This window comes from Lithobates pipiens, unplaced genomic scaffold (genome assembly GCF_037356315.1).
Source record: "Lithobates pipiens isolate NorthernLeopardFrog02 unplaced genomic scaffold, aLitPip1_a1.2 Scaffold_18, whole genome shotgun sequence".
Lineage (NCBI taxonomy): Eukaryota > Metazoa > Chordata > Amphibia > Anura > Ranidae > Lithobates > Lithobates pipiens.
Genome location: NW_027507758.1, coordinates 351,705,627 through 351,909,473, shown reverse-complemented (window position 1 = coordinate 351,909,473; position 203,847 = coordinate 351,705,627). Strand labels below are relative to the sequence as shown.

General features: G+C 43.1%; 1 protein-coding gene across 1 annotated transcript; it reads right to left on the bottom strand.

Annotated features, from left to right (window-relative positions):
• Positions 1-38,728: 38,728 nt before the first annotated feature.
• Positions 38,729-195,245, bottom strand: LOC143988152 (putative cation-transporting ATPase 13A4). The gene is made up of 30 exons (XM_077487481.1): positions 195,094-195,245; positions 150,617-150,790; positions 150,299-150,442; positions 139,770-139,840; positions 114,434-114,514; positions 112,209-112,278; positions 111,976-112,110; positions 109,166-109,238; positions 108,612-108,743; positions 107,728-107,898; positions 104,984-105,141; positions 97,113-97,301; positions 87,398-87,459; positions 86,608-86,758; positions 86,361-86,444; positions 80,235-80,394; positions 79,058-79,175; positions 72,323-72,447; positions 61,113-61,279; positions 60,443-60,565; positions 60,202-60,281; positions 59,698-59,740; positions 57,663-57,772; positions 55,034-55,130; positions 54,842-54,914; positions 50,596-50,770; positions 47,530-47,717; positions 44,893-44,981; positions 41,223-41,303; positions 38,729-39,381 (listed from the first exon to the last, which is right to left on the bottom strand). Exons 1-30 carry the CDS (start codon positions 195,154-195,156, stop codon positions 39,145-39,147), a joined length of 3,624 nt encoding a protein of 1,207 aa, XP_077343607.1. The 5' UTR covers positions 195,157-195,245; the 3' UTR covers positions 38,729-39,144.
• Positions 195,246-203,847: the final 8,602 nt, after the last annotated feature.

Genomic DNA, 203,847 nt, shown 5'->3' with positions numbered 1-203,847 from the left:
GTTGGCACAAACTTGTCTTGCATACACAAGGGCATGCAAAGTTGATGGAATTTCCGAACGTCAAGAACGCGGTGATGTACAACATGTACGACGGCACTGGAAAGAGGAAGTTCAATACCAAGTGCATCATCCTTTAGGCTCCTTCCATTAATCTTGTGTTAGTAGAAGCTTGGTGACAGACGATTCGTGCTTTTCAGCATCCTGCTTTTACGATCGTTACTGCTCTTAAGTTTGTGCTTGTGGGTCCGTACTTCTATTACTTATTTCATTTTCAGCTCTAGCCTTTCTGTTTTTCAGTGCTTTCTGTTAGTTCGTTCTGACCAGCCGACTTTTTTGAAGCCGTGAGGACCCTCACCCCGGACCAGAGGGTTTATAACTACCATCTGGCCAGAGCCAGTAGAGTGGTGGAGAACGCTTTTGGGATAATGGCCAGCCAGTACAGCCTATTCCTTACGCCAATCAACATGGCAGAATATAAACCTAACCATGTAATCCTTGCATGCTGCATTCTACACAACTATTTAAGGGGAAATTCAATGAACTCTGTGGCTTCAGTTGGACCTGAGGCTGGACTTCAACAAGAAACCCTGATGGCGCTTGAAGCTGGCCGTCCTGACTTGCCCCCCCAAAGCATCAGTGAAGTAAGACAGAAGTATGTTGAGTACTTTGCAGGTAGGGAGGGCATTGATATGCCAGAAACTGATTAAGAAACATTTTATCCTAAATTGTTGAACTTAAACTGAACGAATATTTCCTTTGATTTACTACTTGGGTATCTTTTAGCTGTCTCCTATGTTCTCCAATGGGCTTTTCTTTTTGGACATTTTCTTCAATAGTGCAAATGTAATTTATTTTATAAATGGGGTGACAATCTCTTCTTCAACAAAATATTATTATGTTGTGGGTCTGCTACACACACCTTTTTGTTGTTGTTAATGTATGTAATGCATTACTGACAAAAATATTCATCATTTTCAGCACCATGAATGAAATTTGTGAAGGCATGAAAATGGCATGATTGAGGCAAATTAGAAAGCACTGTGGGTGTTATTTACTAAAGGAAATTCCACTTTGCACTCCAAGTACACTTAAAAGTGCAAATGCAACTGCACTGATAGTGCAAAGTGGATTTGCCTTTAATAACCCCCATTGTCACTGTAAACACCAACTTTTACTCCAAAAACTGCTTTTGATAATTGAAAGAAGAAGCCACGTATTGTTGAGTAGAAAACTTTTTACTCAAAACACATTCACATGTGCATTTAGAAAAGTGTTTTTGAACAAACCAACATCTTTGGTGTATAACATTATTTTTTGTCATATTAATTAAAAATAGCCTTTTTTGGTTAAACAGGCATGTTTCAAAACATAACATACAGAACTCAAGAACTTACAAAGTTCAACTTTGACAAAGTGAAGGCAACATCAGACATTAGTATGTCTCAACTGTATCGATATTGCCTTAATCAGATGGGGTGATGTCACCCCTGTAAAAGCAAAATTATGAAGATGCACACAAATTGGGATTCAAAATGGGGGTTTCCCTTCTGATCCCATACCTAATGTTAACAAGTGCTAGCTCCCATCATGGGGGATCAATGGGCGTGCTTTGTGGGTGCAACCCCTTCCTCTCAGCTACTTCAGTAGCGAGGAAGGGGTTTCACCAACAAAATGCATAGCAGATAGCACATGTTGCCACACTGTGTGCATCTTCAAAATGTTTTTTTAAAACCAAAAATACACAAAAAAGGGTTACATTTTTGTGTGTTTTAGATTCTCTCTAAAACATCAATGATGTTCTTTAATTATTTGTTGAACATCATTGATGTTTTGCTTTAGATTTTCTAAATAGCGATTGCATCCCATTCTCTCCCCGATGAGGAACTGGGCACTTTCACTGGTGAAATGAGATTCTTCTTCCACAACATTCACATCACCTAAGTTGGTTCTGGTGTCCCACACTAGTGCTCCTACATCCAAATGTGTAAACAGCTGCTGAGTGTCATCTCCTTACATGGAATCAAATTTGCATTTCATTCTAGTTACAAACCCATCTAGACAACAAACCTATTTTAATACAAATAGGCATAAACAAATGTAGTTAACCTGTATCTGCCTAAAACATCTTTATAAGTAGGCAAACGAACAATGTTTCCTACGACCGATTACTGTGCCCATGAACATGAAAGTTGCCATTGTAAAATGTACAACAGTAAAGAAAAGCACATGGAGCAGCACGAACATTAAGAAGAAGAATAGGAACACACGACAAAATACTTACTTTTTTGCAGCACTCTTTTAATTCTTCTATACTGATCCTGCTCCCTCAATTTGAGGTCTGACCATCGTTCCCTCAGTTGATCCTTGGATCGTCATACCCCAAAATTCCTGTGCACACTCTTCACAACTTTAGGCATGATCTTGGCCTTTCTTACATTTGGGTTTCGGTACAGTCCATACTTCCCATCATAGTCGGCCCTCTTGAAGATGTCCACTGTCTCCACTATCTCTATAAAGGCCATAATTGAGGCCTTCAATCTCCTCCGGGATCGTGAGGTTCAGGGCTCTGGTCTTTTTTCTTTGCTGCTTTCCTCTGCATGCAGCTGTTGTCTCTCTGCCATGTGCTCTTCCACTGCGCCAAAACACAATGGGCAGGAAATAGACTTGAAAGAACATCAGAGGTGGGCTGAGTTTCACGCATGCGTAGTGTATATAAAACGGAACACCCGTGCGTTGTACATACAATCTATGAGCGGGAGACAAAGTTACGGAAGCGACGATCATTATAATGAAGGTGCAATTTTAAGTTGGTGCATCAGTGGCCTGTACTGCTTATAGATTGAGGCCTATATTTGGTCAAGATTAGGAGAGCATGACATTAGGGTTTGTCTTGTGTTGTGTCTTGCAGAGAAAATGGATCTATTCAACGATGAGGACTTTATCCCAAAATTCACTGATATGTACGGGGACCTGCCCTGTCTGTGGCAGGTAAACCACCCCTTTTATAACAATAAACCAAAGAGGAAGGCAGCGCTGGATCAATTGCTGGAATTTGTGAAGCTGGTGATACCCACGGCAGACATTGCCTATTTGAAGGCCCTAATTGGTGGCATGTGGAGCACTTATATTAGGGAGCTCAAGAAGGTCCAGGATTTCCTGAGATCAGGAACTGCAGCAGATGACATTTATGTACCCAGGCTGTGGTACTATGATTGACTGCATTTTCTGGCAGGCCAGACTGAACCCAGGCCAGGACTCTGCAGTCTTCCTTCAAGGCTTCCTTCCCCCCAGGCTGAGGCTTCCAATGACCAACCTGGGCCTTCTAGGTAGCAACATGTGGAGGAGCCCAGCTTGAGTCAGGTATAGCATTCTTCCAAATATTTCTGGTTGTCAAATTAATGATGTTAAATATATGTTAGTTTTGGTAACTAGTTTCTGATTTCCCAAAGTGTTTTACATATCAATAGACAGTAGTTGCCACAAAAGATTGTGACAAGAATGAAAAATGCTGGGGTCAGAATGATAGTCTTCTCTATTTTTTTAATTCAATTTGCCACAGTGATGAGTAGAAAATTGTGTGTGATTGATGAACCAAGAACTAAAACGATGTCCTTTTTTCATACACAGGAAAGTCTCAGCCAGGAAGAGACTGTGAAAAGTGGCAGCCAGGAGGTGGCGGGGGTAAGGCCCAGTAGCCTGCCTGAATCGCAGGTCACTCCCCTCAGCCTTCCACAAAAAAGTGCCAGGAAGAGGAGCAACCTGAAGGAGGCAGCAATTGGCCTATTTCTGAAGGCTACTGTGGCCCTCAGAAACCCCCCAGTGTTCAAGAGGACTATGCCTACATGACAGCCTGCAAAATGCTGGAAATGGAGGAGGGCCAACGCCTCTTATGTGAGGAAGTGATCTTGCAATCCCTAAATAAGGGGTTGAGCAGCAAACTCACAAGACAAAGCCACATTTGTGAGTTGAACCATGGCCCTCCTACTCTTCCTCCAGATCCTCCTCCACCCCCTGCCACACCTCCAACACCAGAGCCACAGCCTGGAAGGAGGCATGTAAGGAAGACCACAGAGTGATGGTCTGGGTTCAGTCTGGTCTGACAAAAGATGCAGGCTGTTGTATGACCACAGCCTGGGGACAGATATGTCATCTGCTGCTGTTAATGATCTCTTGTAGTCCTAGACTGGATTGTGCTCACTATTATAAGGTCTCCTCAGGCCACCAATTTTGGCTGGCAAATAATTGATGCGTGCCCTGTGGTACAAAGGCTTCGCAAATCTCATCAGTTTCTCCAGTGTTGCCTTCTTCTTTATTTGGTTATGACCCCTAATAAAGGGATACTTATTTTTCACATATATTAGCCTATGTGTTTTCCTTAAAAAAGGACAGTTTGTTTGTAGGCGGGTACATTTCAAAAATACAAATTAACAAGGGAAACCAACACCAAACAATCTCCCTGAGGTTTAAAAATACAAGATAATAATGGTGTTGTGGTAACTTGACACACAAAACGTACAAAAAAAAATGAGGGAGATCCCCAAAAAAGAAAAAAAAACAGGAGATCTTGATTAGGGATGGCCGAACGGTTCGCCCGGCGGTCGTTTCGCAGCGAATTTCGGCTGTTCGTGATTCGCCCGATCGGCGGACTATTGTCGCCGTTCGCCCGGCGGACTTCCGTGTTTACTGTGTAAAAGAACTTTGACCTATGATGACACATCCATCATGGGGTACAGAACATCCAATTGAGACATTACAGCACATGGACACTTGGACATTCCCCCTAACTTATAAATACACCCGATCCGGCGGCCATTTTACATTCTTTCTTCTGTCACTATAGGGAGAGGTTGCTTTGTGGAGCAGGGAGAGATTGCAGTGACCCAAATCGCTAGCTATTTGGTACACAAAAGTTCTTTTCAGGACTGGTATAGGTGTTAGGTGTAGTTCAGGAAATAGGTTTGAGGCAGTGCCGTGCTAGTGATTGTTGCAGCAGCCTGAGTGTCTTTTGTCAGTTTAGAGAAAGGGACAGGACGGTGTGTGCTGCAGGGACAGTCAGTTTAATCATTAGCTGTTACTATCAGGTCCACAAAAGTGCTATTCCAGTAACCAGTTATTGTTCCAGCAGCCTCTGTTTTGTCAGTTTATATAGGGACAGGCAGGAAGCTGTGTGTGAGGCAGTGAGGGTCAGTTTAATCAGTAGCTGTTACTATATTAGGTCCACAAAGGTTCTTTTCAGGACTGGTATCAGTGGTATGGTAATAGGCTTGTACACGTATAATATTCTTTCTTCCAAATATAGAAAGAATATTATACTTGACTGCTGCCCTTCTGCTGCAGTCTGCTAATCATTTACAACCTACTTGTTCCACAAAGGTCCTTATAAGGACTGGTAAGGTCTAGGGTGCTACAGTACATAGGGTTGAGTGAGGTACAGTCTGCTATTCGTTAAGGACTGTTATAGGTCCACAATACATAGAGTTGAGGTGCACTACTGCTGACCGCTGCCCTATACTGCAGCAGTCCTTCATCAGTATAGGGACTGACGTACAGTCTGCTAATCAGTCACACACAACCTACTTGTTCCACAAAGGTCCTTATAAGGACTGGTAACCTGGTGTAGGGTGCTGCAGTACATAGGGTTGAGTGAGGTACAGTCTGCTATTCTATAAGAACCAGTATAGGTCCACAATACATAGAGTTGAGGTACACTACTGCTGACCGCTTCCCTATACTGCAGCAGTCCTTCATCAGTATAGGGACTGACATACAGTCTGCTAATCAGTCACACACAACCTACTTGTTCCACAAAGGTCCTTATAAGGACTGGTAACCTGGTGTAGGGTGCTACAGTACATAGGGTTGAGTGAGGTACAGTCTGCTATTCTATAAGGACCGGTATAGGTCCACAATACATAGGGTTGAGGTGCACTACTGCTGACCGCTGCCCTATACTGCAGCAATCCTTCATCAGTATAGGGACTGACGTACAGTCTGCTAATCAGTCACACACAACCTACTTGTTCCACAAAGGTCCTTATAAGGACTGGTAACCTGGTGTAGGGTGCTACAGTACATAGGGTTGAGTGAGGTACAGTCTGCTATTCTATAAGGACTGGTATAGGTCCACAATACATAGGGTTGAGGTACACTACTGCTGACCGCTTCCCTATACTGTAGCAGTCCTTCATCAGTATAGGGACTGACGTACAGTCTGCTAATCAGTCACACACAACCTACTTGTTCCACAAAGGTCCTTATAAGGACTGGTAACCTGGTGTAGGGTGCTACAGTACATAGGGTTGAGTGAGGTACAGTCTGCTATTGTGTATGGACTGGTATAGGTCCACAATACATAGGGTTGAGGTGCACTACTGCTGACCGCTGCTCTATACTGCAGCAGTCCTTCATCAGTATAGGGACTGACGTACAGTCTGCTAATCAGTCACACACAACCTACTTGTTCCACAAAGGTCCTTATAAGGACTGGTAACCTGGTGTAGGGTGCTACAGTACATAGGGTTGAGTGAGGTACAGTCTGCTATTCTGTAAGGACTGGTATAGGACCACAATACATAGGGTTGAGGTGCACTACTGCTGACCGCTGCCCTATACTGCAGCAGTCCTTTATCAGTATAGGGACTGACGTACAGTCTGCTAATCAGTCACAACCTACTTGTTCCACAAAGGTCCTTATAAGGACTGGTAACCTGGTGTAGGGTGCTACAGTACATAGGGTTGAGTGAGGTACAGTCTGCTATTCTGTAAGGACTGGTATAGGTCCACAATACATAGGGTTGAGGTGCACTACTGCTGACCGCTGCCCTATACTGCAGCAGTCCTTTATCAGTATATGGACTGACGTACAGTCTGCTAATCAGTCACACACAACCTACTTGTTCCACAAAGGTCCTTATAAGGACTGGTAACCTGGTGTAGGGTGCTACAGTACATAGGGTTGAGTGAGGTACAGTCTGCTATTGTGTATGGACTGGTATAGGTCCACAATACATAGGGTTGAGGTGCACTACTGCTGACCGCTGCCCTATACTGCAGCAGTCCTTCATCAGTATAGGGACTGACGTACAGTCTGCTAATCAGTCACACACAACCTACTTGTTCCACAAAGGTCCTTATAAGGACGGGTAACCTGGTGTAGGGTGCTACAGTACATAGGGTTGAGTGAGGTACAGTCTGCTATTCTGTAAGGACTGGTATAGGACCACAATACATAGGGTTGAGGTGCACTACTGCTGACCGCTGCCTTATACTGCAGCAGTCCTTTATCAGTATATGGACTGACGTACAGTCTGCTAATCAGTCACACACAACATACTTGTTCCACAAAGGTCCTTATAAGGACTGGTAACTTGGTCTAGGGTGCTACAGTACATAGGGTTGAGTGAGGTACAGTCTGCTATTCTATAAGGACTGGTATAGGTCCACAATACATAGGGTTGAGGTGCACTACTGCTGACCTCTGCCCTATACTGCAGCAGTCCTTCATCAGTATAGGGACTGACGTACAGTCTGCTAATCAGTCACAACCTACTTGTTCCACAAAGGTCCTTATAAGGACTGGTAACCTGGTGTAGGGTGCTACAGTACATAGGGTTGAGTGAGGTACAGTCTGCTATTCTGTAAGGACTGGTATAGGTCCACAATACATAGGGTTGAGGTGCACTACTGCTGACCGCTGCCCTATACTGCAGCAGTCCTTCATCAGTATAGGGACTGACGTACAGTCTGCTAATCAGTCACACACAACCTACTTGTTCCACAAAGGTCCTTATAAGGACTGGTAACCTGGTGTAGGGTGCTACAGTACATAGGGTTGAGTGAGGTACAGTCTGCTATTCTGTAAGGACTGGTATAGGTCCACAATACATAGGGTTGAGGTGCACTACTGCTGACCGCTGCCCTATACTGCAGCAGTCCTTTATCAGTATATGGACTGACGTACAGTCTGCTAATCAGTCACACACAACCTACTTATTCCACAAAGGTCCTTATAAGGACTGGTAACTTGGTCTAGGGTGCTACAGTACATAGGGTTGAGTGAGGTACAGTCTGCTATTCTATAAGGACTAGTATAGGCCCACAATACATAGGGTTGAGGTGCACTACTGCTGACCGCTGCCCTATACTGCAGCAGTCCTTTATCAGTATAGGGACTGACGTACAGTCTGCTAATCAGTCACAACCTACTTGTTCCACAAAGGTCCTTATAAGGACTGGTAAAGTATAGGGTACTACAGTACATAGGGTTGAGTGAGGTACAGTCTGCTATTCTGTAAGGACTGGTATAGGTCCACAATACATAGGGTTGAGGTGCACTACTGCTGACCGCTTCCCTATACTGCAGCAGTCCTTCATCAGTATAGGGACTGACGTACAGTCTGCTAATCAGTCACACACAACCTACTTTTTCCACAAAGGTCCTTATAAGGACTGGTAACCTGGTGTAGGGTGCTACAGTACATAGGGTTGAGTGAAGTACAGTCTGCTATTCTGTAAGGACTAATATAGGTCCACAATACATAGGGTTGAGGTGCACTACTGCTGACCGCTGCCCTATACTGCAGCAGTCCTTCATCAGTATAGGGACTGAGAGTTTTTTCACAGGGTCATTTAAAAAATTACAGGCAGAGGAAGAGGCAGGCCCTTCCGTAGGGGTGGTAGGGGTAGGGCAGAAGCAACAGCCTTGAGCCAAAGTGGGAAGTTGCAGAAGGTGCGTTCAATTACTTTAAAGAACGCACCAGACTTGGTTGAGTGGCTCACTCAGCCTTACTCTTCTGCACCCTCCTCATCCTCTCGATCTGCACCCTCTTCTTCACTCTCTGCTATGTGCACCCCCAAAGACACTACCACCAACAACACCACCACCACCACATACCTTCCGCTTGAGTCACAGGAATTATTTTCCGATCCATATCAAGACATTTCTGATGTGCAGCCACGCTTGGTATTGGATCAGGAAGAGGAGGTAGCAACAACCGCTACTCAGCAGTCTGACGACAGTACCCAGATCAGCCCAAAGAGAAGGTTGGTCCCCGGTGTTGCTGCCTACTCTACTTATAGCAGTGGGGAAGGTGACATCGATGATGACGTGTCTAGTGATGTCACGTGGGTGACCACAAGAGAGGAAGAGGAGGGGAGTTCAGAGGGAGATATGGACCAGCAGATAGGGAGGAGAAGCAGGAATAACTTACATTGCACAGGAGGGACAAAGCAGACTGCTAATGTATCAGGAGCGAGTCATCAACCATGTACGGTCACATCTGGTGCTCCCAGGACACCGGCACATGGCTCCGCAGTGTGGGCTTTTTTTAACATGTCTGCTGCTGACAATAGCGTTGCCATCTGCAATCTTTGCAGTCAACGCATTAGTCGCGGTAAGCCCAACACTCACCTAGGGACGACAGCCTTAAGAAGGCACATGAGCAGCCATCACCGAGCCCAGTGGGAGCAACGGAACACACAAAGCCACACTCCAGGCTCTCACCGTCCAGCCTCGTCTTCTACTTCTCCTTCTCCTCTCTCCTCACAATTGTCCTCCACTCTACCTTCCATCACGCCAAGCTCACGTTTTTCTGCAAAAAGGCAGGCTTCCGTGGGCCTAATGTTCGAGCTTAAAAAAATGATGACGCCGGATAACCCTCTTGCCCAACGGTTGACGGCTGGCTTGTCAGAACTGATAGCCCGCCAACTACTGCCATATAAACTGGTGGACTCGGAGGCCTTTCGCAAATTTGTGGCCATTGGAACACCACAATGGAAGGTCCCAGGAAGGAAGTATTTCTCAGAGAAGGGCATCCCAGAGCTATATGGCCATGTTCAGTGGCAAGTGAATGTATCTCTGGCACACAGTGTCGGTGCCAAGATACATCAGACCACAGACATGTGGTCTAGCAAACACGGGCAGGGAAGGTATATCACTTTTACTGCCCACTGGGTGAACCTTCTGACAGCCGTCAAGCATGTAACCGTGGCACCCGTGTATATTTGGTTTTACCGCCATGGATTGCATGCAGGCCTGGCTCTTCTTCTCCTCCTCCTCCTCCTACTCCATCCTCCTCCCTCTCCTCCTCGGCTGACTCCTCCTTTTCCGCTGCTAGCGTCTCTTCCGCTGCACCGCCCAAGCTCCCCAGAACCTATTCGACATGCCAGGTGAGACGTTGCCATGCCGTGCTGCGTCTGTTGTGCCTGGAAGCCAAGAGCCACACTGGCCCGGCACTCCTTTCAGCTTTGCATTCACAGGCAGATCAGTGGCTAACACCGCTCAATTTGACAGTTGGTAAAGTGGTGTGTGACAACGGTGCCAATCTGCTTAGCGCATTGAAACAGGGCAAAATCACGCACGTGCCATGCATGGCACACATCTTAAACTTGGTCGTGCAGCGATTCGTTGTCAAATACCCTGGGGTCCAGGACATCTTGCGGCAGGCATAGAAAATCTCGGCCCATTTCAGAAGATCTTACACGGCCATGGCTCGCCTTGCTGACATTCAGCGGTGACACAATCTGCCGGTCAGACGTCTTATTTGCGATTGCCCGACGCGATGGAACTCAACCTTCTATATGCTTGATAGTCTGCTCCAGCAGAAACGTGCAGTTAACGTCTACCTGTATGAACTCTGCGGCAGAACAGGTTCTGGGGAGCTGGGTTTTTTTTCACCACGCCAGTGGCTGCTCATGCGCGACGCATGCAGACTTCTGCGGCCATTTGAGGAGATCACCAAACTGGTCAGTCGCAGCCATGGCGCCATCAGTGACATGGTACCTTATGCCTTCTTTATGGAGCGTGTATTGCGTCGTGTCATTGATCAAGCTGTGGAGGAGCAGGAGCGGGAAGATGAGGAAGTCGCAATGCTGGATGAATTCCCAGGGGGGCTACTCTATCTGAGACAAGTCAACAACAGGAGTCTGAAGAGGAGTCAGAGGACGATGGTGCTGGGGCGGATGAGGAGGAGCAAGAAGAGCATGCTTTAAACCTTTCTGGGATGCCTGTTGGTGTGCGTGGATGGGGAGAGGAGAATGAAGAGGACGACATTATCCTGGATGATGAGCAGGAGACATGCCACCAGTAGGGATGAGCCGAACACCCCCCTGTTCGGTTCGCACCAGAACCTGCGAACAGACCTAAACTTCGTGTGAACTTTAGAACCCTATTAAAGTCTATGGGACTCGAACGTTCACAATCTAAAGTGCTCATTTTAAAGGGTAATATGCAGGTTACTGTCCTAAAAAGTGTTTGGGGACCCGGGTCCTGCCCCAGGGGACATGGATCAATGCAAAAAAAAGTTTTAAAACGGCCGTTTTTTCAGGAGCAGTGATTTTAATAATGACTAAAGTGAAACAATAAAAGTGTAATATTCCTTTAAATTTAGTAGCTGGGGGGTATCTATAGTATGCCTGTGAAGGGGCGCATGTTTCTGGTGCTTAGAACTGTCCCTGCACAAAGTGTCATTTGTGCAGGAAAAAAAGTCTTTTAAAATCACTTGCGGCTATTGTCGGGTCCCGTAATACAGAGAACAGTCAATGAGTGTTCTCTGCATTAGCCGACAATTCATTCATTCATTGATAAAAAATAAAAAATAAAAAATAAAAAGCGTGGAGGTTCCCCTAAATTCAATTACCAGGCCCTTCAGGTCTGACATGGATATTAAGGGGAACCCCGTGTCAAATTAAAAAAAAAAATTGACGTGGGGGTCCCCCTAAATATCCATAACCAGACCCTTCAGGTCTGATATGGATATTAAGGGGAACCCCGCATCAAATTAAAAAAAAATTGACTTGGGGGTCCCCCTAAAAATCCATATCAGACCCTTTATCCGAGCAGGCAACCTGGCAGGCCGCAGGAAAAGAGGGGGGGACGAGAGAGCGCCCCCCCCCCTCCTGAACCATACCAGGCCACATACCCTCAACATTAGGAGGATGCTTTGGGGGTCTGTGACCCCTCAAAGCACCTTGTCCCCATGTTGATGAGGACAAGGGCCTCATCCTCACAACCCTGGCCGTTGGTTGTGAGGGTCTGCGGGCGGGGGGCTTATCAGAATCTGGAAGCCCCCTTTAACAAGGGGACCCCCAGATCCCGGCCCCCTCCCTGTTTGAAATGGTAAGGGGGTACAAAAGTACCCCTACCATTTCACAAAGAAAGTGTCAAAATGGTTAAATAAGACAAACACACTTTTGAAAAATTCCTTTATTAAAAAAAAAAAAAAAAAAAAAGATTCCAGCGGTGCTAATCCACTCTTGCTATCCAGCGACGGGTCTCCGGGGTCCAGCGATGGATGATCATACCTCGCCCCCTCTGATGTAACGGAAACCTGCGTTACATCAGAGGGGGCGGGGTCACCCACACGTCACTGGGGAACCCCTGGCTTCCCTCTCCAGCGTCAGAGGGGCGGGGTCAGGTGACGGGTGGCCCCGCCCTCCTAATATAAGAAACGTCAGTGCTGGGATCTCTGCAGTGTCTCCGGAGTGGAGACAGAAGAAGGATGTATGGACAGCGCTGGACTGAGAGATCCCCCGTCGCTGGATATGATCATTCATCGCTGGACCCCGGAGACCCGTCGCTGGATAGCAAGAGTGGATTAGCACCGCTGGAATCTTTTTTTTATTTTTTTTATTTTTAATAAAGGAATTTTTCAAAAGTGTGTTTGTCTTATTTAACCATTTTGACACTTTCTTTGTGAAATGGTAGGGGTACTTTTGTACCCCCTTACCATTTCAAACAGGGAGGGGGCCGGGATCTGGATAAAGGGTCTGATATGGATTTTTAGGGGGACCCCACGTCAATTTTTTTAAAATTTAATGCGGGGTTCCCCTTAATATCCATATCAGACCTGAAGGGTCTGGTTATGGATATTTAGGGGGACCCCCACGTCAATTTTTTTTTTAAATTTGACACGGGGTTCCCCTTAATATCCATGTCAGACCTGAAGGGCCTGGTAATTGAATTTAGGGGAACCCCCACGCTTTTTTTTTTTTATCAATGAATGAATGAATTGTCGGCTAATGCAGAGAACACTCATTGACTGTTCTCTGTATTACGGGACCCGACAATAGCCGCAAGTGATTTTAAAAGACTTTTTTTCCTGCACAAATGACACTTTGTGCAGGGACAGTTCTAAGCACCAGAAACATGCGCCCCTTCACAGGCATGCTATAGATACCCCCCAGCTACGAAATTTAAAGGAATATTACACTTTCATTGTTTCACTTTAATCATTATTAAAATCACTGCTCCTGAAAAAACGGCCGTTTTTAAAACTTTTTTTTGCATTGATCCATGTCCCCTGGGGCAGGACCCGGGTCCCCAAACACTTTTTAGGACAGTAACCTGCATATTACCCTTTAAAATTAGCACTTTAGATTTCTCCCATAGACTTGTATAGGGTGTTCCGGCTTTTCGAATTTGCTGCGAACAGCCCAAATTGTTCACTGTTCGCTGAACAGGCGAACAGGCAATGTTCGAGTAGAACATGAGTTCGACTTGAACACGAAGCTCATCCCTAGCCACCACACCGCTTCCAGTTTAGTGCAAATGGGGGCCTTCATGCTCCAGTGTTTTAATAGGGACCCCCGTATAAAAAGCATAAGGGTCAAGGACCATTACTGGGTGGCAACGTACTTAGACCCCCCCGGTACAAACACAAAATGGCGGAAATACTACCGCCGTCACAGAGGGCTGTCAGAATGCAGCACTTCCAGGCCTTGTTTCGAGAAATGCTGCATTCTGCTTTTGCGTGCGCTGGCATAGGAGCAATTCCCACTCCCAGAGAAGGAGTTGCGGGTACCAATCCAACAGCGCCTGCAAGAAGAGGCCGGTTTGAAGATGTGTTGGTGACTTCGGATATGAGGTCATTCTTTCAGCCGACCCATCGACAGGTGTCATCCGGATCCAGCATCAGGGAACGCCTAGACCGTCAGGTGTCCGACTACATCGGGTTAACGGCCGATGTGGACGCTCTGAGGAGTGACGAACCTCTGGACTACTGGGTGGGCAGGCTTGACCTCTGGCCAGAGCTTGCCCAATTTGCAATCGAACTGTTGGCTTGCCCCTCGTCCAGTGTCCTGTCCGAAAGGACGTTCAGCGCCTAGCTCACGACAGTGTTAACTACCTCACATTTCTAAAAATGAATGAGGCATGGATCTCGGAGGAATTCAACACATGTGACCAGTAGACCATGTATATGTCTATAAACAATTTTTTTAATCGAGCACACAGACCTTCTTTCTTCATTTGGCTCACTTCCTTGTCCAAAAAAAGCACACCGTACTATATGCCCGTACCCTCCTGTTTGAAGAGGTTGAGCGGTGTCATATTTCTACTGGGGCTGCTTATTATAAGGGGCTCCCACCATCCCTGTGCTGTGCTGACTTCCTCCTGGGGCTTCTTATTATGAGGGGCTCCCACCATCCCTGTGCTGTGCTGAATTCCTCCTGGGGCTGTACCTCTGCTGTGCATATTATGAGGGGCTCCCACCATCCCTGTGCTATGCTTATTATGAGGGGCTCCCACCATCCCTGTGCTGTGCTGACCTCCTCCTGGGGCTGCTTGTTATGAGGGGCTCCCACCATCCCTGTGCTGTGCTGACTTCCTCCTGGAGCTGCTTATTATGAGGGGCTCCCACCATCCCTGTGCTATGCTGACATCCTCCTGGGGCTGCTTATTATGAGGGGCTCCCACCATCCCTGTGCTATGCTGACATCCTCCTGGGGCTGCTTATTATGAGGGGCTCCCACCATCCCTGTGCTGTGCTGACTTCCTCCTGGGGCTGTACCTCTGCTGTGCATATTATGAGGGGCTCCCACCATCCCTGTGCTATGCTCATTATGAGGGGCTCCCACCATCCCTGTGCTATGCTCATTATGTGGGGCTCCCACCATCCCTGTGCTATGCTCATTATGAGGGGCTCCCACCATCCCTGTGCTATGCTGACTTCCTCCTGGGGCTGCTTACGGTGCAGGTGTCAGTGCTGTATATCACGATGCTGATGTCAGTACTCTCTATCACGGTGCTGCTGTCAGTGCTGTATATCATGGTGCTGGTGTTAGTGCTTTATGTCACGCTGCTGATGTCAGTGCTCTCTATCACGGTGCTGCTGTCAGATGACTCTATCACGGTGCAGGTGTCATTGCTGTATGTCACGCTGCTGATGTCAGTGCTCTCTATCACAGTGCTGCTGTCAGTGCTGTATATCACGGTGCTGGTGCTAGTGCTTTATGTCACGCTACTGATGTCAGTGCTCTTTATCACGGTGCTGGTGTCAGATGACTCTATCACGTTGCAGGTGTCATTGCTGTATGTCACGCTGCTGATGTCAGTACTCTCTATCACGGTGCTGGTGTTAGTGCTTTATGTCACACTGCTGATGTCAGTGCTTTCTATCACGGTGCTGTTGTCAGATCGATCTATCACGGTGCAGGTGTCATTGCTATATGTCACGCTGCTGATGTCAGTGCTCTCTATCACGGTGCTGGTGTCAGATGACTCTATCACGGTGCAGGTGTCATTGCTGTATGTCACGCTGCTGGTGATCATCTTCTGCACCTTCTTCTTTGCCTACCCTTACCTTTGCCTTCATGTGCTCCACAGTCCTGAATTGTCACAACAATTTCCCATATAAAAAAAGAATGCTTGTAGTTGTCGAACCCAGATTCACCTCATACATGTGTTATGTCATTGGCCATGTGGTAGGACTATGTTTGCACAGCTATTAATTATTTTGTGGCTGCAAATTTGACCTGTAGGTTTGCAAAGTTCGCCTCCCATTGAAGTCAATGGGGCCCGCCGCAAACGTTCCGGTTCCCGAACTATCGGCCATCCATCACTAATCTTGGTTAAAAAAAACAACCCAAAAAAAATATTCACTATAAAAAACAAAAAAAAACTAATTCTTCTGGAGATCTGACGAAAATAAAAAAAAATTATATTCATGAAATCACGAGAAATAATAAAGAAAGAAGTTTGTGAGAACTTCATTCTTCTAGCATTATAAAGAAGAAGAGAATGAGCTGCATTAAAAGATTTTATAATTTTCAGCATGACAAATGTGCTACCTCCATTATGAATGGAAGTTTTACCAGACCAATCAATTCCGTCTCGTAATTTATTCTGATCATGCATGGCACTTTGTACGTCGGAATTGTGTACACACGATTGGAATTTGCACAAATACATTTTGTTGTCAGAAAATTTGAGAACCAGATCTCAAATTTTGTACGACGGAAATTCCAATGAAAACTGTCCAATGGAGCCTACACACGGTCGGAATTTCCGGCAACAAGCTCCGATCGCACATTTTACTGAAAGTCTGACCATGTGTATGGGGCCTAACAGTTATGCAAGTGTTTGCCCAAAATTTCAAAACTTCAGAGCAACTTCCCATAATGGTCATATCATGCATGTACCTCCAGTCAAACTCTGAAGTTTGAACCACTTATGGACAGTTTCTAATTAGTTTTAAAGTAAATTCAACATTCTGCTCAAGTTTGTGATAAATCTTTCTCGCAGAATCATGGATATTTTTTTATTGGGTGCAGTAAAACATTCACTGCTGCAATGCTTTTCAATTAAAGAGGATCAGTAACTATAACATAAAGAACACATGACTCAGCTAATCTCTACCCGAATAGGCTGGCTCATCCAATCAGCCACCTCTATGAAGAGTCCTTATCTCAAGGTTTCTGCACTTTTCTTTTTTTCCTTGTCCTGAATTCCTAGAGAGCCCTGGAAAGCTGGTAGACCCAAAGTACAAAAAACACCTTCACCCTGGTAGTTCCCCTCCCACAGTGTTGTGCACATAGCTTTCCTACCTATAGAATGAGTCTCATCTGAGACTCATCAGGCCTCCCAGCAGGGTTGCTGGCTGCAGTTGTCTAAGCTGAGAGTGTGTTACCCTCCTTCACACTGCCCAAAGCCAACACTAACAATCCCCCCCCCCCAAACACACACAGACAGGAGGGGAGAGAGGGCTCGATCTGCACCTCTTACCCCCACCCCTACTCCTGTGTCTGCCCACACTCCAATCCCTGGCGCTGTTCCTTTAGAAAAGGAGAATGTGAGACGGAAATTTTAAGCCCAGCAGCCTCAGATAGATCTGTATGAGAGGTGCTGACTGCCAAGGGGTGAGTGAGCTCACCATCCATCCCTGTCTGTGACTGAAGTCCCCCCTTTTTCTCTCCAGCCTCTGAAATACACTAAGGTAAATCAGCATTCTCAGAGCACCCCTTACATCAGAGTTGCCCTTTACACCAGAGGTCACTGTGTTTCACCTTATATCAGAGTCTTCTTCGTACATCAAAGTTCTCAGTGTTCCCCTTAAATTGGGATTCTCAGAGCACCCCTTACATCAGAGTTCTCCTTTACACCAGAGGTCACTGTGTTTCCCCTTACGTCAGAGTCTTCTCCGTACATGATAGTTCTCAGTGTTCCCCCTTAGATCCGGGTTCCCAGAGTATCCCTTATGTTAGAGTCCCTAGAGCTCTCCTGTACATCAGAGTCTGCAGAGCCCCCCTTACAGTGAAAGGGAACTCTGCGAGTTCAAAAGTAAAAGGGGAACTCTAATATAAAGGGGGATGCTTGTTATTAACTTTATATGATTAGAAATGTTATTTAATTTCAAAATATATGTATAGTTTATACAATAAAAAAAAAAATTGCCATGCGCAGCTAAAGTGTTCGTGTTTGACTTGAAGAAAAGGTGGCAACCCCAATCTGAGCTCTGAAGTCAGATTTGGGTTCCCCGTGAAGTACTTGGGAAAAATAGTATGTGAAATCTGAATTTAGTCTCTTATGATAGCCTGAACACTTTGTCTTTAAGTTAGGTTTACATTAATCATTCACAAATATTTTTAAGCAGGCTATACTATGGGTTTATATTGAATCTAAATGTTCCTTTGTCTTGGTTAAAAGTAAACCTGTCACAAACATTAAACCACTTAAGGACCGGAAGGATTTGCCCCCTTAACTACTTTCCAACCAGTCGCCGTCATTATACGGCAGCAGGCCGGCACCTTTTTACAATTTGCCATAGGTGTACGGCGGCTCCTTTAAGGAGCCATAGCAGGCATGTGCGTGCCGCTTGAGCCCTGCATGTGCCCACTGTATGGCGGGGGACCCAATGCATGTGGCACGAGATTGTGGGAACGAGAGCCAGAACGGGGATCTGTCATGTAAACAGACAGATCCCTGTTCTGACAGGGGAGTTAGAGAGAGATCTGCTGATCCTAGTGATGAGGATCAGAGATCTCTCTACTCCTCAAGTCAGCCCAGCCCCCATACAGTTAGAAGCACTCCCAGGGAACACACTTAACCCCTTGATCGCCCCCAAGTGTTAACCCCTTCCCTGCCATTTTTTTTTACTAGTAATGGCAGTGATCAGCAATTTTTAGCGGGACTGCGACATTGCAGTGTACAGATCTGACACTTTTGACACTTTTTGGGACCATTGACATTTATACAGCGATCAAAGCTAAAAAATAGCCACCGATTACTGTATAAATGTCACTGGCAGGGAAGGGGTTAACACTAGGGGGCGATTAAGAGGTTAAGTGTTTTCCCTGGGAGGTGTTGCTAACTGTATGGGGGCTGGGCTGCCTGGGAGAAAAGAGAGATCGCTTTTCCTTATCACTAGGAACAGACAATCTCTCTCTTTTCCCCTGACAGAATGGGGATCTGTTTGTTTAAATAGACAGATTCCCATTCTGCCTGTCTCTGGAGCGATCGCGGGTGGCCGGTGGACATTGAGTCCGCCGGACCTGCTGGTTGGCTTGCAAATGAGCGCCTGTACCCACAAATTGCTGTGTACGTGCCCGATGTACAATGACGCCGTTTCTCACAGGGGTGCCAAGCTGCCGCAGTGCGTCTGCAACCGGCAGTACATAACCAGTTAGAATTCAAATTAAGCATGTGTTGACAAACTGCAAAAATAGAGCTATGTTATGGTCTGTGAAAACTGTGTGTGTGGTACAAGTCTTTTTCAGAAATGTGTGGTACAATTCATGTGCAGCCAAGACATCTTCTAGGTACTTTCTGGTTTATCTAATAAATAATACATAGTACAACAGCCTGTTTGCTTTACCAAAGTATAAGCATAGACAATAAGTCACGTGTAAAGTGGATAGTAGGGTCATTCCCCAAACTACTTACCGGTAGTTTTCAAGGTTTATAAGACCAACATGATTCTTCTCCATAGAAACCTTTTGCTATGCTGAGCCTAAAATGGTTGTAAATAATACTTTTTTTTAAATAAAATAATAAACAAGATATAAGTACCTGTTTTGTGCAATGGTATTGCACACAGTGGCCCAAACCGTCTCTTCTGGGGTCCGATGCCAGTGCTTCTGGCTCCTCCTCTTTTATGCAAGCCCCCATGGAAAGCCATCTAGGCAATCCGAGTGGGAAGTGGGAGCAGGGGAGGAGTAGAGGAGGACTTAAAGTGGAATTTCCCTTTATGGGTGAAGTTCTGTTTTAATGCAGGGAATGAATTACAGTAAAAAAGGGGCTTGGCTTTAGAATCACCTAACTATCATAGTCAATCAGGATGCTCTGTCGGTGGTGGTGCACTGCCCCTAGGTGTGCTTTTTTTAGGGGTGAGTGCATCTCTGCTAGTTCCCGCATGAAACTTGAGACTGCTAAGCTATAGACTGAGTTTCTTGACCAGTTACACAAGGCGGAGACGCATTTACTCCACTACCCCATGCTGGATCATTTACGCATTGTGGTATCTGTACGTACCCGTATTAAGTTGTTAGATATGAGCAAAATCTTTAAATCAATGTTATGGTATAGACAAAAGTTTCATGAATATGCTAACAAACCACATAGGATATTAGTCCATAAGCTCATGCCACGTCCGTTTCTATCTATACCTGGTCATTTAATGCAGCCAAACGGTACTCCTACTTACTGTCCCCATGTCTAAAGTATTTGGTGATTTCTATAAAGGTCTTTATAATTGTTTGAGTGCAGACCCACATTCCCAATTTACACAAGAAAAGTTTGATGCCTTGATGCTTCCTTGCAACTACCTAAAATATCCTCTGAACAATGTTCTAAGCTCAATATGCCTATTACTGCCAAAAAATTAGCAGAAGTGATTAGACATCTACCATCACATAAATCTCTGGGTCCTAATGGACTCCCCTACTCCTAGTACAAAGCCTTTCTCCCACTTCTAGCCCCACATATGCTGAACTTATTTACTTCTCTGATAAAGGGCACCCTTCCACATTCCCACTTTCTACATGCATTTATCACCGTCATCCCAAAGCTGGGTAATGACCTGTCTGTACTAGATAATTATCCTCCCATTGCTTTGTTAAATTTGGATTAAAACATTTTTACAAAGATATTAGCCAATAGAGTGCTGTTACTGTGATTGATACATAGGGATCAGGTAGGCTTTGTCCCCACAAGAAATGCATCCGATAACACGAGATATACAAAAGACCTTATCGCCCTGCTTTAGCATTGAGCTTGGATGCTCTAAAAGCTTTTGCTCTCCTGAGTTGCTGATTATGTTTGCAACCTTGTCCCAATATGGATTCTCAGGCCCTTTTATTCAGGCTCTACAGGCACTATATTCAAAACCTACCTCTCAGGTACAATTATCCTCTCACTTGTCACCGCCATTTCTTTTTTTTGCATTATCTCCTAGGGGTTTTAACATTTAACACCCTCAAGGATTATATTCTTCTTCTTCAGGTTGCATTATATGGTAGTTATTCAGCTCGTATTCACTTTAACACACATATATCTCCATTTGCACTTTACATGGTAGTTTACCAAATATTAGGGCATTTTACTTAAGTCCATGGTGGGTAGGCACACACCCACATTTTTCCGCAATTGATTTCTTTGTATTCTACACAATTGGTTCTAGGAGAACCGCTTTTCTCTTCACTATAGCTTACCATTATTAGTGATTTGAGGTTTGAGTGGAGCGCCATATCTACCTACATCTCTTTTTTAATCTCACATCCCAATCTAATAGGTTGGTAATATTAGGTAGTGGCAGCTCCCTCCTCATCTAGTTTCTTGTATTTATTTATTTATCCATTATCCATAGCACAAACCTACTTTCATTTTGTCACAAACTGATAAGAGGCATGGAGGAACTCAGCTCAGTAAAGATTAGAGGAACTGAATTTATTCACTCTTGATAAGAGGAGGTTAAGGGGGATTTGATCAACATGTACAAATATATAAGCTGTTCATATAGTGAACTTGGAGTTGAGTTATTCACTTTACAGTCAACAAAGAGGACAAGGGGGCACTCTTTACATCTAGAGGAAAAGAGATTTAATCTCCAAATATGGAAAAGTTTCTTCACAGAAAGAGCTGTGAAAATGTGGAATAGACTCCCTCCAGAAGTGGTTCTGGCTAGCTCAGTAGATTGCTTTAAGAAAGGCCTGGATTATTTCCTAAGTGTACATAATATAACTGGGTATTAACATTTATAGGTAAAGTTGATCCGGGGAAAATCCGATTGTCTCTCGGGGGATCAGGGAGGAATTGTTTCCCCTGCTTTAGCAAATTGGATCATGCTCTACTGGGGTTTTTTGCCTTGAACTAGATGGACTTGTGTCTTTTTTCAACCTGACTAACTATGTAACTATAACTATGCAATGTTCCGAGCGATACTCTATTTCTTCTTCATGCCTCCTCTTTTAAACATGCTTTTTAATCCAGACATTCCAGATAGTTTGTCCTATGACCGAATGCTACCCTGGACTCAGGCAGGGATTTTCCAATTATGGCAACTTGTAAATCCAGTGACATGTAAACTTATGGCCTTTACTAACCTACATAAGAAAAATTCGATTTCTAAAACACTCTGCTATTCCTACCTACAATTTAAACATTTTCTTTATACAAAATCTCCATCCCTATCGTTGAATAAACCAACTGATTTTGAATATGCCAGCGGTCCATATGAACCCCAACTAATTTCATATATATATATATATATATATATATATATATATATATATATATAAATTCAGCATGAAGCCAATCTCCTAACTGAGTCGAGTCATAATTATATAAAGAAATCGTCTTGTGTCCTACAGCAAAGTATTTCCTTATCAGATTGGGGTAAAATTTGGGAGTCCACATCCAAAATTTCATGATGTGTTATCCACAGATAGACCGTGGTGTCTAATGCCCCATACACACGATCAGAAATTCTGGCAGCAAAAGTCGAGCTTTTGGTCTGAAATTCCAACCATGTGTAGGCTCCATCTGACTTTTGCTGGCAGAATTCCAGCCAGCAAAAGATTGAGATCAGGTTCTCTATTTTTCGGTTGGAAAAAGTTCAGATCGGAAATTCCAATCGTCTGTACATGCAAAATTTCTCATGCTCATAACCCTGTAAACTCTAGGCAATGTTGGAGATGCAATGAAGCTAAAGGTACTCATTAGCATATCTTCAAGGAATTCTCTTCTATTAGTCCTTTTGGGGCTCAGATGCAAAACCTTATGCAAAAACGATTTAAGAATTCCATTCCTTTGAATCCTATACACTATTTGCTAGGTCTCCCTTTTTCGGGTATCTTCAGGAATGCAGGGAGGTTTATGTCCTTTATATTACTGGCGGCTAAACGATGTTGGTTATCTACCTCCCCCCAGCTTTGCTTAATTTCTAGCTACCTTGGCAGATATATGCAGGATGGAACATTTGACTGTATTAATAGATGGTTCGCTAACATTTTTTAAATATGGCAGGTATGGGACGACTCTGAGTATGGTTCTGAGACAACCAACTCGATACAGTAGGTGAATAGACTTTATGCAAATCATATTTTAGCTTCAGTGATAGTGACAGGTGTGTAGTTTACATTTTATGGTGCAAATTCCTTTCCTTTTACTTTTCCCTTTCTCTAGTTTCCCTTTCCCTATTTTCTTTTGGTTTTCAATATCTCTGAATATTACTTTGCCTTTTTTACATAATTGTGTTGTATGATATACTTTAAATCAAAATGTACTATAGATCAATGTTTGTTTATACTATACCTTTGATACTTATCATTTCCATGTTTATATGATAGTGTGTATTTGAAATATCTGAAACTTTAGATCTCATTTTGTAAATGTAACAAAAGTTCTATAAATAAACAATAAAAAACAAAAAAACAAAAAACAAAAAACGAATTTGTATTCTTCAGATAGTGCTCCACCACAAATCATGCATAAGAAATGCAAAGTCACCAGAACTTTAAGGTAAACAAGTTTTGTACCAATAATGGATTTCTTCAACCAGCAGCATATATGGAAATTATATCTCTAAGCTACAACTTGTATCTTTGGCAATAGTCAAACAAAAAGGCTCAGGAGAAACATGGAGAATCACAGCGCAATATGTTTATTGTAGATGAATAAAAGCAGGCAAATAAAACAATGTGTACTTACATTTGAAAGTGCTATAAGTCAGCGCCAACATGTACATCTTTGGGTAAATGTGCTCGCCGTTCCACCAAGTCGCGGCGTGCGTTTCAAAGCACATGGGATGAAAACGAAAGAACCGGATGTGACGTCAATAAGAGGGGGATGTGCAACTTCTATGCATTTCGTGTTACACACATCATCAGGAAGCCCTGATGAAGCCCTGATAACCTGTTTAACATGAAATGCTTATGCGTGTTCACAATTTCAAATTAAAAGCTACTAACATATCCACATTTCCCTCTTTATGGAGAAAATGCTTTATGACAGCTTCAAAAACAACCTTGTCATTTTCACACAGTAATATTCACATACTGTTACTATCTTGCAAGTAAGTGATAGAATTTTCACTCAAAAAATATGGAAATACATGCAGATCTCTCTCTGTAATTAAAGTGGAGTTCCATCCAGAAATGGAACTTCCACTAATCAAATCCAGGTATCTGCTCCCACTCCTGGGGAAAAATTGTTGCAATCTTGTGCGGAGAACTACGCAATGTCCCGCCCTCCTCCTTCCCCCCGCTGCCTTCTGGGAGACCCACAGGTCCCAGAAGACAGCAGGAACCATTCAGAAAGCGCAGCACGACTTGCACGTGCTCAGTAGGAAACAGGCTGTGAAGCCGTAAGGCTTCACTTCCTGTTTCCCTTAGTAAGGATGCAGGCGCCTGCACCTGGAGCCGAGAGACGGGTCGTCTTGGGGTGCCGACATGGCAGGGTCCTTGGACAGGTAAGTGTTCATATATTAAAAGTCAGCAGCTGCAGTATTTGTAGCTTCTGATTTTTATTTTTTTACCCAAGCGGAACTCCGCTTTAATTCGAAAAAAAATACTTAGTTACTTAGATGGAAGTATTATACTTTATGCTAATTCAATTGAAACAACTGCCATATTATATTTCACCACCTCTGTATAATGTTTTTGGAATATCAAATGTCTTGAAGAATGGCTTGGCATTGAAATTTTTATTTATATTGTTCAGTGACAATTTATTGGATATATAGTATGTACTGAGTAACCAATTTGAGACCGCCCGCCGTCAATTGAAGAAGGCAGAATGGCTCCCCTGAACGAATCGTCAAAGCTCTACGGCGGCCGCTGTAAGGGGATTAGGGGGCACCGTATCACTGAAGAGCTGGTGAGCATGCCCGGTGGCTTCGATGTCCGCTGACACACTAGCGATTGCTCTTGACAGAGCAAGAACAGGGATGTGTGTGTGTGTAAACACACACATCCATGTCGTGTCAGGCGAGAGAAGACAGGTCGTGTGTTCCTAGTATATACAAACACTGATCAGTCTCCTTCCCTAGTCAATCCCATCCCCCCTACAGTTAGAACACACACAGGGAATACAATTAACCCCTTCATTGCCCCCCCCCCGCTACAAATTACATTTATACAGTAATCAGTGGCTATTTAAAGCACTAATCGCTGTATAAATGTCAATGGTCCCAAAATAGTGTCAACTGTGTGTTCCAATGTCACAGTCCTAATAAAAACCGCAGATCGCCGCCATTACTAGTGAAAAAAAAAATAATAATAAAAATGCCATAAATCTATCCCCTATATTGTGGACACAATAACTTTTGTGCAAACCAATCAATAAACACTTATTGTGATTTTTTTTTTACCAAGAATATGTGGAAGAATATATATCAGCTTAAACTGAGGAAGAAATTTGTTTTTGTTTTCTTAAATTTGAGATACTTATTATAGCAAAAAAGTTAAAAATATTGGGTTTTTTTTCACAATTGTTGCTCTTTTTTTGGTTATAACACAAAAAATAAAAACTGCAGAAGTGATCAAATACCACCAAAAGAAAGCTCTATTTGTGGGAGAAAAAAAAAATTCTGTTTGGGTATAACCTCGCATGACCACAAAATCGTCAGTAAAATTGACGTGCCATATTGCAAAAAATGGCCCGGTCAGGAAGGGGGCAAATCCTTCCTGGGCTGAAGTGGTTAAATGTGTTTTTCCCTTTATTTTTCTGCAGATAATTGCTAATATTTGCACTTGCACCATGTGTTTAAAGTTCTGAAAAAATATACACAAGAGGGCTCTGAGGAAGGAGGTCTGTCTCCCGAAATGCGTAGGTTTTCCATCATGTGGCCATAGAGTCACCTGTCTCACCAGTAGTGATGGACGAACTTCCGACGGGACGTTTCGCGAACGCGAAATGCGAACGGACCCAAACGTTCGCGAAACCGACCGTTCGCCGCGGGCCCCATTGACTTCAATGGGAGGCGAACTTTGCAAACCTTCATGTCGAATTTGCGGCCACGTGGTAATTATTAGGGGGTAAAACGTAGTCCCACCATCTGGACAATGACATAATACATGTATGAGGTGAATTTGGGATCGATAACTACAAGCATTTTTATTTTATTTGGGAAATTGTTCTAACAATTCAGGACTATGGAGCTAATGAAGGCAATGGAGGAGAGGGAAGGTCAGGGACCAGGGTAGGCAAAGAAGAGGGTGCAGGAGATGATCACCAGCAGCGTGACATACCGGAATGACACATGCACCGTGATAGAGGCATCTGACAGCAGCACCGTAATACAGAGCACTGACAGCAGCACCGTGACATACAGCGCTGACAGCAGCACCGTGACATACAGCGCTGACAGCAGCACCGTGACATACAGCGCTGACAGCAGCACCGTGACATACAGCGCTGACAGCAGCACCGTGACATACAGCGCTGACAGCAGCACCGTGACATACAGCGCTGACAGCAGCACCGTGACATACAGCGCTGACAGCAGCACCGTGACATACAGCGCTGACAGCAGCACCGTGACATACAGCGCTGACAGCAGCACCGTGACATACAGCGCTGACAGCAGCACCGTGACATACAGCGCTGACAGCAGCACCGTGACATACAGCACTGACAGCAGCACCGTAAGCAGCCCCAGGAGGAAGTCAGCACAGCACAGGGATGGTGTGATCCCCTCATAATAAGAACCCCCAGGAGGAAGTCAGCACAGCACAGGGATAGTGTGATCCCTTCATAATAAGAACCCCCAGGAGGAAGTCAGCACAGCACAGGGATATCATAAGCAGCCCCAGTAGAAATATGACACCGCTCAACCTCTTCAAAGAGGAGGGTAGGGGCATATAGTACGGTGTGCTTTTTTGGGTCAAGGAAGTGAGCCAAATGAATTAAGAAGGTCTGTGTGCTTGATTAAAAAAATAGTTTATAGACATATACATGGTCTACTGGTCACATGTGTTGAATTCCTCCGAGATCCATGCCTCATTCATTTTTAGAAATGTGAGGTAGTTAACACTGTGGTGAGCTAGGCGAGTACGCTTATCGGTCACAATCCCCCCTGCTGCGCTGAACGTCCTTTCGGACAGGACACTGGATGAGGGGCAAGCCAACAGTTCGATTGCAAATTGGGCAAGCTCTGGCCAGAGGTCAAGCCTGCCCACCCAGTAGTCTAGGGGTTCATCACTCCTCAGAGCGTCCACATCGGCCGTTAACCCAATGTAGTCGGACACCTGACGGTCTAGGCGTTCCCTGATGCTGGATCCGGATGACACCTGTCGATGGGTCGGCTGAAAGAATGACCTCATATCCGAAGTCACCAACACATCTTCAAACCGGCCTCTTCTTGCAGGCGCTGTTGGATTGGTACCCGCAAATCCTTCTCTGGGAGTGGGAATTGCTCCTCTGCCAGCGCACGCAAAAGCAGAATGCAGCATTTCTCGAAGCAAGGCCTGGAAGTGCTGCATTCTGACAGCCCTCTGCGACGGCGGTAACATTTCCGCCATTTTGTGTTTGTACCGGGGGTCTAAGTACGTTGCCACCCAGTACTGGTCCTTGACCCTCATGCTTTTTATACGGGGGTCCCTATTAAAACACTGGAGCATGAAGGCCCCCATTTGCACTAAAGTGGAAGCGGTGTGGTGGCCTGGCTCCTGCTCATCATCCAGGATAATGTCGTCCTCTTCATTCTCCTCTCCCCATCCTCGCACAACAGGGATCCCAGAAAGGTTTAAAGCATGCTCTTCTTGCTCCTGCTCATCCGCCCCGGCACCATCCTCCTCTGACTCCTCATCAGACTCCTGTTGTTGACTTGTCTCAGATAGAGTAGCCCCCCCTGGGAATTCATCCAGCATTGCGACTTCCTCATCTTCCCGCTCCTGCTCCTCCACAGCCTGATCAATGACACGACGCAATGCACGCTCCAGAAAGAAGGCATAAGGTACCATGTCACTGATGGCGCCATGGCTGCGACTGACCAGTTTGGTGATCTCCTCAAATGGCCGCAGAAGTCTGCATGTGTCGCGCATGAGCAGCCACTGGCGCGGTGAAAAAAAACCCAGCTCCCCAGAACCGTTTCTTTCGCAGAGTTCATACAGGTAGACGTTAACTGCACGTTTCTGCTGGAGCAGCCTATCAAGCATATAGAAGGTTGAGTTCCATCGCGTCGGGCAATCGCAAATAAGACGTCTGACCGGCAGATGGTGTCGCCGCTGAATGTCAGCAAGGCGAGCCATGGCCGTGTAAGATCTTCTGAAATGGGCCGAGATTTTCCTTGCCTGCCGCAAGATGTCCTGGACCCCAGGGTATTTGACAAGGAATCGCTGCACGACCAAGTTTAAGACGTGTGCCATGCACGGCACGTGCGTGATTTTGCCCTGTTTCAATGCGCTAAGCAGATTGGCACCGTTGTCACACACCACTTTACCAACTGTCAAATTGAGCGGTGTTAGCCACTCATCTGCCTGTGAACGCAAAGCTGAAAGGAGTGCCGGGCCAGTGTGGCTCTTTGCTTCCAGGCACAACAGACGCAGCACGGCATGGCAACGTCTCACCTGGCATGTGGAATAGGTTCTGGGGAGCTTGGGCGGTGCAGTGGAAGAGACGCTAGCAGCGGAAAAGGAGGAGGCAGCTGAGGAGGAGAGGGAGGAGGATGGAGTAGGAGGAGGAGAAGAAGAGTCAGGCCTGCATGCAATCCGTGGCGGTAAAACCAAATCTACACGGGTGCCACGGGTTACATGCTTGACGGCCGTCAGAAGGTTCACCCAGTGGGCAGTAAAACTGATATACCTTCCCTGCCCGTGTTTGCTAGACCACGTGTCTGTGGTCAGATGTATCTTGGCACCGACACTGTGTGCCAGAGATACATTCACTTGCCGCTGAACATGGCCATATAGCTCTGGGATGCCCTTCTCTGAGAAATACTTCCTTCCTGGGACCTTCCATTGTGGTGTTCCAATGGCCACAAATTTGCGAAAGGCCTCCGAGTCCACCAGTTTATATGGCAGTAGTTGGCGGGCTATGAGTTCTGACAAGCCAGCCGCCAACCGTTGGGCAAGAGGGTTATCCGGCATCATCATTTTTTTACGCTCAAACATTAGGCCCACGGAAGCCTGCCTTTTTGCAGAAAAATGTGAGCTTGGCGTGATGGAAGGTGGAGTGGAGGACAATTGTGAGGAGAGAGGAGAAGGAGAAGTAGAAGACGAGGCTGGACGGTGAGAGCCTGCAGTGTGGCTTTGTGTGTTCCGTTGCTCCCACTGGGCTCGGTGATGGCTGCTCATGTGCCTTCTTAAGGCGGTCGTCCCTAGGTGAGTATTGGGCTTACCGCGACTAACGCGTTGACTGCAAAGATTGCAGATGGCAACGCTATTGTCAGCAGCGGACACGTTAAAAAAAGCCCACACTGCGGAGCCATGTGCCGGTGTCCTGGGAGCGCCAGATGTGACCGTACATGGTCGATGACTCGCTCCTGATACATTTGCAGTCTGCTTTGTCCCTGCTGTGCAATGTAAGTCATTGCTGCTTCTCCTCCCTATCTGCTGGTCCATATCTCCCTCTGAACTCCCCTCCTCTTCCTCTCTTGTGGGCACCCACGTGACATCACTAGACACGTCATCATCAACGTCACCTTCCCCACCGCTATAAGTAGAGATCTCGGAGTAGGCAGCAACACCGGGGACCAACCTCCTCCTTGGGCTGATCTGGGTACTGGCGTCAGACTGCTGAGTAGCGCTTGTTGCTACCTCCTCTTCCTGATCCAATACCAAGAGTGGCTGCGCATCAGAAATGTCCTCTTGATATGGATCGGAAAATAATTCCAGTGACTCAAGCGGAAGGTATGTGGTGGTGGTGGTGGTGGTCGTGTTGTTGGTGGTAGTGTCTTTGGGGGTGCACATAGCAGAGAGTGAAGAAGAGGGTGCAGATCGAGAGGATGAGGAGGGTGCAGAAGAGTAAGGCTGAGCGAGCCACTCAACCAAGTCTGGTGCATCCTTTAAAGTAATTGAACGCACCTTCTGCAACTTCCCACTTTGGCTCAAGCCTGTTGCTCCTGCCCTACCCCTACCACCCCTGCGGAAGGGCCTGCCTCTTCCTCTGCATGTCATTTTTTAAATGACCCTGTGACAAAACTCTTAGTCCCTATACCGCTGAAGGACTGCTGCAGTATAGGTGAGCGGTCAGCAGTGGTGCACGTCAACCCTATCTATTGTGGACCTATAGCGGTCCTTACAGAACAGCAGACTGTACCGCACTCAAGCCTATGTACCGTAGCACCCTATACCAAGTTACCAGTCCTTATAAGAACTTTTGTGGACCAAGCAGGTTGTGTATTAGTGTTTAGCAGACTGTACGTCAGTCCCTATACCGCTGAAGGACTGCTGCAGTATAGGTGAGCGGTCAGCAGTGGTGCACGTCAACCCTATCTATTGTGGACCGATAGCGGTCCTTACAGAACAGCAGACTGTATCGCACTCAAGCCTATGTACCGTAGCACCCTATACCAAGTTACCAGTCCTTATAAGAACTTTTGTGGACCAAGCAGGTTGTGTATTAGTGTTTAGCAGACTGTACGTCAGTCCCTATACCGCTGAAGGACTGCTGCAGTATAGGGCAGCGGTCAGCAGTGGTGCACGTCAACCCTATCTATTGTGGACCGATAGCGGTCCTTACAGAACAGCAGACTGTATCGCACTCAAGCCTATGTACCGTAGCACCCTATACCAAGTTACCAGTCCTTATAAGAACTTTTGTGGACCAAGCAGGTTGTGTATTAGTGTTTAGCAGACTGTACGTCAGTCCCTATACCGCTGAAGGACTGCTGCAGTATAGGGCAGCGGTCAGCAGTGGTGCACGTCAACCCTATCTATTGTGGACCGATAGCGGTCCTTACAGAACAGCAGACTGTACCGCACTCAAGCCTATGTACCGTAGCACCCTATACCAAGTTACCAGTCCTTATAAGAACTTTTGTGGACCAAGCAGGTTGTGTATTAGTGTTTAGCAGACTGTACGTCAGTCCCTATACCGCTGAAGGACTGCTGCAGTATAGGGCAGCGGTCAGCAGTGGTGCACGTCAACCCTATCTATTGTGGACCGATAGCGGTCCTTACAGAACAGCAGACTGTACCGCACTCAAGCCTATGTACCGTAGCACCCTATACCAAGTTACCAGTCCTTATAAGAACTTTTGTGGAACAAGCAGGTTGTGTGTTAGTGATTAGCAGACTGTACGTCAGTCCCTATACCGCTGAAGGACTGCTGCAGTATAGGTGAGCGGTCAGCAGTGGTGCACGTCAACCCTATCTATTGTGGACCGATAGCGGTCCTTACAGAACAGCAGACTGTACCGCACTCAAGCCTATGTACCGTAGCACCCTATACCAAGTTACCAGTCCTTATAAGAACTTTTGTGGACCAAGCAGGTTGTGTATTAGTGTTTAGCAGACTGTACGTCAGTCCCTATACCGCTGAAGGACTGCTGCAGTATAGGGCAGCGGTCAGCAGTGGTGCACGTCAACCCTATCTATTGTGGACCGATAGCGGTCCTTACAGAACAGCAGACTGTACCGCACTCAAGCCTATGTACCGTAGCACCCTATACCAAGTTACCAGTCCTTATAAGAACTTTTGTGGACCAAGCAGGTTGTGTATTAGTGTTTAGCAGACTGTACGTCAGTCCCTATACCGCTGAAGGACTGCTGCAGTATAGGGCAGCGGTCAGCAGTGGTGCACGTCAACCCTATCTATTGTGGACCGATAGCGGTCCTTACAGAACAGCAGACTGTACCGCACTCAAGCCTATGTACCGTAGCACCCTATACCAAGTTACCAGTCCTTATAAGAACTTTTGTGGAACAAGCAGGTTGTGTGTTAGTGATTAGCAGACTGTACGTCAGTCCCTATACCGCTGAAGGACTGCTGCAGTATAGGGCAGCGGTCAGCAGTGGTGCACGTCAACCCTATCTATTGTGGACCGATAGCGGTCCTTACAGAACAGCAGACTGTACCGCACTCAAGCCTATGTACCGTAGCACCCTATACCAAGTTACCAGTCCTTATAAGAACTTTTGTGGAACAAGCAGGTTGTGTGTTAGTGATTAGCAGACTGTACGTCAGTCCCTATACCGCTGAAGGACTGCTGCAGTATAGGGCAGCGGTCAGCAGTGGTGCACGTCAACCCTATCTATTGTGGACCGATAGCGGTCCTTACAGAACAGCAGACTGTACCGCACTCAAGCCTATGTACCGTAGCACCCTATACCAAGTTACCAGTCCTTATAAGAACTTTTGTGGAACAAGTGAGTTGTGAATGTTTAGCAGACTGCAGCAGAAGGGCAGCAGTCAAGTATAATATCCTTTCTATATTTGGAAGAAAGAATATTATACATGTACAAGCCTATTACTGTACCACTGATACCAGTCCTGAAAAGAACCTTTGTGGAACTAATAATAACAGCAAGTCTTTAAAATTACCCTCACTGCCTGACAACACTGCTTCCTTCCTGTCCCTATACAAATTGGCAAAAAAAGAGAACGATTAGTGGTTACTGGAACAGCTCTTTTGTGGACCTTGATAGTAACAGCTAATGATGATGATGATGATGATGATGATGAAAGACTAATCTGGCTGTCCCTGTAGCATACACCGTCCTTTCCCTTTCTCTAAACTAACAAAAGACACTCAGGCTGCTGCAAGAATCAGCAGCACAGCAAACCTATCAACACCTAACACCTATACCAGTCCTGAAAAGAACTTTTGTGTACCAAATAGCTAGTGGTTTATCTCTCCCTACTCCACACAGGAACCTGTCCCTATCTTAACAGAAGAAAGAATGTAAAATGGCCACCGGATCGGGTGTATTTATAGGTTAGGGGGAATGTACAAGTGTCCATGTGCTGTCATGTCTCAATTGGCTGTCCTGTATCACATGATAAACGTGTCACCAAAGGTTAAAGTTCTTGTATACATTAAACACGTAAGTCCGCCGCGGCGAACGACGGAAAAAGGCGTTCGAACGTGCGGACCGCGAATGTCGGAAATTCGCCGCGAAACGACCGCCGGGCGAACCGTTCGGCCATCACTACTCACCAGTTGGAGCATTGTACATGGCCTGCTTAATTTTATTCCCACTTTGTGAGTATAATACTGTTATGTGCTTTCAAAAAATGGTTTTGTGGTAATGCACTAGGCGTTTGTACCCTCTTGTGTATATTTTTTCAGTGCTTGGAAGGACCACCCAGTCCAAGGAGGGCTGCATCGCTGAAACCATTGCCTATCCTAGTCCTGTTGTTTGGGGAAGTCCTGGGATTGAGCGCTGGATGGTGTTTTTGGTCTTTCATGTGTTTAAAGATACCTGGAAGTACATGTAGATATTTCTAAAGGATTCCAAAGTTATCCTTTAAGGAGATTCAACTCCATACAAGCCCCCCTTTCTGAGTATTATAGACTTATACCAATAGCACACCTCTGAAAAACTTCAGAAAATCCCCCTGATAACTAACTTAGGTACCATAATATCTCAATTTTTTGATCCTGCTGCATCTGTAAAAAAGGGTATTTCCCTCTTTTATACTACATTAAGCAGCTACCATAAATTTGTTAAATTGAATATGATTTTAAAATGGGAACAAGACTTGGGCCTAACTTCCCCAAATGCCTACTGGCTGTCAGGTCACCTGAAACCAGGTGACAGATGCACTTCGTAGGAATCAGAAGTGCACCGCTAACATAGTGAACCCTAGAACTGACTGATGCGGATTGTACCCCAGGAGGTTTAGGAAGCAGGTCTTGTGGATCATTAACACAGATCCCAGTTGGAGCTAGAGCATAGATTCCCCAGGGTGCGGAGTCTAAGAGCCAGCAGGTGTTCACGAGATCCTCTATTGGTGAGGATGGACTGAGCTGCAGTCTGGCTCCAGGTTTGCGGCCCCTAGGGTCTCACAGCTCACTCTCACGGTAGACTACAGGAGAAGGGAACGTTAGGCTGGAACAACAAGGATAGTAAAGGATAAGGCAGAGGTCAGGGCAAATAGCTGACAGGAACAACAGAGTACACGCAAAAGGTTCAGGGTCACAGGCAGCCAGGGATACTCGGGGACATGCTAAAGGTTCAGGGTCACAAGAGGGCAGGAATACGCCAAGGTTGGTAACAGAGATAAACTTAGAGCACACGGCAAGCAGGAAACAGGAAGCCAAACACACAGTGAATACACAATGGTTCATCAGCACCGCTGGCTTGCAGTGCACAGGTTAATATAGGGTTCCCTGATAGGACCTGGGGTGGAGCCATGCTTAGAGGAGAGGTTATAAAAACCACCAGGTGGAAGTGGCTGGCCTTTTAAGAAACACATGGAGAAGGTAAGCTGACAGACACACATCACTGCATAACCATGACACTGGCAAGCAGCCACATGGGGAACCTATAAATCCAAACAGTGTACCAATCACAGAGAAGTGTTTAAAAAATGTCTGCATCAGTGGTACACTTCAGCAGAATGTTGACTGGAACCAAGTCTTTAAACTAATCTCAGAATTGACTCAGATACCCCTAGCCTCTTCTGCAGATATGTCACCTCTTCATATTAACATTGACACTGTCCCGAAATCGGTCAGACTGCTCCTCATACATATTCTCCTTTCTGTCAAATTTAACCTCACAAGATATTGGAGATCTATGGACATACCCAGTCTGTCTAATATATCTAGAGATATGAACCACAAATGTTCACGTGAACACCTATTTGCTTTAGAAAACAATGACTTGTCTAAACTTAATTCCTCCTGGGAACCTTGAACCTCTTACCCGCTATACAAGGGTTAATTAATGGATTGGAGAAATTGAGAAAGGGGCTTGCCCTGAAACATGTTGCCCTGGTAACTGGCTTAGCGTACCGGCTGAGGACTTCCAGTTTAGAGTCCCTTGACTTCCCCATCATGACTGGCAGGCATCCATCTCCCTGTCCTTGCTGGATGTTTACCTGGAGATCGGCACACTATATCTGCTCTCAGCCTGCTAACTTTCCATTACTGCTCGGCACCATGTAAGATTTATTTGATAACTTCAATAAACTTGGCATCTTTCTTGGACATTATTGTTTCATGTGGAACTTCCTTTAGCCCAAGACCGTGTGCATATGCTTTGAGTCCAGCTACAGTATTATATTCTCCATACATAAAACTATTTACATTTTTTTTTTTTTTTACACTGGAGTGCCTGTCTAGTGTTCTTTCTTGCCATTCATCTGTTCCACTACCCTAGTGGCCACTTTCAAGACTGCCTGAAGCTACCCATGCACCTGGCTGTGCACCGGGCTTAGGTAACAATTTACATGCTTGTGTTGGGATTCAGCACCCAGCCTTCTTTTTAGTTGATGGAATTGTGCCTTAAGCTTGTCAGTCTCACCTATAGCCAGGGGCGGACTGACCATTTGGCCACTCGGCACTGCCTGAGGGCCCCGGGCCTCTAGGGGGTCCCATCAGGGTTGCCAGCCTCAGTAAAACAAGGGACAGTATGTAAACATCTGTCTCTGAAATGTCCCTTATGGTCTAATTATAGCTTATAGATTATAGAGAACTTGGCAATACGCTGAGGGAACATGAATGCCAATTTGTCTACCAGTGTAGGCTCATGTTCCCGTTATCCTTAACCTCAGAATTAACATCTGAATCCAGTAATGGCTGGTTATCATCAAGGTGCAAGTGGCTGACGCTGTGTTACTCAGCTGGCTCCTCCGTGGCTGATGTTGGGGCTATGGCAGGAATAGATATGGACAAGGAGGCAGGCTTATCCGCTCTGGCAACTGCAGGGGAGTGCATACTTGTCTATGCTTGTGTGACAGAGGATGAGAAGGATGAGGAAGGTTTAGTAAGCCAGTCCACCACCTCCTTTGCATGCTGTGGCTGGATAGCATGAGCAAACTCACTTAACAGAGGAAATGATGCCCTGCCTGAGGACTGGCCACCATGTCCACTTTTGCCTGTGGACACATTTTTTCTGGCCCCCTTACAGTGCCAAGGCAACGTCTGTCTTTCCTTGTTGTCCTCCCAGACATTATTGGGAGGGGGGGGGGGGGTGCTTATAAGCAAATGTAAAGAAGAAGTAGAAATCTGTACGTAGATGCACTTTAATCAATGTAAAGTGGTGTTTAGTGTACTTTAATTTGAGTATTTAGACTACACAGACACACTCCACGGATACACTATAATATACTGCAATATAATGCATCAAATGTGCAATGACGCACAGAACTATATGGCATTAAACTTGCAGTAACACACACAGAAGTAAATGGTGTTAAATTTGCAGTAACGCACACAGAAGTAAATGACATTAAACTTGCAGTAATGCAAAAAACTACATGGCGATAAACTGGCAGTAATGCACACAAAATGATATGGCGTTAAACTGGCAGTAACGCACACAGAACTATATGGCGTTAAACTTGCAGTAACGCACAAAACTATATGGTGTTTAACTGGCAGTAACGCACAAAAAACTGTGGCGTTAAACTGGCAGTAATGGACACAAAACTATATGGTGTCAAACTGGCAATAACGCACACAGAACTATATGGCATTAAACTGGCAGTAACGCACAAAACTATATGGCGTTAAACTGGCAGTAACACACACAGAATTAAATGGCGTTAAACTGGCAGTAACACACACACAGAACTACAGTATATGACATTAAACTGGCAGTAACGCACACAAAACTATATGGCGTTAACCTGGCAGTAACGCACACAGAAGTAAATGGCGTTAAACATGCAGTAACACACAAAACTATATGGCGTTAAACTACCCGTAATGCACACAGAACTAGATGGTGTTAAACTGGCAGTAACGCACACAGAACTATATGGCGTTAAACTGGCAGTAACACACAAAACTATATGGCGTTAAACTTGCAATAATGCACACAGCAGTGAATGGCATTAAACTGGCAGTAACGCAATTAAATAGACGGTGTTCAACCGTCACTACACTCACGCTATCTGAACTGCCCCTACTCTAGCTATACACTAATATAAAGATTATTGACACAGTCTCACTACACTACACTGAAACTATCTGCTCATGCTAACCAGCTCATGCTGGATAGCATGAGCAAACTCACTTAACATAAGAAATGATGCCCTGCCTGATGACTGGCCACCATGTCCACTTTTGCCTGTGGACACATTTGTTGCTGGCCCCCTTACAGTGCCAAGGCAACGTCTGTCTTACCTTGTTTTCCTCCCAGACATTATTGGTAGGAGGGGAGTGCTTATAAGCAAATATAAAGAAGAAGTGGAAATCTGTACGTAGATGCACTTTAATCAATGTAAAGTGGTGTTTAGTGTACTTTAATTTGAGTATTTAGACTACACAGACACACTCCACAGATACACTATAATATACTGCAATATAATGCGTCAAATGTACAATGACGCACAGAACTATATGGCATTAAACCTGCAGTAACGCACACAGAAGTAAATGGTGTTAAATTTGCAGTAACGCACACAGAAGTAAATGCCATTAAACTTGCAGTAATGCGAAAAACGACATGCCATTAAACTGGCAGTAATGCACACAAAATGATATGGCGTTAAACTGGCAGTAACGCACACAGAATTATATGGCATTAAACTTTCAGTAAGGCGCAAAACTATATGGTGTTTAACTGGCAGTAACGCACAAAAAAATGATGGCGTTAAACTGGCAGTAATGGACACAAAACTATATGGTGTTAAACTGGCAATAACGCACACAGAACTATATGGCATTAAACTGGCAGTAAAGCACACAAAACTATACAGCGTTAAACTGGCAGTAAGGCACAAAACTATATGGCGTTAAACTGCCAGTAACACACACAGAACTATATGGCATTAAGCTGTCAGTAACGCACAAAACTATATGGCGTTAAACTGGCAGTAACACACACTGAATTAAATGGCGTTAAACTGGCAGTAACACACACAGAACTAGAGTATATGACATTAAACTGGCAGTAACGCACACAAAACTATATGGCGTTAAACTGGCAGTAACGCACACAGAAGTAAATAGCGTTAAACATGCAGTAACACACAAAACTATATGGCGTTAAACTACCAGTAATGTACACAGAACTAGATGGCGTTAAACTGGCAGTAACGCACACAGAACTATATGGCGTTAAACTGGCAGTAACACACAAAACTATATGGCGTTAAACTTGAAATAATGCACACAGCAGTGAATGGCATTAAACTGGCAGTAACGCAATTAAATAGACGGTGTTCAACTGTCACTACACTCATGCTATCCAAACTGTCCCTACTCTAGCTATACACTAATATCAAGATTATTGACACGATCTAACTACACTACACTGAAACTATCTGAGCTGTCCCTACTCCACAATAATGTATGTATGAATGACACGGTCTCACTACACTACAGTAAAACTATCTGAGCTGTCCCTGCTCTAGCTGCACACTATGCAAAGCTGAAGGATGCTCCTCCTAACTACACTCACATTATCCCTAGACTGACACTAAACTAATATTCTACACTAACAATTGAAGCAAAATAGCACAGTATGGCACACTAACTAACTAATAGCACTGAACAGAGCCCTGTTCTATATTTCTCCATGCCAAAACCACACTGAAAATGGCTGCCATTGAAAGAATACTTTTATACTGTGGGGCGGGAATGAGCCATGATTGGATAAAGTCATGATGACAGTATCCAATCATGACTCTGACAGTGCTCTGTGCCCTGATTGGCTGAAGCTTTCACTGCTTCAGCCAATCAGGGCTTGCACTGCACTGTTCAGCGCTGCAATGCATTGTGAACCCCACTAACAGCACTAGAAAAAAAATGTTAATAGTCATAGAAAAGTGATCTCTTACTTGAATGGTTGTAGAGGATCATAAATGTTCAAGTAAGACTTTGATGTTTTTAAAATCATTCCACTGACATTACAAATGTTCAAAAAACTTTATTATAGTTAAAAGAATATTATCCAGCATAATGCCAAATGCCAAATTAACTTTTTCACGAAAAACAATTTCATAATTCATGTATATCTCCTTCTAGGGCATCATTGTTTTCATGTTCGGGACCAGAATTTACAACCATTGTGATGGATACCACATAATCACAGTTTTGTGAGAGAGTTATATGTAAATACACATTTGCACAAATATTTCTTTTGTATTTTCTTTAGTAAAAGCCAAATGCTGAGATCAGTGACCCATTGACTTTAGAAAATCAAGCCCAGCATTTTGAACATGTAGAATGACAGCTAATATTGTAATATTATATATTGTTAGTATAATAATTCACCGATAGCAGCATACTTGGATCTTGTAAAATTGAATTTACTTTCCATACTACAGCTGTATAGATCCCTTCATTTCCTTCTTTACGTATTCTTCCTTTAACATCAATGTATTCCATTCCTTCCATTTGAAACAACTTCTTCATGCTCATAGGCTGGGTTAGTGTACATTTTAGAGTCTCCATTGGTCAGTTTACTGTTCTCATACACTGTGTCTCCAATGGGTGGCCACTCTTTTTCCTCGTCCAGTATAGCTCTTAATTTTTTGTAGTTGCTTCCAGGTTTTAATTTTAGACATTTCTTCAAGGCTAGCCAGAGGGCTCTGTTGTCCAAAATGAATTCCTAGAAAGAAAATTAAAATATATGATGTAAATATAATAACTTGATAACATGATGCACAGTTTAAATGTCTAAAAAGGTTAATTGATTTACAGCCAACTAGTGGCTGTAGTATCTTCTGTTTAATTGATTGATTATTGATTTAAAAGCAACTGCTGGTATTTTAGTTTTAGATAGGTTAACATTTAATGATATCATGATATCATGATCATAAATCATCAATGATATCATAAATCATAAATCATGAATCATAAAAACCTATATTTTAGGAATAGTCCATCATTGAAAAACAGTTGATATAAAAACATGCTAAAGGTACAATTTCTTGTTAGTTACCAAACAGCTTAAATTTCAATTCTACAGTTCAGTAAATCAAGGAAGCTGATTGTTTTGGTTTGGCCAGACCGAAATAGTACCTTTGGCACTTTCATCTGGCTCCATTTTGCAATAGAGGCTCTGCCCCAATTTTCAATAAAGCTCACAATTCACACTTAGTGAAGCTGGGCAGTAGAAAAGTGAAAGAAAAGTATGCAACCATAATAAGTAGCTTCAGTCCTTGCTAAATTGAAAAGTGTAGGAGTGTACTAAAGCAGTCCCTTTCAGCCTCTCCACACCCAGTCTATATGTCTGTGGCTATTATACCTAATATTGCTAGTGTGATACTAAGGATAGCCGGTTGTCTAAGATTGGAGAGAGGCAGCACAAGACAGTTGGCCTAACGGGGCAAAACATTAAATCAAATCTTGCATGCATGTCCATATCTTCATAAATATGCATGCAAATTGAGTGTAGCAGCATAAATATTTATAAGTATTACTCCATTTCCTATACGTTGGTACCTTATAATTAAACTTTATAGATGACATTACAATTAAAATATACAGTATTGCTCCATGATCTTACAAGAATATCCCAAAGTGGCAGAACAGATTGCCAGCTCTCAGATACATATAATCAAAAACAAGTTTTGAGCATTTCAAAGGAATACAAAACTGGTAATTATAAAGTTCATAAAGTTGCTTCATATGTAGAATGTTAGCAGAGCATGTTAATTACACTAATTTGAATAATAAATCCACCATATGGCATAAAAATAAAGATTAATTTTGGAAACCCTGCCTGTCTGCTCTTGTGACTTAAGAGGGCGCACACTTGAGAATAGGCTGGTGCAGATTGTCATGCAAATAATCCCATGCAAGTGCATATCCTGTTTTTCCACACTGAGTTCAATATTGGTAAATCATGGTAAAGCATCCATGCTATTTAGGATAGTTTGCCCAGGAAGCAAGCTAAAGACCTAATATAACAGTGTCTACTGTAATTTGTGATGGAGTTAAAACCTGAATTGTCAAGGGTGGGAAAACCTGACATAGCTTATAAAGCCATCAAGTCACATAAATAAATATACAGTGTGATACACTTCATACCATCAACCTCAATTTTCATGCTCTTACTTCTAATTTCCTGTTTTGGCAGTTGTGCATGGTGTGTAACTGAATTGGCTTGACATGCCTTGTCTCTTTCTTTGCAGTACACGTGTGTGTAAGGGCATGGCTATTACTCCGGTCATCCAGCGAATAGTACTGGAAATTGAGGGTAGGAAGGAAAAAGACTAAGAGAAAGGGGTATTAAGACTAAGAAGAGACTTAAGTTGGACTTTAAAGGTTAAATTCAATCAGAAAAAGAGGGAGAGAATAGCAAGAGTTTTTGTTTTTTATTCCTAAGTATCCAAGGCTATATTATTGCACAGTAGATGTTTAAGCCTACAACAAAATATTCATAGCTAATTTTATATTGGTGTAATATTCAACATACTGCAAAAATTTGTTTACAGCAGTACTCACCTCCACCACAAATGATACCACAAGACAAATGACCAGCATGATCAACATGTGGATTCTCCAGCTGGTTGGTGTACAGACAAGCTAGGAAAAAAATTCTAATATTAATTTCAAACAGACATTCATCAAGAGGCAATATAGACAGGAAGGCAGTAGTCTTAAACTGAATGTGGCGAATCACACTCTCAGCTTCAATATGCACAGAGATTTTCCAGCTTGCAGGAACACAATCCAAGAGCCATCAGTCTGAGAGTGATTAGCCCTGGGGCATTTAATCCTTTATACACACAAACAGTAGCTACCACCATATGTTGAAATAGAAACATGATGCATTCATAGTATTTGCTTTAAGAAATGTCTGTGACACTTACTGCCACACTAGAAAGGAAACAGAGCCTAAAATCTGGTAGCTTTCTACAAGGAGACAGGAATTAGTTAATTTATAGAGCATTTAAAGATTTCGATTTAATATTTTAAATAATAATTTCAACAAAATTGAAGTGAAAAAAATATTTCCTGAAAAAGAATGTTACAAAACAATAATGGCTGAGGGGTGGTGAATTGTTTTTTGATACTTCAGCAGATGCTCTCTAAAGGCCAGGTTTTCTAAATCCAGAAAAAAATTCGGATGGCAATGTTTTGCAGACTGACAACCAACATATTATTAGACAAAATAAAATCATGAGTGATTGAGCCCAAACATTATTAAGGCTGGACACATCACCCGGGAGATGTACTGTGGCCAATCTGCCTTGTGGACATTATAGAATAGGCATGTTTGGTACTTAAAGCGGAGTTCCACCCTAAAGTGGAACTTCCGCTGATCGAAACCCTCCCCCCCCTCCGGTGTCACAATTGGCACCTTACAGGGGGGAGGGGGGTGGAGATACCTGTCAAAGACAGGTATTTACACCCACTTCCGGGCATAGACTCCCGTGGGAGTCTATGTCATTTCCTGCCCTGCCGCGCTGTCTGCTGGGACACACACGGGTCCCAGTGACAGCGCGGAGAATTCCTATTGTGCTGCGCGACTTGCGCATGTCCAGTAGGGAACCGGGAAGTGAAGCCGATTCGCTTCACTTCCTGATTCCCTCACCTAGAATGGTGACGGCAGCAGCCGAGAGCCGAGCGATCGACCGGACTCGGCTGCCGGCATCGCTGAAACCCGGGACAGGTGAGTGTCCATTTATTAAAAGTCAGCAGCTGTAGTATTTATAGCTGCTGGCTTTTAATATTTTTTTTAGGTGGAATCCCTCTTTAATTGACTGTTATTTCCTCATACATTTGGGTAGACAGCTGTGATGAATGTAGTGTAATATAGTGTTATCATATCAGAATTTATGGAATATGAATAGAATGTGCAATTTGTTTCGGTCCTAATGTAAATTTGGACAAATTTCTGGTTATTTGGAGATTCGGATGTATCCGAATCTCTGCATGAAATAGTAACAAATACATTTGTTTTATTCATTTTCTAAATTCCAAATTTTCAGAACGATTCAAACAAATTCGAATTCTGTTTGAAGAATAGCTGGTTATTAAGGAGCCGGCCAGGAAGCCAGCCACCGTGTCCTTAACAACTGATGACTCATCAGCTGTCAGCAAGCTTCCCCACTGGCATCTGAATTGTAAGCAAAGAATGCCAGCAATAAAAAATTCAGGAAAAAGAAACAGCATGGGGTCCTACCAAGCCCTTCGAGTCTGGTATGGATTCTAAGGGGAATGCCTCGCCCCCCCCCCCACCCCCAGAACCATAGCAGGCCACATGCCTTCAACATGGAGGGTGCTTTTGGGCAGGGAGGCTCTGTCTCTTCCCCACAACCCTAGGCTGTGGTTGTGGGAGTCTGCGGGCTGGAGGCTTATCAGAATCTGAAAGCCTCCTTTAACAAAATCCCCCCCCCTATGTGAATGAGTATGGGGTACATAGTACCCTTCCTACCCATTCACCTAAAAGGTATAAAAAGTGAATGAAGACAGCACACGAGTTTTTGACAATTCCTTTATTAAAAAATAAAAAACAATGTGACCCGAAGTAGATCCATCATCAATCATGCTGCCTGTTGTACCGCAGGACCGGAAAAAAAGAAATTAAAAGAAAAACCTCCGGCCTCATTGAAGCTCCCCGCCGACAGCTTGCTCCATCGTCTGACATTTCTTAAATAGGTAAGGGGCGAAGTCACCCAATGACATCGGCTAGTGACCCGCCTCCTTGTGACATCATCAACCCAGCATGCTAGGATAAGGGTCTGGTATGGATTTTGGGGCCCCACGCCATTTTTATTAAAATTTTGCCGTGGGGACCCCATGCAGTTTTTCTATTGCTGGCATTCTTTTATTTACATGGCAAGCCTGCTGACAGCTGATAAGTCATTGGTTGTTAAGGACACAGGAGCCGGCTTCACAGCTCGTTCCTTAATGACCAGCTATTCTTTAAACAGAATCCAAATCATTATAAACATTTTAAATAGGTTAGAAAATATTTATTTATTTTTTTAAGCGCTGCGCAAACTGTTGGCGCTATATAAATCCTGTATAATAATAATAATAATAAAAATTAAACAACATTAAAGAAAACTAATTCGGAAAAGGAATAAACAAACTGAAATTAGTAACATACCTATTCTAGCTAAAACAAAACAAATTTGAATGAATATATTTTTGCTCTGGTATTAAAAACCACCATACCAGGAATTAGTACTGCATTAAAAAAATTATTGAAAGATAGAACTTTATTAGGCTTTCCAGGCTCTGGCTTAAAGAGGCTGTAAACCTCCATGGGGGAGTTGTACCTATAGGTAAGTCTAGAATAAGACTTACCAATAGGTACTGTAAATATCTCCTAAACGTGCGCCGTTATATTTACTTTATACTGCACCAATTATGTCATCAGCGCATGCGCTCTGAAGAATTGACAACCTGTGCTGTTTTCTAAGAAGTGCCGTGACTGGTAGCTCTCGCATGCATGCTCGGGAATGACGTCATGGGGCTCAGGCCAGCCACATAACTGGAGTCCACAGCCCCGGAAAGAAGATGAATAAAGATGGATGTGGCCTTCAGCTGGAAGGATGCATGTTTCATTTGCAGGTAAGTGTCACATAATGTGCTAGTATGCAAAGCATGCTAGCACATTATGCCTTTACTTTGCATGGATGAAGAAAGGAAGAAAAACCCATCAGGGTTTACTTCCTCTTTGAGGCTTTTTATGATAGTTATATATTTATGACTAGACTCAATAATCAGCTAAACAATTGGCTAAACATGATTTTGATACTGATAGTAAATAAAAAATCTTCCGCTAAAGCTGGCCTTAGACAGGTTCTTTCATTCCCTCCTGCCAGTACATTGTATTCTGGCAGCGGGACTAATGGGACAAACATTTTAAAGTCGATTAAAATATTGACTTCTGTCAACCAGGGACAGCTACACAAGGAACGAAATTCAGTCAGTCCCTGCTATACCATCCAGTTTTTGGCCAGCATAACAGAGTTTAACAGAATTTATGATGACCTGCTTTGTGTCTGAAGCTGTCTTGTGAATTTTGGAGAAATTAGGGTGGCACTCTTTCTGTACTAATCCCCATTTCCCCACTCAGTTTGGAGTCCTTGAAAATCTCATTACCATCCCAATAGAATATCCATGTAAGAAATGACTTATTTTGTGATAACACACCTACCTCTAAATCAACATACATATTCTTGAAGTCAGCAAAAATGAAGAATAGGGTGAGAGCAAATTCTACCACTAATGTAGCCACAAAAACATCTGTAGAGAGAAATTGTGTCAGTCACTGTTTCATATCCAATGCCAAAATAAATATGAACAAATGTGCATAGCAATCCTACTTCAAAGTTTACTGTTTTCATAATACAACAAAACATGATAGAGCAATTTACAAACAAAAAACAAAATCAAGCCCACCATCCACCTTTCACTTTCCAATGGAGTCATAGGTGTGCACAGCCTATTGCATTAGGGTGTGCACCTCAAAGCTCAAAACACATGCGTAGATGGTGTCAGTAGGGCAGAGACTGATGTCAGTAGAGTAGTGGACGTTGTCAGGATTTTTTCTTTTCTTCTCTTTTTTATAATTAAATTTTTTTTATCTTTTTTTGCTATTTTTTTAGGAGCCCTATTAGGGACCTTTGGTGAAATATGAGAAGTCTGAAGCCGAGTTCACACTGGTACGACACGACAGTCGTACCACTTTGGATCTGACTTTGCTCTGCGACTTGAAGTCTGACATTCGTCTGACTTCAATGAAAAGGGATCTGACTTTGATCTTTTGATACCAGGCACTGTGTCTGGTATGAATCTTTAGGGGGAACTCCATGCACAATGTAAAAAAAACATCATGGGTTCCCCATTGAGCAGCATACCAGGCCCTTCAGTCTGGTATGGATTTTTAGGGGAAACTCCATGCCAAAAAAAAAGTGTTGGGGGTCCCCCCAAAATTCATACCAGATCCTTATCCGAGCACAGAGCCCGGCAGGTAAGGAAAGGGGGTGTGGATGAGCGAGCGCCCTCCCCCTGAACCTTACCAGGCCTCATGCTCTCAACATGGGGAGGTGGGTGCTTTTGGGAAGGGGTGCCCCCACCCCAAAGCACCTTGCCCCCATGTTGATGAGGACAAGGGCCTCTTCCCAACAGCCCTTCCCGTTGGTTGTCGGGGTCTGCATACCAGTGTGAACCCAGCCTCAATGGGAATTCTGCATCCCACAGAGTGATTAAGGTATGCCCAAGCACACCTGACACACCCTGTGCGCAAGTCTATGAATAGAGTAAACAAGCAGTCAGCCTGTCTCACAGGGATGGTAAGTGCACTTTATGAATGATTCTTAATATTCAATCAAGGAAAACAATGTAGGCAGAAATTGTGCATATCAGTGTTTTCACAATGCTGACAAATGTATGCTGTTTATCTTACTGATGGTGACACAGGTCCTCTTCATCTCATCTGTCATATCTATTATCACAGATATGATTAACGTATGAACAATCACAACTGTTACCAGTAGACATGTGCATTCGTTTTCGTCCGAATGCCTCTTTGTCTGAATTTCGGGGATTTTCACGTTCGTTTTAACAAAAGTTAACGAATGCACAGAATCCAAAATATGAAAGACATAAAAAATGCTTTATTTTCGTTTCATTGTGACAACAGTTTGATATAGATAGATGATTCGACATGACAGAGACAATATGCAACCTGCGGTTGAATGTACCTAACCTAACTCTATTAGTCTAAGATTATTCGACATAGAGAGAAAAGATTTGACATGAAGATTCGACAAAGTAGTCGCAGCAAGCAGACATTTCTGGTCAAATGCTCCACCCGTAGGCTATAGAAGAATTATAATGTTGGTTGACTAGTAATAATAATTAATAAATATAATTATTACTAGTCATACAACATTAGAATTCTACTATAGCTTGTGGGTGGAGCATTTGACCAGAAATGCCTACAGTTTTGCTGCTTCGTCGAATCGTTTTAAACATTCGACAGACACTATAAGCCTTCAATTTACAGATGTGACCTTAATTCATTCAGATTTTCTGAAAAATGTTTTTAATGAAACAAAATAAATAAAAAAGAATTTCAGGAGTAACTAAATTAATGTATTTTTCGGACAAAAATTAAATTCCAAAACAAAATATTTCAGTGTGCACATGTCTAGTTACCAGTACTGAAAGTGTCTATATTTTATGCAGGTGTCATAGACGTGCACCAACTTTAGAGACCGTTTGTAATTTTATGTAAGACACAGAGCTTTCAAAATGTGGGACAATTTTGTGCATGTTTAGGAGAATTCAATGCAACACAAAGAATGTTAACCACTTGCCGACCAGCTGTGGTAGGTCAGTACAATCCCGTAAACCGTCATAGCTATACGTCGGTTTCTTTAACCACTTGCAGACCGGACCATTTTGCTGGTCAAAGACCAGACCACTTTTTGCGATTCAGCACTGCGTCGCTTTAACTGACAATTGCGCGGTCGTGCGACGTGGCTCCCAAACAAAATTGACGTCCTTTTTTTCCCACAAATAGAGCTTTCTTTTGGTGGTATTTGATCACCTCTGCGATTTTTATTTTTTTGCGCTATAAACAAAAATAGAGCGACAATTTTGAAAAAACGCTTTGACAAAACTGTTGCAAAAGCTGTGGCATGGCCACAAATTGCTAATGCAATGTTTTGCCATGCACCAATCGCATAGTTCTCTGACAGTCTTACACAATGCATAGCAAGTACTATCACCGTTATTGATTGTTATGATGGTTGATCAAAAAAACGAAGGCCATCAATGCACTCACAATTTGTATACAGTGGTTTACGAAATGGTTTTCCCTTAGAGAAGATGAAGGCTAAGATGACCAGGTGTACAGCAGTGAGGAGCCACAATGTTGTGTTCTCAAAGCTTATATAATTCTTCGTAGTTCTTTTGTCTATTAGGTTATAAGTAAGCTCTATGTTCAAGCTTACATTCCCTGGATAACAGGCACTGCAAAAGAATTAAATAATAGTTAATTATTTCATGCATGTAGGCTATAAATACCTTCATTAGCAACTCTATTCATGAAATACTACCATAAAAATGAAGGCCTGCTAAATACAGAGTTTAAATAAGAACAATAATAATAAGTGAACTATTTTCAATGGATTTATAATTCTGTTCAGATAATCATATGATCCAGATATCCCTCTTCTGTAAGCCTGTTTGATTAACAACACTGGTCATAGTAGTAGAGCCCTAAAATAGATAACATACATATGACATCTGTTTTACCTGCTGAAAGGATTCATATTTATATTTTGTCATTCTGCTGTATCCTCCTATCAGCATGCTTGTTGCACTGCTGCAGAACTGACTGGCTCCTTGTACTGCTACTCCCTCCCAGTCTAAGCCTTGTTGTATAGGGATTGCAAGATGCTAACACCTAGTCAAATCAGGATTCTTACACTGCCCTCATTTGAAAACAGCATATATGATAAATACAACATATGTGTTAAATACTGTGCTGTAAAGTAAGAATGCTTTTAAAAAAATATATATTTTGTTTATTTTTATCAATTTACAAAATGCAAAGTGATAAAACCAAAGAAAAATCTAAATGAAATCAATTTTTGGTATGACTACACTTTGGCTTCAAACCAGTGTCACTTCTGGTGGGGGTATGACATCACTACTTGTTGTTGGCGTCTGGTCAACCCTGACGTGTCGTCTACCGGTAGACAAAACATTAGGGCGGGCCACATGGCAACAGGTTGGAACATCAGACCCCAACCAGAAGTGAAACAGGGGAATTTATACTAGCAGGGATGTGGTGAGGTGCTGAGATACTCAGTTCACTAACAGAGGGACCTGACATTGGATCACTGTTTGGGCCCTTTTAGATGGGCTTGTTTTTAATTATGCTTGTGAGTAGCTTTCTAATTGTAGTATGAATAAATGCAGTCTTCTTTTACAATATTGCACTATTGGAGTAGTGGAAACTGAAACGCTGCATCTGTTGAAATAAGCTTATATGACCAATCATTCGTTTGAGAGGCATTGAGAGTCGGTGAGTGCATTTAAACACTTGTGAGTGGTGTCTATTACATTTGTTGAATTTTTTTTTATTGAGGATTTCAGGACTGAAGTATATGTTTTTGGATGAACTTGCACATGGCTAACGCTGGAGAATATCACTGGTGTACCAACATTGTTAACCTGAATGAACACTTATTTAAATTGTATATTTGTTTACTTGATTTTTCATCACTTTTTTTTGTTTGTGAATTACCACTGCGCTGCCTCATATTCAATCTTACTGTGTTTTGATGAATATGATATGAATGAAAACATTTCATGCTTACTTCCCTTCAACATCAGAAGATGTCCAACAGTGACATTAGCACAAAACTGGTGAAAACCAGTGGAAACCAAGTACACCTATCTGTCCAGAGAAGTCTGGTAAGAAGCAGTCTTCATGGAAGAATTGTGGCCAAAAAGCCATACCTCTGACGTGGAAACAAGGCTATGCAACGCAACTATGCATGAAAACATAGGAACTGGGGTGCAGAAATATGACAGCAGGTGCTCTGGACTGATAATGGGTCAAACCTTTAAATATCTGGCTGTAGCAGGAGGCAGTTTCTTTGCCTAAGGGCTGGAAAGCAGTACAATAATGAGTGTCTGCAGGCAACAATGAAGTATGGTGGAGGTTTCTTGCAAGTGTGGGACTCCATTTCTGCAAATTAAATTGGAGTTTTGGTCAGGATCAATGGTGTCCATAATGCAATACCAACAGGGAGGCGTGATTCGCCCCAAATGTATTCTGCAGCAGGACAATGACACTAAACATACAGCCAATGTCATTAAGAACTATCTTCAGTATAAAGAAAAATAAGATGTCCTGGAAGTGAAGGTTTGGCCCCCACAGAGTCCTGATCACATCATCATTGAGTCTGCCTGGGATTACATGAAGAGACAGAAGGATTTGAGGCAGCCTACACACATAGAAGATCCGTGGTCAGTTCTCTAATGCCTCGTGCACATGATCAGACTTTCCTGCAGACTAGGTTCGGCGGACAGGAATCTGTCAGACAATTCAATTGTATGTGGGCTTCAGCTGACTTTTTTTTCCTAAAAGTCAGATGGACCTAGAAATAAAACATGTTTCAAATCAGTCCGATGGACTAGGCTTTCTAGCATGCAAACCGTTTGTCTGTGTGCTAGTCCGACGGACCAAATACGACGCAAGGGCAACTATTGCCTACTGGCTATTGAACTTCCTTTTTTAGTCCCGTTTACGTCATCATGTTCAAAACAAACGGACTTTTGAACGGACTTCATGTGTGTCCAAGTCCCTTTGTCCAGAAAGTCCATCAGACCTCCGCCGAAAGTCCGTTCGGAAGACCGTTGGACCTAGTCCGTAGAAAAGTCCGGTTGTGTGTACGTGGCATAAGATGTTTGGAACAACTTACCTGCCAAGTTCCTTAAAAAACACTGTGTGCAAGTGTGACTAGAATAACCAATGCTGTTTTGAAGGAAAAGGGTGGTCACACCAAATATTGATTTGATTTGGATTTCTCTTCTGTTTCTTTTTCCTTCTATTTTGTTAATTGATAACAAATTAGCTATCAAGCATTCTTACTTTACAGCATTTTTTCACACCTGCCTAAATATTTCCACAGTAGTGTACTTTGTGTACAGAGAATGCATGGGACATAATATTTGTGTCTGCATATATTAAATATATGCCTTCTTTATGTTAAATACATGTGCCATGACAGAAATATAGGAACCCAATTCCTAGTTTATGTAAAGAAATCAACTATTATACCAGTTACTGTTAGAATCCGTTGTATTATTCCATATACAAAAATGTAGGTACTACCTAAAAACATCTTTTCTGCTGTACCATGGCTGCTGCTGGATTATAAGAAATGCATATGTCTGCATGGCTATCGTAAATAGAACATTGTACACCACTGAAAACAGCATAGATGGAGAGATCAGCTGTCCTGGTGGCCTGTATGGTGCCAGTTTATGGTATGCAGGAGTTGAACTCACTGAAAGAAAGAACAGGTTAAGTAGAGATTAGCAGCTGCTTGTGTTCTAGAAAGTCTACTGTAATACTGTATAGCCTATTATACTACATATACTTCTAGTCATAAGTCTAGAAACACCTAGCTGAATTCATAAAAAGTTTCAACAACATGACAAATATTGGTGCAGGGGACGGATCTGAGGACCTGTTGAAATTAATACACTGTCCTCAGTGCAACTGAGTTTCCTCCTGCCACTGCAGCTGTTCCTCACAAGGTCTGCTCCTCTTATGATAAACAGCAGGCAGTGGTCAGATCCATAGCACACAGACAGCCTGTTATTTGCTATAGTATCCGCCCAGTGACTGCTGTCAATCAAGGAGAGAACGGACCTGCAAGGAAACTAGTTCCTCAACTTCCTCATGAGGCTTCACCCACTGTCAGAGTCACTGAATGACAGGAGAGCATTTAACAGTCAAGGACAGGTGGTAAGGGGAGGAGGTAGCAGCAGCAAATATGCCACCTGTTATGAAACATACAGAGACAGGCAATCTGTCTGTCTCTGTACGCCAACTTACAGGTAATTGGAGGTAATTATTTTTGAATCAAATGCATAAATAGTGCCATTTTGTAAAAGTGGCCTTATTAGGAGCTACCTATATCTGCAGCATATGTTGATAAAGCTACTGAAATGGGCTGCATGGATATTGGAACCTAGCGCAGGCCATTTTAAGGGTTCATCCCAGCAAAAAAGTGATGTTAGCACCTTATTAAATCCCCCCACTGTTTTACATGCACACATATAGGCAGTCGTGTAGTGGTTAGCACTCTCACCTAGCAGGAAGAAGGGTTGCTGGTTCAAATCCCAACCACAACACTACCAGCCTGGAGTTTGCATGTTCTCCCTGTGCCTGCATGGGTTTCCTCCAGGTACTGCGGTTTCCTCCCACACTCCAAAGACATGCAGGTAGGTTAATTGGCTGCTGTCCAAAATTGGCCCTAGTATATGATTGTGGGCTCGTGACAATTGTAGACACTCACTCTGGATGGACTGGTGTCTTTATTCAACTATGTAATTATATATACATCAATAACATATAAAATACTGTAGTCAAATCTTTACTTTAGATACATTTCAATAAATAAATTGCATTTATTTAGAGGTTGCAGCCCATTACAAAATATTCATATTAGATAAGTGATTTTAGAGTAAGGGATCGTTGTGCATGAGTAAGGGATCGTTGTGCATGAAAACGGATGTCACTTGCAGAGAAATGCAATTACATCAGTTTCACATCACTTTACATCAGTTTTCATGTGTGTTTCAGTGAGTTTTTATGTATGTTGACATCAGTTTTCATTCCTGTTCACAGTGCAGTGTTGATATGTTGTGACAGTTTCTGCTCGTGCAGAAAACAGCATACATGTTGCAGATTCATGCACAGAAAAAATCTACACATGATATCAGTGCTGTGGTGTGAACAGGGCAGATAGAGAACTATTTTTTTTCGTGCCCTTGCAGAATGCATGCAGAAAAACTGACTTCTCTGCACATGGTGTGAGCGAGGCCTAAATATATATGTTTGCTCTATTCTTTTACAGTAGAGCTATGAAGGAATTTTCATGAGGCCAGGTTATGTGTGTTTAGGTTACAAATCATCTTCTGCAGCTGAGGGCAAGTTTCAAATTTTAAAGAAAGCATATAAAGACATGTAGCGAGGAGCTGGCTACCTTACCTGCAGTATTAGAAGACACTCTGTAACATTGCTGTGGTGAGACCATTTCCCTCTAATGCCAGCTAAGACTGTCATCACATCCTGCCAGCAGGGGGGATTACCACCATGGAGCAAAGCATACAAGGAATTGTAGTCCCAGGGCTCAAATGACACATTCTATTGAACTGCTGGGGAATTAAAACTACCAGCCGGCTGGCAGAAAAGAACAGACTTCTGGGAGAGCTGATAAAAAGGCTGAGCTAGGCCTGGATCCCTCTCTTGGGATGCCGGCCTAGATCTGCAAGCAGGGGCTCTGTGTTGGAGGCGCTGAGGCTGAGTTGCGGCCTTCACAAGAAGAGTCACCACACGTGCATCTTTGGAGCACCATTGTACTGTTTACTGTCCAGCGGCAGCCTGGAGGCCATATTTGCTCCATCTAAATCTCACAGTAGCTGATCCGGGTAGGCTGCAGTGGAGGTCAGATGCCATCCCCCGAGCCAGGAACCAGAGGGAGAGCCTGTAAAGTCACTTTCATCACCACCATCTTCTTCTGTTGCAGTATTTGGTGAGCGGGCACCTGTCCATTTAATCACATAGGCATTGTATACAGACACCATTGTCTTTGTTCACATCTCTGGTATTTGTAGTACCACCGGATACAAGCTCATTTAATCCCAACAACACTGTATTCAGGCAACATTGCCTTACCTGTGCCCACATTTGCAGGAACACTCACAAGCTGCTGAACAGTCACTAAATTTCATCTGCCTTACCAGGATACTGCTAGCATCCTACATTCCACTCTACCTTACCAGGATACTTTCAAGTACACTTTGTTTATCCTGCTCAACAGGACATGAAGTGCACCAACCCAGGCTACCCAAAGACCCTAGATATCTCCATTGTGAGGACCCTTTCTGTTACTCTTTCAGTATCAGTAATTTAGTGATGCCACTGATTACCTTTAATAGGGAACTCTCACTTTAATGGTTAAAGTGACAATTTGCATTTGTGGCCTATTGCTCACATGATCATTGCCTGTGTCTGTGATTTCAGGATTTGAGGGAAATAGACTGACCGTGTTTAAGCCAGATCTGTTCCCCTTTATGTCTGAGTGCATAGGACACTTTAGAGTAATTTAAAGGGGTTGTAAAGGTAAATGTTTTTTTACCTTAATGCATTCTATGCATTAAGGTGAAAAAACATCTGACACTGTCGGCGCTCCCAGTCCCCCCGTTTTACTTACCTGACCCCTCGAAAATCCCGCGCTCGCCCCCGCCGTCCTCTTCGCCGCTCAGCCTGGCCGCTGATTGGCTGGAGTGGATGGATTGAAAGCAGCGCAGCCATTGGCTCGCGCTGCTGTCAATCACATCCAATGACGCAGCGCGCCGGGGACGGGGCCTTGTGATACAGCGAGCGGCTATAGCCGCCGGCTGTATCACGGGAGCGCGCCCGCAGGTGCTTCTCACCAATGTGAGGGAGCTCGCATGAACGTGAGAAGCACCTGTGGGAAGAAGCAGAGACAGCCGCCGAGGGACCCCAGAAGAGCAGGTTCGGGGCCACTCTGTGCAAAATGAGTGGCACAGTGGAGGTAAGTATAACATGTTTGTTATTTAAAAAAAAAAAAAAAATTTACTTTACAATCCCTTTAAGTTGTTTGACTGTGCTATTTTGAATTCTACATTTGGGTTGGATTTACACCATTAAAGATCACAGTTTGCTATTCTTCCCTATAGAGTTATCGGACTACTATTTGATTGTGGAGAGTCTCCCAGTAAAGAAACTTACTGTTAACTATATCTGTGTCTGGTATTACTGTGTTTGCAAGTACACTGTTTACTAGGTGTGCCAGAGGAGCTGGGACAGTTCTTGGGGTTGAGGGGCAGAGTACGGAACCAACTATACTTAAGCAGCTCCTCCAGGGGTAGCGCTGCAGAGAAAAATACCTAACCAGTAACATGCCATTCCTAACCTTTTTTTAAAGATGCTAGTTGCTTAGTTTTCTCAGGCTTCATTATTGACCCCGAAAAAGCATGATATAGGTGATGTTAGAGTGAACTCCAAACTCCTCCTCAGCATACTTGTTCCAGTGTCTTTCAACCTGAAAGACTGAGGACATACTGTGAATGCAGGGCATTACCATTACGCACTTTTTTACACATTGCTATGTGTGCCCAATCTCAGCATTAGCAAACGACTGCCAACTGCCAGAGAACAGGTGAAGAAGAAAAGAAAAACTACAGTGGAGGGGCTGAATGCAAAGTTGGGCCTTAAAATATGTTTTTTTTTTGGGATAAGAATGTGTGAAATCTCATTTGGTGCAGGTGTTCCCTTCTATATATAAAAAATAATAATAACAATGTATGTCAGTTGTACTCACTTGTAAGGAATATTACAAACATGATAGCAAAGTCATGGACAAGGAACTGATTGTTTCCAAAGATATTTCGTTGCTGAAAAAGCAAAGAATACATCAAGAAATGTTACGAGCAGTACAATCTCTATTGGTCTCACTAGTTATAGGGTGACAATTTTTTTCTTTGTTCCATTGATAGTAAAATGAATGTCTTACCCAGTATAGAAGCAGTGTGTTGATATATTCAATTAATCCAAACATAGACATGTATTTAAACATGCAGAAAGAGGTGACAAGTGCAGCTCGTCCTTCCCTGAAAAAAAAAAATAGTCACCGGTATAATCATCAACTATCAAAACAATGGTATTTCCAGATATACAGCAAGTAACTCACCAAAGGCAGCTTAAACAAAATTTAGGATATAGCCACACGAGGGCATTGTCATGCCTGTGATTTCATACATGCGGTCTGGTCAGATCCCACCAACAAGAGAATCTTATTCAATAAGCAGGGTGAGGGTAAGCTGCTCATAATACCACAGTAGGCATGTAGACCTATTGTTGTGTGCACTCCTCCCTGGACCGCGGGACCGCCAAAAATGTTTAGGATGTGCAACAGTGTGTATGTGGTGGAAAAAATATCATACCTGATCTTTTCTCCAGTGAAACCAGAAGCATTTTCCTCTGAGCATTTCCAGGTTTCGGGCTGTCTGATGGTTTTCCCGACGGAATTCCGACGGGATTTCACTCAAGCTGTCTTGCATACACACGGTCACGCCAAATTCCGACCATCAAGAATGCGGTGACGTACAACACATACAATGGGACTAGAAAAAGTAAGTTCAATACCCAGTAGCCAATAGCTTTCATCTTGTAGTTGAATCTGAGCATGCGTGAGTTTTTGTGTGTCGGAATTGCATACACATGATCGGAATTCCACTTACAGGTGCTCTTATACCGGCCCCTATGCTTCTTTTAGATGCTGTTGAAGCAGTCGGTTATGAGGAAGCGCATTCCATTCTCCAGGTTGGTTTATTCAATTTAATTGGTAATAGAATATTCTGCCCTGCACAAATACTCAGTGAGATGCAAGGGCAATTGTTTGCTTCAATCTTTGATTGTTTGCTGGACATTTTTCCACAGCAATTGATTGGCATTCTGTCATGGAGATCCTGCCAGAAATCTGTGCCCCAGGCTCTCTGGCTTTCGTCTGCGGGTGCCATCGCGCATGTGAGGGAACACACTTGCGCGGGAACGCACGCACGTGCCCCTGCTGGCACCAGATGGGCTATTTAAGCCTGTCTGTCACAGACGGTCCCGCTGTCTGCTCTACAGCGTTGTGTGCCTGAGAACCTGGTCTGAAATACTTACCTGTGATAAAGACCTGGCTTGTCTGTGACCTACCTGTTATCTGCCTGCACCCGACCCTGGCCTGTCTGTGACTACTCTCCTGCCTGCTCCCTTGTACCTTTCCCGCGAGCCTGATACCTGACCTTGGCCTGTCTGTGACTTCTCTCCTGCTTGCTCCCTCGTACCTTTGCTGCCAGCCTGATACCTTACCCGGCCTGTTTGACAATCCAGCGTGCTGAGCTGATCCAGTTTGCTAAGCTGATCCTACCTGCCAAGCTGTTTCAGTTTGCTGAGCTGATCCAGGTTGCTGAGCTGATCCAGTCTACCAAGCTGACCCAGTCTGCTGAGCTGATCCAGGTTGCTGAGCTGATCCAGTCTGCTGAGTTGATCCTGTCTACCAAACTGACCCAGTCTGCTGAGCTGATCCAGGTTGCTGAGCTGATCCAGGTTGCTGAGCTGATCCAGTCTGCTGAGTTGATCCTGTCTGCCAAGCTGTTCCAGTCTGCTGAGCTGACCCAGTCTGTTCATCCTTCCCGGTCTGTTGATCCTGCCAGGCACCCGTGCCCCTCCTTACTCCTGTGTCTCCTATTACCCTACCAGGGACCCGGGAGTGGGAGCCGTAAGGGAGGCCTCCCTCTGCAATTCGGGCTCAAAACCATTAGGTACGTGACACATCCAATTGCGATGTTATTTGCGATTACTATCAGTTGGTGCAGTGAATGGGCGGGACCGTGCGAAGCCTTCTCACGATACTCCTCCCTGGAGTCCCACAGCAACAAGGCAACAGGGGGGGGGCTGCGTCATGCATCATGACGCAGCTGACACAGAATTGGCAACGTCAGTGCTCCAAAATGAAGCGCAAACATATGGAGGCCCATGGTTTTTCCATGTGGTTTGGCTGCCTGGTGGATTTGGAGGATGCATGCCTTTATGAACAATGAATTTTTCTGACCAAGTCATTCCCTTCAGATATATGTTCAATGTGAATTGTTTGCCATGTAAGTAAACTAGTTCATGTTCAATATCACGTTATGTTAATACACTGTATGGTTTGCTGTTTAGCTGAATAATTATGGATATGTTTACTTTGCACCAATGTTAAATTTACCTGTATACTCTCTTTTTTGTGGAAATGCTATACCCATTTGGAATAATAACATAAAACCTCTGAAGAAGGACTCAGTCCGTAACATGTAAGTGTAATTGTCAGTGTGCGGCCAGTCCTTTCTGCACCGGGCGGTGACTTATCTATACAATTGTATCAATGAGGCTATTCGATTTTTATGAGGCTTTTATGCTTCATGTATTGTTTTCACATGTATATTATTGACATTTTGTAATAAAATGTATACTTTTTTACTCTTGGTTTGATCAGTCTATTAATAACCCTAAGGGGTCCTTCACTGTACCTTTGGTACCAGGTGTTTCTTCTATGTTTTAGTTTCTTACTATGTAATAAATAAGTTATGTTTGTGACTTGTCGAATAAATACTTACTTTAACAGTTCAGAAACACATTGGATATTTGTGACATGAGAGTTAAAAGGTGCAGCTACAGATGCTTCTTGTACTGATAGAGAAACCCCAGCATTGGCCATCTTCAAAGCCTTTAAGTAAATGTAATAATCATGTATGAATTAATGGCGTGTTGTAAAAACAATAAGCATCACTAAATCATAGTACACATACAGTGCATACAAGCTTGCTGACAGAATGCAAATTTGCAAACTATTGCTATTAGACAACTCTGTTCAATTTGATTCCTCAAAGGTAGTGTCCTAAAATCTCATCTTGCATTAGAATAAAACTTGTGCCATCATATGATACATTTTATTTACAAGATGTAAAATAGAAGGACACATTGTGCGACAAGGATAACTTACTTGGCCTAGTCCATAAAGTAAAGAATCAATGCTGAAAGCAGTGTGTTGCCATTATTAAAGATAAACTCCAGGTATAATCTTTATTGCGTACTTACAGTACATTGGTCCAGCTTGGCCCAATATAAATATGCATTCTCATACCTGAAGGTCAGCTTATGAAGCTGACAATTACTGTAGTAGCCAGTGCTATTAAAGTGACAGCCGCAGTCTTCTGGGTCCTGTGCTGAGCAGCTTCCCCCCTGCACACTGACCACTGTGGGTCACTCATTCTGCACCGCCATCTTTCCTACAATGACTTGTATATTTTTGAGTGAATGCACAGTGTTCTTTGATTTGACTAGGTGGAAGTCACGACATTACCATACCTCCTTTCCACCTTGTCAAATCAGAGAATGCCTTTTATTTATTTAAAAAAAAATACAGTGTTCTGTGAATGTACAAACCCTCGGGTATGAGATATGCACATTGGCCCAAGCTAGACCAATATACAATATGTATGTCAAAAGATCCTACCTTCAGTTCAGATTTAAACTATGCTCTACAGCTTTGCCATTTCTTAAAGTGTTTGTTAACTCCAAAAAAATATATAATAATTCGATTCTGGTCCCTTAAAGCAGATTACACAGCACAGCGCGTGTGCTGTGTAATCTGTCCCCCTCTAAACTGTAAAAAAAAGAAAACACCTAAACCTACCACTTCCTGTATGGCCTCTCTAAACAGACCACGATAACCAGGGCTGCTCCACCCTCATCACCATGGTAAAAGTGCCTCCCTCTGTGATAGGCTGCCTGCTCTCTGCTCTCCTCTCTCCTCCCTCCTTCCTGCATGTCATTCCCCTTTGTGTCTTTCTTCCTCCCTGCCCCCGCTGCTATTCTTGCAATTTGCAAAATTGCCACTGCCAGCCTCTCTATTAGAGGCTGGCATAGCACACTATGTCATTTGTTTTAAAAAAACTAGCACTGTAAATACCTCATTTCAGCTGTCTTCAGGCAGGTCATGTGACTCGCAGCTGCTTTACAGCTACGATACATTGCTTCTGACGTCGGAAGGGAGATCACGGCCCCTACCTCAGAAGCAATGTATCGGAGCTGGAAAGTGCCTGTGAGTGATGTGACTGGCCTGAAGACAGCTGATATTTGGTATTCACAACGCTCGTTTTTTAAAACAAGTGACACAATGTGCTATGCCAGCCTTTGATAGAGGGGCTGGCATAGACTTGTATCATTATTTCGATTAATCTAGACTTCCAAATAATTTTTCTATATTCACAAAAGCCTAGCCATACACAAAAATAATAGATTAAGGTTTAGACCTATTGTTTAGGTCAGTTAGTGTTGGCAATTTAAAGAACATGATTTTAAAGTTTCTGCTGATTCCAGTGGTGAAAATGCTGAAACAAACAACCTAATATAAGGTTGTATGTGGAACAGAAGAGGAAAAGAAAAGAGCCTACTGAGTTCCTGATGGAAGCTGGATCTGGCCAAGTGGCATGAAGGTTAAGGGACATAAATGTATATGGAACAACAATGATGGATACTAAAGGGTGGCTGCAGACTTTGAGCAAGTGCCCAGTACAGTTTATAACCACCTATGATTAAATTGTTACTAAAAAATAAAAAGTACTATATAAATGCGTATAGTATACTTACGGCACAGTCATTGGCTCCATCTCCACACATTCCTACATAATAACTGAAAAATATAATTGGTTAAATAATATTATGCTTATAATTTTGCAGAAAAAGAAAACCAGTACTATTATTTATGAATAATATGTGAGTAGTCTTATACTAACAAGCCAATGAATTTGGTTAAGTGAGAAGTTAAATTAAAGCGGAAGTAAACCCATCCATAAAACAGTTTCATCCCGGAAATGTAACAGTCCCATTGGTTGTGCTCTCAACCAAACTGTCAAACCATCCAATGGCTGGTGTCATAACTGATCACATGTGCAACATCATGGCAGTTGTAGATTAAACTGAGGCAAAGATGGCAGCTTCCTTGGCTGAAACCAATAGGAGTGTTTACTTACACTTTAACTGGAATTTCTGTGCATTCAGTTAATTTTATATAACTTCACTAAATATTACAACATTAACTGAATTATTAAATATATTTTTTAGACTTTAGAAAATTATTTTTCTAGTACTTACTCAAGCTTTCGAAATTCATCTATAATTGCTGATTTTTGCCCAGGAGACATTCTTGCAAAAACTGTTCCATTCATCAAAATCTGAAAGTAAAAGAAAACTGTTGAAATGTTGGAATTTATAACTATTGTTTTTTAGCCAAAATGGGATCTTATGCTATGTAGTAATTATACATACATTGTTCAATTAAATGTATTATAGTAGTGGGCACATAAACATACATAACACATACGGAAGCACTTACTTTTGGTAACAAATCTGGAAAATATTTCTCTAGATTTTCATAGGTTTTTCCACTCAGTGAAAAATGATAATCACTGCTTTGTTTTTTGGCAGCCAGTATATTATCAACATCAATACTAATATCCTGTCATTGAAAAAAATATTCATGTTAGATCAATCAAGAAATTAAAAAGTAACACAACTGTTTCCTATTGCAATACAGGTGATGGTCTTTTTCAACTATATTTATATATATATATATATATATATATATATATATATATATATATATATATATAAAAAACTTGATTTATGTTTATTTACAACTTGTAATTGCATATGTACATGTGGGAAGAATAAATTAGACCTCTCTCTCTCTCTCTCTCTCTACACCCCATGTTTCTGATAACATTTTATACACTATATGTTTAAAAAAGTATAGATCCTCAATGCTTGATTAGGTCAGTTGAAGGTTTTACAAGCAATATAAGAGATTGCCAGTTTAGCTATACATCAGGTTCTTGTAGCTTTTCTTTATTTCATTAAATACGTATCTTTTTTATCAATAGTAATACTATACTGATATTTGAAGTGATACTTTAATTACAGAAACCTTACAATTATAGAATATCATCACAAGCAAGTTACTCTTAGATCTTAGAAAATTCAGATTTATTGATTCATTTTGAGACCTGAATAGTTTTAGTTTGTCCAGTCTGTGGGTATTCCAGAAGCTTCCAGGTGACAGATGCTGAAGAACTTCCCTCAGATTTACATGCTTCCACTAAAATCACTTGACTGTCATCAGGAATCATGGCACAGTTTTTGGCAACTGTGGTTGCTGTTTGTATGTTGTCCCCTGAATGAACATCATATAGTCACCAAACTTGTCAAACAATGTCAAGCCTATCTTCATATGAAATCATTATGTTAGACAAATGCTAGATGTTATTGTATGCAAGACAATACTTCAAGGTAAAGTGTATAAAGGTCCAGATATTAGTTAACATACATAGGGAAATTTGCCAGGCTTAGATCTAGAAAATCAGTGGGTATCTTGAACACCTTAAACTATATGTGTATACAGGCATGTACTGGCCATTGGGACCATCGGGAGTTTCCCGGTGGGCCAGCGGCTCGGTGGGCCAGCGGCTCAGTGGGCCGGTTTCAATGACAGCGGAGGTAGAGTGGGCGGGGACTCCCAAACCCTGTCCACCAATCAGCTAATCTCCTGCTGTGTAGCTGTTTAGAAAAAAAACTTCTCCGGTTCTTCCCTGTGTTGAGTGGGGGCTGGGTGACAGAAAGCAGACTAATTCATCACTTTCAGCTTTGGGTGGATTAATCCACAGCAGTGCACTACACAGTTGAAGGCCGCCCTGTGCTATATTAGTACACTGGAGCCAGCCTGGAGTGCTGTTGCGGATTCATCCGCCTAAAGCCAAAAGTGATGAAATAGTCTGCTTTCGGTCCCCTGGCTTCCACTGAACACAGGGGAGACCCAGAGAAGGTTTTTTTCTAAACCGCTACACAGCAGGAGTCAGGGGATTAGCCGATTGGTAGACAGTATTTGAGAGTCCCTGCCTGCTCACCTGCCCCCCCCCCCCTCAGTTTCCTCCAGCCCTTGTTATCCAACTCTGTGGTGCTCAGGAGGAAGGGAGAGGACCAGATCTACCAGCAGTGCACAGCTGGTCCGGGGCTGCCAGCTCCAGAGGAACAACCTGCAGGACAAACACTTCACCGAGGACCTAGGTAGAAGAAGCTGTGCAGACCAGGCACTGATTGGGCTGTATTAATGGGCACTGGTGAGGCTGCATTAACCACTTCCTGACCAACCGCCGCAGTTATACCCTCTGTGAGCCATCATACCTATACTTATTATTATTATTGTGATTTTTTTTAGACTACATATCAGCCTAAACTGAGAAAAAAATTGCTTTTTTTAAAAGAAAAATGTGGATATTTATTATAGCAAAAAGTACAAAATATTTTTTTTCAAAATTGCCGCACTTTTTTTGTTTATAGCGCAAAAAATAAAAATTGCAGAGGCAATCAAATACCACCAAAAGAAAGCTCTATTTGTGGGAAAAAAAAGGACATCAATTTTGTTTGGGTGCAACGTTGCACGACCGCGCAATTGTCAGTTAAAGCGATGCAGTGCCGAATCGCAAAAAGTGCTCTGGTCAGGAAGGGGGTCAATTCTTCCGGGGTGGAGTGGTTAATGGGCATGGGTGTGGCTGCACTGATTGGCATTGGTGTGGCAACATTAATGGGCACTGGTGTGACTGCATTAATGGGCATTGGTGTGGCTGCATTAATGGGCACTGGTGTGGCTACACTGATGGGCACTGATCAGTCTGCATTAATGGGCACTGGTGTGGCTGCGCTGATGGGAACTGATCAGACTGCATTAATGGGCACTGGCGTGGGTGTATTAATGGGCTTTGGTGTGGCTGCGCTGATGGGCACTGGTGTGGCTGCGCTGATGGTCACTCATGAGGCTGCATTAATGGGCACTGGTATGGCTGCATTAATACACTGGTGTGGCTATGCCCTTTCCTATGCCCTGCCCTATGCCCAACAGGGGAATGTTTTTACTTTTTTTTTTTGTGCAATTGCGTATAGTTTATATACTGTTTTTGTACATGTTTGCAAAATTATTATTTTTTTTCTTATTGCAGGTTTCAAAGTTAACAGTACAGCACTGAGCCTATTGGGCATATTCAAGCTCAATTGCATAGCAAAAAAAACAAACAAACAGAAACAAAAGCACAATAAAATCACAATAAAAATAACCTAGCTTAAAATCAAGGCATTCTAAACTATCGAAAAATGTGGTACGCTCTAACCGCCCACGCAGGCTGAAATATTAGGATTCTTACTGGCCACTCTCCCTCTCAAACATCCTACAGAGCTCAGAGCTGGAATTTATGAAAATACACACTCTCCCATATCTTATGTGTCAGGAAAAACGCCATCTAATGAAGCATAAATGTAGAGTTGTACAACAATATATACCATTAATTACTTATCCAAGTGTTAACTAGTCATCTGAAGAATCAGCATTAGTATAAGCGGATTGCACCCAAATGTTCCATACTTCATGAAATTTCTTGACACAACTTCTGGACAGATAGGTGGTTTTGTATAATGGCAGGGCTGAATTGACCAGACGTTTCCATAAGTTAATTGATGGTGTGGAGGAGGATTTCCATCGCATGATGATGGCCTTGCGTGCATAATAATGTAGTATTCCCAAAAGAGTTCTAACTGCTCAGCAAGGAGCCAGTGGATTTACTAACTCCAGCAAACATATTTCTACCCTCAATGGAATCTGAACCGTAGTGACTGTCCAAAGGAATGTGGTAAACTCATTCCAAAAGGTCTCGACCAGGGAACCAGGTGCATGAGTGTAAACTGCGTATGCGTAATTTTGAATGGGGCCAGTCTGTCCCTGGCCGAGACCAGTTGTGAGAAGGAGCACTCCCATAGGTATTCTTACTCTTCTGTGTCCATTTCAGGGAAGTCCCCCACCCATTTAGCTTTTAGAGCTTCTAGTCCCATGTGCACGTTGGGCAGTAACATTTTATAAATGCTGAACAAGGGCTTGGACATAGATTCGTCCCTTAGCAAATCTTCCAGAGTCGATGTATATAGGGCTACTCGTGAATGCTCAAATTGAGTATTGAAGGCATGCCTAAGTTGCAGAAACCGAAACAGATATGAGTTAGGGAGGTTGTATTTTTATTTTAGTTCATCAAAGGTTTGTAGTTGGCCCCCAGAACATATTTGGTCCACATATTTAATACCTTTCAGTGCCCACAGACTGGGTTCAGGTATTGAGATAAACTCCGACAGCTTAGGGTTGCCCCGATACCACTTTTTTATGTGACAGTTTGACTGATGGACACTGATAGGTGGCACTGACAGGTGGCTGGCACTGATAGGTGGCACTGATAGATGGAACTGATAGACGGCACTTATGGGCACTGATAGATGGCACTGATAGGTGGCACCAACAAGTGGCTGGCACTGATAGATGCCACTTATGGACACTGACAGGTGGCTGGCACTGAAATGCAGCAATAAATGACATGAAGAAAGGATTATTTTTGAAATGCCCATCTTGGTACACCCTGCCATAGTAAGCAGCAGCAGACACCTTGTTACACCCAGCTGGCTTACTACAGCCGAGTGCAGGGTGTAACAAGATGGGCGTCGGGATGTTCAGCCGTTGATGGCTCTCTGTTGTCTCTCTCTCTCTCTCGTGTCTCTCTCTCTCTCTTCGATGTCGCTCTGATGTCGCTCTTTCTCTGATGTAGCGCTCTCTCTCTCTGTTGTCTCTCTCTCACTGTTGTCACTCTCTCTCTGTTGTCACTCTCTCTCTCTCTGTTGTCTCTCTCTATCTCTCTCTCTCTGTTGTCACTCTCTCTGATGCCCTTCTCTCTTTCTCTGATTTCTCTCTCTCTCTGCTCTCTCTCTCTCTCTCTCTCTGTTCTATCTCTCTCTGATGTCCTTCTCTCTTTCTCTGATCTCTCTCTCTCTCTCTTTCTCTCTCTCTCTCTGATGTCCCTCTATCTCTCTTTGTTGTCTCTCTCTGTGATGTCTTTCTCTGATGTCTCAGGTACAGGGCAGCAGAAGACATGCCCCCTTCACACACACCCCCTTGTAATGTGTCTCATTACACAGGCTGAGTCCACCCGCCCTCTCCGTCCACCAGCTGTCTCTGCCAGCCCTCTCCATCCACCCGCTGACTCCGCCCGCCCTCTCCGTCCACCCACTGACTCTGCCCGCCGACCTGGTATCGGAAAAAGGCATCGGGAGCATTTGCGCGAGTACGAGCACTCGCGCAAATGCTCAGTATCGGGACAACTCTACCAAAGAAGATTATGCAGTGAATTATGTCCAGGGGTACTGGGCGCAGAGAATTAGCTACTAGCCATGCTTTCACAACAGCCTCCATAGCAACTGTCAGGGGAAAAGGTGCACAGGGCACACGATAGAAAAGGTTCCGCAACACCTCGTAAGACCCCAAGCAGGCTGCTTCCAGCATCACAGCCGAATTTAACTCATCAGAAATTAACCAATTATGTGCGTGCGACAACAGAGCAGCCAGGAAATATTTATGGAGGTTGGGAAAAGCCAGACCTCATTCCCCTCTAAATCTACACTGACCCCGGCCCCACAAAAAGGAGGTCAAAATGATATTAATGAGGTGAAACACTCTTTTGGGTATCCATACCGGGGAATGCCTGAGAACATACAGAAATACAGGCAAAAGTATTATCTTAAATAAATTGATTCGCCTGATCAGGGATATGGGTAGATGAGTCAATACCCTTAATCCATTCTTCATAGTTTGTATCAATGAACCTAGATCTAATGTTTAGTAATCAGAAGAGGATAATGAAATGTAAATACCAAGGTATTTAATGCATCGTCAATTGGTAATATTTGAGATTTGTCCCAACTAACCTTGTGTCCCGAGCATTCAGTGAATCTATCTGGAGAGAATACACGGTCTCACGAATAGAAGGGCCAGAGTCGTTTAAGAAAAGAATAAGATCGACTGCATACATGGGCAATTTTCTATGACTGGTACCAACTTGGATGCTCCTAACCAGGGTGGCCTGTCTGAGGGCCAAGGCAAGCAGCTCCATCACCAGGGAAAAAAGAGCCAGTGATAACAGGCAGTCTTCCCTCGTACATCTCATACCTCTCCCGACTGTAAAGGGGGGTGAGAGAACAACACCCAATTTAATCTGTGCTGTCGGATATTTATATAAAATTTCCATCCACTTGCGGAACCCAAAACCCATGGCTTCTACAACCGAGGACATGTAAGGCCAGGCCACCGAGTCAAATGCTTTTTCTATGTCCAACGCCACCAGGACCCTAGTGGAGGAATCAGACTGAGGCAGCCATAAATGTGCAAAAACTATGCGTAGGTTAATATTTGTTTATTTCTCTGGTATGAAACCAGATCGTTTGCAACGTAGTTGGTAAGAGTTTGGTTACAATTTTGAGTTCTTACCTTAGCAAAGAAATCTGCCTATAAGAGGCGCATTTAGATTTATCTTTAACAGGTTTAGGAATAAGGACAATATGTGCCTGGTACATAGAGGGGGCAAGGAAATTTGCTTTTTGAAATCACCATAGAGTTTCAAAAGTTTAAGTACGACTAGGGCTGCATACATGTGGTACAAGTCACCAGGTAGGCCTTCCAGACCAGGTGTTTTGCAACTGGGAAAAGAGCGAATTGCAGCTTCTATTTCTTCAGCAGTAAAATCTCTATCCAAGTATTTAAGATCTGCCTGCGAGAGAGTGGGTAAGCGTAAAGATTGCAGATATGCTTTAAGCTGCTCACTAGGCCAACCAGTGGTCGTTTTATAAAGGTTTTCATAAAAGCACCTAAACTCATGTAGTATTTGCTCCAGTTCAGAGATAACCCTGCCAGCCGAGTAACGCATTTTTGACACCACTGTTTGCATCTTAGAGTCAGCCGCTAGATTTTCTAGGAATTTACTCATTTTGACTCCAAACTCGAAAATCCTTCTAGCCAAGGAACCAAGTTCCAAATGTGTAGCCGAGGCAGGATGTAAGAGACAAAGCTCTTCTCGTATCAGCCAGCTGACTGAAATGATCCGGAGTCGGAAAGTCAGAAAAAGTTTCTGCCGCATTGATAGCAAAGATGTACCCCCCCGGCAGTGGCCTTAAAGGCTTCCCATACCACAGGAGGCAAAGTGGAGGTTTCATTTAATTCCCAGTATTGTTTCAATTTTGGAGAGACCACCTCCTCAACCTCAGGGTCCTGTAACCCCTTAGTTGCCAAACGCCAGCACCTCTGACCCCTGTTCTCCATCAACGCCAAGGTGACCTCCAGATCCGAGAGGCCCACAGGAAAATACGAGATTTCCCACACCGCTGCTAGAGCACAGGTGTTGCCAAAGACTAGATCAATCCTAGATCCCAACTTATGAGTGGTTGAGTGGAAGGAGTAGGCCCTAGTGGTCTGGTGCTTCCATCTCCAAATTTCCGTATAAATAAAGTTTGTGCCCATTGAAGTAAATCAGGAGTGTATATTCTATTAGGATTAAATGAGTCCATAGATGGATCGAGGGTGGAGTTATGTGGTATGTTCACCAATGGCAGGAGCCTGGCGGACAAGATGGGTAAACTAGAGATACTGTTGAACGAGGAGGATTTTGAATTTGTGGGAATTTCAGAGACCTGGTTCAACAGCTGTCATGATTGGCTGGCAACCATTCAAGGGTAGTCCCTTTATCGCAGGGATAGCGAGGGTAAAAAAGGGGGAGGGGTATGCCTATATATCAAGAATAAGAGCTAGGGAGGAGGTGGAAGCCTTATGGGTAGATCTCCAAAGGGATGAAGCTAAGGGGAAAATAATACTGGTAGTATGCCAACCTGAGGGAGGAGGGGGAGACAGGCATCCTATTACAGTTTGGATTAGCAGCAAGGATGGGAAGTGTAATTTTAATGGGGGGCACCATGCATTCGTCTAAGGCTCACCAGTTCCTAAATGTCTTGCAGGACAATTTCATTTGTCAGATGGTAGATGCACCAACTAGCAACAAGGCGTTACTAGATTTACTGATTACCAACAATACAGACCTGATCACAGATGTGTAAATACGGGGCAATTTAGGAAACAGCAATCACAGGTCAATTAGCTTCAGTATAAATCCCACAAATAGGAAACACAAAGGGAATACAAAGACACTGAATTTCAAAAGAGCCAACTTCACTAAACTATGTATCTTGCTAGAAGATATAAATTGGGATACAATCTTAGAAACAAAGAACACAGAGGAGAGATGGGTTTTCTTTAAGAGCATATTAAATAAGGGCATTAGCCAGTGCATGCCATTGGAAAATAAATTTAAAAGAGCGAACAAAAGTCCTGGCTGGCTTAACTGTAATGTAAAAATGCAAAAAAAAAAAAAAAAGGAGAAGGCCTTCAAAAAAATACAAGGCTGAAAGATCATCAACAGCATTCAGACTTTACAAAGAATGCAATAAGATATGTAAGGGTGCAATTGGGGTGACTAAGATAGAACATAAAAGACACATAGCGGAAGAGAGCAAAAAAAATCCCAAGAAATTCATTAAATATATAAACAGTAAAAAATGGAGGACAGACCATATTGGCCCCATAAAGAATGATGAAGGACATCTGGTTACAAAGGATGGGGAGATGGCGAAGGTATTGAATGTATTCTTCTCCTCAGTCTTCATGAGGGAATTGGGGGGCTTCAGTAACCAAAACGACAGTGTTTTACCTCATGACACATCACAGGAAGCTCCCTCATGGCTAACAGAGGACAGAATTAGAAATAGACTTGGGAAACTTAACATTAATAAATTACTGGGACCAGAGGGCTTGCACCAAGGGTATTTGGGGAACTCAGTCAAGTAATTGCCAGACTATTGTTCCTAATTTTTACTGACAGTCTAATGACTGGAATGGTACCAGCTGATTGGAGAAAAGCCAATGTAGCACCAATATTTTAAAACAGACCAATTAGCCTAACATCAATAGTATGCAAGCTCTTGGAGGGGGTGATAAGGCACGATATACAAGATTTTAGTAATGTAAATGGTATCATTAGCAGTAATCAGCATGGATTCAGGAAAAATTGTTCTTGCCAAACCAATCTGTTAACCTTCTATGAGGAGGTGAGCTGCCATCTAGGTAAAGGAAGGCCCATAGACGTGGTGTATCTGGATTTTGCAAAAGCATTTGACACAGTTCCCCATAAATGTTTACTGTACAAAGTAAGGTACGTTGGCATGGACCATAGGGTGAGTACATGGATTGAAAACTGGCTACAAGGGTGAGTTCTGAGTGTGGTGATATAATGGAGAATACTCGGAATTGTCAGGGGTGGGAAGTGGGGTCCCCCAGGGTTCTGTGCTGGGACCAATCCTGTTTAATTTGTTCATAAACGACCTGGAGAATGGGGTAAACAGCTGAATCTCTGTAAGCTAAGCAGCGCAATAACTTCTCTGCAGGATGTGGAAACCTTGCAAGAAGCTCTGAACAAATATTGGGGCAGGCAACTACATGGCAAATGAGGTTTAATGTAGAAAAAATTTAAAAAATGCATTTGGGTGGCAAAAATGCAATCTACTCAGAAGGAGGTGAACCTCTGGGGGAATCTAGGATGGAAAAGGTCCTAGTAGATGATAGGCTCAGCAATAGCATGCAATGCCAAGCTGCTGCTAACAAAGCAAACAGATTATTGGCATGCATTAAAAAGGGGATTAACTCTGGGGATAAAGCGATAATTTTCCCAGTCTACAAGACTTTGGTGGGACCTCACCTGGGGGTATGCTGTCCAGTTCTGGGCGCCAGTGCTCAGGAAGGATGTACTTGAAATGAAACGAGTACAAAGAAGGGCAGCAAAGCTAATAAAGAGTCTGGAAGATATTAGTTAAGAAGAAAGGTTGCGAGCACTGAACTTATTCTCTCTGGAGAAGAGACGCTGAGGGGATATGATTTCATAGTTTCAAAGAGACGCTGAGGGGATATGAATTAAATTTACAAATACCATATTGGTGACCCCACAATAGGGATAAAACTTTTTTGCGGAAGGGAGTTTAATAACACACATGGCCATAAAATTAGAAGAAAATAGGTTTCAACTTTTACACTCAATATAAATGTAGCAGACTGAATTTACAGAAAATGGATATTCATACCCCTAGGGGATAGGGTATCCAATTTGTAAATACAAAATAGTTCTCACTGTGACAGCCTGTCAAGAAAGTTCCCACCTCGTTGGGCCTGTTCTATAATATCGATGAAACATAACTGGGATACATTATGATTTGCTTCTGAAAAATAAATTGAGCTGGTAAGGAAAATCTAAACATGTAAATGTCACTTCTATCCTTACTGATGAAGGCTCCTATTTTTTGACCAACATAACCTAGCCCGTATAGGCATTTCAAAAGATAAATGACTGTGGATAAGCTATAGTTATAGCCAGTGATTTATTTTTGCATGATGTACAGTATATCAAGTTGAAAGAAAACTTTCAAAAAATAATTCATAAAATGGAAATTCTTTTTTCCAAATGGGTTAGAGTAGCAGTCCTTTGGAAAGAACAATAAGTGCATGTAGTAAAGATCAAATGAGGTGGGAAGCTTCTGGACAGGCTGTCACAGCAAGAACTACATTATATACACAAATTGAACACCCTGTAACCTGGGCAATTTAATATTGATTGCGATGAATCAGTTTCCTGCAAATTGGGTCTGCTATATTTTAATTGATTCTAAAATTAAATATTGCATTATGGCCACTGCTTTTAATGTGTCAGCACTGGGGCTGAACCAACGATATGGAACTTTGGCTGCCCATTTGGGCAAAATGGGGAGCCAAGCATCATATATAGAAGCGGTATTTCGACTGCTGCTATGATGACAGCTTCACTCATTCAGTGGTTCCTAGGGAAGCAGCGGTTGCTGGCACCTGCTGCATCTCTAACTACCACTGCTTATACATTGCTTAAGCAGAGGGTCGGGGAAAGCAGTGACATCATTGCACAAATACGATCACTAGCCATATTTGGTCAATAATATTACTATTATCCCTGGCCCTTCCCTCAAGGTGATGTTAAACACTAGTCAGCATCGGTCATCTGCACTAGGCCTTCTGGGTTTTTCATTTCAGTGAGTCAGTGAGCTCATTCCCTTATACATTTACATGGGGGGTTCTAGGGGCCTAAAGTTTTTTAAAGGGGCTTCTGATAACTCGCCACTTGCAGACACCCGAACCACCAGCCAGGGCTGTGGAGAAAAAACCCTTGTCCTCAACAAAGGGAGACCTGACACATATTTTCAGTTTTTTTAGTGTGAAGTGCCACTTTAAAATCCATACCAGATTCAAAGGATCTGATATACATTTGGGGGGAGACTATGCAATTTTTTTTTATTTCATTTAATTTTTTACTGTAGGTGGTGCTATAGAAAAGTGACATAAAAAAAATGATACTGTTTAAATTCCCAGGAAATGGCCTTTGTTTTTTTTACATAGAAGCTAGAATAAAAGTGTAATTCTCCGGCAAACTAAAACAATCTTTCCTATAAAATACTATTGCTTTAAACATTTATTTGAAGTTAGCTGAACCCTTCTTGATTTATTTTATTTTGGTGTTGTGTCCATCACCGGAAGGCCTCTCCAGGATAGAATGACGCTCTGTTAATTTGCCTATTTCTTACAAACCTAGCCTGTTGTTCAAACACCCCCCTAATGGGAGCATCATCACACATCTTCATCAGTCTTGGAAGGCCTGCACTGCCAGAATGATAAGAAACTTCAGCTTGCTGGACTAGCAAGAAGACTTCTTTGGGGAGTGGGGGTTGAGTGTCTAAAATTTCTGGAGTCCTCAAACACAATGTCCAGTACCATAGGGATATTTAATAATTATATATACATGCACACCTGCTTGTTTCCTGTCTCAGACACCACTGTCAAACTGACAAATTAATCAATGGGTTCCAGTCAATTTACCATAACTGAAAGTGGTCTCTCTGCCACTTTCTTTTATCCTCCTTCTAACATGTTCTTTGTTACTATACAAATTGATTAACTCCCTATGTTGTTTCTTTCTCTCCGACTCCAATCTTTGTTGTACATTCAGATACCCTCACTGCTCACATTTAAATCATACATTCAATTATCTAATAACGAATACATAATAGAGTAAAGCTTTCAGCACCACTAAGTTAAGTAAATATACTAGAAAAAGCATCACTAGTATGATTAATGCTTTGTTTTACTTTTGTCTAATATTTAGTTTGCAACAATGCCTGCCTACTCAGCAGCAATCAACGTCTATTCTTTATAATCTGTTACTAATACAATGGAAATTCCCACCTGTGATCATTACAGTCCTGATATTGGCTGCATTGAGCTCCTCAAGGATTGGTTTGGTCTCTGGTTTGAGACGATTTTCTAATATCAGCAAACCAAGAAACTCCATGTCACATTCAACGTCTTCCCTTCAGGAAAATAAATAGATTTTATTAGAGGTTTGGAGATTGGAAGATGTTTTAGTGAATTTGATAAGATAAAATTTTATGCATTGGTTAAGTTAATGTTATAGTTTTTATGCAGTAAGTTAATTCCAGTGAGACTTTAAAACTGAACTTCAGGCAAAAAAATGTTAATTTAAATATATCACTCGCTTATATAAATCTACTTTCTAGGACTAAATACTTTTGCAAATGTAGTTATTGTCTTGTAAAAATTAGACATGTGCAGAGTAAAATATTTCGTTTCGGAATTTCGTTTTCGTCCGAAAACTTAATTTATTTAGTTACTCCCGAAATTCGTTTTTATTTATTTCGTTTTTCGTTCAAAAAATTGCATTCGTCCGAAAATCCACATGAATTACGGTCGAATCTGTCTTGGAAGGCTTATGGTGTCTGTCGAATGTATAAAGAAGATTCGACGGAGCTAACTATATAGCATACTTTAGAACCCTATTAAAGTCTATGGGACTCCAACGTTCAAAATCTAAAGTGCTAATTTTAAAGGCTAATTTGCAAGTTACTGTCCTAAAAGTGTTTGGGGACCCGAGTCCTGCCCCAGGGGACATGTATCAATGCAAAAAAAAGTTTTAAAAACGGCCGTTTTTTCGGGAGCAGTTATTTTAATAATGATTAAAGTGAAACAATAAAAGTGTAATATTCCTTTAAATTTCGTAGGGGGGGTTGTCTATAGTGTGCCTGTGAAGGGGCGCATGTTTCCCGTGCTTAGAACTGTCCCTGCACAAAGTGTCATTTATGCAGGAAAAAAAGTCCTTTAAAATCACTCGCAGCTATTATGAATTGTCGGCTCCGTAATACAGAGAACACTCATTGAAAGTCATTGATAAAAAAATAAATAAATAAATAAATAAAAAAGCGTGGGGGTCCCCCAAATTCAATTACCAGGCCCTTCAGGTCTGGTATGAATATTAAGGGGAACCCTGCCTCAAATTTAAGAAAAAATTTGACGTGGGGTTCCCCCTAAATATCCATAACCAGACCCTTCAGGTCTGGTATGGATATTAAGGGGAACCCCGCGTCAAATTTAAAAAAAAATTGACGTGGGGTTCCCCCTAAAAATCCATACCAGACCCTTTATCCGAGCACGCAACCTGGCAGGCCGCAGGAAAAGAGGGGGGGACGAGAGAGCGGCCCCCCCTCCCTCCTGAACCGTACCAGGCCACATGCCCTCAACATTGGGAGGATGCTTTGGGGGTCCGTGACCCCTCAAAGCACCTTGTCCCCATGTTGATGAGGACAAGGGCCTCATCCCCACAACCCTGGCCGGTGGTTGTGGAGGTCTGCGGGCGGGGGGGCTTATCAGAATCTGGAAGCCCCCTTTAACAAGGGGACCCCCAGATCCCGCCCCCCCCTGTTTGAAATGGTAAGGGGGACCATTTCACAAAGAAAGTGTAAAAAATGGTTAAATAAAACAAACACACTTTTGAAAAATTTCTTTATTAAAAATAAAAAAATAAAAAAAAGATTCCAGCGGCGGTAATCCACTGGACGGTCATCTCTCCAGCGATGTCTCATCTCATCCAGCGCAGCGAATACATCCTTCTTCTGTCTCCTCCACGGAGACACTGCAGGCATTCCGGCGGCTGACGTTTCTTATATACGGAGGGCGGGGCAACCCGTCACCTGACCCCGCCCCCCTCTGACGCAAGGGGAAACCCGGGGTTCCCCGTGACGTATGGGTGACCCCGCCCCCCTCTGATGTAACGGAAACCTGCCTGTGTTACATCAGAGGGGTGCGGGTCACCCCTACGTCACAGGGAACCCCGGGTTTCCCCTTGCGTCAGAGGGGGGCGGGGTCAGGTGACGGGTGGCCCCGCCCTCCGTATATAAGAAACGTCAGCCACCGGAATGCCTGCAGTGTCTCCGTGGAGGAGACAGAAGAAGGATGGATCGCTGCGCTGGATGAGATGAGACATCACTGGAGAGATGACCGTCCGTCGCTGGATAGCAAGAGTGGATTACCGCCGCTGGAATCTTTTTTTTATTTTTTTATTTTTAATAAAGGAATTTTTCAAAAGTGTGTTTGTTTTATTTAACCATTTTTTACACTTTCTTTGTGAAATGGTAGGGGTAAGTACCCCCTTACCATTTCAAACAGGGGGGGGGCCGGGATCTGGGGGTCCCCTTGTTAAAGGGGGCTTCCAGATTCTGATAAGCCCCCCGCCCGCAGACCTCCACAACCACCGGCCAGGGTTGTGGGGATGAGGCCCTTGTCCTCATCAACATGGGGACAAGGTGCTTTGAGGGGTCACAGACCCCCAAAGCATCCTCCCAATGTTGAGGGCATGTGGCCTGGTACGGTTCAGGAGGGAGGGGGGGCCGCTCTCTCGTCCCCCCCTCTTTTCCTGCGGCCTGCCAGGTTGGGTGCTCGGATAAAGGGTCTGGTATGGATTTTTAGGGGGAACCCCACGTCAATTTTTTTTTTAATTTGATGCGGGGTTCCCCTTAATATCCATACCAGACCTGAAGGGTCTGGTTATGGATATTTAGGGGGAACCCCACGTCAATTTTTTTCTTAAATTTGAGGCAGGGTTCCCCTTAATATCCATACCAGACCTGAAGGGCCTGGTAATTGAATTTGGGGGACCCCCACGCTTTTTTATTTATTTATTTTTTTATCAATGACTTTCAATGAGTGTTCTCTGTATTACGGAGCCGACAATTCATAATAGCTGCGAGTGATTTTAAAGGACTTTTTTTCCTGCATAAATGACACTTTGTGCAGGGACAATTCTAAGCACAGGAAACATGCGCCCCTTCACAGGCATACTATAGACAACCCCCCCCCTACGAAATTTAAAGGAATATTACACTTTTATTGTTTCACTTTAATCATTATTAAAATCACTGCTCCCGAAAAAACGGCCGTTTTTAAAACTTTTTTTTGCATTGATACATGTCCCCTGGGGCAGGACCCAGGTCCCCAAACACTTTTTAGGACAGTAACTTGCAGAATCTTTTCTCTCTGTCAAATCTTTTTTCTCTGTCGAATATTTTCTCTATATAATCTTGGACTAATAGAGGTAAGGTTAGGCACATTCGACCACAGGTTCTATAGACAGATTGTTGTCAGAGTCATGTCGAATCTCCTATTCTATATCGAACTGTTGTAACAATGAAAACGAAAATAAAGCATTTATTTATGTCGGATCTTTCGTTTTTCGGATTTTGTGCTTTCGTTATCGTTTGTCAAAACGAAAACGAAAATAGCTGAAATTCGAACGAAAATGCATTCGGACGAAAACGAATGCACATGTCTAGTAAAAATAGTGGTGACATTATCGCTGTACAGCACATGTAGTGCCTGTGCAGAGAGCAGAGCTGTGAGAGGGACCCAGTAATCGCACCCACTATAGACTGCCTGCAGAAAAACTACAGGATGGGGGTGGATACAAGACCAGTCACCAGTCATTTTGTATAAACTGCTTGTAAGCAGGTGGTAGTACAGTTCCTTGTCTGGCCACTAGGTGGCACTTCCCCATAAACATATACAGTGAGTCATAGGGTGGGTGGAGTTGGAGTGGAGAATTAGAGAGAAGAGGTCCTGGTGCCCTGCATAGAAGGGAATCGGGGACAGCACATAGATGGCCCAATTTGGGAGGGTGTCAATGACTGCAGCCATAATAGTGAGAAGTTATAGACTAGTGCTGTGAAGATGTATGCCCTGAAGTTGAATGCAGTGAAATGTCTACCTTGAAGTTGTGCAAGTAAAGCCTTAAATCGTTACGGTATTTGGACTGGGTGTATCCTAAGAACCTATACCTGGTTCTGCTGAGTAGAATGCGGAGTGAAGTGTCAGGCATAGTAATGTACATGTGTCGGTGAATGCACAATATTTGGCTCCCTCTAGCAGTGAGGACTTAAACTAATGTGAAGTTAAAGCAAGAGACATGTTAGTGGTTCCCATGAATGGAACATAATGTCCACATGTGAATAGCCCTGCCTACATTTTGGGATAGTTGACAGGATAAAGCCAGATGAAGCTGGAGTAGCTTAAGCCGTATGGCCTACCTAGTTTGCCATTTACCTCTGAATTGGAACCATCACCACCTGTAGTCCTCTCCCTTGTGTATGCCACACTACTCAGACTCTATCCTATTACAGGGCTGGGGACCTCCGTCCTTTTTGTTTAGTGAGGGACAGATTTGACTTGGATGCATTGATGCCGAGACTGCTTCTCAACCCTTTGAGAAGCTGTTCTGCAGAAAAAACTGGGATCTTCCCATGGAGTGCACCTGCTGCTAAGCTTCTGGAATATGTTATGCCAGTGTCATAGAAATTACCTGCATATCAGACTCTGCTAGTTTCAGTGGAAAGTTCATCCTAGGGTCAAAAGCGGAGGACATATCTGCCATGGTAACTGACAACTGGAGTTGTTGACTGTAAGATTACAGACTAGCATTCTAAAGATGTAAGCCCTGAAGTTGAATGCAGTAAAATGTCTACCTTAAAGATGTAAAAGTAAAGCCTTGAAAAGTTTTTTAGACTTTCCTTTTCTTATTACCCATGGCCTATCCTAGGAACATGTACCTGGTTTTGCTGGGAAGAATGCAGGGCAAAGTGTATGGCATATTAATGTACATGTGATAGTGAATGTGCGATATTTGACTCCTTGTGGAAGTAGGGACTCACACTAACATGAAGTTAAGGCAAGAGGTCTGTTAGTGGTGCCTATGAATGGAACACTATGTGGATGGCCCTGCCTACAGGGGTCTAGAAGAAGTGCATCTAAACCCTCTAGCGCATCTGACACACTAAGAGCAGGAATTGTCTCACACTCTTTCTGATGAACACCAATCCAAAACTGCTCTCCAATTTTTTACTTCTTCTATCATTACCAAAATATCAGAGTGCAATTTTTAACTCCTATCTCTGTGATACTAAGATCCAGTGCACATAAGTAAGTGAGAGCCTTGGGTTTCTAGAGTGTGTTAGAGATGTAGCCTGGAACCTAGCTCTCTATCCCATATTTGGTGGCAGTTCCTTATTGAATCTTATTGAAAACCGATCACCAAGCTCGTAGATTAAATTACCACTGTGAACACGACCCCCTGAAATCCTCTTATCCCACAATAAAACTATGTCTGCCCTTAATCACTAATTAATCACTGATACCACACTTCATGAATGCAGCCAAAAATATGATCCCCGAATACTGGAAACCCTCCGGACCACCAACAGCGAAATGGATATTGTGAGTTGATCAGATTTGAAGGAAGACCATTATTAAAAGGGCTCAGTGTGACAGCTAAAACATGAGCCACCTACATTTTAGTATTTTCTGGAGACAATCTCACATCCCATTTACAGTAGAACATGTTATAATATATTTTAATTATTGTAGACATGAGAAGACCAGTTAAATACAGGTCCTACCACTACAGTTGACCTCTCTTATTCGGTTTCAGATTCCCCCCCCCCTCTTCCCGCAGTGTTCCCATTGTCATGTGATTTTATGTACACTGTATGAATGACCATTTCTCTTGGTCACTCCTAGATGCTTTAAGACACGTTCCTACTGCATCATTCTGCACACAAAATACAAATATGCCATACCTGGACTTTCAAAATGATTGTATGAGTTATACTTAATTTTAACTGTAACACATTGTAAGGAAATATTTAAAGCTGAAAAAGAATGATGCTGTAATTGTAATAAGAATCACAAAGTAGATATACAATAGCAGGTAAAGGGTGTGTGGAGAGGCTAAGAAAACAATGGAGATATCCAATTAAAAATGTCTGGAAGGTAGTGGAATTGCCAACCTCCCTTAATTATTATGACATAAATAAGGAATTATGCAAATTAATTTTGGGGTTAAATAGGGATTCCGTAAATCTCCAAATCCGAGGTCTGGATTTAATGTGTGAACTGTTAAGAGCCAGGAATATTGGGAAATATTCACATACATTCAGGTACCTGTGAATTTTATTACACCTAGTCATATCTCACTTTGGCAAAATTATTAACTTTTCTAATACCTCAAATTTTATAAAACGATTCTGCTCACAAAATACAAATATACCGTACCTGGACTTTCAAAATGATTGTATGAGTTATACTTAATTTTAACTGTAACACATTGTAATGATATATGTACTGTTTTTAAAATTTGTGATGCCTGCAGGTGTGGGCATCATCCCGGTATAACCCCCGGAAGCCGAGTACGCACATCTGCGTACACTCGGTGGCAAGGGGTTAAACAATAACAGCATTTGCAATATATTTTTTAAATTCAGGATGAAATTATATAACAGGTAACCAAAGCTAGCTGGGCATAACTTTCAGTTCAAAATAATCAGGGCTAGATTAAGGACAATTAATGCCCTAAGCATAGTCTAGCAATGGTGCCCTCCTTGGCCCCTCCATTAACTGACAAGACAACCCCAGGTTAGCCCTAGGCCAGAACCACAACTATATTAAATAAAACGTAAATATTTTTATTTCATTTATTTAACGAATTGGACATGAATGAAAACTAGAAAGGTGCATTGCAGCCTTCTAGGAAATGAAGGTGGAAAACTATGGGGCCAAAGAAATTGTTGGCCTTTAACTTACCTTCCAATACTCTCTAAATCCTCCCTATTGGCATTCCCAAGAATTTTGTATGCTACTCCAATGACTCTTAACCCTTGAAATGTGTAGATTTCCAACGTATTTAAAAATTCTTCTGGAACTGCAAAGAAAATCATAGTGAGGATGTGAAGTTTAACTAAAGCAAAAATGAGTCTAAGCTTTAATAAACCAATTACCTGCTTAATTTTATAGTACACAGTCGATTTTTGCAGTTATATTTACCATGAAATAAGGGTTCTAGAGTCTTCGCATTTTACAGCATACCTGTACTGTGTTTCCTTAAAATAATCACTTAGTAAACACACAAAAAGTTTTAAGACTGAGAAGAGAAAATATAACATTTTAAATGCACAGATACACCTTTTGCAAGTGACTGGCTAGTTGCATTTATATTCAGTGTATAAAAAATGGTAACACTTTGTTTTCTAGTTTTGATGAAATACATTTGCACATGGAGCATGGCTTGACATTTTCCTAATCAAACTCGGTACTCTATTAGAAGTCATCTACATGGTAATCATAAGACCTACAAGCCCCTTTCAGCAATTGCCTAGTAGGATCCTACACAGGTGGGTGTTGGGGTACATAGTTACATAGTTAGTAAGGTTGAATAAAGACACCAGTCTATCCAGTTCAACCTGAGTGAGTGTCTACAATTGTCCCTATCCCTGTACATTGCACACTCATATCGGTCCCTACCCTTAAGGTGCCCACAATCCCAGGTCCCCATTCATATGCTAGGGCCAATTTTAGAGAGAAGCCAATTAGCCTACCAGCATGTCTTTGGAGTGTGGGAGGAAAATGGAGTGCCTGGAGGAAGCCCACGCAGGCACAGGGGGAACATGCAAACTCCAGTCAGGTAGTGTTGTGGTTGGGATTCAAACCAGCGACCCTTTTTGCTGCTAGGCGAGCATGCTAACCACTACACCACTGTGCCGTACTTAAGGTGGAAGGAATAATAAGGGTAAGGAGAAATGTTTATGATTAGTAACTTTAAGTAAAAGATTGCATTCCAATGTTTTCAGTCCTAAACATGGTAGATGCAAGTGCTACAAATATTTATTACATGAGTCTATAACACCTTACTTGTATATTGTTACAAATGCTTTTTTAAGCCTGGTAACATAAAAAAATAAAAATAAAAATACAGAACATCTACCTGTTTCTGGCCTGCAGAAACTGGCCACCATCTCTGGAGCTCCCTTCATGTAAACAGTTAATTCACCATCACCTCCTATAACCTCAGTTATTACAGACATACGTTGCATGGCTGAAGAGAATGGGTACTGGAACAAAACATTCACTCCAAGCACTGTGTTCTGGAAGGAATGAGATAATATACCTTATTTTCAACAATGTATTGCTTTCAACAATCAATATTTGATCTACTATGTGGGTGCAGTCAAACAATAACTAAGCAGAAAACAAACTTTGGGTGTGATGCAATTCCCAGAAATGATTAAGGTGTGTACAGAAGACTATCGTTAGCTAATACTCACAATTCCTTACCAATTTTGTAGCTATGATCTGCCTCAAACACTGAAAGCAGGGGTGTAGATAAGGACATCTGCTGTCACCTGTCAGACAGGAAGTTCCAAAAGGGGGAGCTAGGCAGTTCAAAGCAAGGGATGTTCTCCTTAGCGCCTCCTCAGCTCAGGTCACATGACCCAAGGGAGAACTTCTAACTGTGAATTGCCTTAGGTATGTAGGTAGGTAGGTATCTGTAATGGGGGAGATATATACAGGTGGGGGAGATCTGTACTTAGATGGAAAAATCTGTACTCAGATCTCTAACTGGGGGAGGGGGAGGAGGAATCTGTACAGGGGGGATCTGTATTAGGGGAATGAGAGTCCTGTATTAGAAATAGATTAGAGGAACTGAATATATTCTCTCTTGAGAAGAGGAGATTAAGAGTGGATATGATCAACATATATAAATACATAGGTGGTCTATGTAGTGAACTTGGTGTTGAGTTATTCACTTTAAGGTCATCACTGAGGACATCTCCAAATACGGAAAGGTTTCTTCACAGTTAGAGCTGTGAAAATGTGGAATAGACTCCCTCAAGAGCTGGCTCTGGCAAGCACAGTAGATTGCATTAAAAAAGGCCTGAGTTATTTATTTATTTTAATATAACTGGATACTAACATTTATAGGTAAAGTTGAACCAGGGGAAATCTAATGTCTTCTCGGAGGATCAGGAAGGAATTTTTTCCCCTGCAAATTAGTTCATGCTTTGCTGGGTTTTTTTTACCTTCATCTGGATCAAATGTATATAGGATTGTATAATTTATTTTTTAGGACATTTTTTTCTACTTTTATTGGTTGAACTAGATGGACTTGTTTCTTTTTTCAACCAGACTAACTATGTAAATATGTAGACTTCTGCTTGTGGCACAGTAATAAACTAAAAGGTTATGATGTACACAGTGAGTAGGCTCAAGTTTTATGTCCCTCCCGCTGTCACACTCACATTGGCCACAGCACGCACCTTCTGATTATTTTCTGCATGTCCAAGGTTGAATTCACCTCAGGATAAAAAAAGATCTATTGACCGACTTAAATAATTACCTGGAAGGCGACAAAAGTGCATTTAGTATGGCATGCGGCCTGATGTTTCCTTGCTATTGCATTGGTGTTTACCTCTGCAAGTATGATATCAGTACTGTTCTGTATTGAACATTCCTGTATTATTGTCATATGCCTAATTTATACACATTTTCTAAATCAATATGTCAATCAATATATTTTACACTAGGCAACCTTAAATAGGTGGTGAGCTACATGAAAACCATGGGAGAATTCAAAGATCACCATGCACAGTGTCACCTCCGCACACCTGATTTAAACCCCTAATTGCTGTAATAACGTGTTGCAATCATAAAGGATATAATAGAATTCTATGGCTAAGGACAGTAAATGCACAGGAAAGCTGCAGGTACACTGTACTGCACCCACAGTGTGGGTAAACCGCAGCACATCAGTGTTAAAGCAGTCTTATACTATTATGCCCAGTGAATTGTTTCACACTGACCTGAAGATCTTTTCTTTCCTGCTGCTGAAAACACTCTGGAGACCTCTAAGCAGGATAAGAGGTGGAGTGGAGTTGGTATCACCCCACAAGGGACAGGCGCCAGCACTACAGAGGAGGCATCGGCTTATGGGGCTCTTGCTCCCTACAACAGTTCCAACTTTACAAGTAGTCCTTCCACATTGCACTCTGAAGCTCTGGGAAGCTCATACCGTGATCTACCAGTCACTTCTCCGCGATCTACTGGTAGATTGCGATCTACAGGTTGTCTATTACAATTTTTCTGTCAATTTATTTATTGTACTCATATTCTTTTGATGTTTTTGATTTGTAATACTGACAATGACTTATCACAGCAATACCACATATGTGTATGTTAGTTGTTGTTTGTACCTGTAGTGCAGCCCAGAAACTATTTGTTTAACTACCCAAAATATGTTTAAAATTACCTTTGACCCAAATCTTGACCTTTGAGCCCCAAACTTGACCCTAACACTAACCTTGACAAACCTTGATCTAAATCATTTTTTTTATTTTTTTATTTTATTTATTTTTTTATTTATTTTACACACTTTTTTTATTTGCAGCTGCATCTCCTGCAAGGAGGGGTGGGCTCACAGTGACTGATAACTGTGATAGTCCATCAGAGGTTATCACAGCAATAAGGTGACCCAGAATCATGGGTCCCGGGTTCTGATTGTTAGTACGAGTCCCAGGGCTCTTGGTGAGAGCCTGGTCTCTGTGCTGTGAGCGCGAAGAGTGCGGAGAGGAGATTGGTGCCCAGGTGGGGCACAGCTCCAGAGGCTGACACAGGGACTGGAGCAAGGAGTTCAGAAGTGAAAGTTACCCAAGGGAACTGAGAAGGGTGTTGGAGCACAGAAACGAAAGGGAGGCACAGCTGAAGAAATTTCCTAAGAAAATGTATTAGCCTGTGAGTGTAAAGGGGTGCTCTATGCACCTGCTCTATGCACCTGATTGGCTAAAATCCAAGCTGCTCAAGGAGCCGCAAGGATTCCCAATCAGCTAACCACTTGTAGAGGAGGGGGTTATCTGCACACAGAAGGTTTTTCGGACTTCTAGCCTTGTGGGTTGTCTGAGAATCAGGCTTTGAGAGAATGGGAGCACCTAGTATAGAAGTAGATGCAGAAGAAATTCTGACACTTTAACCAGAGTGCTCAGAGTATCTGTATGGACATCATGCCTATGCAGTGATTACACCCCTAAGTGAAAATGTCCAAATTGGGCCCAATTAATAATTTTCCCTCCCCAGTTTTATGTTACTCGTTAGTGTTACAAGGTCTGGGGTGTGGATGGGGAGCAGGTGTATTAAATTTGCTGTTATCGCTATCACTCTATCATACTGGTCACTGGAAGTTCAACATGGCACCTTATGGCAAAGAACACTCTGAGGATCTGAAAAAAATGAATTGTTGCTCTACATAAAGATGATCTAGGCTATAAGAAGATTATCAAGACCCTGAAACTGAGCTGCAGCATGGTGGCTAAGACCATACTGCGTTTTAACAGGACAGGTTCCATTCAGAACAGGCCTCCCCATGGTTGACCAAAGACGTTGAGTGCAAATGCTCAGCGTCATATCTAGAGGTTGCCTTTGGGAAATAGACATATGAGTGCTGCCAGCATTGCTGCGGAGGTTCGAAGGGGTTAAGGGGCTGGCCTGTCAGTGCTCAGACCATACAGACTAAGATCATGGATTACAGGAACCATGTCCTGTTGTCTGATGAGACCAAGATAAACTTATTTGGCTCAGATGGTGTCAAGCATGTGTGGTGGCAACCAAGTGAGGAGTACAAAGACAAGTGTGTCTTGGCTACAGTCAAGCATGGTGGTGGAGGAGTAGAGCAGTGTGCAGGAGAGGAGCGGCTGCGGAGAACACCGGAGAGGAGCACACAGTCAGCTCCTTTCTTTTTTGGGCATTACTGAGCTCCCCATTTGGGATCACGAAGTATCATTATTATCTGGAGGGCACTATTATGAGATGAAGAGTTGACCCACTAAAAAGGAGGATATCTTCTGATGGGACCCATTGAATATATACAAACGCCATAACTTGCCTATTTTCTGGTAAGCGCATCTAATATACGGTGACGGGCACTTTTATGCGCTTTTGGATCGTGTTGATTCACTGTGGTGTCACAAACGCTTATCCGGATTCACATACGAACTTTTCATGATTGGACTTTTGTTTATGACACTATTTCTTGATGCATTGCTGTGTTTTATTTTGCACTTAAGGTGTTCTTATTGTTATAATCATTTGTGATAATCACCTACACATTTCGATAATATATTTCATATTTTTTTATTTTTATTTTTATTTATTATTATATATTTTTTTTCATTATTATTATTTTTATTAGTATAGGGTTGGCGCAGTTTTCTATTTTTGCATATCTGTTGGGTGTTATATCACATCCATTGCTGCAGCCTGTTTCACATATAGTTTATTTGTATTTATGTTTTTTTCTTAGCGCGGTATATTTTTTCCATAAGCATGGTGGTGGGATTGTCATGGTCTAGGGCTGCAAGAGTGCTGTCAGCACAAGGAGGCTACAGTTCATTCAAGGAACCATGAATGCCGACATGTACTATGACATACTGAAGCAGATCATGATCCCCTCCCTTTAGAGACTGGGCTGCAGGGCAGTAATCCAACATGATAAGGACCTCAAACACCCCTCCAAGACAACTACTGCGTTGCTATAGAAGCTGAGGGTAAAGGTGATGGACTGGCCACGCATGTCTCCAGACTAGGGTGGAGCCGAACAATCCCCCGGTTTGGTTCGCACCAGACCATTTGAACAGACTGAAAATTCGTAGGAACTTTAGAACCCTATTAAAGTCTCTGGGACTCAAATGTTCAAAATGAAAAGTGCTAATCTTAAAGGCTAATATGCAAGCTACGCAACAGACAACACCAGCAATAAGGGGTATCTTCAGGTGTATACTGTGCTGGAGGCACACAACACCCACATTAACTCCTGCAGATGCCTGTATTAGGGAACAGCAGCAATAAAGGGTAGATACAGGTGTATATTGTGCTGGAGGCACACAACACCCACTAACTCCTGCAGATGCCTGTATTATAGATCACCAGCAATGAAGGGTAGATATGGGTGTATACTGTGCTGGAGGCACACAACACCACTTTAACGTTAAGATGCCTGAGAAAAGAACACACTGTCCCTGCCTATCTAGCTCTTTCCCTGCAAGGAACACACTACACAAGGCCGCCGCGCTGGTGGCCTTATATATTGTGGGCGCGTACTAAACCCCCTGAGCTATAATTGGCCACAAGCATCCTGCCTGTGGCCAATTATGGCTCTCCTCGCTACTTGTAATTGGCCAAGCATGTGGGGTCACAGTGAATGAGCCAGCAATGCACTGCGATGGCGTAGTGCATTGTGGGCCATTCGTGCCACACGAATTTGGTGCGAATGGTCCACAAAGTTCTGATTTCGATGAACAGACAAACGCCCGATGTTCGAGTCAAACATGCGTTCAAAACTAACACCGAGCTCATCCCTACTCCAGACCTAAAACCTATTGAGCATCTGTGGGGCATCTTCAAATGGAAGATGGAGGAGTACAAAGTCTCTAGCATCTACCAGCTCTGTGATGTTGTCATGGGGGAGTGGAAGAGGACTCCAGTAGCAGTCTGTGAAACTCCGGTGAACTCCATGCCCAAGAGGGTTGGAAAATAATGGTGGCCACATAAAATTTTGACACTTTGGGCCAAATTTGGACATTTTCACTCAGGTTTATACTCACTTTTGTTGCCTGCGGTTTAGACATTAATGGCTGTGTGTTGGTTTATTTTGAGGGGACAGCAAATTCACACTGCTATACAAGCTCTACGCTCACTACTTTACATTGCAGCAAAGTGTCATTTCTTCAGTGTTGTCACAAATATATAATAAAATATTTACAAAAATGTGAGGGGTGTTTAGATTCTTCTAACAAGCCATAACAACTGAAGCAAAATGAAGGAACCCTTGCCTCTTTGAAGAAAGCTACCATATATTAAACTGTTACATTCCTGTCTGGGCATGGCAACGAGTGTCTCAGACATTTGCCACAGTAGATGTTTTACCCCATTCACTAAGATAAAAAAAAAGTGAAAAAACATGCTCTACTTCTTTAGTGAATCAGTGGCACTACTATGTTGTCTTTAAAATACAACAGAAGTGGTTATTACACTCAATTTTGTTCAATTACATTCAGAGACATACATTACATGATCCAGGCTGAGGTCGTACAACCATATTCTGGGTTGATGATTCCTCATTATCACATGTACCAGTATCTTCCAATACCTGTGTAAGTAAAAAATACATTCAATTTGCTGTACTATTTACTTTTTGTACTTGTGTGTAAATTATATATATATATATATATATATATATATATATATATATATATATATATATATATATATATATATATATATAAATAAAATGCTTATACTGTTCATATTACCCAGCCAGTAGCGTCAAACATTTTCAGGTCCAGAGGATCCCCTTGTAAATTCCCATCAATCATGATAAGAGAGTGACAACTTGTCATTGCTCCAAACATGGGCCCCCAGGATAGCTCACTCATCTGGTCATGCTTAAGAATTTCCTGGAAACTGTGGTCAAGATAACAAATGATGCATAATCAAATAAGGTTGTATTGGTTAAAAAACGTAAGCTTTCAGACTTGCTGATCCTCCCTTTCAGCTGAGATCACCTTACCAAACACCTCAGCTTTGAAAAAGCTTTTAAAATACAGTAATACATAAAACATAACACTGAATTATTATTACAGCATAGATCTAACTTAATGACACTTAACCACTTCCAGCCTAGAGGTCATATATATCCCACCTTGGTAGTGGTTATATCAAGATCATGACTGCAATTCCTGATCCAGAGATATGCATCTCCTAAAGGTTGTATCTCATTATGTGTGAATCATTGCCTACTTCTCTGTTTAAGCCCAAAAGTAGATGTTAGCCTCGTAGATGACTCTAGGGATCCAGTTTAAGCAGCACAAACCAAGAGGCAGGAATGGCATCAGGACATATAACTTGGCTAATGCAAATATCTAGATTGATACGTATAATTGACTTATTATGTCCTAATCCCCCCCCCCCCCCCCCATCTTGATATCTGTTTTTCCTTAAAAAGACCTAAATCTAAATCTTGCCAATATTCCACTGTCAGGTGCTCAATACAGTAAGCAGCAAAGAAGCAACAAAAAAATAAACATTCATTTTGAGACTTACCAAGTTCCACCTGATAATATAACACCCATTAAATCAAGTCCATCTTCTGTTAAAGTGCCAGTCTATATAGGAGTCAAAAAATAGATTAGTGCTACAATAAAAAAAAAAAAAAAAAAAAAAAAAAAAATATATATATATATATATATATATATATATATATATATATATATATATATATATATATATATATATATATATATATATATATATATATATATATATATTGTATATATATTGTATATTAGTTCCATTTGATTTTTTTATTATCATTATTTGTTGATAGCGTGATTTTGTAATATTATGGCATTAATTAAACTTTGTTGAGGATGATTTTTCATGGAGTGTAACCAAAGCTGGACAAATACTTGAATTGCAACCTGTTAGAATGCAATCTACCTGACAACATAATTATTCACACTGACACACCAATATCAACATTTATTGGTCAGAAATAATGTTTTTTTGTAATTATTTTTGAGTACATGAAAAGTAGCAAAAAATATCAAATGTGGCCAATTAAGCAAGGTCTTTTGTAACGTTCATTTGTACCCATCAAGCCATGGATTTTTAGATATCAAATTATAAGCATATTATGCGAATCGATATCAGAAAAGTAACAGAACAACATGTTAAAGATATACTGTATACTAAAGCTAAAGTTTAGTTAAAATTGTTTTGGGAATATAGCATCAGGGATGAAAAGAGTCCTACATCTTGCTGGCTGCTGATTACTGTAAAAATCCTCCCTTCAGTGATACGGGACCCTCCTCACAACAGAGAACACTTGGTGCTGCCTGAGTTAACTGCTCAGGCTGTAACAGTGAAGGACTATGGTGCTCACCCTCCTCTTCCACCCCACTCATCCAGTCACAAAAGACCTTGTATAATCTTCACAAAATGCAAGACATTCTGTGAATGGAGGACAGATGGATAAATGACAGGATCCCTTACTAACATTCACTGAATGCTTTGCACTCTGTGAAAATAATACAGAGTTTAGGAAATGGAGGAGGACGGGAAGGGAAGGGTGGGAAGGGTGCATGAAGACAAGAAGAAAACTATGCAGAGTAAGAAATTCACCACTGTGAGCAGGATTTGGTATCACTAAAGGTAGGATTTGTGCCGTAACCTACAGCCAGCAGGATGTAGGACTCACATAACTATTAGAGGTAAGTTATGTCGCTGGTGCTGTATGCTCAGAAACATTTTTTAAACTTCAGCTTTAAGTGAAGGAAAAAGGTTTTACATCCTTGAAATACTGACCATGTATATACAATATAGAACAAACTATGAATCTGCACAACATTGGCTATACAATGCCATCTATGAACAATAACATTCATATTAATAGCTTAATTTTCCATAATTGTTTGTCTTACTGCTCACTGGAGCAAATACAGGGGAAATGTGAAATAAAAAAGTGATAATAGAATAATAACTTGGCTTCAAAATGAAAACGACTGATTGATTACAATAGTAACTGCTAAAAATGGTTCTTCGAAAAAAAAACATCGGAATAGAGATATTGGATCTGCCATAGCTGACGGGTTTTTGAATATAGTAAAAAAGAGAGAATTCACAACATAGCCACAGCCGTAAGTTAAGGGGAAACAAAAAAGAAAGGGATACTTACAAGGTATCCCTGGGTCGGACTTTCAAGGCATATGAAACAATAGCGAAGTAAAAAGAAATAACAATGTTTATTGAACAAAAAACAATATATGACTAGAGCTTTCAAAGAGTTAAAAATCATATATAATGATACAGAGTATACAGTAAGCCCTTGAGGGTCAACACGTTTCAACGTTAGGCTTCTTCGGGACACAATCAGGGTTTCAAAGGATAACAGAGGAGAGAACAGATCGCACTGTCTTGCAGGAGAGTGAACCTCGTACCCCGGTTCGGTTCGCACCAGAACTTTCGAACGGACCCCAAATTCGTACGAACGTTAGAACCCCATTGAAGTCTATGGGACTCGAACGTTCGAAATTAAAAGTGCTAATTTTAACGGCTAATATGCAAGATACTGTCCTAAAAAGGGTTTGGGGACCTGGCTCCTGCCCCAGGGGACATGGGTCAATGCCTAAAATGTTTTTAAAAATGGCCGTTTTGGCGGGAGCACTGATTTTAATGACGATTAAAGTGAAAAAAAAAGTGCAATATTCCTTTAAATATGGTGCCTGGGGGTGTCTGTAGGATGCCTGTGAAGTGCCACGTGTTTCCCGTGTTTAGAACAGTCCCTGCACAAAATGACATTAAACGGAAATATCACCATTTAAAACTGCTTGCGGTTTTAATGTTATATCTGGTTCCTGCAATATGATTGAAAATCATTGAGAAAAATGGCATGGGTAGCCCTCCCTGCCCATTACCAGCCTATTTGGGTCTTGTACGCATATTAAGGGGAACCCTGTACCCATATTTAAAAAAAGGAAATGCGTGTGGCCCCCAGGCCCTATATACTCAGAACAGCAGTATACAGGCGGTGCAAACAAGACAGGGACTGTGTAGGTTTGTTGTGTTAAGTTGAATCTGTTTGTAATTTTCAACTGGTACATTTTTAAAGTGTAGCTCCAGTCAAAAAAAAATTTTTTAAGCTTTTTGGAAAACATAGGGAAGTGTTATCACCCCTGTATAATTTGTTTTGTCGTCCATCTTTTTTCATCTCACTTGCTGTTGTCTCCTTCCGCTTGCAAGTAGGAGATGTTTGTAAGTTGGATGTTTGAAAGTAGGGGCCTGCCCTATATGCTCTGCAGAAATGGCGGAACAAGGTGTTGGTTTTGCCACAACATTGTAAGCCCTCAAAGTGACTCTTGGTGGGCGCTGGAGCACCCTGCTGTGAACGATTATATCAAGAATTGTAATTACATGCCATTGTTGAACAGTGGTAGAAAAATTGACCTTTGGTGGTTGTGGTGCTGGTGCCACAACACTATAAGTCCTCACCGTTACTCTGGGTGGGCACAGGAAGGGGCCCTCCTGTGAAATATTATATCAAGAATTGTAATTACATGTCCCTGTTAAACAGGGGCAGAAAAATTTGGCCTTAGGCACTGCTGCTGGTGCCACCACACTGCAACCTCTTCCATATACTCTAGTTTTATTGCAGGAATTAGCCCTGCTGCAAAGCATTGCATCAAAAATTGTACTTAAACGCCCCTGTTAAACAGGGGCAGAAAAATTGGGCCTTAGGCACTGGTGCTGGTGCCACCACACTGCAACCTCTGCCATATACTCTAGTTTTATTGCAGGAATTAGCCCTGCTGCAAAGCATTGCATCAAAAATTGTACTTAAACGCCCCTGTTAAACAGGGGCAGAAAAATTGGGCCTTAGGCACTGGTGCTGGTGCCACCACACTGCAACCTCTGCCATATACTCTAGTTTTATTGCAGGAATTAGCCCTGCTGCAAAGCATTGCATCAAAAATTGTAATTAAACGCCCCTGTTAAACAGGGGCAGAAAAATTGGGCCTTAGGCACTGGTGCTGGTGCCACCACACTGCAACCTCTCCCATATACTCTTGTTTGATTGCAGGAATTAGCCCTGCTGCAAAGCATTGCATCAAAAATTGTAATTAAACGCCCCTGTTAAACAGGGGCAGAAAAATTGGGCCTTAGGCACTGGTGCTGGTGCCACCACACTGCAACCTCTCCCATATACTCTTGTTTGATTGCAGGAATTAGCCCTGCTGCAAAGCATTGCATCAAAAATTGTACTTAAACGCCCCTGTTAAACAGGGGCAGAAAAATTGGGCTGATGGCATCAACCAGAACCAGAAATGTTCTTCCAACATATCAGCGGAGGAGGAAGAGGATAGACAATCAACATAACAGGACAGTCACTCAGCATCAGCATAGGCAGTCTTGAAGGGATGTGATATTTCAAAAAAAATTATTCTGTTACATCAGCTTCAGGTGCTTAGTAGCTGTGGGTGATCCAAGACTGATTCATCTTGATGAAGGTCAGTCGATCAACTGATTCGGTGGACAGGCGCACCCTGTGATCGGTAACAAAGCCACCAGCAGCACTGAAGGTGCGTTCCGAAAGAACGCTGGATGCAGGACAGGCCAGTAGCTCAATTGCATACTGTGCAAGCTCTGGCCAGTGATCCATCCTCAAGACCCAGTAAGCCAGAGGATTTTCGGTGGGAAAGGTGTCCAAGTCTGACCTTGCCCCTAGGTATTCCTGCACCATGTAAATCAGACGCTGGCGATGGGTGCTGGAACCGATCATACCTTGGGGCTGCGGACTAAAAAATTGTCTGAAAGCATCAGTCAGACGGCCACCTTCTCCACCGCTCCTTCTGACCGATGCCTCAGCAACACGTTGTCCAGGACCAGGAGTTTGTAACCTCCCAGTCTCTGGGAACGTGTTGCACAGACCTTTCTGCAAGGCCTCCCGGAGATGTCTCATCCTCTGCTCCCTCTGCGATGGCAAGATAAGGTCGGCAACCTTACCCTTGTACCGTGGATCAAGGAGAGTGGCCAGCCAGTAATGGTCCCTCTCCTTGATCCGAAGAATACGAGGATCCTACCGCAGGCTTTGCAGGATCAGGGAGGCCATGCAGCGTAGGTTAGCTGAGGCATTCGGTCCGGAGTCCTCTGGGTCACTAAGGACAACATGATCCGCAGCTACCTCCTCCCAGCCACGTACAAGTCCACGTGTTTCTTGGGACTGTAAATCATCCCTACAAGACTGCTGCTGCTGCTGCTGATGCTGAGTGCCAGCCTCCACCTCCATGCTGACACAATCATCCTCCTCCTCCTCTTCCTCCTGCTCATCCTCTTCCTGTGTGATGGGTGTCACAGCAGGAACACTGTCTGGATAAAGGGGGCCTTGAGAGGCAAGGAAGTACTCCTCTTCCTGCCTCTGTTCTGCCTCAAGTGCCCTGTCCATTATTCCACGCAGCGTATGCTCCAAGAGGTGGACAAGAGGTACAGTGTCACTAATGCATGCACTGTCACTGCTCACCATCCTTGTGGCCTCCTCAAACGGTGACAGGACAGTGCATGCATCCCTGATCATGCCCCACTGGCGTGGTGAGAAAAAACCGAGCTCCCCTGACCCTGTCCTGGTGCCGTAGTCGCACAGGTACTCATTGATGGCCCTCTGCTGCGTGTGCAGCCTCTGCAGCATGGCCAATGTTGAGTTCCATCTGGTGGACATGTCACATATAAGGCGGTTCTTGGGCAGGTTCAACTCCTTTTGGAGCTCAGCCAGCCGAGCACAGGCATTAAATGATCAGCGGAAATGCACACAGACTTTCCTGGCCTGCTTCAGGACATCCTGTAAGCCGGGGTACCTGCCCAAGAACCGCTGCACCACCAGGTTAAGGACCTGAGCTACACAGGGCACATGGGTCAGTTGTCCCTGTCGGAGGGCGGAGAGGAGGTTGGTGCCATTGTCGCAAACCACCATTCCTGGCTTAAGCTGGCGTGGCGTCAACCACCTCTCGGCCTGCCCCTGCAGAGCTGACAAAACATCCGCCCCAGTGTGGCTCCTGTCCCCCAAACAAACCAGCGCAAGCACGGCATGGCATCGTTTTGCCTGCGTACTTGCGTAGCCCCTGGAACGCCTACGGAGCACCGCTGGTTCTGAGGACAGAGCACTGGAAGAGGCCATGGAGGAAGAAGAAGAGGAGGGGGTGAAGGAGAGAGGTGTGTCACAACAAATAGTAGCATTTTGGAGGCGTGGGGGCGGAACAACCTCCAACACTACTGTACCTTGTCCTGCATCCTTCCCAGCTGCCAGAAGAGTGACCCAATGGGCCGTGAAAGACAGGTAACGTCCCTGTCCATGCCTGCTGGACCATGAGTCAGCGGTAATATGCACCTTACCGCTGACCGCCCTGTCCAGCGAGGCAAGGACATTGCCTTCCACATGCCGGTAGAGAGCCGGAATCGCCTTCCGTGAGAAAAAGTGGCATTTGGGGACCTGCCACTGAGGAACTGCACATTGTACAAACTCACAGAAGGGGGCCGAGTCTACCAACTGAAAAGGCAGCAGTTGAAGTGCTAGCAATTTAGCCAAGCTAGCATTCAACCGCTGGGCATGTGGATGGCTGGGAGTGAACTTCTTTTGCCGGTCCAGCAGCTGGGGCAGGGACATTTGCCTGCTATAAATCGGACGTGGGTGTACCGCTAGCAGAGTTCCCGGAAGAACTTGGCTGTGACACACCTAATTCTACACCTTCATTCCTCTCAGAGCAGGTTTCAGAGAGGACTGAAGGTCTAGTGGGGTTGGAGATGCCAGCTGATGAGGAGCAAGGAGAGGTCCGCTTTGTTCTTTGGTGTGGGTCTTTGAGGTACGCTTGCTAACGAGCTGCATGGCAGGTCAACATATGTCTGGTCAAGCATGTGGTGCCCAAGCGGCTGATGTTTTGGCCACGTGAGATACGCTTGAGACATATGTTGCAAATAGTAGCGGTGCGATCTGATGCACTCGTCTCAAAAAAGGCCCACACCAAAGAACTTTTAGAATAACGCGCAGAGGCAGCGCTCTGCACAGGCGGAGCTCTGCAGTGTGATTCAGTCGGTGTGCTGCCCCTAAGCTGGCCCCCGGAGGGCATCCTGCCTCGTTGGACATGTGCCTCCTCCTCCTCCTCCTCCTCTCTCCTTCCAGGCACCCACGTGGAGTCAGTGCCCTCATCATCCCCTCCCTTTTCATCGCTGTAGCAAACCTGGCAGTATGCTGCAGCTTGTGGAACATGACTGCCAGATTGCTGTCCTTCTTGAGCATCCCCTCTCTCTGCGCTCACACTACTGCCTTCCTCTATCTGAGTGTCATCATCAGAGCCCACAAAACACTGGGCATCCTCCTGGAGCATGTACCCAACACTGTGCTCAAAGAGTTCAGGAGACTCCTCAGGAGGACGTGGTGGGTCTAGGGAAGGAGTCACTGATGATGACATTGAGAGGAGGGAAGACGATGCGTTGGCAGCTGCTTTGCTAGTACCCTGAGACTGGGTGAGAGAGGATGAGGAGGATGAAGAGGGCTTGGTCATCCACTCTACCAAGTCGTTGGCATGTTGCGGTTCAACATGTCCAGCTGCCGAAAAGAAGGACAAGCGTGTCCCATGGCCACGTGCTGATGACAATGCACCGCGTCCACGACCAGCACTGTTGTCTCTAGACACAGAGCCTGCTTGCCCTCTTTTATCGGCTCGCGCCTGTCTGCCTCTCCTTGCTGGCCTTCCAGACATGGTAATGGCCTGAAGGGAATTGGGTAAAAAAGCAGTTGGGTAGTGTATATTGTGCTAGAGGCACACAACACCCACTAACTCCTGCAGATGCCTTTATTATAGAACACCAGAGATAATGGGGTATATACAGATGTATACTCTGCTGTGCTGGAAGCACACACAACTTCCAATAACTCCTGCAGATGGCAAGTGGGCTCAAATAGAGAACAGCTATGTAGGTGGATATAGCGGTATGTACTGGGTACAGAGCACGCAGACAGCACGCACTATCTCCTAACACTACTGACTGCAAGCTCTATTATAAAAGATAGATCACTAGCTATATAGGTGAGGTGAATATAGCGGTGTATACTGCGGTCAGGGCACGCAGACAATGACCACTACACAACAGCAAGATCGAAAATCGGCCGAAAACGATCGGTGTGTACTGTGTTGAAGGTACACAGAACACCCACTGCTTCAGACGCCAACACACTACACAAGGCCGCCGCGCTGGCGGCCTTATATAGTGTGGGGCGGGCACTACACAGCCTGAGCTATGATTGGCCACAGGCATCCTGCCTGTGGCCAATCATGGCTCTCCTCGCTGCTGGCGCTGCGATTGGCCAAGCATGCGGGGTCACAGTGCATGCTTGGCCAATCATGAGCCAGCAATGCACTGCGCCATCGCAGTGCATTGTGGGCCGTGAGCGCCACATGAATTAGGTGCGAACGGACCAAAATGTTCGGACTTCGCCGAACGGACGAACAGCCGATGTTCGAGTCGAACGTATGTTCGACTCGAACACAAAGCTCATCCCTACGTACAACAAAGCCAAGCTATCTCAGTGGCTACCGCATATAAAATCCTGTACCTAGACAGGTAAAATCATTGACACTCAAGGGCTCGCGGTATAAGCTGTATCATTATATATGATTTTTAACTCTTTGAAAGCTCTATTCATATATTGTATTTTGTTCAATAAACATTGTTATTTATTTATACTTTGCTATTGTTTCGTATGCCTTAAAAGTCCAACACAGGGATACCTAGTAAGTATCCCTTTCTTTTTTGTTTCCAACATGTGTTTGAAGATACAGGCTTTGGGTCCTTGTTTTACTACAGAGTAAGCCACCAACCCAATACAAGCAGGCAGTCAGTAAAGTATCAGAGTACAGGATATACAGTAGACTTACTGGTTGATTTTTCTTTCAGGTTGCAATATACAGCATATTTCTATCTAAAAGTGTATCTTGACATGTGCACAAAAACCTACATTTTTGTTTGTAGGAACTGTTTAGGACCCCTGTCAGTTTTTTTGTGGTCTGCATCCTATGGGGGGGGGGGGGGGGGGGGGTATATTGCTTTCTGGCCCCATGACACAGCAGGAAGTAAGAAGAGATCTCTTCAAGGGGATACTCATTTTAGACAGTTGTCACCAGAATAGATTTCCAGATTGGAAAAGGACTAACAGAAAGGTTGAAACTCACCAGCAGGGACACAGACAGCAGCATAAACTCTTTTTCTAACCCTTTCACACACAATCAGACAATTAAAAAAATAAAAACTTTGGGGTTTACATATACTTTAGCTGGCTTTAGCACTAGAATTTTGAACAAACATTTGTATGAATATTTACACAAATATTTATATGAAAACCCTTTGTACATTCGATGACTGGATGAATAGCGTTCAAAAGTACTTCAAAATGTTGTTTCCTTTTAACATTTGAATTTGGAATGAATTTGGAACAAAAATTGCATACATTATCAGAAATTTGTTCATTTGAGAAAAAATTTTCATCTTGCTCTTTCTAGTTACTGTGGTCAAAAATGAACATTGATATGACACAACTAATGATTAGAACATCAAACAATGGTTTTTAAAACCAAAAATGTTGAATTAAATTCTATTAGGGTATAACCAGCTTAAGGCTGCATTCACACTTGAGCTTAGCATCTTTCTGTCACAGGCTCTTTTTTATTTAATTGTTAGCCAATGCTAGCCACTACTGATATTTCAGGCATCCCTATTGGGGCCAAAAATCCTTGAATCTTGAAGATCAGAAGAAGCTTGAAGCTGAGAAGAAGCTTGTGTACTTTTTTGAGCTACTTTACAAACTTCAAGCTACAAGCAACACTACACTCAGGTATGAACAGACACAAATGAAAACCATGGCATTTTGGATGGTGAACTTTTTGGAACTTCAAGCTATAAAAAACATCCAGGTTTAAATAGTTTAAGCCAAACTGAATTTAGAACAACTATTATAAGCGTGGTAATTTTTTTTTCTACGTATGGCTACATTGTAGTTGACCAGTCCTTCTTATCATGGTACGGCTCCAGTGTCATTTACATTCAAGTTCCTACTAACATCATATTGTTAGACTTCAGGAAATAAAGCAATTCAAACAAAAGCAGCAGGATTGTTATTAATTCACATTGTGTGCTGTTGATATGTTATTTAAAGTAGTAATATTTTTTTGAAGCAGTAAGTAGTAAAGAACTATAGGGATATATTTTTCATATTTACTTTATCAAAACAGAACAGGTTTAGCTGCCCACACATGTTTATTCTGTCTGGACTGATGCAGAAGATACTCTTCTTCTTTAGTCGACTTTGAGCGTAAAGAATCCCAACTGTCAAAGCTGCTGGAATGATTGGACAAATTGCAGAGGTCAAAAGTACTAGAGATTCCACAATTATTCTCCCAGCAGAAACCTGTGATCAAATAATAACATTATTTAGAACATTTATTAATTAAACATGATCAAGGACAAAGATTCTCAAAGTGCTTATTGGACCTTGTTTATGAAGCTTTATTTTATGTCTCTCCCTTTTTGTCAAATGCACAGTAGTATAGATATTTTAAGCCTGGGGTGAGTTACTGAAGGCCATTTACTGGTTGACTGAGTTACACACAAACACCCAGCCAAGTTAAGGGGAAATGAAAGACAATAATTGCACAGCAATGCTGCACCTCCCCAGTCAACCTTATTTATATAACTAATGCAAAAGATCAAGTTGGTAAAAAGTTTAAAAGCAGGTATTGGGTGGGTCAAGTGTTCCTATGTGCCAGGGTGGCATTTGACCACTTCCCACTCAAGGCCATCATATGACGTCCTGGAATTTGCCGCCTTCCATCTCGCTGTGCGAACAGCGAGCCAGAGAAGGAATCCGCTGGCACCAGAAGTTCACCATAGTGAATACCAGTGACCAGATGGTCCCTGGCAATCTCTATGATCTTCGGGAGGGCAACATTATGATGTCACACCTGTGATGTCGAGGTTGTAAACACTGTTGTGTACTCAGCTGGAAAGGCCAGATTTGTTTTTTGATATTGGTCTTTTCTGCCTAGAGGAGAGTTGTGAGGTCTTATAAACCCCACATCCCTCCATGGAGAGTACCTGTCAAGCCCTATTCCTATTACTAGGGGATGTTTACATTCCTTGTAATAGGAATAAAAGTGTCCCAGGGTGCTCACATGCAGAAGAGAACACATACGTACGTCACGCTCACATATGTAAACGGCGTTCAAACCACACATGTGAGGTGAGATTTGACCTTCTCTGTAACTGTAAACTGGTAACCTATAAAAAATGTTTAAAGCGTCCCCTATGGAGATTTTTAACTTTGACGCCATTCTATGAGTGTGTGTAATTTTAAAGCGTGACATGTTCGGTATATATTTACTTGGCATAACATCATCTTTCACATTATATAAAAAAATTGGGGTAACGTTGGGGTTTTGTTTTTTTATTTATTTATGAAACGTTTGAAAATTTGTTGCGCAAATACCATGGTGACAAAAAAAATTTAACTTTTTACATGTAAATACAGTAATTTACATCTATACGCCTATATACTCAAGTACATGCACACAAGGGTAAAGGTTTACAAACATAAATTACAGCACTAACTGAATATTTAATTATCGGGTTACCTCTCACTGCCTCCTCTGATACTTGCAGGAAGGGAGGGTTGAAAAGTAAAGGGGTTGATCAGAGCGCCTGGATGGGGGGGGTGGTACAATTACTAGGAATGATCCCCCATGGCACCTTCTGCAGTGCAGTCAGTGTCCCTTCCTTGCCCTTCCACTGTCTTTCAGCTGCCACAGGGGGATACGTTCTAGTAATCGTGCCACCCCTCCCCCCATTTCTCAGTGCTCCCATTACCCCCTTCACTTTCCAACTTCCCCTTCCAGCAGCTTCTATTCCCCTGTGTGCCCACCTGCAACGCTGCCAGCTTTTCCTTCTCTCACATGCACTGGCTGCAGCTGCTGTGGAGCAAAAGGAGATTGGGTTCAGGATGGAAAGTGGAGGGGAGTCAGTAAATATATCATATTTACTAGCTCCTTCCTTTCCTAGTTGACCACAGTGAGCCATCAACACCGATCGCTCCTGTATGGATTCATAACTGAAGCATAGTAAACTGTGTTCACTGTGCTTCAGTTTGTTAAAGTAGAGGAAGTCGCTGTACATTTTTAGCTCATTCATCCCCAGTCCAGTTGTGGCTGCAGAGAAGGGAATTGAAGACTTTGTGCCCTCAATTGCTTCCTCTGCCTTAAAAGTGAGACATGGATTGGGCTGTAGATGTCAGCTGCCAGTGAGGAGCTCCAGGACATTGCAGCGCTGGAGAAAATGTGTATATAGTTCCACAATAGGGGCTCATTCTCACAGGTACTCTGGCAACATGAATGAGTGGTTTGTTCATGCAACTGGAGCTGCCTGTTAGGCTTGGTTCACACCTACAGCTGCGACCAAGTGCTGGCGTGTTTTTGAGTGCTTTTCATATGTAGGGCAGCCCTACCAGTGAGAAAAATAGAAAAGAAGCTCTTGACTGTTCCAATAGTGTGCCGCACCAAACCGCATGGTGCTGTGGTACCATACGGTTTGGCACACACAAAAATGCCTGGGTTTGCAAATGCATTTTAATGGCACAACTGCACATCTGCTAAATGGCAGCCCATTTCTATGTGTTTCAGATTTAGACTTACTATATGGGGACGCAGTGGCTATATACAGTATATACAGCTGCAGGTCCTAATTTGAAAGATGTTCAGGGGTGGGTAAGCAGCCCCAAATGCACACTGTCTGGGGCCCCATAATTTCTAACAGCAACAATGATTGTTGGCATCATGGGCACCAAGACCTGGTTGCAGAGGAGCAGGCTATGAGGACAGCAACAAGGGGTGGGGAGAGCAAAAATGCCCCCCTTGGCTGATCAGTGTCTGAGCTCCATTGGTGGTAAATGTATATTCCCTTCCTTGATAGTCCATGTCTCTAGCCCACCTTGGTAGTCAGTGTCTGCGTCATTCTTTGGTAGTCATTGTCTGTGCTCTCCTAGGTGGAATTTTCTGTGCCCCCTACAAGGGGAGCTCTTTCTCACTTACCACCAAGGAGTAAAAAAGGTGTTAAGAGAAAAAAAATGGGGTAATAAAACACACCTTTCTCAAGAACATCATCAAGAGCAGGGAGCTGCAACATGCAAGGAAAAAGGTGCCAAGATTATGTCAATTTAAATAGTATTATTTAACCCCCAGGATCGAAGTCAGCCCAGCTTCACCTTATTCACTGAGCTACAAAGTAAAAATGTACCTTGCTAAGTGAACAGCTTGTTCTTTAGTAAATTAACTCCATTGATCCTTAATTTACAAATGATTGTGTGCACCACCATACTTCATTAGGGTTATTTTTAAAACCACTTGACCACTGAGCACTTAAACACCCTTAATAACCAGACCAATTTTCAGCTTTCGGTGCTCTCACATTTTGAATGGCAATTACTCAGTCATGCAACACTGGACCTATATGAAATTTTTGTCCTTTTTTTCACACAAATGGAGTTTTCTTTTGGTGGTATTTAATCACCGCTGGGTTTTTTATTTTTTGTGCTATAAAAGAAAAAATACAGAAAATTCTGTAAAAAAATGAATTTTTCTTTGTTTCTGTTATAAAATTTAGCAGATTAGTAATTTTTTCTTCATACATTTTGGCCAAAATTTATACTACTACATATCTTTGGTAAAAATAAGTACAAATTGGTGGATATTATTTGGTCTTTGTGAAAGTTATAGAGTCCACAAGCTATGGTGCCAATATCTGAAAATTGATCACACCTGAAGTACTGACGGCCTATTTCAATTCTTGAGACCCTAACATGCCAGAAAAGTACAAATACCCCCCAAATGACCCCTTTTTGGAAAGACGACATTCCAAGGTATTTAGTAAGAGGTATGATGAGTTTTTTGAAGTTGTCATTTTTTCCCACAATTCTTTGCAAAATCAAGATTTTTTTTACTTTTTTTTTTTTTCACAAAATTGTCATATCAGTTTATTTCTCACACACAGCATATGCATACCACAAATTACACCCCAAAACACATTCTGCTATTACTCCCGAGTATGGCGATACCACCTGTGTGAGACTTTTACACAGCGTAGCCACATACAGAGGCCCAACATGCAGGGAGCGCCATCAGGCGTTCTGGAGCACCCAGGACAATTCTGACATTTCTCTCCTACATGTAAAAATCATAATTTATTTGCTAGAAAATTACATAGAATCCCAAAACATTATATATGTTTTTTTAGGCAAACACCCTGGAGAATACAATCGAGGTCATTTCAACTTTTTATCTCGCACGGTATTTGCGCAGCAATTTTTCGAATGCTTTTTTTTGGAAAAAAAACAGTTTTGTGCTTAAAAAAAAAAAAAAAACACAGTAAAGTTAGCCCAATTTTTGCATAATGTGAAAGATGAAGTTACGCTGAGTAAATAGATACCTAACATGTCACTCTTCAAAATTGCACACGCTCGTGGAATGGCGCCAAACGTCGCTACTTAAAAATCCCCAAAGGCGACGATTTACATTTTTTTTACTGGTTATATGTTTTGAGTTACAGAGGAGGTCTAGGGCTAGAATTATTGCTCTCGCTCTAACGTTCGCAGCGATACCTCACATGTGTGGTTTGAACACCGTTTTCATATGTGGGCAGGACTTATGTATGTGTTCGCTTCTGCATGCGAGCACATGGGGACAGGGGCGCTTTAAAACATTTTTTTTTTTTTTTATTGTTCATTTTACTATTTATTTTAGTTTGACTTCTTTTTACCCAAAAATAAATGTTTTGATCACTTTTATTCCTATTACAAGGAATGTAAACATCCCTTGTAATAGGAATATGGCATGACAGGTCCTCTTTACAGTGAGATATGGGGTCAATAAGACCCCACATCTCACCTCTAAGCTGGGAAGCCTGAAAGAAAAAAAAAGGGCGGGAGGGGGGTGTCTATGGCTGAGTATTGCAGGGTATCACCGACTATGGCTGGGTATCTCAGAGTATGGCTGGGTATCTCAGAGTATGGCATTGCAGAGTATTGCATTGCAGAGCATTGCAGGGTATTGGCGGGTGTTGTAGAGCATTGCAGAGTGTTGCAGGGTATTGCAGAGTGTTGCAGGGTATTGCAGGGTGTTGCAGAGCATTGCAGAGTGTTGCAGGGTATTGCAGAGTGTTGCAGGGTATTGCAGAGTGTTGCAGGGTATTGCAGAGTATTGCAGAGTAATGGCAGGGTATTGCAGGGTATTGCAGAGTATTGCAGGGTATTGCAGGGTATTGCAGGGTATTGCAGAGTATTGCAGGGTATTGCAGGGTATTGCAGGGTATTGCAGAGTAATGGCAGGGTATTGCAGAGTATTGCAGAGTATTAGCTGGCATTGCAGAGTATTGCAGGGTATTGCAGAGTATTGGCAGGGAATTGAGGGGTTAATTTTCGGTGAGCAGCGATGTGGGCACTGCAGATGCAGCCCACATCGCTGCTGACACCGATCTCTTCCCCCTCCGCTGTACCGATCGGTACAGAGAGGGGGAGGGAGGAACCGGCGTCATAACATGATGCCGGTTTGTTTACAAGTGATCACTCCGTCATTTGACGGAGCGATCACGTGGTAAACGGCCACGATGAGCGGCCGTTTACCGTGATCCGTGATGTGGATCCTGTGGACCCGGCGGTCACGGATGCTCTCGAGTGCGCGCCCCAGGGGGCACGTGAGAGTGGAATTCTGGTAGGACTTCATATGACGGCCTCCCAGAGTTAAACAACCGCCATGTAGCCGTCATTCAGCTATGGGCCGGTTGTTAAGCTGTTAAATATGATTTAATTTTAGTCAAAAATCATAATTCCCTAATGATCCCTATAATTCATAAAAAATACAAATTTTTACAAATAATTACAAAATAAAGACAACAATTTTCATACTTACAATTTATAGAAGACACAAGATACATCACTAATTTAAAAATTAGAAGTAGAAATTATTTTTTTGAAACAGGATTTTTTTACAAAAAAACAGACAGGAATACGATCATAAATTGACCAAATAGAATCAACTACGCGTCAGTCTTGTCTAATCAGCTGGGCTTGTTCAATATTGTTGAAATATCTATAACCAGCATAGCAAAGACAGGCACAAATTAACACAGACTATGACAATTTAGCATAGATTTATAGAGAATTGTGGGCAACTGCCAACTGTAAAAAGCATGGCTTAATAAACTCCCTGGTTAAGTTAGCTTTGACCATGGTACATCAAGTGCCCCCTGGTGAATTCAGACTTTTCTACAAATGTTTTGGTGTGGGCCCCATCCCCCTTGCTGAAACACCATAAAAACCTTAATAGTGTTTGGAAAAAGTTACATAAAATAGTTATCTTTATTTGAGTTTTGTTTCTGTAGGGGAACCTCAAAAAGATCCTGGAGAATGTCGAGAATTACAAATTTCAAAAGACGCTGCTGCAGCATAGCACAGGATTGCTTGCTCAGCAAGATTGAAGCTACACGCTTTCCCAGGATCTTGCCAGAAGGAGGATTACATCTCCCTCTTTTAAATTTACCCAGGTGTTTTTTTTAAGTTGTATTCAGTGCTTCAGCAAGGGAGAGGGGGCCAAATAAAAAAATAAATAAATAAAAAACAGACCTTGCTGTACTTCCTTTTGCTTAGCGGACAGGACGTGAGGAAAAATCATCAAGAGGGACACAGATTTAGGCTTTCCCTACTTTAAAGTATGCTAGTATTTCTATCTTTTCTGTCAAGAATATAACATTTTGGACAATTAAGTATAATAGCTTATAGCCGGCCATACATGGATTTAAATTTGTCCAGTTCAGCATGGACCAGCAACATTTTGATCCATGTATGGTCAGGCTGGTTGTTCAGAAGTCGATCTATGGATCGGCTTCTGTATAACCTCCCTGTTGGAAAATGTCTGCACAACCAGTACCACCGATTATAGCCGGCAGTGCTTATCAGTGTATTCTGAGGGAAGAGAAGTCTGCCTACTGTCTACAATACCTCAATGGGAGTGATTTCCCCATGCACACACTTAGTGAATTGAGTAATATTTTTTTTGCTCGACCTGCTGAGACAATACTGCTTATGCCTACTTTTATTCTTTCATCTCCTTCCCAAACAGAAACTAAAGAAAATTCTAATATAACATAAATTGGAATACCACTGACATCTCTTCTATTCTATTATTATTATTATTATTATACAGGTTTTATATAGCGCCAACAGTTTGCTCAGCGCTTTACAACATAAGGGCAGACATTACATTTACATTACAATTTGGCACAAGAGGAATAAGAGGGCCCTGCTCGTTAGAGCTTACAATCTAAAAAGGAAGGGGCAATTGATACAGGAGGTAATTACTGTGGGGGATGAGCTGATGGGGGAAGTAAAACAGTGTTAGTTAGAAGCAGGATAGGCTTCTTTGAAGAGAAGGGTTTTCAGGGATCGTCTAAAGATGGATAGATTAGGGGACAGTCGGACAGATTGGGGTAGGGAGTTCCAGAGGATAGGAGAAGCTCTGGAGAAATCCTGGAGGCGAGCATGGGAGGAGGGGACAAGGGAGCTAGAGAGCAGGAGGTCTTGAGATGACCGAAGAGGGCGGTTTGGTTGGTATTTTGGGACCAGGTCAGTGATGTAGCTGGGGGCAGAGTTATGGATGGCTTTGTAAATTATTGTTAGTACTTTGAATTTTATTCGTTGGGTGAGTGGAAGCCAGTGCAGGGATTGGCAGAGAGGGGTGGAGGACACTGAATGGCTGGTAAGGTGGATGAGTCTGGCAGCGGCATTCATTATGGACTGGAGGGGGGATAGCCTATGTAAAGGTAATCCAACGAGGAGGGAGTTGCAGTAGTCGAGGCGAGAGATGACCAGGGAGTGAATTAGAAGCTTGGTGGTGTCATTAGTTAAAAAGGGGCGTATTCTGGAAATGTTGCGGAGGCTAAGGCGGCATGATTTGGACAGGGCTTGTATGTGGGCCTGAAAGGACAGTTCGGAGTCTAAGGTATTCTACTATAAAATAAAAAAAGTAAGTATATATAGCTATATTTTAGTACCTGTCTCTGTGCAAATATGATCACAGCATAGAGTATGCCGACAACAGCAAGAAATCCCAAAAATATGAAAAACCATTTTACATCTCGGTGTAGTTTGAAGTTTAGAGGTTTGGGATACAATATAGATCTCACCATGTCACCTTTAGTTGTGTTAAATCCTAGGATAAATTAGAGTTAAGAAAACATAGTATTATTTACCAATTAAATATGTATACACAAAATGTATAATGTGTTTTCATAATTACATAGTTACATAATGATGCATGACCTTTTATATATATTTAAATCAATTGTCAGCTCAGCATTCTCTGTCATAGCAGTAGTGCCTTAAAAGTCTTAGCATAGTTGACTTCTACACAATTGTTTTTGTGGTGGCAGCTTACAGAGTTATAAATAATGCTATTAGCAATGGGACCACAGCATTTTGGGACCACAGCATTTTTACTGTTTTGCAGCAGCCTTTAAGTGAATTTAACCTAAAGATAGAGAGAAGGAAAATCAGAGCATGAATGGTAATCAGGGAAGTGGATGCTATCACAAGATTTGGACATTGTTCAAAGCAATCGTATTTATCTGCATATAACACGCACCTTTTTCCCCTTAAAATCAGGGGAAAATCGTAGGTGTGTTTTATACGCCGATCCACGCTCATCTCCTCTCCGCTGATTGTGTGTGGAGCGAGCGCCGCCGACATACACAAAGCCGAGTGTGCTCGGCTAGGCTCAGCTCCTCTCGGCTATGCTCACAGTCACGCCCAGTCCCACCATTGGACCTGTCTAATGTCTATCATAGGGGCGGGACTGCAAGGGGAGCCGAGCCTAGCCGAGTACACTCGGCTTTGTGTATGTCAGCGGCGCTCCTCCTCTCCCTTCAGCGGAGCAGAGATAGGCGCCAATTTTAAATAATCAGCTTGCCTGGGCAAGGCTGCAATGATACAAGGCTGCAATAACACAAGGCTGCAATGGCACAATGCTGCAATGATACAAGGCTGCAATGACACTGGACAAGGCTGCAGTGATGGACAAGGCTGCAGATGTAAAAAAGGCTGCGTTGATGGGCATTTACATGTAATTTTTTTCCCTAAACTTCCCTCCTAGAAGTTTTTTTACTTAAAATTCCCTCCTAAACATCGGGTGCGTGTTATACGCCGGCGTGGGTTATATGCCGATAAATACGGTATTTTTCTTTTTTGTCATTTGATTTTGTTTTACTTCACATTCCCTAGACACAACGAGAAGTGATAAGAAACCTCTCCAGAGTTAAATAAATTAGATTGTTTTCTCTATAACATCTATCCCTATTCTGACAACTTAAGCTGCGTACACACGGGTGGACTGTCTGGCCAACTAAGTCCGTCAGACAATCCGACAGACAGTCCGTCCTACTTTTGAATGAACAGACTTGACCACACACGATGAACAGACAGTCCGTTGAAAGCTTGCGCGATGACGTGTACAGCACGTACGACGGGACTAGAAATACGACATCCAATACACTGCAATGCAACCTTCGGCCGTGTAAATCCTTTCTGAGCATGCGCCATACTTAGTCCGTCCAACTTGCCTACTCACGAGCGGACTGTTCGCTGAAACCAAAGTTGGACGGACAATATTACGGAAATTCCAAAAGACTTAGTCCGCCAGACTGTCCGCTGAAAAAGTCAGCTGAAGCCCACACACGAGCGGACTGTCCGCTGAAATGTGTTTCAGCGGACTAAGTTGGACAGACAGTCCGCCCGTGTGTACGCGGCCTTAAAGTTTTGGCTTTCACTTCACTTTTGTCTTAGTGACATTGGTTACTAGACACATAGGAGTTGATTTACTAAAACTATAAAATCTGGTGCACCTCTACATTGAAACGAGTGAGCTTCCAGACTGAAGCTAGAAACTGATTGAATTCCATACAAAGCTGCACCAGATTTTATACTCCCCAGTTTTAGTAAATCAACCCCATAGAGCCCAGCAGGTGTACGGGCAGCAAAGAATACCTGAAAGCATTCCTAACCCTTCCCTACCCTATCCAAAACTTAAAAAACTGTTTCAGCTTTAGATCCAGTTTATTTAACCATGGATAATCTGACAGTTAAGCCTAGTACACACAGGTCGAATGTCAAGTGGCATTGGCTGGTTCAATAGAAACCGGTAGACTAACCTTCTGTCAAAGGGGCAAGACTGAAAAAAATCTGCCGATCGGCTCCCGATCAGAGCTCCAGTCAACGGATGAGAGCGCTGACTTGAGTGTTCTGGTGGGGGGATCTCCCCATCCCACTGTCAGAACACAATAGAACAGCATGAGAGATCGCTGTACTAATGTTGGATAGTTAGCACAGCTGCTCCTCCTGAGCTGTCAGTTTTTTTTTTGGTCAGCCCTGCTGGGTTGAACATAAAAAAAAAAAGAATATTGTGTACTAGGTGTTAAAGTTGCTGGATCATCTGCAGTTAGTCATTGTTAATTACCAACTTAGTCAGCAATCCTGTGCAGTCAGTTGCAGACACAGAAAAATCATGGCAATACAGAAAGCATTACAAGCCGATGTATTGAAAGTACACTCAACAGTCTTGGCCAGCTTTTCATTATGTACAGTCAGGCCTATCGCTGTAAGGCAACAAACAAAACAGCCATAAAACTGGACAGTTTAATCTTTGTTTAATATTTGTCAGTTGAATCAAGGAGAACGTGAGTTTTGAGCGCTCAGCTCCATTCTTAATTTAGATATTCTGGCAGTACTGAAAACCCAGACCTACCTGTCTTCAACACTACCGCTCTGGCTGGTCCTTGCGCAGTTGATTCTGTCCTTATAACGTCTGTTCCACAGAATAAGACATGACGCTTATAATCTTCCCCACTGTACTGCTTCCAAGGCATTGTGTTATCCATGTGTGGCAATTGCGTTTTTGTTACAGGAATGCATTCCCCTATGGAAACCCAGAAAAATAAGGATCAGCCATAGGCTGCAATGTGCAAAGATGTGCCCAGACCAGCCAATGAGATTTCATCTTCCATTAGTTTGAACACCAGCTGTATAGATAAATACACAGCATTGTTACAATTTTTGCACCAGACTTGTGTACACACGATCGGAAAGTCTGACAACAAGGTTTTGTTGGTGGAAAATTTGAGAATCTGCTTGCCAAAATTTGTTGGCGGAAAGTCCGACAACAAATGTTCGATGGAGCATACACACGGTCGGACTTTCAGCCAACAAGCTCAACATTTGTTGTCAGAAAATCTGATCGTGTGTATGGGGCATTTGGGTTAAATTGATGTTGGGGATATTCTTGTTCAATTTATGTGTTTCTTAGCCCCAAAAATTCCCATGCTATTAGGGCTAGTCTGCCTTCACTGGAAATTATCATACTATGAATATAGGTTGCAGATCATAATGATAGACAAGTATGCATTACCTGTCAATGTATAATTTAAATAAATATATAGGACTGGCACACTGGACTACCAGTTTAAAGTACGTGTAAAAATGTTTTTTTATTTTTATTTTTTTATGATTAAGCTGATATTTATTGGAATTTCTTACAATAGCTTTGATAGTATATATACCCTACGTATTTAATGTAGCACAAGTGGACCCAAACAGAAGCATTGTATTTGTCCTCTAAATAAGGTTACTCACCTGTCAACATGCCTTCATTCACAATGCATGTCCCATTGATTAAAATGGCATCACATGACATGAAAAAGTTTTTGCCGGATAGAATAATGATATCTCCTGGTACTAGATTGCGGGATTCTATTTGGCTGTATTCTAAAAGAAAATGAACCGTAAACATTGCTTAAGAAGGAAGTAACATTTATGTAAGGTTCTTCTTATAGAATATTGTATCATTTACATTAGTTACTTATTATAGTCTATCATTTGCAAATGATCCAACTGAAGAAATGTAAACAAAATATTTTTAACCACTAATCCAATAAAAACTATCACCTTAAAAATGCAAAATGAGAAGTAGATATATACTTATAAATAAAAATAAAACAATCAAATGTTACATAAAAACACCAGTTATTTAATTATTTAGAAGTTTTAACATTTCTTGTAAACATAATTTATGTAAAGGAGAATATCATTTTGTTATAGCATTTCTGCACTGAAGACTGTACTGCTATATATACTTTATATACTCACACAATACTTCCCTTGGTTTAAATGAACTATTCTTAGCTTACCTTCACCTCTACGACTCACAGTCACCTTCATATTATTATGAGCTTTCACCAAATTATCTAGCTTTGTGGATTGCTGTAAAATTTAATTATAAAAATGCATTTCATTAATAAAAATATTAATGCAAATCTGGAAATAATGAATTCACTTAGAACTTTAAAGGCATTGTACACTTTCAAATTTTTCCATTGTTTTAACTAGGTATTAGTGTATTTATGTTTCTTGTATCATTTGTTTGTGTTACCTTGTAGTGAAGGGCTCATGTGTTGCAGCTGCAGCGTTGTAGTCTCAGGTCCATGTATTTATTCAGCTACCCTGTACCTAATTGCTAAAGGGACAGGCAACCATTGGTTCCAGGTCACATAGAGTCAAATGCATGCCTCAACCTTTCCTCTGCATTTCATTACAAATGTGGGAGTGCTAATGCGGTGAATCACTGCAAGGTGAGCTCTCTGTTAATTACATAGACCATCCCCTGCACCACCAGCTCTCACTGATGTCAGTCTGCAATCGTGACTGGGAAAACTACCCTGCAGTATAGCGATCTGAAAGCGTAACCATATTGCTCCACTTAGAGGCACCCCTCTTCTCTTACTGTAGTTTCTTCACAGGAAATGTCAGTGCTCACACTACAGACAGAAGTCATGTAATATACTTGTGCATTTTTCATGCTATATGCCTAATGTTTCTACACAAACAGAAACTTCTGACACCACAACGTATAGATGTCTAAAGTGCCTTTAGGTAAGAAGTAGAACAATGAGTTTCCAAATATAGAGTATGAAAAATCAAGATTATGTGTGAGAATTTTACTTCTTACTATTTTATGGTTGTACATTACTAAAGTTAAGAGAACAGAAACAAAGGCAAGAAGGTAAGAAATCTTCCATCTCTAACCAACCTCAGCTGAAGGCAAGAAATATACCTGAGTAAATATTGTTTTAAAGATCTGGCTGTGATATATTATTGTTTATTTAATCTTAATTGCTTGTTCCTTATGAAGTAATTAAGGTGGAGCTAAAAGAGAATTTGTTCACAGGTTTTGGAATACATTTGCAATAAAGGTCACAAATCATGTGTTGACTACTCCTGAGGAAGGATAGCTCCTTTCATATCATTAAAAAGGTGACACCTAATCTGTCATCCAGACTTTTAAATGAAACCTGTCATAAGAGAAGTATGTAGGCTGCCATTACTGATTTCCATCTGAAAATGTAAGTCGTTTGGCTGTTATTCTGAGGCTTTGATGTCAATACTTAATTAGTCACTGATCCAAAGCAAGTATACAGATCAGGGAAGAAACAGAAACATCAGAAGATACTTATTCCAAGCCTGTGTTTCAGAAAGTGCTAATGCCAAATGGGTTGATTTACTAAAGGCCAATAGGCAGTTCATGAAAGGGAATTTTCCCTCTGTTTAGTGAATTTGGTAAAAATTCACTTTGGAAAGAATACCTGAACATGTCCAAGGAAAATAAAAAAACAATATTTTTGTTTGCACATGATTGAACGATAGAAAAAAAGCCTCACTTTATTTACTAACATAGGAGAAAATTCCTTTGCAAGTGCAACTTGCCTTGCAAAGTGAACAGATTGTTTGCTAAATAGTCAGCATGAAAGCCAGGCAACTGGTGTCTTCAGAAGAAAAGCTCAGCAATAGGGATGAGATGAACTGTCTTGAGTTTGGTTCAAAGCAAATTTACAGAATTTGAGTACAGTTTAGAGGTAAGTAGTTATACAAATGGACTTTTAAGGTGCCCCAAGAAGAGCACGAATACCAAAGATAATTTTATGGAATGAGGGGGAATATGTACCCCCACAAAATGTATTTGTATACATTGTTAAAACTCTGAAAAAAAAACCCATAAAAACCTCTCTACAGGGTGAATTCCTTTCTGATATGCATTTAAACATTTAACATTGAAGTAAATAAATAAACAATGGTATATAGCAAACCACCCCACCCAGGAGGGGTAAACAAAATGTGTCACCTGCATTTCATAGGATTCACCACTTGTTTCTGCAGGAGAGTGTGCAAAAAAAATTGGGTTCCCACCCACATGTCACAAAAGGGTATGAATTTTAAGGGTAAACCCTATGCAAAACTCTAAAAAGAAATGTCCCCCCAAATATTCATACTGGACTCTTATCCAAGCATGCAACCTGGCAGGCCAGGGAAATCCTAAACCATACAACGCCATGTGCCCCCATATTGATGAGGAGAAGGGCCTCATCCCCACCACTCTGGCCTGGTGGTTACCAGCCCCCCTATGTAAAGTTCACATAAAAATGTGAAGAGTAAATAAACACACTGTTGCCCTTGCCACCCCCTGGAAAGCAATCTGCAGAAGATCGCTTTTCAGATGCATTGTTCAATATCAATGCCCAGATATGGCCACACATAGCCATGTCTGGGCAACAATACCAGTCTCTATACCTGCCCCTTTGTTTACATGGCCAGGGATCCCTGATCAGTAAATGAATAAGGTCAGGTGATGTCAATGGTTGCTAAGGACATGGTGGGTCACTTACAGTTGTAATTTATAGTATAGTAGTGGTAGAATGAATGCTACTATATATAGCCTTTGGCTTCCGCCGAACAGGCAAAAACTTTGGCATTTGGACAAACGCACAAAAAAGAAATGTTCAGTCCAAGCCTGGGTTCTGACTGGACAGGGAGCACATACCTAGTCAGCACTGGCAGCCTTCATGGTTCCCTCACAACAAGTTGTTTTTAAAATACAGTTTTAATAGTAATTTTTTCAAATATTGCTGTAGTATTTCTGAGAAGACATAAATATGATAACATTTACCTGTCTGAGCTCCATAAGAGATATTGTGATAGTACAGATACATAAGAGAAGGATTGCAATGGCATAACCCAGATAGCCCTCAGCCAGCCACAAGACCACCGTGAAGAACTGGTACAAATAGAACAAATTTAACACCTGTGCACAATAAAAAAAAAAAACATAGAAGTAAGACCATGAAAAGAAATAAAACATGAACATCACAATAATAAACCAGAATACTCATGTGTACACACCTTATTAATTAATAATTTCCAGAGCGGGGCAACTTCAACTTCAATAGTGTTATGTCCACACACTAATCTCCTACAATCAGCAAAAAAAAAAAAAGCTAATTATAAGATATTTACTTAGTATTTGGCATTATATAAATGAATTCCAAACTAGTATATTCTAAACCGCATAATATTTAGGTAAAGCTGATTTTATCAGCTATTTTGGGGAGCAGAAAATGGTAAGGTTTATTGGAGCTGATTACATTATAGAGAAGCAAAACATGATATTGATCTTTATATCAACCATTTAAATTCCAGTTTCAATTTTACTAGCACAATCAGCAAGGGCCAGTTCACACCAGATGCAGTCCTGTGTGCTTTTTTCTGCACTAAAAATGCCTGCACAGTGTTTTCCGTGTATTCCAATGGCTCTAGTTCACACCAACGATGTTAGTTACAGTCAGTTTCCAGTCAGTTTCTGCACTGGAAACTGACTGCACTGGTGTGAACTAGAGCCATTGGAATACATGGAAACCACATGCATGCATTTTTAGGGCCAGTTCACGCCACAAAAATGCACTCTGCATACGTTCTAGATCAGTTTTCTGGATCACAGCACATGCAGTTCCAGTGCGTTTTTGATACAATTCGCTAGGTTCCAGTGCAGTTCTGTGCAGAAAAAATACAGCACGCTCTACTTTTTTTGCACCAGAAACTGACCAAAAATTGACTGCACTGGTGTGAACTAGAGCCATTGGAATACATGGAAAACACTGCATGCATTTTTAGTGCAGAATAAAAGCGAACGAAACTGCATCTGGTATGAAATAGCACTAAGGCTTGATTCACACTAATGCGTTTTTTGATGCATTTTTCATTTTGCAGAAGTGCAGGGAAAATTTTTAACATAAGTTCCTATGGAACATGTTCACATCAATGCATTTTTGTGCCTCTGCATTTTTTGAAAGGATCGGGGAATTTTTTTCATGCAAAATTCAGCATTTTGCATGTAATTGAAGTCAATGGACCCGCATCCAAAATGCAAGTACCGTGTTTTTACCGCGATTTTGCTGCGATTTGCATTTTAGGGGTTATTTTTTCATTTTTTTACACTGTATATAGGTGGTTGCTAAGCAACCACACTGTAAAAAAAAAACAAAAAAAAAAACAAGGCTAAAACACTGTAAAACGCGTGTCCAAACATGCGGCAAGCACCGCAAAAAACACTGCAGAAACGCTCAAAAGCAACATGCATAGATGTGAATCCAGCCTAAGTCTAACAGTTCCTTTCCCCTTCCTTTTTTCATTTTACCTTTCCCCTTCCCTTCCCTTTCCTTTCCTTTTCCTTTCCTTCATATTAAAATGCTTGGTTGCAACTCTGAGATTTAAAGTTGTTGTAAACAAAGTATGTTCCATGATAATATAAATGACACCATCAGCGAACACACAAAAAAAAAACAAGAAACATATACAATCCATAAATAAATAAATACAGTGTAAATATGATATTTAAAATTATGATTCAAAAACTTTACAAGAATTTGATTGCAGCAGTTTGGTTATCATCAATACAACAAGACCCAAACAGTGATAATGGCTATAGTGGTATTATATGATTTAATTGATTGTTTACTAGAGTCTCTCCCATCTAAAGTTAAAGGCAGAAGTGGACAACTAAATGCCCCCCAGCACCAGTCTCATCAAGTGTTAAAACTGTAATTAGCAGAAACAAAATTTAACCTAACCATTTTTAGTTCTCCAACAAATGATCAGACTGGTGTTAACCATAAAGTGTCACCCAATCTGGATGAAATAGACTTTTTGTTATGGTTCTGGGTGGTGATTTAGATCATGTTAGGTGTTTCTGAATTACCTGCATTACATTTTATCAACGTCTATGTCTTTAACTATTCAACCTATGGCTGCAGGGTTGTGTTATTTTATCAGTGCCCTGATCATATTTCACCTAAACTTTCCACTTGGCATTGGCCACCTGGGAAGGAAGTAAGGGCAGTTCTCTTCACTGGGGGCACAGACAGAAAATAATTGAAAACAATTAAACAAGGGGTGGTGAACAGGTCCAGTTCAGATATACTGTACTTGTTCCTGTGACTGGGACATCACTTCTTGAGGACCCAGTCTTGACATTATTTTAAAGCAAACAATATAACTGCTGTCATGTAGCCCAATATACAAACATATCAATACTACAATGAAAAACAGGTAAATAGTAAAGCACTGCTCACCTGATGTCTTGCTCTTCTTTAATGAGACCAGATCCATAATGCGAGTGTAGGCTATAGCAGGAGTGTTCATCCTCCAATGTTCTGAAATTCCACAGACCGTTGCATTGAAATATGTTGTATGTATATGAGCTTTTTTTTAAGATAGGCACATCAAAAAACTGAGAATGTGTTCTTTTACATTTAATCTTGTTTGAAATTCAGTAGTGCATTAATAAACCCAACAGTCAACTAAGAAATGATATACAAGTTAATACAATTTTCTAAATAGCAAAGCACATCAAATACGTGTTTTTAAAGCAAATTCTGTATTTAAGTTTTGAACAAAGGGGATTTAATTTGAAATCAACGCAGAATCAATGCTAGTCACTGTGGATTAGTGATGGACGAACTTCCGACGGGACGTTTCGCGAACGCGAAATGCGAACGGACCCAAACGTTCGCGAAACCGACCGTTCGCCGCGGGCCCCATTGACTTCAATGGGAGGCGAACTTTGCAAACCTTCATGTCGAATTTGCGGCCACGTGGTAATTATTAGGGGGTAAAACGTAGTCCCACCATCTGGACAATGACATAATACATGTATGAGGTGAATTTGGGATCGATAACTACAAGCATTTTTATTTTATTTGGGAAATTGTTCTAACAATTCAGGACTATGGAGCTAATGAAGGCAATGGAGGAGAGGGAAGGTCAGGGACCAGGGTAGGCAAAGAAGAGGGTGCAGGAGATGATCACCAGCAGCGTGACATACCGGAATGACACATGCACCGTGATAGAGGCATCTGACAGCAGCACCGTAATACAGAGCACTGACAGCAGCACCGTGACATACAGCGCTGACAGCAGCACCGTGACATACAGCGCTGACAGCAGCACCGTGACATACAGCGCTGACAGCAGCACCGTGACATACAGCGCTGACAGCAGCACCGTGACATACAGCGCTGACAGCAGCACCGTGACATACAGCGCTGACAGCAGCACCGTGACATACAGCGCTGACAGCAGCACCGTGACATACAGCGCTGACAGCAGCACCGTGACATACAGCGCTGACAGCAGCACCGTGACATACAGCGCTGACAGCAGCACCGTGACATACAGCGCTGACAGCAGCACCGTGACATACAGCGCTGACAGCAGCACCGTGACATACAGCGCTGACAGCAGCACCGTGACATACAGCACTGACAGCAGCACCGTAAGCAGCCCCAGGAGGAAGTCAGCACAGCACAGGGATGGTGTGATCCCCTCATAATAAGAACCCCCAGGAGGAAGTCAGCACAGCACAGGGATAGTGTGATCCCTTCATAATAAGAACCCCCAGGAGGAAGTCAGCACAGCACAGGGATATCATAAGCAGCCCCAGTAGAAATATGACACCGCTCAACCTCTTCAAAGAGGAGGGTAGGGGCATATAGTACGGTGTGCTTTTTTGGGTCAAGGAAGTGAGCCAAATGAATTAAGAAGGTCTGTGTGCTTGATTAAAAAAATAGTTTATAGACATATACATGGTCTACTGGTCACATGTGTTGAATTCCTCCGAGATCCATGCCTCATTCATTTTTAGAAATGTGAGGTAGTTAACACTGTGGTGAGCTAGGCGAGTACGCTTATCGGTCACAATCCCCCCTGCTGCGCTGAACGTCCTTTCGGACAGGACACTGGATGAGGGGCAAGCCAACAGTTCGATTGCAAATTGGGCAAGCTCTGGCCAGAGGTCAAGCCTGCCCACCCAGTAGTCTAGGGGTTCATCACTCCTCAGAGCGTCCACATCGGCCGTTAACCCAATGTAGTCGGACACCTGACGGTCTAGGCGTTCCCTGATGCTGGATCCGGATGACACCTGTCGATGGGTCGGCTGAAAGAATGACCTCATATCCGAAGTCACCAACACATCTTCAAACCGGCCTCTTCTTGCAGGCGCTGTTGGATTGGTACCCGCAAATCCTTCTCTGGGAGTGGGAATTGCTCCTCTGCCAGCGCACGCAAAAGCAGAATGCAGCATTTCTCGAAGCAAGGCCTGGAAGTGCTGCATTCTGACAGCCCTCTGCGACGGCGGTAACATTTCCGCCATTTTGTGTTTGTACCGGGGGTCTAAGTACGTTGCCACCCAGTACTGGTCCTTGACCCTCATGCTTTTTATACGGGGGTCCCTATTAAAACACTGGAGCATGAAGGCCCCCATTTGCACTAAAGTGGAAGCGGTGTGGTGGCCTGGCTCCTGCTCATCATCCAGGATAATGTCGTCCTCTTCATTCTCCTCTCCCCATCCTCGCACAACAGGGATCCCAGAAAGGTTTAAAGCATGCTCTTCTTGCTCCTGCTCATCCGCCCCGGCACCATCCTCCTCTGACTCCTCATCAGACTCCTGTTGTTGACTTGTCTCAGATAGAGTAGCCCCCCCTGGGAATTCATCCAGCATTGCGACTTCCTCATCTTCCCGCTCCTGCTCCTCCACAGCCTGATCAATGACACGACGCAATGCACGCTCCAGAAAGAAGGCATAAGGTACCATGTCACTGATGGCGCCATGGCTGCGACTGACCAGTTTGGTGATCTCCTCAAATGGCCGCAGAAGTCTGCATGTGTCGCGCATGAGCAGCCACTGGCGCGGTGAAAAAAAACCCAGCTCCCCAGAACCGTTTCTTTCGCAGAGTTCATACAGGTAGACGTTAACTGCACGTTTCTGCTGGAGCAGCCTATCAAGCATATAGAAGGTTGAGTTCCATCGCGTCGGGCAATCGCAAATAAGACGTCTGACCGGCAGATGGTGTCGCCGCTGAATGTCAGCAAGGCGAGCCATGGCCGTGTAAGATCTTCTGAAATGGGCCGAGATTTTCCTTGCCTGCCGCAAGATGTCCTGGACCCCAGGGTATTTGACAAGGAATCGCTGCACGACCAAGTTTAAGACGTGTGCCATGCACGGCACATGCGTGATTTTGCCCTGTTTCAATGCGCTAAGCAGATTGGCACCGTTGTCACACACCACTTTACCAACTGTCAAATTGAGCGGTGTTAGCCACTCATCTGCCTGTGAACGCAAAGCTGAAAGGAGTGCCGGGCCAGTGTGGCTCTTTGCTTCCAGGCACAACAGACGCAGCACGGCATGGCAACGTCTCACCTGGCATGTGGAATAGGTTCTGGGGAGCTTGGGCGGTGCAGTGGAAGAGACGCTAGCAGCGGAAAAGGAGGAGGCAGCTGAGGAGGAGAGGGAGGAGGATGGAGTAGGAGGAGGAGAAGAAGAGTCAGGCCTGCATGCAATCCGTGGCGGTAAAACCAAATCTACACGGGTGCCACGGGTTACATGCTTGACGGCCGTCAGAAGGTTCACCCAGTGGGCAGTAAAACTGATATACCTTCCCTGCCCGTGTTTGCTAGACCACGTGTCTGTGGTCAGATGTATCTTGGCACCGACACTGTGTGCCAGAGATACATTCACTTGCCGCTGAACATGGCCATATAGCTCTGGGATGCCCTTCTCTGAGAAATACTTCCTTCCTGGGACCTTCCATTGTGGTGTTCCAATGGCCACAAATTTGCGAAAGGCCTCCGAGTCCACCAGTTTATATGGCAGTAGTTGGCGGGCTATGAGTTCTGACAAGCCAGCCGCCAACCGTTGGGCAAGAGGGTTATCCGGCATCATCATTTTTTTACGCTCAAACATTAGGCCCACGGAAGCCTGCCTTTTTGCAGAAAAATGTGAGCTTGGCGTGATGGAAGGTGGAGTGGAGGACAATTGTGAGGAGAGAGGAGAAGGAGAAGTAGAAGACGAGGCTGGACGGTGAGAGCCTGCAGTGTGGCTTTGTGTGTTCCGTTGCTCCCACTGGGCTCGGTGATGGCTGCTCATGTGCCTTCTTAAGGCGGTCGTCCCTAGGTGAGTATTGGGCTTACCGCGACTAACGCGTTGACTGCAAAGATTGCAGATGGCAACGCTATTGTCAGCAGCGGACACGTTAAAAAAAGCCCACACTGCGGAGCCATGTGCCGGTGTCCTGGGAGCGCCAGATGTGACCGTACATGGTCGATGACTCGCTCCTGATACATTTGCAGTCTGCTTTGTCCCTGCTGTGCAATGTAAGTCATTGCTGCTTCTCCTCCCTATCTGCTGGTCCATATCTCCCTCTGAACTCCCCTCCTCTTCCTCTCTTGTGGGCACCCACGTGACATCACTAGACACGTCATCATCAACGTCACCTTCCCCACCGCTATAAGTAGAGATCTCGGAGTAGGCAGCAACACCGGGGACCAACCTCCTCCTTGGGCTGATCTGGGTACTGGCGTCAGACTGCTGAGTAGCGCTTGTTGCTACCTCCTCTTCCTGATCCAATACCAAGAGTGGCTGCGCATCAGAAATGTCCTCTTGATATGGATCGGAAAATAATTCCAGTGACTCAAGCGGAAGGTATGTGGTGGTGGTGGTGGTGGTCGTGTTGTTGGTGGTAGTGTCTTTGGGGGTGCACATAGCAGAGAGTGAAGAAGAGGGTGCAGATCGAGAGGATGAGGAGGGTGCAGAAGAGTAAGGCTGAGCGAGCCACTCAACCAAGTCTGGTGCATCCTTTAAAGTAATTGAACGCACCTTCTGCAACTTCCCACTTTGGCTCAAGCCTGTTGCTCCTGCCCTACCCCTACCACCCCTGCGGAAGGGCCTGCCTCTTCCTCTGCATGTCATTTTTTAAATGACCCTGTGACAAAACTCTTAGTCCCTATACCGCTGAAGGACTGCTGCAGTATAGGTGAGCGGTCAGCAGTGGTGCACGTCAACCCTATCTATTGTGGACCTATAGCGGTCCTTACAGAACAGCAGACTGTACCGCACTCAAGCCTATGTACCGTAGCACCCTATACCAAGTTACCAGTCCTTATAAGAACTTTTGTGGACCAAGCAGGTTGTGTATTAGTGTTTAGCAGACTGTACGTCAGTCCCTATACCGCTGAAGGACTGCTGCAGTATAGGGCAGCGGTCAGCAGTGGTGCACGTCAACCCTATCTATTGTGGACCGATAGCGGTCCTTACAGAACAGCAGACTGTACCGCACTCAAGCCTATGTACCGTAGCACCCTATACCAAGTTACCAGTCCTTATAAGAACTTTTGTGGAACAAGCAGGTTGTGTGTTAGTGATTAGCAGACTGTACGTCAGTCCCTATACCGCTGAAGGACTGCTGCAGTATAGGGCAGCGGTCAGCAGTGGTGCACGTCAACCCTATCTATTGTGGACCGATAGCGGTCCTTACAGAACAGCAGACTGTACCGCACTCAAGCCTATGTACCGTAGCACCCTATACCAAGTTACCAGTCCTTATAAGAACTTTTGTGGACCAAGCAGGTTGTGTATTAGTGTTTAGCAGACTGTACGTCAGTCCCTATACCGCTGAAGGACTGCTGCAGTATAGGGCAGCGGTCAGCAGTGGTGCACGTCAACCCTATCTATTGTGGACCGATAGCGGTCCTTACAGAACAGCAGACTGTACCGCACTCAAGCCTATGTACCGTAGCACCCTATACCAAGTTACCAGTCCTTATAAGAACTTTTGTGGACCAAGCAGGTTGTGTATTAGTGTTTAGCAGACTGTACGTCAGTCCCTATACCGCTGAAGGACTGCTGCAGTATAGGGCAGCGGTCAGCAGTGGTGCACGTCAACCCTATCTATTGTGGACCGATAGCGGTCCTTACAGAACAGCAGACTGTACCGCACTCAAGCCTATGTACCGTAGCACCCTATACCAAGTTACCAGTCCTTATAAGAACTTTTGTGGACCAAGCAGGTTGTGTATTAGTGTTTAGCAGACTGTACGTCAGTCCCTATACCGCTGAAGGACTGCTGCAGTATAGGGCAGCGGTCAGCAGTGGTGCACGTCAACCCTATCTATTGTGGACCGATAGCGGTCCTTACAGAACAGCAGACTGTACCGCACTCAAGCCTATGTACCGTAGCACCCTATACCAAGTTACCAGTCCTTATAAGAACTTTTGTGGACCAAGCAGGTTGTGTATTAGTGTTTAGCAGACTGTACGTCAGTCCCTATACCGCTGAAGGACTGCTGCAGTATAGGGCAGCGGTCAGCAGTGGTGCACGTCAACCCTATCTATTGTGGACCGATAGCGGTCCTTACAGAACAGCAGACTGTACCGCACTCAAGCCTATGTACCGTAGCACCCTATACCAAGTTACCAGTCCTTATAAGAACTTTTGTGGAACAAGCAGGTTGTGTGTTAGTGATTAGCAGACTGTACGTCAGTCCCTATACCGCTGAAGGACTGCTGCAGTATAGGGCAGCGGTCAGCAGTGGTGCACGTCAACCCTATCTATTGTGGACCGATAGCGGTCCTTACAGAACAGCAGACTGTACCGCACTCAAGCCTATGTACCGTAGCACCCTATACCAAGTTACCAGTCCTTATAAGAACTTTTGTGGAACAAGTGAGTTGTGAATGTTTAGCAGACTGCAGCAGAAGGGCAGCAGTCAAGTATAATATCCTTTCTATATTTGGAAGAAAGAATATTATACATGTACAAGCCTATTACTGTACCACTGATACCAGTCCTGAAAAGAACCTTTGTGGAACTAATAATAACAGCAAGTCTTTAAAATTACCCTCACTGCCTGACAACACTGCTTCCTTCCTGTCCCTATACAAATTGGCAAAAAAAGAGAACGATTAGTGGTTACTGGAACAGCTCTTTTGTGGACCTTGATAGTAACAGCTAATGATGATGATGATGATGATGATGATGAAAGACTAATCTGGCTGTCCCTGTAGCATACACCGTCCTTTCCCTTTCTCTAAACTAACAAAAGACACTCAGGCTGCTGCAAGAATCAGCAGCACAGCAAACCTATCAACACCTAACACCTATACCAGTCCTGAAAAGAACTTTTGTGTACCAAATAGCTAGTGGTTTATCTCTCCCTACTCCACACAGGAACCTGTCCCTATCTTAACAGAAGAAAGAATGTAAAATGGCCACCGGATCGGGTGTATTTATAGGTTAGGGGGAATGTACAAGTGTCCATGTGCTGTCATGTCTCAATTGGCTGTCCTGTATCACATGATAAACGTGTCACCAAAGGTTAAAGTTCTTGTATACATTAAACACGTAAGTCCGCCGCGGCGAACGACGGAAAAAGGCGTTCGAACGTGCGGACCGCGAATGTCGGAAATTCGCCGCGAAACGACCGCCGGGCGAACCGTTCGGCCATCACTACTGTGGATGGCTTTGTAGGTAGGTTATACCTTCTGATAGTAAATCCACAGTGTGCCATACTGTTCAAGATGAGAGACTAACTTTCAGATTTGATTATCTTGTAGCAAGGTCTATATTGGAGAACCTGCAAGCAGAATCTGAAGGAGGATGTTTTGGGATACAGAAATCTAGCATTAATATGAGGGATAAATATTTTTACCCTGTTCAAACCAGAAGTGACATTGTGGATTCTTTTCAGAATATTGTGAAATCGGAACTGGTTATATTGCAGGAATCATGTAAGCAACATAACATTAGAAATAAAATCAATACGACCAAGAAAGAAACCAGAGCCCTAAACGCTTTAAAAATGAGAACTGACTTAGTGATTCGCCAGGCAGACAAGGGGGGTACTGTAGTGATCCTAGATACCGCTAGTTATAAGCAGGAAGCACTGAGGCAGTTGGATGATTACACTACATATCACCCTCTTAGTTCCTACAGCAACCATTCAACAAAAATTATTACACTTATTAGATGAAGGTAAGGAGATGAGTGTTTTGGATCAAAAAACTGTAGATTATCTTATGGTCACACATCCCATCACTGTAGTTTTTCACCATCTCCCCAAAATACACAAGCAAGACACTCCAGTGAAAGGTCGTCCCATAGTTGCTGGTAAAGGATCGCTACTGGAGAAACTGCGATAATAGGTTGATCAATTTCTTCAACCGCTTGTTCGCTTACCTGGGTTTATAAAAGGTACTGGACATTTGTTAGCTCACATGCAGGACATTTTTTGGTCCACAGAATGCACCTGGATTAATATAGATGTCAGATCTTTCTATTCTTGCATTTCCTACTCTCTAGCACTATTAGCCATCAAACACCATCTTTCATGTTACAGTGTTTATAGCTCCAATGTACGGGAGTTTATTTGTAGAGCAGTAGAATTCTTGACACATAATTTTTTTATGTTTGATGAACGATACTATATTCAGAGCTAAGGTGCATCCATGGGGGAAAAATGTTTCTCCCTCTATGGGGAATCTAAATATGGGCTGGTGGGAAGAATTAATTTTATTTTCCCACATTAATCCATTTAAAACCAATATCGCCTGGTATGGACGCTTCATTGATGACCTGATTGTAGTATGGCATGGATCGGGTGATGCCATAGGTGAATTTATGAAATATCTTAATACTAATTCTCTAAATTTGGAGTTCACCTGTGTGCCACACCTGACCCAAATAGACTATTTGGATTTGACTCTGATGGGGCATTCAGATAGCAACATAGTGACTTCTAGAACTTATAGAAAGCCTTGTACAGGGAATATCCTTTTATTGGCTAATAGCTGTCCCCCCAATCACACCATTAAATCTTTGCCCACTGGTGAATTCATCAGGGCCAGGAGGAACTGTTCTACAGAGGAGGATTTTCTGCAAGAATTTACAGTAATTCAAAGGCGACTTTAAAGAAAGGGGCTATAACACACGAACAATAGGTAGAAGTAGAAATATAGTTGTTTACAGAGATCAGAATCAATCAATGATTCAGAATAGACGTGCAAACAAACACAGTGTAGTGATTTTAATAAAAATGTATTAAATTTTGTTACTACAATAACACCTGCAGGCAGTGCCATAGACATAAAAAACTACCTCAGTTTTTTCCTTTTCTACTAAAAAAACATACTGTAATTTTAATTCGGTGGTTTATGCAATTCAATGTAGTGTCTGCAACCTACAATATGTTGGGTGTACTATATGCCCGTTGAGAGTTAGAATCTCGGAACATGTGAATGACTCTACAAATACTAATACTAAAAATATTTCAAATGTGTCAAAACATTTCCGAGAAGTACACCATGGCAATTTTAACACCTTTTGGTGCTGAACAGGTTAAAAAACTCCCAAGAGGAGGTGACACGTATTGTGCTTAAACGTGAAGTGTGGTGGATCCATACCCTCAATACTAGAAAACCATATGGGATAGAATGGACATAAATCTTTTCTTAACATAACTACATTGTTTTGATATATTCATTGGAGTACTGGCAGAACAAGTTTTATTTGTTCATGATATGTCCTTCATATGCCTGCTGTGTCTCTTTCTTTTTTTTCCCCATGTGTTTTTAATTGATTTGATTGTTTTTAATAAGGATGCACTGCCCCATTTGGAGGGAATACCTTATTATAAATATCAGTTTTTAAATCAAACAGGTATGCTTTGATGAAGGCTTCTTAGCTGAAACACGTCAGTATTATAGCTTGTACCCGTGTACCCATGTACCTAATAAAGTACTTTTATTCAAGAGCATCTGAGTTGCCAGCCTTCCTGATTTAAGGTTCTGTGGAGTGTTTCAGACGGAATCCAAGACTGAAGGGGATCAAGAATGCCATTCTCAGCAAGGTGGTCGGTGGGTTGATGTGTCAGTTGTAGACTAGACGTTCAAGGAGTTTGGATAAAAAGAGGATCAAGGAGATAGGGTATAGGTTGTTAAGATTGGTTGGGTCAAGCGATGGCTTTTTAAGTATGGGGATGACTAGTGCATGTTTTAGGGGAAGATGCCGGAAGAGAGAGAGGGGGAGAGATTGAAGATGTGGGTTAGAGAGTGTAGACTAAAGCAGGAGGGTAAGCGTAGCATTTGCAAGGGAACAGGATCCAGAGGGCCGGTGGTTAGCTGTATGCTAGCAAGTAGTTTAGCAACCTCGTCTATAGTGGTGGGGTTAAAAGAGGGAAGTAATGACTGTACCTGTGATCATGAAGTGTAAAGCATGGAGGGTATCTGAACAGCATAGATCTCCTTGTGAATTGTATCAATCTTCTGTTTGAAGTAATTGGCGATCTCCTGAGTGAGTTAGTGGGTGTAGGCAATGTAGGACGAAGTAGAGCTTTGAAGATAGAAAAGAGTTGATGTGGACAGGATGATAAGTTGTTAATGAGAGAGATAAAATAGGTCTGCTTGGCACTGAGGATACTGGAATAGTATTTTTGGAGGGCAGATTTATATTGGTTGAAATCTCTCTGAGACTGAAGCCCCATATACACGGTCGGATTTTCCAATGGAAAATGTGCGTTCGGATCATGTTGTCGGAAAGTCCGACCATGTGTGGGCTCCATCTGACTTTTTCCATCAGATTTTCCGATCTCATTAATTCCAATCGTGTGTATAAAATTCCGACGGACAAAGTGCCATGCATGCTCAGAATAAACAAAGAGACAAAAGCTATTGGCTACTGGCACGCTTATAGTCCCGATGTACGTGTTTGACGTCACCTCGTTCAGAATGATTGGATTTCCGACAACTTTGTGCGACCGTGTGTATGCAACACAAGTTTCGGACAAAATCCGTTGGAAAAAATCTGACAGATTTTGTGGGAATGTCTGACCGTGTGTATGGCGCATTAGTCTTACGCCACAGGTGCTCATTAGCATGGCTATGTTTTTTCAGACTTCTAATGTCATCTGTTTGCAAAAGTTGTAGGGGTTGGGGCCTGATTCTGTGTGTAGTGAGGGGGGTTAGTGTGTTCTGTGAGGCTAGAGGTGAAGCTTTGTAAACAGAAGTGGCTAGGTCGGTGCAGGCTAGGGTCGAGATTTTTTCATAGAGGTGGTTGGTAGTAGAGTAGAGAAGGGTTGAGATGGCGTAAGTTTCTACAGGTAACTGTTAGGCAGTTGGAGGGAGAGCAGGTGAAGGAGATGGAAAAAGTGAAACTAATAAGGTAGTGATCAGAGAGAGGGAATGGATCGTTGGAGAGGTTTCACAGAATGCATAGGTGGGAGAAAACAAGGTCAAGGGTATTGCCTTCAGAGTGAGTAGAAGCATGTATTCATTGCTTCAGGTCAAAGGAGGAGGTTAGACTGAGAAATTTGGAAGTAGCAGAAGTGTTAGTATTAATAGGGATGTTGAAGTCACCTAGAATGATTATGGAGATTTCAGAAGAGAGAAAGTATGGTAGCCAGGCAGAGAAGTCATCAAGAAATGTTGATAACGGTCCAGGGGGCTGGTAGATCACAGCTATCCTTAGAGAACCTGGAGAGAAAAGACGAATGCAGTATGCCTCAAATGAGGAGAGTGACAGAGAGGGAGGTGGGTGAAATACATGAAAGGTGCTATGTGGGGCTAGACTGATTCAGACACCCCCTCCCCCTCCACTGGATCTGGGTGAATGAGTCCAGAGAAGACCACCATAGGATAGGGCAGCAGAAGACTCAGTGTCAGATTCATGAAGCCAGGTTTCGGTTATGGTGAGTAGATTAAATGAGTTAGAGATCAAGAGGTCATGGAGGGAGGTGAGCTTGTTACAGAGCGGGCATTCCAAAGGTTGCAAAAGAAAGGGAGTCTGGCCTTGGGAGGAAGAGAAATGCAAACTAAATTAGGTGGATTGCGGATGCAGCTAGAGGGTACAAGTAAGAATGGATGGTTGCACACTGAAGTAAAAGAAAGTCTCTTTATTGTAAAATCCATAAACATAATTCATGAATAAACACAGCGTTGCTGTGTGAAACGCATCTATCTGTACCTGCTTTTACCATCCTGTGGTGTCATTCGTGTTTATGAATTTTACAATAAAGAGACTTTCTATTACTTTTGTGTGCAGCCATCCATTCTTTCTTGTATCTACTGCATGGCCAGCGAGCCGAGGCTAACACTCGTGGGAGGAGTCTATTCCTCAGTTCACCTGTTTTCCATTACTCACCTAGAGCGGAGTTTTTCATTTCCTACTGCTTGCAGCCAGAGGGTGCAGGGTAATGGGTGCATTGAGTACAGTTAAATGGAGGCCCACGGTTTGGGGATATATTTCCAGAGGTTAGCAGAAGCAGAAGGGTGAGGGAGGTAATATGGGAATGTGATTTATATGAAGGGACATGCCCCAGTGTTCTGGAGTTTTTTTTTTTGTTTTTCATCTCACAAACAGTAGCTAAAGCGTAAGCCCCATCCTCTGTCACCCCCCCTCCACTGTCAGCCCCCCTCCCCTCTGTCAGCCCCTATCTCTGTCAGCTCCCCTCCTCTCTGTCAGCCCCCCTCCACTCAGTCAGCCCTAGGGTTGCCACCTGTCTGGTTTTCACCAGGACAGTCTGGTTTTTGAGACACGTGTCCAGGTCTCTGCCCACCTCTAACCTGGACAATACCTCACCCAACACGACCCGCAGCTCAATGTGCCTGTGTCGCAATGTCCGCAGTGATTTCTGCTCTTGCCATGCCAAGGTTTCTCCCTCCCCATTTACCACCTGCACTCAGTGACTCCATCCGCTAAGTTCAGATGGGATAGAAAGGATGAACCGCCGCTCCAAAGTAATCCTCGAGGACTAAAGCTCTGTCTCCTATTGATGACCATTACACACACCATGAGCAAACAAGCAGGACAAAACTCTGGATAGCCGTACACTGGAAAAAGACTTGAAATCCCATCTTTAATTAAATAAACGTGAGTCACATCAAAACAATATCAAAACATCCACAGCAAAAGAATAACAGGGTACCGACGCGTTTCGCACCGTAATCAGTGCTTACTCATAGCTAACCATCTTTCAAGCAAATATCAAATATATAGCATAAAACATAAAAAAAGGCAAGGCATATCACATAATTGAAAGATTGAAGGCAATTACAAACAGCTGAATCGCACTTGCAATTATATCTTAGCATATGCTGCCAAGCAGTGAAGAAAACTTGAAAGAAAGCAAAAAGAAAAAAGAAAAACATTTTTGACAAAAAATCTAACCAAAATTTAACTCTTAGTGAAAATAGAAATGATGTAAAAGATGCTGCAGGCATACACCGCCTTATAAAGGTGTGTATGTCTGTATGAAATTAGTGAGATAAGTTAAAAAAATTGACCAACAGGCCCTAGAAAGTGAAATGAAAATATTCAATTTTATCCAGAATGAAAAATTATTAAATCCTGTGCAAGAAAAAGAGCAAAAAAATAAATTAAAGTGGGTGGAGGATATAGACTTAATGATAAAAAATCAAACACATACACAAAGGGACCCATGTAAACATTAAATATATGTGTAAATAACACAGGTGCCACATGTATAATCAGTATATGGTGTCCTGTAAAAAAGCCCACCGATATAGACTACACAGCCCGCCTCAATGTGTCCTCAATGCATATGTAAAGATCATACATCTACTAACAACCGATCAGCCAGTTAAAATTATATAACTGGCATCGGCACTGGCATATATTTTTCTATATATTTTTAATTTTTTTTATATTATAGGGTTTCTGCTTTTAATATTAAGATCCTCCCTTGCCATGTGATCCTTGGTTGACACTTTGGAATGTGGCTAATGGACAACAGATGTGTTAGTCTACATTGTGTGGAATTTTCTGGTTATAATAGAATGATCTGGATAATGAAAATATAAGGGGGAGAGGATAAGATGAACACAATAGTGGGTTAACATTTATGTTAATGGTACAGCATGATAAGATCTTGGTGTGTGTTGCCCAGCATTTTATTTATTTAATAATCAACATTTATAAATTTTTGTTGTGAATTTATTAAGTTTTGACAGTGGGTTACACGCTTTCTCATTGTTTATATAGGATAAGCCAATAGGACCGAGGATATTACAATAGACTAAGTTTGCTAATTTTTTTCTTGCTAGTTTTGTCATGGATTAAATATGTTTTTTTACACCAATACGTTACATTGGATTATCAATGGACTCATAAACTTGTCATGTTATCGAGAGCGAGTACTACAATGTCAGAGTCATATATTTACATCTGTAATGGGATTTTCTATATATTTTCTATATATTTTTTGTTTATATTATAGGGTGTATTATAGGGGTAAGCACTGATTACGGTGCGAAACGCGTCAAATTTCTGTTATTCTTTTGCTGTGGATTTTTTTATTTTGTTTTGATGTGACCCACGTTGTTCTAATTAAAGATGGGATTTCAAGTCTTTTTTTCAGTGTGCGGCTATCCAGAGTTTTGTCCTGCTTGTTTGCTCAAGTTCAGATGGGACACGGAGGTGGAGGTGGCTTGACTCGCTGGGCTGGCAGAAGCTGTAAACTCTCTCTAATATCTGCCCAGATCATGCTTGCTAGAAGCCAAAAAACACCAGACTCCTGATTCTCACTCTTTGATAGGAGCTGTCCTAGTGTATGTATGCAATTAAACCAATCCAGGTGTAATCTGAATCTGCCATCTATATCCCGGGTGCAATGCAGAAGCTCGTATTCACAGAAATAATTCTAAAGTTTTCAAAAGATTCCACACACTTTAGATCAAAATCAGCAGAAACATTTCTGACATATTTAATGCCAAAGGTATTTCTCAAAGGAGCCACCCGAATGGCTTAACGTGGTATTAAACCCAAAAGCAAATGTATTATATTGCAACTCACCAATTCTTAAATGTGGTGGCTGCATTCATTTTCTTTTTTATGGCTTTCTTTCCTTTATTTTCACCTGGTGATACTGCCAGTAAGTCTGGTGTTTTTCAACAGAACAAGCTGTCTTGTAGATGTAGCAGTTAGAGGTAGCAGCTAGAGGGTTAAGACAAACCATTTACCACTGACAGGGGTGCGTACAATACTCAGCTTGTATTCTTACTTATACTTATGTAAAAGCTTTATGCCAAAAGGAACAAAAACTGTTGCTGGAGTTTGCCTTCAATTAGTTTTTAAATATGCTACTCCATATAGCACTCCCCTCTCCTCAGATTAACAATGTTGTTGTCCAAAGGTATTTTTGTTGCTTTTTCATTCAGAGGGAAGTTATTTTACTGAGCTGATCACCAGGTGAAAACAGGGAAAACACCTAAAAAAGAAAACTAATGCTGCCACCACATCTAATGATAAGTAAGCTGCAATATATTACATGTTTGTTTCCTTCTTTAATACACTTTAAGTATTAGTCTCCAATGTTGCAAGACTTTCCTGTCACACTACTAACAAATGAGAGATGTTTTAATCTTTCAGGAAGAGCACCGACAGGAAAAACAATACATTGAATAAATAAATAAATAATTTTAGATTAACATACATTATAAACAACGAAAGTATTTATAGCATACATTAAATGGCGCATAATATAATAGCAGAGAGTGGATTAAGACATTCCTGTGTTAGGGTGTACCAACTTTGTTGAGAAGAAAATATTACTGAATATACAATGCTATGAAAAAGTATTTACTCCTTCCAGATTTTTATCTTCTTGAAAATTTGTCACACTTAAAGGATTCAGATCATCAAACAAATGTTAATAATATATAAAGATAACTTGATTAATTACAAAATGCAGTTTTTACATTATGATTTAATTTATTAAGGTAAAAAAAACTGTCCAAACCTTCCTAGCCTCTGTGAAAAAAAGTTACTGCCCCCTCCCCTCCCCCCTTTGCCAAGTCATGAATGATCTGTAATTAATACATTTTTTTGGAAAATAGAGTTAAATTTTACATGCCACACTCAGGCCTGGTTACTGCCAGACCTGTTGAATCAAGAAATCAGTTAAATAGAAGCTGTCTGACAAAGTGAAGCATGTAATTACAAAGTAATTGACATGTATCAGTCTGGGAAGAGTTACAAAGCCATTTCTAAGGCTTTGGGACTCTAGCAAACCATGGTGAGAGCCATGATCTACAAATGGAGAAAACTTGGAATAGTGGTGAACTTTCCCAGGAGTGGCCAGCCTACCAAAATTTCTCCAGGAGCAGAACGATAACTCATCCAGGAGGTCATAAAATAACCCAGAACATCCACTAAAAGAACTGCAGGCCTCACTCGCCTCCTTTTAGGTCAGTGTTCATAATTCAACAATAAGAAAGAGACTTGTCAAAAATGTCATCTATGAGAGAGTTTCAAGGCAAAGCCACTGCTGACCAAAAACACAAAGGCTTGTCTCACATTTGCCAAAAAACATCTTGAGTATCCCCAAGACTTTTTAGCAAATATTCTGTGAGTTGATGAGACAAAAGTTTAACTTTTTGGAGGGTGTACGTTCCGTTACATCTGGCGTAAAACTAACACAGCATTTCATAAAAAGAACATCATACCAGCAGTCAAACATGGTGGTGGTGGTGTGATGGTCTGGGGCTGCTTTGCAGCTTCAGGACCTGGATGACTTGTCATAATTGACAGAACCATGAATTCTATGCTCTACCAGAAAATTCTGAAGGAGAAAGTCCTGCCATCAGTTTGTGACCTCAAGCTCAAGCGCACTTGGGTTATGCAGCAGGACAATGACCTGAAAAACACCAGCAAGTCCACCTCTAAATAGCTTAATTAAAAAAAATTAAGGCTTTGGTTTGGCTTAGTCAACGTCTGGACTTAAATCCAATTAACATGCTGTGGCATGACCTTAAACAGACCGTTCATGATCAAAAACACTCCAATGTGGCTGAATTAAAACCATTCTGCAAAGACGAGTGTGCCAAAATTCCTCCACAGCAATGTGAAAGACTCATTGGCAGTTATCACAAATGCTTGATTGCAGATGTTGCAGCCAAGGGTGGCACAACTAGTTATTAGTTTTAGGGGTTTAGGGGGCAATTACTTTTTCCCATAGGGTCAGGCAGCTTTTTTCCCTTAATAAATGAAACCATCATTTAACTAGTTGCCGACCGCCGACCGCCGCACGCCGCTTTACGTCGGCAGAATGGCATGGATGGGCAAATGGGCGTACCTATATGTCCCTCCCTCCCCGTGGAAGTGATGTCATCTCTCCTTGTGAAGTCTTTTCGATTCCAATGAGAGAAGAGATAACATCTAACCATGAGTTGCACAACACTACACTAACACCAGTAAACACTGTACACTCCCCCCCCCCCCCCAGTTAAACACTTCTCTCCCTGTCACTGTGTCACCATTTGCAGTTTTCAGATTTTTGACTGATCACTGCATTGGTGTAATTTGTGACTGAAATAAGTGTTAAGACATTTAGGAGTAGGCCCCAATAGGTCTAGGGTACCCCCATAAACCCCCCTAATAAAGGTTTAGCCCCTTGATCGCCCCCCAGTAAACCCTTTCACACCTTGTCACCAGTGTCACTAATCAATCTTTTTTCTGATCGCCGTATTTGTGTCACAGGTGACGCTAGTTAGCCAGTTAGTTGATTCTTTTCACCATCAGGTTTTTATAGCATCAGGTACCCCCATATATTAAAATACAGAGTAAACAAATATGGCCCAAACGCACCACTCAACGCTAAGGATGAATGATCCTCTTAGGGTTATAGATATCAAAGTTACAGCCTATAATCTTAGATCATAAAATCTTAGATCATCAAAAATTTAGCAGCTACTGAAAAATAAAACAAATATGAAAAACAAATGGTGATGAAAACAGTCCAAACTATCATGTGACTTCAAACCACCATAGCAGCGCTCATGTCAATACATATGTTTATGACATGCTTATATACAATTCCTCATACAAGTAAAATTAAAGTGTCCCATAAAGTAGTTTCAGGTGAATAAATTTGATTTTCTTATAGGTGATAAAAGTTCATAAGTTAGTGCATGACATACCCAGGCTTGTCACCACGTGGTCACCATCCCAACTATATCTCTTTGTTGCCACTTCTCAGGGATTTCAACTGATTCTGCTAGTATTCCTATTAGGTACGGGCAGCACCAATAAAGCAGGATCATGTGAGAACATAAAAAAATCACATAGCGTAATCCAGTTTGATTTACTTTATTGAAGCCCAAATAAAACCCCGTAACAGGTTATACGTACAAGATAAAACAATAAATGAAGCATTAAATGCAAACCATAGCATTGCCACTGATCGCCAGATTGCGGGGAGACATCAGCGTCAAAAAGACTGCCGCACTTGGCTGCTCCCTGGTGTTTCCCAACGGACGCGCGGCTCCCCTCATCAGTAATCAGGATGTAAACAGCTCCTCCCACACATACACCACAGCACCGCAACCGATGCTGTCTGCAAGGAAAGTGCCCATCCATACTAGACAAGTGGCGCATCACGCTCAACATGACCATAAAAAGTCACTTTGCATAAGCAAATGCTAACAGTTTTTTTGGTAGTGTTTGAATCAGTCGCTGACAGTCAGGTTCTCTTTTTCCTGTGAGTCTCACTAGTGTACCAGTAAATTTAGAGACCAAAATGTCAAATTGAAAGTACACTAGTGAAGAGGTCTACACGATTGTGAGCATGACAGATAGTGAAGAGGAAGTCACTCATCTGTCAGATTCAGGCTCTGAATACGATCCTGTAGACAGCAGTGGCACCCTAACAGATGACAGCACCTCTGTTGTTGTTGAGGTGCAAGAACCGCAGGGCTCTCGTACGGAGCAGAGAGCCAGTACTAGTGCCATTCATCTTTCTGGTGAACTGGCAAGCACCAGCGGCCTAGTACACCCTGGTCGTAGTCAAACCAGCACTCCAGTATCATGTGGTGACGTGGCGAGTTCCATAAGTGCAGTTTAAGCTGGTGAGGTGGCTAGCACATCTAGTGTCCCACAGCCACCAAGAAGAAGACAAACACAGGTCCTTAGTGCCCTTCCTGCTGCATTTGCCAATCCTAATTTGGAGCCCACCACTTCTGCAGCACCCCTACACTCCCCCTTCACTGACCAACCTGGAATCAAGGCGGAAACAGTTGATTTTACGTCACTTAATTTTTATTCGCTGTTATTCACAGAAGATCTCTATAGGTCTATTTTGGACCAAAACAATTTGTATGCTGGTCAATTCATCACCGCTAATCCCCATTTGACCTTTGCCAAAGAATGATAACCTACTACAGTTCCCGAATTTAAGACCTTTCTGAGCCTATCCCTCCTCATGGGCATAACTAAAAAGAGTAAGTTGCGGTCATTTTGGTCCACTGACCCAATTCACCATATGCCCATGTTCTCTGCCTCCATGGTCAGGGCACGATACGAGCAGATCTTGTGGTTCATGCACTTCAATGACAATGAACTCTGTCCTACTTGGGGTGACCCTGGATACGATTGGCTCTACAAAATTTGGCCCCTCGTAAACCACTTCAACCAACAGTTTGCAGCCTTTTTTACTCCCAATCAAGTTGTCTGCATTGATGAGTCTCTGATTGAGTTTTCTGGCCACTTGTCTTTCAAACACAGGCTATACATATAGTTTTATGTTTTACGAGGGAAGAGATAGTCATGGAGCCAGAGAACTGCCCAGACTACATAGGGAGCACTGGTAAGATTTGTGGGACTTGATGTCATCCTTATTTGGAAAGGGGTACCACTTGTATGTGGACAATTATTACACAAGCACACCACTTTTTAGTCATTTGTTTGATAATGGAATTGGCGCATGTGGCACCGTGCAATCTAATCACTGGGGCTTATCCCAGCACCTTGTAGATTCCCGTCTTAGGCTGGGGAGAGAGCCTGCTTGAAGTGTAATAATTTTCTCGTTGTGAAGTGGAGGGATAATCTGAATGTTTTTGTTCTATCCTCCCTTCACACAGACATGATGTTCCAAATTCCTACGGTGACTGGTATTGTGGAGAAACCCCTCTGTATCCACGAACATAACCTTAATCGCTTGCCAATCGCTGCACACAGATATACGTCAGCAGAATGGCACAGGCAGGCAAATGGGCATACAGGTATATCCCTTTAAATTTGCCTCCTATCGGGCGTGCCCACCACACACCGCAGGATCATGCCCCCAGGTCTCGGGAACTCGATGTTCACCAGCAGCCCACGATTGTGGTATGAAGAGGTAGAACGGGGAGATGCCTATGTAAACAAGGCATTTCCCCATTCTGCCTAGTGACAAGACAGAGATCTACTGCTCCCTGTCATTGGGAGCAATGATCGCTGTCACGTCCTAGATAGCCCATCCCCCCACAGTTAGAAGCACTCACTAGGACACCCTTAACCCCTTGATCGACCCCTAGTGTTTAACCTCTTCCCTGCCAGTGTCATTTACACAGTAATCCGTGCATTTTTATAGCACTGATCGCTGTATAAATGACAATGGTCTCAAAAAAAGTGTCAAAAGTGTCAGTTGTGTCCCCCATAATGTCGCAGTCATGATATAAATTGCAGATTGCCGCCATTACTAAAAAAAAAAAACGTATAATAAAAATGCCATAAAACTATTCCCTATTTTGTAGACGTGCTGTGGCCAAACCTCCCAATCCAAATGCAGTAAGCCGACTGCATGAGAGGCATTTTCCGTATGTCCTCCCTGGTACCCCTACCCAACGAGCCCCCCAAAGAAAATGTTGTGTCTGTAGAAAGAGTGGATATAGGCGTGACACGCGCTATTATTGTTCCTCCTGTCCTGACAATCCTGGTCTTTGCATTGGTGAATGTTTTGAATGCTACCACACACACTAGTGGAGTATTAGCGTAGGGTACAGCATTGTACAGACTAGGACACACTTTCACAGGGTCTCTAAAGATGCCATCGCAATTTGGGACGCCCGAACCTGGAACCGAACTGTTACAACTGTTATGCACCATACACACGGTTGGACTTTCCGACGATAAAATCCGTCAGATTTTTTCCAACAGATTTTGTCTCAAACTTGTCTAGCATACACACGGTCGCACAAAGCTGTGGGAAAATCTGATCGTTCTGAACGCAGTGACGTAAAACACGTAAGACGGGGCTATAAACGGGCCCATAGCCAATAGCTTTCGTCTGGTAATTTATTCTGAGCATGCGTGGCACTTTGTCTATCGGAATTGTCTACACACGATCAAAAATGTAAATGATTGGATTTTGTTGTCGGAAAATTTTAGATCCTGCTCTTAAACTTTGTGTGCTGGAAATTCCGATGGAAAAAGTCCAATGGAGCCCACACATGATCGGATTTTCCGACAACACGAACCGTTCACAAATTTTTCGACGGAAAGTCCGACCGTGTGTACAGGGCATTACAGTAACAAATAAAAGTGTAAAAAAAAAGTTGAAAATAAAATATATAAAATAAAAAATAGTTTTGTTCTCTCTCTATTCTCTCTCTCTATTGTTCTGCTCTTTTTTTTTACTGTATTCTATAATGCTAATCTACAATGTTTTAATGTTACTATTATTATTGTTTTATCATGTTTACTTTTCAGTTATGTAATTCTTTTATACTTTACTGTTTACTGTGTTTTATTGTTAACAGATTTTTTGTTTTCAGGTACACCATTCAGCTGTGGCACTGATTTATTTATCTTGATAGCAACGGCATTTGCTCCCATGATACGTAAATCAGTGACTCCAGTGCTGTAGAAGGTGATTTCACCATCACAATAAAAAAAAAGAGCATATATGCTGAAGCATGGGGGCAGGGGTAGAGGGGCGATTTGCCCCTAACATTAGGGGTGGATTGCCCCCATGCTTTGGCATATATTTTTTACTATGTTTTATTTTTACTATGTTATATTGTATTTGCTTTGCAGGTATGGTAAGTCTTACTGTTATACTGTACTGTTACTTTGTTTTATTGTTAACCATCATTTGCTTAGCAGGTATGCCATTCAGCTGTAGCACTGATTTATTTATCTTGACAGCAACAGCATATGTAAAGCTGTGACTCCAGTGCTGTCGGAGGTGATTTCACCACCACAGTTAAAAAAAAAAGAGCATATATGCCGGAGCATGGGGGTAGGGGTGGAGTAGCGATTTGGTCCTAACATTAGTGGCGGATTGCCCCCATGCTTCGGCATACAACATTTTAGGCACAGATTGCATTAAAAAAAATGTTTTATTTTTACTATGTTTTATTGTATTTGCTTTGCAGGTATGGTAAGTCTTACTGTTATATTGTAATGTTACTTGTTTATTGTTAACCATCATTTGCTTAACAGGTACACCATTCAGCTGCAGCACTGATTTATTTATCTTGACAGCAACAGCGTTTGCTCCCATGATATGTAAATCAGAGACTCCAGCGCTGCAGGAGGTGATTTCACCACCACAGTTAAAAAAAAAATGGTGCATGTATGCCCATCATTAGAAGTGGGTGGATGAAGGGCGGTATTCTAATGGTGGGCATACTCACCGACCAATCTCTTTTTTCCTTCAGCCCACAGGCTGTATGAAAAAAAAGAACATTATAATGTATGCCCAACAAGGACCAGCAACGTACTGGTATGTTGCTGGACTTTGTGTGGTTATACTAGAATGATGCCTGCAGGTTTAGGTATCATCTTGGTATCATTCTTTTCAACCAGTGGTCGGCTTTCATGTAAAAGCAATCTTAGTAGCAAATTAGCCTTTAGACTTCTTTTTCAAGCAGTGGGAGGGAGCATTCCCCCCCACCACCATCTTCCATGGTTTTCTCTGGTTCTTCTGTCCCAACAGGGAACCCGAGATTGCAGCCAGTGGTTCCGTCAGCTGACCATAGAGCTGATCGGAGACCAGAATGGCTTCAATTATCTCTATGGCCTAAGAAACCAGAAACTACAAGCATTTCATGACTTAGGTTTCGCTGGATATAAACAGCGCCATTGGGAAATTGGCAAAGCATTTTATCACAACAATCTTGGTGTGGTCAGATGCTTTGAGGGCAGAGGAGAGAGGAGAGATCTAGGGTCTAATAGACCCCATTTTTTTCAAAAAAAAGAGTACCTGTCACTACCTATTGCTGTCATAGGAAATATTTACTTTCCCTGAGATAACAATAAAAATTATAAAAAAAAAAATGAAAGGAACAGTTTAAAAATCTAATAAAAATAAAAGCATCACTGCCACCCCCCCCCCCCCCTAAAATGGTAACCTGTAAGGGCTTTTAAAAATGTATGTAGTTTGTCACTGCTGAACGTTTGTGTGCAATTTTAAAGCATGTCGTGTTTGGTAACCATGTACTCGGCATAAGATCATCTTTTTTATTTCATCCAAAATTTGGGCAATATAGTGTTTTTTAGTGTATTAAAATTTTAAAGTGTGTTTTTTCCAAAAACATTACGTTTGAAAAATCGCTGAGCAAATACTGTGAAAAAAAGTCCCAGAGGATGCTGGGACTGTGACATCACAATGGGCGGGGACATCACCCGGTGACCCCGCCCATTGTCCCTACATAAGTCGCCGCGCAACACGTCCCTGTCATTAGGGCCAGAGACAGCGACGAGTCAACATCTCAAGGAAGAAGGGGAGAAGAACAGAAGGTGGCGACAGAAGACCGGGCCACCGCCAGTAAAAGAGCTGGAAGAAGGCGTGGAGGCCCGCCAAGAAGAACCGAAGAGGGGGACAAGACCCTCGAAGTCGGAAGAAGAGGCAGCGGCGGCGACAGAAGACCGGACCACAGCTAGTAAAAGAGCTAAAGGAGGAAAGCGGAGGCCCAGCAAGAAGAACGGAAGAGGGAGACAAGACCCGTGAAGAGGGGGACAAGACCCCCGAAGTTGGAAGAAGACCCCCGGAGCTGTGCAATAAATTATTTTTAACCCTTGTGTGTTGTGGTGTTTTATTTACATTTTTTTCACAGGTGAATGGGTAGGGGTACATTGTACACCATACTCATTCACATAGAGTGGGGGGCCGGTATCTGGGGGCCCCCTTATTAAAGGGGGCTCCCAGATTCCGATAAGCCCCCTGCCCGCAGACCCCGACAACCAACGGCCAGGGTTGTCGGGAAGAGGCCCTTGTCCTCATCAACATGGGGACAAGGTGCTTTGGGGTGGGGGGGCCACGCGGCCCCTCCTTCGCCAAAGCACCCCCCCACGTTGAGGGCACACAGCCTGGTACGGCTCAGGAGGGGGGGGCGCTCGCTCGTCCCCACTCCCTTTACTGACCGGCCAGGTAGTGTGCTCGGATAAGGGTCTTATATGGACCTTTGAGGGGACCCTCATGCCGTTTTTTCGGTGTAGGGCTTCCCCTTTAAGTCCATACCAGGTGATGGGGCCAGCGCATTGTCAATCTCGCCGCCATAGACGGCGACATTGACTTCCTTCGCTAGTCCCGGTTACCTGGAGCCGCGTTCAAAATTAACGGACTTTCCTCCGTGCGCGGGAAAGTCCGTTCATTTCAAAAGTCCAGCGGACTAGCAAACACATGGGCGGATTGTCTGGCGGACTCTGGTCCGCCGGACTTTTTTACGCCGGATAATTTGATCGTGTGTACGCGGCATTAGAAAACCTGAAGGCGGTGCTTGGTTTTCCTCAAGGGCTGAAGTAGTTAAAAACTGCATTTTGAATTTACTCGAGTTATCTTTGTGTAATATTTTTTTTGATGATCTGAATCATTTAAGTGTGACAAATATGCAAAGGAAGGTGGCAAATACTTTTTCACAGCACTATACATAGAAATAATTTTAGCTAAACATCATTGCAGAGTGTTACCCAATAATATTCCTTTGGGATTGACACATGTTTTCAACCACTTGAAGTTCCTCAGTCAATTCCCTGCATTAAAATGATATAAAAAAACACAACCTAATCTACTCACCCAAGTCTTTAAACACTTACCCGACAGAGTCCTGGCTTCAGCACAGCTCCTCTCACTTACATAGGCTTACCAGTACAATGTATGTCTATGGACACACAACCCGACTTGGGAGAGTGCCGTATGGGTGCTCCCTTAGCACCTGGCTTGCTGAGGGGGCACCCAGAAGAGAATAGGAACAGACAGCATCAGCGAGGGACTGAAAAATGAGGTAAGATACCACTCTGTGCAATATCATTGCACAAAGCAGGTAAGTATAACATCTTTTTTATTTTATTTTTGAAAAAATACTAACAATAACCTTTAATATAATTTTAAGACCATACAATGTGCAAATTACATATCTTCAACTTGCTTCTAACTTAAACTGAGTTGATTCTAAGTTAATTTCGACCTGCTTTTGCATTCATATTGACTGAATAAAAAAACAGTTCAGTTAAAACCAGAAACATTTGGGTTTATTTTCTAATGGCATATATAGAAGGTTATTCATTTTACAAAGGAAGTTGCGCTTTGCAAGGAAATTTTTCCAAGAACTTGGTGAATGTGGAGAAATTTTGCTTTGCAAAGAATATCCAATTATGTGCAAGAAAAATAAAATAAAACATTTTTGCTTGCACATGATTGGCGATGGAAATCGGCACAGCTTCACTGCATTCACTACGCTATGGGAAAATTTGCTTGCAATGTGCAACTTCCCTTGCAAAGTGAAGTCTATTTGCCTTTAGTAAATCAACTCCATTGAATCTCATGGAGAGGCGGGATGTGTTCTTCACATGTTCTTAAACTTACCCAATTTTCTGAAATTCCTTTTTGTAGTTGTCCCATACATATCGAATCTTCTGTACTCTAATGAATTTTACCTTTAGAGAGATATTTTCAATTTTTAGCATTAAAGCACTTACATAAAAACGGGACAAAAAATAACTGATCCAATTTACTATAATGTATATAGTGTATAGGTAGGTGTGGTATCCATGGATATTTATATCCATGACATATATTAATCATCTAACATGTTATGTCACATGTTGAGTTGGTAAAATATCTAGTCAGTGTAGTAGGATTTTGATATTACCCATATATTTAATAATTTTGATAATAATTACACCTGCCTTACCATAACTATTATGATGATGATGATTATTATTATTATTATAATTTTTTTTTTTACTTAAAAGAATAATAGGCAGGTTAGTTTTATTCTTGCAGGGTATTTCACATTCAGCAGTTGGATTAACTTTTCCTTTCATATTATGGTATATTTTAAAAATAAAAGAAAATAATCTTCCAATTGGAAGAACAAACTTCATAGACATGAATTAAAGTAAATGGAGAAGACTACCATATGTTATCATTAACTGCCATAGATAAGGTTCTCTCATGAACTTTGATGGTAACTTTGAAAATATAATCTGAAAGGGATACACTTTGTAGAATATATACACTAGAAAATATTTTGCTATTAGTATTGTGTAATGTATTGCAGTGAAAAAAGTTGTAAGAAGTAAGTTATTTTAACCACTTCAGCCATGGAAGGTTTTAGCCCCTTAATGACCAAGCCATTTTTTGCGATATGGCACTGCGTTATTTTAACTGACAATTGAGCTGGAGTGCAACGCTGTACCCAAATAAAATTGAGGTCCTTTTTTTCCCACAAATAGAGATTTCTTTTGGTGGTGGTCACCTCTTCGGCTTTTATTTTTTGTGGTATAAACCAAAAAAGACTGACAATTTTGAAAAAAAAAACAATATTTTTTACTTTCTGCTATAATACATATCTAAAAGAAAAAAATGTAAGAGAACAAAATTCTTCATCAATTTAGGCCAATATGTATTCTTCTACATATTTTTGAATAAAAAAATTCCAATAAGCGTATATTGATTGGTTTGTGCAAGAGTTATAGTGTCTACAAACTATGGGATAGATTTATGGACTTTTAATTTTTTTATTGTTTTTTACTGATAATGGTGGCAATTAGCAATTTTTAGCAGGACTGCGACATTGCGGCAGACAAATCTGACCCTAAGAGACACTTTTTGGGGAACAGTGACACCAATACAGGGATCAGTGCTAAAAAATGCACTGATCACTGTATAAATGACACTGGCAGGGAAGGGGTTACCATCAGCCACTGTATCTATTGCACGAAATAACATACAAGTACGTTGTTTCATGCAATAGAGCCACCCTGCCGCAGTATATATGCGGTGGGCGCTCTTGAAGTGGTTAATAATTGAATAAAGGGAGTAGTCATAGGTGCTAATATGCAGAAAGTGTAACTAACACCCTCCTAAATAAATGGGAACAGGAAGATATTTACACCAATAAATGGCCTCAATTAAAATTATATAAGAAACACACTGATGGGGCATTTCCAAAAAGCAGGCTGTAGCTGAAGCCTCTACTAGTTTACCATTGGATGTGGTTGGTCTATATGATGTGTGCCTCCTAATTTTGCTATTGTGGTTGTTCCATTGAGTTAAACTTGCTTCTGGAGGTTCTGGCACCCACTGTGGTAAGAGAACCAAGGTAGGACACATGGAATAATTTACATGTAGCCACTATATGCTACTATTGTTCAGTTTGTTATAAGAAGGAACTGAATACCTATATCCTTTCCTGTTGTGCTTGCCCCCAGCTAGCCATATAAACCTGTATCATTTGGAAACAGCCTATCTTCAAATCCTTCATTATTTCTACTTCATTAGGTTGAGTTGGGTAAGTGTGATATGGTAAGGCCTTTATTAACTCAAGCAGTGCATACCTGCATTATTGTGCATTGTTCTAATAACAGCCAAATGGAAGAAGTGGTGCAACTCACATGGAGAGCAACTTCATGCTTCTTTTTGCATTATACATGAAAATATGTGTGTAGTAACCATAAGGTGTAAGTGTAATAAGGAAATAAGTGTGTAAGTCTGACTGCTTGCTAAGAAATGTCAATTGATGTTAACACATGTAAACTCATGGTGTTTTTAGTGGGGATTACCAGTGCCTGGAACCCCTCTAATATTTACTACCAATCATCTCTACACTTCTTTATGCCCACCTTTCATATCTATTAAGCCTTTCTTAAATGGATCTACATTCATAGCTTTCCTTCCTATTAGGAAAGTCATAAAAACTATATGGTAGATATACATTTCTGGATGTTTATGCAAGTACACATTAAAAGGGAAGTCATCAAGAATGGTAGAATTGGCAGACTCTTTCTATGATAATTCTATCCAAAAGGCTAATGCAAACTGTAATGGGAACATTTTTAATTGGACAAATGGGCAATTGTTTATTTTCATAAGAAACAAGGGTTATAAACACTATATCTGGCCTTAATTGTTATTTTCAGTAACTGCAGGTGGGGTTTTTTCATCTTGTTTAACAAGCTTGCATTCTACAACTGTCTGTGCAATACTTAGAATTACATTCTATTATTAGTCATGAATACTATGTACACTTATGCCGTGTACACACGATCGTATTCTCTGACGGAAATGTTGAATGTGAGCTTGTTGGTGGTAAGTCTGACCATTTGTATGCTCCATCGGACAAATGTTGGCTAGCATGTTCTCAAATTTTCCGCCAACAAATGTTTGTTGTCGGACATCCGATCGTGTGTGCACATGTCCGTCGGACAAAAGTCCAAAGTACAAACACGCATGCTTGGAATCAAGGACGAGCCGGAAGCGCTCAGTCTTGTAAAAATAGCATTCGTAATGGATATATCACATCGGCTCACCGTACGTCTTGTACGTCACAATGTTCATAATTGTTGGCCAACATTGTTGGCCAACAACAAGACAAGTTGGAGCCAACACCCTTCAAAAAAAATTCCACGGTTTTGTTGTCGGAAAGTCTGATCGTGTGTTCAAGGTTTAACTTGTGTGAGAAGGCATTTAGCTACATAGGCAGTGTAGTTCTGCATTTTATCTGTCCCAATAGTCATAGTGCCCAGTGTCAGTATCCTCCTGAGTCCTGACAACTGAAAAAACTACCTTCTTTTCTATGTACTTGTATCCTAACATAAAGGAACATGGAAGGAAAAAGATCAGGAACTTGAAAATGAAGGAGGGATGGTTTACATTGTATTTATGTCTTTTCTTGTGCATTACAGTGTGCAGTTTGTTTTTCTACAATGTTTCCAATATCTCATTACACCTGAGACAAGGCTTCATAACTATATACTGTATTGGATTTAATGTGTTGGCTGGTTCTGCAACATGAGCAGCTAGAATGAAAGGAAAAGGGGGGAAAACAGTTTCAAGCCCTCCTTTCCTCATGGGTTTGCGGCAGTGGGGTTTTTAGTATCCTCTCAGGTTTGAAAAATGCGGGAAGGTTTCTGATTGGCCCCCTGATTGCAGCAGAGGTCTGCTGACCACTGTATCTGGGCAGTTTAGGGTGACCTGTGAGGAGAATTTCAAGTAAAAAGGAGGGTTCTGAGCCCCATATTTTCAGTCGCCTCAGTAGCATCGAGCTATGCTGTTTCCTCCCTCCCTCCCTTCAGTCGCGGCTATTTTATTACGTGGCAGTGTCACCTTATTTAAGGGGGACAGTTTACATATTTTAAACAATTGAATTTATTTATTAATAAAAGTGTTGGTGTTATTTGAAGTGTGTGTTTGAGTTATGGGGTGATACCCCTCTTCTTTTAATGATACAGCTCGAGTCGTAGTGGCTGAGCTGTTTCTGTGTTTTTAAATGGAAATAAAAGTCTATTTTATTTTTTAAAGCCAATAATAATAAAGGCCGCGGCCATAATTTTATCCAAATGAAGCATGATTGTGTTTATTGTTTATCTAAATGCCTGCTGTCTGCTATCCCATATTTTCAGCACTGCTTATTTTCACAACAAATTGACAAATAAAAATGGGAATATACTGTACATGGTGTTGTGACCACACTTTTCCGATTCATTTTGTTTGTTTTATTGTTACAACTGGAGTTGCTGCTTGAAATAAGACCAATATATGAGGTTATGGTTAAGCAGAGTGTTATGATACTAGATAGAAATTTTTGTCCAAGATAGTAAGAAACAGTTGGAAATGGCTAGGAAGCTTTAGATTATTCTTTATATCAGTTATTTGACCATGTTAAATAACCATCAAGTAATGGTATTCTTTACTGTAATCGTTTTTAATTGCATCCTAATAACAATGACAAATGTGGGAAGCACATGGGGAGAACTCTATAGCAGCTTTGGAATCTTTCTTTACAAAGTACTGCATTTGTTGCTGAGATAGATAAATGGAAACTAAACTGATGTAAGCTTTGTCAGTGCATGCAAAACATATAAATCGGCATAAGAAAACACATAACAACTATGGTTGTTATCTACCAGCACCACGTAATATGTTGGCACTTGATAAGCAAAGAATAATAATATTTTATCTTGCTAGTTACCCCAGCTGAATATTCTAGTTAATGATTCTCACACTGATTTTATTGTATATTGTAATAAACAGTACCTGGCTAATATGGGAACAATCTGGGCAGTCATCCTACAGTGTTGCATTCTTCTGCCAAGTCAATCGAGTTTGTCTTGCTGGCAAACAAAGAGCTTCTTAGTACCTGCTCCTACCATGCCAAGATTTCCTATTAGGTTAAGCCAGGTTACAGCCCAATATCCATCCACCTGACACAATTATACTTATCAGAATGTTTGAGATTGTCATAAAAGCTTTTGTTGGACTCATATCTTAGAAAAACAATCATGATCTTTACTTTGGTATTGAGAAAAAAGTTTCCTGGCATGTCGTTATGTTGCCTACACTTGATACGAAATAGTAACAAATGCTTTGTGGCCCTTATCTACACAGATTGGTAGTCGCTACACTATACTGCACAATTACCTTCTGTGCAGGGGTGTTTCTAGGCTTTTGAAAGACCAAGGGCACCCTTAAGGAGTGCAGTGATGCAAATGGTGGGCATGATCAAATTGTCCCCGTTAAGTTGTTGTGTTCTGACAGGGGGGTGCCCCCCTGCCAGAACACTCTGATCAGAACTCTGCCATTGGCTGAGAGTGCTGATCGGGAGTCAATCGGCTGCTGGTTTTCCAGCATGCATTCCCACATACACACGGGCAGGATGTTGGCCGGTATTTTTTGTATCCGCAAATATCTCCTGACATTCTGGCTGTGTGTACCAGCTTAAAAGCGATATGGATAAAAAAAAATTAAAAAAAATCTAAGCCTACGCTACTCTGGGTTAGGAGTAAGTAATGTACAGATTGTAGTGGACAGGAGTGCATATCGCAAAGATTGCAGGGGCAAAGGATAAGCAATGCACAGAGTATATGAGTCAGGAGTATGTAACACACATAATGCGGAGGTCCAGAGTAAGCAACACAAACCCACAGAGTTCAGGGGATGGCAGTTTGTAACGTACAGTGTGCAGGGGACAGGAGTAAGAAATGCAGCAACTAAACTAAGAAGCATGGAGGAAAGTGTAGCTGAACTAAGTTTATTTTCCCTTGAGATGAGATCATTAGGGGGGATACAATCACCATGTATAAATACACAAATTGTTATATACAGTGAAATTTTATATAACAATTATTACAATTTTTGACTTGTTATTGACTTTAACTTCATTGCAAAGGAGAAGGAGGCACCCATTGTATCTGGAAAAAATAGGTTTAATCTGCATAAACAGAAATGCTATTTTACAGTAAGTGCTGTGAAAATGTGGAATAGGCTTCTTTAAAAACAATTTAAAGGCAGCTTAGTAACTTGTTTAAAAAATCTGGATGCATACCTAAATGCTTACAATATAACTGGATATTATAATTCATAATAATAACACCAGAGATTCAGTAATGTATTTAGGGTTTGTGCTGGCCTAGGCCTGACTAAACTCGTGCACTCCCTAATTTAAATATAACCCACCCTATCCTATCGAGGCCACACCCCTTGCTGTTTAAGACCTGCCCTGAAATTTTCGAGTGGGGACACTACACTAGTTCTGAGGGCCTGGGGGGGGGGGGGGGGCAATGGATTCCCTTAATTTGCATAGATTTTCTCTCACTTCCTGTTTGGCTATGGGGCAGGAAGTGAAGGGAAATCTCTTCACACTGACAGGGGCTATAACCCTCCCTTATTCTATCCAAAATGTAAAAAAAAAAAAAAAGTGTTGCCTATAGTTCTACTTTAAGCACAAATTTCTGATAATTTTATGGAGAGGACTAAGAATATATAACCATGCCAATTGTGCAGCAGAAAACATATAGCACAGTGAGTAAAATTTGTGGTCCAGGATGATATGACAGTCAAAATTATAAGCTCTCCTCCCCCCACAGTTGCGGGATGCTAGCCACCCACGTACGGGAAGCAGTGCGGCCGCTTTATGGGGGCACTAGACTAATTTGTCTGTCAGCCCAGCCCACCCCATAAGACTGGCGCTACACTAACCGTGTAGCACAAGCTGGCGGGGACTCTTTCCGTGCTGCCCCCCCTGCAAAGTGCTGCACTAGGTCTGGGCCTTGTCGACCTAGGCCAGGGTACAGCCTTGCAGAGATTGTTGATCCACGCAATATTCAATTGCCTTAGAGAATCATAAAGAAGTTTATTTTCCTCTGTTGGAGCAAATTGGATCATGCTTTATAAGGGTTTCTCAGTCTTTCTCTGGATTAACTGTTGGTACTGTTTATTGAGGTTTTCTATTTAGTCTCTATGCAACAAAGAGATGCGCCTTTCCTTTCAACAACTATTGAACCAACACTCTTTATTGGGTTCTTGGAGGGAACAGAACCCAGCCAGACGCCAACACACACACACTACTCCCACCCCCCACACACTCTTCTCCCATATAGATCATATTCTTATTAATGTTAGCACCTCCCCGCTTGTCCTGACCTCGACCATTGCACCTCGTTCTTGGTCTGACTATAATTCAGTGATCACCTCTTTCTCCTCACTAGTCCCTAGACCTAACCACTGAACCTGGACTATCAATGACAGCCTGTTAGTCAATCCAACCTATCGCCAAGACACTGAAAGCACCATTAAAGTCTACTTGGCTAACAACAACACACGAGATGTTTCCCCTTTAACTTTGTGGGAGACCCACAAACCTGTGATTAGAGGGGCAAGTATCAGCGGAGCATCGCATATCCGTAAGCAGAAACGTCTCCAACATAGGCGATTAGAAGAGGCCTTTTATGTAGCCTCTGCGGAGTTCCAAACCTTGCCAATTCAATTGAATAAAAGCTCTTATGAAAAATCATGCCTATAACTCGATCTCTTCCTGACAGAGTCGGCAGAAAAACACCTCCGCAGATCGCAACACACTCTTTATAATAAAGCAAACAATCCAGACACATTCCTAGCCCTAGCACTCTGGAAAGCTGACTATACCCCTAAGCCTACTCGTCTAAAGCTGTCTCCTACTCCAATTTACCCATTAAAATTCAATGAGAATTTCATAGACATCTTTCAACATTATATAAAGTTTCCACCGCTCTTGGATGACCTCCTCTCCTCTAGCCAACTTCCACCCCTCTCCTCAGCCCACTGAGAAACCTTAGAAAGACCAGTGACTACGGAAGAAATTATATTAGCTATCAAAAACCACGCAAATGACCAGGCCCAGATGGATTCTCGGCAACTTCCTACAAGAAATTTGCTGCCCTCCTTACCACTCATTTATTAGAGGCATACAGCTCACTTCTCTTGGGCCATGCCTTCTTCATGATCCCTAAATACAACACTAATGACACAACTTGGTCCAACTACAGGTCGATATCCATACTCACCTTAGACATCAAGCTCCTGGCTAAAGTGCTTGCATCGTGACTTAACTTGTTCATTGGCACTTTTATTCACAAAGACCAAACAGGAATCCTCCCCTCCCGCCAAGCTGGAGACAATATCAGACGAGCTACACTTCTAGCCTATACCACCCGCACCTGCCACATACACAAAACATCTTGGCCATACCTCCACTTCATCCTACAGCGCTGGGGGTTTGGCTCACACTTTTTATAATAGGTCTTGGCCCTATACCAAAACCCCAAAGCATATGTATCCTACTCCGGGTTTCGCTCAGACCCTTTCCCCATTGAACGCAGCACTCGCCAAGGTTGTCATCTTTTCCTACTCCATTTCGCCCTAGTGATTGAACCTCTTGCCCTTCTAATCCACTCCAACCCAAATATCCAAGGCCTGGAACTAGGCGGACATTAGCATAAACTATGCTTATTCGCTGATGATGTCCCTATCTTCCTTACCTCTCCCTTAATTTCCTTCCAAAACCTACTAATCATACTCTTTCACTTTGGACAATTATCTGGTCAACCCGCAAAAATCGACAGCCCTAAACATTTGTCTCCCTCCAGCCCTACAGCCCCATCTTAGCGCAATTCTCCCATTCCCTTGGGCCACCTCACATATTACATATTTAGGTGTCAAATTTATGGCTAACGCCTCCAATCTATTTTCAGTCAACTACCCACCCATGGTGTTGCACCTCTACTCTCTTATATCGAAATGGTCACCCCTACCCTTAGCCTGGTTGGGCAGAATAACAGCGCTAAAGATGTCCATTCTCCCAAAGATCCTCCACCTCTTCCGAATACTACCAATACGGGTCCCTACTTCCTGTGTATTCCACAGCGAAAAACCTTATATACTTCATATGGGGGAAGATCAAACCTCGCCTACCTCAACCAATTCTTTACTCTCCCCATATAAGAGGAGGTCTTATGCCGTGTACACACGCCCAGACTTTGACAGGAAAGGTCAGACGGAACAAATTCGTCTGACAATTTGATCATGTGTGGGCTTCATGGGACCTTTGCTGTCGACAAATCAGACAGCTCACCTTTTTTTACAAATGGTACAGTTATACCTTTTCCATTATTATGTGAACTTCATAACCTTCCTTCATCAGAAATTTTTAGTTACTTACAAATCAAGCACTTCTTCTCCTACACACCACCTGACTCTTCTTCCTTCCACTTCACCACATTCGAGCAGGCTTGCATGAAGGATCTCCACAGACGTGGTCTCATCTCAAAACTCTATGCCCTTCTCCTAACACACTTAACCTCCTCCCCACTGGCATACACAAGCTAGTGGGAAAGTGACCTCAACCTAACTCTTGATCCAGCTGATTGGGCACATATATGGCAAGTGACTAAATTGTAGCCTGAGAGACCAACTACAAAGTGCTCACAGATGATATCTGGTCCCTGCCAGGATTGCCAAATTCTCCCCCAATACTACCCACATTGCTTTCGAGGCTGCACCACAGCAGACACACATGTACACATTTGGTAGGAATGCCCCACGGTGAAAGCATTCTGGACCAAAGTATTCTAGGTACTTTCTACCGTATTGGAGACACCAATACCACTTGACCCCACAATAGCTCTCCTGAACAACAAACCCTTGACTGTAACCCACTGCCAATTCAAAGTCCTCCTATTCATTACCACTGCAGCCAAGCAGACCATTGCTAAAGCCTGGAAACCCTAATTTCTATGCATCTTAGCAATGAATAACAGAATCATTCAAGCAATGGTCCACGCCAAGATTGAGGCAGGCCTCCTGGAAAAAGTTTCCGCCTATGAAAAACTATAGAGACCGCGGATTACTCACTTCCTGCCCCCTGACTTTCATGACTCACTTCTATTGCCATGAACTTCAGGTTACATACAGATCCTGGTCCTCTCTAGGGACCCCTATTCCTTTTGACCTTCCCCTTCTCTCCTTTCCCCTTCCTTACCCCAATTAACTTTTTACAACTACCTCTACAGCCTAGTTTTCATTCAATTATGAGGGGTTTACCCTCTTTACCAAATGTGTTACATAGCACTACCTGACCACAACTAATTACTGCTTTTTGGCCTTTAACTAAGTTATGTTAAGCTATTATGCTGTTCATATAACAGGTTCTCCAAATTTTCCTGATGTATGGCAATGTACATTGAAATATGCTTAATAAATCTTTTGAGCAAGAAATAAATTACTGCTTTAGTCTAATGAGTTTGATCTCCTCAGATCTTCCCGGATCTTCTCCTGGCAATCTGCAGGACCCTGTAGCATTGTTTTGAACCAAGTCCATTTCATGTGAAAGCCAAACACTGTCATCTATTTGACTGGACCTTGTACTGAACTTTACTGGTATGTGTGTTCTCCATTTATTCTCTATGGGTTTACAATTTTAGAGAACATTGTGGGCATTGCTGCGAGTGAATTGATATCTTTGGTTTTTTTTTGTATTACTAGTTGAGATATACTGAAAAATCATTAGTGCTGCTGTGTCCAGATGTGCTAAATCCATTAATGTAAGCATGCTATTGAAAGTTTGTACTATAACTTACTTTAAGATCTGGTCTTCTTATAGCTCTATTTACTGTGGAGTTTTCATCAGACATGACAGAACATGGCGACCCACTCAGCCAATCTTTAAATTCATCTAACTTGATCCAGCGTACTTTCTTCCTAGTGTATTTCTTCCTTTCATCCTAGATAAAATGGCGGATATTCAGATGGGGGGAAATGTCTGGTAATACTGCTTCCAACAATAGAAAGCAGTGAGATTATATCTAGTTGGTGTATATAAACAACATTTGCAGTTAAAAGCTCATAATGGATTGCAGTTCTATATAACTGGACCATCTAATAGAAAAGTTACTTACAGTTGTTCTAAGTAAAACCACATTGGCTTTCTCCAAAGAAGATGGAACACAGTTTGCCCATACGCTCCACTCTGGCTTCCAATAAAAGAGCAAGAGAAGGATCCCTCCTGACACGCAGTAACCAATCACACACAGGATAATCCAAAGGATGCTTACTCTATAGCCAAATATTTCCTATTGTCAAAACACAGAACACAGAAAGATTTTATTCATAAAAATAATTGAATCAGAAATAACAAAACAAAAGAAATATGTAACTGCGTCAATCAGTATCTGTATACATTTTATACAAACGTGGATAAAAATCAGCTCGTTGCTAATTGTTCTGACAATTTTAAATAATAACGCCTGTGTTTTCTGTGGTAAAATTTCTCTAGTTTGTTGAAGCTGTCTCAGGTTTAGAGGCTTTTAGATGAAACTCAGAAACTTCTCAAGATCTCAAATGCAAGGCAAGTCCTTGGTTTCACTTTGTTACCTGACTTTCCCTTACTTCATAACTAAGTCTACTCAACTGTCATTACCCTGTCTAATGTATGTGCCTTTACTGGCCATTGAGGCAGTTCCAGAGAGGAGTAGAATGACAGTTGGCAGGGCTTAGTGGTGGTCAGCAAAAGCCAGGTCTCACGGACAGTGAAAGAAAAATTGAAATGGGAACAGAAGAGGTTTTTCTGTTAAAAGCTTCCCTCCATATAAGTCATTGACAATGCAAAAGCAACTTGCAGCAGTTTGCTGCAGGACAGAAGAAGGCCAATTGCAAATCAACTGTAAATTCAAATGGAAAGAAACCACTGCATTAAAAGTTTAGCTCCATGAGCTTTTAGCCTTTATGTGCTAGCAAGCGTCCCATATTAGCTCTCGTCAAGTTCTCGTCTGTCATAAAAATCCTACCAGTCAGCAGTTTTTTTTATTTTTTAGGTGTAATTCCCCTTTAATGCACCTGCTAATGAACTCAGGTGGAACCCAGAAGCATCTGAAATGCAAACTGAATGTACAGTATGTTTAGTGGTACTAAACCTACCAATGTAACTGTTTGCCAAAACAGTGACGGTCACGGCATGCCTTGGCTGATCCTTGGCTATAAAGGATATGAGTATTTGGTTCCACTTTAATGCATGTTGTATTTGTCCATCTACACAAGTCCTAAGCCATCTTGTGGGGCTGGGCAGGACTTCATTTATTAAAAGTTTAAAAAGAGCACAGGTAGAAGCCGTGCCAAAAGCTGACAGTGCATATCATTGATTTATAAATACAGTTCATATTATGGGCATGATGCTTTTGCAGTGTGGAGGGTATAATTAAATTGCCTTTATTCTAAATTAATTACCACCTATACCTAAATAACACCTACTGTGTCTCCTTCTGGCAAACATAGTTTGGCCTGACAATTGTCAGAAAAGCAAATACACACACCCAGGGCTGAAAGCGTTATAAAACCCAAAAGCAGACATTTATTATATTGCAGCTTACATATTTTTAGATGTGATGGCTGCATTCATTTTCATTTTTGGTTTTGGGATTACTACTGCTTAAATTATCCATTAGACACATTAAGCCTGTGCCTGCAGACAGCACAAAGTAAAAGGTGACTTGTCTCTATATGTCCAATTTTTCTCTCATCATCAGCAGGCACACAATCATTTCATATATGCTTATATACTGGTACATATTTTCTGAATTGGGCAGAGTCAGATCAATACAATAGCAAAATAATCTGTGTATAGGAGATAGATGCCATGAACTGGGTCAATAAATGTTTTTGGATTTATATTTCTCATATCTTACCACAGCAGTTGTGAAGAAGTCCAAAAGGAATTGGCCACAAATGTTACTATTTGATACAATATATTGAGCTAAGTAGGTTTTCTATAGAATTCTGAAAGTAGGTGAAAAACATAAGATTCAACTCATTCCAATGTAAACAAGGTTTATGAAATGTTGATTTGTTTGCTAAACCTAGCCAAATTTCAAAGCTAGCAAAACATGGTTCAGTCAGATTATACAAACTCATATCTCCCAAATTTCTGAAATGGGAATGAGGGACACCTATTAGCAAAAGTATATAGGCATAGGACTAGGGATGAGCCGAACACCCCCCGGTTCGGTTCGCACCAGAACTTTCGAACGGACCCCAAATTCGTACGAACTTTAGAACCCCATTGAAGTCTATGGGACTCGAACGTTCGAAATTAAAAGTGCTAATTTTAACAGCTAATATGCAAGATACTGTCCTAAAAAGGGTTTGGGGACCTGGCTCCTGCCCCAGGGGACATGGGTCAATGCCTAAAATGTTTTTAAAAATGGCCGTTTTGGCGGGAGCACTGATTTTAATGACGATTAAAGTGAAAAAAAAAAGTGAAATATTCCTTTAAATATGGTGCCTGGGGGGTGTCTGTAGTATGCCTGTGAAGTGCCACGTGTTTCCCGTGTTTAGAACAGTCCCTGCACAAAATGACATTAAACGGAAATAACACCATTTAAAACTGCATGCGGTTTTAATGTTATATCTGGTTCCTGCAATATGGTTGAAAATCATTGAGAAAAATGGCATGGGTAGCCCTCCCTGCCTATTACCAGCACCTTTGGGTCTTGTACGCATATTAAGGGGAACCCAGTACCCATATTAAAAAAAGGAAATGCGTGTGGCCCCCAGGCCCTATATACTCAGAACAGCAGTATACAGGCGGTGCAAACAAGACAGGGACTGTGTAGGTTTGTTGTGTTAAGTTGAATCTGTTTGCAATTTTCAACTGGTACATTTTTTTATTTCAATACATTTTTATTAATTTTTAAAGGATATACAAAGGTGAGTGGTACAGGACATGTTGACTTTTACAATTGTAATTAACAGTCAATGTAATAGAGGGAGGGAAGAGGGGAGAGGGAGAGAAAGGGTGAGAAAAAAAAAAAAAAAACGGGTAAGTAGGTGGTTACATAAACAATAATGCAAATACTGGTTACTACACAGGATATATATTATCAGGGTTAAGATCTAGTTCACAGAATTCTTATATTTGTTGGTCCAAATTTTCCATCGCTTATCAAATAGATCACACTTCAATGCATTTATGGCAAGAGCACGCTCTATAGTGTGGTGTTGGTTCACTCTTCTAATCAGGTCAGAGATGTTTACCGTCATGGCAGTTTTCCAATGTTGTAATATCATGGATCTAGCAGAAAGAAGGATGTTGGAAATAACAATCCGCATATCATGCGGAAATTATTCAATACCCATATGTAAAATTCCTAGGGATGGATTGGGGCGAGTGACAATACCCGTGAGTGATGTTATAAGTTGAAAAACTTGATTCCAGTAACTAACCAAGTTGGGACACTCCCAAAACATGTGCAGTAGATGTCCTAGTTGTCCACAATTCCTCCAACATGTATTTTGGGCAGATGGAAAAAATGTTGCCAGTCTACACGGTGTGTATTGCCACCTGTTAATTATTCTAATAGTCATAGCCCAATGATTAATAGAACGGGAGGCTTTTTGGATTTCTCGAAATGTGGTTGTCCACTGATCATCTGTAAATGATTTCCCTAAATCTGTCTCCTATTTAGCAATCGATTTTGTTTTCACAAAAGATTGTTTAGCATGTAGAAGGGAGTAAAAAAGCGAAATGCCTTTCCTGGCGGGGCGTTCTCAAGTTAAGAAGTTTCACGCACTGGATGGCATTGTTATAGTAGGGGGAGGGTTACGTTTTAGAAAATGTGCCACTTGGATACATGTAAACTGGTACTTATTGGGGAGATTGTATTGAGCCATAATCTGTGTGCTGGAAAGAGCTGTACCATTAGACAATAGGTCTTGGATGGTATGTATACCGTGGTTGGGGAACTGTTTTAGGGACAGCATAGGGATTTTATGCTCGAGTAGGCTAAGCGGAAATTTGTATTCCACAGCATTTTGAGAGTTATGGGTATGATGTATGAAGAACCTCCATGCTTGTAGGGAGGCTATAAGGGTAGGAGCCATGGAATGGAGAGCCCAGGGTTTCCAGACATCACTCGCGAGTAATGCCACTAAATCTGGTATTGGGGCTATATGCCTTTCCAGCTCAACCCAAGGTGGTGAATCTATAGTTTTAAACCAGTGTTGGAGTTGGTCCAGTCTAGATGCCCATAAATAATCAGAAACATCAATCAGTGATACTCCACCTACCCGGTTATGCGGGATCAGGTTGCTGGGAGAGCAGCGAGCTTTTTTACCATTCCATATGAATTTCCACAGAGTAGTAGACAAGGTTTTAAGGAAATGGGTTGGGATAGGTATAGGTATGGATCTGAACATATACAATATGAGAGGGAGAACTAACATCTTACATGCTGCCAGTCTGCCCATCCAGGATAGTTCGGTCTTGGCTATACATTTGAGTGTTTCATCTATCTTTAGAAGCAATGACTTAATATTGACGGAGACTAGAGTTTTCGTGGAATTAGTAATTGTTATACCTAAGTAGGGTATGCCATCTTCTTTCCATACATATGGAAGAGTGGTCTGAAGTTGGAGTTTGATACGTTTGTCAATTCCGAAATCTAGAATCAATGATTTGGCGAAGTTAACTTTATAGTACGAAATCTCACCAAAGTTTTTTAAAGTTTCATGGACTAAGGGGAGAGATCTGGTCGGGTTTGTCAGCATCAGTACAACGTCATCGGCAAACAGGTTAATAACGTGGTTACGAGATCCTAACATGTGTCCAGCAATATCGGCCTGGGATCTAATGGCCTCCGCCAGGGGCTCTATCATAAGGTTAAAAATGGTTGGAGATAATGGACACCCCTGACGAGTACCATTAGAAATAGGGAATGGTGTAGAAAGCATTCCAGCTGTTAAGACTTGGGCGGATGGATTGGAATATAAAGCCAGCATTGCGTTAGAGATAAAACCTTGAAAGCCAAATTTTTGTAGAACTTCCTTCATATAACACCACTCCACCCTATCAAACGCCTTCTCTGCGTCTATGGAGAGCAGCAGAGAAGGAGTTTTAGTTAAATTAGCATAATGAACAATGTCAATAATTCGTCTTGTAGCATCAGAAGTTTGTCTCCCCCTGATGAAGCCCATCTGGTCGCTTTTAATTAAAGAAGGCATAAACTCTGATAGTCTAAGGGCGATAAGTTTGGCGTAGATCTTTATATCTGTGTTCAGGAGAGAAATAGGTCTAAAATTACTAGGGGTAGTTGGATCTTTACCAGGTTTGGGTATAGTGGTCACGTATGCTTTTAACATTTCATTTGGAAAGGATGCTAAGTGTGCTGCCTGTGTGAACATCTTTTGGAGATATGTGGAAAGAATAGTGGAAAAGGTTTTAAAATATTCATTATTTAGTCCATCAGGACCTGGGGATTTCCCATGAGGGAGCGAAGTAATGACTGATGTTATTTCATGGTTTGTGAATGGTGAATTCAGCAATTCAAGCTGTGATTCGGAGAGTTTAGGGAGATCTAAATCTTTGAGAAAATGTTGTATTTTGGGAACAGTGGGTTGAGGAGTGTGGGGATCAGTGTTAAGGTTGTAAAGCTCACTATAATATTGTTCAAAATGGTTTGCGATTTCTTGAGGATTGATTACTTTATGAAGGGATGTAGGGTGTATCAGATGGGAAATTCTAGTTTTGGTGCGTATTGCTCTAATTCTATTGGCAAGGTATTTACCTGCTCTATTCGCACAGGCATAGGTACGTAACTTCAAGCGTCTAAGGTAGAAATCATAGTTTTGGGCCAAGTGATCTCTCAATTTTTCTCTAAGAGAGGTTATTTGGGTAGTTCGCTGGTGAGAGGGAGATGCTTTGTTGAGGGTTTCTAAATTGTGGATATCAGAAGTAATGGAGTCTATGGTTGCAGTATACTTTTTTTTAGCTCTAGCTCCTAGCTGGATAAGGATGCCTCTAATAAACGCTTTGTGGGTGTTCCAGAGTGTGAAGGGACTCTCTACTGAATGTTCATTTTGTTGGAAATATGTTTTAAGGTTTTGAGAAATCAGTTCTTTGGTATCGGGGTCCTGTAGTAATCTAACACTGCAGCGCCAGATGGGTGAAGAGGGAGAGACACCCTTCTCATGAATAGAAAGTGATATGGCAGAATGGTCAGACCACGTAATATCATGTATCTCAGAGGATGAAGCATTTTGTAAGGTCCATTGATCCAACAAAAAAAAGTCTATTCTGGAATAAGACCCATGTACATGGGAGAAGAAGGTAAAGTCTTTCTCGTTGCCATGTGTGCATCGCCAGACGTCGTACAGTTTTTCAGAGTGCAGGATCGTATTTAGGCAGGTGTTGTTGTTGCGTTTAGCATTAGAAGTGTCAAGTTGTGGGTCGACAATGAGGTTAAAATCACCACAAAGAATGAGACTACCGTATTGGATAGGTTGTATTTTACGGAGTAGTCTATTTAAAAACCTAATCGGTCGGGTGTTTGGAGCATATAAAGATACAATGGTGTACGGTTTAGAATTAATATTACACTGAAGAATAATATAGCGACCATTGTCGGCTGTGATGGATTTCTTGAGATGGAAAGAGACCGTGTCACGAATGGCAAGAAGGACACCTCCGCTTTTTTTATTCGGGTTATTTGCCAGGAATATATGTGGGTAGTTTTTATGTGTACATTTAGGATGGTTGTCCTGTTGAAAATGAGTTTCCTGTACACATAAAATATCCGCTTTTAGTTTCTGAGCTTCTGTCCACAACGAGTAGCGTTTCACAGGGTGGTTGAGGCCTTTGGCATTAATGGAAACAAAGGTAATGGTCATTTTTCAGGTAAGAAAAAAAGATGTGTAAGCGTACTCACAGAATCCTTCGAGAATTATTAGAGTCATCTCCAGGAGATTGACAGAAGAGATGCCGCTATGGTATTTAGAGATGTAGTAGAACAGGGGATGAAGAGTCCATCACGTGCAGGTCCAGTACTAATGGAACAAAGGGTGTAACCACAAAAATAAACAATAACACATAGAACAATAAAAATAGAATCATATAAGCGATCCATATGCAAACAAAGCTGCAAAAATGACAAATGTCAGGGGTAAGAACAAGGAAGGATGAAGAAATCCTTGTGCCCAGGGAGAGAACATATTTGTCAACGTTGTATGATTATTTACTGCCATCAGTGACATTTTTGGGGGCTCTTCTGTGTGAAACTACTTGCCACTCATCCGGAATAGGGCATAGCTGTGTTGCAGGCGGTTCCAGAGGGTTTTGTTGTGGAAGTATGCCCCATTGACGCAGGAGTGCGATACCTTCAGCTAAAGTAGTAACTGTGTGCGTGGTACCATCATGTGAGATGGACAATTTCGCTGGGTAACGCCATTTATGTGGTATATTGTGGTTACGTAAGGCCTTAGTGATGGTTGCTAAGTTTCGGCGCAATTGCAGAGTATGTCTTGATAGGTCAGGGAGGAGGATCAATTCAGCATATTGAGAAATGTTGTTGCCTCGAGAACGAAACGCAGTCATAATTTGCTCCTTGATATGATAGTAATGCATCTTGAGCAAAACATCCCGAGGGGTACCTTCAGGTAGAAATGCTGGCTTGGGGATTCTGTGAATCCTGTCAATGGTTAGTTCCTGAGGAGATAATGTGGGGATAATGGTGGAAAATAGCGTGTGTACATACTGCAGTAACTGGTTTGGAGGTATGGCTTCAGGAATACCTCTAATTTTAATATTGCATCTCCTAGAGCGGTCCTCAAGGTCAGCTACTTTACTCTTTAGCCATGTTATTTCTTCATCATGGGATTTGTGGGCCTCTACTAAAGTATTGAAAGAAGTTGTGCATTCCCCCATGTTACGTTCCATTTGGTCCACTCTATTACCTAGTGCTAATACTTCTCTATGGCAGTTAGTAATTTCTACAGTGAGGTCAGCTTGTATGGAGGCTTTGAGTGACATAAGCATCTCCTTAAGGACCGTATCTGAGACCGGTCGATCGGATGTGGGGTAGGCCGCAATCAAGTCGGATGCAGGTGGATGTATAGCGTGGCCTATGGGAGCGGATCCGCTTACCTCCATGGCCGTTCGGTTTACCTCAGGAGAAGATATCCGTTGCCTTTGTTTGGCTGGGCTTATAGTCGTGGGGCTATTCGTTCCCTAAGGGGGAATCGCTGAGGGAAGTCGTTCGGAGGTGAGATTGTTGCGAGGCCTGCTCTTGAGTTTCAGTCACGCACGAACCGGCGCCATTTTGTGAGATTCCGTGCGCCTTGAAAAGGTTCGGAAGTTTCCGCGGCGGTTGCTGACTTTTTCTATTTTTTGGCATCTTCGGTAGAAGCGAAGGTGTCTACCCTGCGTTATGGATAGGTTTTTGTGGAAATATGTCACCAATGGAGTCGTTATAAAGTCGTTCTCTCCGGTGGCCGAACGGAGCTCTCAGCTCAAGCGTCCATCTTAGCGCTCGGTCGCCACGCCCCCCCAACTGGTACATTTTTAAAGTGTAGCTCCAGTCAAAAAAACTATTTTTAAGCTTTATGGAAAACATAGGGAAGGGTTATCACCCCTGTATAATTTGTTTTGTCGTCCATATTTTTTCATCTCACTTGCTGTTGTCTCCTTCCGTTTGCAATTAGGAGATGTTTGTAAGTTGGATGTTTGAAAGTAGGGGCCTGCCCTATATGCTCTGCAGAAATGGCGGAACAAGGTGTTGGTTTTGCCACAACATTGTAAGCCCTGAAAGTGACTCTTGGTGGGCGCTGGAGCGCCCTGCTGTGAACGATTATATCAAGAATTGTAATTACATGCCATTGTTGAACAGTGGTAGAAAAATTGACCTTTGGTGGTTGTGGTGCTGGTGCCACAACACTATAAGTCCTCACAGTTACTCTGGGTGGGCACAGGAACGGGCCCTCCTGTGAAATATTATATCAAGAATTGTAATTACATGTCCCTGTTAAACAGGGGCAGAAAAATTGGGCCTTAGGCACTGGTGCTGGTGCCACCACACTGCAACCTCTCCCATATACTCTAGTTTTATTGCAGGAATTAGCCCTGCTGCAAAGCATTGTATCAAAAATTGTAATTAAACGCCCCTGTTGAACGGGGGCAGAAAAATTGGGCCTTAGGCACTGGTGCTGGTGCCACCACACTGCAACCTCTCCCATATACTCTAGTTTTATTGCAGGAATTAGCCCTGCTGCAAAGCATTGCATCAAAAATTGTAATTAAACGCCCCTGTTGAACGGGGGCAGAAAAATTGGGCCTTAGGCACTGGTGCTGGTGCCACCACACTGCAACCTCTCCCATATACTCTAGTTTTATTGCAGGAATTAGCCCTGCTGCAAAGCATTGCATCAAAAATTGTAATTAAACGCCCCTGTTAAACAGGGGCAGAAAAATTGGGCCTTAGGCACTGGTGCTGGTGCCACCACACTGCAACCTCTCCCATATACTCTTGTTTTATTGCAGGAATTAGCCCTGCTGCAAAGCATTGCATCAAAAATTGTAATTAAACGCCCCCCGGTTGAACAGGGGCAGAAAAATTGGGCCTTAGGCACTGGTGCCACCACACTGCAACCTCTCCCATATACTCTAGTTTTATTGCAGGAATTAGCCCTGCTGCAAAGCATTGCATCAAAAATTGTAATTAAACGCCCCTGTTAAACAGGGGCAGAAAAATTGGGCCTTAGGCGCTGGTGCTGGTGCCACCACACTGCAACCTCTCCCATATACTCTTGTTTGATTGCAGGAATTAGCCCTGCTGCAAAGCATTGCATTAAAAATTGTAATTAAACGCCCCCCGGTTGAACAGGGGCAGAAAAATTGGGCCTTAGGCACTGGTGCTGGTGCCACCACACTGCAACCTCTCCCATATACTCTAGTTTTATTGCAGGAATTAGCCCTGCTGCAAAGCATTGCATCAAAAATTGTAATTAAACGCCCCTGTTAAACAGGGGCAGAAAAATTGGGCCTTAGGCGCTGGTGCTGGTGCCACCACACTGCAACCTCTCCCATATACTCTTGTTTGATTGCAGGAATTAGCCCTGTTGCAAAGCATTGCATCAAAAATTGTAATTAAACGCCCCTGTTGAACAGGGGCAGAAAAATTGGGCTTTAGGCACTGGTGCTGGTGCCACCACACTGCAACCTCTCCCATATACTCTAGTTTTATTGCAGGAATTAGCCCTGCTGCAAAGCATTGCATCAAAAATTGTAATTAAACGCCCCTGTTAAACAGGGGCAGAAAAATTGGGCCTTAGGCACTGGTGCTGGTGCCACCACACTGCAACCTCTCCCATATACTCTTGTTTTATTGCAGGAATTAGCCCTGCTGCAAAGCATTGCATCAAAAATTGTAATTAAACGCCCCCCGGTTGAACAGGGGCAGAAAAATTGGGCCTTAGGCACTGGTGCCACCACACTGCAACCTCTCCCATATACTCTAGTTTTATTGCAGGAATTAGCCCTGCTGCAAAGCATTGCATCAAAAATTGTAATTAAACGCCCCTGTTAAACAGGGGCAGAAAAATTGGGCCTTAGGCGCTGGTGCTGGTGCCACCACACTGCAACCTCTCCCATATACTCTTGTTTGATTGCAGGAATTAGCCCTGCTGCAAAGCATTGCATTAAAAATTGTAATTAAACGCCCCCCGGTTGAACAGGGGCAGAAAAATTGGGCCTTAGGCACTGGTGCTGGTGCCACCACACTGCAACCTCTCCCATATACTCTAGTTTTATTGCAGGAATTAGCCCTGCTGCAAAGCATTGCATCAAAAATTGTAATTAAACGCCCCTGTTAAACAGGGGCAGAAAAATTGGGCCTTAGGCGCTGGTGCTGGTGCCACCACACTGCAACCTCTCCCATATACTCTTGTTTGATTGCAGGAATTAGCCCTGTTGCAAAGCATTGCATCAAAAATTGTAATTAAACGCCCCTGTTGAACAGGGGCAGAAAAATTGGGCTTTAGGCACTGGTGCTGGTGCCACCACACTGCAACCTCTCCCATATACTCTAGTTTTATTGCAGGAATTAGCCCTGCTGCAAAGTATTGCATCAAAAATTGTAATTAAATGCCCCTGTTAAACAGGGGTAGAAAAATTGGGCCTTAGGCACTGGTGCTGGTGCCACCACACTGCAACCTCTCCCATATACTCTTGTTTTATTGCAGGAATTAGCCCTGCTGCAAAGCATTGCATCAAAAATTGTAATTAAACGCCCCCCGGTTGAACAGAGGCAGAAAAATTGGGCCTTAGACACTGGTGCTGGTGCCACCACACTGCTACCTCTCCCATATACTCTAGTTTTATTGCAGGAATTAGCCCTGCTGCAAAGCATTGCATCAAAAATTGTAATTAAACGCCCCCCGGTTGAACAGAGGCAGAAAAATTGGGCCTTAGACACTGGTGCCACCACACTGCTACCTCTCCCATATACTCTAGTTTTATTGCAGGAATTAGCCCTGCTGCAAAGCATTGCATCAAAAATTGTAATTAAACGCCCCTGTTAAACAGGGGCAGAAAAATTGGGCCTTAGGCACTGGTGCTGGTGCCACCACACTGCAACCTCTCCCATATATTCTAGTTTTATTGCAGGAATTAGCCCTGCTGCAAAGCATTGCATCAAAAATTGTAATTAAACGCCCCTGTTAAACAGGGGCAGAAAAATTGGGCCTTAGGCACTGGTGCTGGTGCCACCACACTGCAACCTCTCCCATATACTCTAGTTTTATTGCAGGAATTAGCCCTGCTGCAAAGCATTGCATCAAAAATTGTAATTAAATGCCCCTGTTAGTGATGGCCGAACGGTTCGCCCGGCGGTCGTTTCGCGGCGAATTTCCGACTTTCGCCGTCCGCGGGTTCGAACGCCTTTTTCCGTCGTTCGCCCCGGCGGACTTACGTGTTTAATGTATACAAGAACTTTAACCTTTCGTGACACGTTTATCATGTGTTACAGGACAACCAATTGAGACATGACAGCTCATGGACACTTGGACATTCCCCCTAACCTATAAATACACCCGATCCGGTGGCCATTTTACATTCTTTCTTCTGTCACTGTAGGGAAAGGATCCTGTGTGGAGTAGGGACAGAGAAAACGCTAGCTATTTGGTACACAAAAGTTCTTTTCAGGACTGGTATAGGTGTTAGGTCAGCAGCCTGAGTTTCTTTTGTCAGTTTAGATAAAGGGACAGAGCGCTGTATGCTGCTATTTTAGGGACAGCTCAGCCAGATTAGTCTTTCTTCATCATCATCATCATCATCATCATTAGCTGTTACTATCAGGTCCACAAAAGAGCTGTTCCAGCTAATCGTTCCAGCCTACTCTTTTTTGCCAATTTGTATAGGGACAGGCAGGAAGCAGTGTGTCAGGCAGTGAGGATAATTTTAAAGACTTGCTGTTACTATTAGTTCCACAAAGGTTCTTTTCAGGACTGGTATCAGTGGTACGGTAATAGGCTTGTACACGTATAATATTCTTTCTTCCAAATATAGAAAGAATATTATACTTGACTGCTGCCCTTCTGCTGCAGTCTGCTAATCATTCACAACTCACTTGTTCCACAAAGCTCTTTATCAGGACTGGTAACTTGGTCTGTCTAGGGTGCTACGGTACATAGGCTTGGGTGCGGTACAGTCTGCTGTTCTGTAAGGACCGCTATCGGTCCACAATAGATAGGGTTGCCGTGCACTACTGCTGACCGCTGCCCTATACTGCAGCAGTCCTTCAGCGGTATAGGGACTGACGCACAGTCTGCTAAACACTAATACACAACCTGCTTGGTCCACAAAAGTTCTTATAAGGACTGGTAACTTGGTATAGGGTGCTACGGTACATAGGCCTGAGTGCGTTACAGTCTGCTGTTCTGTAAGGACCGCTATCGGTCCACAATACATAGGGTTGCCGTGCACTACTGCTGACCGCTGCCCTATACTGCAGCAGTCCTTCATTGGTATAGGGACTGACGTACAGTCTGCTAATCACTAACACACAACCTGCTTGGTCCACAAAAGTTCTTATAAGGACTGGTAACTTGGTATAGGGTGCTACGGTACATAGGCCTGAGTGCAGTACAGTCTGCTGTTCTGTAAGGACCGCTATCGGTCCACAATACATAGGGTTGCCGTGCACTACTGCTGACCGCTGCCCTATACTGCAGCAGTCCTTCAGCGGTATAGGGACTGACGCACAGTCTGCTAAACACTAATACACAACCTGCTTGGTCCACAAAAGTTCTTATAAGGACTGGTAACTTGGTATAGGGTGCTACGGTACATAGGCCTGAGTGCAGTACAGTCTGCTGTTCTGTAAGGACCGCTATCGGTCCACAATACATAGGGTTGCCGTGCACTACTGCTGACCGCTGCCCTATACTGCAGCAGTCCTTCATTGGTATAGGGACTGACGTACAGTCTGCTAATCACTAACACACAACCTGCTTGGTCCACAAAAGTTCTTATAAGGACTGGTAACTTGGTATAGGGTGCTACGGTACATAGGCCTGAGTGCAGTACAGTCTGCTGTTCTGTAAGGACCGCTATCGGTCCACAATACATAGGGTTGCCGTGCACTACTGCTGACCGCTGCCCTATACTGCAGCAGTCCTTCAGCGGTATAGGGACTGACGCACAGTCTGCTAAACACTAATACACAACCTGCTTGGTCCACAAAAGTTCTTATAAGGACTGGTAACTTGGTATAGGGTGCTACGGTACATAGGCCTGAGTGCAGTACAGTCTGCTGTTCTGTAAGGACCGCTATCGGTCCACAATACATAGGGTTGCCGTGCACTACTGCTGACCGCTGCCCTATACTGCAGCAGTCCTTCATTGGTATAGGGACTGACGTACAGTCTGCTAATCACTAACACACAACCTGCTTGGTCCACAAAAGTTCTTATAAGGACTGGTAACTTGGTATAGGGTGCTACGGTACATAGGCCTGAGTGCGTTACAGTCTGCTGTTCTGTAAGGACCGCTATCGGTCCACAATACATAGGGTTGCCGTGCACTACTGCTGACCGCTGCCCTATACTGCAGCAGTCCTTCATTGGTATAGGGACTGACGTACAGTCTGCTAATCACTAACACACAACCTGCTTGGTCCACAAAAGTTCTTATAAGGACTGGTAACTTGGTATAGGGTGCTACGGTACATAGGCCTGAGTGCGTTACAGTCTGCTGTTCTGTAAGGACCGCTATCGGTCCACAATACATAGGGTTGCCGTGCACTACTGCTGACCGCTGCCCTATACTGCAGCAGTCCTTCAGCGGTATAGGGACTGACGCACAGTCTGCTAAACACTAACACACAACCTGCTTGGTCCACAAAAGTTCTTATAAGGACTGGTAACTTGGTATAGGGTGCTACGGTACATAGGCCTGAGTGCAGTACAGTCTGCTGTTCTGTAAGGACCGCTATCGGTCCACAATACATAGGGTTGCCGTGCACTACTGCTGACCGCTGCCCTATACTGCAGCAGTCCTTCATTGGTATAGGGACTGACGTACAGTCTGCTAATCACTAACACACAACCTGCTTGGTCCACAAAAGTTCTTATAAGGACTGGTAACTTGGTATAGGGTGCTACGGTACATAGGCCTGAGTGCGTTACAGTCTGCTGTTCTGTAAGGACCGCTATCGGTCCACAATACATAGGGTTGCCGTGCACTACTGCTGACCGCTGCCCTATACTGCAGCAGTCCTTCATTGGTATAGGGACTGACGTACAGTCTGCTAATCACTAACACACAACCTGCTTGGTCCACAAAAGTTCTTATAAGGACTGGTAACTTGGTATAGGGTGCTACGGTACATAGGCCTGAGTGCAGTACAGTCTGCTGTTCTGTAAGGACCGCTATCGGTCCACAATACATAGGGTTGCCGTGCACTACTGCTGACCGCTGCCCTATACTGCAGCAGTCCTTCATTGGTATAGGGACTGACGTACAGTCTGCTAATCACTAACACACAACCTGCTTGGTCCACAAAAGTTCTTATAAGGACTGGTAACTTGGTATAGGGTGCTACGGTACATAGGCCTGAGTGCAGTACAGTCTGCTGTTCTGTAAGGACCGCTATCGGTCCACAATACATAGGGTTGCCGTGCACTACTGCTGACCGCTGCCCTATACTGCAGCAGTCCTTCAGCGGTATAGGGACTGACGCACAGTCTGCTAAACACTAATACACAACCTGCTTGGTCCACAAAAGTTCTTATAAGGACTGGTAACTTGGTATAGGGTGCTACGGTACATAGGCCTGAGTGCAGTACAGTCTGCTGTTCTGTAAGGACCGCTATCGGTCCACAATACATAGGGTTGCCGTGCACTACTGCTGACCGCTGCCCTATACTGCAGCAGTCCTTCATTGGTATAGGGACTGACGTACAGTCTGCTAATCACTAACACACAACCTGCTTGGTCCACAAAAGTTCTTATAAGGACTGGTAACTTGGTATAGGGTGCTACGGTACATAGGCCTGAGTGCGTTACAGTCTGCTGTTCTGTAAGGACCGCTATCGGTCCACAATACATAGGGTTGCCGTGCACTACTGCTGACCGCTGCCCTATACTGCAGCAGTCCTTCAGCGGTATAGGGACTGACGCACAGTCTGCTAAACACTAACACACAACCTGCTTGGTCCACAAAAGTTCTTATAAGGACTGGTAACTTGGTATAGGGTGCTACGGTACATAGGCCTGAGTGCAGTACAGTCTGCTGTTCTGTAAGGACCGCTATCGGTCCACAATACATAGGGTTGCCGTGCACTACTGCTGACCGCTGCCCTATACTGCAGCAGTCCTTCATTGGTATAGGGACTGACGTACAGTCTGCTAATCACTAACACACAACCTGCTTGGTCCACAAAAGTTTTTATAAGGACTGGTAACTTGGTATAGGGTGCTACGGTACATAGGCCTGAGTGCAGTACAGTCTGCTGTTCTGTAAGGACCGCTATCGGTCCACAATACATAGGGTTGCCGTGCACTACTGCTGACCGCTGCCCTATACTGCAGCAGTCCTTCATTGGTATAGGGACTGACGTACAGTCTGCTAATCACTAACACACAACCTGCTTGGTCCACAAAAGTTCTTATAAGGACTGGTAACTTGGTATAGGGTGCTACGGTACATAGGCCTGAGTGCGTTACAGTCTGCTGTTCTGTAAGGACCGCTATCGGTCCACAATACATAGGGTTGACGTGCACTACTGCTGACCGCTGCCCTATACTGCAGCAGTCCTTCAGCGGTATAGGGACTAAGAGTTTTGTCACAGGGTGATTTAAAAAATGACAGGCAGAGGAAGAGGCAGGCCCTTCCGCAGGGGTGGTAGGGGTAGGGCAGGAGCAACAGCCTTGAGCCAAAGTGGGAAGTTGCAGAAGGTGCGTTCAATTACTTTAAAGGACGCACCAGACTTGGTTGAGTGGCTCACTCAGCCTTATTCTTCTGCACCCTCCTCATCCTCTCGATCTGCACCCTCTTCTTCACTCTCTGCTATGTGCACCCCCAAAGACACTACCACCAACAACACCACCACCACCACATACCTTCCGCTTGAGTGCAAATGGGGGCCTTCATGCTCCAGTGTTTTAATAGGGACCCCCGTATAAAAAGCATGAGGGTCAAGGACCAGTACTGGGTGGCAACGTACTTAGATCCCCGGTACAAACACAAAATGGCGGAAATGTTACCGCCGTCGCAGAGGGCTGTCAGAATGCAGCACTTCCAGGCCTTGCTTCGAGAAATGCTGCATTCTGCTTTTGCGTGCGCTGGCAGAGGAGCAATTCCCACTCCCAGAGAAGGATTTGCGGGTACCAATCCAACAGCGCCTGCAAGAAGAGGCCGGTTTGAAGATGTGTTGGTGACTTCGGATATGAGGTCATTCTTTCAGCCGACCCATCGACAGGTGTCATCCGGATCCAGCATCAGGGAACGCCTAGACCGTCAGGTGTCCGACTACATTGGGTTAACGGCCGATGTGGACGCTCTGAGGAGTGATGAACCCCTAGACTACTGGGTGGGCAGGCTTGACCTCTGGCCAGAGCTTGCCCAATTTGCAATCGAACTGTTGGCTTGCCCCTCATCCAGTGTCCTGTCCGAAAGGACGTTCAGCGCAGCAGGGGGGATTGTGACCGATAAGCGTACTCGCCTAGCTCACCACAGTGTTAACTACCTCACATTTCTAAAAATGAATGAGGCATGGATCTCGGAGGAATTCAACACATGTGATCAGTAGACCATGTATATGTCTATAAACAATTTTTGGAATCAAGCACACAGACCTTCTTAATTCATTTGGCTCACTTCCCTGACCCAAAAAAGCACACCGTACTATATGCCCCTACCCTCCTCTTTGAAGAGGTTGAGCGGTGTCATATTTCTACTGGGGCTGCTTATTATGAGGGGTTCCCACCATCCCTGTGCTGTGCTGACTTCCTCCTGGGTGTTCTTATTATGAGGGGCTCCCACCATCCCTGTGCTGTGCTGACTTCCTCCTGGGGGTTCTTATTATGAGGGGCTCCCACCATCCCTGTGCTGTGCTGACTTCCTCCTGGGGGTTCTTATTATGAGGGGATCACACCATCCCTGTGCTGTGCTGACTTCCTCCTGGGGCTGCTTACGGTGCTGCTGTCAGCGCTGTATGTCACGGAGCTGCTGTCAGCGCTGTATGTCACGGAGCTGCTGTCAGCGCTGTATGTCACGGAGCTGCTGTCAGCGCTGTATGTCACGGAGCTGCTGTCAGCGCTGTATGTCACGGAGCTGCTGTCAGCGCTGTATGTCACGGAGCTGCTGTCAGCGCTGTATGTCACGGAGCTGCTGTCAGCGCTGTATGTCACGGAGCTGCTGTCAGCGCTGTATGTCACGGAGCTGCTGTCAGCGCTGTATGTCACGGTGCTGCTGTCAGCGCTGTATGTCACGGAGCTGCTGTCAGCGCTGTATGTCACGGAGCTGCTGTCAGTGCTGTATGTCACGGAGCTGCTGTCAGCGCTGTATGTCACGGAGCTGCTGTCAGCGCTGTATGTCACGGAGCTGCTGTCAGCGCTGTATGTCACGGTGCTGCTGTCAGCGCTGTATGTCACGGAGCTGCTGTCAGCGCTGTATGTCACGGAGCTGCTGTCAGTGCTGTATGTCACGGAGCTGCTGTCAGCGCTGTATGTCACGGAGCTGCTGTCAGCGCTGTATGTCACGGAGCTGCTGTCAGCGCTGTATGTCACGGTGCTGCTGTCAGCGCTGTATGTCACGGAGCTGCTGTCAGCGCTGTATGTCACGGAGCTGCTGTCAGCGCTGTATGTCACGGAGCTGCTGTCAGCGCTGTATGTCACGGAGCTGCTGTCAGCGCTGTATGTCACGGAGCTGCTGTCAGCGCTGTATGTCACGGTGCTGATGTCAGTGCTCTGTATTACGGTGCTGCTGTCAGTGCTCTGTATCTCCTGCACCCTCTTGTTTGCCTACCCTGGTCCCTGACCTTCCCTCTCCTCCATTGCCTTCATTAGCTCCATAGTCCTGAATTGTCAGAACAATTTCCCAAATAAAAAAAAAATGCTTGTAGTTATCGATCCCAAATTCACCTCATACATGTATTATGCTATTGTCCAGGTGGTGGGACTACGTGCTACCCCCTAATAATTACCCCGTGGCCGCAAATTCGACCTAAAGGTTTGCGAAATTCGCCTCCCATTGAAGTCAATGGAGCCCGCGGCGAACGGTCGTTTTCGCGAACGTTTGTGTCCGTTCGCGTTTCGCGTTCGCGAAACGTCCCGTCGGAAGTTCGTCCATCACTAGCCCCTGTTAAACAGGGGCAGAAAAATTGGGCCTTAGGCACTGGTGCTGGTGCCACCACACTGCAACCTCTCCCATATACTCTAGTTTTATTGCAGGAATTAGCCCTGCTGCAAAGCATTGCATCAAACATTGTAATTAAACGCCCCTGTCAAACAGGGGCAGAAAAATTGGGCTGATGGCATCACCCAGAGCCAGAAATGTTCTTCCAACATATCAGCGGAGGAGGAAGAGGATAGACAATCATCATAACAGGACAGTCACTCAGCATCAGCATAGGCAGTCTTGAAGGGATGTGATATTTCCGAAAAAATTATTCGGTTACATCAGCTTCAGGTGCTTGGTAGCTGTGGGTGATCCAAGACTGATTCATCTTGATGAAGGTCAGTCGATCAACTGATTCGGTGGACAGGCGCACCCTGTGATCGGTAACAAAGCCACCAGCAGCACTGAAGGTGCGTTCCGAAAGAACGCTGGATGCAGGACAGGCCAGTAGCTCAATTCCATACTGTTCAAGCTCTGGCCAGTGATCCATCCTCAAGACCCAGTAAGCCAGAGGATTTTCGGTGGGAAAGGTGTCCAAGTCTGACCTTGCCCCTAGGTATTCCTGCACCATGTAAATCAGACGCTTGAGATGGTTGCTGGAACCGATCATACCTTGGGGCTGCGGACTAAAAAATTGTCTGAAAGCATCAGTCAGACGGCCACCTTCTCCACCGCTCCTTCTGACCGATGCCTCAGCAACACATTGTCCAGGACCAGGAGTTTGTAACCTCCCAGTCTCTGGGAACGCCGCGTTGCACAGACCTTTCTGCAAGGCCTCCCGGAGATGTCTCATCCTCTGCTCCCTCTGCGATGGCAAGATAAGGTCGGCAACCTTACCCTTGTACCGTGGATCAAGGAGAGTGGCCAGCCAGTAATGGTCCCTCTCCTTGATCCGAAGAATACGAGGATCCTTCCGCAGGCTTTGCAGGATCAGGGAGGCCATGCAGTGTAGGTTAGCTGAGGCATTCGGTCCGGAGTCCTCTGGGTCACTAAGGACAACATGATCCACAGCTACCTCCTCCCAGCCACGTACAAGTCCACGTGTTTCTTGGGACTGTAAATCATCCCTACAAGACTGCTGCTGCTGCTGATGCTGAGTGCCAGCCTCCACCTCCATGCTGACACAATCATCCTCCTCCTCCTCTTCCTCCTCCTCATTCTCTTCCTGTGTGATGGGTGGCACAGCAGGAACACTGTCTGGATAAAGTGGGCCTTGAGAGCCAAGGAAGTCCTCCTCTTCCTGCCTCTGTTCTGCCTCAAGTGCCCTGTCCATTATTTCACGCAGTGTATGCTCCAAGAGGTGGACAAGAGGTACAGTGTCACTGATGCATGCACTGCCACTGCTCACCATCCTTGTGGCCTCCTCAAACGGTGACAGGACAGTGCATGCATCCCTGATCATGCCGCACTGGCGTGGTGAGAAAAAACCGAGCTCCCCTGACCCCGTGCTGGTGCCGTAGTCGCACAGGTACTCATTGATGGCCCTCTGCTGCATGTGCAGCCGCTGCAGCATGGCCAACGTTGAGTTCCACTTGGTGGGCATGTCACATATAAGGCGGTTCTTGGGCAGGTTCAACTCCTTTTGGAGCTCAGCCAGCCGAGCACAGGCATTAAATGAAATGCACACAGACTTTCCTGGCCTGCTTCTGGACATCCTGTAAGCCCGGGTACCTGCCCAAGAACCGCTGCACCACCAGGTTAAGGACGTGAGCTACACAGGGCACATGGGTCAGTTGTCCCTGTCGGAGGGCGGAGATGAGGTTGGTGCCATTGTCGCAAACCACCATTCCTGGCTTAAGCTGGCGTGGCGTCAACCACCTCTCGGCCTGCCCCTGCGGAGCTGAAAAAACATCCGCCCCAGTGTGGCTCCTGTCCCCCAAACAAACCAGCGCAAGCACGGCATGGCATCGTTTTGCCAGCGTACTTGCGTAGCCCCTGGAACGCCTACGGAGCACCGCTGGTTCTGAGGACAGAGCACTGGAAGAGGCCATGGAGGAAGAAGAAGAGGAGGGGGTGGAGGAGAGAGGTGTGTCACAACCAATAGTAGCATTTTGGAGGCGTGGTGGCGGAACAACCTCCAACACTACTGCACCTTGTCCTGCGCAGCTGCCAGAAGAGTGACCCAATGGGCCGTGAAAGACAGGTAACGTCCCTGTCCATGCCTGCTGGACCATGAGTCAGCGGTAATATGCACCTTACCGCTGACCGCCCTGTCCAGCGAGGCAAGGACATTGCCTTCCACATGCCGGTAGAGAGCCGGAATCGCCTTCCGTGAGAAAAAGTGGCGTTTGGGGACCTGCCACTGAGGAACCGCACATTGTACAAACTCACGGAAGGGGGCCGAGTCTACCAACTGAAAAGGCAGCAGTTGAAGTGCTAGCAATTTAGCCAAGCTAGCAGTCAACCGCTGGGAATGTGGATGGCTGGGAGTGAACTTCTATCGCCGGTCCAGCAGCTGGGGCAGGGACATTTGCCTGCTATAATCAGACGTGGGTGTACTGCTAGCAGAGAGAAGCACTTGGCTGTGACACACCTAATTCTACACCTTCATTCCTCTCAGAGCAGGTTTCAGAGAGGACTGAAGGTCTAGTGGGGTTGGAGATGCCAGCTGATGAGGAGCAAGGAGAGGTCCGCTTTGTTCTTTGGTGTGGGTCTTTGAGGTACGCTTGCCAACGAGCTGCATGGCAGGTCAACATATGTCTGGTCAAGCATGTGGTGCCCAAGCGGCTGATGTTTTGGCCACGCGAGATACGCTTGAGACATATGTTGCAAATAGCAGTGGTGCCATCTGATGCACTCGTCTCAAAAAAGGCCCACACCAAAGAACTTTTAGAATAACACGCAGAGGCAGCGCCCTGCACAGGCGGAGCTCTGCGGTGTGATTCAGTCGGTGTGCTGCCCCTAAGCTGTCCCCCGGAGGGCATCCTGCCTCGTTGGACATGTGCCTCCTCCTCTTCTCTCCTACCAGGCACCCACGTGGAGTCAGTGCCCTCATCATCCCCTCCCTCTTCATCGCTGTAGCAAACCTGGCAATATGCTGCAGCTTGTGGAACATGACTGCCAGATTGCTGTCCTTCTTGAGCATCCCCTCTCTCTGCATTCACGCTACTGCCTTCCTCTAGCTGAGTGTCATCATCAGAGGCTACAAAACACTGGGCATCGTCCTGGAGCATGTACCCAACACTGTGCTCAAAGAGTTCAGGAGACTCCTCAGGAGGATGTGGTGGGTCTAGGGAAGGAGTCACTGATGATGACATTGAGACGAGAGAAGACTATGCGTTGGCAGCTGCTTTGCTAGTACCCTGAGTCTGGGTGAGAGAGGATGAGGAGGATGAAGAGGGCTTGGTCTTCCACTCTACCAAGTCATTGGCATGTTGCGGTTCAACATGTCCAGCTGCCGAAAAGAAGGACAAGCGTGTCCCATGGCCACATGCTGATGACAATGCACCGCGTCCACGACCAGCACTGTTGTCTCTAGACACAGAGCCTGTCTGCCTCTCCTTGCTGGCCTTCCAGACATGGTAATGACCTGAAGGGAGTTGGGTAAAACAGCAGTGTAATGGAGTCACACAACACCCACTAAGCCCTGCAGATGGCTCTATTAGAGAACAGCAATAAACGGTAGATACAGGTGTATATTGTGCTGGAGTCACACAACACCCACTAACTCCTGCAGATGCCTTTATTATAGAACACCACAGATAAAGGGGTATACTGTAATTGAGTCACACAACACCCACTAAGCCCTGCAGATGGCTCTATTAGAGAACAGCAATAAAGGGTAGATACAGGTGTATATTGTGCTGGAGGCACAAAAAACCCACTAACTCCTGCAGATGCCTTTATTATAGAACACCAGAGATAAAAGGGTATATACAGATGTATACTGTGCTGTGCTGGAGGCACACACAACTTCCAATAACTCCTGCAGATGGCAAGTGGGCTCAAATAGAGAAGAGCTATGTAGGTGGATATAGCGGTGTGTACTGGGTACAGAGCACGCAGACAGCACACACAAGCTCCTAACACTACTGACTGCAAGCTCTATTATAAAAGATAGATCACTAGCTATATAGGTGAGGTGAATATAGCGGTGTATACTGCCGTCAGGGCAAGCAGACAACAACCACTACAGAAGAGCAAGATCGAAAATCGGCCGATAACGATCGGTGTGTACTGTGTTGAAGGTACACAGAACACCCACTAACTGCTTCAGACGCCAACACACTACACTAGGCCGCCGTGCTGGCGCCTTATATAGTGTGGGGCGTGTACTACACAGCCTGAGCTATGATTGGCCACAGGCATCCTGCCTGTGGCCAATCATGGCTCTCCTCGCTGCTGGCGCTGTGATTGGCCAAGCATGCGGGGTCACAGTGCATGCTTGGCCAATCATAAGCCAGCAATGCACTGCGATGACGCAGTGCATTGTGGGCCATGAGCGCCACACGAATTTGGCGCAAACGGCCCATAACGTTCGGAATTCGCCGAACGGGCGAACAGCCGATGTTCGAGTCGAACGTATGTTCGACTCGAACACGAAGCTCATCCCTACATAGGACACACTCCCTGCCACAAGGAGAATTTTACAAAAAAAGAGTGATTTTTTTTCCCCACTACTGTTCCTTTATATTGGCTTTTTTGGATTTACAAATGCCGTAAGTATTAATTGGATGAAAGATTTAGCACTGTAAAACACTTTTTGATAGTTAATTGGTACATTTTACATACAACTATATAGATCAGACCAAAATAAGGGACAAATGAGGAGGAAAGGGGAACAGAGGATTTTTTTCTTAATGAATGGGGGACAGACCCTCAAGTAATGACAAGGACACAGCTGTATAGCTGCTGATGGTGCTAATGTATATGACATGGTGGGAGACAACAGTCATAGGGACAATGTGTTTCTGAGGAGTGTGTAATATATATATATTATAATAATATATATAGAGAGAGAATTTGACAGATGAGGTAGATATTACTGCTAGGTAGCTTGAAAGTTCTGTGATAAAAATGTGAACATTTACACTTTCCACCATTGTTCACATTTGAGCTATGAGTTAAGGGTAGATTACTGAAATGTGGTATTGTGGCAACACAGTGTAGTTGTACATGCCGCATGCAAGAATCCTCCAGTGGCAGCAAATATGACACTAAATGCAGGCTTTTATTATGATATGTATGAATAGAACAAAGAATTCCACCTCATTCCAAATGTATGTAGCAGGGAGCTGGTTATCTTACCGGCAGTATCAGAAGACACTCTGAAACATTGTTGCAGTGAGACTGTTTCCCTCTAGTGCCAGCTACGTTTCTGTGTCATCACATCCTGACAGCAAAGTTTTTACCACCAGGGAGCAAAGCATACAGGGAATTGTAAACCCAGGGCTCAAGTGGCACATTGGTTTGAATTGCTGGGGAACTACAACTACCAGCCCACTGGGAGTAAAGAACGGGCTGCTGGGAGAGGATATATAAAGGCTTGTCTAGGCCTAGATCTCTCTCTTAGGACACCTATCCTGGATCTGCCAGGATTGGGTGAGAGGGCATTTGCCAATTTCTTGGAAACAAGGACACTGCACACAGATTTGTATGTTGTATAGACACTGTATACAGACATCATTGCTCTTAGTCACCTTTCTGACACCTGTAGTGCTACAGGACATAGGGCATTTAGATACATAGACACTGTATACAGACACCATTGTCCTTTCACCCTGCTGAGGAAGATCTTGTATTCTTTACTTCATAATCCAGGCCAGTTGTGTTGTTTGGCCATCCTATTCAGGAGTTTAAGTGCACAGATGAGAATGGCTAGCTGAAGAATCCAAAGCCTCATCTTCCTTCCAAGAGACCGTTGCCATATGGGCATGCACACACATGTTCAGGGCTCTGTATATGTAATGAGTGTGCGAGATAGTTTATCTGGGAAGTTAAGCCATTGAATATTGAACTAAGTACAGTGTTTGTAGATGGGCCTGTGGTGTTAGGGGACAGAAGAGAGAGGTCTGACATAACGAGGTTCAGTCGTCTGCTCTTCTTCTGCCTGGACTCATAGAGCCAAATTTGAGTAGAGGTAGCCAATCCAATATAAAGTGTCATATTGTGATTTATTTGCCATTTAAGTGTGCCTCTGCTCTTGGGGCTAGTCTCAGGTTTGGAATTTCCTGAAAGCAGCCTGAATATAGTGTTGTGCTCTTAATCTCTGTTATTGCTCTCCAGTTGATTACTTGAAAATAGGACAATAAAAAGTTGAGATGGGCTGAACTAGGGGTGGGCCAACATCCCAATAGTAGAGGAAAATAGCAAGGTTCCCCCTTGCGGGACTTTAGGGGCCCTGGTGGTTGTAAAACTATATATATATAATATGTAATTTGTATATGTTATTTATTTAGACAAATAGTAAAAATCAGTTGGCATAAAACAAGCGGAAGAAAGAATGTGGCTGTTTAAGTTACAAGTCAACATGGCACTAGTGACTGAACACTGCTGAGGGTCCTGGACCACCGTGATGCAGAGACGGAGTCCTGGAACCACAACCAGGGTGTTTCAGAATCTCTTCCTTCATCAGGAAAAAAAATTTAAATTCAGGGAAAAAAAAAATCAAACGTGGCATACTTACCTCCACTGTGCAGTTTGTTTTCTACAGAGTGGCCCTCGTCCTCCTCTTCTGGGGTCCCTCAGCTGCACTGGTGGCTTCTCCCCACACCAAGTGTCCACATTGGAGAAGCGCTCTCCTTGGTGGACACCCATGCGGGTACGCTCCCGAGTTCCGCTTCTGTGTCCATTCATACAGAATGCAGGACTTGGCCCCGCCCCCTGGTGCCATGTCATTGGATTTGATTGACAGCAGTGGGAGCCAATGGCTGCGCTGCTATCAATCAGGACACAAGACACCAGGTAGAGCTTGCAAAAGGATGATTTAAAATTCATTGATACTGTTTGGATAATAATGCACACTTTAAATAACAATTTATTATGTTTATACTACTCAGCAAATATAGCTTTTGAGTCAAAAAGTCCACGTGAGGAATCTTCAGTGGTATACAGTCAGTTCATGCATAAAGTGACTTAGTGCCAAGGGGGGGACCACCACCAATGGTAAAATTGGCTGCTCACCTCATCGTATGGACCCTTTAAATTACAGAGGGTCGTATGCACTTAAATATCAACTCATCCAATCGCTATACTCCTCTCCGACAATATCCGACCAATTCACAAACGAAAACACAGCTTTCTCCTATTCAGAGTCAAATGAACTGACACGTTCGTGGAATACCCACACTGGATCGGTATATAGCAGTATTCACAATTCCTCAGACCATGTGGATAGAAAGACAGGCCATAGTGCTCTCCATAGAAAAACGTTTTAATGATGAATATACATAAAAAACACACTTACAATAACGAAGCTTCATACGATCTTTAAAATGATCAATGACCGCGGGTGACATCACGTGATCTCCGTCCGTACATTACGTCCCTATGGGCGGGACTTCATCAGCGGACACGGAAACTACGTGACACCCGATATATGAATAGACATTACGGGGTTCCTATAGTGCGCTTACGGTGAGCACGACGTGACGGACAGCCTCTCCATGTTTACGAAAGTTACCAAGGTAACAACACATCCTGTCGTGTAGTACGAATCTACACGATAACAGGCAAAGACCTCAGGGAAGCCCTTGTGAATTTAAACAAACGTTACCAAGTTAACGGCTCATCACATCATGCTTATCCGCACTATGCAAATGAGCACAGCAACGAGCGGAATATAAAAAAGGAATCATATAAATATTTGCAAACATTTCCGTTGCCACAATGAATCCCTTCCCCTTATGTATATAATGTAATCAAATAAAGAAAAACTGCTTAATGGGTACCAATACAAAAGAACCCCATTATTAAACACATTTTTAAATTGCAAAGCATGAACTTTTTTCTCCAAACTTGAGTTTACAAAGTCCACCTCCTACAAAATGCAAATAAAGATGTGTTTCGAACTTAATATTCAAAAACAATTAAGAATATTAAAATGTGTATAATACACATATATCAACGTGACATCACCTGCAGCCAATAAATTAAATAGTACTAAAAATACAATAAAAAGTAAACAATAAAATCATCGATCAGTAATAAAACAGTTAATATCAAAATCGACATTCAATCCACCAGGCATTAATACATTGGTCTCATGTATCCAGTAAGATTCCCTACGACTTAACTGGCGTATGAAATTACCCCCCCTCCAATGTTTTGTGACCCTCTCAATCCCCCAAAACTTTAGGCCTTTAGGGTTTTGCTGATGGAATTGTTTAAAGTGTCGGGACACATTGTGGGTTTTCAGACCTTTTTTAATATTATCTACATGTTCTGCTAAACGCACATGTAAAGGTCTAGAAGTGCGTCCTATATATTGTAACCCACATTCGCACTCTAACATGTAAACCACTCCGATCGTGTCACATGTAATCAATTGCCGAATATCGTATTCCCTATTAGTTGCAGAGGCCAGAAACTTCTTCCGTTTCTTAATGTTGACTTTAGAATGCTTACACGGCTTGCACTAAACTTATCAAATGGGATTTAGAGATCCAAAATAAGAAAAAGAAAAAATTTGTGAGAGATCTTGATGACTTTGGAGGGGGTAACATTTTTAAGTGGCAAGCAGCCTCTAATTCAGCTACTAACATTAGTCAGAACCCCACAGGTGAGACTAATAAAAACACAGAGAAAGGCCCTCTGAGTGTAGAGCCTATCCATACATATGCTTCACCCCAGCAATTTAGTCAGTTTCCAACACAGGGGAACAATTATGCTCAGGGAAATGGTAGGAGGGGTAAAAACAAACGAGGAAGAGGTAGAGGAGAGAATCGGCAATCATGGCCTATGAGGGATAATCATTATCCCCCCTCTCCTCATTATGTAAATCAATCTAATGATTGGAGGACGAATAACCAGTATGGGGAGGGAGGAAGTCAGCAGAGAGGAGGGAGACCTTATTTTCCCCCAGAAAGACCAATACCCACCTATAATAAATATGCACCATTAGCTAACCAGGCACCTTATGGAGGAGGGGATTTTCACAGGAGGCAGGAGCAAGTTCCACCAGTATACAGACCCAATGTTGGGGAATGGTGGAGACAACCTCCTCCTCACACCCCACCCAGTGCGGGTCCTCTCAGGAAACGAAAAGAAAGAGAGGAAAACGAGGGGGTAGGCGACTACAAAAGGCCAAAACCCCAATAGGTATGGGGATCTATAACCTGAGTGGTATTGCATTAAACACTGATGAAATAAAAGTATTAGACAGAGGCCTGAAATTTGCACCCGTAAAAAATTTAAACAAATTCCAGACATATGTGAGTCTTCAGAAATATGTTAGGACCTTGAATATAAAAAAATATTTTTTGTCTAATTCACGTGTAGGCCCCACACGGGGTGGGGGTGACCATTCTAATTTACGTAATAAGTCCATTTTTAACCCTCCTAATGTGGAGAATAAATATATGGAAGTATTTAAAAATATGGTCACAAAAGATCTGGAAGAATTAAGGGTTAGGAAAATTATGGATCCCCAATATATCAAGCGAGGTATGAAGTCTCTAGAAGCACGCAAAGAGATTATCATAAGGCACGCAGATAAGGGGGGGGGGGGTTTGGTAATTTTAAGTAAGGAGTATTACCAAAGGGAGATGTCCCGACTACTAAATGATGAGGATACGTACAAAATCCTAAATAGAGACCCAATGTTAATGTATAAAGATGAACTGCATTCCATTGTAGAAGATGGAAAAGACCAAAGGATCTTATCCAAAAAGGAAGCAGCATATCTAGACCCTTTGTTTTGTAGAACCCCTATAATATATTTTCTCCCTAAGATCCATAAAGACAGTACCAATCCCCCAGGGAGGCCTATAGTGAACGGTATTGATTCTGTATCTGCTAGATTGGGTCAATATATTGACTTTTTTCTTCAGCCTTTAGTGGTGAATACTCTGGCATACCTAAAAGATACTAAACATATTATACAAATTTTGGAAGAATTGGGATGTTCCCCTTCCAGTATCTTGGTGACAGCTGATGGAGGCTCCCTATACACCATCATAGGTCATGATGACGCTATGACCTCAGTTGAGTGGGCCTTGTCATCATCAGCATTGTCGGGTAGACATCAGGAATTTTTGCTGACTTGTTTAAACTTTTGCCTGAGCCGAAATTATTTTTGGTATGGCAAGGAGTTTTATTTACAGACCAGAGGGGTTGCGATGGGAGCTCGTTTTGCTCCCAGTGTGGCCAACTTATTTATGGCCCACTGGGAGGAAGAAGCAGTTTTTAAACATCGCCCCCCAGAACTGGTGTGCTACCGTAGATTTATAGATGATCTTATCTTGATTTGGGATGGTACTAGATCGTCACTCGATATTTTTATTCAATCATTGGATTCCAATGATAGGAATATTTCGCTCACATGGAATGTGAGTCAAGATCATATAGTCTTTTTGGATCTGGAGATCAACAAAGATTTGGGTAACTTCAGGTTGGTTAACCATTTTAAACCTACTGATCGTAACGCTTATATTCCCCTGGGGAGTTGTCATCACCAATCTTGGTTGTGCAACATCCCCAGGGGACAATTCATTAGGTTACATCGTAATTGTACGAGGAGTGAGGATTACATATCTCAATCCGATCGTGTTGATCTCCAGATTTGAACAAAAGGGATATGATCGGTCGGTCTTGAAGGCAGAATTTGAAAAGGTCAAACAGATTGATAGGACTACTTTAGTCTCCAGTCAACCTAGGGAGACTAATAATAGTGAGCAAAATTTTAGAATGATTTTAGATTACAATGTTCAACACAAAAAATTTGAAAAGATAGTGTCTAAACATTGGTCCATTTTAAAGCAGGACAAAATTTTGGGACCCGTACTACCTACTCGTCCACAGTTTATTTATAAAAAAGCTCCCTCTCTGAGGGACCGTCTTGCTCCCAGCGTTCTTAACCCCCCTATTCCATCAGAGAACCGATTGTTCTCCTTTTTGGGGGGGTTTTATGCTTGTGGGCGGTGCAAGCCGTGTAAGCATTCTAAAGTCAACATTAAGAAACGGAAGAAGTTTCTGGCCTCTGCAACTAATAGGGAATACGATATTCGGCAATTGATTACATGTGACACGATCGGAGTGGTTTACATGTTAGAGTGCGAATGTGGGTTACAATATATAGGACGCACTTCTAGACCTTTACATGTGCGTTTAGCAGAACATGTAGATAATATTAAAAAAGGTCTGAAAACCCACAATGTGTCCCGACACTTTAAACAATTCCATCAGCAAAACCCTAAAGGCCTAAAGTTTTGGGGGATTGAGAGGGTCACAAAACATTGGAGGGGGGGTAATTTCATACGCCAGTTAAGTCGTAGGGAATCTTACTGGATACATGAGACCAATGTATTAATGCCTGGTGGATTGAATGTCGATTTTGATATTAACTGTTTTATTACTGATCGATGATTTTATTGTTTACTTTTTATTGTATTTTTAGTACTATTTAATTTATTGGCTGCAGGTGATGTCACGTTGATATATGTGTATTATACACATTTTAATATTCTTAATTGTTTTTGAATATTAAGTTCGAAACACATCTTTATTTGCATTTTGTAGGAGGTGGACTTTGTAAACTCAAGTTTGGAGAAAAAAGTTCATGCTTTGCAATTTAAAAATGTGTTTAATAATGGGGTTCTTTTGTATTGGTACCCATTAAGCAGTTTTTCTTTATTTGATTACATTATATACATAAGGGGAAGGGATTCATTGTGGCAACGGAAATGTTTGCAAATATTTATATGATTCCTTTTTTATATTCCGCTCGTTGCTGTGCTCATTTGCATAGTGCGGATAAGCATGATGTGATGAGCCGTTAACTTGGTAACGTTTGTTTAAATTCACAAGGGCTTCCCTGAGGTCTTTGCCTGTTATCGTGTAGATTCGTACTACACGACAGGATGTGTTGTTACCTTGGTAACTTTCGTAAACATGGAGAGGCTGTCCGTCACGTCGTGCTCACCGTAAGCGCACTATAGGAACCCCGTAATGTCTATTCATATATCGGGTGTCACGTAGTTTCCGTGTCCGCTGATGAAGTCCCGCCCATAGGGACGTAATGTACGGACGGAGATCACATGACGTCACCCGCGGTCATTGATCATTTTAAAGATCGTATGAAGCTTCGTTATTGTAAGTGTGTTTTTTATGTATATTCATCATTAAAACGTTTTTCTATCCACATGGTCTGAGGAATTGTGAATACTGCTATATACCGATCCAGTGTGGGTATTCCACGAACGTGTCAGTTCATTTGACTCTGAATAGGAGAAAGCTGTGTTTTCGTTTGTGAATTGGTCGGATATTGTCGGAGAGGAGTATAGCGATTGGATGAGTTGATATTTAAGTGCATACGACCCTCTGTAATTTAAAGGGTCCATACGATGAGGTGAGCAGCCAATTTTACCATTGGTGGTGGTCCCCACCTTGGCACTAAGTCACTTTATGCATGAACTGACTGTATACCACTGAAGATTCCTCACGTGGACTTTTTGACTCAAAAGCTATCTTTGGACTTTTTATTAATTTTAATATGTTAGTAATCATTTTATTTTAGTTAGAGCGCTGTACCATCTGTTTGATATATTGTATTTTGGGATTTGGTAATTGATCCTTGGTGTCCAGCAGCTTTTCGTAAAGGGGTTGTACTGCGCTGATTTTTTCTGTATTTATACTCAGCAAATATAACATTAATGCCGCGTACACGCGATCAAATTGTCTGGCGGAATTGGTCCGGCAAACAATCCGGCAAACAATCCGCCGGACTTTATAATGAACGGACTTGGCCACACACGGACGCTCTGAAAGTCCGGTGATTTCTAACGCGATGACGTACAGCGCGTACGACGGGACTAGAAACAGAAGTTCAATAGCCAGTAGCCAATAGCTTCCTTCTCGTACTTGCTTCAGAGCATGCGTCATTCTTAGTCAGCCGGACTAGCACACTGACGAATGGATTGTCCGCTGAAAGCCAAGTCCGGCGGACAAATTTTGAGTCAAAACTACTTTCTAAGTCCGCCGGACTTTACGATGAAAAAGTCCACTGGAGCCCACACATGATCGAATTGTCCGGCGTACTGTGGTCCTAGTCCGCCAGACAATTCGATCGTGTGTACGCGCCATTAGACATTTTGTCTTTTCGAAATATTTTCAATTCATATCTTTTAAAAAAAAAAAGGGTTATAATAAACCACTTCCCGACCACCTCATGCAGATATACTGTGGCAGAAAGGCACGTATTTATAGCAAAACTAAAAGATAATGTGCTTTTTTTTTCAAAATTGAAGTGCAAAAAATAAAAAACGCAGAGGTGATCAAATACCACCACAAGAAAGCTCTATTTGTGGGAAAAAAAGGATGTAAATTTTGCCACGTCGCACAACCGCGCAATTGTCAGTTAAAGCGACAGAGTGCTGAATCGCAAAAAGTGCTCTGGGTCTTTGGCCAGCCAAATGATCCGGGGCTTAAGTGGTTAACCACTTCCGGACCACCTGCTGCAGTTTTACTGTGGCAGGTTGGCTCAGCTGGGCAAATCTAAGTCACTTTACGTCGCTTTACCTTTTGACCACTAAGGGCGCACACGCTAGCAGCATGTGCATGGAGCCGATGCGAGTTCCCGGTGGGAAGGATGACCATCGGGCACCCACGATTGCTCGTGACAGAGCAAGAACCGGAATCTGTGTGTGTAAACACCGATCTCTCTCTCCTCCTAGACAGTCCCACCCCCCCACAGTTAGAACACAGGGAGGGAACACAGTTAACCCCTTGCTTGCCCCCTAGTGTTAACCCCTTCCCTGCCAGTGACATTTATACAGTAATCAGTGCATTTTATAGCACCGATCTCTGTATAATTGTCAATGGTCCCAAAAATGTGTCAAAAGTGTCCAATTTGTCTGCCGCAAAATCGAAGATCGCCGCCATTACTAGTAAAAAAAAAATGCCATAAATCTATCCCTTATTATATATAAATCGCTTATTGCAATTTTTTTTGCCAAAAATATCTAGAAGAATACATATCGGCCTAAACTGAGGAAAAAAAATATGTTTTTTAAACATGTGGGATATTTATTATCAAAATTGTCGCTCTTCTTTTGTTTATAGCACAAAAAAAATGTGATCAGATACCACCAAAAGCAAGCTCTATTTGTGGGGAAAAAAAGGACATACATTTTTTTGGGGTACAGCGTTGCATGACTGCGCAATTGTCAGTTAAAGTGGCTCAGTGCCGTATCGCAAAAAATTGTCTGGTCATCAAGCAGCCAAATCTTCCAGGGCTGAATTGGTTGACGCAGAGTTGCTGCACCTCCCCGCCACACAAAAAAATAATTAAAAGTCAGCTGCTACAAATACTGTAGCTGCTGGCTTTTACTACTAGGGCACTTATCTGTCTAGGCATCCAGTGGTGTCCTCAACTGAGCCGATTCTTGTATTGGCTCTCGGGTGCTGGCACCACCATCTTGGCTAAGGGAACCTGGCAGTAAAGCCTTTGGTTTCACAGCTGGTTTCCTACTGCGCATGTGCGAATTGCTCTGCACTGTCAATGGATCAGCTGCCAGGGGGAAGGGGGTGGTTGACCTTCTAGCTCACTTCACCGCTGTTAACTGAGCCAGAATTGGGAACAGGTACCTGTCAAAATCAGATACCTGCTCTTCCCCAAAAGGTGCCATATGTGGCAGCAAAGGGGGTAGGAGGCAGCCAAGCAGAGCTTCTCCTTTTGGGTGGAGCTCCACTTTAAAGTGGTTGTAAGGGCTGAAGGTTTTTAACCTTCATGAATTCTATGCATGAAGATAAAAAACCTTCTGTGTGCTGCTGCCCCTACAGAACCCCCCCTCTCCCCAATACTTACCCAAGCCCCATCTCAATCCAGTGATGTGCGTGGGAGCAGAAGCTCTTCAGGGTCTCACTTTCCTCATTGGCTGAGACACAGCATTGGTTGCTGCAGCCGTCAATCACAGGAAGTGAAGAGGGAGCGGGGATAAGGATGAGCAATGCTCTATGTGTTTCATAGATAGTGAGCTTGTATGAGTACCCCCATAGCAAGCGGCTTATTATGGGGGCACTCAGCATTAGGGATGAGCTTCGTGCTCGAGAAAAACTCATTTTCGACTCGAATATCGGCTGTTCATCCGTTCGGCGAATTCCAAACAATATGGGCCGTTTGCGCCAAACTCGAGTGGCGTGTCACGGCCCATAATTCACTGCGGCATCGCAGTGCATTGCTGGCTGATGATTGGCCAAGCATGCACTATGACCCTCATGCTTTGGCAATCACAGTGCGGAAAAAACGGAGGGGGTTTAGTACATACCCCACAGTATGCAATTGAGTACTGGCCTGTCCTGCATCCAGCGTTCTTTCGGAACGCACATTCAGTGCTGCTGGAGGCGTTGTAACTGATCACAGGGTGCGCCTGTCCACCGACTCGGTTGATCGACTGACCTTCATAAAAATGAATCAGTCTTGGATCACCACCAGCTACCAAGCACCTGATGCTGATGTAACCGAATAATTATTTTTTTGAAATGTCAGATCCCTTCAAGACTGCCTATGCTGATGCTGAGTGACTATGCTGTTATGTTGAGTGACTATCCTCTTCCTCCTCAATGATCATGCTGATAGCTTGTAAGAACATTTTTGATTCTGGGCGCCGCCACCAGTGGCTAAGGCCCAATTTTTCAGCCCCTGTTTAACAGGGGAGTGTAATTACAATTTTTGTTGCAATATTTTGCAGGAGGGTTCATTGCTGCGCTCAACTACAATATTTGTGAGTGGTTGCAGTGTTTTGGCACCAGCACCAGTGCAGGGCTCATTCCTGCTCTCCAACTAGAGTTTCTGTGAGGTGTTGCAGTGTTGTGGCACCAGTGCCTAAGGCCCAATTTTCGTGCCCCTGTTCAACAGGTGCATGTAATTACAATTTTTGATATAATATTTCACAGCAGGGCCCGTTCCAGTGCCCACCAAGAGTAACTGTGAGGACTTACATTGTTATGGCACCAGCACCACCACCACCAAAGGCCCAATTTTTCTACCACTGTTCAACAATGGCATGTAATTACAATTCTTGATATAATAGTTCACAGCAGGGCGTTTCAGCGCCCACCAAGAGTCACTTTCAGGGCTTACAGCGTTGTGGCAACACCAACACCTTAGGCCCAAATTTCTGCAGAGCATATGGGCAGGCCCCTACTTTCAAACATCCAACTTACAAACATCTCCTACTTGCAAACAGAAGGAGACAACAGGATGTGGGATGAAATCTACCCCTAGGAAGGGAAATTCTCTCCTTTAAGAGTTGATATGGGAAAAATGTGTCTCCTCTCCACTGATGCTTTATTCCAATCCTTGTTTTACTAAAAAAAAACAAATTTTCAAAAAACATTCGTCATTAGGACAGAAAGTGAGGTGAAATCTTCTGAAGAGGTTCACAGACAGCAAAAAAAAAATGTTACAGGGGTGATAACCCTTCCCTATGTTTTCCAGAAAGCTTAAAAATAGATTTTTTTGACTGGAGCTACACTTTAAAAATGTACCAGTTCAAAATTACAAACAGATTCTACTTAACAACAAACCTACGCAGTCCCTGGCTTGTTTGTACCGCCTGTATACTGCTGTTCTGAGTATATAGGGCCTGGGGGCCCCACTCCTTTCCTTTTTTTAATTTGGGTATGGGGTTCCCCTTAATATCCACTCAAGACCCAAAGGGGCTGGTAATGGGCCATTTTTCTCACTGATTTTCATCCATATTGCCGGGACCAGACATTACATTAAAACCGCAAGCAGTTTTAAATTACTTTTTTTCCGTTAAAAATGTAATTTTGTGCAAGGACTGTTCTAAACATGGGAAACACGTGCCACTTCATAGGTATACTATAGACACCCCCAGGCACGATATTTAAAGGAATATTCCACTTTTTTTTCACTTTAAGCGTCATTAAAATCAGTGCTCCTGAAAAAACTGCCATTTTTAAAAAACTTTTTTTTGCATTGATACATGTTCCCTGGGGCAGGACCCAGGTCCCCAAACCCTTTTTGTGACAATAACTTGCATATTAGCCTTTAAAAGTAGCACTTTTGATTTAGAACGTTCGAGTCCCATAGACTTTAACCTTCCTAGCAGTGATCCCGAGTCTGGCTCGGGTTGGGATTTTAGTTCCACAAGCGGTAACCCTGAGCCAGACTCGGGATCGCATCGCTGGATACAGGGAGGACACGGAAAAGTTACTTACCTTGGATCCAGCAATGTCCTCTGCGCTTTGTGATCGAGCTGTCCTCCGCTCGATTCACACAGTGCCCGAATGCCGCCAAGCTCCGTTCCCTGCGACGTTACGGCGCACGGGAGCGGAGATCGGCGCCAAATTCAAAAAAGTAAAAGTACACAAAACACACACAGTACTGTAATCTTACAGATTACAGTACTGTATAAAAAATACACACCCCTTTGTCCCTAGTGGTCTGTGCAGTGCCCTGCATGCACTTTTATATTATAAATACTGTTTTTCCCAAGTGTTCTTCCAGGACAGCCCTTGAGAGAGATGGAGCTCCTCCCATCGACACAGGAAACACATTGCCACAGTTCAAAAGGCGGTCCCTCAGGTCCCTGGTCAGTCATTTGTGTTTCCTCCGTCGGAGGAACATGTTGCCAGGAACCTGGAGGCCCCTCTCAGGGGCTGCCTGAGAACCTGCAAGCCTAAGGGACCGGGTCCTGGTTTATGGCTGCAGTTTGGGTCCATACCTTTTTTCTTTGGCTCGGGTACCGTCCAGCTGAACCGGAGCAGACCCGTTACCCTCCTCCTTCCAGTGCCGAGGTGGCCAGGGGCAGAATGACGCCGGTTTCCCCCAGGAGTGGTGAGTGGAACCTTCCATCTTCCCTCCTCGTTGCAGGGGGTCGGAGACGCCGAGCGTTCACTTCCAGCGGAACCGCGTCATCACTGCGTGCCGAGACTTCCGGTTCCGGGTCTCTAGGGTACAAGGAGGAGAGGGAGAGCCAGCGCTGTGCCTGTGAAGCCCGACCAGCGTCCAGCTATACCGGATTAGCGGCGGTATTTCGGAGCGTCAGAGGGGGACCATGGAGGCTATTCCCCAGGATACTCCGGCGGAGACAGGCACCAGCCAAACCCAGGTAGGCTGCTGGGCATGCTATTACTCTGGTGGAGTGGTGGTGTTTGTAGGCTGGGCCCTGTAGTGCCCCACGGTGGCGGTTTACTCACAGTGAGGTTGTTTGTTAGTGGTGATTCTAAGAGGGACATGGTGCTGACGCTAAGAAATCCTTTGTCTTCTTATTTTCAGGCTAAAGAGATGCCAAGGGAAGACAAGACAGGACGCAAAAAGTGCCCTAATTGTGGGAATAGGTTGTCCTCTGGCTCTAACAAAGCCCTATGCAAGCAATGCATTGCAAGCTTGCTTAAATCTGAGGCAGATTCCCCTTTAGCAAAGTTTTTGGGCTCCTTTAAAGAGGAAATGGCGTCGACCTTTAAGTCCCTCCGGGAGTTAATCACTGACGTGGGATCAGCTGCAGCTGCCTCCACGAGTAAAACAACTATAATCTCATCCTCACCATGCCTTACAACACCCAGCTCAGGGGAGCCCCGTATGGTCAGGGAGCCTAGCCCCACGTTGATTAGCCCCGAATCTTCTGACACTGACTCGGGTCAGGAAGAGGATCAAGCAGCATCTAAAGCCTCAAAATATAGATTATCTCTCGAGGAAGTAGATGAGCTAATGGGGGCTATCTATGATACGCTGGAAATTGAGGAGGAAGAAACTCAGTTATCCAGACATGATCAAATGTATGAGGCTCTGGGGAAAAAGAAAGCAAGGGTTTTTCCTATACATAAGGTGCTTTCTGACCTTGTCCTTAAGGAGTGGTCTGAACCAGACAAGAAGGTTTTCTTTCCTAAATCCCTTAAGAGAAGGTTCCCTTTTGATGAGAGCCCAGAGGCGGTCTGGAATAAAAATCCAAAACTAGACGCCCCTCTGTCCAAAATCTCAAAGCAGGCTGATCTGGCCTTTGAGGATAGGGGCCACCTGAAAGATCCCATGGACAGGAGAACAGACATTGTCTTAAAGAGGGCCTGGGATGCCTCTATGGCAGGCTTAAAACCAGCTCTAGCCACTTCCTGTGTAGCTAGAAACCTGGAGTTCTGGTTATCGCAACTACAAGAACACTTAAAGGCAGGCACTCCTAGGGGGGAGCTTTTGAAATCCTTCCCTATGCTTTTTAAGGCCACCAGTTTCATCTCTGACGCCTCCACAGACTCCGTAAAATTTACGGCTAAATCTGCAGCACTTTCAGTGGCAGCAAGGAGGTCAGTATGGATGAAAACCTGGGGGGGAGACACGGCATCTAAAACCCGCCTGTGCAGCGTCCCTTTTACAGGAGACTTAGTCTTCGGGCCTGAATTAGACTCCGCCTTAGAAAGGACGGCGGACAAAAAGAAAACCTTTCCCGCAAAAAAGAAAAATTTTCAAAGAAAAATTTTTCGTCCCTTTAAGGAACCCTCTAAACCAGAGAAGAGTTCAACCCCCAAAAAACATTGGTCGGGACATAAAGGGAAAGAAAAAGGGGGCATACTGTTTAGCCGCCCCAATCAGGATCCCAAACCCCAGTGACGTCAGGGTTCCTGTGGGAGGAAGATTAAGCAAATTTCTTCCTCAATGGGAAGAGACAACCTCGAACGAGTTTGTCTTAAATATAATAAAAAGGGGTCATGCGCTGGAATTTCACAGCAACCCTCCTTCCAAGTTTCTGGTGACAAAGCTTCCAAGTCACTCAGAAAAGGCCAGGGCCTTACCTTTACTAATAGGGGAAATGGTAGATCAAGAAGTATTGACACCAGTCCCTATTCAGGAACAAGGGGACGGTTTTTACTCGCACATCTTTGTGGTAAGAAAACCGTCAGGGAGATTCAGACTAATTATGAACCTCCGTCCACTGAATCGCTCCATCCGTTACAAGAGATTTCGGATGGAGTCCATTTATTCCATAAAGAATCTCCTGCAGAAAGAGACATTTATGGCAACCCTGGACCTAAGGGATGCTTATCTGCACATTCCAATAAGGGAGGAATGCCAGAAATTCCTTCGGATGGCAGTGCAGATAGACACAAAGGTTTACCACTTTCAGTGCAGAGCACTTCCCTTCGGTCTATCATCCTCTCCGAGAATCTTTACCAAGGTTCTCGGAGAGGCTTTAGTTCCTCTGAGGCTTCAATCAGTCTCAATTATCCCCTACCTAGACGATCTGCTCCTAACAGCCCACTCAGAGAGTCGTCTTTCTCAGGACCTAGAATTGACTCAACTCAGTCTGAGTCGATTAGGGTGGATTGTCAGTCAGGAGAAATCCAAGACAACCCCAACACAGGAGATCCTGTATCTGGGGTACTGGATCAAGTCTGTAGATCAGAAAATTATACTGCCGGAAGAAAAGATTTTGAATCTGTGGCAGAGAATATCTTTTCTTCAATGCAGCCCCAAGTGTACGGTGAGGGAAGTAATGTCGGTCTTAGGTCTTATGACGGCAGCCATTCCAGCCGTACAATGGGCCAGGTTCCATCAAAGAGAACTTCAGGGTTTTCTGTTAGAACAATTAAAAGGCAGAGATCTGGAGGAGGAGGTATCGATCCCCTCAAGGGTAAAACGCTCCCTCTGGTGGTGGAAGGACAGGGAGAACCTAAACAAAGGGGTTCATTGGGTCCTTCCTATCACTTCAACACTAACAACGGATGCGAGCAGTTGGGGCTGGGGAGCCCACCTAGGCTCAAGCTGGGTCCAGGACAAGTGGACCCCGGAGGAGAAATGTTTCTCTTCCAATTGGAAAGAACTAACAGCAATCCTGAGAGCTGTTCTAGCTTTCCACCCCGCAATACAGGGTCACCATCTACAAGTCCGTTCAGACAATACGACGGCTGTAGCATACATAAACAAACAAGGAGGAACCAGAAGTCCTCGTTTGATGTTGGTAGCCAGACGCATTCTCCAGTGGGCAGAAGCCAATCTGGAATCCATTTCTGCAGTTCACCTGAAAGGGGAGCTGAACAACAAGGTGGACTTCTTGAGTCGACAGAGGATTTCGAACCAAGAATGGTCCTTACACCCAGAGGCATTCAATCTCATAACAGCTCACTGGGGAGAACCAGAGGTAGACCTTTTTGCGAGCAAGAAAAATGCAAAGGTTCCCAATTTTTTCTCGCTAAACCCAGGAGATCAACCCCTGGCGGTAGATGCCTTGCAAACTCCATGGACTTTCAGTCTGGCGTATGCATTTCCCCCTCTTCATCTCATTCCGAGGGTCCTAGCAAGATTCCTCAAGGAGAAAACCTGTTTGATTCTAGTAGCACCTTTTTGGCCCAGGAGACCGTGGTTCACAACGTTGCTACAATTGACAGATTGTCCACCTCTAAGACTTCCCTACAGACAGGACCTCCTGTCGCAGGGACCTCTTTACCATCCGCAGGTCGCCACACTGAAGCTGTCAGCGTGGTTACTGAGGAGGAAATCTTAAGGAGTAAGGGCCTGTCAGACGAGGTAATTGCGACCTTACTACAGAGTCGCAAACCAGTCACGAGAGCTATTTACAAAAAAGTCTGGAAAAAATTCAATAGCTGGCTGAATAGCCGTGACATAAATACGGCTAATATTCTACAGTTTTTACAGGAAGGTGTAAACAAGGGTTTAACCCTAAGTACTATTAAGGTACAGATAGCTGCCTTAAGTGTATACCTAGATGAACGCTTACAGGAAAATCCTTTTGTCGCTAGATTCTGTAAGGCAGTCGCTAGACGTAAGCCAGTCAGAATCACAAAAGTCCCATCCTGGGATTTAGCAGTTGTGCTAAAAGCTTTCTTGGGGTCACCCTTTGAGCCTATCTCAGAGGCCTCCCTAAGGCTTATTACCTTTAAGACAGTTCTCCTGGTGGCAATCACTTCAGCCCGTAGGGTCAGTGAAATCCAAGCACTTTCCATCAGGGAACCATTCCTACAGATCCTAGAAGACAGAGTCATACTAAAGACAGACCCTGGGTTCTTACCAAAGGTAGCATCTAGCTTCCATAGGTCCCAAGATATTGTCCTCCCTTCATTTTGTCAAAATGCAGCAAATGAGAAAGAGGAACGTTTTCATTTATTGGATGTGAGGAGGTGTATTCTAGAATATCTTAAAATAACAAATCCATTCAGAATCTCAGACTCCCTTTTTGTCCTTTTTTCCGGACAGCGTAGGGGACAGAAAGCTTCAAAAGTAACCATAGCTTGATGGATTAGGCTAGCTATAGCAGAGGGGTATAAGGCCTTGAATAGAGATCCTCCTGAGGGTGTTAAAGCTCACTCCACAAGAGCGTTGTCTGCATCCTGGGCAGAAAGAGCTGGTGCCACCCCGGAGCAGGTATGTAAAGCAGCCACATGGTCAAGCTTTTCCACCTTTACAAGGCATTACCGACTGGACTTAATGTCTAGTCAGGATCAGGCCTTTGGGAGGAAAGTCCTCCAGGCCGTGGTCCCCCCCTAATCTGGTAAGTACTTGGGGATCCTCTCAAGGGCTGTCCTGGAAGAACACTTGGGAAAACTGGAGTTAGTACTTACTGGTAACTCCTTTTCCGGTGGTCTTCCAGGACAGCACGATTCCCACCCTTTATTTGATTGTAGTGATGTACTAATGTTATTACCTGTTATGGTTTATATGTTTTTCAGTTCCATCCTTCGGTTCTTGGTGAATGACTGACCAGGGACCTGAGGGACCGCCTTTTGAACTGTGGCAATGTGTTTCCTGTGTCGATGGGAGGAGCTACATCTCTCTCAAGGGCTGTCCTGGAAGACCACCGGAAAAGGAGTTACCGGTAAGTACTAACTCCAGTTTTTTTGGCTGGAATTTGGAGATTGTACATAGCAACCAGAAGTGTCCCTTTTTCAGTGTTTTAGGATTTGATTACATTATTGAATAATTTTTATTTTTATTTATTATATTATAAACTTTATCATACCCGGAATGTCTGCTAGACTCTGGTTTGAACAGATTTAAGAGGACTATAGGACTATAATATAAAACGCCAAATTTCCATGCAAAATAATTGTACCGCTTTCAGCACCTAAAACCAGAACGAATCATACCGCCAGGGAGGTTAATGGGGTTCTAAAGTTCATGCAAATGTTCGGTCCGTTCGCAGGTTCTGGTGCGAAAATAACCGGGGGGTGTTTGGCTCATCCGTACTCAGCATGGGGAAGGAGCCAGGGGTGCTGGAGTGGGACCTGAGAAGAGGAGGATCAGAGCTGCTCTGTGCAAAACCATTACACAGAGCAGGTAAGTATAATGTTTATTATTTAAAAAGAAAAAAAATTGTGCCTTTAATTTTACTCTTAAAGAGCAAGTAAACCCTGATGGGTTTTACTTCCTCTTTGTTTCCCTGCAAAGGTAAAGCATAATGGGCTACTATGCATCGCATAGTAGCCCATTATGTGACAGTTACCTGCAGGAGAAGCCCACAATGTTCCCGTCTTCCTCACTAGCAGCGAGCGTCCATTCTTCACCCCTCTTCTTTCTGGGGCCACGAACTCCGGCTCTGTGACTGGCCGGAGTCGCGTGACGTCACTCCCGCTCATGCGTGCCCTTTCTAACTCCTGCGCATGTGCAGAAGAAATCGTCCTACAGCGATTTGCAAATATCTCCTAGACCGTGTAGGTCTAGGAGATATTTCAATCACCTACAGGTAATCCTTAAGCTATGCTTACCTGTAGGTTAAAGTGGTCTGTAAGGGTTTACAGCAACTTTAACCTGCATTAACGAAAGAATGCAGAAAATATCTGTTAAATTTCCTAAATGCATATAAAAGATGATTTAAATTGCCTGGCCCTGGCTAGTGAACTGGTCAAAGAATCGTCTGTAATTTCTAATCACTTCTGCAAGGGAAAAAGTTACATTGTCTCCTACAGGCTAAATACCCCATCTAAAACTTGCCTATCTCCTCTGCATTACATGTACCCCATGCTACCATTATATGGTTTCTGTAATATGGAATAAACTTTTTTTTTCATAACAGTAGTGTAGTCTTTATTATTTAAATATCATTATTATGGATATGTGCACACACAATGCAAGAGAAATACATATACATTTGTATATATTTATATATTTTATAAATGTGTCATTTGTCATTTATAGGAAATATTGTTATTTGCAGTATGCAAAATGATATATTGAGATAAAACTATTTAATATTTTGATAATATGAAGTACAGATTAATATAAAAAGCTAATCAACAAATGATTTGTTTTTTTGGATGTAATCAGCGCTCAATGCTTCATATAGTTGGATTCTTAGATTTTTTGCCGCAATATTTGATGCACAATGAGTGATACACAGAGCTTTCATTTGACCAGATCTGTTGTACAGAAGAGTTTTTGTAAAGAGAAAAAAAAATAGCTGCATGCTTCACATTTCAATGACTTTCAGTTGTCCTCTCATTTGGCTCTGCTTTCAGTCCTGCTGTTGTGTGCAATAGCATGTGTCTACAGCGGGCCAGAAAAGGCATAAAGAAAAGTTGGATGGCACAGTGGTGTAGTGGGCAGCACTCTCATCTAGCAGTAGAACGGGTTGCTGGTTCAAATCCGAACCATGACACTACTTTCCTGAAGTTTTCATGTTCTCCCTGTGCCTGTGTGGGTTTACTCCAGTTTCCTCCCACACTCCAAAGACATGCTGGTAGGTAAAGTGTGGTCCTAGTGTATGAATGTGAGTTAAGGGACCTTAGATTATAAACTCCTTGAGGGTAGGGACTAACGTGAATGTACAATATATATGTAAATTGATGGTGCTATATAAGTACCTTAAATAATAATTAAAAAAATATTCAGTAATAATTTGCTCAGTGTCCTATTTGACAGCAGTCAATACATGACCAATCTTCATTTTTTCATTAATGGCCACAGTGAGGCCAAGAGGATAGCCATCCTCATTAAGTGGAGGAATTGAGTAGATGTGAATTTGGACGCACTAAATCATTTCTTGATAGGCAGAAGCAGCTTTTTCTTTAGTCCTACTTTGCTTCCAATTTTAAATTTTTTCTGCAATCAACTATGCAACACTTGGGATTATACTAGGTAGCCTATTATTAGATTACAGAGAAATAGATTGGTCAGAATTTACAGACAGTTATACATTGAATCCGAGCATGTAATATGCTATTATGGTTTATTTAAATGACAACTTCTACATCTTCACTTTCTGTTTAGTCAGTCTAAGATATTTAGTTTGTACATTACCTGCTTATGTAAAGTTGCCAGGGGAAAGGCATTCATATATTTTAACAAGCATATATTTTAGTGCATTTTTAAGAGTAATAAAGGTATATGTACCAGTCCCTATCCAATCATATTTGTAATCATCTTTAAATATTTAAAATCCTATATTCACTATGTAGCTTTGTTTTTTTTTATTTACCACCATTTTTTTATTTATCGTTTCATTTAAAAATGAATAGTGCTAAGAGAAACATTACTGCATGTTTCTTGCAATTGCATTTCTAGCTCTTCAAATTAGTTCCCTTTCAAATATTAATAAATAATAACTAATTAACTTGCGTCAAAATGTAAACAAAGTGGGAAATAAACTCACCATCTCATTTTCTTCTCCTTCATTAATAATTGCACGGTGGTCTTTGGGTAATTTTGACCTCATCTTTATGAGTAGATGTTACTTCAAATAATGAAAGTCCAGACAGTGACAGGGATTTACATCCCAATTTATAACCTTATCCAGTGCCTCTATTTTTCTCCATTTTTTTATGCATTGTGCACACCTATTTAATTAATTATAAGGAATGACTCACTACAGATCTATCTGGGTGGATTTAAAAATTGGCTTCCGTCACCTAGGTGTTTATCTTACAGTTAATGCCAGCCATTGTATCACACATTCTAGATACGTACAAAGCATAAGTACAATAACCTGCATATGTATGTTTATGTTTGCACTCCAAAATAACTGCAAATGACTCAGTAAACTGCAGTGAAATAATATGCCAGAGAGGTAATGCAGCCAGTGAACATCTAATTGTGGGTTTCATATTTTGTATGTAGGGGTGCATTTTGTCATGAAGAAATTTACTGACATTGAGATTCTATTAAAGCTGCTGCTATGTCTTGCAAAGAATGATTGCAAAGAGAAAATAAGATAAAAGTGTGGCTTGTATTAATTGTCACAAATAGGTAGGGTTTTCTAGCGATATGTAAAGCATTTTCAAAATTCTGTTAATCTTTTTCCTAAGTGAAAGTAGTTCTTCCTAGTGTCCGATAACCATATGGCATGACATGTTACACTGGAGTAATATAGCTCTGGTACATTACTGCTGTTAGCCAGCCAACAGTCAATTTTATGTTTATACAGTTCATATTTATTATGCATGTTTGTTCATGTATTAAGAGCGATGTAAAGCCAAAGCTTTTTTGGCTATACTTTTCTTTTGGGTCACAGTAATGCACTTACCTGTGCTCTCTAGTGACCCAGAATCAGTCAACAGCAGGCTAAAAACTTGGTGTTGTTCGACATAACAAAACCGCTCTAGACTCTGGAATATTGTCATAATTCAACCCAGATGCCTGCCCAGCAGCTAGCCCAGCCTCTAAGCATTCCACTGAGAGACTGAGCCACCCACTCCCACCCCCTGAAAGTGCTGGAGGTGCAGAGCAAAGGGCAGTGACTGACAGCCACCTCTTTCAGCTAGAAGGGCGCTTAGAACTGAGCAATCAGTGGTGATGTGATCACTCAGTTCTCTGGCTTAGAGTTGACGGGGACAGCTGCAGGGGAGGCCAGTATGTTTGCTTGTTTTTTTACATTCCCACACTTCTCCTTGAAGCTAAAATGTGACATCTGTGTCTCAGGTTTTTAAAGCACAGCTGTAGTCTCTAGCAGTGTCCTGTAACTTGGCAGTAATCCCTAACAGTCCTTTGTGAATGATAAGCCTTTAAAATAGAGAAAGGTAAAAATCTTTTTTTTTCGAGTTTTGGATAGAGCAAAGAAAAGATAAAAAACATATATTGAGTATTGCTGTCTGGGAGCGAACACATTAAAACTTTGTTTGTGAGAATGACAAGGAACTTACAAAAGTAGGAAAAGGGAAAAAAGGAAACTTGATTTTGTTCCTTATGTAGCACTACCCCTCTAGGAGCGGCTGTATAGGATGAAGGTCTTTGCCTTGACCTTCTCAAGAACCTCAGCCCCTCTGACACACCAGGTTGAGTGTACAAACATAGCATATCACAGGAATTCACTGAAAGTAATACTTAGTAGCCAATAGTATTGCTATATTAAAGAAGACCAGATAGTAAAGGCAAACTTAATATATTGCCACCTAATACTGTATGGTTGATAAACTAGGTAAGCATAAAATGAATTAATAATGGTAACAACACAATTTAGCATACAAAGTGATTTACAGTAGGGACTAGGCATAATATGAAATTTGGCATCCGGATCAGCATAAACAGTAGCAAGGCCAAATCAAGTGCTGCAGTAAGCAGTAGTAAAGTTTAATCTACCGAATTACACAAAACTGCATTTATGGCAGCAATGCTAATCCTTGAACGACTGGGTATGCACTGTCTAAAAAAAAGGGGGGGAAAAGGGGGGGGCTTGCAGAATATTTGTAATAGGAGGGGAAGTCCTTTGTGATGTTCTTCTGCTGGCTATTGTTGGGGCCCCTCGAGAGCGTTGGTGCATTTAACAGTCCCAGTTAACCTACATGCAGTATAGATACAGTATAGGTATGGTATAGTCACAGCACAGGTACAAGATAGAAGTGGTTCAGATGGGGTAAAGGTTCAGTAGCATAAGGTTGGAATAAGTGCAGTCTAGGTTTGGAAAATTGTGGTATAGAGTGCAGTATAGGTGCAGTATGGATTGGGTACACCTGGTGTTCTGCTCTCAGTGTCTCAGTCCCTGCTAGCAATATCAGCAATGAGGGAATAGCCCTCTCACCGGGTGCATGGAAACGGGGCAATTGCCCCCCCCCCAGAAAGATGCGGGTGCGTTAATGGGCGGCTGAGAGAGCCGGCAGCTCCACGGGGGGAAGAGAGCGGGCTAGCTGGGCAACTGAGTGGCTCGGCAGGTGGGTGATAGAGCAAACAGGCAGCTGGGCAGGTGAGAGAGCGGGCGAGCGACTGAGAAAGTGGGAGGCTCCGCGGGCAGGTGAGAGAGCGGGAGTGCCGGGAAACTGAGCACCTCAGGTGGGCGGGTGAAAGAGCGGGTGGCTCTGCGAGCAGGCGGGCGGCTGGGTGGGTGAGAGCAGGCGAGCTGGGCAGCTGGGTGGCTCAGTGGGTAAGAGGGTGGCTGGCCAATCAGCGAACCGGTGGGCGGGGGAGAAGAGAGATGACATCATCTATCACTGCGGCCTGTATCCCTGCAGTTCCGCCCTCACCGTGCAGGCAGCCATGGGCAGCAGAGAGATTACATCATCTCTCTGCTGCCTGACTCTGGAACACAGCAAGAGACAATCCTCACCTTGGCAGAAAAGTGACACAGCAAGTGAAAATCGGCAACAAGTGACAGGTGACATGGCAAGTGACAATCTGCATCTGTTGGCAAGTGACAATCCGCATCTGTGCATGAGTTACATAGTAGAATATATATATATATATATATATATATATATATATATATATATATATATAGTGCCTTTGCGGAAGTATTCGGCCCCCTTGAACTTTTCAACCTTTTGCCACATTTCAGGCTTCAAACATAAAGATATAAAAAAAAATTTTTTGTGAAGAATCACCAACAAGTGGGACACAATTGTGAAGTGGAACGAAATCTATTGGATTTTTGAAACTTTTTTAACTAATAAAAAAATGAAAAGTGGGGCGTGCAAAATTATTCGACCCCCTTGCGTTAATACTTTGTAGAGCCACCTTTTGCTGCGATTACAGCTGCAAGTCGCTTGGGGTATGTCTCTATCAGTTTTGCACATCGAGAGACTGAAATTCTTGCCCATTCTTCCTTGCAAAACAGCTCGAGCTCAGTGAGGTTGGAACAGCAGTTTTCCACAGATTCTCGAATGGATTCAGGTCTGGACTTTGACTTGGCCATTCTAACACCTGGATACGTTTATTTGTGAACCATTCCTTTGTAGATTTTGCTGTATGTTTGGGATCATTGTCTTGTTGGAAGATAAATCTCCATCCCAGTTTCAGGTCTTTTACAGACTCCAACAGGTTTTCATCCAGAATGGTCCTGTATTTGGCTGCATCCATCTTCCCCTCAATTTTAACCATCTTCCCTGTCCCTGCTGAAGAAAAGCAGGCCCAAACCATTATGCTGCCACCACCATGTTTGACAGTGGGGATGGTGTGTTGAGGGTGATGAGCTTTGTTGCTTTTACGCCAAACATATCGTTTTGCATTGTGGGCAAAAAGTTCAATTTTGGTTTCATCTGACCAGAGCACCTTCTTCCACATGTTTGGTGTGTCTCCCAGATGGCTTGTGGCAAACTTTAGACGAGACTTTTTATGGATATCTTTGAGAAATGGCTTTCTTCTTGCCGCTCTTCCATAAAGGCCAGATTTGTGCAGTGTACGACTGATTGTTGTCCTATGGACAGACTCTCCCACCTCAGCTGTAGTTCTCTGCAGTTCATCCAGAGTGATCATGGGCCTCTTGGCTGCATCTCTGATCAGTCTTCTCCTTGTCTGAGCTGAAAGTTTAGAGGGACGGCCAGGTCTTTGCAGTGGTCTGATACTCCTTCCATTTCAAAATGATCGCTTGCACAGTGCTCCTTGGGATGTTTAAAGCTTGGGAAATCTTTTTGTATCCAAATCCGGCTTTAAACTTCTCCACAACAGTATTACGGACCTGCCTGGTGTGTTCCTTGGTCTTCATGATGCTCTCTGCGCTTTCAACAGAACCCTGAGACAATCACAGAGCAGGTGCATTTATACAGAGACTTGATTACACACAGGTGGATTCTATTTATCACCATCAGTCATTTAGGACAACATTGGATCATTCAGAGATCCTCGCTGAACTTCTGGAGTGAGTTTGCTGCACTGAAAGTAAAGGGGCCAAATAATTTTGCATGCACCACTTTTCAGTTTTTTATTTACTAAAAAAGTTTAAAATATCCAATAGATTTCGTTCCACTTCACAATTGTGTCCCACTTGTTGGTGATTCTTCACAAAAAATTAAAATGTTATATCTTTATGTTTGAAGCCTGAAATGTGGCAAAAGGTTGAAAAGTTCAAGGGGGCGAATACTTTCGCAAGGCACTGTATATATATATATAAGACTATCTATATTTATTTCAATACACTGCAGCTCCAGTAAGTATTTAGGGGGGCTGTGGGTGGTGCTGCTAGCAGAAGGTTTTTTACCTTACTGCAGAGAATGCATAATGCCCTGTACACATGAGCGGATTTTCTGTCGGAAAAAACTTGGATGGTTTTTCTGATGGAATTCCGCTTAAGCTTGGCTTACATACACACGGTCACACAAAAGTTCTTGGAACTTTTGACGGCCAAGAATGTGGTGACGTACAACACTACAACGAGCTGAGAAAATTAAGTTCACTGCTTCCGAGCATGCGATCAGAACTTTTTCCAACCGAAAAATAGAGAACCTGCTCTCAATCTTTTGCTGGCTGGAATTCTGCCAGGAAAAGTCCAATGGAGCATACACAGGGTCGGAATTTCTGACCAAAAGCTCACATCCAACTTTAGCTGTCAGAATTTCTGATCGTGTGTATGGGGCTTTAGGGTAGAAAAAAAACTTGCTCCTTCACAACCACTTTAAACTCACCAGAGCATATATCATAGGCGTGCATAAAGGGTGTGCCAGGTGTGCCTGGGCACACCCTAATCACCCTGTGCTGGGCACATTTCCCCTGCTGTTTGGCTGCAGAGAAAGGGACTGGGGAATATCTGTTCTTAGTACCTTTCTCTGTCTCAAAAGTGAGACATCAGGGATCTGTTTACACCCGTGATATTTCACCAAAGCCCCCCAATGGAGCTCCTAAAAAAATTGTAAAACATTTTTTGTAAAAAAAAAATATATATATAAAATTGTAAAAAAGTAATAATAAAAAAAAATAAAAAAATAAACTACTGACACCAATCTCTGCCCTTCTGACACTGTCCACTGCTCTACTGACACTGTCTATTGCCCTATAAATACAGTATATGCACACATATGAGCTTTGAGGTGCACATCCTAATGCAATAAGCTGCGTACAGCTATGGCATAGATGTAAAGCGCTTAATCACATTGACTGAATTCCTCCACTCCTCTGGATCCATCAAACTCAAGGAGATTTTTAAATATAATTTATCTTCCCTGTGATCCTAGAACAAAAACAAGTTTTTACATGTTCTCTATCATTCACAGTCCTGCACACTAAAAACCTTGACCTGTCTAAAAACGTGACCTTCTTTTTGAGAGGGTCTGGGATGTTAGGAACTAATTTGGAGCATACCTTCTGCATTTTTCTGGTAGTAATTGTCGTAAAGTATCATCTCTTAGTAGAATGGGCCAATGTTTATAATTAATTATTTTAAATTCTACACAATTCTCAATTCTGTACTGTACATTATGATCTGTATTAAAAGCTACTTCTCCATTATGGATGAGCCGAACACCCCCCGGTTCGGTTCGCACCAGAACTTTCGAACGGACCGCAAATTCGTACGAACTTTAGAACCTCTTTGAAGTCTATGGGACTCGAACGTTCGAAATTAAAAGTGCTAATTTTAACGGCTAATATGCAAGATGCTGTCCTAAAAAGGGTTTGGGGACCTGGCTCCTGCCCCAGGGGACATGGGCCAATGCCTAAAATGTTTTTAAAAATGGCCGTTTTGGCGGGAGCACTGATTTTAATGACGATTAAAGTGAAAAAAAAAGTGAAATATTCCTTTAAATATGGTGCCTGGGGGGTGTCTGTAGTATGCCTGTGAAGTGCCACGTGTTTCCCGTGTTTAGAACAGTCCCTGCACAAAATGACATTAAACGGAAATAACATCATTTAAAACTGCTTGCGGTTTTAATGTTATATCTGGTTCCTGCAATATGGTTGAAAATCATTGAGAAAAATGGCATGGGTAGCCCTCCCTGCCCATTACCAGCCCCTTTGGGTCTTGTACGCATATTAAGGGCAACCCCGTACCCATATTAAAAAAAGGAAATGCGTGTGGCCCCCAGGCCCTATATACTCAGAACAGCAGTATACAGGCGGTGCAAACAAGACAGGGACTGTGTAGGTTTGTTGTGTTAAGTTGAATCTGTTTGTAATTTTCAACTGGTACATTTTTAAAGTGTAGCTCCAGTCAAAAAAACTATTTTTAAGCTTTTTGGAAAACATGGGGAAGGGTTATCACCCCTGTATAATTTGTTTTGTCGTCTTTTTTCATCTCACTTGCTGTTGTCTCCTTCCGTTTGCATGTAGGAGATGTTTGTAAGTTGGATGTTTGACGGAACAAGGTGTTGGTTTTGCCACAACATTGTAAGCCCTCAAAGTGACCCTTGGTGGGCGCTGGAGCGCCCTGCTGTGAACGATTATATCAAGAATTGTAATTACATGCCATTGTTGAACAGTGGTAGAAAAATTGACCTTTGGTGGTTGTGGTGCTGGTGCCACAACACTATAAGTCCTCACAGTTACTCTGGGTGGGCACAGGAACGGGCCCTCCTGTGAAATATTATATCAAGAATTGTAATTACATGTCCCTGTTAAACAGGGGCAGAAAAATTGGGCCTTAGGCACTGGTGCTGGTGCCACGACACTGCAACCTCTCCCATATACTCTAGTCTTATTGCAGGAATTAGCCCTGCTGCAAAGCATTGCATCAAAAATTGTAATTAAATGCCCCTGTTAAACAGGGGCAGAAAAATTGGGCTGATGGCATCACCCAGAACCAGAAATGTTCTTCCAACATATCAGCGGAGGAGGAAGAGGATAGACAATCAACATAACAGGACAGTCACTCAGCATCAGCATAGGCAGTCTTGAAGGGATATGATATTTCAAAAAAAATTATTCGGTTACATCAGCTTCAGGTGCTTGGTAGCTGTGGGTTATCCAAGACTGATTCATCTTGATGAAGGTCAGTCGATCAACTGATTCGGTGGACAGGCGCACCCTGTGATCGGTAACAAAGCCACCAGCAGCACTGAAGGTGCGTTCCAAAAGAACGCTGGATGCAGGACAGGCCAGTAGCTCAATTGCATACTGTGCAAGCTCTGGCCAGTGATCCATCCTCAAGACCCAGTAAGCCAGAGGATTTTTGGTGGGAAAGGTGTCCAAGTCTGACCTTGCCCCTAGGTATTCCTGCACCATGTAAATCAGACGCTGGCGATGGTTTCTGGAACCGATCATACCTTGGGGCTGCGGACTAAAAAATTGTCTGAAAGCATCAGTCAGACGGCCACCTTCTCCACCGCTCCTTCTGACAGATGCCTCAGCAACACGTTGTCCAGGACCAGGAGTTTGTAACCTCCCAGTCTCAGGCACAGACCTTTCTGCAAAGCCTCCCGGAGATGTCTCATCCTCTGCTCCCTCTGCGGTGGCAAGATAAGGTCGGCAACCTTACCCTTGTACCGTGGATCAAGGAGAGTGGCCAGCCAGTAATGGTCCCTCTCCTTGATCCGAAGAATACGAGGATCCTTCCGCAGGCTTTGCAGGATCAGGGAGGCCATGCAGCGTAGGTTAGCTGAGGCATTCGGTCCGGAGTCCTCTGGGTCACTAAGGACAACATGATCCACAGCTACCTCCTCCCAGCCACGTACAAGTCCACAGGTTTCTTGGGACTGTAAATCATCCCTACAAGACTGCTGCTGCTGCTGATGCTGAGTGCCAGCCTCCACCTCCATGCTGACACAATCATCCTCCTCTTCCTCCTCCTCATCCTCTTCCTGTGTGATGGGTGGCACAGCAGGAACACTGTCTGGATAAAGGGGGCCTTGAGAGGCAAGGAAGTTCTCCTCTTCCTGCCTCTGTTCTGCCTCAAGTGCCCTGTCCATTATTCCACGCAGCGTATGCTCCAAGAGGTACAGTGTCACTGATGCATGCACTGTCACTGCTCACCATCCTTGTGGCCTCCTCAAACGGTGACAGGACAGTGCATGCATCCCTGATCATGCCCCACTGGCGTGGTGAGAAAAAACCGAGCTCCCCTGACCCTGTCCTGGTGCCGTAGTTGCACAGGTACTCACTGATGGCCCTCTGTCGCGTGTGCAGCCGCTGCAGCATGGCCAACGTTGAGTTCCACCTGGTGGGCATGTCACATATAAGGCGGTTCGCTTTGTTCTTTGGTGTGGGTCTTTGAGGTACGCTTGCCAACGAGCTGCATGGCAGGTCAACATATGTCTGGTCAAGCATGTGGTGCCCA

Coding starts and splice junctions, on each gene's coding strand:
- LOC143988152 (XM_077487481.1), bottom strand. CDS start 195,156: ATGAGGTCAAAATTACCCAAAGACCACCGTGCAATTATTAATGAAGGA. Junction 87,460..97,112: donor ACCTGTTCTGTTTTGATAAA/GTAAATATGAAA, acceptor ACTCCTATATAG/ACTGGCACTTTAACAGAAGA. Junction 55,131..57,662: donor TGTGTTTCTGAACTGTTAAA/GTAAGTATTTAT, acceptor TTTTTTTTTCAG/GGAAGGACGAGCTGCACTTG.